At 40.9% G+C, this 244,333-nt stretch overlaps 2 protein-coding genes and 1 non-coding gene across 6 annotated transcripts; 1 reads left to right on the forward strand and 2 right to left on the reverse strand.

Moving 5' to 3' along the window:
* Positions 1–20,473: 20,473 nt before the first annotated feature.
* PRDM1 (PR/SET domain 1) lies at positions 20,474–42,501 on the forward strand. Its single transcript, XM_055330219.1, has 7 exons — positions 20,474–20,709; positions 22,732–22,971; positions 29,590–29,709; positions 33,083–33,335; positions 38,710–39,857; positions 40,978–41,106; positions 41,483–42,501. The coding sequence occupies exons 1-7, from the start codon at positions 20,668–20,670 to the stop codon at positions 42,050–42,052; spliced, it is 2,502 nt and encodes an 833-aa protein (XP_055186194.1). The 5' UTR covers positions 20,474–20,667; the 3' UTR covers positions 42,053–42,501.
* A 74,571-nt stretch (positions 42,502–117,072) lies between these two features.
* On the reverse strand, positions 117,073–243,300 carry ATG5 (autophagy related 5). 4 transcript variants are annotated; one of them, XM_055330432.1, is made up of 8 exons: positions 243,027–243,300; positions 233,937–234,102; positions 225,322–225,449; positions 215,866–215,944; positions 195,008–195,170; positions 171,041–171,135; positions 134,261–134,378; positions 117,073–117,855 (listed from the first exon to the last, which is right to left on the reverse strand). In XM_055330432.1, the coding sequence occupies exons 2-8, from the start codon at positions 234,042–234,044 to the stop codon at positions 117,719–117,721; spliced, it is 828 nt and encodes a 275-aa protein (XP_055186407.1). In that variant the 5' UTR covers positions 234,045–234,102; positions 243,027–243,300; the 3' UTR covers positions 117,073–117,718. The 4 variants fall into 4 exon arrangements, with proteins under 4 accessions (XP_055186407.1, XP_055186408.1, XP_055186410.1 ...); XM_055330433.1 differs by lacking the exon at positions 243,027–243,300 and adding an exon at positions 242,665–242,763; XM_055330434.1 differs by lacking the exon at positions 117,073–117,855 and adding an exon at positions 128,437–129,145.
* Positions 203,812–203,915, reverse strand: LOC129513247 (U6 spliceosomal RNA). The gene has a single exon (XR_008665209.1). It is a non-coding gene; the product is annotated as a U6 spliceosomal RNA (small nuclear RNA).
* Positions 243,301–244,333: the final 1,033 nt, after the last annotated feature.

A 244,333-nucleotide genomic window follows, 5' to 3' on the forward strand; every position in this document is an offset into this window, starting at 1 on the left:
TTAAATGAAATTTTAACCAAGTAGGCAGTTCCGTGAAGCAGAATTTTCTGCTTCATCATTGTCCCGCTAAGCAGGTTGCATTTTGGAATCCAGCATTTCTGATGATGTAACAACAAAATTGCTCTAATTTTAGGAATCCAAATGAAAAATGTGATAGGAGTTCAAAAAATAGCATTTTTCTGCTCCTCTGCTAATTTTAAATTTCTTTTCTGATTATAAAAGTAATATTCATTCCTAAACATTTGAAAAATGCAGAGAAGAAAAATATGCATAGTATTTCTATCACCTAGTTCCAAATGATCATTAATATTTTGTGTATATATTTCCAATCTTTTTTTCTCTGGAGATACACAAGCACACATTTTCACCAAAAATTATTATAGTAATGTCAGCTATAATCCAAATATTTTCTCCATTTTTTACATGCCTTCTGTTACACTGTTATTTATCATAAAATAAGGGCATACTTATTGTAAAGTATTCTAACCACATGCATTGGACATTTTTAACGCAAGTTCTATGTGCCAAGCCCTTTTCTGATGTTTCGTGTGCATTAACTGATTTAGTCTTATAATCTCCCAGTGAATTTAGTGCCACTATTATCTCCATTTTGCCAATGAAGAATTTGAGCAGTAGAGAAGGTAATTAAGTTGCCTAAAGTCAGACAGCATGTAAATAGTAGAGACAGGATGACCTCGGAGCCAATTCTCTTAACCACTAACCCAAACAACCTCATACCACTTGTTTGTATAAATAATACATTTAACATGTTCTATATCATTAATCATTTTGGTTTGTTTCCAATTTTTCAATATTAGGAACGGTGCTTGTGATCAATAACCTAGTAGATAGTCCTCTGGGGGCATCCACAATTCTCTCCCTAGAATAAACTCCTGCAAAGTATAATTTCTTTGTTAAAATGTATATGCGTTTTCTTCCTCAAAAAGCTAGACAGAGAATCGCCATATACCCCAGCAAGTCGGTTTGTAGCTTTATACCCACAAGAATTGCAAACAGGGACTCAGAACAGATCCTCGTATGCCAACGTTCAGAGCAGCATTATTCACAGTTGTCAAAAGGTAGATCCCACTGGAGTCCATCAACAGATGAATAAACAAAATGGCATATACAAATAGTTTATGGGTAGATGGCTATGGCAGAAGAGTTCAACAAAATGTAGTCTATCTGTACAATGGAATTGTCACCACGAAAAGAGTGAAGTTTGACACGTGTTACATGTGGATGAACCCTGAAAACATTACAGTAAGTGGAATAAGCCAGACCTAGAAGGATAAATTCTGTGTTATCCACTCATATAGGAACCCAGAATGGGAAAACTCATAGACAGAAAGTAGGATAGAGGCTGGGGGAGGGAGGAGGAGGGAAAAGGGAAGTTACTGTTTCAAAGGTATAGAGTTACTGCTTCAAGTGATGAAAACATTGTGGAAGTAGGTACTGGTGATGGTTGTACAACAGTGTGGATGTAATTAATGTCACTGAACTGTATATTGAAAATGGTTAAAGTGGCAAATTTCTCTTAGCCATAGAGAACAAACTGATGGCTATCATAGGGGAGGTGGGTGGGGAGAGGGTTGAATAAGTGATGGTGGAGAGGGGGGCAGGAGGCAGCGGGAGAGGTGGAGGGAGAATTTTAAGCAGGCTCCATGCCCAGTGTGGAGCCCCAGTCTCATGACCCTGAGACCATGACCTGGGCCAAAATCAAGAACCAGATGCTTAACTGACTGTGCCACCCAGGAGCCCCCAACTGCAAAGTCATTTAAGTTTACATTTATGCAATCCTCTGCCACTTCAACTCATGCACTTCTTTAAAGCATGACCGATTTTTTTCTCTCTCCCATCCATAGTCATATTACTGAATGCTGAGCTGGGGGTTTGGGCCAAGAGATGGATAGTCTGGCCTGGAAACATAGTGCAGTCTTGAAGCAACCTTTCCAACTCTAGCTAGATACGATGATAGCCTCACGTCACCACCTGCAAAGAGCAAAGAGGCAATTTCTTTTCCCACATAAAGAAATTAACATTATCCTCACTGATTTATTTTCTGGTGAAAATAGGCAATTTCTTTAGGAATTTGTTCTTGATGAACTTTCTCTATTTGAGGCTGCAGTATGTGCCCACTTTGGCCATTGTTACGTCAGCATAGACAGTGCCTTCCTCAACAGCAAGTGACTTCTCATCACTCAATGATCCTTGTGCCTGATGGGATGGTGGCTGGGGTTGCAGAAATCACACAGGCAGGTGGAGGTAAGGACTTCAGATCTGGCCCCAGTTCTGCCTCCACCAGCAGCCGCCTTTGATGGGTCACTTAGCCTCCCCCATAAAGGGAGGAGAAGATTTGTAGGTGCTCTTCCAGCATCTAGAGTCTACTAGGTGATTAGTAGCTTAGCATAGGGTCCAACCAATGAAAAAACTTAAAACAGGGGCACCTGGGAGGCTCAGTGGTTGAGCGTCTGCCTTCGGCTCAGGGCGTGATCCTAGGGTCCTGGGATCCCACTGGGGAGCCCCCGTCTCCCTCTGCCTATGCCTCTGCCTCTCTCTGTGTGTCTCTCGTGAATAATAATATCTTTAAAAAAAATAAAAAAGAAAGAAAGAAAGCTTGAGTGACTTGATTCTATAAAACTTTCAATAAAGTAACAGCTCCTCATAACACATAAATGAAAATGCTAAAACTGCCTGACGATGCAGAGCTGCTTTTTAATCAAGGTTATTGCATATAGGTTTATGCAACTCGCAAGTGGTGTTAAGGGGGCGGGGGGGGGGAAGAGAAGCATCTTCAGAATTTAGGGAAAGGATTACAGGGCTTTTCTTCTGAGAGTGCTAGCTAGCTAGCATGTCCTTTTCTAACTGTGTCAGTCATGGAAAGAAAGCAAACTGGAACCTGAGTAACATGCCCAATTTGTAAATTCAGATCACGTGTGCCTTACCATGTACGCAGTGACATTAGTCTTCCTTCGTCTGGCAGCCCTCTCCACTGCTCGGGTACCCTGGAGAAAGAGAGACGAGCTTCTCAGATCCTCTAGATGACGCGTGCCAAACACGTGGAAGGTAAATCCCCTAATTCAGTCCGTTCTTCCAGCATTCCCTGGCAGACAGCCAAGCTAAATATTTCTGCTGGATAAAAAAATGCACTCTTGTGCGCTGCACTCTTAACGGGTTGCCTGACTTCAGTGGAAGGGGTTGCCTCTCAGGGAGGAGAATGGGAAATAAGGAATTGGCTTCCCAAGGCCTGTGTATGTTTTTTTCACCTTAAAATTTTCTCTAAGCTATTTATGGGCTGTGATTGGATTAACTTCCGCTTGAAGGAAGGAGAAAAATGGGAACACAGATTTAATGCAATGCTTCCATCTCCCCTCCCCTCAGTTTGCTTTTAATGATTATCTTTTCAGATTTCCTGGGTGCCTGTCATTTTGTGTCTGTGGCATGTTTTTCTTTAGCTAAATCAGTTTTCAAAGGCTGTCACATTTGGTTGACTAAGAGGCCCAACATATGGACCAGCGGGCGTGTGTCAGATGAGGATTATGGTTCATTGTAATTTATGACAAAACTGTTGACTTCATTAAGACTAATTAGAGGAATAGAATTGGGAATCAACATTCAGATATCCCCTTTCTGATTGTTTGAGAGTTTTTCTTTTACACAAGAGACAGGGCATTTTTAGTAGTTGTAGAAACTACTAAAGAACACAATGGAATCATGTCATAGCAGTTTTTCATCCTGCTCTTTTCATCCAGGGGTGTATCATGGGCATTCTCTCCTATCACGCTCATTTAAAAACTTGTAATGGCCCCTAAATACTCCTATCATGTGGCCATGTAATAATAATCGATTCAGCAATTTTGTCAACTTGAATATTCAGACTATTTTTATTTTGTCCTAAATTGCATGTAATCCTGCAATTCGTATGTTTATGTAGCATTGCTCGAATGATTTTCTTGTCAGTATGTTCCCACAGCATAATACTCTGATCAGAGGTTATGAATCTTTAACTCTCTTGGTACATATTGCTAATTGTCTTCCCAGAAAAGTTCTAGCAACATAGTATAGTTTGTAAATATCTGGACATTTAACTTAAAAAGTCAAGAGTTTCCATATTTTAATATTTTCTTCTACGTAAATATTGGTGGCATTACTAACGTTTGAAAAATTTGCACCACGGCATAGTGCTTCTATCATTTGTTCACTTCATAAATGTATTTGGGACCTGGCTATGTACTAAGTAAGCACCATGTGATACCCCAAAGAATAGCTTTTGCTATTTTCTTTCTTTTTTTTTTTTAAGATTTTATTTATTTATTCACGAGAGACACAGAGAGAGAGCAAGAGAGGCAGAGGCACAGGCAGAGGGAGAAGCAGGCTCCATGCAGGGAGCCCGACGTGGGACTCGATCCTGGGACCCCAGGATCACGCCCCGGGGCCAAAGGCAGGCGCTAAACCCACTGAGCCACTCAGGGATCCCTGCTATTTTCTTTCTTTTTAAATATTTATTTATTTATTTATTTATTTATTTATTTATTTATTTAATCATAAGAGACGCAGAGACATAGGCAGAGGGAGAAGCAGGCTCCATGCAGGAAGCCCGACGTGGGACTCAATCCTGGGAATCTGGGATCACCCCTTGAGCCAAAGGCAGACGCTCAACTGCTGAGCCACCCAGGCGTCCTGCCTTTGCTATTTTCAAATTTTTCTTCTTCATTCTCCAGACCGTTTCTTTAAATAATCATGATTTATAGTGATAATAAATCATGATTTATAATTCTACATTAAGAATACGCCTTGATATGACCATTCATTCATGTTCTACTCAGAAAATGATCAGAATCCAGTCTGATAAGAGCAATAATATAACAAGCCAAAAAAAAATGAAAGCACAAAGATGAGAGTACTGACCCACTTTCCGTAGAATGTAGAATTCTAAATTGATTCTCTAGTATCGTGTATTGCTTTAGTGCTTACCCATCAACACTCTTGGTGGTAGTGTCTCTTCCGTCACCATACTCATCCACAGCTGGAATTAGGGACTCGATCTGTGGTCATAGACCCAAAAGCCAGCCTCAGTGACCTCTGTGAATACAGAACTCATGTCCTTAGCCTCATTGCTCCAGTTCTTGGTTAACCTTAGAGGCGGATTGTCTATTACTCAGTGATCATACATTCAGATGTTGTTCCTCTGAATGTTCCACAACCACAGTACGCTTTCTTTGCCAGGGGGAGGATTGGGGAAGATAATATTGTAAGTGTAGATATAATCTAAAAGATGGACATCTGATTAAGGAAAGCAGCTGGTTCCAAACTTGGCAGTACAATTGGAATTAGCATTGTCAGCTCGCACACCAGCATTCTGCTTTAATTGGTATTAGTTGCTACCTGGGCATCAAAATACTTTTAAACTCCTCCAGCCATTCTGGTATATAGAAGTGTTGGGGGACCACTGAAGGCTTTTGGGGGGCATGTTCCATTTGCCAATGCCCCTGCCTGGGCTTTTGCGTCGTGTGCACACTAAATCCTAGCCACTGATCTTTACCTACTGTGAGGGGAAGCTCTCCCTCCTTCATACTTCTTAGCTACTTCTTTGGGGACAGGAAGAGAGGAGACAAGTGAGGAGTAAACACGTTCTCAACAGTAGCTGCAACTAATCTGCAACTTACACTGCAGGGATATTTTGGGGAGTAACATATGGGATTTCAGATTATAAACGAGGCAGTTCTGGGAATTGTGAGCCTCTATGTCCTCTCTGCGCTGAAGCATGTGCACAATTCGGTACATCTCATCTGCAATTAAGGGATTTCACATTCCCCAAACACAACTCTCCTCTCCTGTGTAGGGAATTTGAGTGTTGGTTCAGTGCAGGGAGGAAAAGAAGGAGGAAGGAGAGGGAGAGGGAGAAATAGCTTCCCTCTTCTTGTTTTTTTTATTAGTCACACGGTCAGTCTTTTCTCTGTAACTCAGCTCTCCTAAAAGTCAAGACCAGATAACCAGATTGCAATGTCTCTCATTTGGGAGCCTCTGTCCAGATGTGTGTGTGTGGCTTCTCCTGTGTCTGTGGTACTCTCTTGGGGGGCCATGGGGGGAAGCTCCAGGACAACCTTCTAACCACTTATGTCGTGAGCCCTGGGTAAATGAGAACAGAAACGTGGTGGGGTGGGTTTAGCCCTTCCCTGGAAGAGGGATGGTTTCAATACTCCTCAACCCACACAGACTTCCAGGGGATGCTTTGAAGGGAACCTTATGCCAACAGGCCTTTGAGCTTCCCCGGAAGACGTGGCCTGTTTCGTGTACAGATTTGACTCTGGTGGGCTGGGGAGGGGGAAGTAGCAATGCTAGTGTGTGGTAGAGAGGATGAGAACTGCCTGCTGGCTGTTCTCCTCACCAAGAGCCAGCCAAGAGGAGTTAGACATCTAAAATCTCAGTGATAAATGAATTTGTGTGCCTGTGTGCACGTATCCATTCTGAACCCACCACGTCTCCTCATTTTCTTTTGACTGCTTGTGTTAAGGGCCATGAACTATCCTAGCATATCATGACATTTCTTCAGCCTCAACGATAATTAAGCTGTGCTATTGTCCTTGTCTTTTGGTCAGTTGAACAGGGATAAGGAACTATTATTTTCACTTATTGTGTGGCCTAGATAATAGGTGGCTTAGTATCATTATGGTTTAAAAACTATTTGTCATTTTTAAGTTCGTGTAAGAAGAGAAAGTATTAAAACTTAATGAACTGACTTCAGCGAATGTATTTGTTTGGGCCATAACCCGTCAAGTACACGTGACCGAGGGTCCAGTGGCCATCTGAGGAAGGAGCCCTGGCTCTAGGACTGAGCCTGATGCACACCACACTCCCTTGTCCACATTCTTCAGGGACTGATGTGACTTGGAATTCAGAATTTTTCAAATTTTAGAGAGGTAATGTTGATGCACACACTCAGTGAGGTGTTCTAACTTAGGCATTAGCGCTTCTGCAGCAGAAAACAGAACAGAATCACACTGATTGAGGCAAAGACGTCAGAGAGTCTCTGGTTGGCAGCGATGGGAGCCATGCAAGGTTTTGGGGGGAGGCAAGGACTGTGGGAAGGCCATGACCCAGAGTTATAATTCTCGTGGCAGTTGTATTGATGAACATTGCAAAGGAGTAGAACGGAGACAGAGAGAGCCATTAGAAGGCCATTGTAGTATCTTAGTGCTGAGAGTTGACGCATGGTAGTGGGAATAAAAAGTGAAATAACTTCTACTTTTCAGAGCTTTATGGATTTGGGGATTACAGATAAGGTATCCTGGGCCTAAACTAGCAACTAGGTGACCAAAAGAAAATTACTCTTTTTGTCTAGGACTCAGTTTCTTCCCTTATGAAATTAAGCAATTAGATAAGATTTCTAGGGATTGTTTAACTTTCTACGGACTGATGTTTCTGAATTTCAGTCTCAAATTGCTGGCTGCTCACAACATTTTGCGTAATAGTTTAAAAATATGGTAATAATGTGTGTTTGATCATTGTTTAAATGAAATATGGTATGATACATGCACCTTGGAATACTTTGTGGCAATCAAAAATGATGCAGACACGGAGAGATGTTCACAGGAGTAAGTGGGAAAAGTGGGTTATAAGACTGTTTATAATACGATTCCATCTCAAAACTGACACTTAAGAAACCCATTAAAAGGTTAACAATGTCCTAAAAAAATAAAAATAAAAGGTTAACAATGATTGTTTTCTTGAGGTTCACTTGGTAGCAAGGAAAAATAAACCGATTTAAATCATCTCAGGTAGAAAGCCTTCTGTTGAAGATTTATGAACAAGGCACATCAGGTAATCTCCTGGGCATCTAAAAACAAATGCAATAAAGCTGCTGTGATAGTTTAAGAAATATTCATTTCTTTATTTATAGAAATTTTATCATGAATGCTGATTGCTTGTGGATTAAAATAAACAGTAATTTATTTTTAAACGTAGATTTTTTAGGACTTCTAACTACCAGCTGAGTATTTCCTTGATTGGCACTACTATTGATTCAATTCCCAGGTAAAACCTTGAGAGACATCTTACTTCTGATTTGAGCTCCTTAAGTAACTATTTGTTATTAAATTTATTTTTTTAAGATTTTATTTACTTATTTGAGAGAGTGAGAGAGAGAGGAGCAGAGGGAGAGGGAGACGCAGATTCCCCACTGAGCAGGGGCCCATTGTGGGGCTCCATCTCAGGACCCCGGGATCATGACCTGAGCTGAAGGCAGCCGCGTAACCAGCTGAGCCCCCCAGGTGCCCTCTTTGGTGTTAAATTTAATAAACGCATCTCAGATAACTCTACATATGAAAAAGTACATAAGATATGTATAATAAAATACATATGATACCCTCTTAATTATAGATCTTAAAGTTTTATATTATGTCCTTTTACCTTTTAGATCAGAATGTTTATTTTATGGAGTCGGTCTTTCAAGTTTACTAGTTATTAAAAGATATTTTTCATAGTTCAGAAGAAATGTGGACAAAAAAATTAATAATATTTTAAAATTACAGCTCCTTGGTTCTTACATTATCAGCTGCTTCAAAGCAATTTATTAACCTAAGTAGGGGGATTTAGAAGAATTTAGTTATTGGCTGACCACCTAGAAATGCTTAATCAACCTCCTTAAACCAACTTGCTATATGTTTTTATATTCTCCTTGTCTTCTGCGTAACACATGTACTTTTTATCCCCATGTCTCTCTACCTGGCTTCTTTCTAATATTTCTGAACATTTCTGCTCTGTAGTTTCTCTCTTTTTTTTTTTTAAGATTTTATTTATTTATTCATGAGAGACACAGAGAGAGACAAAGACACAGGCAGAGGGAGAAGCAGGCTCCATGCAGGGAGCCCGATGTGGGACTCGATCCCAGGACTCTGGGATCACGCCCTGAGCAAAAGGCAGATGCTCAACCGCTGAGCCACCCAGGCATCCCACTCCTCTGTATTTTCTGATTTGTATAGCAAGAGCTGTTTATTCCCAAACTTGATGATGCTAGTCGTAATTATGTAATTTAATTAAATATTATATAAACCAAAGAAATATAAGTATTAAGAGTTGACTCCATTAAAACAAGCAGAATTCTTTGGAAAGATGATAAATACTACTTGAAAAATTCCCATTAATTGAGATAGATGTGGGTAAAACAATGATAAAATATTGGAAGGGTGGAATTTAAATCTAGGAGAATTTTGCACTCTGGTTACTTGAACTGGCAGTCAATATATTATGAGAAGGCTTATGCAGAAAAGACCCTGGAGATGGAAGAAGGAAGATGTTCATTCTCAGAGGCCATGGCCCTGCATCAAAGTCAGAGAAGTTGACATGCATTGATATGTTAGAAATTTCAAATACAATGTTTAGGATTGGTATTTACCATTTTTATAAGTCTTATTTAACTGTGTGTATCATTTGTTAAATTTGGTCTCAGTTGCATTGAATAAGAAAGCAGCAACTGTACTATTGACCAAATTGGGGCGGGAGGTAATTTTGACCTTAACAAGCTAATTTTGACCAGAACAGAACTTGGTTTGTATCATCAATAGCTCTTAGTATAGCTATCAACATAGAAATTTTCTCCAAAACCAAAGCTTTATGGCTTTACCGAGCCATATTTTTAAAAGCCAATTATTTAAAGGAATCCTTCAGTGGCTTCTTTTCTAAAGCAAACAATTTTTAAAACTTCTTATTTCCAGAAAAACAAAACAAAACAAAACAAAACAAAAAAGAAAAACCACACACACACACAGAGAGAGAGAGAGAAACAAAAACAAAAACAAAAAAAACCCTTCTCATTTCCTCGACCAGATTAGACTTCTCGAAGCTAAAGTAATATTCTAGCCATGGTTTTCACCCTGGCTCTTCACCAGCTCCATACATTTTGAGATAATTGGATTTTTATTTCCAGTGATCTATGTCATTCAGAATATAGACCTAATACCAAGCAATAGTGGCAAGCTTATATACAGCTTTATATTAACCATTACGTGTCCTTGGCTCTGATAAGTCTCTTTTCTCATCCTTAGAAGTGTTTATTTTCATGTGGGATTAACCCAGTTCTAACACACTGAGGATCTTAGTACTGTCAGATGCTCATCAGAACTTGTAGAAGTAGAAAGGAGATGATAGGTCTTTCATTGAATGTAGGCTTTCCCTTTCCGGGTATAGTTCCAGAAACTTCTTTTTCCTTCATCATCATGTTCTTACTCCCCAAGTCGAGGGAGTTGGTATAAGACTGTCAATAATCACTACAGGTAAAATCAAAGTATATGAAACTCCAAACATATGCTTGAAATTTTATGTGGCACTAGAACTGAAGAATAAACAAAACCTTGGAATTGTGCTACATTTTTTTGGTGTACAGAAAAAATAATCTACAGTGATAGTGACTATGTCAAAGTAGCCTGAAATCGTGGTGTTTTTGTAGAAGGCCATCAGGAAATTGGTTGATATTACGTTTACATCAATCTTCCATTTGAAAACCACTGAAGCTCTATTTATTTATTAGTAGAAAAAAAATGAGGCATTTGTCTCTGAATCATTTAAAATGCTAACACTGGAAAAATAATCCAATTTAGGTTCATTAGATCTGAATTAATATTAAAAGGAAGAAGTCATACTGCTTAGTGAAATTTAGCTGAAGCGTAATGATAACTTTAGACTGCATTATTTAAGACGTGGAATTGTGTCTCCTATACACAAGTGGATGGTATGCAAATGGTTGCATAACTTATTTATCTTTGTTTTCAACTGCTTTGCACATCCTAAAACAATTTTGCAATCAGAATTATCAGCCCACTAAGCAGCATGAAGTTTGTTTTGTTAATTGCTCTTGTTAAATTTAATTACTGTGGGGTGGAATGGAAGGCCCAAAGACCGACAGGGGAAAATTGTAGGAAGTGGTCCAGTACCGGGATGAGCGCATGTGTGAGAGTGGAGAAGAGCAGACTCCACAAGAATTCTGTAAGTCACTATGCTTGGAAAACTGTTATGTTTGTTTTTAGTGGGTGAACTTATTTTCAAGTGCCATGGTTAGAGGTAGATTCCTCTCTTCCCACATAAATATGCACACTTTTAATGACTGTGGCTTCTACCTGGGAACATTTTTTTTTTTTTTTAAGTTCTATGAGCAAAGGTTGAGCAGCAATATGCACTTTCTCTGGGAAAAGAGAAAATATCTCCAGAGCCGACGTAATGCCTCATTCACAGGTGGGACCTAAGACCTATTTTTAACCTGTTCGTTCATCGCACATTAATCAACCATCTAATACAAGCCAGGCACTGCGCTGAGTGCTGGGTTTTCAAAGATGCCTGGGGTTGTTCAGAGGCCACTAAGTAGCAGACTATAGAGACAAATCCTCATTGGGTGTGTGGGTTCATTAGTAGAGTGTGAGGGAAAGGGGACACACACCAGGAAATAGAGCCTAGAGACACCGCATGGACTGGAAGCCAGGTGCCCACGGCCACTGCCTAGCACGGAGACCATCTTCCAGCATCTCCTAGCAAAGCATGTACCTTCAATAACCCAATATTGTGTATCGACCATCATGCTGGTCTTGGCTGGTTGGGATTTCTGAAATTAAAAATGTTTCAGAGGCGCCTGGGTGGCTCAGTGGTTGAGCGTCTGCCTTTGGCTCAGGTCATGATCCCGGGGTCCTGGGATCGAGTCCCACATCGGGCTCCCTGCTTAGAGCCTGCTTCTCCCTCTGCCTTGGTCTCTGCCTCTCTCCATGTCTCTCATGAATAAATGAATAAAATCTTAAAAAAAATGATTCAAAGAAGGTACAAAATCATATGAGTGAATCTGTAAGCTTAGTATGCCTAACAATTAGAAGAATGATTTCTCACACTGTTTTCATCCCCAGTGGCATTTTGGAAAACCTTCCCTCCTAAGAAACAGAAGAACAGTCATCTCTTGAAAACTTCTTATGTCTGTGTCGACTAGTTGTGAATGAAATAGAAGTCAGTGGAGGACTAAAACTTTTGATTTAAGTATCTCCTGGGTATAGCACCAAGATGAATTGGTGTCACTTGCCTGATGAGTGAAAAGCTTTGGGTTTTGAGCATGGAGTTAAGCAGTTGAGGAACCTGTGATTGGTCCTTTCTTGCTGGGTAAATGTGTTTACTTCTTTCCACTGGTATTTATACTAGTTAATGTAGTGTGCCAGATAAATCGACTTCCTGAGTCCATCTTCCAGCCTTTTCCCCTCTCTTCCGAGCTGACAAATGGTTTGAGTTTGACACAGTTTATCAGTTGAGCAGCCCTGCTGGGTGCGGCCAGCTGCTTGCTCTGACTACTGCGGAGAAGAAAGTGAGTTCTCTGCAATATTCCCTCCCTACTCCTGTCTAGCAGAGGGGGCTTTTTTCAGGGACCGAGTCAGACGTCTGTTAAGAGTTGGAACTCTTGGCCTCCTGGAACACATATGTTTTCAGCCCAAGATGGACTCTTAGTCATTTCCTGGTATGGTCACTGTACAATTGCATCAAAAGACACACGGTTTTCAATGTTAGGAGACACGCAAAATCCAACCTATTTGGTGGCTATTGTCATACCACTGATGCTACAGGGTACTGGAAACACAGTCTCTGCCCCGCTCAAAAGACAGGTCCCCCAAAATGATTGTGATGCCAGAGACTGCTTCTTTCTATTGCCAGGGGCAGGACAGGAGCCAGGTGCCTTCTGCATTATAATGCCAGTGCCTCTCGATTTAACACCCTTCACACTAGCGAATTTAACATTATTTACTCAATTTAACATTAGTCACACTAGTGAAAGGTGGTAAACTGGAGCGAAACGGCATGAGAAACTTGAGTGGGCCAGGCAGTACTTAAAAGTTTACTTATTTTTTATTTTTTAAGAGATTTTATTTAGTTATTCATGAGACACACACACACAGAGAGAGAGAGAGAGAGAGCAGAGACACAGGCAGAGGGAGAAGCAGGCTTCATGCAGGGAGCCCGATGTGGGACTCGATCCCAGGTCTCCAGGATCATGCCCTGGGCCCAAGGCAGGTGCTACACCGCTGAGCCACCCAGGCATCCCTAAAGGTTTATTTTTTAACCTTTTTATCACACACATATACAAAACTTAATACTAAAGACAGGGGTATAATGCACCCTGATGACCCAGTTTGACAATTACCAGCTCAAGAACTGGGTTTTCTTTTTCTTTTTTTAAGATTTTATTTATTTATTCATGAGAGACAGAGAGAGAGAGGCAGAGACACAGGCAGAGGGGAGCCCGATGCAGGACTCGATCCCAGGACCCTGGGATCACGTCCTGAGCCGAAGGCAGATGCCCAACCACTGAACCACCCAGGCGTCCCGAGAACTGGGTTTTCATCTCTACCCCAGTTTCACCCCTCATGGTTCCGAAGCAAATCCCAGAGAGCGTCTAGTTTCCTCCATACATATTTCAGTACGTATATTTGAAATACAAGGATTCCTTTTCAAAACAACCAACAACACGTTACTTATTGTCGGTTGTTGGAATTACTGTTAATTCTAAAGCTATCTCGGTTTTGAGGATAGATTTGCTCTACACCCTTTAGGCGACTGAGCCCTGGGGAAGGGTTTGGAGAGGTGGCTCTATAAAGATTTTTGAAAAAAAAAAAGCATATACCCTGGAGGCCCAAGCTGAATGGCAAGGACAATTTGACTCCTTTTGTAGATTCTGGAAAGATTCTGCGGGGAGAGCACACGCACGCAGGCAGGCACCAAACTGGCATTTAGAGCTCTGTTGTTGAGATGGAATTATATGCTTTGGGAGAATGAATGCCTTGCTCCGAGTAGCTGGTGGTGGCAGCATAATTAGTGAGACAGCTACAAATAGAATCACTGAGGCATGCACTCCTCACGCATAAGCACACGCAGATTTGGCAGCTAGCGGTGATCTAACAGTTGGATCCTGAGTGTGCCCCTCGCCACTTGTTGAGCTTAATGCAAACTGCAGTTTAGGCCGTGGTGTGCCCGTGAGCATGATTAGCTGTTACCGATTAGTACAGTGTCTGAGGCCCCGGAGTTAATGCCTCGGATCCAGCCTTCTGTTCCACTCCCTCCCCGCCAACACCCTTCCTTCTCCTCCCCCCAGGCTGTAAGGAAGAGGGGGGGAAGGGAAGTAGAGGAGGAAAAAGTGTCCAGATGGGAAGAAAAGAGTGCTGAAAAGATCCTGTAGGAAGTAGGTCAGGTATTTTGGAGATTAGAGTAGCTTCATCCCTGAATGCAGGAGCCAGGGACAAGTAGCATACAATTAGGAGGAATTAGAACAGCAACAAGTAGCTTGGATTTATCAGCTTTAATTGTCTATTGTCAGGACAGAGCTCTCCTCCCGAGGATCATGGTGGCAGTCTACATCCTAATACTTTTAATGGACCTCCATTGTGGGATTATCTCTCCTAAAGACAGTGCCTGTTCTTTTAAAAGGAACTGTAGGGAAGCCAGCCTGAAAAACACCCGAGCTGTTGCTTTCTCTGTGATTGGTCCTATTCTAGGGTAATGCAGTGTTGCCCTTCTGTCCCCAGGGGCACACCTTCAGGGGGAAGATACCTATTGAACCTTAAACCCCTCCGCTCCAGCTTCCTGTGTGTGCTTGCAGGGGGAAACAATAGGCCACAGATGAGACCTGATAAACCAGGGCCCCTGGCTTTAGAATCTCCATGCTATCTTCTGGTCGGAAGAGGTTTCCTGGCTTATTCCCAGTCAACCTCACAGAGTTTTCCCAAAGATAAAGTGCCAAGTAAAGATGGAGGAAAAGGCATTTATGGGATCGCGTCACCACCCTCCAGACCCATGCACTGAATGAGGTTGGTTTCATTTTATCAACGTCACCACCAGTGAAACATATTAATGTCACTACCAGTTAAACATCGGACAGGTTCTCCGGTAGGTGCATCCCTCCCTCCCTCCCACCCCAGCCCCTACCTTCTTGGCCACCTGTACCTTAGGCCCGGTAGGCGCTCAGTAGTAGTTGAGGACTCACTCTAGAGCTCTGGCCTCCTGGCTGGAAATCTAGAAGGCCAAGCAATCCTGCCCTCTGAGCAGACCGTGTTCTCTGGGCTGGCATCCATCACAGTTGGACGAAAGATCCGAGTATCCAAAGGAGGGCTAGGAGGGGCGACCTTTCTGCTTCTTGACCTCTGGGCCCTTGGTTTCCTCAGCAGGAAATGAGGTATTGGCTGGATCCGTGGTCCTCATCTCAGGCCGTGTACTAAATTCCCTTTGGAGCAGAACTGGAGGGGGTGGGCAGGGCATCCTTTAAGTAATTACAAGGGTCCTACTCTCCCCCCCCCACTTCTTTCTTTGGTTGGGAGTTCAAATGATTTCACTGTCAACCTGGATAATTCTCTGCCTTCTCTCACAACTCATCCTGGAACATAAAAACCAAGGCCCTCTCCAATCTCGAATCTTTACTTAGGAAGGATGAGAAGAAATCGTGAGGTTCGTTTTTTTTTTTTTTTTAATTTTTTTAAATTTATTTATTTATGATAGTCACACACAGAGAGAGAGAGAGGCAGAGACACAGGCAGAGGGAGAAGCAGGCTCCATGCACCGGGAGCCCGACGTGGGATTCGATCCCGGGTCTCCAGGATCGCGCCCTGAGCCAAAGGCAGGCGCCAAACCGCTGCGCCACCCAGGGATCCCGTGAGGTTCGTTTTTAATAAGAAGTCGTTCTTCCTTGACCCCGCATTTAACATGGTGTGACCCCAGGGAAGCACCTGCAGGCCCCTATGGATCGTGGGGCACTGCCCTGCCCATGCTGGCGCTCCGGCCGTCCTCCTGCCTCTTCCTCTAGAAAACCATTTCCCTCTGCACCTCTGCAACTCTTCTTTTTATTTCCACCCAGGTTCCTCCCCTCCCCAGTGGCCTCTCCACCCACTGTCAGTGAGACAGGCAAACATTTGCCTGTGGTCTTCCTTCTCTTGGGTGGAAGCTACTCTTGTGTTTCCCTAAACAAAGAGAAGAGGCGAGAGAAAGCTGAGCTTCACAGTGTACACCTTCCCCGTTGCCTTCTCCTTTATTTTACAGTTCATATTTTGCCCTCTGTTAGTTTCGTTTAATTCCTTTTCCCCACCAAATATAAGATGTTGACATGTTTTCTGGATTCTGGGCGCATCTTCCTTTTTCGGTGGCCTCCCTTGCAGCCTTCTCGGAAATGTAAATCCCTTTCTTGCCTGAATATGCCCTAAAATAAAGATGTAATTAGGAATAAAAACAAACAGGAGAAACCTACGCTGGTTTCCACACATCCTATGGAAAAGGCTATAACTGCCTATTTCTTAAGCTGCTGGGTGTCAAACTCGATGAATAATTTTAAAAGATGTGAATGGTGTGATAAGAACGCACCTGTCCGTCTGAAAGAAGCGCTACGGAGACACCTAGGTGTGATGATGATACACGGGTGGTTCTGTAAATACTGAGACCTCAGACATCGTGTGGGTTTTATAAGGTCCTCTAGATGGCACTTACCAGACTTTTGTTTCTGGCGAGGGCAGGGAGCTCGACTTTGGTTCTTCAATTCACTTAATTTTTGTCTCCCTTGATTTAGGAAGTCAAAACACTGACCTCATTTCTAAACCTCCACAGCCTCCTGGGATCACCATCCCAAAGTTTAGGCCCCGGGTATGTTTGTCCAAAGTGTCGGGGCGGTGAGCCGCGTCATAGGAAGGAAGGCTGGTGCTATTTTTAAATTGATGCAACACATCATTGAAACATATCATACACATGTCATACCAATGACACACACGCTGCGTTGTAGCATAGCATGTGTCATACATACATTCTCTCTCACTCATACACATACTTGTTCTTCTTGTCCGGCTTTCAAAAAGGAAGGCAGCCAGAAAGCCGAGCCCAGTGAATTGAGTTGGAAAGGCTGTTAAAGCTTAAAAACCAAGTGTCCCTCTAGTTCTCAGCATGGCTTTGAGACATGTGGGAGGGCTTCAAAGCCGTGGCGCCCCTCTTTCAGAGCTCCGGCTTGCAGTTGGTCCCCAAATGTTTACCAGCGTGAAGATGCCTAACTTGCAGGAAGTGGGAAATGGGTGTGGGGGGTGAGGGTGGGTGGGTGGGTAGGGAGTGGGGAGAAGAGGGTGGGGGGGGTGTTCTCTTGATGTGGTTAGTCTGTCATTGACCTTGTTTGGGTATAGCAGGAGTTGAATTAGAAAATGAAAACACGTTTCTTCTTGGGCACATTTCATCCCATTTTTTTACTTTCTTTAGGAAGACCTCTCCCCCCCCCCACCCTCGCCAAAAGTAGAGTCAGATCTCCAGATTTGGTACCCGGTTTCCCTTCATTCTGTCTTCTTCCCCACACAGTCATCTGGCCCACCTACAGTGCAATTCCTAACCACCACCCCCGCACCCCCAGGACCAGGCCAGGCCCACTAGCTTAGGCTGAGTAGCAGGGGCTTGCCCAGAGCCGTTGGGATGAGACCATCAAAGGGCATCATAGACGGGGGTTTCTGAGAGCAGAGCTATGTGGATCATTTATGATTGGTCACCACTGTGCACACTCTTCATGAGAGAAATCTGCCTCACAACAAGCGCCGATGAATAAAAGTAACTGGGCTTGTCTTGTTTGGTTTCGGTGTTCTAACAGGGAGGGAAATAATATATAGTGACCCAAAAGGCATCAAGTGGTTATTGAGAAACAAACATTTTAAGGCTTAAGATTCCGGACCATGGTGGCCTTAGATGGTTCTGGGTGCACAGCTCTACCGATACCAACATCTGCCTGCTTTGGTCAGAGTTCCAGACGTGGTACTTGGACTTCCAGAAGGGGTGAATGAAGCTCAGAGGGTCGCCCCCGTCTTCTCCCCACTGAACTTTTTCCGTGTGGGACCATACCTAAATACGACTATAGGAGCATGCTTGTTCTGATGGGGGCAGGCTTCCTTTATTCCTTCTTCCTTCCTTTTTTTTTTTTCTTTTTTCTTTTTTTTTTTTTTTTTTTTTTTTTTTTTTTGCATCTTTGGTTTTTCATTACACGATTGCCTATCCTTGACTACCACCACTGGTGTGGACATTGGGGTACCACTTTAGACAAGAAGCAAACATTTGAAGGATTTTCTGGTTTAACACTAGAATTGTTAAAATGGACTTTCCTTAAAGTTCCACTCGTGGCCTTCTCCAGCTCAGCTGGAACACCTGGAACTAATTTTAGGGTTGCCTGGCTAAGCCCCACACTGGTATTTGAAGTTTGCGTCCTCCCCTAGACTCAAGCCCATTTCACCACCTCTGAAGGTGAGTGCAGGCTGATATTAATTAACAGCGAGTTGATTCACTGGCATCTTCCAGTCATTAAAGTAAACGTTTGGCTCAAAATAGTCTCTTCCCACCTCAAGTATCCAACGTTTTGGCCCATTCCCTTGCTCCACCGTGGTTGACTCACCAGCCCTTGCACGGTGTGGCCCAAGAACAGAGCTTGATTCTAAAAGGGAAGTGAAATACTCTCTAACATCTGCAGGCGAGACTGCTGGAACAGCAGGCCAGCCTTCAGTATGACTACATTGTTTTTCTGTCCATTGTGGCGCTGACTCAGCATCAGTTAATAAACCCTCTCGAGAAGGCTGGATTTCTCTTGTTTAATTATCATCTTGGAGCTTTCTGAGAACTCTTAGGAATTGTTCATTCAGTTTTATACCCTGAGCACATCTGCGGGATGGAAGGTCCCGTTTCCTCTTGGTGCTAGCGTCCCCTCTGGCATAACGTGGAACAGCAGCCGCCAGGCAGCCAAGCGGGGAGTGTGTGTTACTTATGTCCCCTAGTGGGAATGTAATTGTTCTGTACTACAGAGATTGTGGAGAGGACTTTCGACGCAAAAACCATTTCCTGGCCAATAATCTTTGCCTCCCACCCCCACCCCCACTCCCAGCCTCCCAGCCTCCCAGCCTCCCAGCCACCCACCCGCAAAATTCTAAAAAAAAAAAAAAAAAAAAAGAGAGAGATTTCCTAAAAGAGAGGGGGGAAAATGTGAAAGATAAACAGGCATATTTTTATGATCCAGTCGGGCTCTTGTTTTTGCTTTGCTTTGTTTCCTCCTGTAAACAAATACTCAAATGTCCACTTCATTGTATGACTAAGTTAGTATCATCAGGTCGGGACTGGGTGTGTGTATGTGGGTGTGTGTGTGTGTGTGTGTGTGTGTTGGGACGTGGGTGTGGATGCACACGTGTATTTAAAAATGTCAGAAAAGACATTGCAGCCGAAGGTGGAAGGAGAGGCGATTTCAAAAACAACCACCAAGGTGAGGCAAGCAGGAAAAGTGGGAGACTTTGTGTTTCAGTGATCTAGACGAGTGATTGTGATGGGGTGCCTGCTATAAATGGACTCTGCATCATTGTTTCTCTGAATTAGAGGATTCCTTGCTGAAGGCACAAGACCATTGAAGGAAGTAAAGCATCTGGTTTGTTTTGTAATGAGAAGCAGGAATGCAAGGTCCACGCTCTTAATAATAAACAAACAGGACATTGTATGCCATCATCACAGGATGTCCTTCCTTCAGCAGAGGGACTGAGTGGGGCTGGAGGAAAAGCCGGACAGGGCGTAGCGCGAGCCCCACTAATTACTGCCTCCGTCTGCCCTCCGCTTGCAGTGATCAGTTCAACATTCCCTGGAACCGGGAACCGATTAATGCTCTGCGCTTTGCTCACACGCTCCTCCGCGGAAGTCTGGCTGCGGGTTTGGGGCGGACACACACACACACACACACACACACACACACACACACAGCAAAGGCCAAGACTCTTTAAATCTGTAGGATCACAACTTGTCCCTAGGTCCCTATTGATTACTAAGCGGTCGGAAGAGGCAAGTTAGTTCTGCCCAGCCAGATCTGAAAGTACTTCGGTCAGCAGCAGACTGGGAAGCGGAGGACTATTTGGGGGGGATGGATGGATGGGGGGATGGATGGATGGGGGGATGGATGGATGGATGGATGGGGGGGATGGATGGATGGGGGGGGCTTGAGACCGCTCCCTTTTCACTACGAGGAGTGCAAACAGAATTCCGCACGCTCTCTTCGGGTCCGTCTTGTGTGTCCCTCCCAGTGCCGAGGTGAGCTGAAGCTCTCCCCCCACCGCCACCCATAAAAAAAAAAAAAATCAGGTCACTTTGAGGTCTCCCTCGTTTTAAGGAATGCACAGGGCGCGGGGGGCCCGTGGAGCGCCCGCGGAGCGCCCGGGCAGGGAGGAGGGCGGGAATCGACGCCGCCCGAGCCCGCGTGGGGGCTAAGCGCGCTCGGAGGGGGGAAGTCAGAAGATTCCAGGGAAATGTTGAGACTCGCGCGCGCGGAGGGGAGGCGGCCGGGGCGGGCGCGCGGGGGGAAAGCCCTGGGCCGGGAGCGGGCGGCGCGGCCCGGGCGCGTTCAGGTGTGGCCACGCCCCCCTCCCGCCGCTGGTGGGAGTGAATCAGACGAATGGGAAATCTGCAGCGGGGAGGGGAGCGGAGCGGCGGGGCTGGTTAACACAGACCGAAAGCGCCGCGGCGGCACTCGGCCCTCCAGTGCAGCGCGGAGGCCGAGCGGGCGCCGCACCTGTGCGCCGCCGAGGTCGGGCGGCCGAGGCCCGGCGGGGAGCGCAGCGCGTCCGCCCGCAGCCCGCGCGGGGGCGCCGACGGGGATGCGCAGCGCGCGGCGGGCGGCGGCGCGGGCCTCGGATGCCGGACCTCTGCTCCGAGCAGCGCGCGGGGACGCCCTCGGTAAGCGGCGCGGCTCGCCCTCGCGCCCCGGGCTCGGCGGGGCGGCTGCGCGGTCGCGGGGACGCCGGGGGCCCGGAGCTGTCAAACTCGCAGCCCACTTTTTCCTCTCCCCTCCGCCCACCGCACCCCTGGGAATCCTTAACCCTTTCCGTTCGAGGCGGCCTGAGGGTCGCTTCATGGAACATTTCCCCCTGCCCAGCCCGCTCCTGCTCCCGCTCCTGCTCCCGCTCCTGCCCCTGCTCCTGCCCCTGCTCCTGCCCCTGCCCCTGCCCCTGCCCCTGCCCCTGCTCCTGCCCTGCTCCTGCCCCTGCCCCTGCCCTGCCCCTGCTCCTGCTCCTGCTCCTGCTCCTACTCCTGCTCCCGCTCCTACTCCTGCCCCTGCCCCTGCTCCCGCTCCTGCTCCTCCTCCGGGTCGGCCGGGTGTTCGAATTTCGCTTTTTTCCCCCTCCCCCCTTTTTTTTCTTTAAAAGATTCTCTTTATCTTAACGTTGACTTGACACCGCGACGGGTTCGCGTTGGAACTTAGTAAAAAAAAAAAAAGAAAGAAAGAAAGAAAAAAAAAAAAAGAAAAGAAAACAGGCAAGTGTGTTTTAAAAGCGTGGCTGGCCTCCGCCTCCTTTTTGGAAGAGCATCCTATTTAGGGGAAGCCTGAGAGGACGGGAAGGAGCCTTCCATCCACCGACCGGGGTGTCTACCTTCGGAGGCGCTCTAACGTGGAAACGAGGCCCGTGTTTCTTTTTTTTTTTTTTTTTCCCCCGCGAACATCGGATGGGAAACCGAGGCAGGAGTCGTTCACCTTCCACCCCCCCCCACCCAACCACCACCACCGCCTTCCCCGGAAAGCCCTGCTCCCGCCTGCGAGGGGTTGGAGGGGGTGCGGGGCATTTGCGGGAAGATCCTTATCAGTGCACAAGTGGCCGCGCAGCCCGTCCCGTGAGCCCTGTGTATTCGCTGCAACTTTAGTTACAGTAAGCCGAGGCCCATCCGCGACTTCTGGGAATTCGTACACTTTCAGATTTAAATGGAAAGTGCTATTTGTAGCTGAGGGCTCCTCAAGGAATTCTCTGCGGGGCAATGCCGTGGACGAGTTCGAGGCTTTGTTTGTGCTTTTGCAATTTGGGGTGAGATGCTCACCACCGGTCCAAGGAAACTGCCAAGGAGTCCCCCCCCCACCCCCTTTAACCTTCACCCTCCCCCCCCTTTTCCCCCCTTTTTCTTTTCTTTTTCTTCCCTTTGCCTGCTCTTTTTCCTGTGCTCCCGAACCATCTCTGAAAGGCTGCAGCTCGCTGGGTGATGCTGGCAGGATGCAACCCTCTGCAGCCTTCCCTGCGAGAGGATGAAAGGGAGCGCGCCGCGGAGGGAGGGGGGCGGCGAGTTGTTTTGAAAGTTGTTTTGCGTTGGGAGCTGGTGGGAAAGTTCAGTCTTCCCCATTTGGGAAAGGCTGGCCGGGTTCCGCTCCTGCCCCACACGCGCTTTCCATTTTTAGCTTCATTCAGAGGCAGACAGAGCTCCTTCCTCTTCCTCTCCTTGTTTGTGACACTCTTCTGAGGCAGCTTTTCCACAGCAATGAGGGTCTGGCGGCCATGACCCCGGGCGCCCTGGGAGCCCTGGGCCTAGGCCGCAGCACCCCGGCCTCCTCCTGCTGTGAGAGGTAAAGCCAGGGATTGCTCCGAGGTGCTGCCTTTTGCTTTGCTTTGCTTTGCTTTGCTTGCTTTTTTGTGCTTTTTTGTGTATGTGTGTGTGCCTCCCCCCCCCCCATGACTTTGCCACACAGTCTTGTCTGTCTGTCTTTCTTTTTTGAGAACTAAGTCAGAGTAGCATTTTAAAACCCTGCTCCCTCAAGCCAAGTCTCCTTTACGCGGCTTTCGGGCTCTTACTCAACTGTACCAAGCGCTCTGCATCTGCTTTTAAAGGCCTCAGCCTCTACTGTATTAGTCATAGCCTCTCCGACGGCCAGAGCCACGGGACAATGGGGATTAAAGGCCTTCTCCCCCCCACCCCCCCTTTCTCTCTCTCTCGCAGGCTGCCCCGAAGTGTAGCTCCAGTGCTGTGAGGTCTCCCCGGTTGAGCGACGGGACCATGAAAATGGACATGGAGGACGCAGACATGACTCTGTGGACAGAGGCCGAGTTCGAAGAGAAGTGTACCTACATTGTGAACGACCACCCCTGGGACTGCGGCGCCGACGGAGGGGCCTCGGTGCAGGCAGAGGCATCCCTCCCCAGGAACCTGCTCTTCAAATACGGCCCGAGCAGCAAAGAGGTAGGCGCCTGCTCTCTTGCCCAAGCAGACTGGCACCTGACGCAGCTCACGCAGCTCTGCCTACTGCTTGCCACCCCCCCCCACCCCAGGGTCTGCGAAGGAGCAGTAAATAACTGATGACTTAATGCGCTCCTGCTCGGCCTTCTGGGTTCCTCCAGCCCCCCACTGTCCCATCCTAATTAGGACACGGTTCAGTCTTGCTGGCAAGTTGACACATCTTGGCAGGGCCCCACTGCAGCACGAGGCGGCCAGGACACGGTCAGCGGCCTTCGAGCAAAAGCCACTGTCCACCCTGGACTTGCTGCTCCTCGTCCTCCAGTGGTACCATAGCTTGGGAGGGGGAAAAAAAAACTTTCTTAGGAAAAAAAAAAAAACTGGTTCGTGTTTCTTTTGTCTCCTTTTGGTCATTAGGTGGCTTTATTCTTTTTAATGAGCCGGCTTTATGAGCTGGGTTTCTAAAATTATGCTCAAAACCTTGACGTGTTTATGAACTGAAGTGATGGTAAAAACCGAGAAGGGGTTCGTGTAAAAGTGTCCTCTGTCCGGATGACTTCAGAGCTAACCACTGTTTATCTGCGGCAGCTCCTTTGCTCTGGCTGGGCTGGCAGGCCGATTCCTTATTGGCCTCTGAAGTGGGTACACTCTTTGTTGTTTCAAAGGGGCTGGAAACCCAAACTTGGAAGGAGCAAAGGATTTGTGTTTACCCTTTTATATAACGATTATAGCGAGGCGTGATGTTTAGCTGTGAAATAACTCGCAGAACCACCTCTGGTGAGAATTGAGCCACTGCAGTCAGTCCTCACTAGACTACAGCTGAGCTTGAGGGGATCGACACCCCCCGCCCCCCCCCAACAGACTTCCCACCACCACAACAACCGGAGGGTCACTGTCATTTCTGTGGCTGCCTCCAGAAAGAAGGGATTCCTTGCTGTAGAAATCCACCACTGGATCCTGGGACTGTTCCCTGGAGCCCTATCAGATCACTTTTCCTCCTTCCCCAAGGAACGGTATTTTGAGGAGTCGGGGGAGCCTGTTGGGGAAACACTTGATCTCTTTCCTGTTTGTGTGTCTGAGTTCAGGGATTTTGGTGAGGGGGAGACACAGCTGTCTAAAATTAACTAGAAGCAACTCTGCTTTGAGTTTCATTAAAGCTTAATTTTTCCCCCTCCCCCTTGGTGGAAGAAATAGAGGCAGATTTTATAAAAAGCAATATTTAAATTGGAGTTGTACGTGAACGTTACCAAAACTTAACCCCAGAGGTCGGCCTTAATTATACCTCTTTCTGAGAATAACCCTCCTTTCAATAGAAAGCCTCATAATATGTGGCCAGTGGAATCAATGTGGGATTTGTTTGGCTAGTTAAGCTGTGGCTTTAAAAGGTGTAGTGTGTTTTTTTCCCATATCTCATTTGACCAAATATTGGTCTGTTCCCAGGGTTCAGTTTATGCCGTGTTGCCCTGTCCTGCCCAGTGCACTGAAGTCAAGACCTCTGTTCTGTGGGTCATCTTTGCCTTTTAATTCTATAACGTTCTTATCCTCCGTTCAGCTCTTCGCTTGTTTTTCGATTTCCATCATTCTACTTAAAAATCATAGCTAAATAAAGGAATGCCCTCAGATCATTAGTGCAAGGCTCAGAACGATAGCTACTTGCCCGAGATGTGTTAGTGAGCAGCCAGCCCCAGCCGCGACTAGAAGCAAAGTTCTGACTTCCCCAGCCAGTGCTTGATTATGCTGCACTGGCCCCTCTTGGTGTCACTGTGGTTTTATTTATCGTCTTTACATCTTTCAGACTGATCCTTTATTAAGCTTGTTTGGTTTGTTGTTTTTTTTTTTTTCCTCTGAACTTCTAACTTCCTATTTTGGTATGTTCACACAGTGTCTGTATCCCTAAAAAGGATCCTCCAACATTAACCTAATAAGAGATCAGGGTCCTCCTGTACTATTGTCCCATATTGTATTTAACTGAAACACTTGAAAATAATACAGCTCCAGTTCCTAATCATCAAAGTAACCAGGAAGCCAACTCAAATGTCATGCTGTCTCACACTTAACTCTGGAATTTGTACCTACTCTTCTTTCTCCTTCCTTTCTGCACTTTGGGAAAGGACAGCTCCCTTACGGCGGTGAGAGAGGCACGTGGCATTGAGCCACTGAGGGTGTGATACCTGCAAGCCAGTTCTGGGACGGAAACCTTCAGAATGGATGAAATGTTTACACTGACATTATTCAGTTAGTTCTTTCAGTCCCGCCAGCCATAGAAGGGGGGGGAGCCTTTCTACGTGGGGTTTTTATCTCCCTGATTTATCTTGCCCTTCTTTATATGTTTTCATTTAAGTAACAGAAGATGTTACACTGTGTGCTGTTGTGCTGACATACTTGGGGATTTTTTTTTTTAACAAGACCATTTTTCATTATGAATTTGTGCTATGTGTCAGCACCTTTTTTTTTTTCTTTTGGTTTTAAAAACAAAACATACGAACCAAATTTCTGATCTTGACCCTCGGTTTTAGATTTGGTTTAGAATCATTCTGTACCTTTAATGAGCCTGTTCTTACTTCCTATTTCCAGAACTCAGACCAAATATAGACATACTATTCAAAACTTTTAAGACTTTTTTTTAACTGATGGGTTATTCTTTTAGGGGGATTTTCCCCTTGTCCTCCTGAAATAATCTTCTGTGAATACATGAATACAGACAGATCAATTTCAACAGTTATATTTTAGAAGCAGTAGCCTGTATCGAGTTTGCTTATGTTCAAGAGGCACAGTGGCTCTGAGTCTGACCTCCCAGTCATGTGGTGATAAACATCAGACCGGTGATGGGGACTCACCGAATGTCTATTTTGATTGAAGTCCATTATTAACTCAAGCCATCTGTAAAAAGTATCTCTCTGTAACCTGCAATTCCCTCTTCTTTCTGCTGCTTTTTATTTGTGAGACAATGTAACAAGGCATTACCATGTTTCCTTTAATATAAAGCTAACTAAGGAGGGAATCTTCCAAAAACCTCTCCATCCATCCCACCCCACTCCCTTTTTTAAAAAAAATGAAGTGAATTACAAGCTGAAGTCTTCGTCCACTACAGAGTTCTAGTCATCTCAATGCAAATGTCCTTGTATTCAAAATAGAATTTTAATTGAATAAGTCATTCTTATGGGGGGGGTGGATTCGGGGAGGGGAAGAGATAGCTAGTAATTAAAATCGCATCTTCATGTAATTTAGGGTGAGGATGCTCATACCACATTTAAACCCGAGTAATGTTCCTGCTTAAAGCCCACTGCTGTGTGTGTGTGTGCATTTGTCTATTCCCTAAAGGAGGAATTGCTTCAAAACAACAACAACAACAAAACCCAAAAAACCAAGTTCATATTCTCCTTGATATCAGACTTTCAGCAACCCCCATCCTAAGTTGTGAAATCTTCGTTTTGTACAGTGAAAAACAAGCCCTTTTTTTTTTTTTTTTTTTTGGTCTGGAAACTTCAGACATCAGGGTGTGTTCTCTAACTGAGGCCACTGACTAGAGACAGATCTGCCCAAGCAGTGGAAGCACTGGCTCCCAGCATCATGCGTCGCAGGGAAGAGCTTGATCAAGGGGCAGCAAGAGAGGAGGCGAGGAAGGGTGGAGGCCAGGGTCTTCTCCCAGATAAGCTTCTGGAAGGCACACAGACAGCAGCCTGCCCCTGGTAATAATTCTTTAGGACCCTGGTCAGTTCCTGAGTAGGTTTTTTTGGTTTTTCTTTTCTTGGGCTTAGGGGAACACATTCTTAATTAGTCTGTTTAGCACTGTGAAATCCAACGCACACATCAGGTTCCTCTGTATCACGTGCTTCTCCCGGGATAGAATGTTGTTGGTTAAGATTCACATCTGGACCTTTCTGGGGCAAGAGGGGAGAATATGACTTGGTCTTCCACTTCCCATTAAAAACAAGCTTGGTTCCTATTCCCCCTCCACAGTTACCTACCCGAGCACTGTAATCTTAGAATTGCAGCCTGTATGTCCTTTTTTGAATAATGTCTCAGACGTGGATTTGAGATGAAGGTATTAAAAGTGCTGGGCTGGGAATGGATAGGCATGGTGTATAAGCTATACAATTCCTTCCAACCTTGAAATTCTATTATCTTGTGTCTCTGTTCATCCACTTGTGTGAGTTTATGTGTTCCCTATAGCTCGTGTATAATAGAGCTTAAAATAATAGGGCTCTGTCCCGCTTGTAAAGATAATCTAATACCGAGGCTCTTTGGCTTTTTTTTTTTTTTTTTAATTACAAAATGCTCACCACAATAAGTGTAGGTTCTTTTATTTGTTTGGGGCTTAAGGATTCTCATAGACTTCTCTTCCACCACAGACCCTCCTCTTTTTAATTGTTCTCCTGTCTTGCTTGCTTAATTGCATTTGTAAGGTTAGAGATGGCAAGTACTGTCTTCCAGCTTCCTCAGCGATTTACTTTATAGTTGTACTCAAATTGGTGCTGGGTGATATGTCTTCTGCAAATTCTTTTGTAGGAATAAGATCCTAGTCGGTTTCTTTTTGGCCATAAGAAAACTTGATGTGTTTTCTTAGTGTAAGATTGATAGATGAGAACCGAGAGGCCCATTGGTTTTTTTCTTTAAAAAAAAAAAAGAGCAATTCGGAAGGAAAAAAACCTGACCTCAATGTAATGCTACTTGTTGGTAATCAAGCTCTGACTCCTAAGACACTGTCTGCAAGAGACTATAATTTAAAACAAAGTTGATGAACCAGTTGAGTACCTTTCTTTAAATTACTGCTTTAAAGTGGATATGTTGAAAATATCAACTGCTAATTATTGGCTCACCAACAAATGACATTATTTGTTTTTCCTGTTTGTCATTTTGATATTATGGAATAATCTCTCGAATGTGAATGCCAAATGCTTTGCGTGTCATACAAGTCAATTCCATGAATTTTTCAAATTAATTAGGTTCATTAATGTATCATCAATAATGATCCTCTGCATAAGTTAAGTCTACTTAAGCTTTCGTATGTATTTTTATCTCAAGACTGCTCTGAGGTACTCCTGTCCCCAGTAGTTTTACTGCCAACAAATATCAGTAACGATGAACCGTATTGAAAGGGCACATAAATGTAAATGAAGGCAGAGGAGGAGGATGAGATGAACATCTGCTTTTTTCAGCTCTCTGCCAGAAATTCATAAAGTACCAAAAATAACACTGTAGCTCACAACCTTGTTTCAACTTGTGTTAAGTGTAGGAAATTTTCTTTCTTTCTTTTTTTTTTTTTTTCTTTTTTTCTGTCTTTCCAGTCTGGGTATGCTCTATTGGCTTGTATATTGAATATTAAATTGTTTTTTAAAAAAATCATTGGCTGATAAGAAATGTAAATGAGAAAGACTGGACTGTTAGAACCACGGAGATGTGCTTATTCCATATCCATTTAAACAGGTTTAAGCTCTTGAGGAGATTTATCGAGGTATCAGTGTATCTCACACCTAAAATCTGAGATTCCGCTGTTGGACTGCATGTATTGATGCATGTATTTGGACCTACACAGTTACGCTGGAGCCACCGGGTTTAGTAAAACCTGGAAGTGAATATTCTTTTCCCTCCCCTCTTGGTCCATTTCAATAAGGTATTCATTAAGTAATTTGTAGGAGGTTTTAGACAAGAAAAAAAAAATAATAAAAATGGGAAAGTGACTGAATAAAAACCAGCATGAAACTGTAACTGCAGAATGTTGCACAGACTATCTACAGAGGAGTTCTTTTGAATAGTGATGAATTGCTTCCTGATTCGTGGTTGGTGATTTTTTTCACTCCCTTAAAGAAATTTACGATCAAGGAGGAACTGGCATAGTTAACATGTTTCTTTAGCAAGGCCTTAGTGTGATACATCCAGTCTGAGAAGGTCATTTCCTCAGCTCTTAGAACCCACAGCTCTCAGAACCCACAGCTCTCCTCAATATAAATTCCATTTCAAAGGACGACTTTTGACCACTGTTGAGTAGAAGATGCTAGAGGAGAATAAAGTTACTTGAAAGATCTTACTTCTATTAAAGAGAATTTATAAGTTATGAAAACACACACACACACAAACCTCATCTGGAATGAAAAAAAATATATATAATGTGTTTTGCTTCTGGTTCCCTAGGCCTTTGTAGAACAACCGAAGAGCATTATTTTGGTTTCTGAGGTTAAAACTATTTTATTCCCCTCAAGCATGCAGTGTTTATGGTTTGAAGAGAAGGAGAAATAAGAAACTAGGAGCAGGCTGAAATAGTTTAATCTTGACCGTCTACTTCTGTAGTACCTGATTCTAAAATCCGATAAAACACTCTGGTTACCCTCTCTGTTCTTCTAGTATGAAAAGTAATCATAAACATGAAAAAGTCACCAGAGAATAATCCTTTAGACTATTTTAATGCTTGGTTGGGTATTTGCTTATGATCTGGGAGCTAGCTTAGAAGATGGCTTCCCCCTCTGATGAAGCTTGTTGTTAAAATTATGTAGGCACCATTGATAACTGCTCTCCCTATCATAATTTTGTCATTGTTGGTTGTACTACCACTTGACAATTCAACGCAATAAAAACGTTGGTTAATATTTTACAGTTGAAGTAATTATTTCATGTTATTCCCTTTAGGTTATTGGAGTAGTGAGTAAAGAATACATACCAAAGGGAACACGTTTTGGACCCCTAATAGGTGAAATCTACACCAATGATACTGTTCCCAAGAATGCCAACAGGAAATACTTTTGGCGGGTAAGTAGGGGAAAGTTCTTTCAGACTCCTTAAGAATTAAGGGGAAAAAAATGGAGTCAGAATTGCTGGGTCACTTCCTTTTTCAAACTGTACTGGGTCTTAACCACAAGTCTTCAGGGCCCCTGTGGACACAGGGAATTGTTAGCAAATGTGACTGAAGCTGGTTAATTGTTTGGCTCTAGAAATGCAGCCTGTAGGTGATTAGGGATGGAGATATGGACTATATGTGAATCTTAATTTTTGCAATTCATTAGAGCTTTGTGATGAAAGGAAACAGTTTGCTGCTTGCTTCAAGGGTAGGTTCATTTGCATTTCTCTGCAAGGAAGTAGTAATGAGTCACCAAGCCTTAGATTTCACCCCTTCTTGATTTCTTGCTGAGTTAACTTTAATTGAATGGAAGAGTAATCGTAAATGAATTAGCTTGAAAATAAGCTAAATAAATGCCGTTAAGGAAGGATGGGTGGAAGATGCCACCAGAGGAAGGGAGATGACTGGGACTGTTTTTGCGCCTGCCTCCTAAAACTATTGGGTTTGACGGTATGTAGATTACCCCCGTAGCATACGGGAAATGCTTACAATCTTGTGAGAGCATAAAAGTCTGGCCTAAACAATTTCCTTCAGAATATCAGGACTAGAAAGGACCTTAAAGATGCAGGTGCAGTTTTTGAGTAAAAAAACCCTGGATTAGCAGGGAACAGAGACCAAATTGGACTGCTTTCCATCTTCCCATAGATCTCTCTCTAGGATATTGTCTCTTTCTCAATTAGAAAATAAAGATACGCTTACTAAATTTAAAAGTAATTTTTTAATACATAACTTGCATAAAACGTACAGGACGACCAAGAAGCATTATTTGAACTCTTTTAAGAACCAGCTGCATGGTAACAACCAAACCTGGATTATACTTCTTTTGGCCGATATTTACCCAGGATGCTTATATCTTTTGGGGAAGTATCTCTGAAAGACTTCTGTTTGGGGATCATTCAGAGATTGTTCCACAGAAACAGGTTTTTTTTTTGTTTTTTTTTTTTTTTAAATCCGGGAAGTTTTGTGTTTTTCGAAATTCATTTTTACCATTTTCCAGACAAGACAGAGCACTAAGAATGGTTCACTAAGAATTGTGTGCTCACAATTTTTATTTAAGAATCACACATGCCTGAAATATATTAACTTTGTGACTTCTAATGGGCAAAATGTCAGTGAGTGCATTTTTGCCTTTATTGCCAATAAAGCCTTCTCAGAAGTGAGCCACAGAAGTGTGTGACTCTTGGGAGTCAAAAGTCTGAATTAACACCATCCAGGATAAGAATTAAGGCATGATCATTTTTTAAAGAGGCAAGAAATACGTTAAGAACCTCCTATCTCTGTCCCGGGTTCCCTAGTCACTAAAGATTCATCGTTAAGTAACCAAAATGCTCTTCTTGGGAGGATTTATATGGATCAATCTTTCACATACAAAGGATATTGTAGGAGAAAAGTCCCCACATGTTGTTAAAGGCGTCCTGAGTTTGCTGGCAGGAATATGAACATCTGTTGTAAGGAAAGAAAAAGTTTCATGCAAATTACACAGTCCAAGAAGAGTAGGGATGTTCCAGTTGAGAAACCAGTGACATTTCTTGTAACTGTACTGTGAGTCAGCACATTTTTAATCTTCCTGATAATACACGGCAGTGTAGTGAGGTGAGAAGGAGCAGCGTTCGTTTGACGTCTGCGTTATTTTATTTTCGCGTGCGTGTGTACATATGACTTCATGGGACAGAGGATACAGTAAATCGTAGTCCATGGAAGGCTGACTGGAATCCCATACCGGTAGCTTTAGAAAGCAGTCTCCGCCCAGTGAAGAGTGCAGAACGATGGAACCCCATGTTCCTGGAAGTTTGCACATCAGAGTAAACAAACTTGAAAACCCCTCTTGATAGCAGAATTCACCCGGCCTTGTTCCATTTTCTCTTAACAAAACACACCGCAAAAGCTCTCACAAGCTGCTTTGATGAAGCCACATGTATTTCCCCCTTCACAATTTACAGGAAGTTACTCTTAAAAGAAAGTGATTCTGGTGTTTACTGCCCGTGTTAAAGGGACAGAGTTCCTTTTTGTTTCTGATAACGTTTGAGTGAAATACAGACGCGATTTGTAGACTTAATCATAGTCAGTATGGGACTAGGAACAAAGCCGTGACCTGCTGTCGGGTCAGAGCAAACCTTCTGCTCCGAACTTCTGCTCCCTACTACTTGAAGACTACGGGTTGCAGATAACCAGGTATTGGTCGTACACGGATAAGGAGATTTCTTAGGTCTGAAGAGAACGTGGTACGCCTTACAAAAAGACGGAGAGCGAGAGGGAAAGGGCATGTGGAAGGGTAAGGAGTTCGCTTAGAAAGGAGTTTCAGCAGCAAGGATGTAGGTTCGTAAGTTTTCCTGTTCTTACCTCTGCCTTTTTACCAAAGAGCCTGCGTGCATCTGCTAACCAGAAGCGGTATTACCGTGGGGCCGACTCTGAATTCTTCAGGATGCCTTGCCTTTAAAGACCAGCACAGTTTCTTCCTGTTCTTTTTTTCGGGAAACACATGCCCGGCGCTCCGAGGCTGGTGTTTCTTAGCCAGCCACCTTACAGATCAGGGGGCTCCCTCTCCCCTCCTTGGGCTTGAGAGAAAAGTGCAAGGCTGAACGTGTTTATCAAGAGGAAAAGTGACTTCTCAGTAGACTGTCAAATCCTGGCTTCTGTCCCGGTGTTCGCTTTGTTATGGCAGGTGAAGTTCACCTTTGCCCCACCCAGTGTTTCCACAAAAAGGCAGGGTTCCAAGTATTCATATGAACAAGTGTTGCTTCTGGACTTGGAGGCTTGGGGGTGGAGGATGTTTGCATAGTTGAAGCCTTGGGCGGGGGTGTAGGAAACGGCAAGTACAGAGGCCAGAGAAGAAGTTGAGAGACTCAGTTTGACGTATTCGGTTGGCCTGGTCTTCTACCCGGTGACTCAAAGCATTCAAAGTCAGCATAATCGGAACCCAAGTCAGTCGCTTCGCCCATTTGCCGGTCACGGCGGTAGCAAAAGTCGTACTCTCTGGTGGTTTGAGCCGGCCGGGGCAGCTCCTTAAATGAAATGTCGTGTTTCGTTCTTCTGTCATTTTTCCCCAAACACGAAAAGATGATAAAACTGAAATGGAAAAGGTAACTGACAAAAGTGCGCCTTACCTGTTTCCGTCCTTATTTCTGCTGATTCAAGACCGCTCTGGCTACCCGGTTGCATCCTTTGTCCCAAGTGGGCAGCAGGGGAATGAGAACTCCGTGTTCATTCTCACAGGGGCCGGGGGAAGCTTTCCACTGCTTTGGGGCTGCCTTTGGTTTTCACACGGCTGTCTTTTCATTTGGGCAGATCTATTCCAGAGGGGAGCTTCTCCACTTCATCGATGGCTTTAATGAGGAGAAAAGCAACTGGATGCGCTATGTGAATCCGGCGCACTCTGCCCGGGAGCAAAACCTGGCTGCGTGTCAGAACGGGATGAACATCTACTTCTACACCATTAAGCCCATCCCTGCCAACCAGGAGCTTCTTGTGTGGTATTGTCGGGACTTTGCAGAGAGGCTTCACTACCCTTATCCCGGAGAGCTGACAATGATGAGTCTCAGTAAGTGGATTACAGAACAACAACAACAAAAAATTAAAAATGCCAGTAATGTCAGTTCTGCCCCTATGAGCTAATGACATGTTGTTTAATTATATGGCTTCGTTTGTTAAGCCAAGTAGGTGGCTTAAACAAGGGACTAGGAAAAGGGGAAAAAAATTTTTTTGTAGTCCCTGTTCCCCAGTATGAAACCTGATCATGTAACGTGGTAAAAGCTATTTTGAGTGTTTAATTCCGAGAGTTACAGGAAGAAATAGATGTCTAATTCTAATCTTTCCAAAAGGGGGCAGGTCGGAGTATAAAGGGGATTGGTCCTGACATGCCTAGTATGCAAGGTATAGCCCTCGTTTGTGGTGATTTGTCCGTGCTTACAACGTGTGTTGGAATATCGTAGAGATGAACATTTGGCTGTCAGTGTATGGGCTGATGTAGAACACATCGGATTGTTTCTAGAAAGACTCACAGCTATAATTTTTTTTTTTTTTTTTTATGATAGTCACAGAGAGAGAGAGAGAGAGGCAGAGACACAGGCAGAGGGAGAAGCAGGCTCCATGCACCGGGAGCCCGACGTGGGATTCGATCCCGGGTCTCCAGGATCGCGCCCTGGGCCAAAGGCAGGCGCCAAACCACTGCGCCACCCAGGGATCCCCACAGCTATAATTTTTAAAATATTATTCTAAATGGAGGGACGCCTGGGTGGCTCAGCGGTTGAGCATCTGCCTTCAGCTCAGGGTGTGATCCCTGAGTCCCGGGATCGAGTCCCTCCTCGGGCTCCCTGCGAGGAGCCTGCTTCTCCCTCTGCCTGCGGCTCTGCCTCGCTCTCTCTGGGCCTCTCAGGAATAAATAAATAATGTCTTTCAAAAAAAATTCTAAATGGATAGCTCAAAGATTTTCTATATCTTAGCTTCCTTCTTCATGTGAATAACCTAATTATCTAATCTCCTGATCGGTATTATGGTAGCCACCTCTCACTTTAACAAATTCTCAGTTCCTTAGGTTTATAAGCTTTTACTTTTTTATTTGCCTAAAGTTACTGTCACTACCCTTATACAAAGGGTTACCTCATTTTAGTCATTCTCAAGTGACCTCTAGGAACAATTTAAGAATTACCATAAAACTCCAATCTGTTGTAATTATGGTTGTGTGTTCTTGGTTAGACTGGTATGTTTTAAGGAAGTTTTTTAAAAATTTGATCCTCTTGGGTTAAACGTTTTGGCATCTAAGTTTTTGTAACCTTTTTGTTTTGGTACGATTTCAAACTCAAGGAAGAGCTGCGAAAATAGTACAAAGAATTCCCAGGACCCTTTACTCAGGTTCACCAATTCCTGATAATGCACTCTGATTTGCTTTACCTGAAGGCCCGATTGTTCTGGTTCACATTGCCACCTTTGAAACATTTGGCGTGAATGTTCATTTTAACATTAGTTAGAATTTTGACTTCAACTTTAGGACCAGTTAACAAACTCCTTACCTGCCCTGGTCAGGATAAGCCAACTCTGGAGCTAGCTGGTGCTCACCCCACACTGTCTAGTTTATCTGATCTCCCTCCCTATGATCTCAGTACTGTATTTATTTGCAGTTTTCTGAAAAGCTTATGAATCTCCTTCACAGGATCACCTTTTAAGTTTGCATCATGGTTCTCTCTCTCTCTCTCTCTCTTTCACACACACACACACACACACACACACACACACACACACACACACACTTTGGGTTCGCCTTTGAGCTTCAGGAAGAGGTCTTGAAATAACTGGAAACAAGCCAGCTTCCAACAGGAGCATGAGGGGTGAATCAGGTCCTGACCAGAGGTGTCAGTCTTTTTCCCTCATGTCTCTTCTGAGCTCCCAAGAGTCTGTCGTTTGCACTGAGCATCCCAGGAACCCCAGGAACCATTCAACTGTTTCGGCATCTGCACATGCCAGGCCCACCTCACAGGGCCCAATGGTAAAAGGCAGCTTCTGTTTTAGCAGAGCCTCTCACAGGAAGATGTGCTTCCTCCTGACTTTCTCAGCATGGCAAGTCCCTTCTTGAGGGTCTCCTTACACTTCTTGAACTTAATCATTCGGGTATTCAGAGACAGGCCTAGGTGGTGTTTTGTTTTGTTTTCCAAACAGTAACTCCATTTGAAGTGACCCCCCCATCCCCGTCCCCCCAGTGACTTTGCACCAATCCCGAAGAAGCTTTTTCACATACATCCTTCACCCGGTGTAGTTTCAAAGGCCCTGCATTTTTATTCCCCCGAAGAAAGGTTTTGCACAGTATTTAAGATTCAAGTGCTTATTCTTTGTTCAGAGCAGAGTCCATGGATACCGTGAAATGACACTTTAGTTCCCACAAACACCCCTTTTTTATTTATGCAGAATTTTTTCCTAAATGCTGGTTTATCAGGTATCCTTTCCTTGTCCAGCATTCATGGTAAAGCAAGAGAGTGAACAATAACCAGTCACATTAAGCCAAGACTCCTGCTGCCGATTGTGAAACCAGTTGTCTTAGGTGTGGTAACCGATGATTGAGCCTCTGATCAGGAAAATTTCCACTCTTTCATCAGGCCTAATAGGTAGATTGTGTCTTCAAATAAGTTGTGTTGGGTTTCCATGCTTCAAGCACAACAGAGGTCTGTGCCAGAATCTCCGTGGGGACTTTAAGTGGCAGTGATGGTTCAATTGGTAGAATTTTGAGAAGAGATTCGAATTAGACTGAGAGGTTAAAAAAAAAAAAAAAAAAGTAGCCAGAAATCACAAGTTGGCGGGTTTAAAAAAAAAAAAAAAAAACAAAAGGAGTAGAAACTATTAAATTTAACTCTTATCCCTCCCAAGTTTTTTGGTATTTTTTTCCCTATGTATCTAACCTACCCATCTAGAAAACAGTTGACCAAATTATAGACTTCTAAATGTTAATCTGCTTTCTCAGTTTCAGTTGAAAACAGACTTTGTTTTGCCTACTGCAGAACTTCTAGGTTCTTTCTTGTAGTCTTGGGGGTTCTTATTATAGATCGAAAATGTGAGTCGGCATAATTAAGCCATTCAGAGCCTTCAGAAGCAGTTCACTCTTGAAATGACTCCGTCCGCCTACAGCCATTTAAGATTTAAGAACAAAAACAGATCTTGATTTTCTTCTTCATGTTAACTCAAGCTGCTGCTGAGTGGGAGAGTCAGAAATGACACCAGCTCTACTGATTACTCAGCTGCTGAAGGATGATTTTTTAAAATGTACCTTCACATAGACTCCACGACTTCCACCTTAGAACATGTTAGGGGGCTAACGTTTCCCTCTGGACATCGTTTTGGAGGGAGACAGACATTTATTTCTGTGGAGGCGTAAGCCGTACCGAGCATTCATTGTGGATTTGCGATATGCTGGGCCCTGTGTGCTAAGTATTTTGCATGGAAAATTATAGATTCTGACTTTCCTGTTTGCTGGCCCAATCATTAGCGTTGTTTTAATAACCGAATTATTAAGGTGTGCCTGGTGAGAACACCTGACTAAATAGGAGGGACGGTGCTACTGATGCACGTGCACTTCTTGCCTATGGCTTTGCTCTGTTGAATTTTAGAACCAAGAGAGTTTTGAGGCCGCTGGAAAAATTGATGAGTCTGAGGGAGAATTTGCCGCATGAAAATGGTGAAGTTTCTTTCTGATGTTCATTTTATGACAGGACCATCTTTTTTTTTTTTTTTTTTTTTTTTTTCCCCTAATGTGCGCCCAAATGGGTGCCTCCGGATTGTTCTTTTTCACCTCCATAGAATTCCTTCCTGTGGCTGTGAGATGCCTCGCCTATCAGTTTCCCGACTTAGTTGTCTCTCTTCCTTTACCATTTCAGCTTTAAAAAACAAAAGTGACAATTTGAACTTCCTGCCTGCTGGGCCTCACTGAAAGACTGATATTGGCCCGATAAGGGGTTATTTATTTTGGTTTAGTGGCTTCAGAAATCCCTCTCCCTCGACAAGCCTTCCATCACGGCCCCCATCAGCATCTTCCCTGATAGTGTCTTGGCTGTGTTTATTCTGGGGCTGCTGGCTCACCCGGGGGGGAACTGATAACAGCTAGCAGGAGATAACATTCTCCGAGAGCCTCTCAAACTGGAATCGAATCCCTCAAGCCTGTCAGCCCAGAGAATGGATTTGAAGAGTTCAGAATCTGGACTTCCACAGAGTTCATTTCTAGACCTATCAGATATCAAGCCTGGAGTGCTTTCTCAGTGAAATCAAACGGAAGCTTTCTTTTTGCGGGGGTGGGGAGGGTGGGGGGGTGACCTAACGAATGATGCTTTTACAGAGGCTTCAGCATGGTCCCCCAGACCTGTCCCCTTCCCATGCCGAGGCCAAGAGCTCTCCCCTGCCTCCCAAGGCATCCGCACACATGGATGGCTCATGCCTCCAACCCCCTCCTCCTCCTCTTCCTCCTCCTCCTCCTCCTCGTGGGGCAGCCGTTCCGTTGGGAGTGATTGCCCTCTGATAACCAGAGCTCCAGGGAAGCAGCATCTGTTTTACTTTTGATTTCCAGGGAAGTCTGAGTGGGGAGTTTTTGGCGTTCTCTGCTCTGATTGGTCTTTCCCCAAAGGCATCGTGTGCTCTGTGTGCTCGGAGGGGCAGGGCTGGTGATGGCCTGGAGAGTCTGGAACTGTCCTCAACTGCTGCTGTTCCTAAGTAGTGCATTTACCGAGTAATAATATAGAATAAATGCTTTCATCTTAGCTGCCTGTTTTCTTTGGTGCTCTAAGTAATTGGACTGGCTCGGGAAGTGCCTGTTGTGGTTTGGCAGAGATGAGTATGTCACGCCTTGTGATTCCAGGGGACAGCGTTGCTGGGAGCCTGGTCAGACCAGAACAGAGAGCCTCGGTGCCATTCTTGTGTTGTCAGCAACCCCATCGGAAGGGGTGGCATCCACATCGCTAGTCTATCTGGCACAGGCAGTTTGAAGAGGGTTTTATCAAATTCATATTAAACAAGAATGGAGGCGAAAACTGATGACTGCTCGTTACTTGAAATGAGTCTTAATCTTTCACATCTCGTTCGCAGGGTGTGCTGATTTCCTTTCGGTGTACTGCGAACATCAGAATGACTTTTATTAACCTCTGACACCCCCACCCCAGGATTTTTCCACCCCATTTCAGTGGAGGCTCCCCCTGCTCTAGCTTGAACAGCACTTTTCCATCATACGTCGCTTTTTACCGGTAGAAACCTCTTCGCTGGAGACGTTGCCGCTTTCCCCGTTTGGCCCAGAAGGAAATGGAGCGAGCGGGCCCCGAGCCCTCTAGAAGGACAGGGCGCGGAGACGCCAGGTGGCTGTCGCTTGCGGCCCGGAGAGAGGGCAGCTTTGGCAGTTTGAGTCGAGTTCTCTGGAGCCCTTGGAGTAACCGTCCTTTCTTTTGTTGCAGCACAAGCCCAGAGCCATCCGAAGCAGCCCAGCGCCGAGAAGAATGACCTGTGCCCCAGGAACGCCCCAAAGCGAGAGTACAGCGTCAAAGAGATCCTCAAGTTGGACTCCCACCCCCCCAAAGGGAAGGACTGCTACCGCTCCAACATTTCACCCTTCGCCGCCGAGAAGGACGCGGACGGCAGCCCCGAGATGCCCTTCTACCCCCGGGCCGTCTACCCGAGCCGGGTCCCTCTGCCCGAGGACTTTCTGAAAGCCTACGGGGTGGAGAGGCCCACCTACATCACCCGCTCGCCCCTGCCGTCCTCCACCACCCCGAGCCCCTCGGCGAGAAGCAGCCCCGACCAGAGCCTCCAGAGCTGCAGCCCGCACAGCAGCCCCGGCGACACCGTGTCGCCCCTGGCGCCCTGCGCCCCCGACCACCGGGACCACCGGGACCACCGGGACCACCGGGACCACCGGGACTCGTTCGCCTACTTGAACGCCCCCTACGGGCCCGAGGGCCTGGGCGCCTACCCCGGGTACGCGCCGGGCCCGCACCTGCCGCCCGCCTTCATCCCCTCCTACAACGCCCACTACCCCAAGTTCCTCCTGCCCCCCTACGGCGTCGGCTGCCCCGGCCTGGGCGGCGTGGGCGGCGTGGGCGGCCTGAGCCTCTTCCCGCGGCTGTACCCGGTGTACGGCAGCCTCCTGGGCGGCGGCGGCGGCGGCGGCGGTGTTGGCGGCGGCGGCGGCGGCGGCCTCCCGCACCCCCTGCTCGGCCCGGCCTCGCTGCCCGGCTCGCTGCCCTCGGACGCGGCGCGCAGGCCGCTGCAGCCCGACCACGCGCGCCAGGTGCTCATCCCCGCGCCGCACAGTGCCTTCTCCCTGCCCGCCGCGGCCGCCAGCATGAAGGACCGGGCCAGCAGCCCCGCCAGCGGCTCGCCCACCGCCGGCACGGCCGCCTCGGCGGAGCACGTGGTGCAGCCCCACGCTACCTCAGCGGCGCTGGCGGCCCCGGGCGGCGACGAAGCCGTGAATCTCATGAAAAGCAAAAGAAACATGACGGGCTACAAGACCCTGCCCTACCCCCTCAAGAAGCAGAACGGCAAGATCAAGTACGAGTGCAACGTGTGCGCCAAGACGTTCGGGCAGCTCTCCAACCTCAAGGTAGGGCCCCGGCGGCCGGCCCACGCACCTGGCCCACGCACCTGCGGGGGCGCCTGCGGCGGCACCTGCGGCGGCGCTGGGTCCGCGCATGCGCGCCCGTGGGCCGCTGGCTCCGGCACCTGCGGCGGCGCTGGGTCCGCGCATGCGCGCCCGTGTGGGCTGGGCGCCTCTGCGACCGTGGGAGCCCCGGCCGGGACCAGTCCGTGGGGGGGTGGGGGTGGCGGGGGGATGGGGGAGGTGTCCCTTTGCTTTTTTAATATTTTTTAAAGATTTTATTTATTCATGAGACAGAGAGGGGTTGGGGGGGTGTCACTGCTTTTTTGAATTTTTTAAAGATTTTATTTATTTATTCATGAGACCCAGAGAGAGGGGATGGGGAGGTGTCACTTTGCTTTTATATTTTTTTTAAGATTTTATTTATTTATTCATGAGACCGAGAAAGGGGGGGGTGGGGGAGGTGTCACTTTGCTTTTTTGTTTTTTTAAGGTTTTATTTATTTATTTATTTATTTATTTATTTATTTATTTATTTATTTATTTATGAGACAGAGGGGGAAATGGGAGAGGTGTCAGTTTGCTTTGTTTTTTAAATATTTTGTTTATTTATTTATTCATTCATTCATTCATGAGACACACAGAGAGAGAGAGAGAGAGAGAGAGAGAGAGGCAGGGACATAGAGGGAGAAGCAGGCTCCTGCAGGGAGCCCGATGCGGGACTCGATCCCGCGACCCCAGGGTCACGCCCTGGGCTCCCTCTCCCAGGCAGGCCCTAAGCCGCTGTGCCACCCGGGCGTCCCGTCACTTGGCTTTTGTGCCGTTTCCTCCTGTGCCACCTGGGGCCAGTGACTTCCCCGCCAAACCATCCTCTGGATGCTGCAAATGGGGGTTTGGGCTAGAAGAGCAAGTGGAAAGTGCCGCTGGCCTGTGGCTTGTGCTCCTTTCGCTCAAACAAAGCAAAGCGTCCCGAAACGCACGGGGGCTCTATTAGTTACTTCTGAGCTTTGTCGGGGGGCGAGGGGGGGCTGTGTTAAGGTGCCCGTGCCATCGGTGCCCGGGCCTTTGAGCGGGAATGCCAGGGCTCCCCAGCCCCGGCGCAGGCCTGACGCGAGCCTTCCTTCCAGGTCCACCTCAGAGTGCACAGCGGAGAGCGGCCTTTCAAATGCCAGACTTGCAACAAGGGCTTCACTCAGCTCGCCCACCTGCAGAAACACTACCTGGTACACACGGGAGAGAAGCCACATGAATGCCAGGTGGGCAGGGTTCGCCGTCGAATTCCACCCTTTGTAGAAAATGTCTGGGGAGCGGGCCCCGCGGGTCCTATCGCCCGTGGGTGAACCAGCGCAGGAGCCCGGCTGGCCACGGGCCTGGCACCCCCGTATCTGCGATGTGCAGAGGCGGTGACCCAGCCAGCTTCCAGTGGGTGGAAGATGGCAGAGGAAGTAGCCGCCTCCTCGCGCGCAGCGTGCCCACAGCTCCCTGTTTGCCTAATGCCACACCATGGGTGCCACAGGGAGGCTGCTCGCCCCGCAGGTTGCTGGGCGTTGGTATGTAAGCTCGCCCTTCCCACTGGCACCTAACTCTTAATCTTCTGGTCTTCCCGTCTCTGCCCTCTTCCCCACGCTGTAGGTTTGCCACAAGCGATTTAGCAGCACCAGCAATCTCAAGACCCACCTGCGACTCCACTCTGGAGAGAAACCTTACCAGTGCAAGGTGTGCCCTGCCAAGTTCACCCAGTTTGTGCACCTGAAACTCCACAAGCGCCTACACACCCGGGAGCGGCCCCACAAGTGTGCCCATTGCCACAAGAGCTACATCCATCTCTGCAGCCTCAAGGTCCACCTGAAGGGGAACTGTCCTGTGGCCCCAGCCACGGGGATGCCCTTGGAGGATCTGACCCGGATCAACGAAGAAATCGAGAAGTTTGACATTAGTGACAATGCCGACCGGCTGGAGGACATGGAGGACATCGATGTGACCTCTGTGGTGGAGAAGGAAATTCTGGCTGTGGTCAGAAAAGAGAAAGAAGAAACTGGCCTGAAAGTGTCTTTGCAAAGAAACATGGGGAATGGACTCCTCTCAGGGTGTAGCCTTTATGAGTCATCAGACCCATCCCTCATGAAGTTGGCTCACAGCAACCCACTACCTCTGGGGCCTGTAAAGGTCAAACAGGAAACAGTTGAACCAATGGATCCTTAAGATTTTCAGAAAACAAAAAGTGTTTTGTCTTGTTTTGTTTCTTAACTTATGACTTGGCAAGTCAGGGTGCCTGTAGCAAATGCTTGTACATAATTCCAGTTCTGCAAAGCTCTCCTGACAGCAGATGGTTTCCCCTCACCTCTCTGGAATTAAAGAAGGAACTCCAAAGTTACTGAAATCTCAGGGCATAAATGAGAAAAAGACAATATATATACATATTATATATACTTATTTACACCCCCATCTATATATTTGAACCTGTGTATTTTGAATATTTGTGTGGATATGTTTGCATAGCCTTCCCATTGCTAAGACTATTGCCTAGCCATAATTATTTTTTCAATGATAATCCTTCGTAATTTATTATACAATTTATCGTTCAAAAAGCAATAATTAAAAAAGTTTACAATGACTGGAAAAATTCCTTGTAATTTGAGTTATAAATGTTATAGTTTTGTCTTGTGGCCATTCTTTGTAGATAATTTCTGCACATCTGTTTAAGTACCTGCAATTTAGTAAACAAATACATTACTTCGGTTGACCTCCCTCTGTAATAATGGTTTGAAAATGAGGTTTGGTATTGCCAAAGTTAGACAGTTGATGTGTTAACTCATAAGATCTGTCATTTGAACAGCATTGTGTAATGGGGGGAATGTGTGCAGTTACCCAATAATAACTTCAGTAGAAGAATTAAGAAAGGGAATCTTGTGTGTTTCTGTAGATAGTTCCGAGTCTTTTCCCCCTTGCCAAGGATTTATCAGAAAGGAGACAGGAAGGCTTCGCCAACCCGTCTTCCTCTCCAAAAAAGCAGGGTCACCCCATCCCAAAGCATGTGACCATTCGGCGTGGTCACGTGACCTTTCCATCCCAATGTATTATCTGACAATGTGAATAAGACAAAAATGCCATGTTTAAAACCACCGCAAAATTTTCCCAAAGCACAGGTGGTTTTGTATGTGTGAGGTTTGGGGGCTTGAGTCTGGGTGTTGTTTTGTTATTGGGATTTTTTGTTGTTGTTATGTCAAAATTGCACAAACATGGTGCTCTACCAGGAAGGATTTGAGGTAGATAGGCTCAGGCCACGCTTTAAAAACAAAACAAAAACAAAAAAAAAAAAATGAGAAACGGGTATTCTTGTTGTCTTAGGGTAAAAGCAGGCAATGCACATTCCCATCCCCAACACATCAATTGTATTTTTTTTCTGTAAAACCCAGATTTTCCTCAGTATTTGTGTTTTTACATTTTATGGTTAATTTAATTAAAGATGAAAGGGCATTGCAAAGCTGTTCAACAACAATTACCTCATTGAGTGTGTCCAGTAGTGCAGGAAGTGATGTCTTATCTAATGATTCGCTACTCTAGAGGAGAAACCAAGTGTGCTCCCGAAAGATAGAATGTGTGCCGTCTGTCTTTTCCTCTGCTAAGCCCAAAGATGACAAGTCAGCATTCAAGGTGTAGCGAAGAGTGATGTATATTTATAAATCTATTTATACCACTATACCATGTGTATATATAATATATTTATAACCACTTAAATTGTGAGCCAAACCATGTAAAAGAACCTACTTTTTCCTAAGGGCAAAAAAGGAAAAAACCATCCTTTCTGAGGCTTTGCTTAACACTTGACCTCACAATCACATTGGTGAGCTTGGGCACCCCTTTGCTATTATTGTAAGAGACCCCAAAACCTTGGTGCAAAGGTGGGGACTGTGTAACAACCAGGGAGAGCGAGAGATTCATCATCTTTCACCAGTAAGGGCAGTCGGAGATGGCTTGATTTTTGTTTTGCCACATTATGATTATGTGGTCACACCCAAGTCACGGAAGTAAAGTCCCATTACTCCCTTTACCACGGTTAACTTTTCTCTACCTCTCCTTCCTTCCTAAATAACTGATGCATCACTAATCAGCCTGGTTTATATAGTTAGCCTTCTATTGATGGCCACTAATGTCAACCTGCAGCAAAGAACAAACTTAGGATAATCCAGGGAAACCTCAGAGCCTTACTGATCTGTTCCTACAAGTGGCAAAACTGACAATTTTTTTTTTTTTTTTTTTTTTTTTATGGATCAGTGCTTGACAAACACCGTCCTTAATTGTAGGTAAACCAAAGCATCACACACTGACATCGACACCAAATACTCTCAGTTCTGCTCATTTGTTCTCTTCTTTCCCCTTTTATGCTTTCTTATTTGTGGGTATTTTTACCAAGACCTGCACGGCTTGAGACGTCTTGATTCTCTTCACCATTTGACTTTCCCTCGTAGGCCTCTTACATGTGAATGTTGAGCCCACAATCAACAGTGGTTTTATTTTTTTTCCTCTAATCAAAGTTAAAACTGACCAAAGTTATTGGCTTTTTACTTTGCTAGAACAACAAACTATCTTATGTTTACGTACTGGTTTACATTGTTATTTATGTGCAAATTGTCAAAATGTAAATTAAATATAAATGTTCATGCTTTACCAATGCTTGTCTAGCGTCTTCAGTGCAGGGCCAGTGACGCGACCTCTTCACCGCCCTGTAAGGGCAACACTTGAACACGACACAGGTTGCCGCTCTCCTGCCCCAACCACCCTCTCCAGCAGCAGTGAGTCCCTCATCTCCCACCTCCCTGGGGGACCATGCTTGCGAGTGATGCGAAGTGTCGACCTGTTTTCTCTCATAAGTGAACAGTTTAAGATTTTTTTTTAAGATTGTATTTATTTATTTGAGGGGGGGGGGTGAGGGAATAAATTCTTTTGTGCTTCTGCATAGTCTTCCTGCCTTACATCCCATGGTATTTCTTTCCCTTCACATCTTAGCTCAGAAAGTAGATCCACCAGTTGCTCATTTAAAGCGAATTTCAAGAAAGCTGCTATTTCACCAGAATCTGGGCACTGTTAGGATGAAACCCAAAGACATGGTGGTACGGCCATGCAGTCCCAACTGTCAGGTGGGGGGAAAGGGTCTATTCGCCTATCTGTTGAGGCCCCAGGAACTAACCTGTCTCCAGACACAAATACATGAGTCTCATTTGGCAGATGTGAATAGGCGATGCTCTTAGAAAACTGCTGCAGTCCTCAATGAAAAAAAAAAATCTAAATGGCCCATGCAAAGAGTGTCCGTGCCTGCCGTGTCCCCTATTAACCAAGTTCATGGTTCCCTGTCCATGCTAACCGCATGTTAGGAACACTGCTCCTTCTTACATTTGGATACTGGAAACTGCCCGATGTTTTTTTTTTTTTTCCATGTTTCTTCTTTATATTCACTTAAACATCTGTGCCAAGAATTTGAAATGCTGCCAACATGTAACTGTGGAGTTAAGAAAACCAGAACCCTATTGTCATAAACGTGCCAAATGGTGCTGGTTGCGCTACTAAATTCTACAGAACCATTGTGGTAATAATTTTTCAAAACAAAGCCCAATAATATTCAGAGTGCAACAGTTACCACAATAAATCATAGTTCTTTACTTGGCAAAGCATGCCCCCCCCCCTTTTTTTTTTCCTGAGGGTTATATATCTTGGGAACTCGTGTGGACTTAGCTGTTTAATGAAACATTACATGAAAAGATAACATTCACTAGGAGCTCAAGTCCACCCAGCTGACATCCACACAGTTGGATCAAGGCTTCGTGCAGCTGTTTTCAGGGCAAGGCAAGACTGAAGAAGTCCTCTTTTTTCTGAGTCTTAACCTTAAAATAAAAGCTCTGTTCTGAAATCATACATTGAATTCACCACCATAAGGGGATATACAGAATATATGGTTCCCTGGGAGTTTATGGGCACATTTCTAGATTACTTTTTCCCTTGAGGGACAGGAAATCTATCTAGGACCCCTAAGTGTGTGTAAGTGAGCTCATTCCTCCGTGTGTGTGTGTGTGTGTGTGTGTGTGTGTGTGTCCTTCTCTAAAAGGAGATAATGAGCCAAGGCCAGAGCAGAGAAATGAAAGTAATTAGAGGCACATGGTTGAGGGTTCCTGATGTAAAACCAGGCCTCAAGGACAAGCTGGTCTAGAAAGGAACGGTGTACCACAGACAGTGGCAGCTTAAAAAAAAAAAAAAAATGAATGAACAGGAGAGAAGTCACACAGAATGTGATCCTTGAACCAATCCGAAGACACTTCCCCTTCCTTTAGGAGACAGTGAGGACCTTGTCCAGGACGCGTCCAATTCATTATCAACTTCCAGCCAGAAGAAATCAGATCTTTCTGAGTACTGGCTACCTCTCTGGGGTCCACTCCTGGGTGTAGGGCAGCTGCAGGAAACTCACAGATAATCCTCCCGTCACTTCCTTTTCCAAACTTCAAGTCCTCAGAACCCCTCAGTCCATTTGCTCAAAGCGCTGCTGACAGCTGCTCCTTAAATGAGAAGTGATTTTAATCTCAATACAGCCTTAATTATGTAATTTAGGCATTTAGGCAGGAAAAAAAATACACAGCAAGATTCCAAAAAGTTATTTTTAACCTGATTTATGCAAATACTCTCCATGACCAGTTTCACAAAATACTGTAAACTAACCAGCCCTCTCTCCTAGTTTGCTCTTCCTTCCAGGTCTGACAAGCAATGGACCAGAGTCGGCCACGTGTACATCTCCCTTTCTCCGAATTTAAGGGGGAAGCTTTTATTTAGTATAAGTGTGAACATAGTCACCTTGTGGGGTTTTTTTTTTCTTGCCCCCACTAAGAGGACATGACGCACAAGGGCCGGTGGGTAATTCTGATCAGGGATTCTTCAGCGTATTAACTAAAGATGGTTGTTTTCGTGGAATTGTGGCAAACCGTCCCATCTTGAGGTATGGGAGGAACTCACCTGTGGATGAGAGCAACCAGCAGTTGTCCGTCGCAGGTGAGGAGCAGAGCTAAGGAACTGCCACGAAGCCATGGTAGAGGGGACTTGGGTTTCAATCACAGAGACAAACCCTTGCCATTAGGGCTGGCATCACAAAGGTGCCTTTCCATGGGAGGCAGGGAGTAGAACCTTCTTAGGGAGGACCTAGAGGGACGTCAGCTCATTTGAAAGTGCAGGGTGTGCAAGGTGCTCCCGCAAGCCCTTCCTGGGTCTATAATTCAGAGATTTCTACTGAGCTTAGAAATGATTCCACAACTGGGGACAAGATGGGTACAAGGTTTTGGGAGAGGACTTGAGTTGCCTTCATGTTCTCGAGGCCTCCCAGAAGGCAGATCCGGAGAGTTTGTCTAATTTGGAGGACAAGTCCATGATACTGTGAAAGGAAGCGTGCTGTCTATCCTGTAAAATACTTGAAAATACATTCCACGGTTGAGTTCTTGTCCCTTGTCAGGGAAAGCAGAGGGAAACGAGACATGGAACCTCCCTCAACAGGCACCTGGTACTCTGCAAAGCAACCTCCAGGCCAGCAGCCTTGCAGTGCAGTCCGGGAAGACCAACCCTTCCCCAATCCCCCCAGCAGCACACCTAGGCTTCCCTGGGGTATTATTTTTCACCCAGCAGGCAAAGGAGGTGGGGCCACCCTCCTTTCCATCCAGGTAACCCTTTCTTCCCCCCAGGTTAGTATAAGTAACCTGCTAGGGACTTGCTGTGAGACCAACCGGCTAAGAATCATTAACAGGATGGCTTAACTCTTCCTTCCGTGGCTCCCCAAGGTGGAATTTTAAAACACCCCCAAAACTGAGATTAGGAGCACCCACTCTGGTGAACCAAAGTGGGGCCAGAGACGCTGAGCTCCAGCCCCAGAGTCAGCCACTGGTTAACCGTGTGCTCTCAACAGAGTCCTGGCTTTTCTGGGCCTCAGTTTCCTGACCCACAAAAGGAAGGAGTAAGGTCCCAGGTCATCTTTCCCCTCTTTTGGAAATACTATATCTCTCTGTATGGTAAGATTCCATCATTTTCTTCTATTTCCTTTCGGTTTGTTTTCCTTGGAACTCTGATTGTTGCTATAGGCAGATATTTGTAATTTAGAGAGCAGATGTCAGAGAAAATGGAAATGAGGGGCAGGCTTGTATGGAAACCACTGTTGTGGCTTCTTCTGGCAAAAAGACTGGGCTCGCAAAGGTCCTGCTAATTTGTGAGAACCATGAACTTTCCCCAGGAATTAATATGCTCATCTGAAAGGAATCAAGATTCTTTTAATGGAAATAATGGGTTGTGCTTACAGCAAACCTCTGCTAGAGTGAAGAACCATGGATGTTGAGTTGAATGGGGTTTTGTGTCTTCGTTTTCGTCTTCTCTTTCTTTTCTTTTTTCTTTTCTTTTTTTCTTTTCTTTCTTTCTTCTTTCTTTCTTTCTTTCTTTTTTTTTTTTTTTTACCAAAGGCAGACGCCTAAAAAGACTGGGAAAGATGGATGTTTGCTGCCACGAGGAGGAGAGGCGGACACACACACCAGTAGCTTGAAAAGAGGATACGAGAGCCCCATAAAGTGAGCCCAGGAAGACGTTGAAAAGGAAACCTTCTGGTTAGCAGAGCCATCGAGGCCTCGAGACTGTTGTAACGGTTCAGGGTTTAAAAAAGGGAATGAAGAAAAAAAATGAAGCAGAGAGAAGGAGGAGGAGAGAGGGAAAGGTTAAACCCAAGACAGAAACCGTGAGTCGATAGATGTGAAAGGGGCTGAAAATAAGTGAAAAGTGAAAAATTGCCTTATGAATAAACCGTTAAAAAGGACTGAGTGAAAAAGCACTTGGGCTTCCAGTTATTACTGAATCACGAGCTCGTGGAAGGCAGGCCGTGGCCGCCCTGAGCGGCGGGAGCAGCAGTTGGTGCAGGGCAGCTCCTGTGGGCGCCCCCGCTTTCTACTTGAGTGGCAGTTTCGTTGTGATTACCCTCCCTCGCGGGGTCTGTGGGCCGCTTACCGCCCTGAACACAGAAAACGCGACTTGGTCACCCCTCCAACCTGCTGGTGCTCCGGGGCGGGCTGCATCCTCCACAGGACCTCTAGGACACAGGCCAGCCCAGGAGGAGGTGGGGGGGGGGGCCGCCCTCGGAGGGCAGGTCTCCCCCAGGCCTGGGGCCTCCACCTGCCTCTCTGCCCTTTTCTGCAAAATCAGAACGTGACTTGGGTTTTGGCACCCCTGTCATTCCTGGTGGCACATTCCCACAGGGACACCCAGGGTGGCCCCCCCAAGTCAGTGTCTTGGGTGTCAGAAGCCCACAGAACACCCTTCTCTGCCAGGTTTCCTGGCTCCCCGGCTGCCAACAGCTGGCTGTGCAGCTCGTGGCAGCCCTGCCTCCTCCCCCTGCATCCTTGGGGGGTCACACTGGGAGCCTGAGGAAGGGAACCAGTCCTCCCAGTGCCAGCCTGGCCTCCGAGGCTCAGGGCAGAGGGCCCAAGAGGCCCAGTGGCGGGGCAGCCACCAGAAGGCGGATCAAGCAGTGTGAGGAGTGGCTGGTCCAGTTGGTAAAGCCTGCTTGTCACCCCGAGTGTGGAACACACTTGTGTATCGGAGCCACCTGCCTCCAGCCAGCTTTTGATCATCTGCTCCAACGGAAAGGGGGAGGGGAACGGAGAGCGATCACAGATTCCAAGATAATTTGCGTGGACATGCTGCACGGGGTGGGTTGGGGGTGCACCTGCCCCACCTGAGCACACACCCCAGCTCTGGTGGACTCCAGGGAGGCAGGTGGCCTGCCAGTGTTCTGGGGACCGAGGGAAGCCAGCCCAGGGGAGCATTTGACCCAAGTGACCCGGGGAGCAGCTAGCCCATGCACACAGCAGGCCGCACAATCAAAGAACGAGGTCCAGTTTTAATGAATCTGTTTCGTTCTTAATAACCAGGGTAAGACAGCAGTTCTGCACATCTGGCCAATGGGGCCGAGGTTTTCCTCAAAGGCCCACGCAGATCTTGGTTTGCTCTTGCTGTTGCTACAACAGGTAACTGGCCTCGTTCTGGCAGAGCTTGAAGCTTGTCGCCTCGTTGAGTTCTTTCACGAAGGAGGTAGGTAGGGTTGTTGGCCTTTGAGTACCTCCATCCTGGAAAATGGGCACATCGAAGCGTGGAAGGGCAGGAGAGATGCCCAGGCCACCTGACGAGGTCCTGCTGGGCCTGGAAAGCAAATCCCAGCTCCTGACGCTGCTTCCTACATTAGCAGATTGGTCAGGGCCCCTACCAGCAGGCGGGGCAGGGCCCACAAGATGGCCCGACAGCAGAGCCTTTGGGGTAAATTACAGTCTTCTGCTTAGTTCAGAGCTTGACTTTTAATGAGTTCTGCAGACATTTTAGGCAAGAAAGAAGGAGATGGAAGGTTTGAGAACACTGTGTCTACGACGGCCCACTGTTACTCCGCATCCATCCCACTTCTAGCTCTACACGACCATTGAGTCTCCGCAGCCCAGCTACTTCCAGATGCCCCCTCACTGAATGCTTCTCATCTCCCTGGGGGTGGCTTATTCCCCTGCCAAGTGCCAGACTGAGTTGGCATTTCCTTGCTTGTGTGTTACCAGAAGGGTGGGCACCAGGCTTTAGCTCTTCTGCATCGGGGTCTGGTCGCCAGTGTTCCAAGGAGGACACTGAGGCACAGGGTAAACCACACTCTATCAGAGCATGCCTCCGAGAGACCCGGCAACCGCAGCTGGGCACCGTAATCCTCCAATAGAAGGCATCGGACAGTTTGCAAAAACCTCAGGGGCTGTTTGGGAGAAAGTAGCTTTAAGCTCATGCCATGTCCAAACATGGAGAATGTGTTTTCTACAAGAGAGGAAACATACAAATGAGCATATTTTCGCCTTCAGGTGCCCATTAAAAACAAACAAAAAACAAAAACAAAACAAAAAAACAACCCAACTTTGTTGCTACTGAGTTTACGGAGCTATGTTCTGTGTGTTTTACACATCGCCCAACACTTGACGGGATGAGCACTGGGTGTTATACTGTATGTTGGCAAATCGAACTCCAATAAAAAATATATATATACCAAAATAAATAAATAAATAAATAAACATCGCACAAGCCTGGTTAACCAACCTCCCCGAAGGCAGAGAAGAAAGTTGGGAGAGAGCGGCCTGTTCCACCTTTTTGTTCCCAGGCAATGTCCTCCCAAGAGGCCCAACTCCTCTAGGATCTCTCTGGAGAGCTGCAGTACGCCCACCTGCCGTACAGCTTGTGCACCCAGCAGAAACCCTGCAAGATTTATCGTCACATCGCTTCAAATTGGTAGTTCTTGTCTTCTCTTACTTTGACCTGCACGTGGAGTCCAGGCTGAAAATTGCATTATCTGAAGCAAACCGTTCAGCCTGTCTTAGATGGGTTGCAGCTGTTGCAGCACACACACCGCCGCCCCCCCCCCCGCCCCGTCCAGCTTCAGTGTTAGGGCATAATATATCATGGTTCATCTAGAGCCTGAGGAATTATATGCTCTTAAGAGGATTGCCTGAAAAATAAAAAATTAAAAAAAAAAAAAGAACAAAGAGGAAGGAAGGAAGGAATCTTTTAAAACTAGCTGTATCACTGACTAACGAGAGATGCATCTCTCAAATTCAGGTCCCAACCTTGTTCACATCAGAGAGATGAGAGTCTGAGAGGGGTAGAGGGGAGATGGGCGTTTGTGGGGAGAAACCCGCAGCCCCAGCCCTCTGGGGGTCCTGCGGACGGCTACTGGGCATGTGGTGTGGGCTGCTCCAAAAGAGAGGCATCTATTTCTAAAAATCAGAAAGAAGAGGCAACAGCAGGGTAAAGTCTAGGCTGAAGGTACATAGACTTCCTTCCGTACTTGGGTTTTTCTCCCTTCTAAGGGGTGTTTGAAAGTTTTTCCTGTGCTTCTAACTGAGTAGAAACCACATCACGTCTTTTGTCATCTTCCTTGCTCACCACTGGAGACCCTGGTGGTTAAAGAGGGAAAGTCCCTTTCGATGGTGCAAGTGGGGGTAGAAGGTGTTGGGGGCCAGGCAAGAGGGTGGTGGGGAGAGGGGAGCAGAGGAGAGATCGTTAAGGTTTCCTCTCTGGCCTCCACAGGGTACCCACCCCGGCCAGGCTCTCCAACACTTAGAGCAGCAAAGCATATCTTTCATGCCCCTGATCATCTTGGGGTGATGGAGGAAGAGATCGTTAGACACAGGAAAGAGTATTCACTTCAAGAACTTTGTGGTTTTGGGAAGCCCGAAGAGTGGCCACAGTGACCTCTGCGTAGCCTGAGCCGAGCGTGTGCCTGTCTCCTCAGGACTTGTCCTGATGGACGGGAAGGAGAGGGGGAGAGGTTAGGGCGCAGGTCTGTATTTGGTTTGAGCTGTTTTAGGGAAGTCTCTGTGGTGACATTTCTTTCCTTTTCCTTTTTAATTGTGGTAAGAAAAAAAATAACATAAAATTTGTCATATTAACCATTTTTAAGTGTACGGTTGGGTAGCAGTGACTACACATGCCCATTGTTGTGCCGCCAATGCCTGGAACTTCCTCATCCTGCAAAGGTGAAACTGTGCCCTCTGAACGACTCCCCCTTTTCCTGCTCCCCCTCAGGGAGTGGTGACATTTCTTGATCATGCTACTAAATCATGAATGCTCTTCTTGGGTCAGTCTGCAAAAACCTGACTTCCGTACCCAAACCTGTCTGGAGGTCGCACGCCAGCCATCCTGTCCGGGGAGCAGTGCGGATTCAGTCTGCCACCAATATTCATCCCTCGCTATGGTGGATCACATTCACAAATGCATGTCCTCAGCGCTCGGGGCCGGGCCTTCCACAGTTTATGGAGTTGTTTTTTGCACCACAAACCAGTCAGGAATGAAAATAACAATCAACTGCTCCAGTGTTTACAAGCCTCCTGGGCTATTGCACATGTAATTTAGAGCCGCCATCTTGTCTCCTTCTGTCTCTCTCAGTGGAATGGAATGTCCTCTCCAGCCATGTGGTGGCTGTAGGAACACGAGGAGGAGAAGGCCCCTCGCCTCCAGGGTCCTAATGGAACTTGGAACCTGCAGTCATCTTTGGCAGCAGGTTGTTTGGGTTCTCATGGCTCTGAGACGCTTGCACATGTGAGTTTACTTCCAGACAAATCCTCCCTGCGAGTTGTCCTTGGAAATGGAGCGGGAGGCCTGTAAGAACTCTCACCCAATCAGCACAATCAATTTGTCATTCCCTGAAAATAGAGTCGTCCCTCCAGTCTGGCCAGTTCCTGCCCCCAGTGCTTGGTGGTGGGGATGAGGAGGAAGGCCGGCCTTTGAGCAAGGAGGCCACATTCCAGGGGGAGTGGTTCCCGAGCCCTGCCTGTTGTGCCTCCCGCCCCGCAGCCACCCTTGAAGTGTTGTTGTTACACAAGAGCCATGAACTCTGGAATGTCTCTGGTCATTTACAGCGTGACTGTGTCACTCCATAAATGACACTGTCAAGCTTCAAGGCCCAGAATGAGGTTGGTTTGTTTTTCAATAGACCCATTTTCTCCCGCCCAGAACAAAGCTTCCAGGCTTTTACGATGCACGTCTTACTCTGAGATTCTTGAGCGCACAGAAATTCGGGGGAAGAAACTACAGGGAAAGGTTACAAATCATACTCCCGTAGTCAGACGCTTTTAAAACACACTGAGCAATTTGACCATGCTATTTGCTGATAAGAAGCTTTCTAGAAATTAGCTGGTCAGTTCTTAGAGCAACATTTTGTCTCCTCTCACTCTTACCTTGACTTTTTCCTTCTTTGGTTCATTTCCTTCATGAGATAAATGAAGAAAGCAACAGATTAAGGTTCCAAAGAACATATGATTCATGAGTCATGTCTATCTTTTTTCTACAGTGTTCATGTTAAATGGCATTGTTCCAGCAGAAGAAACAGAAAGTAAAAATGTAGCCTAAATACTGACTTTGGTGCTTCTTGTCAGACAATCATAATGATGAAAATGATGTCTTGTCTTCGGTCTATACTGTCTGGGTTATGATGCCCTGCTGGGGTCATTTTCTCATTTTACCCTCACAAATACCCTTTGAGGCTGGATCTGCTGTCTGCGTCTCACATACAAGAGAGCAGAGGCCCAGAGAGATCAAATAAACTAGATGACACAGGAAAACACTTTCGCTCAGTGCACAGTCTTCCAAAACAGCCTCTATTGGTAAGTAACTCGCTTAATGTCACCCAACTGATAACTACGACCCGAACCTTCTTCAACCACGGTGGATCACTTCCCTCTGCACCTCAGCATGAGCAGCCTTAGTCCACAAGACAGTTTTCGAGATGTTCTGGAAATTCCACTTTATCATGTTCTGGCTACTGAATTAGGGGCTTGTCGAGGACTCCGTAGATGTAATTCAGTCTCCTGTACTTCCGACCCATTTCCTTCCAAGAAAAAAGTGCTTAGAAAATCTTCCCTGCTGTTCCTCTTATTTTTTTTTTAAATTTTATTTATTTATTTATTTATTTATTTATTTATTTATTTATTTATTTATTTATTTATGATAGTCACAGAGGGAGAGAGAGAGAGAGGCGCAGAGACATAGGCAGAGGGAGAAGCAGGCTCCATGCACCAGGAGCCCGATGTGGGACTCGATCCTGGGTCTCCAGGATCGCGCCCTGGGCCAAAGGCAGGCGCCAAACCGCTGCGCCACCCAGGGATCCCTGTTCCTCTTATTTTTAAGTCCATTCATCAGCTAGGTGATCCAACATACCAATCCTGAATTTTGTGGGGTTAGTTTTTTTTAACAATAAAAGTTAAATCCAGCATTCTTACTCACACATTCACTCATTTATTTATTCTTAGGACATTTGTGGCCTGCCTTCTATAGCTCACATATTGGGCCAAGCTAAATGTGAGGTTCAGGTCATGAATACAACCACCGAGACTCTATCTTAAAGAGTTACTTGCTTCCAGAGGGAGAGAGAGAGAGAGAGATACGATTTGATTGTTGTTACTGAGCTGTTTTAAATAAATTACTTCTATTATTATCTGCTAAGAGGGATCAAATTGAATTAGAAACAATAATTCCTAGGTTTTTTTTTTTTGGCATTTAATTTTATAGATATTTTGGGCATCTTCTGCATTTAATTCACCTTTGGCTCAAAAAGGTTTCCAAGTAAGCAGAGTGTACAATTTTGGCTAAATATGGGTTTGGATGTCCAATAGAAAATCCCATGTTCTACTGTCATATTTGTACTAGCCCCCATGGGGCAATGATAAAACAGAGTATCAACAAAGCTCATTGCTAAGTCTGGCTATGCCTGCAGGAAAAGGAAAAAATTTAAGTATTTGTTATAAATCAGTACTAATTTAGGAGTCAGTGGTCAGATCCTTGAAATAGGACTAAAGTATCATTTCCATCCAGATCTTCAGAAATGTGAGTTTCTCAATAAGATCATAAAGAAAAAGAGCTCTAAGTCACTGTTTTTTGTTTTTGTTGTCGTTTTTATAACATTATATAAAACACCATACTGGGGCACCTGGGTGGCTCAGTCGGTTAAAGTGGCCAACTCTTGATTTCGGCTCCAGTCATGATCTCATGGAGGTGAGATGGAGCCCTGCATCAGGCTCCGCAGTGAGTCGGAGCCTGCTTTAGATTCTCTCCCTCGCCCTTTGCCCCTCCCCTGCTTGTGTGCTCGTTTTCTCTCTCTCTCTCTCTGTGTCTCTCTCTCAATCTCTCTCTATAAAATAAATAAGTAAATCTTAAAAAACAACAGCAACAATAAAACACCCTATGCTGAGATAACCTGGGTTTTATCTTCAACCCCCCAAGCACCTTATAAGGATTCGTAAAATCATATCAGAATATTATTTTATTTCAGAAGAATTTACTTCCATAAACCATAACAACAATGAGTGGGGAGAGGAGGGTGGCTGGTGTCATGAAATGGAAAGAGCACTCCGCCAGGGGCGGGTAGATGGGGGACAGGTCATCAAGGGACTTGGGCTGGTTCCTGGTTTGGCCAGCTGGGTGACTTCAGCAAGAGGTGTAACCTCTCTAGGACTGTTTTCGTGTTTGTAAAGTGCAGTAGTTAAGCCAGATGCCCTCTAAGTCCATTTCTACAAATCAATGAGTACAAAAGCACGTTGCTTATTTTAATAAAGCTGTATTAACATTAAAGGTCTTGTTGAAATCTCAGAGGGTGGTGCTCCCTTCTAGCCACTCTGCTAAGAGTCAAGGTGGCCAAGAAAAACAGGGTGGTGTTGCCCTGTAGCTCTTAGCCCAGAGCTTTGGAAGTATTTATTGATGACTCGGCACGTGGCTTTCTGCCCTGTGGGTCAGGGCTCCAGGTGCCCAGGTGGGCCTTGTGATGAGCGAGCTGCCAGCACTTTGGGGTGAGGCAGGAACTTGAAATGTAGACCATTTATAACCATTCAGATTCCAGGACACTTTACTCAAGCTTAGGAGTGTCAACCTCCATCCCTTCACCATCTGCCACCTTGGATAATTAATGCTCCTCAAATGATTCTTGCATTTCAGTGCCATGCGGCATCCATTTTCCCTAGTCCCTGGTGTCGCGGTCATTTGCTTGTTGTCTTCCAACCCATAAACCCAATGACAAGGCTTTTATTAGTTGGGAGTAGGAATGAGGGCGAATCTGGATATTCTTCCTAGACCCAAGGAGTTCATTCTTTCAGGCTACTAAGGAGAAAAAAAAAGAGAAAAGTCAAAGAAATAAGCACTCCCGACACTCTTGCTATTTTGATGACAAAGGAAACTTCCTGCCTCAAAGCACTGATGTCAACACTTGAGTCACTCTGGGTAGTTCGGGGTCTTAGAACCCAGAAAAGTTTCATACATGTGAATACAACAGGGACGCCTGGGTGGCTCAGTTGGTTAAGGGTCCGACTCTTGGTTTTGGCTCAGGTCATGATCTCTGGGTTGGCAAATCAAGCCCCACCTGGGGCTCCACGCCAGCGGGGAGTCTGCTTTTCCCTCTCTCTCTGCCCCTCCATCACCGGTGCCCCCGGCGCGCATTCCTGTGTGCGCATGCTCTCTCTCTCCCTCTCAAATAAATAAATAAATAAATAATCTCTAAACATATTTAAATAATCTTTAAAAAAAAAGATTAATACAACAGTCACCTTCATGGAAAACTTTTTGTTTTTTGGGGGGGTAGTAAGTTGTGAAATGACAAAGCTGTATAATCTTTAAGTTATGAGATGTCGACATAATTGTTTTGAGATCAACCAATCAGACCACACATTTCGTACTACCAGGTTATAATGAGTGTTCATTAAACATCATGATAAACCCGCCCTCCTTGTTTGCTAACAAAGGAGCGTTCTCTTCATGTATCACTGATGACAGCTGATGCAGCACAAAGTCATCTACTCGTTCCCTCTTTTTCCTGATTTATTCCAGAGCTGTCATATGGTCAGAGAACATTTTTCCTCCCCCTGAATGTTTCTCCTTTTCCTCTTCCTTATCCTTTTTTATCTTCTTCTGGGCTGAACTAGATTTCCTCATGTGAGGAAATGTCTCCCTACTGACCAGTCAAGCACCATGGGTGATGCTTGACTTTTCCAGGTCACTGGGACACCGTTTGGTGAACTGGAGGCAACACTTAACCAAGTGGAATTCTGATAGTTGGAGATGCCTGCCTCCCAAGATGACCAGTTTTTCCAGAGGAGTTATTTACTCACTTTGCAGTTAGCCAATGGAATTATCTCTTCCAAGAGTACATATAAATTTGGAAAAGATATTTACTTTCAGAATATATTCTAAATACCTAAGATATTATTTTTATCTATTTTATTTTATTGATGTTTCCTATGACTACTTTCTGTGATTTTAGGCAAGTCATTTAACCTTTGAATTACCATTTACTTCTCTCCTGAAGTATTATTGGCACAGCTAAGGAGCTTTAATTCGTTCATCCAGTATTTATGAAACCTGAACTATGTGCATAATGCTACGCTTTGTGTTCTTGGAGTTACAGGACAACGCAATGTCTGCTCCTGTTCTCTAGGAATTTAGATCTAATTGAAAATGTAAATATTTACATGTGAAAATAAAACTAACAGCAGAAGGCAATATGTGATAATATTGGACAATATGCATGCACACAGATATTTGCTGCAGCATTGTTATAACATTATTTTGAAAAATGTCTAAATATCCATTAATGAAGACTGATTAAACAAATGATGATCATCTCTACAGTGGCATATGTAGCTATTAAGAAGAATGAGGTGGCTCGACATGTGCTAAAATGGAAGCATCTAAACCTTGACTTTAAGAGAAAAAAGCAAGTGTGTAGCAGTGTGTACTGTATACCATTAGTGAAAATTAAAAAAAAATAGGACTATGTATGCAAAGTCTCACATACACATGGACTATCTTTGAACATATACATAAGAATTTGGAAATACAAAGCCTCTCAGGAAGAGATGGGAGGCTAAGGAATGGGGTAGGAGGATACTTGAATATCTTCTTGTCTCTTTTGAATCTTGTACCAGGTATACATATTATCACATTTTTAAATAAAAACCAATATTTAAACTGTGCCCAGGGATGCCTGGGTAGCTCAGCAGTTGAGTGTCTGCCTTTGGCTCAGGGTGTGAGCCCAGGGTCCTGGGATTGAGTCCCACATGGGGCCCCCTGCATGGAGCCTGCTTCTCCCTCTGCCTGTGTCTCTGCCTTTCTCTCTGTCTCTCATGAATAAATACATAAATATTAATAGAATAGAATAGAATAAAATAAAATAAAATGTACCCAATCTCAACAGTGAGGGCAAGTGGTCATTGAATAAGGCGCAAAGAGAGAACTTTTTTCATGGAGGTCTGAAAATGGAGTAAATTCTCTGCAAGTGGTTGGAAAATAGCTCTACTGGAAGTTCTACGGCTCTGTCCTCTTCAAATCAGTTCCAATCTGAGGCTGCTGACATGTAGAACAGGACTGAAGAGTGAGGGTCCTATAACCTAACAGTACATCGGACTTGGGGTTATAGGTCACCGTTTCCACATGGTTATTCCAAAAAAGCGTGAGAAGGAGGAGATTTGGGGAACACAGGAGAGCAGGCTGGAAGTGCCATGAGCCGTTCCTTCCCTAAATCTTCTGCTGGCTCAGTCACACTCGTGGGAGTCCTCTGTCACCTGAACACATGAGGTTGCGTCGAGAACTGGCAGCCCTGGCTCTTGTCATACGGAGGGTCATGTCTTCTTGGTTCTTTCTAGCACATTCCCAGAGGGTACAGCAACTTGTCAGAGCTTTGCTACCATCAATGACAGCACTTCATAGACTAGTAGAATCTCAGAGTGGGAAGGGACTGTGGCAATTATCCCCAACTCCCTCAGGGAGGCCACAGAAAAGAGTGACTCATCCATAGACACATGAGACATCAGATGCAAAGCTGGACCCCTTGGTCTTCTGACTCTGAGTCCAATCCTCTTTTTATGACCCTTCATGAAGTCTCAGTCCTCTTGGGTTTTCGGTAGGGGCAATGCTAGGGCCATGGCAGTTATTCCCCCAAACCTAATCAAAAACTGAGGGCGAAATCAACATGTGAGGCTCAGGGGTTCCCTAAGTCCAGGCTACTGAGACAGGTTTTGGGGGTGGGAGTAGGGAGACGAGGAGATTCCCTCTTCCTGCTGGAAAGAAGTGAGTGATCACACAGACCTCCTAGCAAAATGCTGGGATGGGTGCTCTTCTAGAACTCAAGCCCCCCAACCCTGAATCAAGTCCAACCTAGAAATTTCAGCATCGAAAATCTCTACCCCAGAGTGTGTACTCTTTCCGTTTTTGTCATTGATGGATTATATAAAACCTCCTACAGTCTCAGACCTGGAAACCATATACCACAGGCCTAAAGAAAGCATAAAGGAAACTGGACTTTGTCCCCTTTGTCTCTAGGGGAAAAGAAACCCTCCATAATTGTAGTAGCTTTAAATAGTGTAGTAAGGGCCAAATGTCCTCCTCATTTGATACCATTTCTCTGTTTGCTATTCATGTCCCCATAATCAGCGGGATCAGGGGTCAGAGCCAGCTGGGCGGGGTGGTGTATGCCCATCATGCCTGAGCTCATCACCCTGAACCCTACTGACAGTCTCACCTGTGGAACTCTGATGCCTTTTACTTTCTATTTACTAAAAATAAATTTCATCTTTTAGAATGACTTCAGAAAATGGACTCTGGACTGGGAATTTATGAGGACAAGAACCAGCTTATCTTCATCCTGGCCGTGAGTCACCGTCTCTTCCCACCCATTTCCACAGACACCTGAGTTAGTTTAGTCTCATCTGATTCCTCTGTTGTTTGCAGTGGGACTTCCGCCACCTAGGCAGCATGAGTCAAAATGGATCATCTTCCTCATCTGACTGCCTAATGAATCGAGGTATTTGTTTGGAGCTGAATGTTTACAATGAAAACCACCAACCATCTTGTTTTTTCATGTTATGACAGCCCGGAAATGGAGAAGCAAGGAGAAGGCCTCCATGCCTGTTTAGAAGGCAGGGGTCCTCTTTTTTCTTGACTTCCCTCGACAATCGTTCAGCTTCCACTGAAAGGTCTGGAAGTTCTCCCCCATGTCCGGCGTCTCACATCTTGATAAATAAAAAAGCATTAGCACCTAAGCCAGTCCTTCTTCATTTCCAGTCACAGCTCAAGGGGTTTGCTGTCTGTCCTCGGAAATGACTCAAGTCCCAGATGGGGGAAAAGAGCACCACTAAATTAATTATGCCACATCTCCGGGCTTTGTCCTTTCATTTACTGAATCGGTGTTTAATTAACAACTCAAGACTGCACTTCCTTGCAGATGAGTTTGCATTTCATGAGATCATAAAGTTAAAGAAAAAGTCTGCCAAGCTCACTGCCTCCCAGCCCTTGTCCCTGGCCTGACCCTGGTTACTTTCATGTCTGACTCCTTGTCTCCCCAGACACCAGGAAAGGATCCCAGAAGGAGCAGTGAGCCCTCACTGCCACACAGGTCCTTTGAGGTATCTGCCTCCTTGGTTCTTTCCCATGAGTATTGTCACCATTCTCTAACTCTCCCTTTATCATTTCTACAGATTGTTTGCCAGATGTTGATGGATCCACGAGTCAGCATTTCCATTACGCTTCTGTTCAGGCAATGGTCATTTCCCAAGTAGACGCGAAGAGTCACAAAGTGCCTCCATGGCTCCTTGCCTTCTTCTCCATTGTCACTCTCTTCTTTTCTCTCTCTTTTTTTCTTCCCTGAGGAGGAAGATGGGGGCAAATTTACTCTCGTTCTGATCCAGAACCTGTTTTCAGTCTTGGTTCATTCTTCTCCCTGCCTAAAAATAAGAGTTAGTGTTCACCAAATGCTTTACATATTCCAACTCACATGGCACCCAACAACTGTGTGCTTGTCCCCACTTTGCCACTGAGGTTTTCTGGCTCTTAATACTGTGCTTCCCTGCCTCTAACAGCCTATACCCTGCCTAATCACCTCTTGGGCGATTAAAACACACACACACACACACACACACACACACACATCCTTAGATGCAAAAATAATTCATTTGATGTAATTTGGATCTCTGGATAATTTGACATCTTTGAGTCGGGGCATTGTCTACTGTGGCAAAGTTATTAAACTAAAATGTTAATAAATGAGAAAAAGCAACCTAGAGCCTAAAACATGACAAGAAGTGTTATACTTACCAAACCCATATAAGTTACTCCGATAGGAAGGTCCTATCCATTCAGTATACTGGCCTCTGAGCCACCAGAAAGGGTTTCATAGAAATTCGGGGCTAAAACCGAGTACCTGGCTTGTTGGGCAAGGCTCTCCTTCAGAGTCATTGAGATTCTATTTACTCCTAATGTCTACACAATTCTAAAACGGGCAGAGATCTTTCTAGTCCATAGATGACTAGAAACAATAAATGAAAAGGCAGAGTCTAGAAGGAAAGATACTGGAAACCCACATCCTGGAGTGGAAAGAAGAGGGAGCTGATACCTGAACAAACTGAAGAGCTTTATGAAGGCATAAATATAAGATCATTTAGTGTGGGACACCAGAGCCCATCCACAGCCTCTGTGACATTGAGAAATGCAGTGATTGTGTAGGGATGTTGGTGATACCCGTAAGTCACTGACACACAATCAACTGTACCGTGATGAAGAGTTTCACAACTTTCCCAAAGAACTCCTATACATAATGGTTGAAGTTTTTTTACCCGAAGGATATCAGTATCACCGAAATAGCAAAAAAAAAAAAAAAAAAAAAAAAATGACTCATGCTCTAAGACTTCCGGATAGTCAAGTTTTACTTTGTATATTTACAATGCAAGTTATCCCCGAGATAATCCGCACTGTCACTATTAAACTAGTTTCTGATGACCATAATTTTGTATCGTCCAAGTGACAAGTTCTCTCAGATTATGAAACAATAATTAGCCTTAACTTCATGAGTCTCTTCATACAGGATGTATGATTATTTCAGAAGACCCCGCCTTTCTGCTAGTACAGGTTTCAAGAATGACTGTGTCAAGAGTTGGAGTCAGCCTAGGACTGTAGTTCTTTTTCAGGCACAAAAAGTCTGGTAATCTCTTTTGGAGAGCCTGTACTGTGTACATAGATCCCTCCCATTTGGCGTAGTGGTACTTTACTTCCTGGATTATAAAAATATTATTTTACTAAAGAGAAAGGAACTGGCTTTGTGGCATATTTTTGTGCAATATGATTTAACTGAATTCCTCATGTTCAAAGTGAGTTTGGCAGTTATGAATTGACTAAATGAAATTATATGTTTCACTCTTTTTTCAACTCTTTTTATTCATAATCTTCCGATCTGCACAAAGCGAAAAGCCCAACGAAATCACCGAACCAGCTTTTGGTTAAAGAGCATGTTTAACCTTTCTATTATGGAAATTTCCAAGCATCCACAAAAGTAGAGACAATGGTAGAATGAACTTCCATGATCCCATCATCTAGCTTCAACTGTTATCAATACTTTGTCAGGCTTGAACAGTATGCATTAGTGTGCCTACACGAAACTCCTATTTTAATCTTCTAGCAGGCAGCAGTGTTTGGGGCTAGTCTCTAGCAGAGCAAAGCAACCAGGCATCCAAACAACCCAAAGTGTGATTGGAAGGATGTCAAAGGCTCTTCACCCCTCAGATGATGAACGCCATCATTAGTGATTCATTCTTGGTGCTAACCATTATACTCTCTATCTCTGTCTCTCTCTGTCTCTGTCTCGTTCTCTTTAAAAATGCCCACCTGCTGGCAAAGTCCTAAAATCTTGTTGATGGTTGGTTTTGTTAGGGTAGGTTGGTTTTTATGAAGTTTTTTTTTTTTTTTAACAGAAAAGACATGGGAAGGACAGTCAATATCCCTGTAGCCTAGGGATAGACAGGCCTGAAATGGAAAAAGGGAATAAAATCATGTGAGGTAAGAAAGCCAGATTTGCAGTGCTCTCCAGGATCAGCCCCAGCAGTATTTAAGAGGCTGCCTTGGAAAAAAAAAAATTTTAATTCAAACATTTTTATTAATAATCATCAAGATTTGGTAGTGCTAGAAAGGATAAAGTAGAAAGGCCTTTTATCATTAAAAATATAGTTTGAATCCACATCATGTTTAAATACATCTTAAGGTCAGATGACACTCAGAAGGTTCCAGTCGCCTCTATTTTGAGCAGCTATCTACTGGATGGTCACCTTAGGAAGAATCATTTCAGGAGTGGTTTCCACTTACGTTCTGTAGGAAGGGGTTGGTAGGCCTTTTGAGCGGGGCCGGGGTGGGGGTGCTTGACAAAGGTGGCCTCTGTCCATATGTTTTAGGACATTCCTGTAGCAAGGAGTGGACGCCTTGTCAGAACTGCCAAAGAGGAAAGGTTCAATATCAGAAGAACATCTCCAATGAACCGATGTAGACCTGACTGGCTTCCTAGCGTTGTTACGGAATCCTCCGGCCTCAGAGGCCACGTCCAAGCTCTTGTTCCAGGCGGGGACTAGAGGCCACCTTCTGAAATCAAGGAGACTGACTGCAGGCAGCAACAACGCATCCCCACAGCAGCTCATCAAGGAACTGAGACCAGGCCAGAGCAATAGCACCCGGACCAAGGAAACTCTTTGGTTCTTAAAATGATCACAAGACTCATAGGCAGGATGGGGGCCCCACATCTGGTCATTTTAATGTTAAAAGAGCTGAGATCATCTTGTAGTTTGAACTGGAAGATAGAACATGAGGGTCCCAAATACATGAAAAGGAAAAAAGATGCTAGGGGAGTTTATTCATATTCTAATTATGATGTCTACAGCGTGAGTTTGTGGTAGATTTTTGTTTTCTTCCTTATCTTTTTTGGGGGTCTTTGAGGTTCACCTTTTCTATGATAAAAATGCATTGTTTTCTATTTAGAAAATACAAGGACAACGGGAGTTTTGTGTTTGGAACCCAAGCATCCCGATATGGTGGAACCCACGTCTGTCATCATGGCACCTTTGCCCCCTCTCTCCAGGGCCACAGCAGAGGCCAACCCCACCAGAGTTACAACTCTAACAACACTGGAAAGTTTGGGGTGACAGCAGGGTGGGGGTGTTAGGGAGCAGACCAGAAGCTCTGGGGAACAGAGAAAGCAAAACACCATCTCCAGGGCAGACCGGAAGGCAGGGTCCACAGTGAGGGAAGATTGGGGCTGCGCATGCTCAGCAGCGGTTCTCAGCTTTCGTGGAGTTTGCAAGAGTGCCCTGGAGCCCTTAGGCAGCTTGCAGGCTTTGGGTTTCACCCCAGACCTGGTTTGGAAGATTTTGGGGTGAGGCACAGCAAGCCCCAGATGATTCTGACCAGAAAGTAGCCTGAGGGCCTCTCTTTAAAACCTGCTGCCCCACCTGGTGAGTACAGTATGAAGAGGAAAACGCAAGTTGTGATTTCATAAGCTCGTGTTCACTTTAACTCATGAAATGCCTCTCAGCAGCAAGCCAGGAACTCATGCCTTCTTCTGGTTCCACAGAAACCCCTCGTGGATTTGCATGATGTGATGCTGTGTCTCCATGGGCGAAGGTGTCACGTTGCTCCCCAGTTGACAACGGAGGGCGGGACACCATGACTTTGACAGGTGGGCATCACCCTCCACACTCCCCTGGCGATATGCTCAGCGTCAGGTCACCAACTGGGTGGCATCCGAGTCCCTCAAAGGAGAGGAGCCCTCATTTCCCTCTCAGGGCCCTCCCTCTGGAAGGAGGGTCTTGCTAGAAGATCCCAAATATCTTTTTAAATGCGTTACTGCCCAGTCAAAGAACTCTACTGAGTAAAACTGGTCTCTACGGTCTTGGGTGGAATTCACAGGAAGCCTCCTGCCGTGAAGGCCTTGCACAAAGCCTGGCGGGGGTAGGCCTCCACCTGCACCCTGACTCTGCCGCTGCTCTGCTGGGCACTTCTGGGTCCTGAACCACTGAGCACAGACATAGAAAGCCCCTGACTATGTGGCTTGAGATCACCCATTCACTTTTGAAATTTTGTCACCAATGACCTCTACCTAGAATTCACTGAGGGCCCACCACATGCTGAGCAACATGGTAGGTCCTCTCGGGGGAGGTAAAGACCTGACTCTCATCAGGAACCTCCCCCCCACCCCACCCAAGGCAGAGAGCAGCATTTAAGGAGAGCTAAGTTATGCTTCTCTAGCCCCCTTCTTGATAGCTGTTTCCGAGAAAACCATTATTTGTATAATTATTTCCTCACCAGACCGTAGACTCCAGGGCGGGGAGGAATGGCATCTGTTTATGTCTCCAAAGCCTGGTCAAGTGCAAGACACATCCTCATAGATCCTTCCATCTACGTCTGCAGGATGGATGAATGAGCCATCAAGTGGAGAGGTTGGGGGAGAAACAAGAGAGGGAGGGAAGGAACCGGGGATCAGAGTGATGAGGGCCTGGAGCCCTATGGAGTCTGGGATTTATCCTTCGGCCGGTAGAAACTCACTGCAAGTATCTGAGCCAGGGGGCCACGTGGAGGCCTCCGAGGTTCAGGGAGGTGACCTTCAGGTGTGGCCGAGGGATGAAGGACAGCGACGGTGAGGGGCTCCCCTGGGAGCAAAGCCCCAGCAGGAACCCCCTCCTGACCTCCCAGGGACTGTGGCAGAGTCGTGAGCCGCAGAGGCAGGTCCTCAGTCACCTCTGCGTTGGAAGAGATGTCGCTCCTGGAGCTACTTCTAAATGGGTCGTGGACAGCCCGGGTGGCTCAGCGGTTTAGTGCTGCTTTCGGCCCAGGGCGTGACCCTGGAGACCCGGGATCGAGTCCCACGTCAGGCTCCCTGCATGGAGCCTGCTTCTCCCTCTGCCTGTGTCTCTGCCTCTCTCTCTCAGTATCTCTCATGAATAAATAAATAAAATCTTAAAAAAAAAAAGAGAAATGGGTTGCATAGACGCATTTATAGTGGTTTTTACCTCCATACACGTGTGCCTATGCAGGTGCACCTGGAGTTCAGCATAGCCTTGGCTGGCCGTCCCTTCCGCGTTAACCCTTTCCAAATCCACGATACCATATCGTTCCTAGAAGAGCTAATTCCCCCCCACACACACTCTCCTGTGCCCCGAGTTAATGGGTACACATCTCACTCTCAGGGACTATTTTATTCACTCTGGCTCAACAGAGGATCATTATGGCTATTATTAATATTGGGCCTAATAACAGCCACGGTAATTAATATGTTTCTTGGGGGCCACCACATTGAAGGCAGTTAAAGCTTAAGAAAACATAGTCCCCGGGGACCCATAATATAAGGTCATCAGGCGGTCAGGAAGGATTTCTTAAAAAACTTTTCCCTCTTAATCCGATCTTCATTGTGTGGGTGGAAGTCACCACCTGAAGGCTTGGCCTCACGGCCACGCTCTGGAGCTATTTCAAAAAAGTCTAAGGTGCGGTCCCAGGAACCCTTGAAGTGATGGCTAGTGTCTCACCCTAGGGCAGCACCGTCCGATCGAAACAGAGTGCAAGCCACATGTGTAATTTTAAATTTTCTAGAAGCCACAGTTGAAAAAAAAAAAGTGAAGTGATTTTATTTTATTATTTTTTTTAAGATTTTATTTATTCACAGAGACACACAGAGAGAGAGAGAGAGGCAGAGACACAGGCAGAGGGAGAAGCAGGCTCCATGCAGGGAGCCCGACGCGGGACTCGATCCCAGGACCCCAAGATCACACCCTGGACCGAAGGCGGCACTAAACTGCTGAGCCTGGGTTGCCTGGTGAAGTGATTTTAATATCTCACTTAACCTAGTGTGTCCAAAATATCATTCAACATTATCATTGGTATAAAAACCAATCAGTGAGACGTTTGGGAGTGTGTTGTTGGGGGGGTCTAAAGTCATAGAAGTCTGGTCTACCTTTAACGCTTCCAGCACAGGCCGCTTGGTCAGAGGGACGGTGCAGGCCGGGCCTGCCAGGAAGATGCTGGCGTGTCACTCCGCCGGGATCCCTGCAGACCAGCTACTTGAGGAGGCCCCTTTCCGGGACTGACCACAGGAATTTAGTCCTGGGAAGCAAAGTCAGAAAAAATGTCCAAGGCTTGTCCCTGCCGGTGCCAGCTGAGCAGAACGCGACCCTTCCAGTGGAGAAGGGTCAATGATGGAAGGAGTGGCGGGGGTGGGGTGGGGGGACAGAGCCGGGGCGAGCACCCTTTATGGGTTCAGAGCTCCTGAGATTTTGCAAACTGACGTCAGGAGCAGTTGGGACTCCAGGCAGTGGGGAGAGGCTGACAGGCCCTGGCAGAGCCCCGAGAGGAAGAGGAAACCTGGCAGGTGACAGGGGATTTGCTACACCTGCAAGTGGTGCGAGGCCTTGGACGTGGCCCTGCCCGCTTGGGCCCACGGAGCTTGACAAGGAAGGGGGAAGCCAGCACCGGACAGACACTCCTCTGAGGGATGAGGGGAAGGCCACTGAGCAGCCCAGGGAGAGGGGGGAGGCGACTGTCCCCAGAGCAGGGAAAGCCGGCCGACCGGCGGGTGGCCCAAGCCACCGGGCCGGACCCGGGGGAGGAGGCCGGGGGGCCGGGTCTCGTCTCCCCTCCAGCTCTCACAAAGAACCCATGAGCTAGCACACTGTGAAACGACCCAAGTCACAGGCAGATGGCTCCAAGTGATTCAATGTGACCAAGAGGTGCTGCGCACCCTGGAGTGGCCGCCCCAGCCGGCCGCACTGTGTCACCGCGGTGAATCAACGCCACACGCTGAGTAACACAGGGCAGGGCCACTGGCCTGGAGCTGCCGGTTCCTATGAGGACCCGGGATCTTGCCCACATTGCACAGGTTCAGCCAGGGGACCCCCCCACCAGGTAAAAGAGCCACATCATGCCCTGCAAACACAAGCTTTGCCTTCTGCCGCTTGGAGGGAATGTTCCTGTCACAGGCCACCCGCGTGGGGTGACGTGTTAGAGTTCCACCTGTTGATGGGCGCCTGGGGGGCCCAGTGGGGTGAGCATGTGACTCTGCATGTGGGCTCAGGTCACAGTCACAGGGGAGACGGAGCCCCACCGCAGGCCGCGCTGGCTGTGGAACATGCCTGGGACTCCTTCTCTCCCTCTGCCCTCCCCCTCCTGCCCGTGGTGCTCTCTCTGTCTCTCTCTCTCTCTCAAGAAAAAAAAAAAAAAAAAGAAGAATCATGCCTGTTAAAATGAAAGTAGAGTTCCAGGGTCACAAGGCGTTGACCATGGGGACAGAGACTTCTGGTCAAATGTGAGCCTATAAACCGTCAAGATGACACACGATGTGGGCCTGGCAGGGCGTGACTCACTTGGCTCCCCCGTTTGGGGTGGGGAGTGGCGGGCTGACATCGGTCCTCTCGGACAGCTGGTATGTTTATTTATTTTTTATTTATTTTAGATTTTTATTTATTTATTCATGAGGGACCCAGAGAGAGAGAGAGAGAGAGAGAGAGAGAAAGAGAGGTAGAGAGGCAGAGACCCAGGCAGAGGGAGAAGCAGGCTCCACGCAGGGAGCCTGATGCGGGACTCGATCCCGGGACCCCGGGGTCACGCCCTGAGCCGAAGGCAGATGAGCGACCGCTGAGCCACCCGGGCACCCCGCCAGCTGGTATGTTTAGGTAGCTGTCTGTTTTCAGGTCCGTTTCTAAAGAAATGACACATTTCTGGACTTGGGAGTTGGCAAGTGAGCTTGCGAGCGACTTCTTGCGGGAGGGCGTCCAGGCTTGCAGCGCCCGGGGTCCCACGCACCCCATTCCAGGCCAGGTCTCTGGGAAGCCACACATATGGTAAACAAGCAGGAGGGAAATGTGTTCATCGTGGCTCTGCCCCTGGTTTCTCTCCACCGCAGAAACGGCCCACTCGTGGAGGTCAGAGCCACCAGGCCGCTCGGAGGCTGGGACGACATGTACCAGGCTCAGGGGCCCTCCAGGCTCAGGCTCGGGTCGCCTGCACACTGAGGACCGGTGGGTCCCAAGGGGGGTGAAAACCCAAGTGTGCAGCTGGCAGCCCAGAGGCAGGGGAGAGGAAGGGAGCTCCGGGGAGCCTGGCTGACCCGACAATTATTTTTTTATGACATGGCACCCATTATGTTGATGGTTTCATCTCTGCTTATTACCTTCTATTAAAAGGCATCTTGAGTAAGATGATTATGGGGGCATCTTATTCCCACCTCAGGAATCTGCTCTCAAATTTCCAGTGAACTGTTGTTTTTCCTGGACTTATTATTATTATTGTTCTTGTTATGGTTGTGATTATGTAAACTGCGAGTTGTCCAAACAGCCCTTTTTATTAGCCGTGGCTCACCAGCCTGTCGCTTTGAGGTAGTAAACAGATATGGGGTGATGCCCACACAGGGCACAGAGAGGTCAAGCGCCCCAGAAAGTTCTCTCCTGGCAAGAGCTCATCTCCTGGACTGGAGTGCAACAATTTCTCCAGGAGCCAGGGAGGCCCGAGGCACCCTACCAGCCCCCCGCCCCCCCTTGCCAGGACCAGTTTTGGGCACCGCGAACAAACCAAGCAACCCGGAGTTGTGCGAGTCCACCGGGCCTGGGTGCAGCCAGTGCCCTCTGTCTCTGGTCCTCTTGGTTCGAGGGACCCCCGCCCAGCAGGGAATGCCTGTCGCACAAAGGAAGGCCCGGATGGTCTGCCCCCCAAAATGAAGAGTCGGAGCCCAGAACCACGAATGCGGTTGGAACTCAAATGTGGGGGAAACGCTGTAGGCCTCTGCCCTAGGTCTCCCCCCACTGGATTTTCACCTCCAAGTCAATACAGCATCTACTGAATTTTGTCAGTGGTATCTCTCGGCTACCCAGGAGAAAAACCCTTAGAATCATTTTTATTTTTATTTTTTATTTTTTATATTATTTATTTTTTTTAAAGATTTTATTTATTCATGAGAGACATAGAGAGAGAGAGAGAGAGAGGCAGAGACACAGGCAGAGGGAGAAGCAGGCTCCATGCGGGGACCCTGACGTGGAACTCGATCCCGGGTCTCCAGGATCACGCCCTGGGCCTAAGGCAGGTGCTAAGCCGCTGAGCGCCCTCCCCCCCCCCCCCCCCCCCCGGGCCGCCCCCTGTCGGGGTAATCTTTGACCTTACGTCTGCCCTCCTTCTAACAGCTGGAAGTCACGAACTCCCACTAATTTTTCCTTTATCTTTTTTCACATGTGTCTAATTTTTCCACCCAAATTCCTACTGTCTTACGCTTATAATATCAGTGTCCCATAGTGCAATGAGCAAGGGCTTTGGCACCGAATAAGTTGGGTTCAAAGCTTGGTTTCTTCACCTGGGCCAATGACTTCCCTTCTTTGCACCTCCCTTCCTCTCTCTGCTCAAAGGAGCGAATACAACCCACCGCTGAGGTTGATCCAAATGCCTAAAGTGCTGGGACATAGTAGGTGCTTAAGAAATGTGCACGATTAATATTCTCTAAGTGGCCTCAAGCCCACGCATTTCAGTTCCTTCCAAGGTATCGTGCATACCATGCTTAGATTAATCTTTCATAAAACACTTCTTTTATTTTAATAGTTTCTTACTCAAAACCTTGAAAAGGCTTCCCACTGTTTATAGTATGAGTGGCGCGTAGTCTTTAACTCACCTATCAACTCCAGTTGATTGGTAGTATGGGTTTGAGAGCTTGCCCCAAGGTCTTCCCAAGGGGACCTGGACTCAAGGCCAAGGACGAGGTCTGATTTTTCTGGAACTTGCCACCTGTAGCCTAGCCTGGCCTAGGAAATGTGCTCAGTCAAAACCTGGATTGGCTGCTTGCAAGTGGCTTTCGAGAGGAATCTTACTGAGGCATTTGGGCCTGTGAATTGCATCAGATTGGTGCTCAAAGGCTGTGGGGTGGCACCTCCATCCACTCTGCCTCATTATGGGCCACTTGGTGCCCTTGCTGACCTTTCACCCAGATGGTTGTCACCAAATCACACGTTGCTGAGTTTCCCGGTTCCCCGAGACACCCAATGATGAGCTGCTTACTGGTGCTGTTCACATCTCCCCTGTGAGGGTTTCCTACTTTCTGTATCATGTGTCTGCAGGCATGAAAGCATCTAAAAGGCTTAGAATGTTAAAATCCATCCCGCAGAGGAATAGCATGGCCCTCGGAGAATCCTGCAGAACAGAAATGAGGGGTAAGATGGAGAGCCCCATCTTTTCTTGCCAACATGGGCAAACTGCCAACGGAGAAATGATGAAAGATTATTAAGTCCCCTGTGTTTAAATACATTTTCACTGGTCATTTTTCTACTCACAGACATACTGTTTTAATTGAAGGTTTTTCTTGAGTTTATTTATGTCTGGGACCACAGAACATCAACATTAAAGAGCACATTATGAAGGAAAAAATGTCTATATTTTGCCACCCCAACAACTATTTTCGTGTGTGTGTGTGTGTTTCCTTCCAATGTCCCTTCCATTGCATATTTTTTCACATAGTTATAATTAGACTTGTTTGAGAAAGATAAACCTTTCACTGCTAAGGCCAATAGTAATGAAGTAAGAAAACACCAAATATATTCTCAGCTTTTACAACAACATGCTCGTTTCCCCTAAATGCCTAGGTTTTACATTGCTGGGTCTTCAACGAAGTCCAGTGGAATAAAATCTCAAGGAAGATAAGAATGGAAATACCTGGTAAGGGTACCCATACCTTATAGAAAGACATTTGACTTGTTCCTAGTTTAGACAAGGTCCCGGGGGCTGCCAAAGATAATGAAAATACTCCATTCTGCTCCAATTCCTGTACAATTGGCTTCCATGGGCTTTGAATACCCAGAAACTATATACAGTCAGTCCTCATTTTTTTTTTTTTTGCAGATTCGCTATTTGCAAATTTGTCTACTCGCATTTGTAGCCCCCAGATCAATACTCAAGGCACTTTTGCAGTCATTTGTGGGCATGCCCTCATGCAGAGCAATGAGAACTTCGAGTCACCTGATGTACACGTTGCCAGCTGAGGCTGAATGAGGCATCTCTCTGCCTTCTTGTTTCAGCTCTCATGCTATGAACAATGGACTTTGCGTAGTCTATTTATTTATTTTTTAAAAGATTTTATTTATTTATTCATGAGAGACACACACACACACAGAGAGAGAGAGAGAGAGGGAGAGACACAGGCAGAGGAAGAAGCAGGGTCCCTGTAGGGAGCCCGATGTGGGACTCGATCCCGGGTCTCCAGGATCATGTCCTGGGCCTCAGGCAGGCGCTCAACTGCTGAGCCCCCCAGGTGCCCCTCCATAGTCTATTTGATGCCATTCGCCCCTGTGTTTTTTTTATAAGTGATTTCATTGTTTAAAATGGGCGCGAGAGTGATGTTGAAGTGCGAGCTGTCTTGTGTTCCTATGTGAGAAGGCTAGAGTGACTTAGGTGGAAAATATGTGAGCCCGGCAGGAGTTACAGTGCTGTTGACTGTGGGCTCCATGGTAATGAATTAGCAATACATATTTAAGAAGGAGTCTTTAGGGATGCCCGGGCGGCTCAGCGGTTGAGGGTCTGCCTTCAGCCCAGGGCCTGATCCTGGAGTCCTGGGGTCGAGTCCCACGTCAGGCTCCCTGCATGGAGCCTGCTTCTCCCTCTGCCTGTGTCTCTGCCTCTCTCTCTGTGTGTGTCTTTCATGAATAAATAAATAAAATCTTAAAAAAAAAAGAAGGTGTCTTTAAATACAAACACACACAAAACAGATATATGATGACCAGTTGATGAAAACGTCATGACCAGAGGCTTGTAGGAACCTAACTCTGTGTTTTCTCCAGAGCCAATGCTTCAGTAATCTCGAACTCACCACTCCCAGCCACATTATAGAACATAACTAGCATCACAAAAAAAAAAAAAAAAAAGACAGAAAGAAAGAAAGAAAGAGAGAAAGAATTGACTGTAGAAATTCTGTGTACATGTGCATTTTTTGAGAGGGAGAAAACTATGACTTTTATCAAATTCCTAACGGGGCACTGAGAAAAGGTCTGTTCATTGCTTCAGACCCTCTATTAAAAGAAAAATAATGCTGATCCTCTTGAAAACCTGTGTGTGTGTGTGTGTGTGTGTGTGTGTGGCTGGGGGCGGCCTTAGGAGTTGGATGGATTGGCCCCAACACCACACTGGCTGGCACCTGGATCTGTGCTCATCCTGAAGAGAGTTTTTAAAAGGGGAGAGAGGCCTTCGAGGCCAAGCCCAATCAGTCATGTCTCATTAATTTGGGTTTGGAGGACACACTGAGGCAGTTTGCAGGGACGGTGTGTTGTGGAACTGTAGAGAAACACAGTGTTCCAGTCATCACTCCAATCACCCAGAAAAGGTACCTACCTACCTACCTACCTACCTACCTACCTATCATCTATCTATCTATCTATCTATCTATCTATCTATCTATCTATCATCTATCTATCTTTAAAGATTTCTCTATTTTTTGAAAGACAGAGAGAGAAAGAGCATGAGCCGGGGATGGGCAGAGGGAGAGAGACCCCTCAGCAGCCTCCCCACTGGGTGCCACTGGGCTCCACCTCACGACCCTGAGATCATGACCTGAGCTGAAATCAAGAGTCAGACGCTCAACCGACTGAGTCACCCAGGTGCCCCACAGAAGCGATATCCTTTCAGTAAAGAAAAACCAATATGCAAAATTTCAGCATGTGACGATAGATGCCGTTCATTGAGTGCTCATTGGGGACTGGGAGCACCACAGGGAGCTCTTATGACTGCCACCCCCCACCCACCCCACCCCTACCCCGAGGGAGGCCACGACTAGCTCTAATTGACAAGTGAGGAAACCGGAGCTCAAGCCGCTGGCACGGGGGACCCAGCTGGCAGGGGCGACAGTGGGACTTCAGAGCCTGCGCTCCTGACCACGAGGCTGGGCCGCAGCTGCACAGGTGGGGGGTGACCGTCTGCCTTGATTTCCTATGCAGGCCCCTGACCGTCAGGAACCCCAGGGTGCCCAAGGTGTGATTCCCTTGACTGCCACCTGTTCTCTAGATACTTCTCAGAAACCCATCAGCCCAGGTGGAGAGAGGTGTGACGCTGCACTGCAGGGTGACGACCTGTAAATCTTGGGTGCTTCTCATGTCACGTTGAGGTGGCAAATTCTAGGAGCTTCTAAAAATAGGCGACAAATTCTAGGAGTTTCTAAAAATAGCGTTGGGACTTCTGCTTTGTTAGAGAAGGGATTATTCTGACCTTTTGCCTACAAGCCCCACCTCCTGGGGGTGACAATTTCACTGCTTTACATGACATTTGGTTTCTCTCACATGTGGCTGGTAGGATTGTACTTACAGGAAGTCAGAGAGAACCTCTAACCTCCTTCTGCGCTATTTATTGCTTTTCATTCTCTTTCTCTTCTGCCCCTCACCACACCCCCCCCCTTTGGTTTCTTGAATCTTTGAGACACTTCTTAAAACCCCCTCTCGCAGCTAGTAGCCACAGCCAGTATATGCAGGGGAACACGTGTCCTGGGGAGGGAAGGGCGGCCGGGCGACAAAGGCCTGACTCCCACTCGCTGAGCCTGGCATTACTGGGCTGCGGTCTCGCTTCAGAGGCAGGCCTGGCCCACGATCCATCCCTGCCACCTGAGAAAGGTCATGTATGAGCCCCATGTGCCACCGTGCCCCGATCTATAAAAATGAGGTAATGGCACTTCCCTACCAAGGGCTGGTGTCGCAAGGACTAATCTGTGTCCATGGGGGCTTTGGGATGGTCAGGCGAAAGGTCTGGAAGGTGGGTGCCCGGTTCCTCTCTCTAGCTCTCAGCCAGTGACATCCGCCAGAGTGGCTCCAGAGGAGAGGGGGGCTGTGCTGCTGAAGTAGGTGGGAAATAGGCCCAACCCTCGGACCAGACTCCAAAATTCTTAGCATAGGTCGTGGAGCATTTTCCGTTGACAGAAGTGCGTGGCCACCGCGTGGTTGGGTGGGGGTTGGCCAGGGAGGCACTCACCGCAGCCTGCACAAAACCTTTCCAACGCGTGGCTGCGATTCCAGAAATCCCTTTCTCCCGGCACCTATGCCTTTCTTCTTGTGCAGTTAGGCTGATCAAAGCATTGTCCCTAAGAGGATTTTGCTGGAAGCGGAAATCACGTTGGGGGGTCCAAATCAGAGGCCCGCTGACCTGCTGGGAAAGCCTGGCTTTCTCTGCCCTGAATGTGGGGGTTACACACACAGACGCCTGCCCCCCTACCCCGGATCCTGCTCCTCTAGCAGCAAAGCCCTCCGGTGAGCTTCCTTCTTTCACCAAGACCATTGTCCCTGGCAGGAGAGCCTCCATCGGGTGACTCAACCAGCCTGCCTTCCTCACCTATGCGGCAATTCCTTCAGGAGTATGAGAGAACCTGGAACATTCTCACTTTCCATTCAGCCCCTAGACTGCCCGGGCTGCTGTGATGAGAGAGATTTAGATGGATTATGGGGGCAGCCTGGGTGGCTCAGCGGCTGAGCGTCTGCCTTTGGCCCAGGGCCTGACCCCGGGGTCCTGGGATCGAGTCCCACGTCAGGCTCCCCACATGGAGCCTGCTTCTCCCTCTGCCTGGGTCTCTGCCTCTCTCTCTCTCTCTCTCTGCGTCTCTCATGAATAAATAAATAAAATCTTAAAAAAAATAATAAATGGGATTATGTTGTCTACATATGAGAAAGGTGACAAGTCTGGGCTTTGGAGACAGGAGGATGCAACTCAAAGCCCAGCTCTCCACACAGGCATAGGTCCCCGGGGGAGTCCCGAACCCATCTGTGCCTTAGTCTCCCCCTCTGTGAAACTGAGCTACGAGGCTTGAATGAGAGACTGTACACAACGGCGCCTGGCACACTGGAGGTGCTCGACCCTGGGAGCTCTGCTGAGAAGAGAAGGGTGGGATGCTGTGATCGGTGATGATTGAGAAGCTAATTTTCTTTCTTTTTATTTTTTTCTCCAGGATCATGCCCTGGGCCGAAGGCGGCGCTAAACCACTGCGCCACCCAGGCTGCCCCTCTTTTTTATTTTTTAAAAATCACTCAGCCATGAGATTATGGTAGGCTCAGGCCGAAAAATGCCAGAGGAGGTGCTGGTTTCTCTGGGACGTGTTTGCCTAACTTTCCACTTTGACAGGTGTGTCTTACCCTTACTGCTGCAGTGGCTAGCGGTGTCACACCCCCCCCCCCCATCCTCTTCTCCTCGGCTCCCTCCAGACTCTCCAGAACTCTTCAGGATCAAGCATCTGCTCAAAAGCAAGTGAAGAGAATTAGATCTGCGAGTAGGGTCCACCTCCCTCCGCAGACAGCTCCGAGCGGAGAAGGGGGCACGGAGGCTTGGTGCAGGGCCCAGGACTGCACTCTTGCTGCATATTTGAACTTTGATGTATTTTGAAGCTGCAATTTAAAAAAAAATTCTTTTTTCAACCTACATAATAAACTCACTACTTAAAAAAAAGAAACCCCACAGCACCTTAGGCCACGGTGCTGAGCCACAGATCTTGGTCAAGAGCATGTACCGTGTGTGGTGGTAGCTGGATCTCATGGTCACTGAAGAGCCCTTGAAATGATTTCTGAGGCTGCTGTCCTCACAGCAGCCGGGGCCCCTGCCAGCGGAGGCTGCTCCCCCAGGCTGTAGTTCAGATCAACCACCCCTTCCACCCCCAGCCCCCCCGCCCCCCAATCTTTGATGGCTTAGAGCTACAGCCAAGCTGGGCATCTATTGAAATGCCTGCTCCCTGGGGACTAAAATGGGAGACGATAACCAGTGTGATGGTTTGAATGTTCGTGCACCCCCCAAAAATTCACGTGTGGAAATCCTAAAGCTCAATATGGTGCCATCAGGGTGGTCCTGGGAGGTGTTGAGGTCATGAGAGTGAAGCCCCCCTGAATGGGATGAATGCTCTCATAAAAGAGACCCCCCCCAGGTCTCCCTTGCCCCATCCCCCACCACGAGAGGACACGACAAGTCTGCAGACTGGAAGAGGGACCCCCACCCCCGGCCACGCTGGCACCCGGATGGAGGACTCCCAGCCTCCAGGAGTGTGTTGTTTCTGTTGTTTAGAGGCTCCCCTCACTGTGGTGTTTTGGCATAGCAGCCGGAGGGGCTCAGGCCCCCAGGAATGGAGGGAACCCTCACACAGGCCTCCGCTGAGGGGATACCTGTCAATACAGGGAGGAGCCACGTGTCTGGGGAAGAAAACCACAGCACCGCACCCGGCCCGCACACTCACCCTCACGCACACGCGGCAGGTCCTCTGTTTCCTGGCTACTTTTATCATTTATTTCATTTTTTAAAAATTTTCTTTTTTTATTTATTTATGATAGTCACAGAGAGAGAGAGAGAGAGAGAGAGGCAGAGACACAGGCAGAGGGAGAAGCAGGCTCCATGCACCGGGAGCCCGACGTGGGATTCGATCCCGGGTCTCCAGGATCGCGCCCTGCGCCAAAGGCAGGCACCAAACGCTGTGCCACCCAGGGATCCCTTATCATTTATTTCAAAAGGAAGCTTCGGGAAACACAGACAAGCCCCAAGACGGTGACACCCCCCGGAGTGGCAGCGCCCAGCTGCAGAGAAGTGGAGCCAGGGCTTCCGGGGAGAGGAGGCCTCGAGCCCCTCCTCTCGACGGGCTCCCCATGGCGGGGGAGTAACTGGGCGCCCCTGGACGGTAGTTGGCTCATGGGGGGGGCTGGATTCTGAGGTGTCTCTAGCCTTCACGTTCCACAGGATGCCGGGTTCTGGGACCCCGAGCCGTGGGCAGGGCAGAGACCTGGGGGCAGCCAGCGCCTGGGCCTGCATCAGGCCAGGCCACCCGCGTGGGACCTGAGAGAGGCGGCCTGGCCCGAGCATCGTGGGGCCTCTTGCGCCTTCCCTTGCACGTCCTGTCGGCTGTCCAGAGTCTGTCACCGTCACCTCACGCATCGGAGGGAGAGCCGGGGTGCCCTGGGGCCCCTCCCCGGATTCTGGCCACCCCTCATGCCAGGCCTCCCCTGTCCCCGGGCCTCAGGCTTCCTTCCCATCTGTAAAATGGGGAAGATAACACCCAGCTGGCAGAGCTACTCTCGCACAGCAGCAAATGTGCACAGAAGCATTTAGGAAAAAAAAAAAAAAAAAGAAAAGAAAAAGAAAGAAAAAAAAAATCCAGCCCTAAAAACATGTGAGAGAGATACGATCAGGTGTGTGAGTGAGTCCGTCCGCTAAATGGAAAGTGGGGCTCCGCTCTGGGCTCCATCCTGTGCTCAGATAGGGACGGGCTAATCACCACCATCAAGAACTCAGACTTCAGCGAACTCACCGAACAGGTGAATGGGAAACAGAGAGGCAGTTTCGGGCCCGGCTTTCGGTAAACGCCAGCCCTGAGCCGCAAGGCAGGCAGTGCTTCGAGAGCAGGTGGGAGAGGAGGAGAGGTTTCCTGGCCCCTGCCCTTCACCTTGGTCACTGACTCAGTGTGAAACAGCGCCTGCAGGGAGGAGGAGCCTTCTCATCCTAGTTCACAGATCAGCCTGCGGCCTCAGTGGGGGCAGCGAGCTGAGTTCACGGCAAAGGATGACTAAACAGCCTCCTCACCATTAATAACAATAATACCTGGCATTTATCTAGTTCTTTATGTTTTCAAAGTGCTTTACAATCATTAATTAGTTAACTGGCACTGGCTGCCACCCCGCCGTCTGCTGCTGGTGCTGAGCACACAAGAGCCGGGCAGGGCCTGCCAGTTTGCCGGGGGGTGGGGTGGGGGGAGGCCCAGCCGGGGAAAGTGAGGGCCACGGGAGGTGAAGAGTGGGGGTGGAGGGGGTTCATGGCCAGGGCTCAGTGGGGCCTGGAGACAGTAGGACTCAGGGCAGGGAGAGGCGGCTGGAGGCTCCTAGATAAGGGATGTCAAGCCCGCAGGGACGCAGGCAGGGACAGCACAGGCCCCTGAGCAGCCCCCGGAGGGCCTGGGTGGCTAAGGACGGTGCCCCGCAGGGCACCCCAGGAGTTCCCTGAACTCAGATGGCTCCTGCCCCACCCCCAGCCCGGGTCCAGTGAGCTGACACAGGAAATAGGTCGCACCTGGGCCCTGGGCCTCGGGTTTCAGGCCTTCCATAGAACGCAGATGCGCCCCCTGCTCCTCAGGACGTCTGCGTCCTTGGGGGTGGTTTCTCCGGCTCCTGGGGTCCTGCAGGGGGCCGAGAGCCGCACCGGCTGGAACGCCTTATCCAACTCGCCGGGCTTTGTAGGGCTGAGGGTGAGCCTTCTCCCCTCCACCTGTCTCCTAGACTTCACATGACGGTGGGGGAAAGTGCAAGGAAGCACTGTGGCCTGGGGGGGCGGGGGTGGGGGGGGACACGGGGCAGAGCCTGTCAGCCACCTGCTTACATGGAAATCTGATAACTGTTGTACTTAGAGAGTAGAAACCGAAGTCATAAACCAAATAAGTGACCAGAGGAAAGCGATTAGTCATCTTTCTTCGTGAGTGATCACAATACTCCTGAAGCTTCTCGACCTGCAACTGGCAATTTAGGGCCTCGTCTAATGACAGGGTGAGCTCCTCTTATTGATCTTCAGACTTCTTAGTCTATTAAATGGCAGGTACACAAAGAGGCAAGGGACAGGAGCACGGCAACAGCTTCACAGCCTTGCTCTGTTACAGCGAGGGCCCTAACTGCAGCCTGTGGGCCTCTGGGCTGCCCCGGAACCCCAGAACCGAAGGCCCGTGGCCAGCAGGGCCTCCTGGGGCCGGTCCTTTGCAGTGAGCTATGCCCAGTCTACTGATTAGCCTTGATTTATGGCCCTGCTCAGGGCCTCGGGCTGTGCCTTGTCAGATCTCAGGAACTACCGGGAAGGCAAGGGCTGGGCTTAAACTTCGCTGGAAGACCCAGAAATGATAATAATAATTAACACAGCTCAACTTCCACCTGCACTATAAACAATAATTAATGCACACAGCAGTCCGGCGAGGCATCGAAGTTTGGATTACGAGCCTTATTTTGCAGACAGGGAAACTGAGACCAGGAGGTCACGTGGCTTTTTCGAGGCAACATAGGGACTCAGGATCTGGAATTAGTATGTGGGCTTCCCCACCTCCTGGTCTGAGGCTTGGATCACCCCTGTCTGTCGACAAAGACTTAAGAACAACATCAAACTTACCCCCGCACCCCCAAAAAAAGGCTCCTGGAGAGGAGATTAGGGGGAAGAAATCAATGACAAGTGAAGGAAGGGTGGCATTGGCCTCCGGGTCCAGATCAAGCCAGTCCCCAGCTGTTAGCGGGCCGCCCGCTCTGGGCAACTGCAATTCAGCGTCAGTGTCGCCAGCCAGCTGGACTGCCCCTCTGTGCCTCCTGCATTGTGTGGTCGAGCCAAGGCGTTGATAGGGTTACTGATCGCCTTCACTTGCTATACACTCGACCACTGGAGATGTTCTCCTGATGATCTAGATACTACGTGGGAACCCTTTCTCCCTGCACTTGACCTTGCCCAATTGCTGCTTGAGCATTAGAAACCTTGCATCAGCTTTTTTTTTTTTTTAATTTTTTTTCTTGCATCAGCTTAAAGCCCTCAAATAGTGCTTGCACAATCATTCGGAGCAGCCTCCTTTGAACACTGTCACTCGTGTTCGTATATCTAATAATCCCATCAGTTTGATATAGGATACACGAAACTACCACACCAGTTATTTCTTTTTTTTTTTAATTTTATTTATTTATTTATTCATGAGAGACAGAGGGAGAGACAGGCAGGAGGAGAGGCAGGCTCCATGCAGGGAGCCCCATGTGGGACTCGATCCCAGGACTCCAGGATCACGCCCTGGGCCAAAGGCAGGTGCTCAACCGCTGAGTCACCCATGGGTCCCTCAAGCCAGTTCTTTCTTCCGGGGAGATCCTTTTTAGTGCCGTCGCTAAAAGGATAACCTTATTCTGGCCTCTTAGTTGCCAGTGACAGGAACTCCATTCAAACTGGCTTAGGCAGCGAAGGCCAGGGACAGCTTGAGGGCTAGCTGGGCTCCTGTAAGAGAACTAGGTCTCTCCCTCTCTTGGCCTGGCATCGTCCTGCCTGGGGACAAAGGTAGTCACCTGAGCTCAGGCTGACTTCCTCCGTGGAGCCGTCCTGCAGGTGGAGAGCCCTTCTTCCCTGATAGCACAGGCAACAGGCCCCGGGGTTGACTGGGGCTGGCCCGCTGGACTCCGTGACCCTGTCTGAGGTCACCCTTGTTATCTAGGCCTGGGCTTGTTCCTGGAGCCAGGAGCTGGGGAACAGGAGCCAGGAGCCTGCCCTTCACAATCCACGAGGGCAAAACGTGTGGGGGGAGGAGTGGTTCCCCCAAAGAAAACTGGGGTGCTGCTTCCAAAAGAAGCAGACGAGGAAAAGACACAGCTCTCTCCGACCTGCTGTGACGGAAATCTAAAAGCCAACATTTTACCACGTACACTAAGAAAATATTCCTCCAAATGCGATTTCCATTTCCCGTCATCAAGTCCTCGGCCGGCCCTCCAGTACTACTGCGAGGTGACAACTCTGCCTCGAGGAGCTTGGGAGCAAATGTGAGTCTCTTACCAGTGGGGGTACCTCCAGCTCCGCTGGTGCCCACGCGTGGGGAGCTCGGCCCACCGTCTAGACCGGGGAGAGGCGGACGAGAGGGCAGGTGGCACGGCAAGCCGACAAGGGCCGCGCTGCCCGAGACAACTGGCAAACGCCACAGGCCTGGCGCAGCTTGATTTTAACATGACGTCGGGCAAAATGTTTCCCGATCTGCATGTGCATCACTTAGCGGTCCGTGAGGAGCACAGAATATTTTTGGGATTAAAAACAAAAACAAAAAATCCACAGCAAATAAAGACGCCGTGGGTAGGAGGATAACGAGGTAGCTAGAGAAGCCCTGGGCCGGCTGAGGAGCCCAGGTGCGAATCCACACCCAAAGCATGTGACTCAAATGCTCATATGAAACACCGAACGCTAAATCCGTGGCACCTGAGAGCTGTCCTCTCGAGGCTGAGCCCCTCAGGGGCTGCCCACTGGCAGGGAGCTCGTGTGCACCCTGGGTGTCCTGTTCTCCAAGCCCTTTAGGTGCCCTTTCCCGAGGAACCATCACTGCCCCAGCCCCCCTCTTGTCTTCCAGGGACTCCCTGGGAGTACAACCTTGCCCCGTAACATGTAGCTTTGTACCTGATGTCTTATTTCATTTTATTATTATTTTTTTTAAGATTTCATTTATTTATTCATGAGAGAGGCAGAGACACAGGCAGAGGGAGAAAAGGCTCCTTGCAGGGAGCCCAGTGCGGGACTCGATCCCAGGATCCAGGATCTCACCCTGAGCCAAAGACAGGTGCTCAGGTACTGAGTCACCCAGGCGTCCTCCTGATGCCTTTTTAGAAAAGAAAACCCTCAGGGCTCCTGGGTGGCTCAGCCGATTAAGCGTCTGACTCTTGATTTCGGCTCAGGTCACGATCTCAGGGTTGTGGGTTTGAGCCCCGAGTGTGGCTCCGTGCTCAGTGTAGTGTGCTTGAGATTCTCTCTCTCTCCTTCTCCCTCTGCTCCTCCCCCTGCTTGTGCTTGAGCTCTCTCTGAAATAAATAAATCTTTAAAAAAGAAAACCCTCATTGAAAGAGTTCCTTCCAGGGGTGCCTGGGTGGTTCACGTGGTTTGGCCACTAACTCTTGCTTTCGGCTTCAGTCATGATCTCAGGGTCCTGGACCCGGCCCCATGTAGGGCCCCTGGCTCAGCGGGGAGTCTGCTAGAGATTCTCTCTGCTTCTCCCTCTGACCCAGACCCTGCTCGTGTGCATTCTCTCTCTCTCTCAAATAAATTTAAAAATATTAAAACCAAAAAAAAAAAAAAAAAAAAAAAACCTCCTTGCAGAAAAAAGGACAAATTAAGTCCAAGGGCTAATGTCCTTCTCCCCCAGAATGTAAAAATTGTTCACAAATCCAAAATGGAAATTTTTTTTTTTGGGTTTCAACCATATCAGGGTCCAGACTCAACTTTTGTTAACGGGGGAAAAAACTGTCGGCAAATGTGAAAATAGAATCCTGTCACATCAGGATGAAGACCAGAAAAGTGTGCCCGCCAAATCCGTGGATAGGCACGCATGGAAAGGACCACCTCTGTCCTCAATGACGGAATAAGAATCTTGACTTGAGCATCGTGAGCTAAGTCAAAGGGGATGCACTATGTCTCCCTGCTGACAAGATCTTGAGTGGCTCGGGTAGAGACTTGGAGAGGTTGGCTTACCTTCATTTTGGCGGGGGAGGGGGGGACAAAGAACTATGGGGTTTGACCCATCACGGTGAGTGCATGGCAGCTGGGGATCTGTCTCCTAAGTGATCCTGGTAGAAGGTGATGTCGCAGCAGAGGAAAACAGGTGCCCTCAGATCAGACCCCGTCCGGGGACATTGGCCTTGTGCAGAGGAGGGCATCTGGCTGGTGAGCGGTGCGCCAATCCTATCACACAGGATCGTGGGTGCTTAATGCAGGGCACAGAACTTGAGCTGAGGCATAGCAGTGACACAAAGGAGTTGCCTTCAAATATTTAAAATTAGCCTTAAGACTTGCTCCTGTGGGGGTCCAGTTGGACAGAAATTAGAGCAGTTGGTGAAAAATCACAGGGCTGCAGGTTTTCACTGGAGTTCAGCATCAAAAACTTACTTATTTGTAGAGAGAGGCTGCTCGGATCTCATGCCTGGAGGCAGACTCTTCCTGATCCCATCTCAAGGCTCCCTTAATGGGATTCCTGCCTGCCTGGGAGGTGGCACAAGATGACCTGAAAATCCCCGCCTGCTCCAGGACAACAAAGATAAGACAGGCTGTCCCAGTCCCTCCCAGGTTACGCACAGTAGGCCCAGTGCTAGGAGAGACGCTTGCAGGGGCCTATGACACTGTTTGAATTTTGTTTTCATATCAGCAAAAATAATAATGAAATTTTAGGGCCCGTAACAATCAATTACATTGTGATAGGGGGGTCTCGTTCAAATGCATTTCCCAGCTCCACACCAGGAGTGCAGAGTAGAAAACCACCATCCCGGGGAAGATGGCCTGCTGGGCTGGGCGTTCATTCACACAGGCCTGGGGGTTCTGGATGCAGGAGGAGAGGGGAGCGGGAGCGAACCTGGCACGTGTGTGTCACACGACTCAGCATCAAGGTGTCCACTGGCCACAGTCCTGGCGGTGTGGGGACAGGACTCGACTGGGCCACAGGATTGGACTTATGGAGGGTACATATCAAAAAAAAATCAATTCAATTTTCCTTAAAAGAGATAAAAATATTGAAATAGTTAAAGTTATATTAGAATAATTTTTTTTTAAATTTTTTTAAATTTTTATTTATTTATGATAGTCACACAGAGAGAGAGAGAGAGAGGCAGAGACACAGGCAGAGGGAGAAGCAGGCTCCATGCACCGGGAGCCCGACGTGGGATTTGATCCCAGGTCTCCAGGATCGCGCCCTGGGCCAAAGGCAGGCGCCAAACTGCTGCGCCACCCAGGGATCCCTAGAATAATTTTTATATCAAAATTATTATGGTGGGAGGGGACCCAAAGGCAACGGTGCCCAAGGCCCCTAGGTAAGGCCCGCTGCATCCGTGTCCTGGTTCTCTCCGTGGATCCCTTTCTGGCTTTGGCCCAACCCCAGCTGTACATTGTTACTTACAGCCCAGCTCCTAACCTACCCAGTCACCATTCTGTGGACCAAGGGATGATCTTTGCCTTTTTCTTTTCTTTTCTTTTCTTTTCTTTTTTTTTTAAAGCAGGATATTCTCCATGTCTCAGACCACCGTTTGGTCTCAGCAAACTAAAAGAAAATACCAGATGGACTGGACCACACACATTTTTCCTTCTCCTTCTCATCCTCTGAAACAATGAACATCAACCAGCCACCAACTCAGGATTCACTAGTTGGGAACACGGGGGGCTCCAGTTGCTCGCCACGCTTTTGAAGTCAGTAGGCCTCCACTGTTAGGGCCTCTCCCTCGACCCCGTGGCCTCCCTCTAACACCCAGGCAGGTGGAAGGTCAGGGGGCTTGCTTAGCCCTGTACCCATGGACTCCTTTGCAGCAAAGACAAGACCCCACGACATCACACTCCATGAGGCACACATACTTTCTCGTTTTGTTGCATTGAACATATTGCTAGAAATGATGGCCCTAGGCTACAGGACTGGATTGGAAATCAATGGACGTTTCCATACTCTGCCGGGAATCGGCAAAGATCATTTAGAAAGGAATCTCAAAGAGGGAAAAGGATGTTCTAAACTTTTCTACCTCTCGCCGGCATCATTTCCCCCAGATATGTGTCCTCTCTGGAGCTCTGCATTTGTGTTTCCTTCTAATTCTGGTGAGATATGCATAGCATAATATGTCTCATTTTAACCGTTTGCGAATATGCAATTTGGTGGCATTAAATATATTCGCAGTGTTGTGCAACCACCGCGCCAGCTATACCCAAAACAACTTCGTCATCCCCAACAAAAACTCTAGTCCCACTAAACCATAACTTCCTCTTCCCTCTCCTCCTAGCCTTCGGTGACCACCATTCACTTTCTATGTTTATGAATTCGCCTACTCTAGGAATCTTACCCAAGTGGAGTGGTATAATGTTTACCCTTCCTTGTCTGGCTTATTTCACTAAGTATAATGTTTTCAGAGAGCAAGGGTCAGAACTTCGGTCCTCTTTACGGCTGGATAGTACTCCTCTGTATGGACGTACCATTTTTGTTTATCCATCCATGTGTTGATGGACGCTTGGGTTGTTTCCACCTTTTGGCTATTGTGAATAATACCGCTATGAGCATTGGTGCGCAAGCACCTGCTCGAGTCCCTGCTTTCAATTCAGGACACACGCCAGGAGTAGAGTTGCTGCGCCATGTGGTAGTTCGTAACTGGCCTTTTGTGAATTGTGTTCTGATGGCAATGCTTGGCAGTTAGGTGGCCCTCTCTCTCTCTCTCTCTTTTTTTTTTTAATTTTATTTATTTATTCATGATAGACACAGAGAGAGAAGCAGAGACACAGGTAGAGGGAGAAGCAGGCTCCATGCAGGGAGCCTGACGCGGGACTTGATCCCGGGACCCCAGGATCACACCCTGGGCCGAAGGTGATGCTAAACCACTGGGCCACCCGGGCTGCCCATGTGGCTCTCTTGGATGGAGTTAGGATGCCTGGGCTGGGCATGTTGATGAACACCCATTGTAGCTTGACACCAGGCCGAAGGACCTGAGAAAAGCAAGTCTGCACCTCCGGCATTCTCAGCCTGCAGTGCTGACAGGCACCCCAGACACTTCCCTTGTCAGGGTGACTGTCACACGGACAGAAACCAGAGAATCATTTGACAAACAGAATTACTCACTGTCATTCCCTGACCACACGTGCACAATACCGTTGGCCATCACCCAACACAGGGACATGGCTTCCTTAGAACTCTTGCTCAATGGTGTTGGCTTATATTTTCCTAAATTCCAAAATATATCACATAAACTGAGAAAGGGAAATAAGTGTAGATTAAGTAATAATAAAATGCATGCCGTCAAACCCCCCGGCCAGCTTAAGAAATAGAATGTGTAGAAACGACAAATACCCACCATTTGCTTCGACGTGGTTGGACCTGGAGGGTATTATGCTGAGTGAAATAAACCAATCGGAGAAGGACAAACATTATATGGTCTCATTCATTTGGGGAATATAAAAAATAGTGAAAGAGAATAAAAGGGGAAAGGAGAAAAAATGAGTGGGAAATATCAGAGAGGGAGACAGAACATGAAGACTCCTAACTCTGGGAAACAAACTAGGGGTGGTGGAAGGGGAGGTGGGCGGGGGGTGGGGGTGACGGGCACTGAGGGGGGCACTTGATGGGATGAGCACTGGGTGTTATTCTGTATGTTCGCAAATTGAACACCAATAAAAAAAATAAAAAATAATAATAATAAAAAGGAAATAGAATGTGATCAGCCCTTTGGAAGCTCTCGGCCGCCCTCCTCTCATTCGCCCCCTCACAGGTAACCACTGTCCTGAGTTCACTCCCTCATCCTCTTGCTCCTCTGTAGAGTGTACATATACATCTGTTACTCGACATAGCATGTTGTTCAATTTTGCATGTTTTTGAACCTCACATAAGTGAAATCATCTGGTATATATTTTTCTGTGACTTGCTTTTTTCATGCATCATTATACTTTTGAGATCCATCCATACTGAAATATGTAGCTGTAGCTCATTAATTTTCGCTGCTGTGTTGTGGGTCCCATTCTAAGCACATCCTTAATGTATTTATTCTACTGAAGATGACCCATTTCGGTTGTTTCCTGGGAGTTCATTCTAATCGGGCTTTTTATCCTCCCAGTCATCGGCACTAAATGATTTTAATGGTCTGTTTTCTTTTTTTTTTTATGATACTTTTATTTTATTTATTTTTATTTATTTTTTTAAAGATTTTATTTATTTATTTATTCATGAGAGACACAGAGAGAGAGAGGCAGAGACACAGGCAGAGGGAGAAGCAGGCTCCACGCAGGGAGCCCGATGTGGGACTCGATCCTGGGTCTCCAGGATCATGCCCTGGGCCGAAGGTGGCACTAAACCGCTGAGCCACTCAGGGATCCCCCAATGGTCTGTCTTCTACAATGTGCAGGTTTTGTCTCCAAATTGTGAGCATGGGAAGGAACAGGTACCATGTCCCTTCTCTTTTGTTGGGTTAATAAATACTCAGCGCTCCTACTCCATCCCCCATCCACTTTCTAGCTCCCTCTGAGCAGCAGCCATAATTGTTCTCCTGACCCCAGACTCCCATCAGAGCTGATTGGGCCAGATGAGGACACTTGACCCTAGCTGGGCCAATCTGACACTCTCTCTCTCCAAAAATTTTAACTAGTTCCGAAAGAGAGTGACCTCTGTTTGTTTGTGGCTGGTCCAGTGAAAGTTGAGATTGGGAAGCCTGGGAGGACTATGACAGGAGGGAGGGCTGGAGTATAAATGAGAGGATGGAAAAGGATGGCGAGGTTTTGCTTTTTTTTTTTTTTTAAGGTGGAGGGGTGGACCGAGAGTCCTGAAGCCTCCTTCCAGGCCTCAGCCCTGGTACTTTGAGGAGGCCTGGCCACTGAGTCCCATGAGATCCCCCTGCGGAATCTCTACAATCAATTGACCTTTCTGACTTAAATTAGTTTCAGTTGTTTTCTATTCCCTGTAATCAAAGACCCTAACTTATCTATTCAATTTGCTTCTTCCCAGCCATTCCGAAGAACTGCAGAGCTGTCCGGGGACCCCCATTAACCCCGAGAATGAGTTAAATTCTTTCCCTCCCTCGCTAGAGATAGGAAATCCTCCACTTTCAGAGGCAGCTGGCTTCGGAGAGTTACAGAATGGGGTGGATACTTGGTTGCTATGCTAGTTTTGTGTCACCAAGGTATAAAGTAGCTATACTAGTTTTGTCTCGTCAAATTCTTCGGACCAGCTCTTAGAAATAACTGGAGAATTTTGTTCTTATCTTAAAACAAAATGCATGATAATGACCCCCCTCCCCATGATCCTCAGCTGATTGGAGGGTAACCGCAAATAAATGAATTTTGCAGATAATCCCCAAACCTTATCTAAACTCTTATCTTGACCAATAGCTTCCTCTTCTGCCTTTTACCAGAACTGCGGACAAGAAGCAAATGGACCGTGACAGGCCCGAGTTTTTATCTCCTTTTATTTCCCTCGCACGCCTCCAGTGGGGATGCTAATGAGCAATGACAAGGAAAACAAGGCAGGTGGCGGGAGGGCAAAGAGAAGAAACAAAGGCCCGGCTGGTTTGAGCACTGGCCAGGCCGCTCCCAGGAGCTGTCTTAAGGAAGTCGGGGGACCTCAGGGACGGACATCCATCCCTGAGGGCGGGGAAGGGAAGTGACAGGACCCCGGAGTGTGCTCTGGCCTGGGAGGCTTGCTCCACATTTCACAGGAGGCTTTCCCCAAGTTTGGGGAAACTTACAGTGCTTACAGCGCAGCACACCCTTTCCAGGCCTTTGAGATTCTCAAGATGTGGTCCTCACCAAGTGGAAGAGGAGCATAGCCTCTCCTCCTAAATTTGGTTTGGCTTAGAACCTTTTTTTTTATCAGTCTGTGTGGCCCCTAAGGCCCTGGAGTTTTTATTCTAGCCTCTGCCAAGTGGTAAAGCCAGCACCGCAACCTCCTCTCCCTTTTGGGGTAGCCGTTGGGCTTTGATGTGTAATTTGAGGCAAGCTATCTTCGGCCTCCCCTTTCTTTTTTCGCAGAAAACCACCGTAGAGCCACAAAGCTGAAGCGCAGAGGGGTGGATGGGCTGCCCAGCAGCACCATCTTAGAAGGAGGAAAAAGGGCCCAGTTGCTTAAACCTCAGCCAACCAAATCAGATAAGCCTTGGTTGTCGTATTTCAAACGCAACGTTGCAAGCTGGCACCGAGAAGTGGTTAGGTCCTCATGGCTGAGACCTTGAATCTGGCAGGTGCCAGCCAAACAGAAGACTGAAAGCGGAGGAAGACAATGGTGTTTCATTATTCATGGGAACAGGCATGCTGGGGTGCTCCAGAGCGAGCTTTTGATGAGCAGAAAATGTGCTCCGAACTTCTTTTCCTTTTTGTGAAACCCTGACACAGCATTTCTGGTTTCAAAGGAAGCTGTGTAAAAAAGACCAACAGAAACCCCACAAAATGAGACCACCTTAAAATCAAGTTTACTGGCTAAATGGGATTAAGCTAGAGCTGGGTTTTAAAAAGAATAAACCAGAAAAGGAAAAAAAAAAAAAAAACCCAAGTCTTTGCTGCATGGTGCCCACTTCTATCTAAACAGCTCTGAAGTCCAGATGCAAGCTGTCACTGGAGCATCTCTGGAGAGAGCGTGGGAAGTTAAAAGTCAGTGTTTTTGATTAATTAATAATCATCCTCAGCTGTGTTGGCAAATGATAAAAACAAATTGTCTGCCTTTAAAGTAAGGGTGGAAGATGTGTGCTTACCCAGAACCGAGGGGGAAGGAGGAAGAGCCCTGTTGGCCTGGTCTGCCCTTGACTGGTCTGGCGGTGGTTGAACAAAAACGATGTTGTATGTCTCTTACCCTATAAAATCACGATAACAACCATAGCGTGGCCAGTCAGGGAGGGAGGCGAAGGAGACCAGTGTCTAAGGGATGGCTCAAAGGACTATTTTATGGCTACCAATTTGTCTTCTAGGCCAACCCAACTAAGCATTTGCAGGAATAACTGTTGCTCTGTTTGTCATTGTGAAAGTCATACAGGCATGAGTCAGCAGGCCCCATCTGAGTGTGTGTGTGTGTGTGTGTGTGTCTGTGTGTGTGTGTGTCCACTGGGATGAGATGAAGTTTTGTTGGTAGTTTAGAGGAGAAATGCGCAACGCCCTCTCCGTTTGATTGTTTGATTTTTATTTTTTTGCCATAAGCAAAACAATGACTCTGTGTCATTCACTCTTTCCTGAAGACTGGGGCTGCCACTGGGTGCCCTCTTTGTCCCTCCTGAGTCTGTGGTTCACCAGCCATGCTCCTCGTATAGGATTTGCCCTTTAACCCTGGTACCGCAGCCATCCTTATCTCCTGGAATGTAGTGACGCTTTGCCTTGCAGGCAGCACCTCATACAGACTCTTGGCTAGAGCAGATGTGGAGCACATCTGCAGTACTGGAATGAGTGGGGGCAGGCGGGGCCGCTGGGTGGACGGGTGGACGGACCTGTGCCGGACGCTGTGTTCATTCTGTGGCTTGGTCAGTGGAATTTGTACCTTCCCAGTGACCGTTAGTTCTTCTCCTTCCTTCTGTTCCTACTTCCAGAGCCACGGTGCAGGCTCCGGTTACCTTTCGCCTAGTCTTCTTTCATGGTCTACCAGTAATCCCCGTCTCCTACCTGCCTCTATTTTAATCTATCCTACACACTCAGTCCACCTTGATTCTATCCCACCCTAGGCTCCACACTTTCCATGGCCCTCATTTATCATCAAATAACCCCCCCACCCAACTCACAGTGATTCAAGAGCCTTCGCATTGTAGATCCAGAATACTATTTCTGTCCTAACCAGTGTCCAACACAGTTTCTCTAAGATTCAGGTTTAATTTCTTACTTCCATCCTTTTTTAAAAGATTTTATTTATTTATTCATGAGAGACAGAGAGACAGAGAGAGAGGCAGAGACACAGGCAGAGAGAGAAGTAGTCTCCCCGCAAGGAGCCTGATGGGGAACTTGATCCCGGACCCTACGATCATGCCCTGAGCCAAAGGCAGATGCTCAACCACTGAGCCACCCAGGTGTCCCTCTTACTTCCATCCTTAAGGTCAAGTCCCACTCAGTCTTCAGGGCTCAGGACAAATGCCACTTCTTCCATGAAGTTTTTTATTTCCTTCATTGGATATGATTTCCATTCTCTTGATCTTTGAGCATTCTGCACCACGTCTTCTCCTCTCTTTGTATTAGACTATGTGCTCATTCAGTCACTAGATTAGAAGCCCCTGTGGGCAGGAAGACCAAGTTCATCTTTGCCTCGGAGCAGGCAACAGAGTGCTGGAAACCAAGCAATCCCACTTGCAGCTGAATTAGATTCAGAGGGAAAGCAGGGGGCCAGGCCCCCTTCCTGCTGGGAGTCTGTAATCTTTGGTTGGCCTTCAACACAACAAGTGTGACTGCAGCCCCTCAGCTAAGACTGGTGCCAGGATGAACACGGAAAACCCACAACTCTAACACGACCGAATGAGTATTCCCCTGCATTGGTTTCCTACTGCTGCTTAACAAATTACCAACTTATTGAAGTCAATAATTGACTTCAATCAATGCCCTTTGATTCGTCCACAGTTCTATAAATCAGAAGTCTGGTACAGCGTGCCTGGGTTCTCTGCTCAGGATAACACAGTGTCCAAATCCAGGTGTTAGTCCTACTGGGTTCTTGTCTGGGGGCTCTGGGAAAATAGTCCACTTCTAGCGCTTTCTTGTTTGTTGGTAGAATCTAGTTCCCTGTGGTCATAGAGGTCCCTGCTATGATTAGGTTAGGGCCACTGTGATAAATATGCTTTTCTCAAGGTCAGCTGTGTCATTAAACGTAACCTAATCGTGGGAGTCAAATTCATCATATTCAGCGGGTGTGCACACAAGGGGGGGCGGGCGGGTGGCGGGCGGCGGGAATCAGGAAACCTTGGGTCCATCTCAGACTTCTGCCCACCACATCACCTTAAATCACAATCTGAGGTCTTGGTAAGAGTTGAGGGCAAATCAATTTTGGATCAATTAATGGGCAAATGGTGGCTGGAGAGATCATTTTCTTTAATGAGTATAGAAAGACATCATGAAGAAGGGAAAACAGGAATTCTGGAAAAGTTGGGAGAGGCCTAGAATTCCTGAAGAGTCTTGGTGGTTTGAGAAAGGGAGAGGCTTCCAGGCAGAGAATGGATACGAGGAAGAGGGTGTAGGAGTGGATGATGTAGCTGCTGAGCCAGAGAGACCCGTGTGGACAACAGAAGCAGTAAGGAGGGAAATATGCCTGGGAGGCCCAGTCAGAGCTATAATTCTGAGCCATAGTGTGTAGGGAAGTTGCTGGCATGGCCAAGGCCAAGGGCAAAAGGGACCACTCTGGTGACTGTACTGTGAGGAGTCCAATGGGCGAGTCTACAAGAGGCCAGTTGGAGCTGGATAACCCAGGAGATGGCCAAGGGGTGGAATGAAGGGAGACTAAGGAACGCAAGGCCTTTGGCTGTTGAGCAGAGAACAGGTCGTATTGGGGTAAGATTCATGAAACTAGTGTCACAAAGGTCTCCTGCTTTGGATAAAGAGGGAATTATTTCCCAAGACCACAGGATTCCAGGCAGAAGCCAGTGCTGGCCCAGGAGGCACAGAGTTTGAATTCTTGGTCCCAGTTTACTGCTGACTCACCCTTTGACAGTGGGTGCCTTACTAGATTTTTCTTTTTTATTTTATTTTATTTATTTTTCTTACTAGATTTTTCAATACCTTTGTTTCTTGATCTATAAAACGGAAACAAAAAACAGCCCTCAAGGCTGTTCAGTTTAATTAGTGTGTAGAAATCACCTTGCCATCCCTGGCTCTTGGAAACATGCCTTTTCTCACTCCAGGGCTCTGCACTGTGGCTCCTGCTAGTGAGTTAATGATTCAGTGCTGAGAAGGGGAACAGCACAGGTGCAGCCTGGCTTGTTATGGCCCACCCGTGAGCCAGAGACTTCCTCCCCAGTGGGGCCCTGGGCCCAAGGAGATTCACATCCAAATCTGATGTAAATCAGCTAGTAATTCTTGTTCAGGAGGCTCCCTTTAAGCTATATATAATAGTCCCCTTTCTAGAGGAACTCTTCTGGGGTTTCCAGGGTGAAGAAATCTCCAGAGGTCACATTTACATCACCACTTTCTTTCAAACCCTGTCTCACGTTGTCAGGTAAAGCCCAAATGTCATTGTTGAAAACTGTCAAGCTGTGAGGCTACTATAAAGTCTTTGGCACAAGAGTCAAGCTCTAGCTTCTAACCTGTGTGTTCCATAGATGTATTCGGGACATTAGTAGAGGTATTAATAGGAATCTATAGGGAGGCATGAGTCCATTCCTACACCAGACCCAGATCAAATCCTAAAACTCTCAAGACAATATCAGGAGGCCACTACCTTGTCCTAGCGTTTTTTGACCTCCAACTAGGTGAGCTGCCTTTTCAAGGACTTTGAGGAGCAGACAGGGATTGGAACTGAGAAGAAACCCAGACTTCAAGGGTTTGATGAGAGCTGCAACTTCCCAGAAGAACTCAGGACAAAGCTTGACTAAGAAGTGATGTAGCTGAGGCTTCCTGGTTATGGACCGACATTTGGAGAACAGTCAGAACCAACCCATGGGATTCTACTCCTACCTGGAGGGTACCCAGTGTCAGGGGCTCCTTCAGTCCTAAGCAGAAAAGTCCTCCTGTGATAGAACACATCTTGTGGCCTGAAGGTGCTCCATAGAGTGACAACCATTTCCTAAATTCTGGTCTTCTCCCAAAGCACAGTCAGGCCAAGGAGTTGGGCAGTGGGGTCCCAACATGGGACTGTTGGTTCTCTGTGAGCCCACCTGCCCCCCTAGGCTCAGGATAGACCCATGGCCTACACGACTATCCTAGGAAGTGCTGGTTGGTTTGAATCCTGTCCAGAATCTCCTGTGGTTTCCAGGTAGATAGGACTGTCTTGATCCAAGGTCTCCCAAGGTCGCCTGTAGATCCTCAAGGAGTCTCTGATGACAGCCAGAACTTATGTCAGAAACGATCCTCCTCTGGCCTCTCTACCCAACCTGGGAATTTCTTTCACTATTGTTCTAGAACTGAGCAGTGTCTGGCTATGTCTTCAATTCCAAGTGGCTGTGCCCGCAGTTATTCTCAGTGCCTGTTTCTGTTTCTGAACACACTACCTTTGACATCTAGAACTCCATTATGCCCCTGCTCCGTGAGTAGCAGGAATTCACCTTTTAAGAGAAGGCCCCTCTGCAGCTTGGAGCTGTGGTTTACTGACTTGCTTAACTCAGGGGTCTCCTTATAGGAAAGTGTATTCCCAGTAACTCCACTACTAAGGGGTTGAGTGACTTTGGGCAAGTCACTGAATTGCTTTGGACTTCAACTTCCTCATCTACATAATGCAGAAACTGGACTAGAACAGCTCTAAGGTGCATTTGGGCCCTAACATCCCATCATCTATTATCTAACCATTCTGGGGCTTCCCTGGAGACCTTCAATGATTCATTCGCACATGTTCACTCAGCAACTATTTATTTTATTTTATTTTATTTTATTTATTTTATTTTATTTTATTTATTTACTCATGAGAGACACAGAGAGAGGCAGAGACACAGAGGGAGAAGCAGGCTCCCTGCGGGGAGCACAATGCGGAACTCGATCTGAGGACCCCCGGGCCCATGACCTGAGCCAAAGGCAGATGCTCAACCACTGAGTCACCCAGGTGCTTCCCCTCCCCATTCAGCAGCTATTATGTGACAATTTCTGTGCTAGGTCCTAGGGATATGCTGTGAAGAAGATATGTCCCCTGTCCTCAAGGAGTCTGTAGTCTAGTAAAAAAGTCACCAAATTTATTTGTTATAAACATAAATAACTATTTATTAAACAGTGTGAACTGGCTGTTGAAGGCTGCGACAACTGAGGGCTCACTGCATTAGTTCCCTGAATCTCCAGGATCTCTTCATTGCCTGATGCATAGTGTCTTAAAAACTGTTGTTTCATATATTCGGTGGTTTTTGGTGGGTCCTTTTTTCAGGCCAGAGGGTAAATTTGGTCTCTCTCACTCCATACAGGTCAGAAGGAGAAGTCCCACCAAAGTTTTTGATAATCCAATCCAGTCAAAAGAAATCAGAAACTGCATCCCTATCATATTCATATGTATTTGTAAATTGTATATACATATATACTTGTGGATAAATATAGCAAATATCCATCATAGTTATTACTAGTAGTAGAGCTTGATTTCTTTCTTCATTCTTAGACTAAAACACAGATAGAAATTGAAGTTAAAATACTTTCTTCTTGTTTCCTGCAGGTCCAGGGTAGAGGGCTTCCGGAGTCTAGCTCTGAGAACGATCGAAATCAATTGAAAGAGATATCCGAGATGCTTGGTATGGGTAACATTACACACTGAGCTCTAAAATAAGACAGTCAGAAATAGGGCCTGGACACACACTTTGGCTGAGACCAACGAAGCTAAGGACTTTAGAGACAGCTCTTTCAAAACAGAGTTCCTAAAAACGGCATTCCTTGGTCCTGATTGGCAAGTTTGCTTTTGTGTTTTTCCCTGCACCTTGGTCAGGCCCTATTTAAATGTTGAAAAGCGTCCCTAAATATTAAAGGCACTCTCAGCATTATACCGGGGACCGTGGGCAGACCTCTGCCTACAGATGCCCATCTTGAGTTTAGCCGCATTTGCTTCCCCACCTGTGTCACGGCTGAGCCGCACCCGTGGGTGGGCTGTAACCAACCCCCCAACAACCCGGGGCCTGAAGAAAAAAAGAAGGAGCACTGGGATCAGGTCTGCATTCCCCTCCTGGTACTTGAGAAGGTGCCAGGAGCTGTGGCCCACTCCTTTGCCCCACCAGTCTGTTGGGCCCGGCTGGGGAGGTGGTGCTGGAGGCTCTGGGGAGCCTGCAGAGCTCAGGGTGCTAATCATTTTGACCTGCTGCTGCTGCTGCTGCTCTGGCGGCTGCAGGCTCCCCCCGTGCTGCCAGCAGAGGGGCAGTGCAGCAAACCAGCAGGAAATAGAATGGTCGGCAGAAGGGGTAAGAAAGAAACCTTATCCTTTCTCAGACAGGAGCTTTATTTCCACCCTGGCCCACAGCTTCAAAGGGCAGCTGCTTCACAGGGAGAGTATGTGACCAAATCCGGTTTGCATGTTTGCAATAAGGAGACCATTTCTCTGAAGCGGACTCCTAGAAGGCCCCATCTCCAGCGGCCTTGACCCTCTCTTTCCCTCATGCTCCGCCGGGCAGCCCGGGTGGCTCCAGCTGTCCCAGCCGACTGCTGACCCTCTGGGAAGGACCGTGTGGCCCAGAAGCCCCAGACCTGTCCTCCACTTGGGCCATTTTGCAAACCTTTGCATAAGAACAGATTGCACAAGCCTGCCTGTGTGAGGTTAAGGGAAGAAAAAGGGAAGAGTGTTTTCTGCTTATGACTGGGGCCCTGTTATTCATTGGCCTGGGTGTTTCAGCTGAGTTTTGTGGATTAGGAGGCCAAGTCATGTCAGCACTAGAAACCACCTTGGTCTTGGTCATACGTGCTAGCCCACCTCTTCCCCGCAGCCCGTACCATTCCTTTAAGAGAGCCCTCCCTCCTTGTTTCACGCTGTCCTCAGTGGTATCTCGGGTGACACCCGGCTCACACTGCCCAACAGAAGCTGAGAAGAGACTCCTCGGTGGCCTCCATCTCCTGCCCGGCTCTTGCGTCCTGAGCTGGGCAGGAAGCAGGACTCACTGCGAGAGCTTCCCTCCTGCCTGCTGGTGCGGGGAAGGAATGCCGGTCACATGAGAGCCAGGGCGGCTATGTAATGTGGGAGACAGTGAGGGCCATGTTCCCACACTGAAAGTCATGATGACACTGTTAAAAAACGACTGGTGGGTGGGGGAAAGTGAAAGAAAAAGAAGAGGGGGAACAGAAACCAAAGTGAGCCAGAGCAGGATCAAGCAAGACTAACGGCCAATGCATGAAGAGAGGCCGGGGACGGGATGGGCCTGGAAGAGAATCAGGGCAAGGCAGGCGGATGAGATGTTGGGTCGGAGGAAAGACGTTAGATCAAGGAAAGCACAAGGACACACGGACAGAGAACCTGTTCATTTGTCTGAAGAGACTGGTAGGTGATCTGGCACCACATTCACCAACAAGGCGTGTGGGAGGCCGGGTCCAAGGACCCTCCCAGGAGCATCAGGTGCAAAGCCTCGAAGGCAGGACAGATGAGACCCTGACAGTGAATTCTGTGTCTCTGCTTGCTCGAGGCCTGACTACATTCAAGCAGAAAGGGCTGGGAGGCCCTCAGGAGGAAAGAAAGACGATTGAGGGGAAAAGGCCAGGGAGAGCCATACATGCAGTCATAGCCCTCCCCTCAGCCAGTCCCCACACATCCCATCGTCTTGCAGGTGGGGAGAAGAAATAGAAGCCAATAGGGGCTTTTGGCCTCAAGAATTTCACAGTCCAGGAGAAGGGACGAGATGTATATACACCACACAATAAATAGCAGCAATATTTTTAGCACTGCTCAGATGAACACAGTAAGGGAACACTGCATGAAAGAAAGAATGAACGTGTAAGGCATACTCAGGGAGATGAAGCACAGAAAGCTTTCTTGATCATGGCCCCTTGTGGAAATGCAAAAAAAAAAATGCAGGAATTAAATGATGTTGATCAAATTGGATGAAAAATGTTAAACTGGGCAAGAAGCTTACCTAGGCTTGAGGACAGCCTACCACAGGCTCCAGATCCAAGCAGAGAACCAGAGGCCTAACTGCCAAATCCAGTCTTTAGGTGAGTTGGATCTACATAGACATGCTATTCAAGTCAATATTCAACATCTTTTTTTTTTTATTGGCACCCCTAGGAGTCATATTGAGCATTAAAAGGCATCAAGGAAAGGTTGGTGAGAAGGCCCTTGGAGGGGGGCAGCCTGCTGGCATGGAAGCGAGGCTTTGCCTTAGTCTGAGACACATGTTGGAAGACAACCTGAGATGAAAGATCAGATGAGTAACTGAGGTTGGAGGGGGGCCAGATAGGGGAGGAGGTGGGTTGTATGCGTCTGAGTCAAAGAGGCAAGGGCATTCAACTTGCAATTGAGAAAAATGGATAGTGAAGGTGACGATAATTACAACAACCTTTATTGAGTGCAGACTGTGTGCCAGGTGCTGCTCTAAGCACTTTACATGCATTAGTTTACACAACCCTCACTACCACCCCGTGAGGTATTTATTATATTGTTATTTGCATGTTATACGTGAGGAGGCTCAGACATGGAGAGATCAGGCAATTACCTAATGGAAGTTAGCCCAGGACTCTAATTAAATTCTACAACACTCTCTCTCTGAAGCCATGGAAAATCCAATGCCTCTGTTTCTGCATCTGTAAGCCTTTGTTATCTCACCGGTTCCTAGAGACATTGTAGATGATAAAGCCCTTGTGTTGGCACTTTGAGAGTATTAGCATCATTATTAAGGCAATGCTCTTCCCAGCAATACTGAATACGTGTTCCCTTTCGCATGCGACACCACAAGGCCTTTAAGAAATCTACAGAGGCTCAGCAAATAAAGAACACCCCATGTTCACAACAAGACAATAATGCCAAGGGAATCTTCTCTCAGGAGAAGAAAGGTCTCTTTCCGACACACCTTAACAATTCTTAAAATGTTTAGGGGATGACACACTTCTTTCTTATAAAAAGTTTCCCCACTGCGAAGAATAGCCAGGCCCTTGTCCTCCCTGAAGCCTCTCCCACAAAGACCAAATGAGGGGGACCAAGCCAACTCAGAAATTCAGGTTTTGAGTAGCAGATAGAGAAATAGATAGCAAATACATCTGTTTTCACAGGAGCCTGTTGTTCTCTGTACTAACTGCTATAAAAACGACATGAAACTAGCCACACATTAGTTTTGGTTCTCGTGACTAAATCAAGGAATGGCATGGTGGTGCTGTGTCATTAGAAATGAAACCAGTTCTTAAACAAGAGAATAGGGCCGACATTTTAATAACCCGAACGATTTCATAGAAAAATCAAAGCTGAAACTTCAACACCCCAGCCCTGAACACCTGCTGCTTGAGTTTGGTTCTGAACCAGTGAAACTGCTTTCTTGCATTGAAGACATGAGATGGGCCCTGACATGCCCAGCACGCGTGGTGGCCAGGGAAGTCTTCCTTCCATCTACTGTTCTGCTCGGCAAGACATCAGCTCAATCTTGGCTCTGGTGAGACTGACTAGATTTGGCACTTTAGGGAGATGCAAAAAGTAACTCATGTTTTTTTTTTACTTTTTTCAAATATGTAACCTTATATGTTTTGAGATTATATATATATATATATATATATATATATATATATATATATATATGACATACTCAGATGTATGAAGTTGACCTTCCTGGTGGTATTGTCGTCTACTCGTCTCAGATAAAGAAATTGAGACCTGAAGAGGTTAAAGGTTAAAGTGGACTTACCTTGAAGAAGGCAGACGGGTTCTGAACAAAAGTTTTTTTTTTTTTTTAAGATTTATTTATTTATTCATTCATGATAGAGAGAGAGAGAGAGAGAGAGAGAGAGGCAGAGACACAGGCAGAGAGAGAAGCAGGTTCCATGCCAGGAGCCTGAGGCGGGATTTGATCCTGGGACTCCAGGATCATGCCCTGAGCCAAAGGCAGGGGCTAAACTGCTGAGCCACCCAGGGATCCCCAAAAAGTTTTCTTATCTACATCTGCATTGCCTCTAGTTTGGCTTTTACTGTTTGGCCAACAGTAACAATGATGTTGATGTGGTAAAAATACATAGGGTGCCTCCTCAGTGTCCATTTCCCCCATGTCCTGTCATAGCACCCACATTTTGCCTTAAGGGAACTCCCCACCCCCCCAACCCCGCTTCCTCAAGCCCTCCCCTTTCTCCAGCAGCTGGATATATCCAGCTCCCAGGCGTGGAACCCTGACATTCTTAAGTCAATCAGAGCGCCCATCACCTGGCCACAATGATTGGCTCAGGGGCGGACATATGCTCCAATTTGGGCCAACAGGGTTTGGGGAAATGTTTGCTAGAGTCTCTGGGGAAAAGCTTCCCCAGCCTTCTGTTGGGTCACCAGGGGAAACAGTCCATCTTTTCCTGGATGGAGTCTTAGAGAATACAAAGTCTGAAGCTCCCTCAGTTGTCGTTGCCAGCAAGGGAAGTGCTGGCCTGAGGATGAAGCCAGCATGCAGAACAGCCATGGCTATGAACAAGACAGGTACGGAGCTGGTATCTTGAGGAGGGTGTGATTTCAAGATTACACTCTGGAGTTTTCATGCTACAAGTCATTGCGATCCCTTTGCTCAAGCCGGTTTGAGTTTGCTGTTCTATGAAAAATCTCAACCAACGCAAATACCACTGGTGTCACTCTGATTATTGCTTTGGCATCTCAGTCAATAGCATAAAACCCATTTGACGCAAATGACCGAGCCTTCAAAGCGAATTGGCATTTCTGGAGCTTGCCCATGTCTGGTGCCAGACTTTACAGACAGGACTCACGTTTTTCTGGGCCCAGGATCTGGCTGGCATTGATCTTCTCAGGGACTGGTCTTGCTGACTCCATGTTGTCCTCCTCCATGTTGTCTCGGTCTATGCCCATCCCCTCCAATCCCCTCCACCAATATCCTGTGCTCTGCTGAGTGAGCCAGCAGGGGAGTGGGCAGCCGGCTGCAGATCTTGGGCACCGGCAATGGCAAGAAAAAGGAGTGTCTCACCAGTCCTGTGTCAATGCCAAATCCCAAGATTTCTGGCACCCCTCTGAGGATCTTTATTTGCTAGTAGCTGACTCTCGCAGAGGTTCAGAGGTGGGGCATCAAAGATCATTAAGTCCCATGGGTCTGAAAATCTGATAGGAACGGGTTTTGCAATTCTACTCAATCTTGGTTTCTCTTGAAAAATTCTGTTATTGCCAGTTCTGGCCAATATGACTAAGCAGAGGCAGAGACACAGTCTAAACAGTTAAAAGAATCCTGTAGCTATCCTAAGTAGTCCAACAGGAGAGAAAGAAAGTATAAACAAGTGCGGAGGGATCAGATGTGCAAAGGGGGGCTCTCGCACTCTCCGCCGCCCATCTCCCCCATACCCAGTCTCTCAGCAAGACTTGCAGTGGGTCTTCCCTTAAAGATTCTCTCCATCCTTACTACCATCGTGTGACTTATTCATTCAACAAACAACACTGAAGGTCTGCTGGGTTCCAGGCATTGTTCTAGTGACTGAGAGAACAAAACTGCCCACACCTTCCGGTGACCCTTCTTGCTCGGGCCTCTGTAGAAGCCTTCTCAGGGACTGGTCTTGCTGACTCTTTTGCCCCCTCCTTCCATTCTCCACATACTAGCCTTAAAGATCTCTTTGAAATGCCAATACTTTCCTGTTTAAAACCCTCCAATGGATTTCCATCACTCCTTAATTAAAATCCTGTCCCCTAAGCTCCTCTGGGGGCTGTGTGCCTCCTTGCCTCCCACTTTGGCCTCTTCTCACATCCCATGTGAGCTCCTCACAGGTGCACTGGCCACTGGCCCTGTGGCCAACTCTCAAATATATTAAAGCCTTTTCTCTTTTCAGACTTCTCAATCTGCTATTTCTTCCTAAAACAAGCCTTCACATTTTTTGGATGATGATCCCCAGTAAGAAATGCATTTCATACCATGAACCAAGGTACACACCAACCTGTACCTAAAGGCAACATTACTTTTATATGATAATACTTATGGTGTTTTCCATTCCTTTTTAAAAAAGCTAGTCAAGACCCACTAATTTGTAGTGTGAGAACACTCCTGCCTCTGCTCTTTAAATGGCTGAGTCTTTCTCATTCTTCAAACTTCTCTCTGAATGCTAGATAGAACATTCCCTGGCCACCTCTGGCTCCCTGATCTAAACCAGGCCCAATTTAGGTCACTTTTCATCTGAGTCCCTGTCCTTTGCCTCTGATCGCGTGTATCAGAGTTATAATGACGTATTTCCTCATTGCGATTTGCTCACTGTCTTGCACACCACACCGCTACCTTTTGAAGGCAGGGACTGCTCTGTTCCCCATTGTGTATCAGCATCTTGTTCACTAAGTTGCCATCAGGGTAGAATGTACATAAATATTCACTGACCAACTAAGTGTCCAAATGAGTGGGTGGGTAGGTGATGCTGAGGCCTGCATTTCAAAGTAAGCCTCTCCAACAAAAAGAAACAGGGCTTCTTAGAGAAATGACTGATTCTAGGGTGAGGGCAGGAAATACACAAATTGTGCCAGAAATGAATGAAATGGTCAAAAAACAAAAGGATGGGGCATGGCAAAGGGGACACAGGAGCCAGACTGAAAGAGCTCCCAATGGCCAAAGCTGGAATAATTTGAACAACAAATAATCCACTATCAGATTATAACCCAATGCATTCAATAAACATCTACCTGCAAATCTACACCGGTACAAGTAAGTGGTTGACTAAATAAATGCACCCGGGGAGAAGAGAGAAAACTTTCTTACAGAAGAATTTCAAATAATTTATATAGTTACTACCCACCCACCCCCAGGAAGTGGAGCTTGATTCTCCTCACCCTGCCTCCACCTCTTAAGGGGAGGGAGGAGGTGCAGCATGTAGGGGACTTGCTTGCAAACAACAGAGGAGGGAAACGGGGGAACAGGGTCACCTTATGGTGGGGAAACCTGGCCAACACTGTCTTGCCAGGTGTTCAAGGTTGACATCTCTGTCACATCACATGCTCCCTCACAGGGTGTGATGACAAGGGCACCTCACCTCTGTGGGCTTCCTCCAACAACCTGTGACCCTGGTGTCATCAATTGCGAAGAAAGCAGCAGACAAATCCATTCAGAGGGACACTATACAATACCTGACTAGTACTCCTCAGATCTGCCAAACTTCATGAAAAACAAAACTAGAAACTGTCACAAGCCAGAGAGATTAAGGAGATATAAAAATCACCTGCGATGTGGTAAAGTGAGACCCTGGAACAGAAAAATGAAATTAGTGAAAAACTGAAGAAAATCTGAGATTAAGATTTTAACCTTAATGTACTATTGGACTTTGGTTAATAATAATGTATCAGTGTTGGTTCATTAATTAAGCTATTATAATGTAAATTTACCATTATCAGGTAAGAAGCTAACAACAGGAGGGACTGGGTGAGGGGAATGTGAGAACTCTGTATAATACCTCTGCAACTTTTTGGTGAATATAAAACTATTCTAAAAGTAAGAATCTACTTAAATAAAAGTTCAGGCTTATGGCCAACAGCAGGGCCTCCATTCAGCGGGTTTTACGAAGTACTCTTCACAAAGCACTTCAAATCCTGCTGGCCACAAGCAAGACACTTAAAACCCTTGGAAGATGAGTAGATGAACACAGACAAAGCAAGGCACCAGGGTTGTGAAGACACACTTTGCTGTGCAGGTTTACAGGCTGACTACAGAGGAAAGAGGGGTATGTGCGGGTGGTAAGGAGAGGAAGTGAGGCCAGGTTTGCTTAGCTTTGGTAAGGTGGACTCAGGTATGCTCCCCTGACATGTAAGTTCCTTGAAGGCAGGAACCTCATCTGCCTTTCCATCATTATGTCTCAGCACCCGGAACTGTGCCTGGAACATAAAGAATGTTCAGAAGTATGTGCTGAATAGGTGAGTGGCTGGATACATGGACAAGGAAGGTCCTGCTAGAACTCCAGTTGAACTCTAGATCCACTGCTGGCCAGTCAGGTCTCCCAGGTGCCTATTGGATTTGCATTTGTGTACATGGTGATGATTGTGTTTGCATCATCAGAGGTCTTCTGTAAAACATGCAGATGTTAGCACTGGTTTTTGAATGGTCCTAATGTCATCTGCGGGCACTGAAGACCTGGACATAGCTTAGTTCCTTTTTTTATTTTTTTTTTAATTTTTTTTGATTTTTATTTATTTATGATAGTCACAGAGAGAGAGAGAGGCAGAGACACAGGCAGATGGAGAAGCAGGCTCCATGCAGGGAGCCCGACGTGGGATTCGATCCCGGGTCTCCAGGATCGTGCCCCGGGCCAAAGGCAGGTGCCAAACCGCTGCGCCACCCAGGGATCCCCATAGCTTAGTTCCTTGAAGCATATCTTGATGGTATTAACTGGTAGGTCTGCAGACAAGTAGGAGTGAATGCCATCTTCTCCTTACTCTGTTCCGGTATCTTGTTACTCTCAGCAGGAGCTCATCACACCGTGGGACTGGCTAGAGTTAGCAGGGGTTGTTATGCTTCCAGTATGGTCTCAGGAAATGTGAGGAGATAGTTGAAAGGGAGGTTGGATTTTCCTGTAGGCATCTACTGACATTCCTCCTTAATGGTCCTAAATGCTCAGTATATTTATCTGCATATATCCTTGTTTATGGAAAAAATTCAAGTTTGGGGAAAATTAGGGAAAATCATATTCAACTACATACCTATTAATGAGAATAGAGCAAACTGAGTGTTTGTGTAAGACAGTCTCCAAACATATAAAGTGAAAAAAGGAATCACAGAACAGTGAGTATAGTCTATGTCGCTCTGCTGTAGGCGGGACGTGTGTATATCACACACGGCTACTGTCGACGCCTCACAAGAAACTCATGAACAGAAGGGAGTTCTGTGAAGGAGGCACAGAAGGAAGGAGAGACACTTGTGCTGGACACTCTTGGAACTTTTTGAATTTTCTACATGTACAATGTATTCAAAACTAAAAAAAAAGGAACTCTAGAAAATGATTTCAGGCCAAGAAACATTTGAGTTTTGGCTACAGGTTACAATAACCTCTTTTTCTGATAGATGCCTGAGTTGTCTCTGAGCCTTTTGTTTCTGCGGGATCTATCGTCGCCTGTCAGGTGATAGGCTGGTAGGTTTTTCTGCTGGACAGGTCCTGGCTTTTAACATCCTCTTCAAATAAAGCTTTACATGAAGTGGTAGGAGTCCACGAATGGACTGAAAAAAGGTGGTGTTCCTCATGGTTCATTGATTCTAAAGCAGGAATGAATTTAAAAAATAAATAATATGGTTATTTTGTAAATAGCACACTTGTATTATATAGTGGTTTCCTGTTAAAAAGCATTATTCTGTTCAATGTAAGCATTTAGAAATAATCTCAACCATTAGTAATGAATCATACTAGTACATCTGTAGGAGATTTCCCTTTGAATCAACAATGCATCCCTCCAATAACTGATCGATAATTTACTCTAGATTAATATTTCATTCACCAAGATTACTTTCTGCATTTAAGCAATTTTCTATATTCTCACATTCCAAAGCAATATGGTTTCAAATTCAAAGGTAACTCCTTCCTTAGTTCTGAGGGAACTAATAATGTTTGAGAAACACATAAGCAGACTGAGTTAAAAACTACAAAGCATTTGAAAAGATGTATTTCAATCACACTTCAGCTAACTTCAAGAGAAAGGATGTTCCATTTCTCTTGCATAGATTTCACTACAAGGTTAAGCCAAACGTAAAGCATTTACATTCAGCTGCCATAAAAAAAAAAAAAAAAGGCTTCACAGAGCAAGGATGGAAGATCTAAGAGCAGCAGCAAGGGCATCCCTTGGGTGTTTGTTGGAAATGCCGAATCTGGGGTGCTGTCCCACGCGCTCATCACAATCTGCATTTAAATGAGAGTCTCAGGTGATGCTCTCTATTCTGTTAAGGTCTGAGAAGCTCTGGACTAAGAAACCTCAACTATGCCCCCATTCAGCTTATATTCTTCAGCGAACTCTATATAGTCTTTAGCAATGAAGACAATATAACTTTTTTGAGACAAAAGAGTCAGACTGATGAGAAAAGACTGTACTAGTCATTGTTCCCACACTCCTCTCACTCATGGACACATCTTTCCTTTTTTTCTTTTTTTTCTGTTTCTTTCCTTTTTTTCTAAAGCCATTCCCTCCAAGCCTTCCTAGACCATCTATTACCCCTTCCACCAGGATGGGTACTTTTTCCACTACTTCCTTGCCTTTTACCGATGACGCAGAGGCCTCCCTCTTGCATAATCCACACACACACACACACACACAATTTTCTCTCCACCATGCTAACAGCTCCCCCCCCCCCCCACCCCCATCACTAAATTTCTCAAGAGCAGTGAGCAACCAGATAGCTGTCAGAGCTGACTCCGTTCTCCTGAAGACCCCGAGTATCTAATGGCCACATCCAGAGGCCTGGTCTCTGTTACTTCCCTAGATCCCTCTGTAGTGTATGAGCTCTTTCTTTAGCACCACTGTCTCCAGCACCTGCCTTCTTCCTCCTTTTGCCACCCGAGCGTGGGCATTCCCCTCCATTTAGCAGCCCAAGGTCATCCCTTCTCTTTCTAACCCTATAGCTTTGCTGTGTGTTCTCGCCCTCCAAGCCCCTCCTGCTTCAAAGGTCACTTCCATGCAGCAAATTTCCCGGTGTCTTCAGCACTGACCTCTTTAGAACTCCAAGAGTCTTGTATTGTTTTCATTCACTTAATATTTATGGAGAGCCTATGGCCTGCCATTGCACTGTGTGAGGCACTGGGCAACAAAGCAGACACATTCCTGTCCTCATTGAAGTTACAGCCCACCAGGTAACATCCATATGAAGCAATTAAATCAAGTGAGATAAATCCAAAGAAAAATTGAGTGAGCCAGTGGGAGGGCATAGTAATCCATCCCTTATTGGAATTTCACTTCCCATGATTGCAGCCACCTGTGGTCAACTGTGGTCCAGAAGCAGATAATCTTCTGACCGATCCACAGAAGGTCAATAGTAGCCTAACACTTCATCACAATGCCTGTAACATTCACCTCACTGCATCTCATCACGTAGGTATTTTATCATCTCACATCGTCACAACAAGAAGGGTGAGTACAGTATATGAAGATATTTTGAGAGAGGGAGAAAGACCACATTCACATAACTTGTTATTACTACATATTTTTATAATTGTTCTGATTGTAATTATTGTTAATCTCTTCCTTGCCTAATTTATAAATCAAACTTTATCATAGCTATGTACGTAAAGGAAAAACATCGCTTACAATAGGGCTTGGTACCATCTAGTTTCAGGCATCCACTGGGGATCTTGGAACATATATCCCATGGATAAAGGAGACTACTGTATAATCAAACCTAGCTTAGGGAATAGGATTACCAGATAAAATACAGGACATCCAATTAAAGTTGAATTTCAGGTAAACAGCAAATTCTTTTCAGTATAACTATGCCCCAAACATTGCATGGGATATACTGATACTAAAGAGTTTATTTGAAATTCAATTTTAACTAGGTGTCTTATGTATTTTTAAAGATTTTATTTTTATTTATCTGAGAGAGAGAGAGAGAGAGAGAGAGAGCACATGGGTAGGGGGAGAGGGAGAGGGAGAGAAAAAAGCAGACTCCTTGCTGAGCACAGAGCCCAATGTGGGGCTCAACCCCAGGACCCTGAGATCATGACCTGAAGTCAGATGCTTAACTGACTGAGCCACCCAGGCACCCCAGGCATCTTGTATTTTTATCTGCTACATCTGGCAACCCTACCAGTTAAGGATTGGTCAGCTGGAGAGGAAAGTCTTTAGGAATTGAGAGAAAGGAGAAGTATGAATTAGCAAGCAAATAAGAGTGATAAGAGAGGAGAGGCATTCCAGGAAGAAGTAGTAGTTGAGGCAAGAGTGTGTAATATAGAGAGTTTCATGTTTTTCAGAATCTGAAAGAGGTATAGTATGGTTGGTTCATGAAGAAGAGTTGGGAATTTAGTGGGGAGAAGCCAGATCTTGCAAAGCCTGCATCCTGGTAAGGGTTTTGGAGTACCCTAAAGACAATAGGAAACCATTTAGAGATTTCAAGCAAAGGAGAAAATGGACCTAAAATGGTCCTCATTACCAATTCCTATGTGGTGGTTTCAGGTGAGGTTGTTTCTCCCCCCCCCCCCCAGCACCAAGAAGCAATTCTCTGGCCACCAATCGGATGTCCTACAAATCCACTCAATTCTGACACTATCTCCACTGAATCAGACAGCATCATATTCCACAGGTGAAGGGTTTCTCCCCACAAGACTGCTCCCTTACCCCAATTTCAGGTGCTAGTCAAAGCTCAGGCTGTCATCTGTTCTTCTGACAAACCAGCTATAGAGGGGAGCTTTCCATGATCCCTTCCTCACTGAGTTCAATTAATTTGCTAAAGCAGCTCACAGAGCTCAGGAAAACATTTTACTAACTAGATTCCAATTGATTATGAAAAAATACAACTCAGGAATAGACAGATGGAAGAGATGTATAGGGCAAGGTATGTGGGAAGGCATACATCTCTCCCCCAAGCCCCATGTGTTTATCAGCCCAGAAGCTCCCCGAATCTCATCCTTTTGGGTTTTTATGGAGGCTCCATTACATAGGCCTGATTAAGCCATTGGCAATTGGCAACTGATTCAATCTCTAGCCCCTCTCTCCTCCCTCAAAGTTAAGGGAGGTAGGGCTGAAAATTCCAACCCTCTAATCACATGGTTGGTTTTCTTGATGACCAGGCTCCATCCTTAAGTGTGGTCACTTCATATAACAAAAGATATCTTTATGGCTGTCATTAGTAAAGTCCAAGGGTTTTAGGAGCTCTGTGCCGGAAATGCAGAGGAAGCCCAAACATATATTTATTATAAATCACAATACCACAGGACCAGAGGTAAAGTTTTGAATAATCTTTCCAGTTACCAGATGAAGAAGAGAATTGAAGGGGCCGGAGTGGATGTGGGAACTCCACTTCTGGGACTACTGTGAGAGTCAAGACATGTTAGTGACTTGATCATGGCAGGTTTCTCTCACCAGTTCCCAGACTTGGCTTGTTCTAAACCTCCCTACACACTGCCACCTGCATCAGTACTTCAAAACGTTGCTCTGAACATATGATCTAAGTACTAAAAATATTCAGTGGGTCTAAACTGCACAGCAAAATCAATCAATCAACTAATCAATCTCCTTAGGCTTTCTATAACGTTGGCAGAGGAGAACCTATCTTTTCCTCTTTCCTGCAAGTGACAGGTTCCAGCCTAACTGAACATTTTCTCTGAGCTTTTATCAGGTGGCTCTACCACATGTCACTCATTTTCTTTCCCTTTCTTCCCAATTTCTTTTTTTTTTTTTTTTAAAGATTTGAGAGAGGGCTAGAGAGAGAACATGCACATGCACACTAGCAAAGGGGGGAGGGGCATAGGAAGAGGGAGAGAGTGAATCTCAAGCAGACTCCCTGATGAGGGTGGAGCCTGAGGCAGGCCTTGAACCCACAAACCTGATTTCATGACCTGAGCCAAAATCAAGAGTCAGATGCTTGACTGACTGAGCCACCCAGGCACCTCCCATCCCAATTTCTTAAAGAAAGAATCTCCCTTTCAGGCTCCAGGTCAAAAGCCTTCTTCATTGAAGGTTTTCATAACCTACTCATGGAGATGTTATAGAAATTTATACATTCAATTAATATTTAATAAGGCCTTGTGATGTGTCAGGTACTGTTAGAGGTATGAAGCTTACATTCTGTTGTCAGACCAAAAGCAAGCCAAGGCTCCTACAGGAAATGGACCCTGGGCCCATTCTGCCTGGGTTTATATCCTGGCTCTATCACTCACCTCATAATGTTAGTAAAGTTATGTAAATTGTCCCATGCCCCAGTTTCTTCATGGGGATACTATCAGTTAACTATCTTATATAGCTTCGAAATTAAATGCGCTAATGCTTCTAACAGTCCCTGGGACACTGTAAACATTCAGTAACTGTTAGCTACATAGCCATATATATGTGGAGTCTCTAGAGGAAGGAACCTGGCATATTCAAAGGACAAAATGGGCAAGAAGCCAGTTTAGACATAATAAAGTAGCAAAGGTGGAGTGATTAGGTCAGAAGCAGGGACCAGATGAAGCAGAATTTGATAAAGATTTTAGATTTATTTTGTGTGGGAGACATGGGAACGTTCTGATTCAAGGAATGGCCATGATGTCACCCATGTTTTAAGGAGGTCATTATATTTTTGAGAAACAGCAAGAATGGAAGCAGCAAGACCACACAGGAGGCTCTGTGGTAGTTCAAGTGAGACAACAGTTGCTCAGACTTAGGTGCTAACATGGAAGTGGTAAGAAGTAAATAAATTCAGGATTATATTTTAAGGTAGATTCATTAGGACTTGATATGTATGCAAAGAGGAGAGAGGAAGTAAAAACATAAGCTATGGGGCTGAGTAGTGTTTATTAAGATGGGAAAGAGTGGGAGAGGTACAGGTTGAGGGAAAAGTCAGAAGTTCTGCTTTGACCAGATAAAATTTGACATCTAAAATGGATGTCAAACAGGTGGCTGGGTGTGAAGTCTAAGCTCATGAGGTTAATATTGGAGATAGCATATGGATGGTGTCAAAAACCATGAGATGAGTTCATGTATTGAGTGTAGCCAGAGCCTGAGCCCTGAGACATTTCAACATTTAGGGGTCAGGAAGACTCATCGAAGGAAACTGAGAAAGGGGCTGAGGTAGGAACAAAACCAGGAGGGTGTGGTGTCCAATGAAGAAGTGTTTCAAGAATAAAGGTGTAATCAACTGCCAAATGCTTCTGAGAGGTCATGCAAGATACCATCTAGTTAAAGTAAATCGTTTTCTCAGCTCTGTTGTCTCATAGTGCTTTACTTGTACCTTTCTCATTGTGATTTCCAACTATTATATTCTATTGTTACTTTTGTCTTTTCTTTATAGAGGTTCCTGAAGGTCAGAGACCATGTCTGATTCCTCCCAGAACATCCACGACCTTATTTGCTCAATAAACGTTTGAATAGATGAATCATGTGGAATTCTATAAAATCTGGGGGAATATACTTAATACAGATTCAGCAATTAAGAATTGGTTTTAGGGGATCCCTGGGTGGCGCAGCGGTTTGGCGCCTGCCTTTGGCCCAGGGCGCGATCCTGGAGACCCGGGATAGAATCCCACATCGGGCTCCCGGTGCATGGAGCCTGCTTCTCCCTCTGCCTGTGTCTCTGCCTCTCTCTCTCTCTCTCTGTGACTATCATAAATAAATTTAAAAAAATTAAAAAAAAAAGAACAGTTTAAGAATTGGTTTTAATGAGATGTCCTAAATGCTCTTATTAAAGACTAATGTGTGGGCTTTGGTCTGCCTAGAATGATGTATGTCTACCATACATCTGGGTTGGACTATTGCTAATCTCAACTTACCTGGCATTTCTTTTTTTTTTTTTTTACTCTAATGTTTTAAGCATGGTATAGTCCAAATGCAACTTAACTTTTACCTCATTTGGTTCACATGATCTTTGAATGTATGTATGGATGTGATCACACACACACACAGACACATACACACACACACACACACACAGACACACACCCTAGCTATCCCTTGTCTCAAGTTGGCTCCAGCTGAGGTCTTCAGTAACTTCCTCTGTCACAACTGAAATATTAGCATCATCACGGTAGATCAGAGATAGCAGGATAAATTGGTATTTTGTATTACATGATCATTCATTTCAAAACCATGACAAAAGGAGCTATAGAAATAGGGGCACTAGGAATGACCACATTCTTAAGGGAGGTGTGGTTGGGATGGCATACCCAGAAAAAGGTCAGCAGTGAGGGGATGAAATTTTTCCCTAGGCCTGCACATAAGCAGATACAGTTAATCACTGAGTTACTATGTCTGGAAAAGGAAGCTAAAAGCCAACAGCTCTGAGTAACAAAAATATCAACATCTTAAGTTAATGGACATAAGCTTTCAGCACCATGACTTGTCATTTGGAAAATGTCCCCTAGACAATACAAAAAGACAGTCATCCCATCCCACCCAAGTACAGTAGCCCCCTAGAAATCAGAAGTGCCAGCCACACACGCTAGTGCCACCACCTATCCATGAAGCCAGCCTTCTCTGCTATGCCTTACGCACTCCTGTTGGGGCTGTTGGTGATTATTTTCCTAGAATGCCACATTTCAGCTCTGTGGTTTTTTGGGGCTAGCTTTATGGTGGCTCTCTGAGAGCAATTATTCACCTCTGATTCCTACTTATACACCTAAGGACCGAGAAGTAGGTCTCCAATCCGTTGACCACTTATCTCAGTTTTTATATTTGAACATTCTATAAAGAGAACTGATGGTTCCCAGTTCTTTTGCTAAAACCAAGTCTGAATGTGCCCTGCCAAACTACAGCACGGATGAGCAGCTGACTACCCACCCCATACTGGTATTATGAATTCTAAACCATTGCATCCTCTCTCTGCACATACTTTGGCATGTATTAGATAGTCACTATACACTTGCTGACTGAATTTTGAGAGCAATACTGACAAAATTGGGCATATTTGGAGGAAGCAATGAACAGGCTAGTGACATTTTGTTTGTGGAGTCAAATGCGTGAGAACTTCTTTCAAACAGAGTTGTCCGAAAAGAACGACTAAGCCTGGGGATTCCTGGGTGGCGCAGTGGTTTGGCGCCTGCCTTTGGCCCAGGGCGCGATCCTGGAGTCCCGGGATCGAGTCCCGCGTCGGGCTCCCGGCATGGAGCCTGCTTCTCCCTCTGCCTGTGTCTCTGCCTCTCTATGTCTATCATGAATAAATAAATAAATCTTAAAAAAAAAAAAAAAGAACGACTAAGCCTTCGGTTGTAAACTCTAGGTCATTTCGACCTAACGATCCAATGTAGCATTTTCCATTTAGTTTTCAATATGATGTAGTACTGTGGGAAAAAAATCTCATAATGAAAAAGTTTAGGAGATGCTGGATCAAATAGCTCTCATAACCCTACAACTTCTCCGTGCCTTTAATATGTCAAAGTGCTTTGGACTAAAAAAGAGATGTGGCATACAGCTTCTTCCTTTTACTCAACAAGTATTTAGTACAGTCCATTGTTTCAGGTCTTGCTCAGTCTTGGGAATACGATACTGAGCCAAACAGACCTGGTCTCTGCTCTTACGGAATTCATGCTCAAATTCCACACAGATATTTATTATAAACCATGGTAACTGTTATGAACAACAACAAAAAGCTATCAGCATTTTCTAAGTAACACTCTGTAAACCAGGTAGACATCTTTCAGTCAATATAAAAGACTGAAACCCATATATTTCTCTTCAAGGTTCTAACAGTCTACCTTGCTCACAGGTCTAACATGTTTCCCTTGCTAAAAATGTATTACATTTTCAGAAGTAAAGACTGGAGGCAAAAGCAAGACACAAACTACTCATTTATGAAAAGGTCAAAATTAATAAATACGTCCAGATGCTTGATGAGAATAGCTCTAGCTTTAGGGGCTGCTTAAATTAGAGTGATGTAGAAACAGAAGCTATGTCCTGTGGTCTACTCTGCAACTAAAATGAATGTGGACTGACGCAAGGATCTGATCCACAGTGGTTCCTACTGAAAGTAGCTGGTTTGAGTCAGCAAGTCTTCACAGTAATGCAAACCCGAACCAACCGTACTTTGTTGATTGCTAAACGACTAGGTTCTTCCTATTTTTATAGTGAGTATTCTTAGCAGAAAAATACAACACTGATTTTAAAATGTCATTAAATTATCCCGAGTTAATTTTTTCTTTTTATATTAAACATTTGCAAAGCATCAACTATGTGCTAGACACTCTGCTAAGAACCAGGGCAAATAAAGAGGAAACAGCCTGGTTGTGTTTTATTTATCCTTGTGAAGTGGGAGGTGGGGTGGGGAGGGTATGTGTGTGTGTGTGTGTGTGTGTGTGTGTGTGTGACTACGCCACAGAGGGAAAGCCCAAATTCATCACTTTCAAAAGAATCAATTGTTATATCAAAGCAGACTGACATTCCTAAATCTTTAGAGTTCTCTTTATCTCATTGTGGATTATTCTAACACATTCTCAGTTAATAAGAATAGTTGAGTCCTCAAAACCTAAACACTTAACACATTTAAAGGATCTAAAAACTGAGTCCTTTTTCACTCTATGATTACTGTATTATGCTTACTAGATTCCACAGTAGTATTACTTCTTCTAGGAAGTATAAAGAAGCAAACTTTGTAGGGCACCTGGGTGGCACAGTGAGTTAAGCACCCAACTCTTAGTTTCAGCTTAGGTTGTAGACTTAGGGTGGTGAGATGGAGCCCAGCATCAGGATCCACCCTCAGTGGGAGAGTCTGCTTAAATTTCTCTCTCCCTTTGCCCCTTCCTCCCGCCTTGCTTGAGACTCTCTAATACACAAATCTTGAAAACAAAACAAACAAAAAACCCACAAAATACCTTGTAATTCACACTTGAGAGAATTTAAGGATTCTTTTGTCAAAGAAATCTACATGGTAAATGAATTTTTAAAATTATAAAGTGTCAATCACAGATTATTTGAAAAGAGGCATACTTCTCTTCTCTCCAAGGCCCATGTGGGTAATTTTTAATATTTTCAGGCCAGGAAAGGGATATATTTAGAAAACACTTAGAAGGACAGAACTCAAAAGAGACAGATAAGTATTTTGACTGATTCCATCCCACTGATTATAAATAGGACTGACTACAAATACCATCACGCTTGATTTTTTTCCCTATTATATGCCAAGATTCTACACTTCTATTTCAACAATGTTAGCACATCTAACAGGAAACCCAACTTACCTCAGACCTAAATATCAACAGTATGATAAATAAAAAGTGAGACTCATTCTTTGGCATGACCCACATGAACCAAGTTTCTGAAAATTGAAAGAAAAAGTTATCTCATATAGCCTATAAAAAATAAACACACGCTAGAAAGGTCACCATTAAAAGTCACTATCATTCAATATCAAATCTTGTATATTGTTTTTTTAGCAAATGATCAATTCCTATCTGGTTTCCAGTTGGACGGGGGATAAATAGAACAGGACAACTGCATTCGTGGGTCCTCCTTAGACTAACTGGGATGTGGTCTATACATCACCACACTATAGACTGGGAGGTCAGCTTTCTTTAATTACGAGCAGGCTACTTTGGGCCTCTAGATACAGAAGATGCCTGTCAATTCAATTCCATCCATGGTCAGAACTTAGGCCATCCAAATAAAAGACAACACTATGACGGACAAGCAATGATTTACTTTATTTAGGCTGAATTTATACCTTCCTAGTTAACAACGTTAATAATTTTAAAACATATTTTTATTTCCTTGTGTGTGTGGGGTCCACTACCAAGAGTGAGTTATATCGAGATTTGTGGCCTTCTCCAGTTTTATTTCATATGTTCTTCCTTTCCCATCTTCTACTGCTTTGAGAAACTTTCAGACAAGCGTGAGACTAAGGAAATTTTAATAATTTCCCCAAAAGGTAACTTGCTTTATATGAATTTCATTTCCAACTTCTGGAAATAATGACAGACACAAAATCTTATTTAATTTTTTAATAAATCATAAAATTTAAATATTCAAACGAAAAGAAACAAAAATAGATATTTAAGCCAGCACGAATTTTCTGTGTTTAGTCTTCCTGTGGGGATCGGGGCTTGACTTACCTGGGACGAGAGCAGGGTAATACAGTTATGATGCTGGTGTAATAATGGACAAGTAACAACGGGCAATGGCTTGATAAAGTTTTACTTTCAAATCTGGAAGTAAAGATCAGTAGCTCACTTGAGCCCACTGCAGAAACCTCAAACTAGTCTTGTCTGTGGAAAACTACTATGGCTTACCGTTCTTACCACACTTTCTTCTTCACAGCTTAGCACTCCCTGGCATTTTGATCCTTTTGTTCACTGAAGCTCACTTCAGTCTGTCAAAACATCAAGGGGGAAAACCCCCAAACTGAATAGGCGAATAAACACTTTTAATGTGAACAATCATATTCAGATCAACCTCTTTTGAAAAAAAATACAAGTCAGTGGGTTTTTTGTCCTTAAGTAACTCAAATATTGTCATTTTTTTCTGCCTTTACTAAAATGGCACTTTTCATTTCATTGACCTTTGCCAATTAGGTTGAATTTCCTCATATTGGTACCGGTTTCTCTTGATTGAGGCTTACCCATTCCACTCCAGATATCTCATCTTTGACTAACGTTATCTTGTTCTGTGAAGAAATACACTATTATTGGTCAGTGAAAAAAATCACAAAAGGAAAAAGGAAGCAGTGAGCACTAGAAGGATCTCACTTCGACATTCGTACAATTTTTATAGGAAAGACATTCATTTTTATTATGGAATCTAAGACTGTTATTGTGTGATACTATGCTTTGTAGCATATTCAAATGGGTCGACATTCCACACGGACAGCAAGCTAGCTCACAAGACACAGCGTAATGCACAAATACGTTTAGCTGGTAGAGTTCCAGCAGCACGGTAATAAAGTGCAGCAAAAATTTCCTTATACTGAACGAGGACTCCAGGAACCTCTGAATATTTTTGGTAAAGTCACAGAAAAGCTACTACAGTCAGGAGACTGGTAATCTTTAGACTTCAGCGACTGGCTGCCAGGGGCCACAGTGAAAGATTAGATCTGAAGCCAATGGAAAACACTAGCTTGCAAAGGACCGTTTTTTTTTTTTTTCCAAAAAAATGCAAGATTATCTTTATACAGATGCTTAAACATACTATGATTTGACAGGTTTACAGTGATAAAACAGCAAAGATAAATGATAACATGTATACCTTTATCATGTAAAGAACATAGATTTAAAAACTGGCAGCAGGAAATTCTATGACAGCTCCTGAGACAAGTTATCCTATGCCCTCCATCCACTCCATGTCAATGACGACCCGCCTGAATGGTAACACAGAGTAAAAACAGTGATCTACTGTATGTGAGTCAGAAAGTACTGGAAAAGTGACAAAATTGTATGTTATTAAATGACAAAACATATTTAGAGGTTTTATTTAAAAATCTCTCAACTGTTCATTATCAAAGTTACAAGATTGTTTGCATACCAATAGACAGACTGTAAACATAGGAAATTTTCATTAAGGAAAGATGGGTTTACTGTAATTGGATCTTTTACAAAAAATTACTGCAAGTTATTGATAACAGAATTTCTCTTTTACTTTCTTAAGTCTAATTCTCTAGAAAATTAAACCAATGTTTCCACTCCCTCGAGCTCAAGTTCAATCATGGTCACCTTAGGAAATACCCCTGTTTATTTGTTAATCAGAAATACAAATCAAGTGGCACATATTTCCATTTTCTTCTTAGGCCAAAGGTTTCGGCTTCATTATATTTTACAAGAAAACAGAAGACTTGCAGTGGTCCTGTGAAGCCTTTCATGTCGCAGCTGAGGTTTAATGACGGCAGTGGAGGAAAGCAGTGGTGATGCAAAGTAAGACCAGCCCAAGTGCCCTTATCTGACATGGAATCATCTTCCTGTTTGGCTTGCAGTAGTGTTTCTGGTCAGGTTGCCTCCACCAAACCTGACTGAAGCAGAAGGGTGACATGCTCTGGTAAATCCTGTTTAAGGGTGATTCCGTTCAGGCATAGAGTTGATCCTTCAGTCTGTTGGTTGCGGGATGATACTAATATGAAGAAAATTATCTGGGTAGCTCAGATGTTCACTCAGCCACTGCAGAGGTGTTTCCAACATTGGCTCAATTCCATGAATCATCACTTGATTCTTTTTTTCCCCATCTATTCCAAAAAAGAAATCCAACAGTAATCAGGAAGGGTCAAAAGAGAAGAAGAAATAATCTGTGATACCTTTTGAGAATCTGTGGTGAGGTAAATGGGTTTAACAGCTTTAACAGGTTAAACCTGGTCTGTCTCCCAAGCAGGAAATGTGGACATGGAGAAAGTTCAAATGTTGCAATATGTATCACCCAAAACAGAAACCTGAGGGTTGCAATGAATTCTGATAAAAATTCTGTTGCTATATGTGAAAGTATTCATTCTTTCTTAATTACTGTGCTTACCTAAGATTGACGTTAATGAAACTATAGTGGAGAAAACAGCCCATGTACCCACTGACCAAAATTTATTTTAGTTACACATTAAAAACTATATGGTTATTAAATATGACAGGTATATGAAGTAGGTCAATACATATTTAAAATACATAAAACAGAAATATGACTAGAAATCACCAAGAATAAGATCAGTGTTTAGGAAGATATTTAATGGAACAGATGGGAGCTACAGGTTAATTTCAATCAAGTTGTTCAAATACATACCAGAAAGTTTTAGAGACATACAGTAACAGTTTTAACGAGAAGGAACTAAGAGTCTGACTCAGAATTCCTGTCTTAGAGTCACGAAAACTGATTGATTTCTGTTAACGCCCATTCACTAATTAAAAGAGTGCTGCAAATCAGACTTTTCTTTCAAATTCAAATTTTATTACAGATTTAAGGTGAATTGTGTGTCTTTTAGAATTCTGCTATGATGTACTGACAACTTTTATGGTAAAGTGAGCAGCAGCTCCCTCCTAACCATTTCCTTGGTTGTCATAGGAAAACAAAGAAAGCAAAACCAAATTCCTTTTTCGAAAGCAAAACAAAACAGAACCTTCAAGAAACTTTGTGTCACTCCTCCAGCATCCTTCTTGGTTTGTCTCTCTTAGTCTCTCCAAAATAAAATGTCTGAACCTTTCAGCTTCCTGGAGACAAGAGACAGGGAAACAGGGAGGCTCATGGAACTGAATGAGAGGGTAATACCATCCTTTCCCCTTTCTGCTCTGTTCATCCAAGTGCTCTAATGACCAGGCAAAATGGGCTGATGATGTATGGTGATAATAACGTGGCTGGCCCCTGAAACGAGACCCTTTTAAAGAAATGCTTAAACTCCCCGTTAGAGGCAGCACAAGTCCTGGGAGATGACAGTCAACAGACTGACAATAAGAGAAGACATAGGAACACGACAAAGAATTGATAAAATCATGCCAAATATACAAAACAAACATACTACTGATCCCAAACATAACCAAGCAGAAGTCCCAAAACAAACCCCTGAATCACTGCTATTCTTTAAAACAATTTTGGAAAAAGACGTCGCCTCATAATACTTCTCACCTTTTTAAAAAAATGCTTTGTTTTGATTTTTCTGACAATCTTTGTTGTATCGGCACATACTTTTATACACAGCAGTGATCACTGTGCTAATACAATGACTAATTTTCATAAGGATGGGAATCATCTATAAATAAAAGATTAAGCAATATACTGAATACTATAGAAAGCATGGTATTAGTACTCTGAGAATATTTTAAATTGCTGGTATTCAAATGGATAAACCCTCAGCTATCTGGAATGATTCACTCTCTGTAAGTTCTAGATTGCCAAGGTTTCACTGCATTAAATCTTTCTTAGAACATTTGAAAACATTTCCGGTATAGTTCTCTTCATATTCTTATGTATATTTCTTTGAAATATTTTAGTATTCTCAGAATCTTCCTCCTACTTAGCACTGAGTCAAAAAATGAGAGAGCAGTGGTGTAAGAGTTCCTTATCTGTAAAATTTTTCCTTAAGCCAGAGTTACCTTTGGATACTCTGAAATAGAGTATAAGAAACAAGTCTCAACTCGGTATCCAAAATCTGGTGCCTAGAGCAATATTTAAACATGAGTGCAAATACAATATGGCATACAATCCACTCATGCATAATGTGTTTGAAAGGCAAAAGATCACTCTTGTTACAAAAAGGACTGATGGGAGTGGGAGTCCGATTTGTACAATATAGGTGGAGAACATAAGCACTATTCAAGTATCTTTTATAACAAAGCTAATAAATCACGTTATCAGAGACCTGAATAGGCACTGATTCCTGCTTTAAACTGGGGCCATTTTTAATATGTAACATAAAAGTGTCACTAAGACAACTATGGAAATGCACCTAGGACTGTCATATTCCCCAACACAATATTTTAACATTTTAAATATAAATTTTGTCACTGCCTACATTTATCCAAATACTTCATCTGTGTACCTTTATCTTTCTTGTTTTCGGACTTCTTCCATTAACTCTATAGCCACCAGAGGAATTCTTAGAATGGAACAGCAGTTCCCCTGGAACTGTTAACCAAATTTCCCTCTTATTAATCACTATATTCCCAGTGCCTAGCATGGTGCCCGACACCTCATAATTTGTCAACAAATGTTTTCAGAACATGGATAATCTTGTTGCTGGTAGAAGGCATTGCCAGGATGAATGCTTATTTATTTATTATCTTTAAAGATTTTACTTATTTATGAGAGAGAGAGAGAGAGAGAGAGAGAGAGAGAGAGAGAGAGAGAAAGAAGGAGAAGCAAGCTCTCTGAGGAGCAGAGAACCCGATGGGGGACTGGATTCCAGGACCCTGGGATCACGACCTGAGTTGAAGGTAGACACTTAACTGACTGAGCCACCCAGGCACTCCCAAAATGAATGTCTAGAGAATAGTTTCTGATGGCTGGTACTACTAAGTAAATGAGCTCTACCTATAAAACTGTTTTGGTTATTAAATCAAGAAAAAATAAAAATGTTTCCAGATAAGCCAAGAAGTATATATGCTATTACCTACTCATGCTACCATAAAGAACAACAGAGCATGACTAGACATTTTGGTAATATCAGAATTAACAAAACGAAGCAGCAAAGAATTAGCAAGATGTTTCTTGTTTTTCTAACAGTTGAAAGGAAACACTTGATGATATTGTTAAAGTAAATCATGTTTTTGGTAAATATGTCTTTGTGTTTCAAAATGGGAATCTAGAATTTAATACTTGGGAATAAGAAATACATCACTACAAAGCAAATGACTCAGGAGAAAGAAGTTATACCACACCTCACCCACTCATATTTTTTAAAAAAGTAGTTTGATGCTTTAAAGTAGGTAAACATTTGAGACAGTAATCAAGTCAACTAGTTCTATATGAAATTCCCTCATACAGCACTTTGGGGGGCTAACTCTGATTTTGATATAATTTCAAACTTCTGGAAAAGTTGCAAGAATAGTACAAGGAATTTCCCTTCACCCAGATTCATCAACTTCTTACCTTTTGTCCCACATGCTTTATCATTCTGTATGTATATAATTATTTTCTGAATCATTTGAGTAAATTAGAAATATTGAGCCCTTCCCCTCTAAATGTCAGTGTGTACCTGCTAATATTCTTTTACATAACTGTAATACAGCCATCAAAATAAAAAAATTACAAAATACTATGGTGTAATCATTTCAAATTTTATCAATTATCCCAATTCTTTCTTTCTCCTATCTGGGATCCAGTCCAGGAATCACACATTGCATTTCGTTTTCATAGATCATATTTCATATTTAATCTGGATAGTCTGTGCCTTTCTCAACCTTGACAGCTTTGAAAAGGAAGCATCATTATTTTGTAAAATGTCCATGTAGCAATTTTTAAACTAATTATTTTAATTCATCTTGTAAAAATAAGGATAGTCAATAAATACTTTGGGCTTAAAAAGCAAGGAAAAGGACAGAAAATAAAGGCAGAGACACCATTTTCATTAGGTAGAGGAGGAATTCAATTCACTTGAGGGGTTAGATATTAAACCTGAAGAGGTCATATATCAACACAAAGGATATAATAAAATTTCATGTCTTACATTTATCTTACTTATAAACATAAATGTATCATATGCTTTTGTATTATCACCAACAGCCTAATAAAACCCAATACTAGTACCTAAAGTGAACACTTTTAGAGTTCTGTGACATTTTAAGAAAAATATATTCAGATAGATATTGGTTGTATGATTAGAAAGGTTAGGATTACATGTGGAAGCAAAAAAAAAAATCTGCATTCGCCACACAAGTCATTAATGAAAATTATGAACTTAAAACAACAGTAACTTCTTATGTATATGTAAAATAATGATATATATATATAAGTGAGACATAGGGTGCCTGGGCAGCTCAAGTTGGTTGAGTGTCCAACTTTTGGTTTCGGCTCAGGTCATGATCTGAGTCGTAAGACTGAGCCCTGTGTCAAGCTCCAAGCTGCAGGTGTGGAGCCTCCTTGGGATTCTCTCTCTAAACCTCTCCCTCTGTATGGCCCCTAAAAAAAATAAATGAAAATTTAAAAATAATAAAAAGATAAAAAATAATAAAGGAACAAGGGCCAACTCTGCACTGCTGGTTAACAAGGTGCTACTGAAAGATGAAATAGGAGGCAGGCAAGGTGAATTCCCATTCTGGTAATAAAGGACTCTAAGCAGGCCTCAGATCTCTTTCAGAGGGTCTCATTATATGTAAAATGAAGAAGTTGGTGTAGATCCATGGTTTGCAAGTCTGGCTGATGATCAGAATCATTTGGGATTTTTATTTTATTTTATTTTTTTAAAGATTTTATTTATTTATTCATGAAAGACGGGGCAGAGACATAGGCAGAGGGATTAGCAGGCTCCCTAGGGGGAGCCTGATGCAGTACTTGATCCCAGGACCGCCCCCCCCCACCCCGGGATCATGACCTGAGCCTAAGGCACACGCTCAACCAAGCTGGGCTCCTCTCCAGACCTTCTAAATCAATCTGTTGGATAAATGTCCCCTTGAATAAATCTTATGATATTAAGAGTATAAAATTTTTCCTTAAACAAAATCTTATGCAGAAACCCAGTATATATAACACAGAAACCCATTATGTATAACACAGAGGAGGGTGGGGCAGCCTGGTTGATCTTGGTCTCCCAAATCCTGGTACTTGCTGACTTAAGTGAACTAACAACCCATAGTTAATTCCCAATATGACTCTATGGGTCAGTTTGTAAACCATGTTCTAGAATAGAGGATCACTAATATGTCTTACAGTTTTATTATGAGTCTTTTATGCTTAAACAGCAAAATATTTCTTTCAGAGTTCAAATTAGCATAATTCACTAGTTTTGAATTCTTAGGCAAAATCACTTAATCTTCTGGGTCTCAGTTTCCTCCTCTCATACTGTGGATAAAGAATTCTAATTCTCCAGGGTTGCATGGAGATTAAGTGGTATATCCAAGTAGAGCATGTACCCAGTGAAATTAGTGACTCACTCCCTAAAAACACAAAACTATTGAAAATATTAGAGAGTAAGTGAAGACAAAAGATTAGTTTTTAAAAGATCATGGTTTAGTAACAAAAAGTAAAAACACTCAATGTAATTCTTTTCCCGTATACAAAATTATGGGAATAAGGGAATTCTTTCAGTACTAGCAGTATCAAAAGACATATAAAAACCATGGATTCAATTATGTGATTGGCATGCAAAGGGCTGTGAGAATTTGGCCTAATGTTAATATACACTCTGAATTACTCAGTCTCATTATTATGCAGTGTGGCACATGAATTTTATGAATGTACTAAAACAACAACAAAAAAAGAAAGACTACAGCAAAAACTGAAAGACTCAATTATTATGCAAACAGAATGAATGACAGTTTAAGAAATTTCTTAAGCACTGTAAACCCTCTGAATTAAATTAGTACTGCTCTCAACATGTATATTTAGTAAAGCATATCACTAACAAGTCAAATGAGCCCTGCTGTACTATTGTTACCTAGTAGACTTAGGTAATGTTCTTCTTTTTTAAAGAGGAGAATATTCAGGTAGGGGAAAAAAAAAAAAAAAAAAACTTCCAGGATCTTTGTTATAGATCTAAAAGTATATCATTATTTGAGAACTGACAATATGTGAGGAATTTGCCTTTCAGAGATTTCTATTAGCAATGGCTCAAATCTTCTTCCCATCTTGATCTACATTTTATTTCTTATTTTTTTGGTTAATTTTCAATAAGGAATATGACCTAAATGTCCTTAAAAATAGGTTAGCTGAGTTTCCAGAGAGATGCATGAGTTTCATTTTTACTATTAATAAGTATACTAAATATGTGAAATCTTGAATTTAAAAGGAAGCTACAGAAATGGATGGTGTATCTTCAAAGGTATCCTTTAATCCGAATATTTCAGTTTAATTAGCTTTTTAGCTCATACTTGTGAACATGAAATTGTAGAAATCCAAGGCCAAATGCTGTAACCATTGTGTTTAACTTTGTGGTTTCACATTTATATTGTATAATTCAGCAGAAAACAACTTATCTTGGAATGCGTGAGGTGCTGAAGATAAAACTGGACAAATACTCAGTACTTCTGAAAGTCTTAAAGAAAGGAAGAGATGAGCTTTTGAACTACCACTAGTCTGAACAATTTTGTTCTGTCTGACAAATTCTTTAACCTCTAATATGTTCATTAGTAAAACACCAACTAATTGAATCCATCGACACGAAAAACCACAGGCAGAAATCTGAAGTGCATACATCACGGTGAAGGATTTTGACTCAGCCTCAGCAGTAATAGTCAGTGAGGTCAGGTCAAAGAGGGTTAAACCAAGCCAGGATATAGCCGAAGGAATACATCAAACGCTGATTTTAAAAGGGCAATTAATCTTGGACAGAAATGCTTCCTGGGGAATGAGATCTCAATCTTAAGAGCACACTACATGATGTAGCAGTAAAAATGAACATATACAAGCTTACAGAGCTTTTATCCTATGATCACAAACAGAAGGAGAGGGCTGTTTATCAGAGAAATACAAACCCATTTAAAAATACTTACATTAACTTCTTCCGGATTTATACAGCAGTGCAGGTCTTAATGAAGATGTAATATCACAGTTAATACAGACCACAGATCTCTGTCCATGTGTACTTTTTATATTTTGTGTATTTTAAAAATTATTTCTGCCCCAAATATATCCAGAGTCTTGGCTCTTAACATCACAAACAAGATTTTCAAAATATGTCCATGTTAATTCTCTCACTGCCTTTTGCTTATAATCGTTGTATTTCTGAATGAGGACATAAACCAAAATTCACACCAAAAAACCCCCATAATTTGCTACAACAATAAAAAGAAAACTGTATTGAGTTTAGAGACTGTTAAGATGATTTTAATAAACTGATTTCAAGTCTCCTGGTAGATAAAAATGTGATAAAAGTTAGAAATGTAAACTTATAAAAAAAATAAAACTTTGAAAATATCGGTTCAAATATTTTTGATCTGGTTTCAAAAGATCACCCAGTAATTCTAGTTGAGTGTAATAGGGACCATTAATATTTGTCAAATATGAATTACATGACAGTTGTTTATTTAAAATGTAAGCAATAATTATACTGTTTATATATGGTCAGAGTGAGGTCTCATAGGACTATTTTAATGAAGAGATGACTAGCTTTTAATCACCTGCATGTATTATTATTTTGTTAAGGGAATTTTATTTTTTAGTGTTAAAGATGAAATATTAATAGTGCAAGTATCTACATTCAATTTTTAATAAGTCAGGTCAATTCATTTAACTTCGAGATTCAGATAAAGAACAATAATTGAGAGGAATTCAGAGGGATCTTTTGATAGATACAGTAATCTCATCTTCAATCAATGAGAATAAGGAAAATGACTATTTTTCTTTGACTTCAGAAAAGACCTATGTCAGTGGACTAAGTCATTAACAGATTCTGTATCACCAAGATTAGTCCATACTGTCCATGTGTTGGGACAAAGCACAAAGATGGAGGGAGAGTAAAGCAGTCAAGGCAAAGAATTTCATGCACTGTAGTTTAGAATTTGATGGCAGAATGATAACTCTAAGAAAAGAAATTACATTATAATTACCAAGCCTAAATAAACTGAGCCTAACAAATTGCTTCTGTCCAAACTTGAGTACAGCAGAGTTCTGCTTATGAGGGCTATATTTAAAGAATTTGCTGAACTCCCATTGTGAAAGACACTATGTCATTCTTGCACATAAAATACGCATCCAGTGAGGGAGAGAGAACAATGGAGAGCAGGGAGTGTCAGGATGAGACTGGAAGGGTGAGTGACCAGTGTGAGAGTCTGAAAGGGTGAATGACCAGTGTGACCCAGTCCCACAGGCCAGACTCACGGTATCTCAACAGAGCTATGAATGGGTCTTCCATGCTTAACTTGTGAATCTCTGGAACTTCAAATAAATGTGTGAACTATTACTCAGGGCCTTCAATGAAAAACTTTCACTAACAGCAACACTTTCATACTCCCCTGCCTTAAGATTTTTACATTAAATGTATTTTAACAAGTGTATGATAATTGAGGTGGCCGCTACATTAAGTAGATGCCTTAGTAAAATAAGCTTCTTTCTTTCTTGCCAGAATCAGATTTCTGGCATTTTCTAATCATGTCCAGAAGTTAATTTCTTAAAAAAAAAAAAAAAAAGAATCAGTGGCATAAAATTCTTGCCATAATCTGATATAAAAGCAATTACAATATCAGTTTACATTCAAAGTTCATCATAAATTTATACCTTCTATTCGTATGTCGAATATTACCTGTCTCTGCAGAGTGGGATTATCAACAAACAAGAAAAAAACCTGCTTCTTTCTAACTCTATTTTGTAAATGTCTTATGAGTATAGTTATTTGTAAAAAAAAAAAAAAAAAAAAAACAACAACAAAACTACAGGAAAAATATTAACTGCAAAACTTTGGAAAATTATGATTATGAAATCTCCCCTTAAGCAAATATTTTGTTTAAACCTTACAGTCATCCTGTGAGGCTGATAGGAAGAACCATCCTTATTTTATAGAATAAGAAACCTGGATCCATTTAAAAAAATAAAAAGGAAAACAAACAACTAAATGATCTTCCAAATCAGTGCGAAGGTATGGAGGGATTCTACAATGAAAACAAATTCTAAATGAGTGAAAAAAGAAGTACTGAAATTGTAAAACCTATTTTTCTTACCTAAACCCTTGTTCTGATGAAGTTTGGGGGTTTACAGGTTTTACGTTTCTGTGGCACGAATTTGAGACTGAAATACCTCTCTTTTGGAGAGGGTGAGTGTCAGCATTCCTACAGAAGTGACTACTGCTGGCTCAAACCTCAAATCACACGGTATCAATCAACTAGCTTTAATTCTAACACTCAAAGGATCTGCCTCATATGAATAATATGAAACTTAGATGTTTCTTTTCTCTACTTGCTCTATATCTGAAAAAAATTATAATATCAGTTAATTTACTTTATAAACACAACCTAATCTTACGTCATGGAGTGAAGGAGAAAAGAGGTGAATGCATCATCTTCTTTCACTTTTTGTAAAAAAATATTCTGCTATTTCTCATTAAAATAAAGCAATATAATTTTTAAGAAGATTTTATTTATTTGAAAGAGACAGAGAAAGAGAGAGCATAAGTGTGGGGGATGGCAGAGGAGGAGGGAGAAGCAGATTGCCTGTGGAGCAGAGAGCCCAACCAGGGGCTCGATCCCAGAACCCTGGGATCATGACCTGAACTGAAGGCAGATGCTTAACCAACTGAGCCACCTAGGCACTCTAAAGTGATATAATTAAGTTAGACTATCTAATTGGGGTATAATTACCCCTAGCCCCAGTTGTTAACATGATCTTCTGATGTACTAACCAAGCAATAGATTACTTAGCTACTCAGTGCTTTCCCACATTTCTGACTTCACTGAAAATTTTCTTCACATTTATGGGAGAGAAGTAGAAAAATTTGGCTAGTCCCTCAGCAAACAGAGTAGGGAAATGTTAGATGAGCATTTCAGACTAGGTATTATATTACCCCTTAGCAACCAGCCCCTGGGTAGTTGGTGAAGGATTCTACTTCTAAGGTGCTCATGTGGAACGTCTGACCTGGTCTCGCCTTTTCATCTAATTTCTGCTCTCTTTTAAGACAGCTCAGTCTTCCCTACCTCATCCAGAAGAGATAAGAGCAATTTCAGGTGCTTCCTAATATTCTTTACATATCTCCATCCCTGTACACAGCACAGCGGGGCATCTTTCTGCTATTCCAACCATACCAAAGTTTCTTAAAAGCAGGAACTATGTCTCATACCTCTTACTGTCTCCAGTGCCAGAGGTCAGTATGATGCAAAGAAACTGACAAAAAAATAAAACCTACAACATCAAATGGAAAGCAAAAGTTAAATGGTAGTTAGGAAGGGTCTAATGGAGTAAATATATTCCCAGAAAGTAGAACAGAAATGGAAATGCAAAAAGGCAAGTAGCTACAGGATTGTACTTGGTGGTAAAAGACATGCAGAGAAACCTCACTGATTTGCCACAGAATGTATGCCTTTCCCTACACATACCTCTATTTGTACAATATCATATATGAATTCAGGTTTAAACCAACCCAATTGTGACAGAGGACTGATCAACTGGAATTTTGAAATAAATGTATCAAAGTGAAAACAACATTTTTATTTTCATAAATCTAACTTACTAGATTCTTTTATATTACATTAGAGAATTGGGAAATAAAATATGATTAGGCAAAGCTTATAGGTGTTTTGTATTCTCCAAAGTAGAAGAATAAAAGCTCTATTTTTAATTTTTTGTTATTTTTTTGTAAGTTGTTTTAATGAAGAAAGAAAGAAGTATTTCACTTCAGGTCTGGCACAGAAGCTTAGCTCTGAGTCATTTTAACTACAGCTGACACCACAAAAAAAATTTACCTGAGCTCACCTTTGGTTATTTCCTGTTACCTCTAATTTGGCTAACTCCTCTAGTCACTTACAAAACAAAACAAAACAAAACAAAGCAAAACAAAACAAGGAACACACAAAGCAGCTCATCATTAGTTAGCTACTCCAAGAGAACAATGACCTAAAGCACGTCTTCATAAATATTAGTACATTCTACTTTCACATGATGAAATAAGGCAAAATTCCTTCATGCATGAATCACTTGTTGTAAGGAGTAGTAGACAATAGTGCCACATAACATTTACGAAGCACTTTCTCTTTTTATCATGTGATGACAACCAGTTCTTATCCACACACACCCAATCTTAAAGTCTTTCGCTTTCAACTTAAGTCGAGTTGCAGGTGTTTCAAAATGCTTCACATTTGACAATACCACAGGTGTGCTGAACAGTTGAATAGTAACAGCTGAACAGTAAACAGTTCTTTACTGAAACAGTGACTTGATGTTTTGGATACTCCCCACAGATCCTGAAATGACAGTTATTTTCCAATATGAGGTTACAAAAGGAAGAGGCAAATAAAAGTTTTTCCAAAGATAAGATACTGGTGTTAGAAACACAGCCTACTCCTGGTATGGAAGGTACTATCAAAAGTACCTCAAAAGTATAGGTACTATTTATATCATTTCAAAGAAGCACATGTAAAATTGCGTGTGTGTACTCTCATCAACGTACCATGCGACAGCTGGGAAGAAGTTTGTCCAAAGATATCCGCCCATAGCATCTGAAATTGCCTAATAGGCAGATTTGTGGATTAGAGTTGTAAGTGGCTCCTCACTGGCCCCCTTCCAAAAAAATGTAAGGGAAGTCACGTTGCCTATTCTCCAGGGATGGATGTGCAGGTTGGGCAGGCTACAAATTCAGAAGATAATGAAGAGCCTTTAAAAGAACAAAACGCTTCACAAGTTTGTGTGCCTTTCCCGTGCAGGGCCATGCTAATTTTGTATGTATTGTGATCTGGGTGCAGGAATGGCAAATGAGCACGAAGGTACATTCTGACTGAGTGCCAGCTCAAAGCATGTGACTGCTTTTCATTTTCATGTCCCAATGTCAAAGCCACCATTTTAATAAGTTCCACAAGAAGGTGGTCAGAATTATATACAGGAACACTAAAATAAAAAAAATGGACAAAAGAGCAGAAGTTGAAGTTTTCTCTAAATACTGTAGGAGAGAACAGCATAAAGACAAGACCAGGTACTAAAACATAAATCACAGAATAAAGAGTGAGGAAAAAGTAAACATTTCAGGATGTTATTTTAAACTAAACAAAAAAGTTAAAAGGTTGAAAAAGTGAAAATGAAAACAAATGGAAGCATGCTAAAACAGAAAACCAATAAACCAGGAGATGGAGACTTGAGTTCTAAACCTAGTTCTGCAACTAAGTAGCTAAGATACCCTTAGCTACTCATCTAAGAAATAGAGACTGAACTAAATTAACTTTCAGGTTTTATAATAAAAGATTATTTAAAGATGTCAAATACAAAATTAACACTCAACCTGCTTTCTTCCTACCTTCCTCGAATAAATCTCCCCTCATCACTCACTCTGTGTCTTTGTTAATTGTGCTGCTGGCTAGGGCATACATCATTACAGTAGAACTGTCTTCCTCCAAGGGTTTGAAGATGCCCTTTCTACTCTCAGAAAGAACAGTAAAGGGGTGCCTGGGTGGCTGAATCAGTTAACTGTCCAACTCTTGATTTTGGCTCAGGTCAAGACCTCAGAGGTGGTGAAATCGAGCCCCGTGTTGGGCTCCATGCTGAGTGCCGGGCCTGCTTAAGATTCTCTCTCCCTCTGCCCCTCCCCCACCTCCTTTCTCTCTCTCTCTCTCTCTCTCTCTCTCTCTCTCTCTCTAAAAAAACCAAAATAAAACAAAACAGTAAGGTAGCCATTTCAATATTAAACTTAAATTTCAATTGCCCTTTTTTTAAGTGACAGAGTTGATATAGAGTATCATGAGTTTTATGATTATGAAATCCAAGTATTTTGTTTAAACCTTACAATCATCTGTGTAAGGTTTAAACAGGTGTACAACAGTGATTCAACATTTACGCACATTATGAAATGACCACCACATAAGTATAGGTACCATATGTCACTGTATACAGTAATTTCAATTACTTTTAGTTGATAAAAGTATTTTTCAATGTTCTTTAAAATACTACAAAGTACTAAAAAAGAATGAATAATACAGTACAGAGAAATGAATAACTGAAGGCCAGTGCTTACACTGGAAGCAGGTAAGAAGTATATGAGTCTCATTTCTGTTGGCAATAAAAACGACTAGTATCTTAATTATACTTCAAATGGAAAAACTAATCTGTATTCCCAAACTCTCAAGAATATGGCAAAATAGATAGTAAGCAGGTTTAAAAAGAAAAACAAAAACCAACCCTTATGGCATGGAGAAAATGAAATGGTAAGATTATTCCTGAATCAATAAAAGTTACTGGGAATTGCTCAGTGAAAATTTCTGTAACCTGAGTCCAAATAAACGTCTCTTAAATATCTCAATAAAAATATATAGGAGCATGGCAATACTGGTTGTCCCTGGAGAGGGAAATGGAATTAGGGTTTGGTAGGCAGAGGTAGGGAAAGAGACTTTTCAATAAATTCCCTTATATACTTTTTGATTTCTGAACAATATAAATAATTTTTTAAAAATTATTTAACTTAAAAACTTTAATAGGGCCTCATCAAAATTAAATACTTTTACTTTTCAAAAGAAAATTAAGACGTGTCATAGACTAGGAGAAAATAATTGCAAATCATATGTCTGATAAAAACTTGTATCCTGGGGTGCCTGGCTGGCTCAGTCAGAAGAGCGAGCAACTCTTGCTCTCAGGTTGTGAATTCGAGCCTCCATGCTGGGTGTAGAGATTACTTAAATAAAACTTTTTTTTTTTTTTAAAAAGACCTCTATCTAGAATATACAAATAACTTTCAAACTCAGTAAGAAGAAGAAATCTCCTTGAAAACATGAAAAAGGCATCTGAACAGACATTTCACCAAATATATCCACAAATAATAATAAGCACATGAAAACATACTCAACATCATTAGCTGTTAGGGAAAAAGAGAATAAAACCAAGAGATACCACTATATAACCACTAGGATAGCTATAAGAAAACAAAAAAAATATATGTTGGTGAGGATGCAAAGCTGGTAGAACTGTAAAATGATGCAGCCACTTGGCCAGAGTTTAGCAGTTTCTTAAAAAATTAAACACAGACCTACCCTACAACCTAGCAATTCCATTCCCAGGAATCTACCCAAGAAAAATATAAACGTATGTCCATACAAAGACCTGAATGTAAATGTTCACAGCAGCATTATACACAAAATGAAAAGCTGGAAACATTCCAAATGCCCATCAATCAGTGGATGAATAAACAAAATGATATATATACCCAATTGAATACTATTCAGTAATAAAAAGAACTACTGATACAGGCTACAATATGGATGAAACTCAAAAACATTAAGTGAAAAAAAACAGTTGCAATTCCATATGATTGCATTTATGCAAAATATCCAGAAGAGGTAAATTATAGAGACAGAAGACAGACAGACTAGTAGTTGTCTACAACTAGCAGGAGGAGCAGAGATTAGATGCAAACAAGCACAAGGGAATCTTTGAAGTGACAAATGTTTTAAAACTAGATTATGGTGATAACTGCACAACTTATATATTTATTAAACCTAAACACTGAGGTGCCAAAAAATTATTTAGCTGAAACTCTTACTGGAAACTAAAATTACACAGCAATTAAGATAGCCTACAATCCTACAATAGTATTATAATCAACTTAATGTTAACTATGCCATGCTTTAATCATCCTAAATAGATTTTATTTATTTATTCATGAGAGACACACAGAGAGAAGCAGAGGGAGAAGCAGACTCCATGTAAGGAGCCCGATGTGGGACTCAATCCCGGGACCCCAGGATCACGGCCTGGGCCTAAGGCAGGCGCTAAACCGCTGAGCCACCCAGGTGTCCTTCTGGTACTAGTTCTGATGGCATTTTACATGCCCCTCTTCACCCCTCCTACTGAGCATTTATGCACTTGAGAAGAGTTAGATACAGGAATGCCACAAAAGGTAAGCATATTTGATTAAGAAAAATAGTTACAGTCACAGTCCAAGTGACCTGTTTTGAGTTCCATGTTCTTTGTTTAGTCATTCAGGCTGAAATATTAATATTCCCCTAGTTCCACTTTGTTTCCAATTTTGGTTGTTAGGCAAACTATTTCCTTAGACACTACACGCTTTTTGAACTGTTGTTATACAGTTATTAGTCATGTACATAATAATACAATCACCCCAACTTAGAATATGTTAACAAGAAATATACCATTATCTACTGAAGTTATATTATTATAATATTAATATATTAATGCCTTACCTCCTCTCATAAAGGATATAAAGTAGCAAGTTAAAAAATTTTTCTATATAATAAGTCTGTATAACATATTAATATGTTAATATTCCATTGAAATTTTCCCAGTAACTTGGTAACCAATGGAACTATGATTATAAATCATTCAGCAATAGGGTGATGATCGAATTATGATACATTGATATGAAGTACACAGCGTGTTAGGTGAAAAATGCAGCAAGACATACAATTTTATAAACATACACACCCCCCTCTCAAATACTCAAGTCAAGTGTCCACATGCCTGTGTTGTCAACTGTGGCCTCTATGAGTTAGGGGACGATAGCATTTTTTTCTTTTATTATTTTCTGCATTTTCTCTTTTAAAAGATTTTATTTATTTATTCATGAGAGACAGAGAGAGAGAGAGAGAGAGAGAGAGAGAGAGGCAGAGACACAGGCAGAGGGAGAAACAGGCTCCATGCAGGGAGCTTGACGTGGGACTTGATCCCGGGACTCCAGGATTGTGCCCTGCACGGAAGGCAGGCGCTAAACTGCTGAGCCACCCAGGGATTCCCTATTTTCTGCATTTTCTTTGTGTTCCTTATATTGCAATTAACAAAATAGAATTCAGCAATTTTTATACTCTTCCTTTGCCTACAGGAAAATAATTTTAAACCTAAGTTGAGGACTATAGATAGGACAGTTCTTAATTGCACATGTGAAACGTCAATGCCTAAGAGAACAATGCTGAAACATTAGAAGTGGTAGAAAATTCAAATAAAATACTTATCCATTATTCAGTATTTTGAATTTTAAAATATCAACCAAAGGTAGGAAAGTTTTCTTACCATCTCTTATTCCTTTAGAATGAAGAGACACACTGCAAAATGTAAAATAGTATTTACCAGAACTGAACCCACAAATGAAAGACCCAGGGCAGCAGTAAGAGAGTAACTAAAAAGCAGTATTACTTTATTTTTTTTGCCAAAGAGAGTCAATTCCTTATTTTGTTAGTGTCAATAATTTATAAAATAACAAGTTAAACATTAAGTCCTTCTGTTTTAAAAGATTGTTCCTTACAAGATAATGAAAATATTTTCCTGAAGTACCAAGCAAATGTTATTTATAAATGCAGAATGCTTATGTTATACCTCAGTAATAAAGAGAAATGAAAGAAATGTTTTAATGTTGCTGACTACATTACCTTCAGGAGCAATTGCAGAAGGACACACTTCTTTGAGGAGATCGCCTAATGTATGCAATTGTCCATCTGCAGCCACAGGACGAAAAAGCTTCTGAATAAAAGGTCGTTCAGTTGTTGTCTATTTGAAAAATGAAAAAGAATTCAAACAATTAAGTCTTTGAATTACAAATTAATAGGTCAGAAATTTAAAGCTGGTATCAGATGCCTTCTGATATAGTGTTATCACAAGCATACAACATTGCAAATGTGGTAATATAACCAAAAATGCTTAATATAAAATCAAGAACATCTAATCATGAGGAAGCAACAGACAAATCCAAAATGTGTGATGTTTTAAAGACAACTGGCCAGAAGAGAAAAAAAAAAAAAAAAAAAGAGAGAGAAGGAGAAAAAAAAGACAACTGGCTTCAACTCTTCAAATAAGTCAAAGGCAGAACAAAACAATACAAAAAAATTAAAAAGGACTGGTGAGATAGAACAACTCAATACAAAAAATAAATCTTGACTGAATATTGGGTTGGGGGAAAATAAGCTATAAAACATAATTCTGGAATAACTGGGGAAACGGAGAATGAACATTAGACTATTAAAAAATTAATGTCAAATTCTTAATGGTTATAAAGACAATATCCTTTAAGAAATTCATGCTTACACAGTTAGGGATGAGGTGCCATGCTGTCTGAAACATATCGTCAAATGGCTGAGAGAGAGAGCACATGAGCATGCATGCACGAGCACAAATGTGGGAAAATGTTAACTACTGGTGAATATAGGTGAAGGGTAGAAGGGTATAGTCTTTGTTGTTTTGTTATTTTTATTTTTCTATACATTTAAATATTTTCAGGGAACAGACTCACAGAGAACAAACTTATGGTTGCCAGAGGTAAAGTAGGGGAATGAGAAAGATGGCTGAAGGGGAGTGGGAGATAAGGCTTCCAGTTACAGAATGAGTAAGTCACAAAGATAAAAGGCACAACATAGGGAATATAGTCAATGGTACTGTATCAGCGTTATTAGCACTATGTCATAATTTACTGCTAATAATTTCAATATATCGACCACTTTTAAAATTATGTTTCATTTTCCTAAACTACTTCCATAGGAGCATGACAATGATGAGGAGAGTTTCATAACACACAGGACAGAGGCCTTGGAATCAGCCAGTCTGTGAACAGCACTATCATTTATGTGCTCTATTTTATACCCAGTTTCTCTGGAAAATTTGGACATTCCAGGTCTCTTAAGTTTTTGTGGAAATGAGTGAAGAACTATGCCAAACACATAGAAACACAAAGACACAGAGAGAGAATGAATGAATGAATGAGAATATTCACTAATATTAACATCCCCGAACTATTATTTTAAGATATTATGTTTTTACACTTTAAGCTTCCAGGGATAAAAGATCATAAAAACATACAAGAGAAGAAGAGAATAATGCCTTATATTTTATAAGTAAATTACTCATATATTCATATTTACATATAGTACTTACCAATAGTAGTTTCTAAAATTTTTACATATTTTTTATATACTTTCATATAGTGCTTTTCAAGAAAATGATTTCAAATACCTAACCATTAAAGATAAGTTTGCTGTTGTTGTTGTTGTTTTTTTTAAAAAGATTCTATTTATTTATTCATGAGAGGCAGAGACACAGGCAGAGGGAGAAAAGCAGGCTCCCTACAGGGAGCCTGATGTAGGACTCGATCTCGGGACTGCAAGATCATACCCTGGGCTCAAGGCCAGCGCTAAACTGCTGAGCTACCCAGGGATCCCCAGTTTGCTTGTTTTTTAATCACAGAGGTGTATCTCAATTCTACAGTGTAACTATTATAGATTTGGCACAAAAAAAAATAAATCTATTTTTAAGTATGGACATAAACTGAAATACAAGAAAAAACAGACATGATAATAAGTTTGTGAGCTACCTTTCCCAGCTTTTTTTTTTTTTTTTTCAAGTAGGCTCTACACCCAGCATGGAGTACAATGCAGGGTTCAAATTCCTGACCTTGAGATCAAGACCGGGGCTGAAATCAAGAGTTGGACGCTTAACTGACTGAATGATCCAGGCACCCCAACCTTTCCCAGCTTTATACTGTATATTCAATGGATAAATAAATGTTAAAAATTGTACTCCAATTAAGTATCTGTGTGGCAAGTATGTTTCATCTTCACAGAAGATGAAACAGAACAATATGATGCACAATCAAGGATTAACCATGTGAAGATAATAAGTGTTAGGGGTGTTCAGAGAAGAAATAAATGAATAGAGGACTGTAGTAATAATTTAAAAGAGCCACCACCCACTTAAGGCTTTCTATCTTCCAGGCAATGAAGAAGCTTTTAAGACTTTTTAGCAAAGGAAGTGACGTGATGAAAGAGGCTTTTTCTCAAGGCTAATGGAAAGCAGCACTGTGTACAATGACTTGGTTAAGAGGTAACTTCAGGAAGACGAGTGAGAGGCTGTCTGAATAATATAAGCCTATGTGATGACAACTAGGGCTGGGTCAGAGGAAAAGGAGGGTCAGAATTATACTCCCCAACTAAAAGAAATAAAGTTAAAATGTATCATCCATCGTCTGATCTGAAAACACTAAGATTTCCAGCCAAGTCAAAAAAACTTTTCAAGATTCATTAACCCCTTACTTTGTGACAAAACTGTGAGGTGGTTAGCTATAATAATATATACTGTAACAACCTAAAAACAATAGGCTAAAAAGGCTCCAAGTGGGCTTGCCTAAGATATTAAAAAATAGAAAATGTTCTTCACTCCTTTTCCTAATAAAATAGCTTATGCCTTCTTTGTGGCTCTCGTTTCTACTCTCCCAAACTTGAGCAGTGATAATGAAGGTATAACTTCAATAACCTTTATAATGATGTTATTTGCTTGGGTAGAAGAGAAAAGGCCTTTTCCTATTAACATATTCTAAATAAGTTCTGTAGAATAGAAACCAAGAAAACTCATCAAAGGGCTGTTTCTCATGTAACAGAAACCTTACTTTAAAAAACAATTACCCAAAATACCTCAATCAAAAAACTAATAAACCTCTTCTGCTTAATATTTATCATACTACCTTTATATCCTTATTCTTTAAAATTCAGTGCTCTGGGGCGCCTGGGTGGCTCAGCTGGTTAAGTGTCTGCCTTTGGTTCAAGTCATGATCCCAGAGTCCTGGGACTGAGTCTCACATCAGGCTCCCTGTTCAGCAGGGAGTCTGCTCCTCCCTCTCCCTTGCTAGTGCTTACTCTCTTTCTCTCCCTCTCTCTCACTCTTTCTCAAATAAATAAAATCTTTAAAAAAGAAAATTTGGTATTCTAGAAAAGAGCAGTCAGGTGTTTGAGTAAGTTACACCAAAGATCATGAAAACTACTCAATTTCAGGAGTCCTTAAAACAAAAGCCCTTTACAAACAGATCATGCATTCAAGTACTGTACAGAGGGCAATGGGAATGGAGGATGGATTCATGCAAATTTTTCAGCAGATCTCATTAAACCTAAGCTGAAGTTCAGCAGAAAAGACTAAATTATGCTAGAAGTATTTAAAACCTGTCTTCTTCTTGAATATAGCAAATTTTAAAGATACAAAAAACTCCATGAACATGAATTTTGCAAACTTTGATTTAGTATACATGAAACTAGACAATGCTAATGATATCCATATATAATCTAAATCTTAGCCTGACAGACAAGAAAGCTGCTCCAACAGGAATATACTTAACCTAGCCATTTATTTGTAAATATGCAAACTATTTTCAGTGACTTCCAAGAAGCAGTATTGCTCTCTCATAAGAAATATGACTTTGTAAAGTCATCTTTGAAACTGCCCTTATTATTACTGTAACAGATATGTATGTTATTCGTTTCTTAAATACACCAATAGAATATAAAATTGGGGTGCTACTGGATGGCTGCTCCCTATCCCTCCTCTAGTCATGTACCCTCACCAATGAAATGTAACTTTTCCAGTATGGAGAAGTTTTGAGGTTCATTTGCTTTGGAAATATATTGAGCAGAGGCAAAGAAATCAAACTTATAAAAATATTAAATTAAATTCATAGAAGTTTAGTGAATCTTACATATTTTCTTAAACTGACAGTTCAAGAGTTATACTCAAATTCTTAGAGATGATGTGTCTTACAACTATAGTGTAAACTGCCAGCTAATCATATTATTAATCTTGTACCTAAGAAATAAGATACAAAGAAATAGTTTATTTTCAACACAGCCAAGCAGGTTAACATTAAAGCTGATAAAAGAAGAAATGTTAGGCTGAAAGTGTGTAGACTTTAAGTGTAAGGCACAATGGATATATTAAGACCAAGTTTGATTCTTATGAGTTACATAAAGTATATACTGCAACAAAAATGCAAGGCAATTTTTGAAGAGCACAGGCTCTGGAGCCAGAAAGAACTGGCCTTAAGTCCATGCTGTGTCATTTATTACAGACCCATGGGCAGAGTTATCTGACTTTCCTGAACCTCAGTTTCCTCAACTGCAAAACAAGAATAACCACACACACACACACACACACACACACACACACACACACACACGTATATGCATGGGCATAAATGAAGATAATACCTACATTGTAGAGTTTCTGAAGTAATAAAATATAAGCACAGCACAATCATGGTACATATGATTACCTAAATGCACCTCCCAAAACATATACTACCACCATGATCACCAGTTTTAGTTTTAACCCAATTTAGCAGACAAGTTTATTCAATCTTATTATCTCTTAAGTTCACTTGTCTGTATTCTAAAATCATGAAAATCAGCTTAAAGGAAATATTGATACACTAGACCTCATGAAAATGAAAAAAAAAAAACCTAAACTTTTGCTCTGTAAAGATCCTATGAAGAAGATGAAAAGACAAGCCCAGCCTGAGAATATCTGTAACCACATTTCCAATAAAGTTCTTATATCTAGAACATATCAAGAATATAAAGAACTCTAAAATTTCAACAGTAAAAAAAAGCAAAGAATTCTATTAGAAAATGGGCAAAAGACACAGACATTACACCAAAGAGGATATATAGATGGCCAAAAAAGCACATGAAAAGATGTTTGACACATCATTAGACATTAAGGAAATGCAAATTGCACTACCCCAGCACATTACAATACACCTACAAGAATGTCTAAAATAAAATGCTGGTGAGCATGTGGAGAAACTAGATTGCTCATACATTGCTGGTGGAAATGTAAAATGGTAAAGGTCCCTCTGGAAAAGAGTATGGTAGTTTCTTACAAAACTAAACATGTATCTACCATTAGACTCAGCAACTGCACACTTGAGTATTCCCAGAGAAATGCAAACTTAGGTTCTCAAAAAGCTCATACATAAATGTTCACAGCAGCTTTACTCATAATACCCCCAAACTGGAAACAATCCCAATGTCCTTCAACAGGTGAGTGGTTAAACTACCTGTGGTATATCTATACCATGGAATTCTACTCAGCAATAATAATAATAATCAACCCTATTAATATATGCAATAACTTTTATGGAACTCAAGGGAGTGATGTTGCATGAAAAAAGCCGAAGTCAATCATACGTACCGTATGATTCCGTTAACATAACATCAGTAAAATGATTAAGTTTTAGAGATGAGAACAAATTAGTGGTTGTCAGAGGTTAGAGAGAGGAAGAAGTGAGGCAGGTGGCTGTGGCCATAAAAGGGTAGCCAAAGGAATGTTCGTGTTGGAATAAAACTAAAGAAATACGACTAAGGTTTGTTGATTGCATTAATGTCCATTTCCTGGTTATGATATTATACTATACTTATACAAGATGTCAAGAATGAAGGAAACTGGGTGAAGGGTATAAAGATCTTTCTGTTTTAAGATCTTTCGTAAAACTGCACGTGAAGATTATACATGTTAAAACTGATGTAAAGCATTTAGAACAATGCCTCGCACATAGTAAATGCTAAGGGCTGTTAATGTTCTCATTAAATGTGACTTGACGCTTGATAGAAATTTACTGACTACAAATATGTATTTTGTATTGTGTCATAGTACAAAACATACAGGATTATAAGAAGATAGACTAATCTCACAGTCATCCTATCACTACATAGCATTACTGATCATTTTACTGTTTTGGTCATTTATATTGTATGTACATATAATATGAATTAGAAATGTTGATTTTTGTCAAAAATGACAATTTACAGGCAGAAGGGTACATAGCTGGCTCACAAATCACGGAGTCAGACAATGTTATGGCATCAATGACCATAACAGAGAGGAAGAATCCCATCAGAGAGTAAAAGGAGATTCTACTCACTGAAACAAAGTGAGATTAAAAGTTATGAAAAAAAAAAGTTATGAAACAGAAAAACAGAACTTCAGCAAGGATACAACCTAAAAGGTGCTCAGTAGATGCAGGATGATCCACTGGGTTGTGAACCTTAAAAATAGCCTTAATTAAAAGGCAGGAATGGGAGGAGTATGGGGTTGGGGGTCACCTACTGAAACAGCAGGTAAAACCTGATGATGATAAAAGACCTGGTTGTAAAAAAAGAAGCTTGGACAGGGACAGAATCAAGGGTGCTCGTGTGGCTCAGTCTGTTAAGCATCTGACTCTTGATTTCAGCTCAGGTCATGATCTTAGGGTGGTGAGATTAAGCCCTGAGTGAAGGTTGGGATCTTCACTCAGCAAGGCATCTGCTTGAGATTCTCTCTCCCTCTCCCTCTGCCCCTCCTCCTGCTCATGAGTGTGCACTCGCTCTCTAAAATAAATAAATAAATAAATCTTCAAAAAAAAAATGCTTGGACAGAATCATCCTAGCAAGTAGTATCCAGGTTCAGGATCTCCAACCACTGACTTGAATCACTGTAAACTGATCATTGGCTCCAGTGAGCCTTTGATGGGTGATATTTTTCCTTTGGTTGGGCTAAGAACCAATTATTTTATTGATATTCTCTCTATATTGTATTTTCCCAAGTGTAGTAAACAAGTTTTGATATCATCAGCTACTGATGTGCGTATACTTTGCTTGTTAAGTTCTCTGAAATAGGATGATTAAAGATTCACTACATTTATAATTTATTTGATTTATAAGACTTCCAAAAGTATAGCAGGGGTTTCAGTTGTTAGACTTGTAGGTATTTTTAAAAAAATCAGCTATCCTGAACTATAAGTGAAATTAGCAATGTCTGTTTTTGACTAATAAAGAATTTAATTTGATTTGTTCTATTAACTATGTAAGTAGTACTATGTCTCTTAGAATAAGTGAATCTAGAAGGATGAATAGTAATAAGTGAAAAAGATTGCTCTCATTTCTATATAAAAATTACTATATTTATAACTAGCATAAATTAAACTGAAATACATTACAAAGACTAGATTTCACAATTTACAACTCTAACACAAATAACTGTAAGTATGCCATCCATGCATAAAAGCTACCTCCAATATCAGAAACCTCACCAACAAAATCGGTGTACTTACATTTGACACACAATTTGAAATATAAACTAAATTTAATATTTTGTAAAGCTTTACATGATAACTAGTGAAAGTTCCATTGTTACCAAGATGGTAATAAGGATGAAGACCAATAAAATTTTCTTATAGATCCTTAGGTTAAAAAAAAATCCACAATATAATACTTTACAGAATCACATAGTCCCTGATACTCCATTAAGAGCAGTGACAGGCATTACAAAGATACAAAGATAGATAAACTGCAATGAAGAAACCTGTATTTATTTCCTGCCTATGCTTAAAAAAATGAGAATGCTTACGACAAAAGTATGGGTATAGTGACAACAAAAACTATTAGCACAAACGTAGCTTGAATCAAATTATCCCAGTAGTGGTACCTATGTACAGGACCTCAGACTAATGACCAGAGGGCAGGGGATAAATTACTTCAGAAATCTTCACTCATTAAACATTTACTGAGTACTTACGAGGGAACTGATGTTGGTAGAAACAAAATGAATACAGGACATATAAATAATTGTAACATGGTGTTAAGAGATAAAGAAAATATGAACAAAGAGCTACGAGAGAAAAATTTAAACGCCTGAGCACAAAATTTAACTCTGCACTTCTTGGGCAGCTAGAGCAAAAACAAAACTAAAAATGAAAAAGCTTTGACTAGTTACATGATTTCATCTTCTAAGAGTGGAAGATATATACTAGTAGGAACAAAGGAAAATATACTAAATATGGTAAAATGTAAGGCATGAAAACACTAGGGAGTTTCAAAAGAGGATGAAAACAAAGGAAGGAATATAGAAGGTTCTGAAGCTTCCCATTTGAAATACATAGTATTTTTTTTAATAGAAAAAGAGAGAAAGCCATTTTAGGCAGAGTGTAGCACCAATTTTTTCTTTCATATGTCCCCTCCTCACTAAAGGATTCAGAGAACAGCGGCCGTATAATGATACCTGTGAGAAATGAGTGAATGGGTGGACAAAAGTGGGCTAAGAGCTTAGCATCTAGAGCTTGGAATGTCAAACGCAGTGACATTAACAAAACCTTGGTGGAGTCCCAATTCACAACATGACTGACAGTGTACTTTGGGCAAATTACATCAATCTTTGGGAGTCTGTTTCTGAATTTGAAAAATGGCAGTAATATATATCTTTGAATGACTGCTGTGATAAGATGAGATACAAAAAACACCTACTGCAACAGGTGCTTAACAAGAATTGGTTTTCATTCCTCCCTTTTAAACCACTGTTAACCATGGATCCAAGGAAATCTAACATTAGTCCACAAAGAATCAAAAACAGAGAGAATGAAAAGTAATTGGTTATTCAAGCATCAGTGCCCTTTGAAGTCTTGTTAATTAGAATAAATATGTGGCAGAAAGAAAAAGAAAACAGGGGTTTGCACAGGATATGCTGCCAGATATTACCAACAATGACACATGATATGTGCTTCAAACTGTCACATGCATATCTGGCCTAAGATATATTCATGCATGTCAAATTTTGTATCACAAGCTTTACAAAAGAAGCCTCATATTAAAATTAGCTTAAGAATATACACAATTATAATATCTCATTAAGTAAAAAGAACAGACCATTTTCAAACGAATGCTTTTAGACCTTTACAGTAAACAGTCCTTTGGTGGTGGGAAGCCGTGGTGGGGGGAGAGGGACAAGGAGAGGAGCTGGTAGTAGTGGGGAGTCTGAGCCACTTAATCAGACTGCTTTTATCCTTTAGGTAGGGACTCAGAAGACTTGAAAATAAGCACTTTCTATAGTTATGCTACCAGAGTCTGAAGTTCACTTTTAATAGTCACAACACTAAAAACTAATAAACACGTGAAAAGCTGTCATTATTATGGTAAAGGACACTTAATCCTCAAAACAGTAGTATCTTAAGATAATTAAATGAAAGCACTCATCAGAATTATATCCATACATCTGGTTTGATGTTTGTGTTTTGTGTTATTTAAATTGTTATATGTATTATTATTCTGTCTAGACAATGCCAAATATATTTTGTCACATAAATGGTTAAGGCAAATTTTCTACAAATACAGGCAACAGTCTGTGTGTCTTCCTCAAATCCATTCACTGAATAAAATGTGTTACAAGGAAGCACTATTTCCCTCTTAGACAAGAGTGAGATCAACTTAATGCTATTTAAGAGTCGATTTATAAAATAAGTTATGGCTTTTAAATTTTTTATATGAAAGTATGAGTATGGTGGCCAAATGAGAAGCTTCCTATAAAAGTGCTAGGACTGATGTTTTTAGTAATAATTATCTTACTTCTTCTAAGGTTTCTTCCAAAAGATTTCAAAACCATAACAAGGGAATCACAGTTTCATAGTTTCAAATTTCATGATCTATAAGAGCTTTGAAATATCTGCTAATTTTATCCAAACCTACGCTAAAAAAGTACATACAAGACTGATACAATTAATAAAACTTTTTTCTACCGAAGAATAAAAGGGCACTTTTGTATACAGCTTATTTCTATCTTTATGGCTTACTTACATAAAATAATTAAGCAGCATTTTTAATTTGTATAAATAAAGAAATCAAAGTGGCAAGAAAAAGCATCTGAATAAAAGAAGTTGTACTGACCACAGAACTGAAATTCTCTTCTCTTGATGCTCGGTCAAGTGTCTCATCCACTAGAAAAGTGCTTCTAACCCTGGGCTAGGAGCTAGTGAAGCTCTACAAAAATCTTTAGCCCTCTGAGCATGGTTTGTGGGTTTTACAGGGACTGCTACATAAAGTTTATAATGTTGGAATGTGGATAATTATGTTTCTGACACAAACTTTTAAAAATTCATCTTACTAAAGTATCATCAAAAGTAGATTTCATAGGAGTGCATGGCTGGCTCAGTCATTAGAGCCTCCCCCCCCCCACATGGGGTACAGACTTTACTTTAAAAAAAAAGTGGATTTCATAAATTCTGGTGATTTCTTTTTTTTTTTTAGCAGCAACTGAAAACAAGCTGAGAAATATTTCACGGATCTTGAAGTAATCTAGTGATTAAAGAACTCAAAAAACATAGCACTTGACTACTCTGAAGAATAAATGAAAAAAAGCAAGTAGTGAAACTATAAAACTCTTAGAAGAAAACAGAAAAGGAAATCTTTATGGCCTTAATTAGGCAATAGTTTCTTAGATATGACAAGTAGCACAAAGGACCAAAGGAAAACCAAGTTGGGACCTCATCAAAATTTAAAATCTCTGTATTTCAAAGACACCATCAAGAAAATGAAAAGAAAACCACAGTGTGGGAGAAAATATTTGCAAATAATGTATCTGACAAAGGATTCATAACCAGAATATACAGAGAAAGTCTTGCAATCAACAGCAAAAAGACAACTAAATTAAAAAATGAGCAAAGAATTTGAAGATATTTCTTCTAAGATGATATACAAATGACCAATAAGCACATGAAAAGATGTTTAACATCATTAGTAATTAGGGAAGTGCATATCAAAACCAAAAATATATATATATATATACCCCTTTATACCCATTAAAAAGCTATACTTAAAATGACAGAAAACTAGTGTTGGCAAGTAAGTGGACAAATAGGAAGTATCAAACATTGTTGGTGAGAATGTAAAATGGTTCAGATGCTTTGGAAAACAGTCCATCAGTTCCTCAAAAGATTAAGCATAGAATTACTACATAACTCAGCAATTCTACTCCTAAGTATCTACCGAAGAGAAATGAAAATACATGTCCACACAAAAGCTTGTACATTAATGTTCATAGCAGTATTCATTCATAATAGTCAAAAGGTAGAAACAATCCAAATGTCCATCAATTGGTGAATGGATAAACAAAGTATAATATTTTCATGCAGTGGAATATTAGTTGGCTGTAAAAAGGAATGTACTAAAGCATTTGACAACACTGATGAACCATGGAAATATAATGCAAGTAAAAGAAGCCTGACACAAGAAGCCATATATTATATGATTCCATTTACACAAAATGTTCAGAACAGGCAAAGAAAGACAGTAAGCAGATTAGTGGCTGCCATTGGCTGGACAAAAGGGAGAATGAGGAGTGATGTTAATTTGGTATAGGGTTTCTTTCTGGGATGATAAAAACATTCTGGAATTATATCGTAGTAATGGTTGCACCAACTCTCTGAATATTCTGAAAATAAAAAGGAAACAAGGGATCCCTGGGTGGCGCAGCGGTTTAGCGCCTGCCTTTGGCCCAGGGCGCGATCCTGGAGACCCAGGATCGAATCCCACGTCGGGCTCCCGGTGCATGGAGCCTGCTTCTCCCTCTGCCTGTGTCTCTGCCTCTCTCCCTCTCACTGTGTGCCTATCATAAATAAATAAAAAATTAAAAAAAAAAAAACAAATAAAAAGGAAACAAATTAAGGAATAGTACACTTTTAAAGGGGAAAGCTTATGATATCCAACTTATACCTTAATAAAGCTATTATGAGAAAGAAAATAATGTAAAAACCCCTCATATGGATCATGAGAGGAGTATTTCTGGGATGACAGCCCACATTCATCATAGTTTGATTTCTAAGCATTCATCATATCACATATTTATTTCATGAGTTTTTTTTAAAAAATTGTCACTATATTTTCTCTCAAAATTAAGAAAAAAATTGTAAAGGAGGTCAAGAGCCCCCAAACAATAGGATCAGAAATATTCCTGCCCTCATTAATTCCAAAAAAATTAGAGGTTTTTCTTTAAAAGGTTATATAGCATAATGGCAATTTTATTGTTGCCTGTGGAAATTTATATAACTTTGCCTTAAATGTTCATCAAAACTCATTTAAAATTCATACTCTGATACTTAAAGCCAAAGTGTTCTAAAATTTAAAAAATGCTATTTAAAAGAGGGTAAGGTTTACTAAAATAGACATAGATTTAATAATAAGGGGTTATATAAAATAGAGGTAGAGTACTTTACCAAGTACAGTGTCTGGATCATAAAAAATGTCCTTATTGATAAACTGCTATCCAGACTGTAGACTCATATGTCTACTGTGGCTAAGCTTTCTCAAAAACCTCTCTACCAGATGAGCAGAGGAACTGATCATCTTCCTTGTTCTTCCTTATTAGCTTGGAATCTCTGATTGCTATCCACACTACTATGACCTGAATGGGGAGGACAGACTGCAGTAAGAGAGAACTCTTCCTCTTGCAGACTCTTGACTAAGAGTCTGGAATGGTAGGGTGCCTGAGTGGCTCAGCTGGTTGAGCGTGGGACTCTTGGTTTCATCTTGGGTCATGATCTCAGGTTCATGAGATAGGGCTCAGGGCTCAGTGGGGAATCAGCTTGGGATTTTTTCTCTCCCCCTCCCCTCCGCACAAGCCCCCATCTCCCCAAAAATGTGAAATTTAGGGAATACAATTATGCATAGAGAACTGTCTACAGAATCCAAAGTAGGCTGATATATCCCAAGAATATTTTATTTCAAGATGGTAATAATCCAATACCACCAATTCAGCAAGTCAAATTACATGTTTCGTTTTCATAATGGAAGTTTTAAAATAGCACAAACATTTATTCAGTACACTAAAGTGGTGATTCTTAAACAGGGTTCTAAGAGGATCATATACATCAAAGATGAATTCTTGTGTAATTTAGGTGAGTTTATCTAACTGAGAAATGGAAAGGAGACTGTGGTGAGGTGAGGCAAGAGGCATTCTGCTTCAAAGAATTCACTAGTAAAGGAGGATACTGCGGCTAACAGCTACTATCACTATACTTACTTTAGAGCCCTCTTAGAAACCAGGTCCTAAAGAATAATCAACTGGATTGGCCTCATGAATAGGTATCAGCCAAACTACAAAATGAATGAGAGCATGGTATTCAAACTTAAAATACAGTGCTTTAGGTAGTTCTTTTTATTCTTCCAAAAGTAGTATAAATTTTCCCCAGAATTATAATTAAAGGAAACCTTCCTTATTACACAGAATATAGATGTCAATAATATTTAATGTGGGCATTGTTAAAACACTCCAAAGTAATAAAACTATTCATTTGTGTATGATATGACTTAGAAAGTCATGGGAGTAAAAAAATTTTTAAACTTTACAATGATAATGTGTTAGGGGGAAAAGCAGATTTGTTAGTTCTACTCTATTAAAGATTCCTCAAGCAATGTAAAAACTGAGTTCAAGTTACACTTTGAAGTGTACATCCTTTTGAAAGCTACTCTACCCTGTTTTATATGAAGCATCTGTAGCTAAAATGAACACCTAGTGAAGAGTACAGATGCTGCATTACATAAGCAGACGTCAGAACTGGCCCAAGCTGATTCTAAGTTACTTTAAACATGTACAGAGAGTCAGAAATTAGCTATGGCTTACTTCTTAGAAGTAAGAGATAATTACTCTCATCATGATGAAAAGGATTTTCAATGTAAGCTAATAGAGTTATTTTTCCTATAGCAAAGCTCTGCTTTTAAAAATAAACTTCAAAACTTTAATTAAAATAGGAAATGCTTTACTACATAGTAAAAACACTTCTGAGTTTAGTGAGACAGAGAAGAGGAAGGACTCTGTAAAGGAGGAAAGCTGGGACAGAAAAATGAAGAAAAAGATAAAGGGGGGGAGGAGGAAAAGAGAGAAAGGAGGAGTAAAAGGATAGAAGGACCTATTGAAATATTTTCTCTCAAATTTTAAACTAGCAGGAGAAATTCTTTCCTTTTTATATACATGAAATAACCAATGTATCTCTTATATATGCTTTGAAAAATCTAGACAAATGTTTAAGAATCTTTATTACATTGGATTTCTGAGTCTTCAGTTTTGAAAGCATGCTATTTCTTAATATGTTAATTGTCTACACTGCAAATGTAATTTCCATTAACGATGTTTTAAAGACAAGTTTAATATAGTGTGAAACATGGTTAAATTAATTCAATAAGTAACATACATTAGTTTGACTTCTCAAAGTTCTGTACATATTAACTTGGCCATGTATCTAATATACAAATCACTCATAGTGAACTCAATAATCATGTGAAATACTCAGCTTATTAATTCCTATCATTTCACGTACAATTTTAATTAATACATGTTGTGTACAGAATTGTGTTATAACATATGCATGTACACAGGGGATTTTCACGAAAAGATCACAGCCAACTCAAATATGGTTTCCAAATGTAGACCCAATTCTGCTGAACTCAGGATCAGATATATCATTCCACTGATAGAAACCTTTCCCTCCTACTTACCCTCCACAAACACTCAAACAGTGGTTCACTAAACAAACACTTATTTTCCTTTAAATTTTTAGCCTTTTTAGAAGCATACCTGAGAGATACATCCTGTTTGAGAGATATATTCTGTAAAATGCCTCCAAAGCATCAAAGATAATACATATAATTGAATGTTTATACTAGATCCTATTTCTTTTTTTTTTTTTACTAGATCCTATTTCTTGAGAATTAGCATTTTAATTTATTAATCAATCCTATAAAAGTAGTAACTTGCCTAAAGATTTGAGGAGTTTCAAATATGTATACATCAATGTCTGTACTTATAGGTAATATCTCTACAATCAATACATGTATCAATATATCTATGTAGGTTTTTCAGATTTTATATTATCTCCTTAGTACTTCTTACTATAAACAGTTTGCATGGATAAGAGATTATATAACCTCCCACAAAACCTTGAAAATTAAAAGCAAAACAAAAATAAGTATGACCCAACAACTAAGATATACACCTCATCAAAGACTATATTGTTAGGAAATGAAATGTCAAAATTTGTCAGGCCCAGGGCATACATAAAGAATAGGACATTAGTCCTATATTTTTTTCCACTGGTTTTTCCTTCTAATATTCCTAAATGATCACCCCATTTGTTACCTACTTGAAATTATTAGTAAGTAGTTATTTTAAAAGTATGAGTAATTAAACCAAAAGCAACTGTCATATTTACCCAAAAGAAGGAACCACTACTAAGAATCAAAGCCCAGTAATTCTGTTCTTAAGAGACAGGTGTTGTGTGTTCTGGCATGTTATATGAAAATCACTTATGAGAAGAACAGAAAAAAATCAGAAGGTAGTTTTCACTATTGGAATAGATACATGATTAAGCAAATTTTCTTACATAGTGAAATTATCAACAGATTAAATGACCCCCCGAAGGGGCATTATTTCTAGATGTTGGCATTCTCTGAGATGGAAAGAAAGGGGGACTGAATGAAAAATGTGACAGTCACACAAAGAAACCAATTTGTGTCTCAGATCTTTTCAAATACTAGGTTAAGAGAACATTAATTGGGACTAAGCTTAGACTTGCAACTGCCAAGACCTTCTTAGGCCAGCCCTAAACTGGGAAGCTAAAACCCATGTCAGGGAAAGTTGGGGAAAGATGGGAAGACAAGGCAATTATGAAAGCAGCAGCAAGACTATGGCTGACCTTCCTAAGGTATTTAGGTTATGTCAGGCATATGCTACAAGGGTTGTCAATCCACCCCCCCCCCCAAGAAACTCAAACATTAACTGAAATCTGAGGTGCCTTAATAACCATCATTAAGGAGTTAACTTGTCATAGAAATATTTTCTTAAAAGAGTTATACATGAAGATCATAGTTTGTGATATAAATACTACTGAACTTAGGTATGAAACAGCTCTATTTTCATTTTGGCCAACAGTTAGAACTTTTTAAGCCATCTCACATTTAAAATTTTGTCTAATTTCAAACTCACCCAACTTATTTTTACTAAACCTACTCACATTTTCAAAGAGGTATGTATTAAGGACAGGTGAAATTGTCAAGAGCAGAGAAGGAGTTATAAGTGACAATAAGGCTAATTTTTACATATGTTAAAATATAATAATAAAAATAGTAAACATTGTATTAAAATCAAGAATTTCTTTGCGGAGAAAGTTAGAAAATCATTTTTAGGGAAATAATTAAGACTATCTTATCATAATCCATCTCTTTTAAAATGAGGTATTTAACATTTTGGCTTTTAAAATTATCCCATACTACCACATGCTTAAGCATGGGGAGTGAGGTTTATTCTATTCCTAAATTTGAAAGTTCAGATTTTAAAGTGATCACTAAAAACTGCTTAATTGGTAATTAGAAAAAGAACATTCTATAAATAAAAGAGAAAGAAGACCACACAATTTTAGCTATCTGTTTCAATCTCTTCACACCAAAGGATGTTATGTTTTTACTTTCTGTCCATGTATTTTCTCTATTAGAAGAAAAAAAGGACTAAAGGCAGGAAACAACCAAAAGGGTGGAGTAATAAGAAGCCTGATGTGTGTAAAAACTGGAAAACCATCTCAAATGGAAAGTTACAAGAGAACAGAGTAAGAAAATAAAAGAAATGAACCTGACATTTATCAAAGGGAACAGTGATTAAGAGTTTGGGCTCTGGAGCTGGGCTATCTAAGTTCAAATCCTAATTCCTCCACTTACCTTATAAGGTGAGTGACCTTGGGCAAGTTTCAATAACCCATCTTTAGTTCAATTACCTAATCTACACATTAGAGACAGTACCAGCACATATCCCAGAGGACTGTAGTAAGGATTAAATGAATTAGAAATGTAAAATATTTAAAATAGTATCTGGCATATAGTACTCAATAAATGTCAACTACTTTGTTATATATCTACAGTTAGCTACCAGCAATATTTTCCAATCTTGAAAATATTAAATGAAACAATGACCTAGCTTAGTAAAACAAATATTGAGAAAATGCTGACTTTATTTAATAATAACTTTAGTAGTTTGCAATAACAACAACTCTGCATATTTTAATTTCTTCAGAAATAAATTAGGGACATTTGCCATTAGATTATCTATGTAACAAAGTAATAAATAAAGCAAAATTTTAAAAAGCTCTAATAAATATCATTTGCTCTCTCATCCAATGTTTTAAAAATAAAAACAGCAAATGATCTGTATCAAAAAGTTCCCAATCCTATAAAAGACGATTGTCTTAAAATATATCCACCAAATAAGCTTATAATTTATACTTGCTTTCATTTTTCAAAAATCCACATAGGAAGCAATTTAAGTCTAAAACGATCTCAGAAAAATAAAAAAATAAAACGATCTCAGAGTAGTAACTAGATTATTTAGCAAGGGCAATCAAAACTTGCTGTGTTGGGCTGCCCCCTACAGGCCTCAATTCACCAATCTCTTTTAAAAGGAATGTTAAGTAGAGAATATCCTCTGAGTTTTAACATTAAGAATATTAATACTAAGGCAATACTTTATGTCTTCATTCATTCATTCTAGCAGGAAATAGTCTCAGAGAAACAACTGTAAAAATATGGTGAGAAATTAAATAATTCCTTGTCTGTCAAGAATTCATAGGTTACTGCTTACAGAGAAACTACATAGACTCCAACAGATCCACAGTGAAATATTCAAAATGGCTTAAGAAATGTCTATGTTATATCACAATTGCTGTGTATAGAAAAAGAACTAGCTATGAAACTCAAGATTCAAATTCTACTCCTATTTCTGCCATCGAATATCCATTTGAACTTTGGTATGAGTTTTGTGCAAGTTGTCTTTCTAAAATTAGAGGTTTGAATTAAGACGATTCGTAAGGCTTCCTTTGGCTCTAATATTCTATAATTGCACTTGTCAGAATGAAAAGTAGAAGGAAATATTTTTTAGAAAGAAAGGTTTTATTTTTTTAAGATTATTTATTTATTTATTCATGAGAGACACAAAGAGAGGCAGAGACATAGGAGAAGTAGGCTCCCCACAGGGTGCCTGATGTGGGACTCAATCCCAGGACCCCAGGATCACACGACCTGAGCCAAAGGCAGATAGATGTTCAACCACTGAGCTACCCAGGTGCCCCTAGAAGGAAATGTTTTAAAACAAAGTTGAGAGAAAGAAGAAATAATTTCTACATGGTATGAAGGGTTGAAGCACCTATGGAGAAATCAAGAAAGACTTCTTGGGGGAGATGACGTGTGAATTGAGTTTAGAAGTGTTCTGTGAATAAGGGCGATTCCCAGGATGAGTGAACAGAATGAAAAAATAAAACACTTTTAGTTTTGAGGAACTATGTGATACTATTCGGTTGGAGTTTAGTTATGTTTTACAAAAATCAAAGTAACAGGAACTAAAAGTTAGTGAAAATGGCCAGAAGGGGATAAATGCAAGTGGTTCTGGTACATTACAACGTACAATTCTAAGAAATGGATCAAAAGTGATTCCAAGGTATTGCGTCTAGGACCTTGAATGAAAGTGGTAAAGAAATAGGGAACTGAAACAAAAAGAGGAGGTTATATGAGTATTTGGTAGTGAGGAAAAATAGATTTTGGGGATCAAGGAGAGCCTCACAGAGAAGAATATGCTAAGACCAGAAATGCACTCTTAAATGGAATGAGCTATTTGTCAGATATGTCCCAGCAATCATAAAAATAAGAGAACACAGGAGGCATGGCAAGCCATTATTGTTGCTGATAAAATACAGTAAAACTAATGACTTACACCAATAACATCTAATAATAATAATAAAATAATAACAGCAAATAAGCAAATTATTTAGTATGTATCAAGCACAATACTGTATTAAAGGTAATATATTTAATCTTTACAACAATTCCATAAGAGATTATTATTCCTATTTTACAGATAATAAAATTGAGGTCCAGCAATGTGAGATGAGTGCCCCAACTCATACAGCTAGTGGAGATATAAACTTAATAAAACTGCCTTACTGAAAACTTCTCCATCTTAATGTTACAGATGCAATTCTTTCAAATTTTTAAACATTACTTATCAGAGAATCTATGTAGGAAAAATTTCTAAAATAATAAAAAATGTACTTTACAAAAAAGTAATCTATCATTTATAGCAATATTCATGCTCAAGCAATATATTGGGTTAAAATTTTTGTATTTAGAAATAATTAGGAAGAACAGATCTCTTAAAATAAAAACCTTAGAAAATTCTTCAGTCTTTATTTTCCTCCCCAAATTTCTACAAAATCCACCTATCTAAATTTAAAGACTAGTAATCATTGTGAAGGAGCACCTGGGTGGCTCAGTCAGTTAAGCACCCAACTCTTGATTTTGGCTCAGGTCATGATCTCAGGGGATCAAGCCCCACCTAGGGGCTCTAAGATCTGCACTCAGCATGGAGGCTGCTTAAGATTCTCTCTCTCTCCCCCTCTGTCCCCCTAATCCTTTTTTGCTTGCTCTAACAAAAGAAAAAAATTCATTATAAAGTGATAATGTCCTCAATAATGGTGGAATAACTCAAATATCATCTTCTCCATAAATGTACCAAGAACACTGGCAAAAATTGTCAAAAATCTGAATAGATCTCTAACAAATAAGAGAATTAATTAGTAATTGAAAAATCTTCCCACAAAGAAACAGCAGGACCATATGGCTTCACAGGTGAATTCCACCAATTAAAGATTTAACATCAGTCCTTCACAATCTCTTCCAAAAACTTAAAGAGGGAACATTTCCAAACTCATTCTATAAGGGCAGTATTACCCTGACATCAAAACCAAAGATGTTACAATATAAGAATACAAGAGACTTATAATCCTTATGACTATATACAAAAATTCTCAACAAAAACTAGCAAACCAAGTCTAGTTACATATGAAAACATGACCAAATGGTATCTACCCCAGGAATATGAAGGTGGTTCAACATAGAAACTAGATAACAGAAAAAATATTTGACAAAAATCCAACTCTTTAATGATAAAGTACTCAACAAAATAGGAGAAGTAAAGAATTCAATCTTATAAAGGGTACCTAAGAGAAACTTACAGGCTAATATCATACTCAATGGTGAAAGATTGTGTAAGACAAGGATGTCCAGTTGTCATTTCTATTTTGACACTATGCTGGGAATTCTAGTCAGGCAAGAAAAATAAAAAGCATTCAAATTGGAAAGGAAGAAGTAAAACTATCTCTTTTTGTAGTGACATGATCTACAAAGAAAATTCTAAGGAATCAGAAAAAAACTATTGGAGGTATAATAAACAAGTTCAACAAGGCTGCAGGATATAAGATCAATATTCAAAAATCAGTATTATTAGGGTGTCTGGGTGGCTCAGTCAGTTAAGCATCTTACTCTTGATTTTGGATCAGGTCATAATCTCATGGTTGTGAGACTGAGGCCAGTGCTGGGTTCCCCACTTGGCAGGAAGTCTGCTTGTCCCTCTCCCTCTGCTCTTTCCCCTAACTTGCACTCTTTCTCTCTCTGCCAAATAAATAATCAATCAAATCAATCAATAAAATATTTTTTAAAAAATCAAATAAATCAATAAAATCTTTTTTAAAATCAGTATTATTTATATATACTAACAATGAATAATCTAAAATGATAAAAACTGGATCAAAAAATATGCAGGAGTAAATAAATTTAACAAAAGTATGAGGAGATTGTATACTGTAAACTAATCTTGTTGAAACAAACTGATGACCTAAATAAATGGAAAGAAATCCTATGTTCAAGGACTGAGAGACTTAATACTGTTGGTTAAGATAGCAATACTCCACATATTGATCTCTGTATTCAATATAATTCCTATCAAAGACCCACATGCCCTTCTTGCAGAAAATGATGAGCTGGTCCTAAAATTCATATGGAAATGGAAAAGATCCAGCATAGCCAAAATAATTTTGAAAACATGAACAAAGAGAGGGTACGCATATTTCTCAATTTAAAACTTACTACAAAACTACAGAATTCAAGATGGTGTGGTAATGGCATAGCTTAGACATATAACCAGTGGAACAGAAGTGAGTCTACATATAAAAACCATACATTTGTGGACATTTCCAACAAGAGTGCCAAAACAATCTAATAAGGGGGAAGAGAATTCTTTTCAACACATCATGCTGGAAGAACTGGAACATCCGTGTACAAAGAATGAAGCTGGACCCCCATATACTACGTACCAAAATGAATTCAAAATGGATCAAAGATCTAAATGGAGGCAATAAAACTATAACACTTTAGAAGAAAACATAGGAAGAAATCAGGAAGATTTCTACAGGAAATCACCTTGTTTAGGCAATGGTTTCTTAGATATGACAACATAAAAGCATCAAAACCAAAGAAAAAATGAACTTGATTTCATCAAAACTAAAACTTTTTGTGTTTCAAAGATACTACTAAGATAGTAAGACACTCCACAGAATAGAAGAAAATATCTGTAAAGCATATATCTAGTAAAGGTCTAGTATCTAGAATATATAAATAACTCATAAAGCAACAATGAAAAAAACCACCTAATTTAAAAATGAGCCAAGGATATATTTTTTAAGATTTTATTTATTTATTCATGAGAGACACAGAGAGAGGGACAGAGACATAGGCTGAGGGAGCAGGTTCCCCACGGGAAGCCTGATGCAGGACTCAATCCCAAGACCCTGGGATCACTACTTGAGCCAAAGGCAGAGCCTTTGGTGTCCCAATGAGCCAAGGATTTAAAGAAATATTTCTCCTAAGAAGAGACACAAACAGCCAGTAAACATATGCTCAATATGTCATTAAGTCAATAGGGAGATGCAAATCAAAATCACAGTGAAAATACCCCATCATATCTACCTAAGATGACTATACTAAAAAAAAAAAAATGAACAAGTGTTGGCAGTGATATGAAGAAATTGAAACTGTCATATATTGTTGATGAGAATGTAAAATGTTGCAGACAATTTGGAAAACAGTTTGGCAGTTCCTCAAAAGGTTTAAACAAGATTACCACTTGTTCCACTGATAGGTATATACTCAGAGAAAACTGAAAACATCTCCACCGAAGAACCTGTGCATAAGTGTTCATAGAAGCATTATTTATAATAGTCGAAAAGTAGAAACTACCCGAATGTTCATCAGCTGATGAATAGATAAACAAAATGTGGTATGTCATACACCAAAATGTTATTCAGTTGTAAAAAGATAAAGCACATACTACAAGATGGGTGAACTTTGAAAGTATTACGTCCTGTGAAAAAAAAGGCCACATTAAACTATATGTCCATAATAGCATTGCTAAAGGGTATAAGGGTCTCTTTTTGAGGTGATGCAAATGTTCTGAAAATAGTGGTGATGGTTGTGAGAATGAATGACAGGACTTCAACTTTCAAGCTACTTATTGTTTTATAACTGTTATCTTCACTTGGATCAGAAGTTATTTTTTAGAACTGAGCATCCATTCTGTATCTTTACATTGAACATACAAATCCTATTTTTTAAGCACAGATGTTTCAATATGTATCTTAGCATGTTACTGCCACAGCTAGGATATGAATTAAGTATTTTAGACACTCTTCCCCAAGGAATACTGTTACATAATTCTTTATATGAAAAATAACATATATTAACAACTATACATAAAGGATATTCTGGGAGTGAGGAAGCTTAATGTTTTCCCCTTTCACCCCTACTCCCAACAAAGCAGTTCTCCTGAGCTAAAGCAGGTGCTGGGGGAGCTGGCAGGCAGGGACTACATGGTGGGAGCCATAAACCTCTGCAGTGTTCTCTCAGGGTGGACAAAAGATTTTGGACCATCAAGTATACAGACTCCAAAAACTAAGGAAAAGCTGTGTAAGAGGTTGGATCCTTTTTACTCTTGAGGCAGGGAGAGAAAGAGAAGACCAGGGAAAGATTTCTACGAAAAGCCCTAAGAGGAATTGATACCTTGGGTATTTACAGAATATCTGCAATATGAAATATTTCATTTATATTAATATGAATTATAAATATTAAACAAATACCCTTGAAATAAAGGCAGAACCCAAAATGGAAAATCTACAGTAACAGCCCAAAAGTGAAGATAGTACACTGTTTGGCAAAAACCAGGCATTAAGAAACCTAGAAGTAAAAGTGGTATAAAGGTCTCTATATAGTGGAAGAGGGAGGAGTACACGGAAGGGAAAGTATTCTAAAGGTTTCATCTTATGGAGAGGAAAAGCAGTAAGTGTGTCAGTGAGGAAAATGGGTAGGTTCTTATAATAATATGATTATGAGCTTCAGGAAAGGGGAAGGTCAACATTAAAGGAATGGAAAAACAGAATTATCAAATTAAAAAGGACAAAAGGCGAAAACAGTAACTTCATTAAACTACTCAGTAATTTAGCATCCACTTCTAATTTAAAAATCTAGAAGGAAATTCATTTGATCTGATAAAGGCTATGTATCATTCTAAATGATTAAATACTAAAACCGTATCAATGAATACCAGAAGCCAAACAGAAATGTCTACTAGGACCATTATTGTTCAACAATGTCTTAGCAATGTAATACTAGCAATACAATGAAACAAGAAAAAAATGGTTGATAAAAAGTGATGGGAAGTGGTGTTTTTGGTTTTGCTTTTTTTTTTTTTTTTGGCTGATGCCATAAAACAGTATGTAGAAATGGAAATTAAATAAAGAAGAATAACACCTATAAAACACCTAAAATAAATTAAAAAGAGCCTATTTGAAGGAAAGTTTTAAATCTACACACAACATAAAATCTGAATAAGAAATTTTTTGTTTTCTTATCTAGGAAGACTTAATAACTTAAGAAGGGGGAACCCTGGGTGGCGCAGCGGTTTGGCGCCTGCCTTTGGCCCAGGGCGCGATCCTGGAGATCCAGGATCGAATCCCACATCAGGCTCCCGGTGCATGGAGCCTGCTTCTCCCTCTGCCTATGTCTCTGCCTCTCTCTCTCTCTCCCTGTGTGACTATCATAAATAAATAAAAATTAAAAAAAAAAGGAAAAAAAATAACTTAAGAAGGTTAACTCTACCAAAATTAAAAATAGAAAGTTAATGTATTTTCATTTGCAAATGAACAAGGGGCTATGGGGAATTGAAAAATTATTTTAAAAGTCATGTAGAAAAAAAATTAATGACAAAGAACAAACATGAAAAGTCTTAAAAAAAAAAAAAAGGTAAGGGGTGAATTTCCCCAGCAGGTATCAGAGGACTAAATGAAATCAAATAAAACTAATACTGGTTTAAGAATAAACATATATGGCAATAGAACAATATAGGGAATCCAAAAATAGATCCCAGTAGTCAAAATATTTTAATGTAAAGCAGAGGTGGCATTTTTATCCAGTAGGAAAAGGACAGTTTGTATCAGAAGTCAATACACTATGGTCTGCAACTCCAACTGTGCCCTTCACCTGTTTTCATATATAAAGTTTTACTGGAACACAGCCACGTCCATCATCTGCAAATTGTCTGTGGCTGTTTTAAGCTACAGTTATACAGGTGCAACTGAGATCATCTGGCCTGCAAAGTTGAGAATATTTACTATCTGGCTCTTTAAAGAAAAGGTTTACCAGACCTTAGTTTATTTAATAAATGATCTTATTGCAATAAGCCAGCAGATGGAAGGAAAAAAGATGTACCTCTATATTTTACACAGTGCATAAAAATAAATTCTAGATGAATTAAAGATACACATACAAAAAAATCTAGGTCAAGAGAAAGCTACATCAGAAAACTATGTACAACCCGTAGATACATGGGGAGGGGTCTTTTCAACAACAACAACAACAAAAATCCATACACCACTAATTAAAAAAAAAGAAGATACAACTGGCTATATTTCATCTAAAAAACAAAACAAACAAAAACCAAAAGAAAAACACAATAATAAGTGCTAGTGATGATGCAGAGAAATTGGAATCCTTGTGCACTATTAGTAGGACTACAAAATGGTGCAGCTGCTCTGGAAAAAAAAGTACGGTAGCTTCTCAAAAAGTTAAAAACAGCATTAACCATATGATCCAGCAATTACTTCTGAGTATATACCCAAAAGAACAGAAAGCAGGGTCTCAAAAGGATATTCATACACTTACTGTGATGGTAAGTTTTCTGTGTCAATTTGGTTGGGCTGTGGTGCCAAGATATTTGATCAAACATTATTCTAGATGTTTCTAGATGTTTCTGTGGAGGTGTTCTTTTGAATGAGATTAACATTTAAATCCACTGACTCAGAGTTAAGCACAGTATCCACCACAGGGTGGGTCAGTGTCATCCAATCAGCTGAAGGCCTTAATGAAACAAAGACTGACCTCCTTTGGGCAAGAAGGAATTCTGCTGGACTCCAACTATAACTCTCCCACTAAGACTCAGCTTGCCGCCCCACCCCATCAAATGCTGGGCTCACCAAATCTCACCAGTCATGGGAACCAATTCTTGAAAATAAATTTCTGTCTCTCTCCCCATCCTGTTGGTAGTTCTGTTTCTCTGGAAAACCCTGCCTAACATACCCATGTTCACAGCAGTTTTATTCACAACGGCCAAAATCTGGAAGCAGTCCTAGCGTCCAGGAGTGGATAAACAAAATATGGTGTACACATATATGCTATGACACAGATGAACTTTGAGGACAGTACGCTAAGTGAGATAAGCAAGTCATGTACATGGGAAACACTATGATTTCACTTACATGAGGTACCTAGGGTAGTTAAATTTGGAGCTGTTGTTTAATGGGTACAGAGTTTCAGTTTTGCAACATGAAGATGTTTTATTTATTTTTAAGATTTTATTTATTCATGGGAGACACACAGAGAGAAAGAGGCAGAGACACAGTTAGAGGGAGAAGCAGGCTCCATGCAAGGAGCCCGACATGGGACTCGGTCCTTGGTCTCCAGGATCACACCCTAGGCTAAAGACAGCACTAAACCGTTGAGCCAACCGGGCTGCCCAACATGAAGACATTTTATAGATTATATTTAACACTACTGAAATATACACTTAAAAAGAGTTAAGACAGTATATTACATATATATTTTGCCACATTTTTTTTTAAATTGAGGAAAGGTACTAAAAATAACTCAAAAAAAAATTAAGTAACATACATTCAGCTGTGGAACAGAGAGTATTTAAATTGTACCTCATTAAAGATAATAAAATGTCTCCGCACAGGGCAGCCCCAGTGGTCCAGCGGTTTAGCACCGCCTTTAGCCCAGGGTGTGATCCTGGAGACCAGGGATCGAGTCCCACCTTGGGCTCCCTGCATGGAGCCTGCTTCTCCCTCTGCCTGTGTCTCTGCCTCTCTCTCTGTATGTGTCTGTCATGAATAATAAATAAAATCTTTAAAAAAATAAAATATCTCCACACAGTTAAAAATACATTACAGATTATTCCATGTTTCTTTTTGAAATGACTGAAAAGCAAAATTAAAAGCAATAATATTCAGTTTACCACCCAGTAAGTCCCTGTTCTTTTTCTCTGGCCTCTTCTGCTACATGTTATTGCAAGATACCAACTAAAATGGAAAAAATGAAAGAACAGAGTCGCAATTTCTCACCCGAACTGCCACAACCTCAGTGTCCTAATAAACACTGCCATAATTTGCCACACATTTCTATTGTTCTCACTTTTCAAAATTCATAAACCAGCATTTCTGAAAACAAACAATCTAAAATTTTGACTCCTTCTTCAGTCTTAAGAAGTGCCAAGTTAATCTTGGACATCATTTTCACTTTGTTAGAAAACAAGCATTAAATATCAGCTTCATGTTTTTGTTTAAAACTAAAAATAACACGTTAGGTTGCTCCTAAGAGGATTCTTTTTTATTTATAACCTCTAGAATAACATACAGAACAAAGAAGGTGTTTAAGTAATCTTTATTGAATAAATACAAATGGATATTCAGATTACTAAAAATCTCCAGAAGATAAAAAGAAAACTCCTTAATATGGTCTAACCCTTTTATTTACAACCATATTTTCCCCCAGCTCTGTGCTGAAGACTTACAATGTCCCCTCTCCCTACAAAGCTCTTCTCATCACTCTTTGCCTTCCTTAATTCCACCCATCTGTTGACTCTTCAAGAGACAGAACACTTCATCAATAAAGCTTTTTCTGTCCTCCCAAACTAGATCAAATTTTCCTTAGAGGATTTAGTTTTTTGTTGTATTATATACCTCTGCTTCTTAAACACCAATCTTTCATAGTGATGATTTTACATTTGTTTGTATGCTTAGCTTGATTAGTTTCTTTCTACCTCTAAACTACAAGCTCTATAAAGGGTGATGTATGATATTAATCAACATTTATATCCCACATACATGGCACAGGGCATGGCATGCAAATATCTGAGTCAATGAACTTGCTGAATGAATGAATGAATGAATGAACTTTTCTTGCACCAAGTATATTGGCAACATAACATTTATGAATCCGTTGCTTCTTGAAAGACACAACAAAATGTGTCTAATTTTCACTTAAAAACCTAAATACCAATGCCTGAGGACTTCATGGTCACTTTACAAATCTTTTTTAACAGATGCCCTCATTCACCATCTGTTTACTTGTGCTATTCTAAATAACGTTAAGGTTACATTTCTGAAACACTTTCTGCCATCAACCTCATCTCTAGAATACTGGCTAGTATGAAGCACCTGGATTTCAGGAACACAGACTCGAAACTCATATGCCAAACTAAACTGTTATGTAAATGACAGAAATGACACATTTTGGTCTATAATGGATCTCTAGACTACTTTTGTACCTATTTTACTTGTACCACTAAGTTTGTCGCTAGATTATAGTCATTTTGAGCCCATGCAATCAAAGCACATATGAAAAACAACTGAAATTTTCCAACAATCTGAACAAAAGGCAGCCTTATGGAGTCCCCAGTTAGAGAGGTCTTTTAGGTTTCTATCAATTTATTTGGTCAAGTGGACTTCACTTTATACGATAATCATGTCCTGAAAATTCTGTAAACTTAATTGTACTTTGTAAGTCTCACCTAGCTCTGATTTCTGGTCTTTCACATTTCACTTGTGTGCCCCTGAGCAAGTAACTTAAAATCCCTCAGCTTCAGTTTCCTCATATGTAAAATGAGACAGTGATCTCTTCTACAGTGGTTCTGAGGCTTTAAAAAATGAAATGGGCCTGACTTAAGGATGCACAGTGCCCCTTCCTTTTCACATCCCTTGCTACACAAAAATATTATGATTCTTCAACAAAAAATATTTTGGTAAAAATGATGTCTTTCTTTTATCTTAATAAACCTAGATTTTTCAGGTTCTGCTTAAATTTATTATTAATTTAAGGTCTCAAACAGCACAGAAATTTGTATCTATTATAGTAAAGAAATGAAAGGTGCAGATTCATTAAAATACTGCGTAAGTAAAAGCTATACTTAATGGAATATCCTAACCATACAAACTAATCTGCTGTAAAGGAGTCAGTGACAGAAACCTGCAGTACCTTTTAGACCATATAATTAGGAAAAAAGGAAAGCAGAGCCCACCTTCCTTTGGTCAAGGCATGAATGAAGATTCAAAAATACAAAATAGAGAAATGGAAAAAGCCAGGAATGGCCTAAGTAAGGAAATGGGCAAAAACTAAGACTCCTAAATTTTTATATTGCAGCAAGTTCTTTTCTAAGAGGCCCCACCTGGCAGCCACATTTTGTCAAGCAAATTTGAAGAATTCTCTAGCTTCCCACTTTCAATCTAATTATAGAACTTTATAAAACCATTTTCTCTTTCACACACACATTCTCTCTTTCTTTTCCCTCCCCCCTCACATTCAGTCTCTCTGAATCCTCCTCTGTTGTAATGCTACAATGAGAGGTATGAACACATCTGACAATTTTTCCCAGAACATAATGACAAACCTGAAAAGAACATCTCTGCTCTGTACATCTGCACCATCATTCTAACAATAATAACCCTTACACAGTAAATGATGATTTCCCTAGAGGAGCTTAAAGTATGCACAGTATAGAAACTATTAGTCAAGTACACATGTCAAAACCTACCTATTCACAAGTGAGTGCTAGGAGGTATAAAGCTCAAAATAGTTTTGAAACTCCTCTATGGGGAATGTCTTTGGCTTGTGTTATATTTTATTTAACTAAATTCCAAAATAAGCTACTTTGCTAGGATCTGGGAATGCATTATAGTAGGTTACTATGGAGCTCATGGTACAACAAAATAGCCCCAAATCAACTACTTAAGACAGATGGAATGATTCAATGATTTAACAAATATTCACAAATGCCTACTACATGCTAGGCACTTTTCTAGACCCTGGACACACACATATGAACCAAACAATTACCCTGCCTTCATAAAAAAGATAAACCGCCTTCATTTTGAGAAGTGACTGAAATTCATACAGCGTTATAAAGTGATACTATAAAGGAAAAGACTGTGTTTGTTGTAAAAACTATACATTGCTCTTAAGTCAGGAGTTTTAAAATGTTTTTATAGGAGTGTCACTGATAGAATTATACAAACCTGTAATATGGCTCCTTTGAAGAAAAACTTTAACCAGATGCATAAATTTACTCAGTCACACCTCTTTCATTTTATGGATGAAGAAACAAGGGCCTAGCCAGGCTGAGTAACCTGCTGTGGATGCACAGCTTGACAATGTCAGCCCTCCCACAGAGCCCTGGAGGCCCTCCCTTCTAGCTCAGCGCTCTTTCCAGGAAACACAACTCCCCCCCCCCCCCCAAGGACAGGTGCTTTAGCCTTTATGTCTCCAATATTTTCCAACCTTCTGAACTCAATGAGGTTTATGTGTAGTCACAAACAGAGTAGGAAACAGAAGCAGAAAAAGGTCAAAACAATTTTCTACTAAGTGATCTTGAGTGACAGCTTTTTCGACCCTTCCCACACTTCTAGCTCTTTTTCATTTTCTCCTGCTCTTCTCCCTTCATTTTAATTTATTTTTTTCAAGATTTGAGAGACAGAGAGAAGACACATGTGTGTGCGTGGGAAGGGACAGAGGGAGAGAAAGAACCTCCAGCGTATTCCCTGCTGAGCAAGGAGCCTTGAACACAGGGCTGGATCCCAGGATCCTGAGGTCTTGACCTGAGCAGAAATCAAGAGTCAGACGCTTAACCAACTGAGCCACCTAGGCGCACCTTAGTGTTTTGTTTTCTTTCACTACTATAGTAGCACTATCCTATTAAAGTCATCATACATTTAAATCCAAGGAAAATTGTTAGCTTTTTCAGTTTGGGCTTACTTAACTATAAAGTTTATTTTTAAGCTTTAACATTATAAGATCTTTGGTGTTTTTAATCCCCTATTAATACCTTAAATTAAGTAATTATGAAGCACTCACAGTATATAAAAGACTGTGCTCAATCCTACTACATTGATTTTTTTTTTTAATCCAGTCTTGCCTTCAAAGATATCACTAGCATTTTAAGGGTATTACTGCATCCAGAACTGAAGCTAGATCAAGAACTATCTAACTTGGGCAAAGTACTTGAATCTGTCCAGATAGAGAGGTGACTTTCAAACTGCCAAGCCTCAGAGAAGAGGGGTCAAGCCACCTGAGTTGATCCCACCTGTCCCCACGCAACTCCCCCTTCCAAGCTTGGCCCTAGGGTTGCTGCTTAAAAACCATTTCTGAGGGGCACGTGGGTGGCTCAGTCGGTAAAGCATGCAACTCTTGACCTCAAGATATATATTTGAAATGCACTCAGAAAACTTAAGGACTGTTCTGAAATTCTATCATAACCTGTTACTGTTTGTAATACATACTTTAACCACCAATATCTGTGTCAGTGATGGTGAAGACACAGATTCTCTCTTTGAGATTTGTGAAGAATCTTACTCACTGTAAGTATTATGCTTAGTCCACAAAATCTGGCTCCATTTTAGCTTTTATCTGTGGAATAACTAAAGCATATCACTAGTGAATCTAAGCTCTGTAAAAGTTTCTCTTATAGAATGCACACCTAGGTAGTCAGTACAGAGGCATCTAATGTGAGATCCTTCTTCTTTCAATACAACTAGGCTTCCTGCCAGCTTTCTTTCTCACATCATTTTATGCAACTATAGGAACCATTCTACTTGCCCATTGTCAAACAACAGTTTTTAAAACTGTTGCACTCCTCTCTTTTTAGCAGATGGCTTTATTCCTTGCTACACAGAAAACACTGAGGCTTTCTCACATGAGTAACAACAATTTTTCTCCTCCTTTTCCTTAACAGTTCTCTGCAAACCTCTCCTCTGCTGGGTTAACCTTTCCTGTTAATCCCAATCCCCAAATGCTTTGCTCTATCAATTCGTTTCCTTCTTATCTGATAAACACATTCTTCCATAAAATAACCTAAAAATCTTTTCAGTCCCTAGTCTTCCCCATTGTTTCATCTAATTCTTCATTATACTGTGGATGATCCATGGCCTATAATTCATTGTCTTTAGCTACTGTAGAGTAACATGTTACAAAGCAGCTTTATGAAAACTATATTTTTACTATGGGTAAGTTATAAAAAAAATATTGCCCTACTCCTTGTAAATTAAGCCATATGAAAAATTTCTTTCCTATGCAATGCCCAAGAAAGTTTAGCTTTCCCTAATAACCTAGAAGGTTTTCTCCTTATGAATAGTGAAAAAAAAGTATTACCACATTTCTTTTCCCCTGCTCTGGCTACAAGAATGCTCAGGGTCAAATCTGTAGGTCAATTTTAATAAATCTGAGTATCTCACTCATTCATAATTTATATAATTTCATGGTGAGTTTCCATTTTTTATTTTCAGTGGTTTTGATTTTAAATTCTGTTATTATAAATTCTTATAAATTACTCATATTTTTCAAATGTGGCTTTGACTTTAAATTCTTTTGTTTTCTCATTATGTATTTGTGTAAATTGCCTCAGATTCTTCATAATACAAGATTATGTATAAATAAATATGCTGTGGTATTTCCAAACTCACTGTATAATATCTGTGGTTAAAAAGACTTGTAGAATTAAAAAAAAAAAAAAAGCAGAGAATGTGGCTAATTAGGTCTGCTCTTGTTCAAATAGGAATTTTTCTCATATTATTTCTATTGTACTTATTATGAATCCTCTAAAAATAGTCTTATCTGCCATTATGTTAATGAAATCAATGAAAACAAACCTTATTTAAATCAGGAACACTTTTCATTCTTCGAGTATACTGGGATTTTTATTTATTTGCTTTCAGGTACACAATCTGTTTTCCTCTTTAATACAGTTATGTAATGAATGCCTCTATAAAAGATTTTTAAAATTACTAACTAGGTAACTATGTGTAAAGACTGTGGGATACTGAAAGTGGTTACAATGGGAATTTATGACACAATCTCTCTGAGATTGAATGTAAATTCTGCTAGATTAGAGCCCATGTCTGTGATATTATGTTTCCAATTCCTATTCTCAACTGCTTTTTTCAAGATCATAGGTAACTTACTTTCTGGAATACCATTCACTTAACAAGTATTTACAAAGTATTTGCTATATGTAAAGCACTTAGGAGTTTTAAAGTACTCTACAGAAACAGGAGTTTCTTTACGCCAGGAAAGTTTGCTATAAGGAGAGTTCTATTTATCTATTTTGTTTTACAACACTAAAGACTCACCATTTAAAACAAATACATCAGTTCTCTTTATTTGTGGTAGCTACATTTTGTAAAGTCACTGCAAACACTGAATTAGCAAATACTGAGTCACTGTTCCTGGGGGAAATAACAGGGTTGGGTTACTGTGTGTCTCTGGTCACAACATGTTCTTCAACTGATCGATACATAACCTTGTTTTATGTGTGTTGTTCCTTTTGATTTTTATTTATTTACTTACTTATATATTTATTTAGAGTCAGAGCATGTGCACATGTGCATGGGGAAGGTAGAGGGAGAGAGATAATCTCAAGAAGGCTCCATGCCTAGTGTGGAGCTTGACCAGGACTTGATCTCACAATCCTGAGATCATGACCTAAGCCGATCAAGAATCAAGATACAAGAGTCAGACATTCAACTGACTGAGCCACCCAGGCGCCCCATATGTGCATTTCTTTTTAAAGATGGCACTTCAGCACTACTCTTGGGAGCCATTTTGAACACCAAATCATCAAAAAAACATGAAAAGTATAGCACTAAACAGACTTGGAGAAGTCACTTGTTTATAGTAAGAGTGGAGAAACAAGAAGGTACAGCATTGCTGAAAATGTGCATTTTGGAGAAATCAAATTTTCTGTAGCTCTGCATATGTCCATGAGAGCACTGCTGAGTACTGACTTTGGAGTTACAAATAAATTGTAGAAAGCAAGCAAAACTGCAAATACAGAATCTGCAAATAATGAGGATCAACTGTATATGAGTCAAATATTTCAGCATAGTCCCTGACTTGATTATCACCAAAAGACAGAGATCTGGAAAGCTCTAACAAATATTCTTCAGTTACTATATGCAAATCTAAAAAGTTTTGGACTATACTACTTCATGAAGTAAGATGTCTAAAGCATTTATAAGTTGGTATTGTTAAAAATATTATTTCCTGGAGGAGGGGCAAGATGGCGGAAGAGCAGGGTCCCCAAATCGCCTGTCCCCACCAAATTACCTAGATAACCTTCAAACCATCCTGAAAATCTACGAATTCGGCCTGAGATGTAAAGAGAGACCAGCTGGAACGCTACAGTGAGAAGAGTCCGCGCTTCTATCAAGGTAGGAAGACGGGGAAAAAGAAATAAAGGAACAAAAGGCCTCCGAGGGGGAGGGGCCCCGCGAGGAGCCGGGCTGAGGGCCGGGGCGAGTGTCCCCAGGACAGGAGAGCCCTGTCCCGGAGGAGCAGGAGCTGCACCAACCTTCCCGGGCGGGCGGAAAGGGGCTCGCAGGGAGGTGGAGCAGGACCCAGGAGGGCGGGGATGCCCTCGGGCTCCCGGGGACACTAACAGACACCTGCGCCCGCGGAGAGTGCTCCGAGCTCCCTAAGGGCTGCAGCGCGCACGGCGGGACCGACCGGAGCAGCTCGGAGGGGCTCGGGCGGCGGCTCCGCGGAGGGGGCTGCGGGGCGGGAGCGCGAATCCAACAGCGCAGGCCCCGGAGCACAGGGCGCCGGGACACAGCCCAGGATCCGGCCTCCCCCGGGACAGGCAGAGGCCGGGAGGGCCCGAGACAGCGAGGACGCTCCTGCCCCGAGCTGAGCAGATCAGCGGCCCCGCCCCGGAGCCTCCAGGCCCTGCGGACGGAGAGCCGAGAGCCCCGAGCCCCGTAGTTCCTGCGGAGGCTAAATCCAGGCTTCCAGAGTTGCCATAGCAACTGCGGCTGTTCCTCCTGGGGCCCCACGGGGTAAACAACCCCCGCTGAGCCCTGCAGCAGGCAGGGGCAGAGCAGCTCCCCCAAGTGCTAACACCTGAGAATCAGCACAGCAGGCCCCTCCCCCAGAAGACCAGCTGGACGGACCAGTGATACTCCCCCGTGTTCCAATACAACTTGTTTTTGGCCACTCTGCACTGAGCAAAATGACTAGAAGGAAAACCTCACCTCAAAAGAAAGAATCAGAAACAGCCCTCTCTCCCACAGAGCTACAAAATCTGGATTACACTTCAATGTCAGAAAGCCAATTCAGAAGCACTATTATACAGCTACTGGTGGCTCTAGAAAAAAGCATTAAGGACTCACGAGACTTCATGACTGCAGAATTTAGATCCAATCAGGCAGAAATTAAAAATCAATTGAATGAGATGCAATCCAAACTAGAAGTCCTAACGACGAGGGTTAACGAGGTGGAAGAACGAGTGAGTGACATAGAAGACAAGTTAATGGCAAAGAGGGAAACTGAGGAAAAAAGAGACAATCAATTAAGGGACCATGAAGACAGATTAAGGCAAATAAATGACAGTCTAAGGAAGAAAAACCTACGTTTAATTGGGGTTCCCGAGGGCGCCGAAAGGGCCAGAGGGCCAGAATATGTATTTGAACAAATCCTAGCTGAAAACTTTCCCAATCTGGGAAGGGAAACAGGCATTCAGATCCAGGAAATAGAGAGATCCCCCCTAAAATCAATAAAAACCGTTCAACACCTCGACATTTAATAGTGAAGCTTGCAAATTCCAAAGATAAAGAGAAGATCCTTAAAGCAGCAAGAGACAAGAAGTCCCTGACTTTCATGGGGAGGAATATTAGGGTAACAGCAGACCTCTCCACAGAGACGTGGCAGGCCAGAAAGGGCTGGCAGGATATATTCAGGGTCCTAAATGAGAAGAACATGCAACCAAGAATACTCTATCCAGCAAGGCTCTCATTCAAAATGGAAGGAGAGATAAAGAGCTTCCAAGACAGGCAGGAACTGAAAGAATATGTGACCTCCAAACCAGCTCTGCAAGAAATTTTAAGGGGGACTCTTAAAACTCCCCTTTAAGAAGAAGTTCAGTGGAACAATCCACAAAAACAAGGACTAAATAGATATCATGATGACACTAAACTCATATCTGTCAATAGTAACTCTGAACGTGAATGGGCTTAATGACCCCATCAAAAGGCGCAGGGTTTCAGACTGGATAAAAAAGCAGGACCCATCTATTTGCTGTCTACAAGAGACTCATTTTAGACAGAAGGACACCTACAACCTGAAAATAAAAGGTTGGAGAACCATTTACCATTCAAATGGTTCTCAAAATATACCCTAAAAACTATAGAACACTTCTGAAAGAAATTGAGGAAGACACAAAGAGATGGAAAAATATTCCATGCTCATGGATTGGCAGAATTAATATTGTGAAAATGTCAATGTTACCCAGGGCAATTTACACGTATAATGCAATCCCTATCAAAATACCATGGACTTTCTTCAGAGACTTAGAACAAATTATTTTAAGATTTGTGTGGAATCAGAAAAGACCCCAAACAGCCAGCCAGGGGAATTTTAAAAAAGAAAACCATATCTGGGGGCATCACAATGCCAGATTTCAGGTTGTACTACAAAGCTGTGTTCATCAAGACAGTGTGGTACTGGCACAAAAACAGACATATAGATCAATGGAACAGAACAGAGAACCCAGAAGTGGACCCTGAACTTTATGGTCAACTAATATACGATAAAGGAGGAAAGACGATCCACTGGAAGAAAGACACTCTCTTCAATAAATGGTGCTGGGAAAATTGGACATCCACATGCAGAAGAATGAAACTGGACCACTCTCTTGCACCATACACAAAGATAAACTCAAAATAGATGAAAGATCTAAATGTGAGACAAGATTCCATCAAAATCCCAGAGGAGAACTCAGGCAACACCCTTTTTGAACTTGGCCACAGCAACCGGAGAAGGACAAACAGTGTATGCTCTCATTCATTTGGGGAATATGAATAATAGTGAAAGGGAATATAGGGGAAGGGAGAAGAAATGTGTGAGAAATATCAGAAAGGGAGACAGAACATAAAGACTTCTAACTCTGGGAAATGAACTAGGGGTGGTGGAGGGGGAGGAGGGCGGGGGGTGGGGGTGAATGGGTGACGGGCACTGAGGGGTACACTTGACTGGATGAGCACTGGGTGTTATTCTGTATGTTGGTAAATTGAACACCAATAAAAATTAATTTATAAAATTAAAAAAAATAAAAAATAAAAATATTATTTCCATATCATTTCCTACCTGATATATTCTAAAAGGGATATAACGAAATCCATTTTCTTCTGCAGGATATTCCATGAGTTTCCGGTTGATGGCCCAAAATTGGTCAAATCTGTCTGTAATGATAAATTATCTGTTATTTAAAATGATCATTATAATTTAAAACCTTTCATGAAGAAATGAAAGTTGTTAAACATCCTCTTAGACGTTTTTGAAAAAGCTTCATTTGTATATTATTTATTCTTAAACTTATCTTTCCATAACTAAACATAAAGCAAAATATAAAATAAGCATTTCTACATTATTGCCCCTACTTCTTAGATATTTGCATAGACATTTCATCTCATAAGAGAAACCCTGAACAGATATGACTACTTGTGTCATCAAGACAAAAAACATCAGACAGGGATGAATGTCTAGATTCCTTGTCCTATTCCTACTGTCTAAACAATAAAAGGACAGCTTCAAGTGATCTAAACTTTAACCAGAACTTATTTAAAGAAAATCAAAACACTAAATACAATAAATATTAAGTAGCAAAAAAGACAAAACTACAGGAAAGGGTTTGAAGGAAATGTGGAATTGACACTTAAGCAGTAACTATCAATTGTAGCTTAATCTCAGTGACTAAATAACTCCTTTTTAAATTTTTCAGGCTCAATTAAAAAGAAACCAATTTATCTGGTAACTGTTTAACTGCCATATGGTACTATGTTTTCAGAAACTGTCAAACTGTTTTCCAAAGAGGTTGTATCACTTTACATTCCCATCAGCAATGTACAAGGATTCTAACTTGTCCACATCCATGTCTACAATTGTTACTGCCTTTTTTTTTTTTTTTAAAGATTTACTTATTTATTTTGGAGAGAAATACACACAAGTGGGGGAGGGGCAGTGGGGAGGAATAGAGAGAGGGGGAGAGAATCCTCAAGCAGACTCCTCACCAAACATAGAGTCCAATGTGAGGCTTGATTCCCAGGACCCCAAGATCAGGACCTGAGCCAAAATCAAGAGTTGGTGGCTTCATGGACTGTGCCACCGAAGCACCTCCCCATCCTTTTTATTAGAGGCACACTAGTGGGTCTGAAATGTTATCTCCTTATGGTTTTTTTTTTTTTAAGATTTATTCATTTGAGAGAAAGAGCGAGAGTATGAGAGTGGGGTGAGGGGTAGAGAAAGGATCTCCAGCAGACTGCACTGAGTGTTGAGCCTCATTTGAGGCTTGATCTCAAGACCCTGAGATCACAACCTGAGCCAAAATCAAAAGTAGTTAGATGCTCAGTTGATTGAACCACTCAGGAACCCCTCTCTTAATGGTTTTGACTAGCATTTCTCTAATGAGAAATTATGTTGAGCATCTTTTGTTTACTGGCCATTTATTTATTTATTTTGGTGAAATGTCTTCAAATCCTTTGTCTCCTTTCTAACTGCGTTGTCGTTTTTACTGTTAAGATTTTTTTTTTAATGTATTCTGGTCACAAGCCCCTTACTGATAAATCTCTACAATATTTTTCCCATTCTGTTGTTTTTTTAGCTTAACTACTTTTTGATTTACCCAGAATCCAATCTTAAAATTATTTTTTATACTTAGTAATTTATTTCAGAATCAAATCTCTGTAAAGCACATGAATAGCACCAGAATTTCAGATATCATCTTGGTATTAAATCACATTCCCTACTACTAGACTCATCTCAATCCAAATTACTGCCAGTGTATTGATACCACTTAGGTCACCATAATCATATAAAAGAATAAACTTTAGTTATTTCTTCTATCCCTGTCCTAGAAGACTGTGACAGTCTCTAGCCCTTCTCTACGCTCATCCTCGACTTCAATCTGGGAGTTCATATTGTATCAGAACTGGCAGGATAGGTAATTCAGAATCCAGTTAGTCTAATGTAATGTCACAGATGATAACAAAGTCCTAAATTGTTAAGAGTTTCATGAAGAACTAAGACCAGACTCAGTCTTCTGATTCAAAGCCCACAACCGTTTTCAACAGTTGCAACCACAAAACTGCATCTTAATGCTAAGAGTAGCTCCTTTAACCACAGACCTTTCATATATGAATCAATTATTCTTTCAATGCTTTTTAAAAAGTATCTTTCTATCATCAAGTATCAAGCAAGAATGTGATAGCTAAATAAAATGATTCTTCATGATACCTCAAATTTTACTCACTGTCTTACCATCAAATCTCTAGTATCTACCAAAGTGCATGCATAACATATGTTTTTAAGTCAAAGAATGAACAAGAAAATACTACATATATAACTTTTGAGAACATTTTGGGTTCCAATCCTAGGTATGCTACAAAATAGCTACATGACTAGAAACAAATCAACTGAAAATTAATTCACTTATAAAAGAAATAAAGAGGTTCAATTAAATAGTTCCTAATACGTCTTCCAAAACCAAAATTTTATAATTGAGACATCCTCTTTTATTAAAATGGCATTTGCAAAACCACAAGCAAATCTTTATTTATTTATTAGAAGATTTTATTTATTCATGAGAGACACTGAGAGAGAGAGGCAGAGACATAGGCAGAGAGAGAAGCAAGCTCCATGTAAGGAGCCCAATGTGGGACTTGATCCCAGCCCTGAGCCAAAGGCAGACACTCAACCGCTAAGCTACCTAGGCATCTCACAAATCTTTATTACAAGACAGAACTAGATTGTTTTTAATAATGTTTTTTAAAAGCAGCAGTTCTTAACCAGAAGAGATTTATGCTCATCAGTGGGTCTGGAGACATTTTCGGTTGTCACAACTGTTTATGTGTGATACTAGCATCTAGTGAGTAGAGGCCAGGTATGCTGCCAAACATACATATGTGCCAAACATACGCACAGAACAACTCCCCACAACCAAGAATTATCTGACCCAAAATGTCAGTAGGGCTAAAGGAAAGGAAGCAAACACAAATGATAAGAAGTACAGAAAGGTAATCAGTAAAAAGTTTTTATACACCTGAATGGCAAAAAAGATAAAACTGGAAAAAGAATCATTATTGTGCCCATTATCAATTTAATGACTCTTAGCTTCAAATTCACCCTTTAATATATGTCCTGCCATAACAGACACAATTGAAGCATTTCTTTTTTTTGCTTTCTTTGAGAGAAACAGAGAGACGTGCGTGCACATGCGGGTGTGCACACATGTGAACTGCAGTGGAGAGGGGCAGAGGGAGAGAATCTTAAGCAGCTCCATGCCCAGCATAGAGCCCAATGTGAGGCTCGATCGCATGTCTCTGAGATCATGACGTGAGCTGAAACCATGCTTAGCTGAATGAGCCACCCAGGTGCTCCTGAAGCATTTCTACTCTTAGAACTACATTACGCTTTCTCAGTAGAAGGCGAAAAGGACAGTGCAGGGAAAAAGAGGCTCCTGTTTGTACAGGCCCACTGAAGACGCCTAGACTCTGTTAGCCCCTGATTTCCTCAGGAGGCCTACGTGGGTGGCTTACCTGCAACTTCCCATACAGCTGCCACACCCTCCACATGCCCAGGCCACTTGTTGCTGGTGTCCTGCATTCCAGGTTGTCCTGACTGCCCAGTGACTGAAGACTGGCTACAGTTTGGGCAAAAGAGTGAATTTCTGTACTAATCGAGTGGACTGAACTGTATCTTCTCCAACAAGTTCTAAATCCAGCCCTGGACAGAAGATGACGTTTAGTGTGACTTTCCTCCCTTAGCCCTAGAGTATCATTTGCAGTTTTCTTACATCTTATAGTCATTCTTTTATCAGAATTTAAAAATACTTCATATGAAACTTACCCCATTTAACCCTCTGTGTGGTTTCTATCTCCTGACTGGACCCAGTCTGATACAACTATGTTTAAAGGGAATAAAGACATAATAACAGACTGTATTAATAGTAGCTTTCAATTTTCTTATAAAACTGTTATGTTACATAAAACAGGTATTTCCTCAATAATACTTTTTAAAACATTCCAACAAAGAACAATCTAGTTTTTATAAGTCAATGTTATTAACAAGACACAAATAGAAGGAACTAAAGGAAAACCAGTCCTGAGACTATTTAATCAATCATCTTTCACACTGAATTTTGTAATATCAGTATCTCTTCTATCTCCTAGTCAATAACTAAAATAAAATTGGAATTACGATGCTTTACTACCTTCCTATACATTGATGAATCAAGAACATACTGACTTGTTACCAAGCACTACTTTAAATATAACTATGCTCTAAGTTTTATAATTAAGTCATAAAATTATTTGTTTTATCAGCCATGAAAGCAATACATACAAGTAAAAGAACCTAAAAAAAAGTATAATGGTCTTTAGGTGTTTGTTTTTTAAACTATAATTATAAGTAAATATACATCAATTTCAAGAACCTTCACTTTAACTTAGTTCTAATTCTAAAACAAAACAACTAAGTAGGAGAAAATTAAAACTAGCAGTCACTTAGTTTATTCAAAGAATCAGAGAAGGGAAGATAACTTACAACCTTCTTGCCAGAGCTATTAATAATATGACTAATAAGTTGGCTTCTGTTTTTTAAATGTATTCATTTAGAAAGGCTACAAAATTAAGAATCACACAACTGAAAGTAAATCTATTTTTTTTAATAAAGATAAAAATAAAATTCCTCAAGATCTATGTGGCCACCAACTTTTCTCTGTTGCTGAATTAAGCTTTTATATTGGTCTCAGAAATTTTTAAAAATTCAGGAAAAAACATTTTATTTTTAAAAACAAAATATCTCCCTAAGAAGCTTAAGAAATAAAGTTTTCTATTCTTTGTTCCTCACATGGAAAAAAATGCAAGAAAAAAGTGACAATGTTAAATAATATATCTCTTCTTCCACTTAAGCTTTCTGAGTTAAGAACTCAAGGCAAAATAAATTTTAACATCCTAATGTCACAAACAATGTTTGTGTCTAAAAGCTCCCCAGGTGAGAGAGGACATCTAAGGGACTGCAGGGACTGCTGTTTAGCTTCAGTTCAGCAATGTGGTATTGCTGCTGGGACCCTCAAAGTTATAGGAAAGGAGATGGCCTCCACATGCAAGCTCCATCCACTTCCTAGTCTTTTAACATCTGTGATGTCAAACAGATTTATAGCATCCTGAGTGTCAGATTATGACAGCATGTAAAACACAGACTTTAAGCTTTTCTTTGAAAAGAAAATAGTTGAAAACCACGGCTTCAGAAAATTTTGCATTCATCAACAGTATTATTCAAATCACTACTACAATTGGCCTTGTAATATATTTAGTGTTTTGACCAGAGGTTTTCAAAATACATAACAGAAAGTATATCCAATTATAAACCTATTTGAATTAATTTCTTCATATGTAATATGTAAATATCTTTGTAAAGCAAAACAAAAAAATGAATTATTTGGCAGGTTGTCAAATGAAGGTACACTGAGTGTACAAATGAGTGACTTGTACAAATGAGTGACTTGTATTTCAAACTCATTTGTCTTCTAAGTCAAGTCAAATTAAGAGAATCCTAGGTTAATAGGGTGTTCAGCTGAACCATGACAGGGAGCATTCTCTGTGGCAACACATTCACTGGTGCTTGGATGCTGCTCAACAAACTACACCCACCCATTTCTATGAGCCCTTCTCTTTCAGGTTTAAAGTTACTGAGCTATATCTGGTGTGGAGGCCCTACCTAAACCAAAGAAGCCTTTGGAAGGCTTCAGGGTCCCTGAGAATTCATCATGAAGATAGACGAAAGCAAATCCCTAATCCTGCACATAAAAACTCATCTTGGCAGGAGGATTGTACCCTAGGGAATCTGTTGTTTCAATGAATCAAAAGAGTAATAAAACCTCTCAGGATCTCAGGAAAATTTCAACCTGGACTATCAATTGTCTCATAATAAACTGAGAAATGACATTTACTCCTTTGCCCTATAATAGAAGTGCTACCGTCTGGAAAACTGACATCAAGGAAAGTAATTAGGTGCTCCTAAAGTCCTCTGAGATTTCACTGCCCATTACTTACTAAACACTGTCTGTTTACTTACTAAACTCTGAGTCATGATTTTTCTTTTCTGTCCCTAGAAAACACCAAGCTTGGTCCTATATCATAGGTTAGAATCCTTGCTTTTCTTATCTTCACATAGCTGCTGCTTTCTCATCATTCAAGTCACAACAGAAGTACCACCACCTCCTCAGTGATCCTCTTAATTCAAACTAAGGCATTGTATTTTCTACATTTTTCATTATTTGAAATTACCCAATTCACATGTGTAATTATTTCTTGCCTCTCTCCCCAAACTAAACATAGGTTCCCCGAGGGCAAAACTTTTGTCTTCAGTCCTAGAAAGTTCCTGGCACAAAGCAGATGCTCAATGTTTAAGCAACTAACTAATCGCATGACTGATTGATTTAGGGAATAGGGGAACAACAACAAGAAGGAATCCCAAATGTAGCATGGCATGGTGGGAAAAGCAGAGACTGGGGCCACACTGCTTGGGTTTGTTTCCTAGCCTTGCCATTTAATAGCCACTGAAGTTTGAGTAAGATACTTTTAAACTTTGTGTTCCAATTTCCTGTATACGGAACTATCTGTAAAGATATTAATAGTACATATTCATAAAGTCATTGGAAGAAATAAATTAGTTAATACATGCAAAATACAACAGTATCTGGCACAAACTAAGTGCGACAGAGGTGATCTCTTATGCTGCCTCAAGAGTCAACAAAGGAAGACACTACTGAGCTTCCAGATTCAGCAACAAGGTAAGTGAACTGTCAAAACCAGTATGGGAAAATGGTTCTGCCAAAACCTCATCATCACAAGACTGCTAGAGCATTCAGTTTGGCTCAGGGCCATAGAGTTTACGCCACTCACGTCAAATTCTATGTGAATGCTGTCTCCTGGAGTTATGCAACTGAGCGGTCTTTGTTAACCAGGTGGGAAAATTGAGTGCCATAATACAATCCAGCTGCAACACTATACAATACCAAATTCCCTTCATGTCCCCCTTTGCTTCCTCCAACCATTACAACTACCATATAAGCCCTATCTTCTCATGATGTGTAAATAATTTAGTTACCATTTACCTTCCATCAATTTTGACTGCATTAATCTTCAGAAATGGTGAAGTGAAATAGTGAAATGGCAGGGGCAGGGATGGTAGTCCAAGAACATCTAAGTCAACATCCGAGTCCTCAAGTCTTGGCAGGCTAGTCTGAGTTATACTTCTACTATCTTTAAGATCTAATAACAATTCCTTCTCAACCCCTCCCTCTCCTAACATGTCTTGAAATATTACAACAGAGAGGGTAAGCATGGTGGAAAAAAAAAATGAGGGTTCTTGTTTATATGGGAAAATGAGAGGGTTAGAACTGTTAATACTTTACAGCACAGGTCTATAAACAAGACCAGTAAAAACTGGTTACTTTTATATAAATGGTTTAAAAAAACATTGCTGGAAACTTAAAACTAATATTACTAGGAATTAGAAAAAGGAGACTGTAAATTTTAATTTCAATATCATAATAACCCATAACTGCAAGTTATAACATCTCTAATGTATTCCAACAGTCAATTCCAGTAATTGACTTTATTTTTAAGTAGACAGAATTCAAGAACTATTCCAGCCAATTAAGAAAACTTTATTTCAAATTTATTTTGAAATTAGGCCAATAATTACATAAAAGGGACTCAAAATTCAAAAATTTCAAGATACTAAAAAAACTATGTGCTCATGCTAAAAATTAAAAAAAAAATGATCTTCAATTATAATTAAGTCTTCATTTAATCTAAAAGACAATCTTTAAAGTAGCTTGTTTGCCAAATAGAGATTTACAGAGCTGTAGCACAGTGGTAGGCCAAGACTAATTAACCAAATGCATCCCTGTGTAAATCACCTGTAGATTTATAACCAATAATCTGATTTATTACCTTTCAAAGCTACTGTAAATTGAGAAAATGTTTTTCTTCTTAGAATAAATTAGTTTATCACTTTCCTAAAGTCAGAGGGCCAGAAACAAATGCAACAAGCAGTAAAGCTCATTTTCACTTCAGAGAGTACACTAAAATCCTAAGACAAAACAAAAATCTAATTTAATTTTTGAGAGATGGACCAAAAAAAAGATACTCCATTATATTCATTGTATCTATGCAATGTTTACTACACAGGATATTCTGTCTTTATTCTAATCACACCCTGCACAGTTTTGAGAAAATCCATTACTCACTGACAAATAATGAAGGCTTTAAGAATGGGGGGGTGGCACTGGGGGACACCAGTGGTCAGGAGACACCATGTGCAATCCAACATTCTTCAGCTTTAGCTGCTCACTTGGATCACGTCAGGAGTTTATAAAAAGACAAATGCCAGGGACCCACTCCAGACCAATTATTTAGGATGCCTCGGCAACTGTACTTTTTAGAAACTTCCAGATGCTTCTAATATGCAGTCAGAGTTAATAACCCTCATATGTAATGGAAAATACAATCATTTTAGAACCAGAGATCCAAGTTCAAATCTTTGTCTCATCTCTTACCAGCTCTGTGAGCTCATTTCTTTGTTTTCAAAGTTGATTGTGTTTATCTAATTCATGTGAGAAATTACTGAAATAACAAATATAGAAATATCTAGGCCTAGGACATCACAAGAATTTAGTAAATGTAATACAATTCCAGGTAAATTCTGTTCTATTTCAAATCCATCTAACCTCTCCATGGTAAGTACAAAAAAAATACCCCTTCACAAAAAGTTCCCAATTTGCAAATGGTTCATACTATGAATCTCCAGTTTAATTTTAGTGAAAGAAGAGAAAAGAAGGGTAATAAAACAGTTAACAGAAGGAATGGTGTGCTCAAACAAGTTTTTACTTTGTAGGATCTGCATAAAGTTAAATCTATCAAGCTATTTATTTGCTCCTATTTATGTGCCTAATTAAGTACTGGGAGCTGTAGAGAATTAAAGAATAAAACAAGTACACCATACATTCTTTCCTTCACTTAATATGTAGATGGAGAAGCCAAACTGACATACATAACATTATCACAATTTCTAATAGGTCTGATTTGTCCTTTATCTTGCACTGACTGTACTTAATGGGTCAAACTCTCTCCAACCTACCCCATTTCATCAAATGGCAGATAACCAAGTGATGGATGCTTAAAGTAAAAAGCATGTTAAAAGTTAAGCTGGTAAAGAAGTGGTATTAAACAAAACAAACACTGAAGTGAAGCCAGAGTGGAAACCTGTGGTCCTGATTATAGTAAGACCTCAGAGGTGGGTTTATTAGTAATAACATACTTGTACAGAATTTAGCTATTTTCAAAACCCTATCTGGATTTCATATTGTTTGATTATCATAGCAACTTACTAAATAGTTAGCATCATTTACACAGGAGGAAACTGAGGTTCAAAGCAGGTAAATTATCTACCAGACATCATCAGGCCAGTAGACTCTTAGGAATATAATACCATATTCCCAGAAAACTTTCAGTTGTATTTCTATAAATAAAAACACTGCTTGCTTGGTCAAACTCCAAGTTGAGTCAATCCGTGACCTAAAATTAACAGGAATCCATGAATAGAGTAGTCATATTTTCAAAAACTCCAGAGTTCTGGACTTCAAAATTCGTGGAGTGTCAAGTATAATAGTTTAACAAGTCTTGTCTCCTTTCACAGTTGTAGATGACAAAACTGAATACACAGCAGTAGGTGCTGCAAAAATAAATACTATTTGCTTCAACATGTTCATTTAAGGCACAATTTTTCAATGAGAACAAGGAGAAATGCAATGTGATAATCAATGGAAAACATCATTCAGTTAGGAACCACTTCTTAAGACAAGGACAATGATGACTGAGACTGGAAAATTCATAGTTCAATTTTTAGCTAAAAATTAATTTATTGTACTTTCATTACCAAAACAAAGTTGATTCTTAAAATTATACACATACCTCAAAAAATAGGGCTCACCCAATATTTTATACATTACATTTTATTATTTCCTATAATGAGTTTATTTTGGACTAAATACTATTATTTTAAATGTATCCAGTAGCTTTTAGTGATAAGTGATATATACAATGTAATCTACAAAGTAAAAAATTTAATCAGGATTCCTAAGAATCCTAAGGGTAAAAATGAGATTACTAATATCTAAAATTATTCTACCAATGTTTCTCAACTTACTGATTTATAAAACAAATATCCAAACCCCACACGGTATTCTTTTGAAAGTTGTAACACCAAAAAATAAGTTATTATAAAAATACTGGTGAGAAAACTTCTAAATGTAAAGCCTTTCCACTTAACTCAGTAAAGCTATGGAATTGTCTTCTTTCTCTTCCTACTTCCTAGATATTAGATTTCCACTCACTGTCCTCTCTCTTCCATCCTTATATTTTCAGTGGACAAATATCAATACTTTTTATCTCACATAAAAATATGTAAAAGATGTTTTCATAAAATTTTATAAACCTACATAAAAATAATTTCACCTTAAAACACCTGGAAAGTCAATGCAGGTTAATACCATAATATTTGAGGAAAAAATAAATCTAAGTAGTATATTAAAACCAAGAAGCTAATTTAAGAAAAAGAGCCACAAAATCTTGAAGTGTAGCTTCCTGTGTGGCTCATAGTAATTGAAAATGAAGCCTTTTTGGCTAATTTTTAAATGAAATGAACTGCAATTAAAAATGCCATTTGGGGGATCCCTGGGTGGCGCAGCGGTTTAGCGCCTGCCTTTGGCCCAGGGCGCTATCCTGGAGACCCAGGATCGAATCCCACGTCGGGCTCCCGGTGCATGGAGCCTGCTTCTCCCTCTGCCTATGTCTCTGCCTCTCTCTCTCTCTCTCTGACTATCATAAATAAATAAAAATTAAAAAAAAAATGCCATTTGGGATATTTTATTGATACCCTTCTACTAGGAAAGAAAGAAACAAACTAGACGTCAAAAAAGCCCAGGAATCAAGGAGAGCTTGGATCTTAAAAGGATCTTGTGGCAAGTAATGCTTCTTACGTAGAAAGCCACTTTAAGATAATAATCAAGACCCGACTGAACACACTGCATTTTAGATGAAAAAATTTGTTTATTTTGCACTCATGTTTTTATGAGCCATTTCTTCTCTAGTTTTGGGGTTAAAATCTTGCAACTCTCAGAATGCTAATTAAAACACTGGCATAGTTTAACAATATTTAAATGTGATTTTCACATAAAGAATTTCTGAATCTTCTGCAGTTTCTAAAGCAATGAGAGAAGAGACATGCAATGAATAAAAAGAAATTAGCACTGCTATAGAGCCATACTCATTTCTTTTGTTCAAGGACATCATTAATACACAGAAATCTGGCATCCAAAAGTCATTACCACAGCCACTAAACAAAACTCGTCTGCAGAAATGGAATAAACAGAATGTCATGGGGATGGGGGTAGGAGAGTAGGTAGGGGAGAAGGGGCTTGAAATTCTGAAATTTTCAAAAACGTGAACAAAAGAGGTGTCTGGGAATAGGTAAACACACTGGTCAGCATTAATTACAAATTGTTCGACTAAAATGTAAATATCTGGCCATCCAGACCCTAGAAAGACAATGAAGGAATGGGTAAGAGACTAGGTCAAATTAAATGAGAGGTAAGAGAAAGGGAAAGAAGTGCTGAGATATGCGGAACTATATCAAGTGCCACACAGAGAGTTGGTGAAGGAGATTTAAGGGAGCAAGAGGGAAAAGGAAAAATACAGAAGACACATGTTACTTTTAAAAATGTAAGCACAATTAGTCTCACTGAAAGGACAGCATTCTATTTACTCGTTTGTCATTTAATAGTCACTACAGCAAAAATAAAATAATCATCATTGAAAAACAATTATGGCTAAGTTATAATATCAAGTTCACATGGTAAGAAGAGTTAACTGGTTAAAATAACTCTAACTCATTTATATACCAAATTCCTTTTGTTCCAAATACACCCTAAAGGAGTCCCTGTAACAAGTGAACATCCTAGTTCTCAAAGGTTGGGCTGGTGAAACAGACAAGACACTTCCTAAATGCGTTGGTCCAGGCGACAGACCTTCAAACATGTCTTGCAACCGAGAATGATAATTCATGTGAAGTGTCCAGCACAGAAACTGGGTATTCAATAAGTGACCACTGCTCCTGTAGAGAAGCAGTTTTATCTGTGAACTCTGTGGTTAATAGAGCAGTGGTTGCTAGAGCAGTGGTTCTCAACTGGGTCAATTTTGTCCCTGAGGGGATATTTTGCAATGTCTGGAGATATTTTTTAATGTCATGATAGAGAGTGGGGAGTAGTATGCTACTGGCATATCTAGTGAGTGGGTAGAAAGACCAGGAATGCTGCCAAACACCCCACAATGCGTAAGATAGCTCCCTCCCTGCCACTGCCCTAACACCAAAAGAAAAATCCACTCCAAAATATCTATACTGCTAAGGTTGAGAAATCCCACTTCAGAGCAGTGGTTCTCAAACTTCAGTGCATCACAATCATCTGGAGGGCTTGTGGAATCACAGGTTGTTGGGACCTTTTGCTGGGACCCCAGAGTTTCTGATCTAGTTGGTCTAAGGTACACTTCTAATCAGTCCCTGGGGAATGCTAATGCTTCTGACCCAACTGTCAACACTTAGAGAAACCATACTCTTAAGAAAAGTAATGAGGAGCTAATGAAAAAAACAATAAAATATTAGGAAAGTATGTACCTCTGGGGTTTTCTCTTTGCTTAAATCATGATATTAAGTTTCAACATAAAATATTCATTTAAAAACAAAATAAGCTACTTATGCATATATACCTGCATGTCTATAATTTTCTTTTTAAGAGGAATTGTGTTGTAAATTTAAATAGTAATGGCAGGTCATGACTCCAACAGTGAAAATCATTTATGAGACAGATATTTGCCTGCATTTCCTTTATATAGTGAAGGAAAAGCTTCTTAAACCTTTCCACACTTACTTTATAGGAAAAAAAAATGATAGTATGTTAGGAGGTATAAATTTTTAGAAAGTCTTTTAACTGGATCAATTATAAATAAAAGATATGATAGAGCAGTCATTTTACTGTAGATGGTTTGAAATTAAAAGGACATTACAAACTAAATTTTCATGTTTCTATAATGCTAAGAATTCACTACAAGCATTTTCAATTATTTTTTTAAATTTTTTTTAAATTTTTATTTATTTATGATAGTCACACACAGAGAGAGAGAGGCAGAGACACAGGCAGAGGGAGAAACAGGCTCCATGCACCGGGAGCCCGACGTGGGATTCGATCCCAGGTCTCCAGGATCGCGCCCTGGGCCAAAGGCAGGTGCTAAACCGCTGCGCCACCCAGGGTTCCCAGCATTTTCAATTATTAATCAGAGTTTAGACAACCTAGTTATACGGATTTATACATATATCAACTGTATCTCATATGCTAAAAATATTCCCTACCACTGGTGAACTCTGGGACATACAACCATTCACTGTTATTAATGGACTCTTTCCAATAAACTTATGCTAGGATAATGTGTACTATATTATGAAATAACTGTCTAAATGTTTTCACCAAGTTTTATTATCCATGATGTTCACTGCCAAGTCTACCCAAAGAACTGTAGGAGCTATGATCCAAATTATTACCAAATTTATTTATTCATTTAAATCATGTAATTTCATGAGCTATCTTTCTCCAGAAGTCTAACAAAGTATCTGTATAGCTTTATATTAAAACACAAATACACAAACTTTTCAGATTTCCATAATTATTTTTAATTACAGAAAGTAAAACACGGAGAGACTGATTTAAAAGATGTAATATAATAGAGTAAAATGCTTGTCTGTTCCACAATAAAACTTAATTGAATGCTCAAGCAGGTTACAAATTTGCTTTAAGCAAGTTTCTCACAAAGTTGTAGATTCTTCAGTGCCACACACACTGTTTACACTGAACTGATTCACCTTATTGTACTGCAGGCCAAACAATGGAAATGATTGACTCAGCTGTACGCAGAAAGGAAAGCACACAATGGTTAGTGGATATAAAGAACTGTCAAACATCAGGAATTGGTCCATATTTCACTGCCTTATATCACTGGGAATATTAACTGTCATATCCGTAAGGATAAAATAATAAAGACGGCACTTACAAAAGTAAATGAGTATGAAATTAGAAGCTGTAGCATTCAATTCAAATTTATTAAGCCTTCTCCATCTACTGACACACACTCAAAATACTGAACTCTAGCAATACCTAATGCACTACATCTCTACATCAACGTCTCAGAGACATCTCAAACTTTCAGCCTCAAAGTTGGCCTTACTTAGGCTTTGTTTCCCAACCCAAACCTATTCTCCATCTAGTTATCTCATATCATAGTACAAAGCACCACTATCCATTTAGCTGTCCAGTTGGAATCCAGAATGATTCTTTCTGTCATTTCTGCTACACAGAATGTCTTTAAAAAAAAAAAGTGAGACTATACAGGTAGAGGGAAAATATGATGAGAAGACTAGAGGAGTATTCCAGAAAAAAAAACAAAACTTACATTACCTGTAACTTCAAAAAGCTACATATAGGATTAGATTCTTCAAAACTGCCTACCATTCTCCCACCTCAAGGCTTTGCCCTTGCTGAGTCTTCTAGGAAGGTAGATAACCCTAGATAAATGCATAGTACTGCTCTGGATCTTAATTTAATGTCTCACAGTCAATGAGACCTTACAGGACATTCTATTTAAAATAGCAATGCCCTATCCCAATACAGTTTTTTTTCATCTTTCCCTACTTTATTTTTCTCCCATAGCAATTATCACATGATACATAAAAGCATTTTACTAGGGACACCTGGGTGGCTCAGTGGTTGAACATCTGTCTTCCACCCAGGGCAGGATCCCTGAGTCCCGGGATTGAGACCCACATTGGGCTCCCTCTGGGGAGCCTGCTTCTCCCTCTGCCTGTGTCTCTGCCTCTCTCTCTCTGTCTCTCATAAATAAATAAATAAATCTTTAAAAAAAAAAGGCATTATATATACACACACATATACATTATATATATATATATATACACAGATAAGAAATACATATATATACACACTACACACACACACTCACACACTTCGTATCTGTTCTACTCCACTATAATTTTGGTTGCATAGGGTAGGAATTTCAGTCTGTCTGTTCGCTGCTTTATTTACAGCATAGAGTCAGTGACTACTTGTTCAATTAATTAACATTAAAATGACACCCATAAAACATGGGCCAAGTTATAGCAGGAATGTGATAGTTAATCTTATGGGTCAACTTGACTGGCCATGGAGTGCCCAGATTAAACATTATTTCTGTGTGTGACTGAGAGAGTCTTTCCAGATGAGATTAGTAACTGAATAGCTGAACTTTCAGTAGACTGTCCACCTTGATGTGGGTGGGCATCACCTAATCAGTTGACAACCTGAATAGAACAAAAGGAAGGGGAAGAAAGAAGGAATTCACTCCTTTTTTTTTCTGCCCCATTGATTGAGCTGAGACAACTCATTTCATCTTCTCATGCCATTGGACTGGGATTTATACTACTGGCTCCACTGCTTCTCAGGACTTTTATCTCAGATTGAATTACATGACTGGCTTTCTTGGATTTCCAGCTTATAGAGGGCAAATTTTTAAAATTCGTTCTATTTCTCTGGAGAACCCTAATGGAAGGAACATGTAAGACTGCCAAGAAGGCCAACACCAAGCCTAAGAGAGGTTTATAAAAAATAATAATAATAAGGAAAACAAAATGAGCTTTACAGACTATGTTTGGCAAAGAAAAAACACATGGAAAAAATTATTGGAGAGGAGAGTATCATATTAAGAAACAGAGAAAGCTCAACTACTGGATTTCTATTTTGCTTCCATCTTCAACAACAGAACGATCTTTACAGAAGAAAGTAAAAAAACATAGCTAGGGTGAAAACAATGCCTCTAAGAGCTCAGAAATAATAGCAGCTATTCTGCTTTTGTAGATACGCTGCTTTAAATTAATGTAAGTCTTTAGATAAAGGGGAATTACTTCAGAAGACATTAAAAGAACTAAAAGGGTTATAAAACCAAAACCAATAATCTTATGAAACAATGGAGAATGGGAGAGGCGCCTCAAGTCAGGAGACAGGCAAATGTTTCAACTTAAAAGAGTGGATGTTATCAACTAGTAAGCCTGATGTCAGTTGTAAGCAAAATTTTATGTTTTTGAGCATTCACAAAGTAAAAGTATTAGCAGAAATCAGCAAACGTTTTAAAATATGTATGGCATCAAAGTGACCTACATTCCTTTTTATAATAGTATTAAGAAGGGGCACCCGGCTGGCTCAGTCGGTTGGAAGGTTAAGACTCTTGATCCTCTCTTGAGCTTGGGGTTGTGGGTTCAAGCCCCATGTTGGTTGTAGAGATCACTTAAAAATAAAATATTTCAAAAAATTTGTTTAATTGTATTAAGGGACTGGGCATCAAAAAGTGATTTATCTTAAATGTAATAATACAGCAAAGATCTACTTCTGGATAATATTAAGCTGCATAAGAGTCGTTAGGCACACTCAATAGTTTCTACAACATCTGGGAATCCATTTTGACAGTTCTCATTCTATTATCTGTCACGTTCAACCAAATAGTCAGTCTTAAGAATTCTGTATCTCAATGGGATGCCTGGATGGCTCAGCGGTTGAGCGTTTGCCTTTGACTCAGGGCGTGATCCCAGGGTCCTAGGATGAGTCCCATATTGGGCTCCCTGCATGGAGCCTGCTTCTTCCTCTGCCTATGTCTCTGCCTCTCTCTCAGTGTTTCTCATGAATAAATTTTTAAAATCTTAAAAAAAAAATTCTGTATCTCAAATATTTCTCAAATTCACCTACTTGTCTCTATCCTCAAAGCCACCACTTACAAGCAATTGCCATCTCTCACCTAACCACTGGAATGGATTCCTAGTTGATCTTTTAATTCCATGTTTGTTTTCTTTGAATTCATTAACTATACTGCATCCAAAGAGATGCCTCTAAAAAGAAAATCTGCTTCTGTTATATTCTTGCTTAAAATCTTTCAGTGGTCCCCATGTATCCCACCTCATTCCCTGAGGATTAAGTTCAATATCATTAAAACACTCATCAGGCCATGAATACAGAGGGTCTCATTCTAATTTGCATGACCAGGTCTCTTCCTAACTTAGACTGTTAACTCCTTTCTACTCTTAATCTTGATCACCATGCTCTAGTCAGAGCAGCATCCTCTGAACTCTCAGAAGCTCTTTTCTGCTTCTCTGCCTAATCCAGATAATTCCCCGTGCCTGTAATACTCACATCACAACCATCCTGCTCTCTATCTCTTCCTCCTTCCTCTACAACTCAAGCTATAAACATAATAATTATTCAGAGGCTTTTAATGTCTGGCTCCCCTAATAGACTGTAAACTCTGAAGGAAGGGACCATGCCTGTCACATGCACTCCAGTGGCCTCTGTGCCTAGCAGAGTCACACGACAGATTCTTGAAATTGGGTTAACCAAACTACCAGGATCTGGGTATGAGTCTCCTATAATGAATGTATTTCCAAGATTTGATTAAATATCAGAGTATAAAATCTATGGAGGATATAAATCTATAAGCAAAACTGGTGGCACTAGATAAAAGAATAAAAATTCCTATAAACTCAGAGTGGAGGAGGGGTGAGAAGTAATAGACGAAGCAAGATAGGCCACATCCTGATAATTGTTGAGGCTGGGTGACATGTATGTGGGGGTTCATTATACTCTTTTTCTCTGCTCTTATTTGTACAATGTACGCTCAGGGTTCTCATGACTGTTAAAAATCTGAATTTTGCTAAAGACAAACACAAAGCTTACCAAATAGTGACCTTTCATTCAGATAAAAGGTTCAAGAAAAAGTTCAAGGTTCTACTTAGGAACCTCCTTCCATATTACCTACACCTAGAACAGTACCTGATACTGCAACAAAATCACAGAAATTGAAGCTTCAAGACACAGAGCTGAGTCTTAAAATCTCTCCTCTTTGTTTTAGTACTTTTTCTATGACACCTCACTTTATTTCTGGCAAGTTATCTTCCACTTAAGTCCTGCCACAAAGGGACAGAGAGAGAGAGAGAGAGAGAGAGAGAAAGGGAGAGGGAAGAAGGGAACAGGGAAATAGGAAAGGGAAAGAGAGGGGGAGAGAAGGAGGAGGGACAGAAGAGATGGGAGAAAGAGAGAGTTGGAGGAGAGAGAGATTATCAAAAGTAATTCTTCCAATAAGTCCTTCGGAATCAGTTGAAAACATCTAATTATCACAATTCAGGTATATAAGATTACCACTTTATAGTCCTTGAGTGTGAAGTCTCGTGAAGACTTACCACATTCACATTTATAAGAACTCCAGCTTAGAGAGGAAAGGGATCGGCCAGACCACACAACTGACAAAAGATAAATATAGGTCCTTCTCAGACCAACAGATCATCAGTCCAATACTTAGCTTAATCTACTATATACACTGATAAAAACAAAGCAATGTAATTACAACCTGACTGTCTCTATCACCAAGCCTCCAAAGAGCTAAAACCATTGCAATTATCTTTTACATCACCCAGCAAACAAAAGCATTTTCAAAATGTTATGACTTGTTATAAAAATCATCCTTCACTAATCACTTTCCTCTTAAATATCAGTTTTAGGTTAAAATGGTATACCACCAAATAACTGATGTAAATTTTCAACAAATTTGGCAATCAAAACTTAGATTTATTTGAAGGACTATTAAATAAATTCAATACTGTCTTTTCTTTTTTAGTATACTCAAAAAAAAACCAAGGCTGAAAACTAAGTCATATGTTATGTTAAAAATATTTAGAGATTTCTTCAAATCTCTAGGTTGTAAGAAAACAGCTTGACATTTAATAGAAAATAGCCTCCACATGTAGTGACAACAGTCTCATAAATAATAAAAATGTTACTTTCTTTTCTTTTTTGTGGTCATTAGCTTGGTTTCACAGGGAGGTTAAATACTTTTATATCTAAAATGAAAACCCATAAAAAACACTGAAAGGCACAGTATGTCTTAAATGAGTTTTCTTGGTTTCAAAAGTTTTTCTTATTTCTCTTTCACACAGATCTGAAAAATTAAAATTAGCATTTGAAAGTATTCAAAAACTGTTTAAATCGTTGTTTACTTGTTATGATCTACAGGTGCAGTTCTGAATGAAATAAATTTATCATCTGCTATGCCCCAACTTGACCCAATTTACAATCATACAAACCAAAATGTGAAATATCTTTGTCTTCACATATTAAGAGGACGTTCTTTTGGATGAAAAGTTCTTAAACATAAAAACCCATTTCCTTAAATAAATTCAAACAAAACATTTCCTCTATTTTACAGTAATATTAAACTATTTATAAAAGGCTGTTAATATTATTTCCTTATAGTATTAAAAAGGAGTAAAATAGCCCTTCAGTCAGTATTTATTTTATCTGCTCTATGCCTAAGACTGGACTAGGTGCTAAAGATTAAAAAATGTATAATACACTCTAACTGGGAGAAATTTATATTCTAGCAGAATTACATAAATCATAACTACCCAGAGTGTGATAAAATGAGAGAGTAAAAATGTGTATGAAAGGACAAGGAGCCATGGCCAACATGAAAATGTGGATAATTCTGCCTCCATGTGGCCATAAGCTCCATGAAGACAGGGTGCACATCTGTTTCATCACTGCTGGATAGTCACTAACTCCTAGCAGAGTGTCAGGCTCATGATAGATGTTCGAGAATGATTGGTCAGCTAAAAAAGATAAAAGAAAGAAGGCTTCACATACCAGGTGACAATAGAGTTGAGCATTCAAACATAAGCAGGAGTTAGACACAAAAAAGGAAAGGGCATTTTAGGCAGAAGGAACTACTACACCCACCTTTCACCAACTTACTTTAATGTAGGTAACATTCAGCCTTTTATCCCAAAATATATTCTCTACAAACCACCTAGCTAAAAATTTCCTAAATGAATATTTTCGTTTTTTACAAGTAGAATAAAAAAACTGCCAAGGTCTCCAGTACCCACAGGATACTACACAGAGGATTTTGAGTGTAAGCTCGATCATTACCAATACAAACAAGATTAAACATAATAGCTACAAAAATAATTTTATAGCTAAAAATGAAAATGGAATAAACTAATTTTAACCACATACCATTTTAAGTCAGATTTAATGAAATCCAATTTGAAAAGTAATTTAATAAAATTTAACTTAGCAACGTTAACTTTAAAACATTCATATATTTAAAGAAGAATGGAAGCTATGGTAAAAATAGGAAAAAAGGAATTTTATGCCAAAAACTGCAATGAAGGCAGATATAAGACCAAATCTGCTACATTAGTTATACCAAGTTCTGAATGTGACATTTTAAGTCATGCTTTAGGTCAATAGTAAATATGAGCTGTTGGTCTGGTCAACCTTCTGTCAACTGCGAAATGTTTTCTAAAAGGGTCAGAGAGAGTAAATATTTTAGGCTGTCGGCCACATGGTCTTTGTCACAACTATTTAACTCAGCTGCTGTAGCATGAAAGCAGTCACAGACAATACACAATTAAATGGGTGTGGAAGGGTTCTAATAAATCTTTATTTATTTACAAAAACAAGTGGCTGGCCCATGACCATAGTTTGCCAACCCCTGTCCTAGAGTCTCAAAGTGACTTCTCAACAATTCTTTTTATCAAGACAGCTTTACTTTCTTTCACACACTTTCACATAAACTGTATTAATGTTTCATTAAAGCCTCTAGGACACCTATAAAAGAACAAAGCAGATATTCTCCTGTCTTACATATAAAGAAACTGAAGCTCAAAAGGATTGACTGAGTTGCCCTACCGAGCTGCTAAGAGAGATGAAACTAAATAACTTTTTTTAAAAGATTTATTTATTTATTTGAGAGAGAAAGAGCATGAACAAGTGGGGTGAGGGAGAGAAAGAGAGAATCTCAAGCACACTCTACACTGAATGTGGAGCTGATGTGGGGCTCCACCTCATGACCCTGAGATCATGACTTAATTGACTGTGCCACCCAGGTGTCCCTAACAACTCTTAACCACCACCCACCACACTAAAGCCTCCAGTGCCCCATGTGAAATATTTTAATAATTTTTAGAATCCTCTGCTGAATCCCAGAGCTCTCAATAGCAGACTCACCACATTCACAATAGATTTCAAGAACACCTACTTAAATGCCCATTAAAATTATTTACTTCAATTCTGAAGCCAAATTATTCTTGGATCCTTGCTCTCTTGAGAAGATTTGGCTTTCTTTGATTTAGGTTATCTTCTTATTCACAAGTTGCCTAAAATTTCAGTTCATCTTCAGATAGCCAGTAAGAAAAAGGAAAAAGTACACCTTTTTATTTATTTATTTTTTAAACAATCCTGAGGTCTTTCATTTTCTTTATATTTATCATGCCATGAATTCATAAGAAATGCGTTCCAGCAGTTCAGGCTCCTTTCCATTGGTTCTCACAAAGTGTGCTTCTCTGGGCGGGGCAGGCTGTCACTTCAGTTGGACCCAAGTACCTTTCTCATTGGCTTCCTTCTTTTTCTGATCATTTTCCTTCACACACTTAAGGAAGCTATCTCAGCTCTTTGAGTGTTTAATATGCTCAATGCAGACATTAATTCTCTTGGCAAGAATCCTGCCCTTGTTTGTTTACAACAATGCAAACAGCATGCTGAGTAACACTATAGACCCTTCAGTTTTGCCATGGTGACATTTGTGGGGCATTCCTTTTTGAACAGTGCCCATTCCCTTGATGTCTACAATATCACCTTTCTTATGGATTCACATGTATGTGGCCAAAGGAACAACCCCTTGTTTTCTAAAAGGCCTAGAGAACATATAGCAGGTACCTCTCCTCTTTCCCTTTGTGTTGGTCATTTTGGCAAATTACTGAAAGACGGTGGATCTGGCCAAAAGAAAAGTACACCTTCTTAAAAGGTTGTGAAGTCTTAATTATTTAGTAGGCATTTGTATACTCAGTAAGATAAAAGAGGAAAAAGGCCTGCCTTTGCAGAGTTTATAATCTAATTGACAGATACTAGACATACAAATATAAAACTAAGGAGCAACTCCATGTAACTCAAATCTAAGAGACTTAAATGAGAAAAATTAATTTAGAGTACAAAATGTCATAAAACATGAACCTTTTGCACTACTGAAGTCTCAGATGATGCCTCGTTTTACATAATGAAACTTTAGTAAATACTAAATAACCAAAAACTCCTCTCGGACATGGTAATAATATAGTCCAAAAGATAAAAAATGGATCACATTTTTTAAAATTATGGGTTTCTTCTAGGGGGGTGGGCAGGGGGAGAAGGCAGGTCTTCTATTTTATTCTAGCTATTGCCACAAAAGTTCAGTTTATGTTGGACTAGCTCCCTATCTAAAAACAACTATCAAAGATGGATAAAATAGGCAGTCCTAGCTTTACACAGTAGTGTAGGACTGGAAAAGTGACCATGAAACCATGCAAAGTGATCTTAATCATCAATAATGTAATCTTTAAAAACTGTCCAAACATTAAAAACTCTCCTTGTTAAGTTATAAATGTATAAGAAAATGAATAAAGTAAATGAAACTAATATATTTAATATACCACAATTTCAAAACATTAGAAACGTTGAGAATTCAAGTGCTTTATTTATTGCTTTGTAAAAACCTTAAGCACAGTTTGAATAGTGCTTGCTTTCTTGACATGTAACTTATAAGCAAACATCTCTACTAAGTCTTGCTGAACTGTCCTATTCCTTTCTAGGTCTAGATCAACTTCTAAACATGTTATCATTTGCACTTTCGATGTCATGAAATATTTCGGAGAGATTCTTTAAATGCTAGTTCTTTGTCAGCAGCACTTTCTCTGGGATAAATTCACCCTTTTCATCACAACCACTTTCCTCATATATATGGAAAAGTTCACTTCCCCTAAGTTCCTGTAGCTGTGTATCTAGTTTCTCAAAGGTGGTAGTGTCAACCTTCCCACAGTCAGCTGTTTCTTCTAAAATTCTATTATTCTAATGAAATTCTGCTACCACCGTTATCACTTTGTTTCTTTGCTATACTTTCATCTTTCTTGTCCAATTCCCTCTTTCAATATGCACTTTTACAAAATATCATATGGGCTTATCACAAGAGACAAGGAGGCAACACAACTACATGCTTTGCTGTCTGTGGGTAAACTAACAGATGAATAATGATGATATAGTGACAATGAAAGAAGTGATGTGACTGGTCTTTGATCATGATGCATATCTGTTGTTAAATGACTCATGGACTAGAGAGCTAGCAAAAAAGTTCATACTTTATGTAATTTCAGTTAATATGCAGTGGTAAGTGAAATCTGAACCATATTGTTAAGGACCTGATATTATTTAACTAAAGCATATTAACTGAAATTCATGCATACTGGACCCATGCAAAACAATGGCTACCTGTATGTAAGAAACTGTTTTGAAGGCACTGGAAGACTATCAATGCAAGCAAGATTAAGGAGCTTTGATCTAAAAGAGAATACAGAGGTGAGCTGCAGAATTCTCTCAGCTTTTCCCTTGAGTGTATCTTCTAAATTCCAGCCAGGAGAGAAGGAATCCAAGTACAAAGCAAGTCTTACTGTTCTGAGAAAGCAGGGGTTAGAGTCTGTACCCCATTTAAAGGGAGGTACTTTGGTATGCACACAGGGTATTCAGTTTTAACTCCAGAAAGACGATGACTAGTAATAAGGGTACTTTCTCCAGAAGCTAAACACATGAAGTTATATCCTCTGATGTTATGGGCAAAGCAATCAATCTATGGTGGGAAATCCATGAAGAGAAGAATGCTGGAAGAGTACAATGTAAGAGATGACTAAAAGCTTCTTTGTAAAATTTTGTGTGTAGAGGCCAGAATTTAAACTTGTACCACCAATGTTAAGGTATACCAATTACTCACATGATTATAGATATTTCATACTTTATAAAGTGGTAGTCAGAAATTAAACTGCTGTATTTACCATTCTGTAATCCCATCCAGAGCTGCTTATGATCTTTTTTCTGCATTTCATTGATTACTTGACTTTTATGCTTTAATGCATCAGCTTCTTTCACACAAGACATAAAATGAGCTTCAATTGCATCCTTAGATGGGCAGTGCAGAAGGTCCTTTTCTGGAAAACTCTACCAAAGGAAAAAAAATACACATATAAAACAGGTACACATATTAGGAAATTATTCTCAAAGAACTGTATCTCCCCCAATTATCCAATATTTTTAGCAAATGATCTGTTAACTTCCCAGTAAAGAGAATTCAGTTCAATTCCATATTTTTTAAATTATAAGAAGTTAAAAATCTTTAGCTACCTGGCATATTTTGTACTTTTTCTAAATAATCCTTATGTACTATGTATTTAAAATATAAGAGGAAAAAAACCATAAAAGAAGAAAAGAATAGTAACTTCAAAAATAGTTTTTTTGACTTGGCCATGTCTAGCACTGACAAGAATGTGGAACAGAATTCACATACACTGCCATTAAGGATGTAAAACAGTACAACCACTTTGGAAAACAGTTTGGTAGTTTTTTCAAAAGGTAAATATATACCTACCATGTAATCCAGTAATTCTACAACTAGGTAATTACCTAAGAGAAACAAAAACAACCACACAAAGACTTGTGTGTGAATATTCACAGTAGCATTATTTGTAACAGCCAAAAGTCAGGAAACATCCTAAGTGTCAACAGGTAAATGAATACATAAATTATATAAACTTATCAAAGTGTACATTTTTAATATGTATATAGTTTGCTGTAGGTCAATTAGGCTGTAAAAAAGCTGTTAAAATGTACCTTTTAAGGTCAAAGCTAAATCTATATCCTATACCTACACTGAATCTTTTAGGCAGTTGAGGAATTGATCACTGGACAAATAAGCAGTTATGTAAATGAGGTGACTAATTCTCTTTTCACTAAAAAAAAAAAGATAATAAGAGCCAACACTAACTGAACACTTACTGTGTGAGGCATTGCACTAATGCTGTTTATATGGACTATGTAATTTAATCTTCATAACAACGCTTACAGTAAAAATGATTATTATTGCTATTTCACAGATAAAAAATTAATTACAAAGCTCAGGGAGCGGAGAGAGTCATATGTGGTCAAGCTAGGATGAGTCTGACTCAAGAGTCCTGGTTTGTAACTACTACACAATACCACTTCCTCCATAAGCCCGAAATACTTACAGTAATTACATTCAAACATTATTTTACCAAAAAGTCACGGTTCCATAAGTCCTTTGGTAAAAACTGAGACAAATAATAATGGCAGAAAAAAAACATTTAGTTACAGCCTACTTGGATACTATTAACAGACAACATTACATTATCCAAGTAATGACAAGCTCCAAAATGACTAGGAAACTTAAGTGCATGCTCTCCTACCAAAAGCAAAGGCACTTGACTACCTATTGCTATTTCCTAAAGTATATTTTTTAGATGCAAATAATCAGTCATACCTCCTCCTATCTTAAGAGAGTCTGATCTCATAGATCTGCTGAGTAAAAAGGTAAGCTACTATTTAACTACCCACTGGTCACAGCTGCCTAGAGGGGAGGGGAACAGCTGAGACAAATGGTCTCTCCAGGTACAAAGGGATTTTAGATTCATTGGGCCCTTGAACTAGAGATCCATAAGAATGAAGGTAGATGTTTTCAGGCATAGGCACACAAGGGCAAAGAATATGAGAAAATATAAAAGTCTGTAAAAATGAAAAGGCAAAAGGAGAGAATGAGAGAGAGAAAGGCAAAACTAAAAGATGGGAGAGGACATGGATGGCAGAGAGAGGGTCCCTACCTTACTTAATCAACTTTACAATCAGCTGTATTTGCTTTGCTTAGGCTAGATTAAAGGGATTTGTCCTGATTTCCTGACCAGGATGAACAATAAAATGTTCACTATATCAATTCTATTATATTCAAATGGATTAACATTATAACAATTATTCCTATTTAAGAAAACTTTAACTTTTTTATACTTGATCTCTAAATTTAGAATGGCTTTTTTGGATATTGTACAGTTCTCTATGCTGCTCATTTAATTGCTCATTTTGGTTATTTATGAGTGGCAGAAAATATGAAAGTTCATATTTCAAAGAAAATATTATTTTCATGTAGTTTGAATTTACAACCTATTTAAACTTAAGTACTATCAGAGTTTCTTAAAACTGTATACAATCTGATTAAGAAAAAAAAGGAGTTAGGATCTCTCAAAACAGTGGTTTGAAAAATCAAGGGGGAAAAATTCCACCATTGTCTAATGCTGTTTCAGCATAGGCTGCTAATCCCCTCAATGGCTCCTATTATCAGAGAAAGTACTAAAGTTCTGCTTTTCCCAGATGACCACTGTTTTGCAGGTTTCTAAACTTAAACAATGAGGACGCCCATAATTGATAGCTGACAATTACAAACAACTAGCCTTTATTGCAAATGAGGGGTCTTTCAAGAGAGTGCAGGTATTTGTATACATATGTTGCAACAGAACATTCCACATCTCTATCTAGGAGGAAAGTAAACTATTTAATGAAATAAACTCAAAGGAACTATGAGAGCAGTAACAGAGGAAATAGCTACGTAGGCAGTCACAGCAACTGAATTAATCATGGCAATGAATAAAGTGACAGATGTCTCAGTCAAAGCCCCCTCAGCTCCTACTCATGACATGTTCCTTCTTCCATGATTAGGTTGGGGTGGGGGTAGGAAATCGTTTTTAAAAGCTTCACAATAAAATTCCAGACAGACTCTTGATTCATTACATTTCTAGTATCTTCTTAACATACATTAGCAATTGTGTATAGGTGTATATCTTTTCAGTTCAACAAATTCTTACAAATGAAGGTGAGCTTGATACCATATTTATTTGCTTTCATGAATATTTAGAGTCAGAATGCCTGATAAACTAATCTAATTTCACTTTTATAAAAATAATCTGGAAAGTACTATTTACTTAAATATTATTACCAGTGTTGTTTAACTAAAATATTAATACAGTCTGAACTGTATACACACACATTAGAGATAAACAACATTAAACTCAAACTATTACAAGTGGGAAACAAAAGCCCTTTAATTTATAGATAATAGTGTAAGCTCAACACCAAAAGCAAAGGCCACAAAAGCAAAAACAAAAAAACAAAACAAAAGCAAGTAGGACAACAAACTAAAAAGCTTGTGCACAGCAAAGAAAACCATCAACAAAATGATGATTTCTTTCAAAAAGAGGAGAAAATACTTGCAAATCATGTATCTAGTAGTGGGGTAATATCCAAAATATACAATGAATCCATACAACCCACCAACAAAATACAAACCATACAATTAAAAAATAGGCATAAGATCTGAACATTTTTCCAAAGACCTATATATGACAAATAGGCACATGATGCTCAACATCACTAATTCTCAGAGAAATGCCGATCAAAACCATGAGATACTACTTCACACCTATTAAAATGGCTATTATCAAAAAGATAAGAAATAACAAATGTTGATGGGGATGTCCAAAAAAGGAACCTTTTTGTATTGATAGGACTACTATAAACTGGTACAGCCACTATGGAAAACAGTATGGAAGTTTCTCAAAAACTTAAAAATAAACTACACATAATCCAGCAATTCTACTTCTAAGTATTTTTCCAGAGAAAACAAAATCGCTATCTCTGAAAGATATATGCACTCCCATGCTCACTGCTGCATTATTTACATTAGCCAGGACATGGAAACAACCTAACTGTTCACTGATGGATGAATGGATAAAGATGTAATATATGTACAATGGAATATTATCCAACCATTAAAAAGAACAAGATCTCAACATTTGTGACAACATGGATGGACCCTGAGGCATTATCTAAGTGAAATAAGTCAGAAAAGGAAAGACTCATGCCTTAATGATCTCACTTATATGTAGAATATAAAAGGGGGAGGGGAGCTCACAAATACAGAGAATAAACTGATAATTGGCCAGAGGCAGGGGGTGAAATGTTAAGCAAAAAGGACGAAGGGGGGCAGCCTGGGTGGTTCAGCGATTGAGCGTCTGCCTTCCGCCCAGGGCATGATCCTGGAGACCAGGGATCAAGTCCCGCATCAGGTTCCCTGCATGGAGCCTGCTTCTCCCTCTGCCTGTGTCTCTGCCTCTCTCTCTGTATCTCTCATGAACAAATAAATAAAATCTTAAAAAAAAAAAAAAAAAGAAAGAAAAAGGATGAAGGGGATCAAAAGGTATAAACTTCCAGTTATGAAATAAGTCATGGGGGGATCCCTGGGTGGCACAGCGGTTTGGCGCCTGCCTTTGGCCGGGGGCGATCCTGGAGACCAGGGATTGAATCCCACGTCGGGCTCTCTTCATGGAGCCTGCTTCTCCCTCTGTCTGTGTCTCTGCCTCTCTGTCTCTCTCTCTCTGTTGACTATCATGAATAAATAAATAAAATCTTTTAAAAAAAAATGAAATGTCATGGGGATGTAACGTACAGCTTGATGACTACAGTTAGTAATATCATATTGCATATTTTAAAGTTGCTGAGAGTAAAACTTAAAAATTCTCATAACAAGAAAAAAATGGTGATGGATTTAACTAATAATCTTTCTGCAATATATACAAATATCAAATCAGCATGTTAAATACTTAAAAGTAATATAATACTATAGATGCCAATTATACCTCAAATAAAAAATACTGCAAGTTCTATTAAGACAAGAGAGCAAACAAAAATTTTCCATATGATCCATAAAGAATCTAACACCCATTAAAAATGTAGGAGTTGCTAATAAAGTGTAATGGACTACATGTTTATGTCCCCCTAATATTCTCATGTTGAAGCCCTAATCCTCGGGGTGGCTGTATTTGGAGATGGACCCTTAAGGAATCAATTAAGGTTAAGTGTGCTCATATGGGTGGGGCCCTGATCTAACAGGATTAGTATCCAGCAAGAAAAGACAGCACAGAGCTCACTCATTCGCTCTCTCCAAACACAAGGAGGAAAGGACATACAAGGACACAGAGAGAAGGTAACCATCTGCACACCAGGAAAACAATCCTCACCAGAAATTAAACCCTGCTAGACCTTGATCTTGGATTTTCTAGCCTCATGAACTGTGTGAAAATAAATTTCTCTTGTTGAAGGCATCCAGTCTGTAGTATTTTGTTATGGCAAAATAAGCAAACTAACATACATAGCAATATTATTTTATTTGATTGTTGAGTCACCTCTAATAGTAGAGTCAGCATTCTGACGAGGAAAATACAAGGCCATAGTTTAAAGGCTTACTTTGATAAATCTTGACATTTCTTTCCAGGATCACTTTGGTATGGGGGGGGGGGGATGGAAAGAGAAGAGATTTTTTTCAAATATATCTTCTAAAATATAATTTTCAGGATGAGAGAATATGCTCTGAAAGCTAAAGGAATCAATGCTGAAGTCAGCACTAAAATTTGTTAAACTTTCAGGATTTTCTTAAATCTTTTTTTTTTTTTAAGACTTTTTTTTTTTAAAAAGATTTTATTTATTTATTCATCACAGACACAGAGAGAGCAAGAGGCAGAGACACAGGCAGAGGGAGAAGCAGGCTCCATGCAGGGAGCCCGGTGTGGCGACTCGATCCCAGCTCTCCAGGATCACACCGCAGGCCGAAGGCGGTGCTAAACCGCTGGGCCACTGGGGCCGCCCTAGAAAGATTTTAAGTAATCTCTACACTTAAAATGTACACTCTACACTCCCAAAATGGAGCTCAAATGCACAACTCTGGATCAAGAGTTGCACAACTCCAGGGATCCCTGGGTGGCGCAGCGGTTTGGCGCCTGCCTTTGGCCCACGGTGCGATGGGGCTTCTCCCTCTGCCTGTGTCTCTGCCTCTCTCTCTCTCTCTCTGTGTGACTATCATAAATAAATAAAAATTAAAAAAAAAAAGATTTTAAAGAGTTGCACAACTCCAAGAACTAGTCAAGTGCCCCAATTTTCTTAAATCTTCTCATTTTACCAGGATCCAATCTACAAACTTACCTTCAACCAACCATCTACTTCCCTCCTGATACAATCTAAAGAACATCTCCTATCCTGTTTGCTAGGTCCCATTTTGCGAATCTTTGAAACCGAGTTGAATTAATTATTCTCATTTCTTCCTATAATTATCTGTAACCATTTTCTCTCTAATCACTGTTTCCCATTAGTTGTTCCCAAAAATAAAATAAGCACCTAAAGCAAAAACAAAAAAACTTCCTTCAACCTCAACTTTCTGGCTACAGTCCTCTTCCCCTTCAGAGCTAACTTTTAAGGTGACCAAACTAGTAGTCAGCCTTATTATCCCACAATCAGTGGGCTACCCTCACCACTCTTGCAAATTCCTCTCTTGAAAGTCAACAATGACACCTTTCAGTCCTTGTTTTAAGTCCTAATCAAACATGTAACACCTTTGAATATCCTTCTTGAAGCAGTCATCCTTAAGTTTGTTATACCATACTTATTTTTCCCTCATCTTCCTTCATTCTCATTTTCAAATCTATTCTGGCACTATTCCTTAAATGTTGCTTGTTGTGGGTTTTTTTTTTTTTTATCTATTTTATATGATGAGGGTGGGAGTGGGGAGAAGGAGGAACAGAGGGAGAGGGAGAGAATCTCCAGCAGACTCCATGCAAGAGTGAAGCCCGATGCAGGGCTCGATCCCACAACCTGAGCCAAAGCCAAGAGTCAGATGCTTAACTGACTGAGCCACCCAAGCATCCCAAATGTTGATATTTTTCAAGTTTCCAGTCTAGTACCGTGTTGCTTTTTTTGCTTTTTTTCATTCCATATATTCACCTTCATAAGCTTACCTACTTCTACATCATTTATGGATGATTAAGTCTCAATATCTGTCTCCAGCTAAGATCCTTCTCATGACTAGGACCCATACATTCATTAACCTAGTAGATACGTCGTTAGGCATATGTGACTTCAACAAATCCACAAGTAAAGAAATAAGTTTCCCCCCTTGATTCCTCCTCCCCATCTCCTACATTCAAGCTAGTTCTACTGAGTTCACATCCTAAATAGATCTGAATCCATTCACTTTCAACATTCCCAGGGCTGCTTTCCTAGTACAAACTAACAACTGTCTGACATTTCTGAAAACCCTTGCAGCTGGGTCTCATGTCCCAAATCTTAACCCCTTTAATTCATTTTTCACATTTGGAGTCACAGCGATCTTCCTAAAATACAAATCAGATCTTCTCACTCAGCTGCTCTGCTCTTTTAGAATAAAATCAAACTTCTTCCAAAGCCTTTCAGGTTCTGAATGACTTACATCTCTGCTAACCTCTTCATCATAATCTCCTGCTCTCACTTAAGATACTCTATTTTCTTTCCCTTCTCCCACACACACATTCTCTGCTCCAATGATCTCGACAATCTGCCACCTGCTCAAACATTCTTTTAGGCATACTCTCTCATTCTTCTGCCTCTGCATAAAATATCTCCTTTGCCTAAAACACTCTTTCTTCTTGCCTATTCCCTGACCACTTAACACAACTACTCACTACCCAAAAATATCCTCCTCCATCTTCAGTTTCAACATCACTTCCTCTAGGAAATTTCTAACTTCCCAAGTGTATGTTAAGTTCACAGAGTTCATATACTTGACTCTATAATATCATTTGTATTGTCATGCCATACTACTCTTAAGCTCCACAAGGCAGGGACCATGACTGTTCTCACCTGTACTTTGTCAAAAAGCTTTGTAAATTAAGTCAACTTTATTGAGACATGATGCACAGAGTAAAATGCAGAAATTTTAAGTGTACAGTTAAATAAATTAACACTGCATTAGTTAGTATCTGCCCAAACAAGATATAAAATATTACCATCACACCAGAAAGTTCTTTGGTGCCCTTTGCAATCAGTTCCCTCATTTTGACCCAGCTGATCTGATTTGTATCACAAGATTAGTTTTGCCTGTAATATAATCAGATATAAATAGAATCCTATTATGTAGTACTGTATCATCTAAAATCTTTTACTTATTAGCATAATGCTTTGGAAATTCATCTATGTTAGTGCATGTATATAGTTAGTTCCCCTTTTACTGCTGAATTGGATTGATAAACTACTCTGTTCGCCCAAAAACCTGATAACAGACATTAAGATTCTAACTATTAGGGCAGCCCAGATGGCTCAGCAGTTTAAGTGCCGCCTTCAGCCTAGGGCGTGATCCTGGAGACCCGTGATCGAGTCCCGCGTCAGGCTCCCTATATGGGGGCTGCTTCTCTCTCTTCCTGTGTCTCTGCCTCTCTCTCTCTCTGTCTCTATCTCTCATGAATAATAAAATCTTTAAAAAATAAAAAAATAAAAGATTGTAACTATTAGTGTACAAGTCTTTTGTGAGCATGCTTTCATTTCTAAAGATTTTATTTATTTGACAGAGAGAGAGCATAAGCAGGGAAAATGACAGGCAGAGGGAGAGGAAGAAGCAGGCTTCCTGCTGAGGAGAGCCTGATGTGGGACTCAATCCCAGGATCCTGGGATCATGACCTGAGCTGAAGGCAGACCCCTGACTGAGCCACCTCTGACTGAGGCGCCCCATTTTTCTTGCATATATACCTTGAAACTGAAATGCTGTATCACAGAATAAGTTTATATTTAACATTATTTAGAAACTGCCAAATTGTTTTTCAAGGTAACAACATAATTTTACACAACCACCAATAAAGTATGAGAGTTCTGGTTACTCCAAGTCCTCAGCTTGGTACTGTATTTTTAATTTTAATCATTTTAAAAAAATGGAATAAAAAAATAAAATAATATGGAACACTTCATAAATTTGTGTCATCCTTGCACAAGGGCCATGTTAATCTTCTCTGCATCATTCCAATTTTAGTTTATATGCTGCAATGCAAGCACTCATTGTGGGTTGTTTTTGTTGTTGTTTTTAGATTTTATTTATTTGAGAGAGAGAGAGAGAGAGAAAGAAAGAAGGAAAGAGAGCAGGAGGAGGGACACGGGGGAGGGAATCTTAAGTAGACTTTGCTGAACATGCAGGCCAACATGGGACTTGATCTCATGGCCCTGAGATCATGACCTGAGCCAAAACCATGAGTCAGACACTTAACCGACTGAGCCACCCAGGAGCCCCAAGCACTCATTGTGATTTTAATATACACTTCACTGATGACTAAAGGTGTTGAACATCTTTTCATGTGCTAATTGTTCATATATAAACATACACATATTTATGAATGGTTTATATACATACACACACATACATTTATGTATATACATATAGATTGTTCACATCTTTTGGATTTGTTCCAAATATATATAATATATATATAAATGATATATTAGGGAACAATTTGAGCAATGTGAATTTCATATTTACTTCTGCAAATACTGTCCACAAGAACTACTAAGTGAACACAGAAATTGCACCCTGCTAAACTGAGGCACAAAATACACAAAACACATACACTTCAGCAACAGACCTGCAACTTCAATTCTTGTTACAAGCTATATTCATCCACATTTGATGCTACAATTTCGTCTGATTTGAGACTTTCCTTCCGCCACTTCACAATAACTGACAAGCTGCAAACCCTTCCCAATCCTCATTTCTACAAGCAAACTTCCAATTGCTTTCAATATAAAGGGCAATACTTATTGTAGTATTTATGTATTTAGTCATTTAATATATGTAAAACTATGCTTTTGTTAGGTTCCTATCTTTTATATTTGTCACTAATAAAGTTTTTGGTTTTGTGCCCTTAATGCATTTTCTCCTTAATCCTGTGATTTTTAACAGTACGTTGTTTTTTAGGAATATGTATTTTGCAGTAGAGCAAAACTGCCTGTAGGAGTGATAGGAACAAATACCTTCACCTTTCTCCTGATCTTAGGGTGAAACTCTGAATAAACCACCACTTAGCATGATTTTAGTTGTAGGCTTTCCATATTACTCTTGGTCAAATCGAGGATATTTCGTTTTATTCCTAAGTTTGCTAAGAGTTTTGAAGACAAATTTGTACTGAATTTTGTCAAAAGCTTTTCCAGTAAGGATCTATGTGATTTTATGATTTTTTCTACTTTTTTCTGTAAATATGCTGAATTACATCAATTCATTGATAATTTCAAAGTCGAATCACCCATATATTCCTGGGACAATCTCAACACTGTTGTGGTATACTGTCCTTTCCCTATACTGCTATATTCAATTTGTTAGTATTTTCCTTTTTTAAAAATAAGATTTTATGTATTTTGATTTCTCATAAGAATGGATAAACTATCATTTATCACTTACTGTTCTCTTTTATGCTATGTTTCTTTTTTTACATAGATTTTCTACATAATACTGGTTTTTACCAGTTTGATTATATACCTAAGTGTGTTTTTTCTATATATTTACTTGCTTAGGATTTCCTGAGCTTCTTCAACACAGATTGTTTTCTCCCCAAATATGAAAAATTAATAACCATTATTTCTTTAAGGTTGAGATATAATCTAGATACAATTTACTTAAATTCACTTTTAAAAAGCAATTTCAATAGTTTTTAATATATTCACAAGGTATACAGCAATCACCACTATCAAATAATATAACTCCAGAAAGAAACCTTGTATTTGTAAGCAGTCACACCAATTTATTTTGTCTCTATAGATTTTGCAAATTTTGGACATTACATATAAATGAATCACAATATGCATACAATATGTGACCTTTTGTGTCTTCCTTCTTTCACTTAGCATGACATTTCAGGGTTCATCAATGCTATAGCATGTATCAGTACTTTACACCTTTACATGGCCAAGTTATACAGTTGACCCCTGAACAAGTGGTGAGGGGTGCCAACCCACAGCTCTTCCCATGAAGTTGAAAATCTGCATATAACTTCTGACTCCCCCAAAATTTAACTATCAGTAACCTACTGTTGACTGGAAGCCTTATCAGTAACATAAGCAATTGATCATATATTGTTATATGTCTTATATATATACTGTATTTTATAATAAAGCTACAGAACAGAAAATATTAAGGAAAAGAAAATACATTTACAGTACTGTACTATATTTATAAAAAAAATCTATATGTAAGTGGACTCACGCAGTTTAAGTCCATGTTGTTCGGGGTCAACTATACATTAGTTCCATTGATATTGCATTGATATACATTTTGTTTTTCCATTCATCAGTTTTTGAGCACTGGGGTTGCTTCCACTTTTTGGCTACTATGACTACTGCTGCTGTGAACATCCATGTACAAGTTTTGGGGTGGACATATGTTTTCAGTTCTCTGGGGTATATAACTAGGACTGGAATTGGTGGGTCATATGGCAAGTCTACATTTAATTATTTGAGGAACTGCCAAACTCCAAAGCAATTCTCCACTGTTCTCCAAAGCAGTGCATCATTTTACATTTCTAATAGTAACATGTAACATATGGGAGTACCAATTAATCCATTCTTTAACACCTGTTATTATTTAACTTTTTGATTATAGCTCTATTTGCAGGCTGAAAGGATAATTCAATAGTGTCTGTCTTTAACAACTATTCTGAGTTTCACTTCACTTCTGTGCTTGCTGGCTATTTATATATCTTCTTTGGAGAAATGTCTACTCAGATACTTTGCCCATTTTTCCATTTATACTTTGCCCATTTTTAATTAAGTTATTTACCTTTTTATTATTGAATTCTAGGAGTTATTTATATATTATGGACATGACTCTTCTTAGATATATGATTTTGCAAATATTTTCTCTTATGGGTTGTCTTTTCACTTCCTCTGAAGCACAGAAGTTTTTCATTTTGATCAAGCCCAATTCACCTGTTTTTCTTTTCCTTTGGTTGTTTGTGCTTTAAGAATTATACCTAAGAAATCACTGCCTAATTCAATGTCACAAAATTTATTTTTTTCTAAGAGTTTTATCATTTTAATTCTTACATTTAGATCTCTGAACCATTTTTACTTATTTTTTTAAAGAGATCACTTTCTCTGACATGTAGGTATCCAGTCGTCACAGCACAATCTGTTGAAAAACTATTCTTTCCCTCACTGAACTGTCTTGGCACTCATACAGATAATCAAGTGTCCACATATGTATGTGTTTTTATCTTGACTCACACTTGTACTCCATTGATTTATGTCTGTCCTTATGCCAATATCATGGAGTTTGAGTTATTGTAGCTTTGAAATCAAGAAATGGGAGTCTAATCATTATTTGTTAAAAACATTTTTCTGAATTATTCCCTGTTTCCTCTCCTTCTAGGACTCTAAGTATATGTATATTAGATTGCTTCATATTACCCTAGAGGCCATCAGGACTCTCTCCACCCACTCCAGCACCAATTTTCTTCTCTCAGTTCTTCATATTGGATAATTTCTATGGATCTGACTTCGAGTTCACCATCTTGTGCCATCTCCAATTCACCATTAAATCCACCAGTGAATTTTTCATTTCAGATATTTCTCTTCTCAGTTCTGCAATTTCATAATCTTATTTTAAGTCACTGAGTAAATAGTTGCTTTAATTCATTTTTTCTAATTCCAAATATGGGTTATCTCAGGGTCAGTTTCTATCAATAGCATTTTCCCCTTCATATGGTTCAAGTTTTCCTGCTTATTTGCATGTATAGTAAATATTCGTTGTATGCTGGATACTGTAAATACAGTGTAAAGATTCTAGATTATGCTATCTTTCTTGGTGAGTTTTGTTTTGCCCAGTGCCTCTCCTTGATCCCTAAAAGGCCTAATTTTACACTTTATTAGAGCAAATCCAGAGCAATCTTTACTGTATAATAGGAGTTGGCAAACTTCTGTAAAAGGCTAGATAGTAAATATATTAGCCTTGTGGGCCACACAGTGTCCATAGCCAAGTGCTCAACTTTGCCCTCATAGCCCCAGAGTAATATGTAAATGAATTAGCATGGGTAGCTGCATTTTAAAATAAATTTATTTATAGTCACTAGAATTTATATTCCACATAATTTTCAAGTTTCACTAAATACTATTCTTTTTAAAGAAAATTTTTTAGCCCCTAAAATATATAAAAGCCATTCTGAGAACACAAGCCATATAAAAATCATCAGTAGGCCAGATTTAGTACAGACCATCATTTGCTAATCCTGCTCTGAGATAAAATTCTTACTCCTGTAGTAGGTCTTTCTGGTCTCAGATAAATGTTTAGTATGTTAACTAGGTCTCTCTACCCTGGATGGACTGGAATTCAATATCTCCAGGTATAACAGGAATTGTCCCACTCTAAAATGCATTCTCTATCTGACCTTGTATGCATGTACAGCCCAACTCTCAGTAAAGAACTTTTGGGAAACTCACACTTATACTTTTCCAATACCCTGCTTGGCAAATTCCAGCTGCTTCAGTAGCCCAGAACTCCAATGTTTACATTCTTAACTCAGCAGGACTTCCCTGCTCTGCTTGAGTTCCACTCCCCATGACATAGTCAGGAAACTGCCCTGAAACACAGAGATGGGCTAAATGTGGTGCTCACCTTGTTTGTTCTCTTTCTCTCTAATGTCCAGTGCCTGAAAAGAGTTCTACTTCATATATTTTGTCCATTTTTATAGCTGTTTATGGCTGGAGGAAAAATCCAATCCAATTACTCTGTCATAGCTGAAAAGCAGATGTTAACCTCAATAAATATTTGATGAATAAATTAATGACTAAACAAACCATATCTTAAAAAGTTTTAAGTATACATGACTCTCCATGCTCTCCACCTCTTCACACCTTTCTGTAATCCCTTCCCATGGGCTATAGGCAGGATCTTGATTTGCATTTAACAAAAAGAACACAGCAAAGGCTATAGGATCTTACTCCTATAATTAAGTCACAACATATAAAACTCCAATCTTGCTAAAAGACTAGCTTTAAAGACTTTTCATTGACTCAGTGAAGTAAACTGCCACACTGGGAAAGTCCACATAGCGAGGAACTTTAAACAGCCTTTAGGTGCTGAGTTTAGCCTCTAGCTGACAGTCAACTGAAGAAAGGGCCCTCTGTCCTACAATCACAAGGTAATGAATTCTGCGATCAACATGAGTGAACTTGGAAGAAGATTCTCAGTCTTCAGACAAGAATGAAGCTCAGCCAATACCATGATTACAGTGAGTCCCTAAGCAGAAGATCCACAGAAACTGCGAGATAATAAATATGCTATTTTAAGCTGCTACATTTGTGTGATATGTTACACAGAAACAGAAAACTAATATAAGACACTATTGATAGATACTACAAAACAACTACCAATATTTAGAGCTGGCAAATACATGCAGCAGAAGCATGGGAATGAAGTGCACTCAAGAACAAGGAAAGCTACCTCAGACCTATGTCATCAACACACAGTGGAAAAAACAGAGATATAGTAAATTACCTCAGGGAGACACAGTGACTCTTGGCCTAGCAAGAGAGAATGTGACCATCAGAACAGCAGTGTGGGCAGTCATACAAATATAATTAACGAACAGTCATAACCAGTGGTAGTGCCTTCCAAGCACTGTGGGAAAGATAGAGAATATCTTGTTCCAAAAACCTAATTTTGTCTAGGTTCAGCAGGATTTTGTACAGAACCACTTACCTTAATGCTGACCCTCTTTGACCTCGCAAATGTGAGCTCTTAACACTAATTATTGGTCAAAATTTAAAATTAAAATCTGTGATCTAATTAAACCCAAAATACACCAATTTAGCACCCTGTTATCAGAAGACAAAGAACACCAAGTTACTGCTGATTTTGTTTACTCACTAAACTTTAAGATATGCAATAGAACTAATATTTTAAAGAGCCACTACATTCACGTTACTAAATTTTTGAATCACACAACGAATTTTTCTTTTCAAAAATTCCACACACTGTAAGCAACTTTTTGATTAGAATGCAGCTTTGCAAGCAGCATACCTATAAGAATAATACAAATATCAAAGGAGAAAACCAAAGTAGCAAAAGGTTAGCAACTGGCAAATCCAGGTAAAAGGTATGTGGATGTTCACTAGACAACTCTCAACTCTTCCAGCACAGATTTAAATTTTTTTAAATAAGAAAGTGAATAAAGAAATAAGATAATTTTCTCAGTAAGCTAAGAAGTTTAGGGATAAAAATGTCCTTGAAGCTAATTAGAAAAGTCTGAAGAAGTTACCATTTTCACTTGTTTTGGTAAATGGAGAAAGGAAGCAAAGTAAATATCCAAATATTACTAAAGCAGTAAACACTTTACAATTATATAATGCTTCTCTCTCAGAACTCCAAAAATAATATAAAAATTTCTAAAAACATTAATTTTCTGAATCATCCTTAGTCTTTTGGTTCTTTACACAGTATTTTTAACTTTCAAATATGCATCGTTCTCCAAACTCTTGTTATCAACATGTGGTAACACTGCATTACCTGTGAACTTGTTAAAAATAACCTCAAAAGCCAAACTATGAAAGGAGCCCATGTGTCCACTGATAGATGAATGGATGAAGAAGAAATGATATATATAATGGAATATTATTCAGCCATAAAAAAAGAATGAAATCTTGCCACTGGCAACAACATGGATAGAGCTAGAGTATAATGCTAAGTAAAATAAATCAGAGAAAGACAAATACCATATGATTTCATTCATAGGCGTAATTTAAGAAACCAAACAACAAAGGAAAAAAAAAGAGACAAACAAGAAACAAATCCTGAACTATAGAGAATGAACTGATGATTACCAGAGCAGAGGTGGGTGGGGGGATGGGGAAAATAGGGGATGGGTGTTAAAGAGTACACTTATCATGATGAAAAAAAAAATAAGTATATATTCATAGCTTCACTCATTGATGGCCTACAGTCCTTACAGTGAAGGATTATTAATTTAATCTATTATATAATGAAACTGTAGTGACGGTAAGACAAGATTAGAATAGTGGCTAGTAGAATAATTCAAGCTGTTTCTACTCGTGTATCTATTGCACTTGTGTGTTAGGTTAGCTGTTAAGGAGCTAATCAGGAGAATGATCATTAATGTATGATCGTAAAGTGTAAAAGTGCTTCTACAATAGGTAATGTTGCATCTGGATATGTCACCAAGGTATAAAGTGTCTGAACCTATAATTTCATTTTGACAAAGCTATATAATTTTTACTAATACCTCATGAATTGAAAAGACACAGTAGTTATGACATTGGCTTGGCACCAGTTGGAAGAAGTTTGATACCTTCCCTTATTATACATTTATGTAAAAAGATTCTTCAAATGTATGATATGGGGGGGCATTCATGTAGTCATTTGAGATAAGCAGTTAATTCCACTATTGCTATTTGTGGCTTAGATGCAAATTCCCCTCAAATTATGAAAATTATTGTTACTGCTGATAGTGAAATGAACGAACATATGTTGGATGAGATCGTATTTCATGCTGTGTACATATCTGGATGATCAGAGTGAGCTGGTGGCACTCTTGAAAAGTAAAGAAAGTGTGGTGGGAAAGGCTAATTTATTTTGTGTTTACAAAATAAATTTTTGCTCAGGTTAAGTTAAACGTCTGAAAATAATGGGAGTTGGTGAGTAAATCCTCCTATAATGCTTCAATCGATAAGACATAATGAAATTATGCTAATACACAGTATGCATCCTGGAGAAAAAAAAACCCAAGGATCAACTAGCTAGAAGTTAAGTCCTGTCAGGACTCCTACTGTGAATAAGAATATAAAACATAAAGCTCAGAGTATGGCTGGTAATCATTTAATATTTCCCCCATGGAGGGTTGTTTGTCAACTAAATAATTTAACTCTTACAGATTGCCATGTCTGTAAGAGTCAAAACATGCTCATGTGTTGACATCTATGCCGACTCTGCACATATAATGAACTTGTGCAATTAAAGTCTAAAAATCCAATGGAAAAAAATAAAAACAAATTAAAAAATAAAAATACAGAACATCTGCTCTCAGCCCAAACCTACAGAATCAGAATCAAAATGGGTACCTTAACAAAACACAAAGGTAATTTGCATGCACATTAAAGTTTGAAGGGCACCACTCTAGACATTAAAATTCATTTACTATAACCACTATATATCTATTCAAATGACAAGCAGCAAAGTCAGTTAAAAATTAAAGAAACTATCTGAAAACTACTTAACAGTTATTCATTCTCCTCCAAGAATTCAGTCTGAACCACTGAAATGATCAAATGTGTATGTGTGGTCGAGGCAGAGAGGGTCTCTTGAGGAGTTTATTATTGTATAAAACCTAATCAAAATCAATTAATATCTTTGAAAGCAACTGTAAAAGAAATAAATTCCAAGTTGTCTGGTTAAAATACAGACATCATTTGACATACTCACTAGCATTAAAGATAAAGATACTGACACAATCAACTGACATAAAGTTGTTACTCAATAAATTCAACCTATTGTAAAACTATTATCTAGAAACTAAAGACAAAACAAAATCCTGCTTCCTCACTCTAAAAGCATTTGCTTTTCTACCTGTAAATGTCATACTGTTTCATTATAATCAATCAAAAGGCATAAAGTAGTATAACAGAAACGGGACTACATTAATCAGGATAAGCCATCAATAAACACATGGGGACAACTTTTGAGGAAAGCTTAGTCTTATAACCCTAAATAAAGGGAACAGTATACAAAAAGAAATCTGGGCAATAATTTTCCTCCAATATGGGCCAGGGGCAGGAAGTGTAAGAACAGCTGACAGAAATACATTGGTAGCTTGAGCAAATTTAAAACACCTTCTATAATATCCTTACTAGCTCTAAGATTCTGTTTTCTATTTAATTTCTCTAATAAACTTCTCATCTGGGAAGAAAATGGTGACCTACTAAAGACCTCAAAGAGCGATTCATTTAAAATTACCAAGAATATACCCATTATATGTAACACAAAAATCCTATTTTCTGTGAAAAATAACCATATTTTCTAGAACAACAAAAACTTAGGAAGAATACTGGCACTGTTTTACAGTTTTGCAAATACCTTTAATGTTTGGGTTTGTAGAAACAGATGAATTATTCACTTCTACATTCAGTGTTCTACAATGTTATTTTGTTTTTTTGTTGTTGTTGTTGTTGTTTTTAATTTTTATTTATTTATGATAGGCACACAGTGAGAGAGAGAGAGGCAGAGACACAGGCAGAGGGAGAAGCAGGCTCCATGCACCGGAAGCCCGACGTGGGATTCGATCACGGGTCTCCAGGATCGCGCCCTGGGCCAAAGGCAGGCGCTAAACCGCTGCGCCACCCAGGGATCCCTACAATGTTATTTTGGTTAATTTACACAAATATATAGGCTTATAAAATATGTAGCTGGGAAAAGGAGTAGCATTTTAACAGACTTTTCAGGTCTGTGGATATTGTTTTTTGATACTACACCAGAGTCAATAAAATAGTTAATTATAACATTAATGTGGAAACTGAAAGCACATCAATAAACATTTTGATCTGTTATATTAAAATCCCTAATTCTGACCTTGCATTTTGAATGGATCTTTTTCACATGCATTATTTTTTAACACCATGCATTAACCATCTGGAAAGTGTTTGTTTACTGAATTAATGTAAATCTTTTCTAAATGTTGACACATTTCATTACATAAAATTTCTTAAGAATCAGATCTGTTAAATAACCACTAATCTCATCAGAAAATTGTTTTAAGAATAATAAAGTTGTCAAGGTCATGGTAGCAGGTATGTTCTCCAAAATTCTAATTTTCACTTAGTACATTTTATCACTGGCAACAAATACTGTCGTCATTGCAGTGAGAGATTCACTTTAAGAAACTGTCTTACAAATATCCAAGTCTGAATAAACACACTTTGTATCAGTCATTCTTTCAAATAAAAAATGGTGTTTTATGAAAAAAGTGGCTTGTTCACCTTGACCTCAAACAAGGGCATAAATAAGTGCTTTTCCTTAAGACAATCATCACAGTTGACATACAGCAGGGTGCTTTATATGTACCCTCCATTTCAACACATAGGAGATTAAAAAGACATGTACTGAAGAGTTAAGATTAATATTAATCAGTAATTTGTACTGCTTCATCCAGAACAGTCTTAAGTGACACTGATGTTCTTCCTACTGTTAAGTGTGTGGCAGTGAAGAATAAAATAACCACTTGCACAGTGTGGTGCACTACCCGGCTTTCTGCTTTGGTGCCAAGAGTTTTACCCACCACCTCTTTTGCAGATCAGTACAAACGTAAACACAGAGGAAAGGGTAAACAGCATCTTATTATTATGATGGAAACAGATGGAAACAGATTTGACCTCAGGGATCCTTTGAAAGAGCTTTGGGTACCCCTATGGATCCACAGACTGCTTACACTAAAACAAGCATAACAATTCTAAGTCTTTCGGGATCCCTGGGTGGCGCAGCGGTTTGGCGCCTGCCTTTGGCCCGGGGCGCGATCCTGGAGACCCGGGATCCCACGTCGGGCTCCCGGTGCATGGAGCCTGCTTCTCCCTCTGCCTGTGTCTCTGCCTCTCTCTCTCTCTCTGTGACTATGATAAATAATAAATAAATAAATTCTAAGTCTTTCCTATTATTATTACAATCTACTGATTCAGTCAGTCAATAATTACAGAGGGTTTGGTATGTAGTGCCAGGTAGGTACTATAAAGTGTCTCAGTGTTTGTCTTTGTGTCATTCACTCATGTATCTATCCCAAGCTTCTAGAACAGTGCCTGGCTGGTGCACAGCAGGTTTCTGATATTTGTTGAATCAATAAATAAATGGGCAGCTATGATATATTTTAACCTAGATTCTAAATGCTTAGAATGCATCTCTCTCATATAAATAATTATGGAAATTATTTTTCAACATAATGGGAAAAACTAACATGTTTTTCAATATGGAAACCTCTACAGTCATTATACTTGGAGTAGTTTTATCTTCATACAGGTCTAAACTTAAATTATTATATATACAGGCAGTCTTTGCTTTGCATGGTACCATGGTAACTGAAAGTCATGCACATCAGAACCATATCCTCACTTTGGTTCCATGGTAACTAAATTCTGTAGTAACATGGTACTGTGCAAAGCACATTAGTATAATGCCAATGACCCATACACTCAATTTTAGCAAAATGGGAAGGAAAGTATCTTAGGAAGAATGGGTGAACAACCTTTGGGCAGTGACTGAATGAGTGCCCCCTACAGGAAAGCAAATTAGACACCTAAAATGACTTTTCAAGTTCTTAACATGCTTCACTCCCACAATCCATCGCCCTTTGAGAATCACTGCCTGGTGATGAACTAATAGAGGTATTTCAATCCTTCAGTGGTATTTGTGAATTGCTTAGGGAGCAAGACCTGAAGAATCAAGGCGGTAAAGGGGAAAGACAGACTACTTTATGAACTATTAGGACAATATTAAGTTACAATAAATCTGGACTGGTCTTAAAAACTACAGGAACTGAAATTTCTCAAAACATACGCAGATCAAGCCTTTGGACTTCTGTGTCCTAACCCTTCTCACAATTCAATCATAAAAGCCTTAGAGTTACTCAACAGTATTAAGTTGTACTCCTCCCCACTCCCATGCCCACATCTAAACTCAGGATTTTATTCTTCCTATTTGATTTTTTTAAATGAATATATAAATATTCCAAAATACTACAAATTTTAAACATAGTGTACTCAGCTCCAGCAAATAGGCATTTATACATTAAGTGTTTAAATGGCTCTGCCAAGAGTTAGGAATAAACTCAAAGATATATGTATGAACACTAGCGGCAGCTTAGCATTAAAAAAAAGTGTCATAGGAGAAGCAATATACAACTTCACTTAAAAAAAAATTCTACTCCAAGTCTACTTACTGGAGAAATGGGAAATGCTATTTAAACTATACCTTAAAATGTACTGTGATGTTCCAAGGAAGAGCTGAACTTGATGCAAGAAGATCAAATAGCAAACCAATTGGATAATGCCTAAAAATGAAAGAGTACGTTTTAAGAAAGATATTTTAAAGTTATAACTACAACTCCAAAATAAATTTCAGCACATATTGTAACATCAAATATCAGGGGCCTTTACCCACAAATCACAGGACACAGTTAACTGCCTAAGCTAATATGGTAGAGTTTCCCTGTATCAGTTTTCTTCTAAGGATTTCATTCCCCAATGAAACCTCAATATACATAATGGAATTGTGCCAAAGCATCTTTTATCAGCCATGACAACTGTTAGATCACAGTACTGCAGTATCTGATTATTATCCCAGTATTCACATTGGACAAGTTTTTTAAAGCTTAAACATTCTAAAAAAATTTTTTAAACCTAAAATATTAGAAAATTTTAAGAACTAAGAAAAGCACCTCAAAAAGGCATGCAATCATCCCTTTTGTGGTTATTACTATTAACACTATAGAATGTCTTTTATTTATGCATATATATATATATAAATATAGATTAGGCTTCTTTTACAAAACACCATAACCTGTTTTTTTTCATAAAACAGCACATCAACATTTTCCAAAGTCATTGAATACTTTTCTACAACCTCAGACTAAAGTTTTTTACAAAAACAAATTTTGGACTTCCTAAATAAGAGAAGATTTCCTAATATAATCATTACAGTGAAGCATATTATTTAGCAATAAACAAAGGTTGATAATACAAACCTTGCAGATTTCAATGAACAAATCTTATATGTTAAATCATCCTTTTAAAGAATCTAAAGTGGCTTAAATAATGAAACAGAATTAAACAATACTTCCAATAAGCACAAAAAGAAGACTACTTGGTGTCATGTACAGTCCTGTTCTCTTGATGTTAGTGAGTTACTCCTAGATTTAGAAGCTGAAAAATTTGGCAATACATCTAATTCCCCTCAAAAATGAGTGACCAAATACATTGCCTAATCAAGATTCAAATATTAACTAATATTAGTTATTTTTGCTTACATCTACATAATACAATTATAAAAATCACTAGAGATCATGTATTATTTAGAAAGAATTTAGAATGAATGCCCTGCTAGTAAAATAAAAGGTGGGTATTTTTAGTCATGTATGTGTTGTATCTCTTAATAATAACCCTTAAACTACTCTTATTTGAAAGTTGGCGTCTAACACGAATCTTTCAAAACCAAATATGAATACTGAAGGAAATTTTGGACCAAGTAATAGAATTATTCATTCAGAAACATTTCAGAAACTAGAAAAAATCCTTGGTCAAAAATTAAAATAAAAATAATATTCTGAAAAACAAAAATACTGCATTACATAAAGTTATACATTCTATCCAACTCTGGTCCTTCTCTCTGAACTTCCTAAAATTGTACAAGCTTTACATAATGTCTTGCATTATTACAAAAACAGACTTTTTTAGTCCTCATTCTATTCCAGGAACTCTATTTCATTATTCTAGGAATTATTTAATATTATTTATCAATTATTCCCAACTATACTTAAAAAAAGGGCATCTGGGTGGCTCAGTGGTTGAGTGTCTGCCTTTGGCTCAGGACGTGATCCCGGGGTCCTAGGCTCGAGTCCCACATTGGGCTCCCCATGAGCTTCTCCCTCTGCCTGTGTCTCTCCCTCTTTCTCAAATAAATAAATAAAATCTTAAAAAAAAAAAAAAGATGAAAATAGTAACAATTTGGAAAAATAATGGCATCCTAGAAGGATGATACAATATTGTGTCCTTCCATTTTCTCATTGTTTCATCTAAAATATTACATCAGGGACATCTGGGTGGCTCAGCGATTGAGGGGCTGTCTTTGGGTCAAGTCATGATCCTGGGGTTCCAGGATCAAGTCCTGCATTGGACTCCCTGCATGCATGGAGTCTGTTTCCCCCTCTGCCAATGTCTCTGCCTCTCTCTCTCATGAATAAATAAAATCTTTTAAAAAATGAAATAAAATAAAATATTACATCATATTTCAAGGAAGTATAAAGTAAGGATGTAGACCCCATCTTTGGAGTCTGTTTTTATCTATCTTAATACAGCTGAAAATTCAAAATGTCTTATTTTCCATGCATAATGGGAAAGAAAGGAAAATTGACAAGGGAAGATGTTACTCAATTATTAGATAAATCAGAAGGTTTTTACAGAGACAGCAGTACTTTAGACTTTAATGACAGTGATAAAATTGATCATGTAATTGAAATCTCAGACTATGAGTCATGAGATGATATTCTAGGTGAATTTTCCAGAATTCAAAAACTAATGAATGAACAATATATTTCTAAAGACATGGCATTCTTATCCACTTAGTTATTTAATGGCAATAATTTCATCATATATTATTTTATGACAAGAACCTGGACTACTAGGTTCAAAAGATGTGTGATAGGATTTTTTTTTTTATCTTTTATGCTATTTGTGCGCCGCAATTTACCTAATAGTAAGTGATCAAGAGCTAAAGGCAGATTTGTACTAAAGATGACTGGAAGGAATTATATGATGTAGAAATGAACAAGTACTGAACTGCTCATTCTAATTGGTGATTACTAATGTAAACAAATATTTTACCACAAAATCATGACCTGTCAAAAGTTTAAAAATTTCTTCAAGCATAGCTGGTAAGTGCAAGAGCCAGAAGTCACAATACGTTAGAACCTCTTATAGATCTATGTGAATGCATGACAACGAATGAGTAGTTGTATTCAGAAGACATTGTCCATTTCTGGTATCTATACTTTTAAACCCAGGAAAATATGGAATATAAATCTGAATTTGCTGTATCTAAATGCTTTTTAAAACTGCTAATAAGTTGTCACTATTCCATTATACTTCTCTTAGTTATTTACAAAATGACTTAAGTAGGGTGCCTGGGTGGCTCAGTCTGTTAAGCATTTAACTTTGGCTCAGGTCATGATCCTGGAGTCCCAGGATCAAGCCCAGCATCGGGCTCCCTGCTTAGTGGGGAAGATGCTTCTTCCTCTCCCTCTGCCCCTCCCTCTGCTCCTACTCTCTCTCTCTCTCTCTCTCAAATATATAAATAAAATCTTTAACAAAAAATGACAAGTATATATAATTTTTTAAAGTTCACTGGTCTCTGACAGTAAATGATAACTCTTTTTTTCTGAATATACTAAAGATTAGGATGAAATTTAAGTATAATAGTTTCTAATACTTACATTTAATTACAAATGTGTGTAAAGTATTAACACAAAATCATTCTAAAATATAATTACAGGGGATCCCGGGGTGGCGCAGCAGTTTAGCGCCTGCCTTCGGCCCAAGGCCTGATCCTGGAATCCCAGGATCGAGTCCCACATTGGGCTCCTGGCATGGAGCCTGCTTCTCCCTCTGCCTGTGTCTCTGCTCCTCTCTCTCTCTCTGTGTCATGAATAAATAAAAATCTTTAAAAAAAAAAAAAAAGAAATGTTTAAAATATAATTACCAATAATTATCCTGTAATAATCTTTAAAAATAAAACTGCACCAGAAAGAACTATTTTCTTTACATATAGACTTCTATTATCAAAATCTGTATGTATAGCTTTTATGTGGCTCAATGTAGATGTTTATGTCAGAATGATTTTGATGCAGATACTAACTCTAAACAAATATACCACCTGAATTAACTGGTTCCAAGAGTGCTTATTTCTGATGAGTCTATTAATATGCAAGAAAGGGCAGCCCCAGTGGCTCAGCGGTCTAGCGCTGCCTAGCACTGCCTTCAGCCCAGGGCGTGACCCTGGAGACCCGGGATCAAGTCCAGCGTCCAGCGTCGGGCTCCCTGCATGGAGCCTGCTTCTCCCTCTGCCTCTCTCTCTCTCTCTCTCTCTCTCTCTCTCTGTCTCTAATGAATAAAATCATTTATTTAAAAAAATATGCAAGAAAATATTTAACAGAAAACAGAATTGGCAAAAATTAAAGGTACTGAATCTCTCTTACACTATAATCTGATTTACATCAAGGGTTTCAAAAGTACTAATTTGTACAACTCCTCTAAACAGATATTCTACATAGTTTTGTCAGGAGGCTCCTAACCCACAACATAGAAACCACATAAGCCATAACTGTAAGTAAATCATAATGTAACCATTTAACTGTTATGTTGCTCTCCTGCCAATCTAACCTAAATTTAACAAAAAGGAAGTGGTGAGGATATGAACCTGGAATATATCCCAGAAGAAGATCCAACTAGTAAAGGTTCAATCTACTGCCCAATAAAAACTGACTGTACCAGAATAGTCTTAGGTCTATTTTCACATTTTATTCATTTTCTTTCTCTTCCTTAAACTGCTCTAGTCTATTCTAAATTCAATTCTCAAAATGAGTAATATTTTCATTTTTCTTTGCATAAGCTGTATCTTCTTTACCCTTTCATTACTGCTAAAATACATACACACATACTGGCCACATGTATAGCAATAACGGATATGTTCCTAAGTCAGCCAAGGGTGCTCTCAGTAGTTTAAACATCTGCAGTCATATTGAGCAAAGCAACATTGTAACACAGCATTGAAAGAAAGCTCCCCATATATTAGAGAGAACTATTGTCCTACTCCATTTCACTGAAATAAATGCATCATATTCATAAGCCTACTAGTGATTCACTGGAAACAGGATTATATTTCACTGAATAAAAAAGGGTGCAAATCGGGGTGCCTGGGTGGCTCAGTCAGTTAAGCATCTGACTCTTGATCTCAGCTCAGGTCTTGATCTCAGGGTCGTGAGTACAAGCCCCACATTTAAAAAATAGTAATAATAAAGCATGCAACTTAAATGTACACCGAAGTAATTTAATGATTACAATCAATTTTGCCTTGCTTTACCTATAGAACACAAACAATTGTAAATTACCACTGTGTTTCACAGCTTTCTAAACCTACTCTTATGCATGAAAAAGTACAAAAATACTCAAGGTAATACTACATGTCTCAAACTCAAAGTAAACCACATTTCAAATTCAAGTTTAGAGAATTTATAAAATTTTAGAAATTCAGGGGATGCCTGGGTGGCTCAGTGGATCCGGGATCGAGTCCCATATTGGGCTCCTTGCAGAGAGCCTGCTTCTCCCTCTGCCTATGTCTCTGCCTCTCTCTGTGGGTCTCTCATGAATAAATAAATAAAATCTTTTTTAAAAAAAGAAAAATTTTAGAAATTCACAACCTTAGAAAAAAGACAAGCCATAGAGAGAAGAGTATTTATGATTAAGAAGTTATTTGTTAAAATTTACTTTTGAAACCAGATAGATACAGTATTAAATTCTGGGTCATTCTGTTATGTCTATGTTTAAAATTAACATCAGTGTTTGTTGCTTTTTTTTTTTTTTAAATTCTAAAGGTAGTTTCAACTTCTTTCTTTCAACAACCAGTCCTGAAAATAAGTCAGGTTATACAAAATAATAATAATATTCTATTAGTGACACTTGCTTTTATAGTTGACAAAAAAGAAAGGCTTTTTCTAAAATTTATAATGAAGGCCTAAGATATAACCAATATTAGAGCACATAAACAAAGTGTTCTTTAAAAGAACTAGGAACTGTTCTCTTGAAATAAGTCTAATATAAAAGTAACAAATACAAACTTTGAACATTTAATTTATGGTAAAAAGAACCATCACCTTTTAGAATGCAATGTTAGAGCACCCTCTGGTGACTAATGAACTCAAATCACTCTAAAAAAAAAAAAATCCTTGCATTGAGTTAGATCAGCACTTTCTATTTGCCCTGTAATTTTTAAAATTTAAGGAAACAAAGGACCGTAGAGGATAAAACCCCCTCAGATTCTCTATACGAATCAACAATATATTAAGTATTCATTATGTGTATACCACTGTTCTTAAATATCTTTCAATTCTAATATGGACAAATAAGATAAGCAATTTAGAGAGAACATACAGATTTGAAGAAAATAACAACTAACAAGTACAATATCAGCAGGTGTGGTGAAAAGAGCCCTGAACTGAGACTTTCAAAATCTGGTCCTAGTCACTCATTCGAGCAAGTTTATTTTATATATTTGAGCCTCATTTTCTCAATAAAAAGAAGGGACTAATTTAAATTCATTCACCCACTGAATAAACATTTACTTCGCACCTCTTATGTACTATTGCTTAAGGTACAAAAGCCCGGGATCCCTGGGTGGCGCAGCGGTTTGGCACCTGCCTTTGGCCCAGGGCACGATCCTGGAGACCCGGGATCGAATCCCACGTCGAGCTCCCGGTGCATGGAGCCTGCTTCTCCCTCTGCCTATGTCTCTGCCTCGATCTCTCTCTCTCTCTCTCTCTCTCTCTGTGTGACTATCATAAATAAATTTTTAAAAAAATTAAAAAAAAGGTACAAAAGCCCATGCTCAAATATCTCATGCAGATATTTAAACAATTATAATAATAAATACGAATAGCTGGAGTTACAGAGTAAGAAGGAATTTCAATTTATGTTCTTTCTTCTTTTATGAATTGTCTAAACTGGTATTTGATTTCCTTTCTCACCTGGATTTATTTAAAACTCCAAAGAATCAAGTGTAAGAAAGATGTTATCACCCTATTCACATAACTGCTCCTCTACTCTTAAGACACGTGCATGGTCTCAAAAGTCCAAGTACTACAAAATTTCAGGGGTAGCTCCTTCCCTATAATGATTATCCTATCATATGAAGCCCACTGCTTAAATGTCAGGTAGATATTGATAGTTTATGACTCCTTTAACACAGGAAGAGGACTCCTTTAACACAGGAGAAAATTGCTATAGTTGGGAGCAAAAAGAGAAAAGATCAAGACTTAGCTTAGAGGTCCTGGATTACATTCATGCCTCTGGAAGCTATTCGTCCATCAAATATATGGAGTACCTAACAATGTAGTAGTTGGTCCCCCTTATCCACGGGGGATATGTTCTAAGACTGCCCCAGGTATGCCTGAAACCGCAAGTAGTACCAAACTCTACATACACTGTTTTCTCGTAAACATACATACATACATACCTATGATAAAGTTTCATTTATAAAGTAGGCACAGTAAGAGACTAACAACAACTTACAATTATAACAAAATTTATAATAAAAGTTATGTGAATGTGTTCTCTCTCAAAGTATCTTACTGTACTATACTCACCCTTCTTGTGATAATGTGAAATGATAAAAATGCCTACGTGATGAGGTGAGGTGAATGACATAAGCATTATGACATAGTGTTATGCTACTACTGCCAACCTTCTAACAGTATGTCAGAGGAGGATCATCTCCTTCCAGATCGTGGCTGACTGAGGGGAAATGAAATAACAGGATGCAAAACCACAGATAAAGGGGGGAGTACTGTACTAAAGGAAAAGTTTTATCAAAAGTCATTAAATACAACAAGCTCATAGCAACACGTAACTATAAAAGTGGTATCACGCATAAAACATTAACACCTCAAAACCTAAAACAAAGATAGTGAACACGATTACTTTCACATAAGCTCTCTAAAAGGAAAAATAATTTTTTTACTCTTTAATAAAAGACTCTCCGATAAATACTGACAAAGTAAGAACATTATATATTTAAGCCAAAATCATTACTCTGTAGTAACAGGGAGCAATGGTCAAAACATTATTCACTGAAATAGAATACAAACTTAGAGGATACAAAACATATGAAATACAAAAATAACCGCCACACAGGATGGATTAAAACAGCAGCTGAAGGATGATGGCTAAGCAGTCATTTACTTATAAAAGTTAAATTGAAGTTTCCCATCTTTTCCAGAGTTTCTCCTTTGGGGGTGGTTTTGTACCCCTCCACCCCAAGACATCTGGCAGCATTTTATAATAATCACGTACTATAAATAATCACTAGAGGGAATGCTACTAGCACTAGCAGGTAGAGGCCAAGGCTGCTGATAAAAATCCTATAATGTACAGGGTAGCCCTCCCACAACAAAAAATTATCTAGGCCAAAATGTCAATAGAGCCCTTGTTAAGAAGCCCTACTTTACACTGATAAAACTGAAAAGCCTAGTGTCAGTCATGAATTCTTTACAATAATGTGTAACTAATACACATAAAGCAATGCAATTTCAATATCCAACTATAATACAGATAGAACTGTCAAGAATATAGATATATCCTATTGCTACTCACCCACAATCTTTCCCCCTCCTTCCTTTCCCTCTACTCTCCTGATCCTTGCTCCTCTCATACTTCTTTTAAGCCACCTTCCCATTCCAAAACCTCCAATTCTTCTGAGAAATAAAAAGAAACAGAAAACATTGACTTATCTATGCTGCCTGAGGTCTAGAACTATTCAAGAGTCATGAGTCTGATATATGATCATGAAGCTCGTCAATACTGTTTTTATTTAAAAATGAATGCTATAAAGAACTTTGTCATCCTTTCCCAGGACTGCCTCAAAAGGTTGGGAGACGTGACCTATAACTCAACACAAAATCTCCTTGTTTCCAAATCAATACAAAATATCACTTTTTATGTTTCTAAACCATTACGAAAAATCTACTCACTTGTGAGAATTCATCAACACGAAGAGAGTTCCAAAAGTTCACTCATTTCTATGTGATACTTATATTCGTCAGCTGCATTTATTAAACATCTACTAGCTTCCTTTTTTATGAATCTCTTTTAAAACTCATTTTAATACTCCCAGATTTAGAAAGCAAGTCTACTTTTAACCTATTTGTATTTTTCATATTTAAGTCTTGACATTTTCATTCAACTACATTCATATGGCAGCATTTCAACACCTGTATCTCAGCATACTTTGAACCATTTTTTATATTCTTCTCTATAATTTGTCCAATTTCATAAAATATTTTTGGAAGCACAATTTACAAAACTCCTAGTAACAGAGGAAGTACAGAAATACATCATCTCTACATGGATAAGCCCAGATTCAGAATTTATTTTTAATACATTTCTTAAGAATTATACAATATCTAAATTATTTTTCACCTAAAAAGGTAATCAAGGCTAGATAAAATATGCATACGGCACATGATCAACTAAATGTGGCAGTTTGAAAGATGCCATTTTAGGTAATCATGTATATAGAAAGATCTGTTATAAAAATTTTGGAGATAGAAACAAAATTGAATAGTGTCAGAGTGACTTATTCATAAGGGACTCTTAAACATATCTGGAAAAAAGGAAAAAACCATAGCCAAATACACTATTATTATGCCATAGAAAAATCTATTGTTGAAAATATATACAAATTGGTCCAGTCTCCCATACATCCAAAAGAAGGTAGGAATATTTTCAGTAAAATATTTGAATAATAGTTTAAAATTCACTGTATTATATGAGCTAGACTAGTGATTTTTTCTTTATATAACTTTTTAAAAATTGCTTCAGGGCACTATACCTTCATAAAGCTAGCATATACTCAATGCTTAATAATGCAGAAAAATTCACTCACCATTTCAGTGGTGTGCCTTCATATTCAAACCATATCTCACTAATGTCTTCTTGTCTCATAACCTTCTGAAAGTGCTTTTTCACTTTGTCAGTTACCAACGTCAAATAACTTACTCTTGGCAAAAGCAACTGAAATGAAAATTTGTAAAACCGTATTTATTTACTATTTTTTCAAAAAAATAAATACTAAGTAGGTTTTTGAATTTTAAGGAAAAACAGCCATGTTCTTTGCATTATTTTGAATATTCCACACAAACTCAACTGCTTTTTATAGTAATTCAAATACTAAAGGTTAAGACTTTAAATTTCTTATGAGGTCATTACTTTAAGTACAGTTTATAGCATAAGTACCTAGAATAAACAATACAAATCTATGTAAAATCTTTCTGTAATACTTTTATCCAAATAAAAATACAGTAATCAGATGTCATGCTATTTAGGATACTTGTTATTTCTATGAAATTAAAAAATTAGTTTGATTCACCTGAATTAAATTGTTTTGAGAAAATAATAAACTCAGTCCTAATGTACATCTTGACTTATCAATCAGATAAGTCTTCTCAACTGGTCCATCATGTTTTGATAATCTACCATGTATTAGCTTAGTTGTAATGAAGAACACTAAGACAAAGATAAATCTGTCCTTTCTATATGACGCTAAAATAAAGGTAAAAAAAGTTTTCAAAAAAGTACTTACAAAAATACTTCAGTGTAGCTACAGAAAAGACTTTAAAAGTCCAATAGAAATTTTTATTTGAAGAATAGGGGCCCACTATGATACCATGAATAAAAGATGGCACAATGAGAAGCTATCCGAGGAATATTCTAGCAGTGGTACGTAAGAGACTGAAAGAAAATTATAAACTGGAAATCTGTTAAGGAAATATTACATGAAGGGATGAGTGTGAAGGAATGGAAAGATGAAAAAGGTATGGAAATCAGAACAGATTTTAGTTATTACTGAATAAGAAACTGAAAGAAAGAAAAAAGTTAAAGATGACCATTGAGATCCACACTTAAATCTTTAAAGGGCAGTAAGGCACAAGTTTAAGGTATAATGCTGTAAAGTGATCCTGCCACTGTCCAGCAACTCCCTCAATTCTGTCTTTATGAAGCCTAGGCCTACTTGGACTTTGGAGAGAAAAATCTAGGAGGGAATGCTGGACTAGGTAAAGCCTCAACTGGCATAGTTATGAAGGCCATCGTTGTTTTTCTCCCACCAAAAGATACCAAGAAAGAAAACATAAGAACGCAATTAAGAAAATTGGTTAGAGTTTTATAAAGAACACACAGTGGATAAAAGGAGGAAAAAAAAAAAGTGGCAAAAATTCACGTTTTCCCAGAAGATACTCTAATTTCTTAGAGTATCTTGCTTTTCTAAGCTTCTGTCTTTTGCTGATAAAACTGTTTTGTTACTCTTTCAGGTGCTTTTGAGAGGTTAATTCTGCATCATTTTTCATGCTGTTTATTCAAAGTTATGTCTTTTGGTCAATAAACCAAGTAGAATTATGGGGCTGGGGAATACATACAAATGGAAATATTCTAAGTAAAGGACTAATATTTAATCACTGAAGATCAAGGTAACAGGTCCCAATTAGGCAAGAGAACATGACAGTGGTCCTGAGGACAACTGGTTACAAGGGGTAGGAAGTAGCTGGCATGCTCCGGTATGGAATAAAAGGTACTTATTAATACTAGAAACAAGCTTTTGGATAGCAATGTGGAGTCAACAAAATAGAAGTTCCTCTTTTATAAAGAAATAACCAGAATGTAGATTAGGGAAGAAAAGAAAAAGGAAACTAATACTGTGTAGAAGAAAAAGCACTAGTTGTTTTACAGAAAATAGTATCACCTCTATTTTACATGCAGTTTAAATAACTTCCCAAAATCACATTCTATTAAATAAATGGCAAAAAAAAAAAAATGATTCACTAAGATCAGAAATGACAGAATCAAATATAGATGTAACACGGATATGTCTAAGAAATTAAATCAGCATGATTAAATAGCCATTTTTTAAAAATAAATAATTATACAGTTGACCCTTGAACAACGTGGTAATTTGGAGTGCCAACACCCACACAGTTCAAAACTCCACATATAACTTTTGACTCCCCCAAAAACTAACTACTAATAGCCAACCACTGACTTTACTAATAACATAAATGTCAATTAACAGATATTTTGTATGTTATATGTATTTTATACTGTAGTCTTACAATACAATAAACTAAAGAAAATGCTATTAAGAAAATCATAAGGAAAAGAAAATACATTTACAGTACTGGGCTATAAAAAAAAATTTTTTTTTAAAAACCAGCGTAAGCACATCCACACAGTTTAAACCTGTTAAGAGTCAACTGTGATCTATTTGTCTAATAAGTTCTATACTAGTAAGTCCAGAACTTTTAACTTAAAATGTGTGTTGGGCATTAACTGGTAATCTATTCTACAGAGAATATTAACATATTAACTGACAGAGGTTATAAGAAAAGAGGACACATCAGGACTGATGAGCATGGATAACAGCTTCTGATTTTGGGGTGCTGTACTACATGTCTAGGGTTCAAAGGTGCTGAAAAGTCCACAAATGATTTTCATGAAATGAAAACTTCTCTACAATAAGGAATGAGGAACATTAAAATATAAACTCCATTAAGACAGGATTTGTGTTGGTTTTGTTCACTACTACATTCCAAATGCTCAAACTAGTGTCTGCTTTATAGTAGGCACACAATAAATATTTGCTGAATGAATCGGAGATCCCAAACGTTAAATGACAAAAAGCCAAAAACGATAATTCACAAAGAATTTTCATTCTTAAGATAGAATCTAAACTGAAATGTACTTGGGTCTTCTGTTCTAAATTGGCCTTTTGGGGGCACCTGGGTGGCTCAGTGACTGAGTGCCTGCCTTTGGTTCAGGTTGTGATCCCGGGGTCCTGGGATGGAGTCCCACATCAGGCTCCTCACAGGGAGCCTCCTTCTCCCTCTGCCTACATCTTTGCCTCTCTCTTTGTATAAAATCTTTAAATAAATGAATAGGCCTGTTAGCATAATCTGTAACTAACATAAATACCTATAGGAGCATTTAGAAATAACACTAAGATTTGATAATCACTATACTAAAATAAATGTAGATACAACTTATCTAATAAATATTTAAGTAAAAATGGAAAAAAAATACATTAAGATCACCTCCTCTTGTTTTCTATATCCAGATAGTACCACTCACTGATTTTTTTGGTGTAGCTGATGGGTTTGTTTTAATTATGGTAAAATACATTTAGCATAGCATTTGTCATTTTTGCCATTTTTAAGTGTATAGTTCACTGGCATTAAATACATTCACACTGCTGTGCAACCATCACCACTTTATCCATCTTCAGAATTTTTCATCATCCCAAACTCAAACTCTATGCCAATTAAATAGTAACTCCCCCAATTCTTCTCTTCCCCAAGCCCTTGGACAATTCTAGGTACCTCATGTAAGTAGAATAATGAAATATTTGGCTTTTTGTGTCTGGCTTGTTTCAGTTCCATTAGTTTCTTTGAGGTTAAGTTCTTTTAATATGAAAAAGATTAGCCCCCTCTGGGGAAACTGTCAGCTATATGGAATCTATTGTTTTCTCATTCTTCATTTACCACTATCATGTACTCAGTGAGTACTACACATTTGATTCATTTTTTTTCTATATAGCTTGTAAGGAATACATGTTTTATATAGCTGTATCGATTACCTATGTTTCTGAAAAAGGCAGCTATAATATTATTTATGCCAAACCCTATTGTGTCCAACAACTCTCAATTCTAAAATTGGTGACTTATTTTACCTAGCACAAAAACAGAATTAAAATATATGAGAATTCTGTTCCATTTCAATGTGTGAGGCATCATAGCAGGCAATGAAGATAGAGCACTGAATGAAACAAGAGCTTTCACAGAGCTAACACACTAGAAAGATAGTCAAAATAAAATTACAAATGTGATGAGTGCAAGGAGGACTAAAGAATGTCACAAGAGCAAGCAGCAAAGGAATTTAACTTCATCTGGGGGCCTAGGGAAATCCCTGACAGGAAGTCTATGTTAAGGCAACAGCTAGGAGGTAAAGAAGAGGGAACCAAACATGGGTGTTGTGGATGTGTGGTTGTGAGTAGGGGTGGGAGATCCTGCTGCTCACCCCAGACAGAGGAAACCACGAGAAGGCATGGGATGAATTCAAAAAGAAAAAGACTGGCACATCTGAGGAACCAAAAGAAGTTGAAAATGACAGGAATATAGAGGGTTGAGGCAGAACAGCACTGAAAAAGCAAGGGACCAGACTACAGAGAACGCTGTAAACTACATGAAGCATTCTGAAGATGATGAAAGCCTACAAAAGGTTTTGGGCAGGCAGGTGACAGGATCAGATATGTGTTTTGAAAAGATTACTCCAACTGCAAACTGAAAATGTTGAAAGAAGGCAAGAATGAAACCAGGGAAATTGCTTAGTACTAGGAAATCCTACCAGTTTTTACACGGTGGTCTAAACTAGACTTAGCAATGTGTGTGAAAGAAACTGGGTAAGTTTCAGAGATATGTGAGATGTAAAATCAGATGGACTAAGTTACTGACTGTCTGGAATATGGAAGAAGGAAACAACAAGGATGAGTCCTTTCTTAATTACTGGTAAGAGTAATTAACTAACTGGGTGATAGGTCTACTTTCAAAAACAGGAAGGAATTATGGCAGATGACATTCTGTCTGGAGGTAACAATGATGAGTAGTTTCAAACACAGTCCGTTAGATATCCAGCAGACATATAGGTCTGGAACTCAGGAGAAAAATCTTGGGAGTTGTCAAAATACGCTTAACAAAGAGATAAAAATGAACAACTCCAGAGGGGGGAAGTGAAGTGGGGGCGGGGGGATGGGGGAAGGCCCCAAGGAATGCCAACATAAAGGAATAAGCAAAAGGAGGGAGATGTGGCAAAGGAGACCAAACAAACAAACAAACAAAACAACCCAGAAAGGTAGAAGCAAAACCAGAATGATGAGACACTGCAGAGCAAGAGAGAACAGTGTCACAAAATGGAGAAAACAACCAACAACAACATCAAAATACCACTGGGAGATCAAGCAAATGAAAATTCAAAAACAGACTCAAGGTTTGGCAAAAAAGAGGTCATTAGTGACTTCAAGAATGGTTCTGTTGGAATAGTGTGAAACTCACTGCAGTAAAGTAAGTAGGAGGTGGAAAGGAGACAACAAGTACAGACAGCCTTTTTAATAAATTTGGCCATGAAGGGTAAGCAAGAGCATGAAAGAGAAATGGGGAAACAGAGGGTTGTTTTAGGGTATGAAGAATTTAAGATAATATAAATGCTGCAAAAAAAGGAGCTGGTAGGTAGAAGTTAAAAGTAAAAGAAAGAGAGAAGGCAGAAGAATATCAGAAACCACTAGCTTCCTGAGAAGACCATAGATGGGATCCAGAGCACAGAGAGAAGGCTGGACCTCGCCTACGAGGAAGGACACCTCTTCCATTAAAACAAGAGAGAAGGGGCACCTGGGTGGCTCAGTGGTTGAGCATCTGCCTTCGGTTCAGGTCATGATCCCCGGGGCCTGAGATCAAGTCCCACATCGGGCTCCCCACGGGGAGCCTGTTTCTCCCTCTGCCTGTGTCTTTACCTCTCTCTGTGTCTCTCATGAATAAATGAGTAAAATCTTTAAAAAACAAAACAAGACAGAAATCAATGTGTGTGAGTGCAGATACATTCAGAAGACTTGGTGACAGAAGGCTAAGGAAGCAGGAAGAGAGGTTACCTCTTAAGAGTGAAAAATAAGGTCAGGCTCAGAGAAATAGCCTTGAAGAAGAACAGACAGCTGACTAAGTAAACATAAAAGGACTACTGTGTAATGTTTAGGGTCCACTCAGATTTATGACCATCTGCCTGACTGCATGATTTCCTCTTGTGTAACAAGTCACAAAATATAAATGCAAACTACTATGTATGTTTTTATATTAGATAATCTAAATGAAAGGCAACAGTTTAAATGAATATAACAGAACCAATAGAAACTGAAAGCTGCCTAGCTTCTAACAATTTTTCTTTCTAATATTCCCTGCAAACTAAGATAAAATTTTCTGACATAAATATGGGATGTAGGCTGAAAGATTTATGCAGAGGCAACAAAACAAACTGCAGAAATAAACATAAATATATTTAACATTCCATTCCATTGGAAAGACTCTTTGAATATTAATTTAATTTATAAATTTGGTATGAGTAAATATTTTAAAATCTAGTTTCTAAGAAATAAAGAATAAGCACTATAAGAAGTAAACTGTAGAGGTATCTGGCTGGCCCAATCAATACAGCTTGTGACTCCTGATCTCAGGGTTTTGAGTTCAAGCTCCATGTTGGGCATACAGATTATTTTAAAAATAAAATCTTTAAAGAAAAAAAAAACTACGTTCTCATTCACCTATCCTTTCTACACATCCACCTGAATACAAGTGGACTTTTCAAGGTCATGGTGATAATCCTGTTATATCACCTCACCTGAGCTTTGAGGTGTCTGGAAAAGAGGTTTACTGGCTCCCGGGCTATGATATTTTTACCTCATTCCTTCCAGAATCCTCAAAATATTATAATTATTATAAACTAAAGCAATTAAAAATACTTTCAAGCACAATTTACAACCAATTCACATGTAAACTAAAACCAGATTGGCACCACCATTCTCATCTATAATTCTAAGACTAACTCCTGCTGTTTTTGTATATTTTCCTTCTGCATGTAGTAACTTATGAGTAAGTGTGTACATGTGTAAAAAGCAAAATCTGGATGATGCTACATGGTTTTAAACTGCAGCTTTTTGTTTAATATTTATTATATGTCTGTCACCCAGTATTTTTCAAAAACATAAAAATAATTACTATGAGTTTCTTTTGGGTGAAAAGTTAGGGAAAAATATATTTAAAAAAACAATTACCAATTAGACAAAACAACTGTCTTCCTCCTACAGATATCCCCAATAATTGTTGCCATTTTCAATTCAACTAGAAGCAGCTAGAAAACAACTTACACTCCACTCTCACAACAGTCTTCATATTTAACAGATTCATACATAAAGAAGGAGAAATACTATATTTTTTACTTGGATATTTTTTAACTGCAGGAAGCTGTCAAACACCGTATTCTGACTTAACAGTAAAGAGACTTAAATTACATATTTCTCATTTTTACTACTTTGACCAACTAGACACATATATTCCTTCATTTAGATACTCTAAGAATGCCATAAGAATGCCATTTGAGGTTAAAAGTTTTAATTAAAATAACAGAAACTAGTTTGGAAACAAAAAACATAAGTGATATCCTAACATATATTACAGAAGGAGAAGGAAAAAAAAAGTGAAATTCTTCTAAAAATAAACTGTGACCACATTTTGTTTTTAACTATGGAAATTTTTCTAAAGGCAGAAAACTGTTGAGATTTCCAAAGTTAAAATGACTCAAAAGTATATATTCACTTCCAATAACCTGAATACTAGTAACAAAATACTACCCAATTTCTCTAAAATTATTTTCAGTAAGAAAACCCAAAGAGACGATTTAAAACAAAATCCCAACAGAATGTATGAGGTTTTCATATACTGAGTGTCTACCACTTGTATGACCTATGCCAGATGCTGAGGATACACAGAGAAAAATGAAACTGTTCCTGTACCCAAAAAGTGAGTATATATGGGGCTCCTTAAGTAGCTTCCTCCACCAGGCTGACTTCCCATGGCTGAAGCAGGCTGAGGAGCAGCACTACCTCTCAAACAGACAAGGGAGAAAGCAAAGGGCAAGCTTTATTAAAGTGAAACGAGAAAGTCCAACACCACAAATACATTTCCACTGTTCCGGATCCTCCTAGGTAAACAATATCATATGTACCCAAGACAAAACTAAAATAATGATAACTGAGAGTATCTTTACCTATTAGGGCCTATTCAGTAAAAAAGGCAGGATACTAGTATTTCTGATTGACAAATGCTTAAGTTTGAATTATATGTGCATTTAGAAAAGGAGAAAAAAGGCAGGCTAAAATCAGAAGACACTTGATATTTTTTTAAGAACAGATGACACTAATTCAAACCTGTAAGTCTACATTCAGCAATTTGGTATTAAATAACATTTTATATAAATAATATACATCAGCTTATCAACATATGAAAACACACACAATCATATGTTCACTGAGCTATAAAAAATAATTTGGTAAACAGTTACTTGGAACCATTTAAATACAGAAAAATCAAATCTGAGCCTATTATTTTCAAAATTGTTCCTATAGCACATAATTTATGATTCCATTATCACATATTTTATATGTATATATTCATGAGAAAAAAGAAAGTCAAAGGTCCCATAATCAACATGTCAACAGTAGTTTTTTTTCCTCTGGGTGGCAGTATTAGAGGAAATTTTTATTTCCTTCCTTTTGCTGATCTGTGTTTTCTAATTTTTTCCATAATAAGCAAGTATTAATTGTATATACAATGTTGGATAACAGCCTCCAGGTTCTTAGCTTCACTTAAAAAAATGGACAAAATTAGATATCCTATTTTCTATTATCAACATACTTACATAATATGGTTCTGCCTCCCTTTCAGTTATCTCATCCTGATACAGGGTGAAGCAAGTTGGAATTCGTCCAAACCACACATCTCGAAGCACATCTTTGTCATCTGTCATTCTTCCAGTGGTTAAAGCAGTACATATAGGCTAAATTCTTTTTTCATCCAAAGCCAAACTGAAAATAAAATGAAGAGCATTAGTCAGATTCTTATAAGGATAAATGAATATGTTCTAAAACAAAGATTATAGAAAAAAATGAATGCCATAAAGATTACTGACTTCAAAAAATTGTGATCAGCATTCTTTAAATGAATGTAAAATCAGTACGAATTTTAAATGCAGAGATATTATTTAAAAGGATCATAGAAGTAAATAATTCAAAATTACGTGTGCTAACTCATGCAACTAATGAACCACAGCCAAAGTGAAGCTATACTTGTTTCATTCTCTCAAGCCCCAGGAGAGTCTATAGCTCATCTAAAGTGAAGTCTTTCTTTACCCTTATAGCCCTTATACCCCAACTCCAAACTCTCATCCCTACAATTATCCCTGCCCTACCTAATATAGTCAATCTCTACTACTCTCCATCCAGATAGTTTGCTCCTGCTGGAAAAAACAACAACCACAACAAAACTCCCTCATCCTGGTAAGAAATCTTTGTATAGATCTATTTCCACTCTAAATTTTACCCTGTCCATGGTTTGAATCCACCAATATTTCCAGTCTTACTTACTATATTTCTTATAACTGGCAATTTAAATACCTTGCTCTCTGTCCTACCATCTCCCTGACTAATACGCTCATTCTCACCTGTTCAAATCCTACCCACTCTGCAAACCCGGCTCCCGATCCTCTGCCACAATGAGTAGTAGTAAATGTTTCTACTCTGAACTTAAAATATTCCCTATACCACAAAGATAGCAGTAAATCTGCAAACTGAAATATTTGGGGGATGACAGAAGAATACGACTTTTGACCTCTGTAAAATCCAAGTGTCTTTCAGCACTAATATTCCACAACTGGGTAACAACACAGTATACAGTATCAGTAAATGTAGAAATAAACAATGTCGGTACCTGGATACTGAGATTCAATATCCTTCTACTCATATTTATTTTTATATATCCATCTTTCATAAACCAGCATATCCTATGGAAACATTTGAAATAACTGTATCAGTTTAGTTAAATACCAATTGCTAACACTGAATTATTCAAAGAGCTTTTTCTCTCTTTTCTTATCCACTAACCAATGCCAAGTGCATCAATACTACTATAAATTAATTAAAGAGAACGACTCAAGGAGAGTTCTAAATTTTGTATCATTATACTTAAGTGCACCTTAGAGGTCAACTGGATGCAATGTTATCTACACGGAAATAAACTGAAAGAGGTGAAAAAAAATCTGTCCAATTTTTTAGTATCAATGTAACAGTCAAACCAGGAACCAGGATAAACTTTATAAGACCACTAAAGTAACAGTGAAACCAGGATAACAGCTCTGGTCACTGAGTTACTGAACTGAGTCTAGTGCTCTTTCCAACAAATTACAGTGTTTTAATTTTTATTGAAGCATATCCATAAAAGTCACCATTTTAAGCGAACGATACAAGCATTCACACTTCATATATAATTCCACCCTGATATGCTTCCAATTCAAACACAGTGAGTTTCTCTGCAGAGAATTCCCAAGTTTACTATCACACAAAAGTAACTCACTGAAAATAGAAAAGATCTCACTACTTCCTGATTATATTAATATTTTGATCATTATGAATAAATTTACTGATGACAGGAAATAATGAAATTTAAGTTATAGCAAATAAAACTCTCAAGTTGACTCTAGAGACGCCTGGGTGGCTAAGCAGTTGAGCGTCTGCCTTTGGCTCAGGGTGTGATCCTGGAGTTCCGAGATGGAGTTCCCATATCGGGGTCCCTGCATGGAGCCTGCTTCTCCCTGTCTCTCTGCCTCTGTCTCTGTCTCTGTCTCTCTCTCTCTCACTGTGTCTCATGAATAAATAAAATCTTAAAAAAAAAGGTTGAATCTAATACAAAGCTGGTAAGCAGTAGTTTATGTAAAACTATGACACACCCAATTAACCATTAGCTACAAAGATTCCTCTCACTCACACAAGAAAAAAACTTGAGGCAAAGGGCTACTTTCCTAAGAGATTTTAAGTACAATTTTAAAGTTGAAAGTCACTATCAGTATTGTCACATTGGATAATTTTTCTGCCTCAGAAAAAAATAGAAAATATAATTTAAAAGAAAATTAAAAATTAAAGTGGGTATGGCCACCGAAGTAAAGTCCATTTCTACCAGATCTTCCCTTCTCTCCAACCACTGTCCTCTCCAGAAGGAATAATAATCCGATTTGTCAAATTCCAACACACGCCTTTTTTATTAATACGTAGGGGTCACCATAAATAAAAATATCAAATATTGATATTGGCTCCCTTCTCTCCCCGCTACTCTACCAGATGACAACACTTGACCACCCTGTTATTTCTTTCCATGGCATTTTCTTCTGCTTCTTCCTTTCATGTGTCAGGAACAGTAAAAAGAAAGGACTAATGGCTCCCTTTTCTCTTTATTTCTGGGAGTCTCTCCCCAACAGAGATAGAAGCATGGACCTATCTCTTACTGGCTTTACACCTAAAATCCCACTGCAGAACTTTGACAACCTGGGCTGGAATATAAGACTTTACCAAAGTTCTGACATAGGATTTTAGGCACAAAACCGGTGACAGTACCTTATTTCCCATATGCCATTGTTTCTTATGTATATATGCCTTGCAGGACCTCAAGGGAAGAACTGACTGAGCCAAGGAAGCTGAAGGTGTAATGTGGCAGTCGATATAAATTTTACGAAACAAGAGAAACTTCTAAACAGATTTATGAAAACTTCAAACACAGCTACTAACTGCGTCAAAAATACACAGATCCAAATTTATAACAACGTAAAATGTTAGTCATTCAATATTCATCTGAATATGAATAAATATTCATCTACAATGAATTATGTAAGAAAGCATGCAAATACACTCAACTAAAAAATGTGTCAGAAAACTAAAAAATGTGTCAAAAAACTAGTTGATACATGGATAAAACTAAAGGATGTGAGTATTCCATCAACTTTTTTTAAAACAGAGGCAGGAAAACAAAGGTGATGGTAGTGACCATAACAATCATAACTTTTTAAAAACCTCAAGCATTGTCCAGAGGATATTATCTCCTAATCTACTAAATATACCATAAACTTTCATATCTTCTCCATGGCTCTGCTAATGATGGTGGTTCCTTACCCTAAAGTAGCCTTCCCTAGCTTGTCTTCTGACTTAAACATCTTTCAAGACCCAGCTGAAGATAGCCTTTCTTTTATGCGTAACTCAGGTAAAATCTTTCTTTTCTCACTGCACTTTTACTTTTCCTCTACTACAACACTCTATAAGCTTACAGTAAAGATTGTTTATCTCTGATTTCCGATCTCATGTTCTTTTGCATCTTTTTTTAAGATTTATTTATTTATTCATGAGAGACAGAGAGAGAGAGAGAGAGAGAGAGAGAGAGAGAGGCAGGCAGAGACACAGGCAGAGGGAGAAGCAGGCTCCATGCAGGGAGCCCGACATGGGACTAGATCCCGGGTCTCCAGGATCAGGCCCTTGGGCTGAAGGCGGTTGTAAACCGCTGAGCCACCCGGGGTGCCCTGATCTCATGTTCTTTTGTTTGTCATACTGGTTGCCAACATCCCTTCCAACTCCAACATGTCCATGGTTATAATTAAATGCTATTTTATAAAAGCTTTCAGAAGAAAGAAAATATTAATATGTTCTATAGTGTTCAGGGAAGAATTTAAAAGATATGGCACTTGAGGAAGTGTAGAATATAGAAGAATGAGTATATTCAGAATGAGTAGAATATTCTATAAGTAAAATAATGGAGTAAAGACAACAAGTATTCCAAGCAGGGCAAAGCAGCATCAACAAAGGCAGAAAGTCTGTAGGAGCAATGTACATGCCAATTTTTTAAGAAACTCTAAGTTGAAGGAGTAGTAGCTAATGAAAGAGCTGACACTGTGACATTTTAATATCACCTATGATTCTAGGCAAGTCACTTTATTACAATTCCCTTATCTACAAAATTCATCAGGTTGTTCTAGGAAAAAAAAATCAACAGTGTTTGACATGGTACTGGACACATAGTAAGTGCTGAGAAACAAAAGCAATTATTATTTCTTTAATGTCAAATCTGTAAATGTGAAATTAGACTAGGTCATGAAGCACACTAAATAGAAACTGGGTTCTCAATTTCATCCAACAAGCCTACAAAGCCTGTAACATTTTATAACAGATTAAAACTGCTACATAGTAGCAAGTGTACAAGGAGATCCCAAGTCTGAGAGAGGGAAGTAGCCAGGAAGTGATTTCAACACTAAGGCACATAATAATGAGTTGCCTGACCTCGACTGGTAACAGTGGAGAGATGAGAGTCCGATATGAGGTCTTTCCAAGGAAGAATGAATAGAAAGTTAATGAAAAACTGGCTGAGGGATAAGAACAAGGACGATTGGGAAGATTTAAATCCCAACAGTAAACATACAGATAGATAAAGTTAAGGGGTTTTGAAATCCCGTGGGTTTAAACCCAGACTTCCACCTACAAGCAGTGTGTCCTAGTATCCTGACATCTTTGAACTTTGTGTTTGTAAATTTCACAAGGCTGTTGGGTGTTTAGCATCTCGTGACCACTCAATAAATGGCATATGTATTTAATACATGGTTCCTTCATGCCTCCATGGCCTATCTGCTTAAACTCCTCATCTTCTTCTTTTTGGACAATTCTTAATCCTCTTTTAAGAGTCAGCTTAAACTGTTGGTGGGAATGGGAACTGGTACAGCCACTCTGGAAAACTGTGTGGAGGTTCCTCAAAGAGTTAAAAATAGAGCTACCCTAGGACCCAGCAATTGCACTACTGGGGATTTACCCCAAAGATGCAGATGCAGTGAAAAATCGAGACACTTGCACCCCAATGTTTATATCAGCAATGTCCACAATAGCTAAACTGTGGAAGGAGCCTCGGTGTCCATCGACAGATGGATGGATAAAGAAGATGTGATCTATATATATACAATGGAATATTACTCAGCCAGTAGAAAGGATGAATACCCACCATTTGCTTTGATGTGGATGGAACTGGAGGGTATTATGCTGAGTGAAGTAAGTCAATTGAAGAAGGACAAACATACGGTTTTATTCATTCAGGGAATATAAAAAATAGTGAAAGGGATTAAACGGGAAAGGAGAGAAAATAAGTGGGAAATATCAGAGAGGTGATAGAACATGAGAGACTCCTAAATCTGGGAAAGGAACAGGGGTAATAGAAGGGGAGGTGGGCGGCAGGGGGTTGGGGTGACTGGGTGACAGGCACAGAGGGGGACACTTGATGGGATGAGCACTGGGTGTTATGCTATATGTTGGCAAATCAAACCTCAATAAAAAATATACAAAAAAATAATGTAAAAAATAGAATAAAATAAAGTACTATTACTATGAAGACTATTAAAAACAAACAAAAAGAGTCAGTTTAACATCAGTTCCTTGGGAAGCTTTCCACTAAGCAATCTCCCATCTAATTACTTCTACAACAGCATGTTATAACCATGCATTGTGGTTATGTTTATCTTATCTGTCTCTTGCCTGTCACCACATTGAACTCTGAGTTCACTGACAGCAGAAGTAGTCATATTTACTTTGTATCCTCAATATTAGCATAATTAGCACACAGCAGGCTCTGGAATTTTTGTTAAACAATTGGAAAATGTATAAAATATATAAATTGAAAAGTTATACTACCTACTTAAGAAACTTTTCCATCTAAAGTCTTCTCCAAATCAGTATAATCACACTTTAAATTCAGCAAATTTCATTACTTTACAAGAATATTTTCCCCTGTCATATGAACACTACACTTTCATCACCGTGCATCCAATTATTAGAAGGCAATGTTTTGGAAGCATAGAAATCACAACCCATGATGCAGTCTATTGGAAGTAAGCTTCTGGAGGACAGGGCTACTTCCTGATTGCTGCATTCTCTGCAAATTAATTCAAGGCCTGGAACAAAGTAGGTTCCCAGCCAAAGATATTTAGCAAACAGCACAAGGAGTATAATAAAAATATAATGCACAATTAACTAGTCTCTTTCACACTACAAACCATGAAAGGCTAACCTATTATCTGAAATTATTGTGCTGACAAAGTACCCAACTACCTAGAAATTACTTAAAATATCAAATAACTACTAGTAGTAAATTTGAAAACATCTAAAAATAATGTATGCTGGCTGGTCTCTTTTTAAATTGATGTACACTAACCTCAAGAGTAGAACTTTGAGTACTGGCCAGCGTTCCTACATTTCCGGAGTCCATTTATTCTCTCACTGTCCTTGATCACCATTTTGTACCTCCTCTCTCCTCTAATTTTCACATCACCTTACTCACTCTTCCAGCTAATGAACTAGCTTTTTATTTCCTTCAGGTCACTAAGGATCAATGGTTATCAACAGGGGTTTTGATATATAGCCCAGCTCCCCCCAATCCCGGGGGGGAATAGCTCCTAAATCTCTCCAACCTTCTCCAAAGTCGAAGCGCACCAGGACCCAGTCCTTGAACCACGCCTTTGGAGAGCTCTCATGGCTTTAAACATCCTTCATACATTAACAACGCCTACATTTATATCTTCAGCCCAGACTTCTCTTCTGACCTCCAGTTTTACATACACTACGCAACACTGACATTTCATTTGAAAACTTAGGATGTGCAAACAGAAACTGTTTCACACCTTCCCCCCTCATCTCCTATTACTCTATGGTCTTCCCCAAATCACTAAGTGGTAATTATTCTTTAGTTGCTAAAGCCATAAATCTTGGGAGTCATGGGCAGCCCCGGGTGGCTCCACAGTTTAGTGCCACCTTCAGCCTCGGGCATGATCCCGGAGTCCCGAGATCGAGTCCCACGTCGGGCTCCCTGCATGGATCCTGCTTCTCCCTCTGCCTATGTCTCTGCCTCTCTCTCTCTCTGGGTCTGTCATGAATAAATAAATAAAATCTTAATATATATATATAATATATATATATATATATATATTATATATATATATATGGAGTCATCCTCCACACCTCTTCATCTCTATTGCTTTAGCTTAGACACAAGTCCGGAATCTGGCCATGCCTCACTGTCACCACTATTATTACACCGATCCAAGTCACCTTGACTTATAACCTGGATAAATGGCATAGGAAGGGATCTCATTATTTCCGCCCTTGCTACAGACAGCACAGCATCAGAAAGATCCTTCTAAACACAAATCAGATCAGTTTACTCCTTTACTCAAAGCTTACTATCTCATTCAAAGTAAAAACTAAAGCTCTTACAAAGTCCTACAAGGCTGCATATGATCTGACCGCATTGATGATCTACCTCTCCCCCTTTCTGCTCACTCTGTTCCAGCCAAACTAGTTGGTAGGCTCCTGGCTCGGGGACTTTGCGGTACAGGACACACTTCTTTACCACTTTCAGGTCTCTGCTCAAATATTCTCTTTTCTAAAGCCACCACTGCAATTTCCTATGCACGCCACCAACATTCCTCGTTGAAGCCTTTATTCCTTCTCTCTCGCACTTTTCACCACCCGACCTATTTTTAGATTAATTTTTACATTAATGTGTCCTTCTCCCTCCCTCAAAGTGAGCTCCATGAAGGTACGAATGTGTACTGCTTTGTTCACTGGTTACTGTCGCATTTACTATTTGTGCAATGCCTGGCACGTAACAGGCACTCAGTATTTGTTAAACTGATAAAGCAGCCCTACAGTGGAGTATGTAAATCATTCTAAATACTCATGATCATGGGGATCCCTGGGTGGCTCAGCGGTTGAGTGAGTGTCTGCCTTCGGCCCAGGGCGTGATCCTGGAGACCCGGGATAGAGTCCCACGTGGGGCTCCCTGCATGGAGCCGGCTTCTCCCTCTGCCTGTGTCTTTGCCTCTTTTTCTCTCTGGGTCTTTCATGAATAAATAAAATCTTATAAATAAATAGATAGATAGATAGTCATGGTCATATGGTGCCATTCTGCTCATCTCGGTCTTTCATGAATAAATAAAATCTTATAAATAAATAAATAAATAGTCATGGTCATATGGTGCCATTCTGCTCATCCCCACCCCCCTCGTTTTAACCAGCATATCTTGGAAGATCAGGGCGCACGCTCAAATCTAGCATAAAACTCTAAAATTCCCCCCTCAACTACTGTCAACTATTACCCTCGGCCCCACACCTTTACCTGCAGATGCAACAACATTCCATCAACAAACCCATCTGCGGCAACCACAGACCCATTCCGTTCAAGCCCCAGCCCGAAAGGCTCTGAGCCTCTTGATGCGGGTTCTGCAAGGCCTCGGGGGTCCAGCAAGCGGTCCCGAGACCTGCCGGGCCTCCCCCAACCCCCCAGAAAAAATCTAGAACGAAGCCGGTTTGGTTTCCCCTCCGTTCCTCCAGCTGCAGGGAGGATGCTCCGAAGATCGCCCAGGGCAGAAGAGGACGTGAAAGTTCTCGGCCAACAGAAAGAGAAAGGGCTCGGCGGGCGCTGATCAGCGCGACCGCGAAGACGGGGCTTCCTGGACGCCGTCGAGGAGGCAGACGGGGGCTCGCTCGCAGGCACCCGCCGGGCTCGGGCACAGTCCTCACCTGAGCAACTAACTGTTCCGCGGGCGGGCGGAGAGGCACGTCTCGGACCGAACTGCGGAGCCTCCGAGGAGGCGCAGGGCTTCCTACTCGCGAGGAACCGACACCTCTGCCCGGGGCGCGACACCGTCCGGGCGCCCCAAGGTCCCCGGGGCGGGGGCGGGGGGGGGGAGGGGGGCGGCGTCGGGGCAACCCCGCCCCCGCCCCCGCCCCCCCAGCGGCCGCCCGCCCCTCCCTCCCGCCACACCTACCTGGCACCTCCCCAACCCTCCCCTCCGGGCATTGCCCCCGACCCCGCGCACACACACGCGCACACACACACGCGCACACACACACACACACACGCGCGCGCGCGCACACCCTACCAGAAACGCCAGCTCCTTCCCCGGCGCCCCGCACCGCAGCAGACGCCCGGGTCCCGGGCCGAGGCAGGGCGGCGGCGGCGGCGGCGCACGACGCTCTGACACCCGGTCCCGCAGGGGCGCGCGAGCCTGGAGTCCCGAGAGCCCGCGCAGCCGCAGAAGGCAGCGCGGCGCGGAGGCCGGAGCCGAGCCCGGCTGCACTTCCGCCCGCCCGGGATCCTGCCGACACAACCCGCAGCGCCGCGGGGCCTGGGGAGCCCGCGACGCGTCCAGTCACCCTGGGCGCCCGGAGATGACGTCACGGGAGCCCACGTGGCCCGCGCTCCGCCCTCGGCCTTTCCGCCCAACCCGGCGGGCGGGGCGGCCGGAGCCGCGCTGGAGCATGCGCAGACGGAGCGGGGAGCCTGGCTGGCGGGGCGGGCGGCGCGAGTTCGAGCCCCCTGGCCGGTGGATGACGACCCGAACCCCCTTTTGTACGGGAGCTGGCGCCTTTGGCGCGGTCGCTGGTGTTCGAGGCGGCGGTGGGGTGGGGGGGTGGGGGGGGCTAATATAAGTTCTGTAGGAGTAGACAGTTTGAAAAGTACCGAGACGCTGCCCCCGTAGGGCTTGACCGCAGCATCCCTTTCCCGGCTTCCCAGGAGAATGCTAATCCGAGATGTTGATATTCTTTTTTTTTTTTTGATAATGAATTTATTTTTCATTGGTGTTCAATTTGCCAACATACAGAATAACACCCAGCGCTCACCCTCAGTGCCCGCCACCCAGTCACCCCCACCCTCCGCCCTCCTCCCCTTCCACCACCCCTAGTTCGTTTCCCAGAGTTAGGAGTCTTACATCTCAGATGTTGGTTTTCAAAGTGTTTTCTCGTCTGTTTTCGCGCTTGAGCTTCTCAACTTTTGTCAGACCCACGGCAGGGATTCGTGGCCGCATTTAGCAGAAGGAGACTGACTGCACGTGAGCAGGGAAGCCTTCCTCCAACCACCAGGGCACACCTGTATCTTTCTGTTGGTGGAAACAAGAGCAATTATCTTTAATTTAAGGCTTGCTCCCCAAGCCCTGTTGGAATTGCATCTATTCGTAAGGCTTAACTGGGCAATCGACATCTTTCTCTTAAATATGCAGGCCCTGCAACATGGTTCTGTACGTGCTGGGGACGCACTGTGCTGGGATTCAAAATAGGTTCCCGACCATTGGAAACTTTAAGGAAATCCTAATAGTAGCCACAGGATCCTCTTAAAGAGATGAAACTTCTTGTAGATGGACTAGCCCAGGGATTTTCAAAGGATGAGTCATGACCCCTTGGTGGGTCA

This window comes from Nyctereutes procyonoides, unplaced genomic scaffold (assembly GCF_905146905.1).
Source record: "Nyctereutes procyonoides isolate TBG_1078 unplaced genomic scaffold, NYPRO_anot_genome, whole genome shotgun sequence".
Classification (NCBI taxonomy): Eukaryota; Metazoa; Chordata; class Mammalia; order Carnivora; family Canidae; genus Nyctereutes; species Nyctereutes procyonoides.

Excerpts from the sequence above, each read along its gene's own strand:
- ATG5 (XM_055330432.1), bottom strand. The coding sequence starts at position 234,044 with ATGACAGATGACAAAGATGTGCTTCGAGATGTGTGGTTTGGACGAATT. Across the intron at positions 195,171-215,865 it reads ACATCACAGTACATTTTAAG|AGTTTTCCAGAAAAGGACCT; the intron begins GTATAGTTTAAA and ends TTCCTTTGGTAG. Across the intron at positions 134,379-171,040 it reads TCCCTTTTAGAATATATCAG|ACAACAACTGAACGACCTTT; the intron begins GTAGGAAATGAT and ends TTTTTCAAATAG.
- PRDM1 (XM_055330219.1), top strand. The coding sequence starts at position 20,668 with ATGCCGGACCTCTGCTCCGAGCAGCGCGCGGGGACGCCCTCG. Across the intron at positions 29,710-33,082 it reads ACAGGAAATACTTTTGGCGG|ATCTATTCCAGAGGGGAGCT; the intron begins GTAAGTAGGGGA and ends TCATTTGGGCAG. Across the intron at positions 39,858-40,977 it reads GGCAGCTCTCCAACCTCAAG|GTCCACCTCAGAGTGCACAG; the intron begins GTAGGGCCCCGG and ends CCTTCCTTCCAG.